This window comes from Chrysemys picta, chromosome 3 (assembly GCF_011386835.1).
Source record: "Chrysemys picta bellii isolate R12L10 chromosome 3, ASM1138683v2, whole genome shotgun sequence".
Classification (NCBI taxonomy): domain Eukaryota; kingdom Metazoa; phylum Chordata; order Testudines; family Emydidae; genus Chrysemys; species Chrysemys picta.
The window spans coordinates 40,909,027-41,197,384 of record NC_088793.1 but is presented as its reverse complement, the minus strand read 5'-3'; the positions used below and the strand labels follow the sequence as shown (position 1 = coordinate 41,197,384).

General features: G+C 41.9%; 3 protein-coding genes and 1 long non-coding RNA gene across 9 annotated transcripts; 2 read left to right on the top strand and 2 right to left on the bottom strand.

Moving 5' to 3' along the window:
- Window positions 1-61,379: 61,379 nt before the first annotated feature.
- On the top strand, window positions 61,380-76,990 carry LOC135982211 (uncharacterized). Its single transcript, XR_010599452.1, has 3 exons — window positions 61,380-61,525; window positions 73,585-73,642; window positions 74,706-76,990. It is a non-coding gene; the product is annotated as an uncharacterized LOC135982211 (long non-coding RNA).
- Window positions 76,991-82,511: 5,521 nt separating this feature from the next.
- Window positions 82,512-183,016, bottom strand: SH3YL1 (SH3 and SYLF domain containing 1). 2 transcript variants are annotated; one of them, XM_042848771.2, is made up of 11 exons: window positions 182,876-183,016; window positions 138,821-138,931; window positions 137,647-137,760; window positions 133,496-133,560; window positions 129,346-129,458; window positions 118,128-118,256; window positions 115,665-115,827; window positions 114,743-114,815; window positions 113,644-113,700; window positions 110,779-110,956; window positions 82,841-83,005 (listed from the first exon to the last, which is right to left on the bottom strand). In XM_042848771.2, coding segments are annotated over exons 1-11 (1,017 nt in total). In that variant the 5' UTR covers window positions 182,877-183,016; the 3' UTR covers window positions 82,841-82,992. The 2 variants fall into 2 exon arrangements, with proteins under 2 accessions (XP_005289721.2, XP_042704705.2); XM_005289664.4 differs by lacking the exon at window positions 110,779-110,956 and having other exon boundaries at window positions 82,512-83,005.
- Window positions 182,923-217,159, top strand: ACP1 (acid phosphatase 1). 2 transcript variants are annotated; one of them, XM_005289662.5, is made up of 6 exons: window positions 182,923-183,359; window positions 190,998-191,071; window positions 191,352-191,465; window positions 197,846-197,907; window positions 215,424-215,529; window positions 215,673-217,159. In XM_005289662.5, exons 1-6 carry the CDS (start codon window positions 183,257-183,259, stop codon window positions 215,748-215,750), a joined length of 537 nt encoding a protein of 178 aa, XP_005289719.2. In that variant the 5' UTR covers window positions 182,923-183,256; the 3' UTR covers window positions 215,751-217,159. The 2 variants fall into 2 exon arrangements, with proteins under 2 accessions (XP_005289719.2, XP_005289720.2); XM_005289663.5 differs by lacking the exon at window positions 191,352-191,465 and adding an exon at window positions 191,180-191,293 and having other exon boundaries at window positions 183,201-183,359.
- A 6,117-nt stretch (window positions 217,160-223,276) lies between these two features.
- On the bottom strand, window positions 223,277-242,699 carry ALKAL2 (ALK and LTK ligand 2). Of its 4 annotated transcripts, none has more exons than XM_024101599.3 (6): window positions 242,561-242,699; window positions 240,726-241,055; window positions 238,124-238,177; window positions 237,922-238,002; window positions 235,380-235,445; window positions 223,277-223,969 (listed from the first exon to the last, which is right to left on the bottom strand). In XM_024101599.3, the coding sequence occupies exons 2-5, from the start codon at window positions 240,982-240,984 to the stop codon at window positions 235,381-235,383; spliced, it is 459 nt and encodes a 152-aa protein (XP_023957367.1). In that variant the 5' UTR covers window positions 240,985-241,055; window positions 242,561-242,699; the 3' UTR covers window positions 223,277-223,969; window position 235,380. The 4 variants fall into 4 exon arrangements, with proteins under 4 accessions (XP_023957367.1, XP_023957366.1, XP_005289718.1 ...); XM_024101598.3 differs by having other exon boundaries at window positions 242,525-242,659; XM_005289661.5 differs by lacking the exon at window positions 242,561-242,699 and adding an exon at window positions 242,332-242,452.
- Between the last annotated feature and the right edge of the window lie 45,659 nt (window positions 242,700-288,358).

Below are 288,358 nucleotides of genomic sequence, written 5' to 3'. Positions count from 1 at the left end.
TTATGATAATCAAATGGCATGACAAATCTGCAGCCCTATTTATAATCTAATCTCATATTTATCTGAAGTATGAGAAATCTGCCACAGCTAGAGATGGGATACCAGTTGGGTTGGACCAGTGTTCTGAGATGGCATAGACAATCTTCTTCCTTAGATGCTTAGATGATGTGTTCTGTTCATGTGCTCAGGGACTACGGTATCACTGCATTTGGGATCAGGAAGGAATTTTCTGCCAGGTCAGATTGTCAAGGATTTTGAGGTGGAGGGGAGGAGGAGGTGCGTTGCTTATCTTTGTAGCATGGTGCATGGTTTAACTCCTAGGATCATCTGGCAATATCTTACCTAGTCAATTCCCTGCCTAAGTCATTGGTGGTGCTTCAGTCTCTCTTGTTCTCTGCCTCTGGCACACAACAATTTAGTCTTCTGAGGACTCAAATGTTTTGGTTTAACTGAAGTTGTTGGGCTCAACATAGGGGTGAGTCTGTGGAATTTAATGGCCTATGATATACAGTACAGGAGGTCAGACTAAATGATCTTCTGGCCTTAAATTCTATACAAATAATGTTTTAATATTATATATAAAGTCTAAATGAAATGAATTGAATTGACACTATCGAAACAAAACTGAGAAAAAACAAAACAATTTGTTCTGACTGTTTCCCCACTGAAAATTTCTTGAAATTGACAGTTCCTGCAGCAGATTTTAATTTAGACAAAATTGCATTTTCCAGTGGAAAACTGTTCCATTAAAACATTTTAAACCAGTTGAATTCACTACCAATAAATGGAAATGGACTAGATCAGTGCTTCTCAAAGTCGGGCCGCCGCTTGTTCAGGGAAAGCCCCTGGTGGTCCAGCCGGTTTGTTTACCTGCCGCGTCCGCAGGTTCAGCCGATCACGGCTCCCACTGGCCGCAATTCGCTGTCCCAGGCCAATGGGAGCTGTGGGAAGCGGCGTGGGCCGGCTCCAGGCACCAGCAAAACAAGCAAGTGCTTGGGGCAGCACATTTCTAGGGGCGGCATTCTGGCACCGGCCATCATAGGCATCTACTCCGGGGCATGGGAAAAAAGTGCCCCTGTTGCCCCAGCGCGCCGCCCGAGCTCGCCTCTGCTCCGCCTCCACCTGCTCCTCTGAGCGCGCCGCTGCCGCTCCGCTTCTCCCCCGTCCCTCCCAGGCTTGCCGCGCGGGAAACAGCTGTTTCGCGCAGCAAGGCTGGGAAGGAGGGAGGGAGGAGAAGCCGAGCGGCGGGCGCTCGGGGGAGGCGGCGGTGGTGGTGGAGCGGAGGTGAGCTGGAGTGGGGAGCGGTTCCTCTACCTCCCGTTACTTCCTGCGCCCCCCACCCTAGCTCACCTCCGCTCCGCCTGCTCCCCTGAATGCGCCACTGCTCCGCTTCTCCCCCCTCCCTCGCCTGAGAAGGAGGGGGGAGAAGCGGAGCGGCGGCGCGCCCGGGGGAGCAGGCAGAGCGGAGGTGAGCTAGAGCGGGAGGTCGCGGGGGCCCGCAGGAAGCAATGGGGGGGGGGAATGCGGCATGCTCGGGGGAGGAGGCGGGGCTGGGGATTTGGGGAAGGAGTTCGGAGGGGGTGGAGTTGGGGTGGGGCCGGGGGCATGAAAAAAAAAAGGGGGGGCGACCAAAAATTTTTATGCTTGGGGCGGCAAAAATCCTAGAGCCAGCCCTGCCCGCAGCCCCCATTGGCCTGGAGCGGCGAACCGCAGCCAGTGGGAGCCACGAACGGCCGAACCTGTGGACGCGGCAGGTAAACAAACCGGCCCAGACCGCCAGGGGCTTTCCCTGAACAAGTGGCGGACTGGCTTTGAGAACCATTGGACTAGGTGACCTCCTGAGATCTCTTCCAACCCTAATTTTCTATGATTCTATGAAAGGCCTACATCTATGGTGAGGATCAAACTGCACAGATGCAAACAGATATTAAGTAGCTTTGATGCAAAATGAAGAGATGAACATCAACAGCTGCATCCATCATTGTTAGTTTATTTTTCTCTTGTCTCCTTTTCTGTGTAGTACTCTTTCATATAAGGAGGCACTATAATTGCAGAAGGATAGATGTGCGGGAAGGGGAGGTGTCTATTGAAACATAGAATTGTAGGGCTGGAAGACCCCTTGAGAGGTCATCTTTTCTTCCTGCACTGATGCCAGGACCAAGTATACCTAAACCATCCCTGACAAATGTTTGTCTAACTTGTTCTTAAACATGCAATGATGGGGATTCCAGAACTTCCCCAGGTCATATTTTCCAGTGTTCAACCATCTTTATAGTTAAACTTTTCACTACCATCTAACCTGAATCTCCCTTGCTGCAAACTAAGCTGATTATTTCTTGTCTTTCCCTTGGAGGACATGGAGAACAAATGATCACTTTCCTCTTTAATAACATTTTGTGTATTTGAATACTTATGTTGCCCTTTAGCCTTCTCTTTTATTCATCTCATAATAATTAATATGATCTCAACATGATTTCATTTTTACCTATATGTCTTGCTAGGAACTCCCCTCAGTTTTCCAGTAGGGGACTAACATTCATATTCATCCACTGAGCACCTATAAGGAACATCCAGCAAGCTATTCAGTAAGCAAACAAACAAGGAACCAAAGGCCCACATTTTTAAACTTATAAGTTAAAAAGAAACATTATCAGGAGACCACACATATCCTTCTTCAAATGCAGGCATAAGGGCACAGTCTCCCTAGCCCAATTTTTTAAGTTCAAAATGTTTGTAATAGATATCTTCATGTCTAACTTTATTTTTCAAAAATGCCTTCTCATGTCTTTAATTGGCTCTTTCAGCTGCCTTTGTTGTTGTTACTTAGATTTATTTAGACAATTTGCCTGCTGAAATGATTTATCTTGACTGCTAAAAAGTTCCACCTATACAATACCTTCCTATTGGCTAGGACTGCTAGTTTCCATGCTATCTAGATGCTTTCAATCTAATTTCAGACCAACATGTTGAGCTAATAAGAATTTTTGGACAGAAGAAACCACTTCATCCATCTTCCTCCTAGAAGCTAAATCATGACTGTCTCAAAACTCCAAACACAGCATCAGGTTTTATCAATGTGTACACGACATAAGAGCTGGTATTATTTGGAAGCACAGTATAACACCATTATTAAATTAGATATACTCTTGGAAAAAGAGAGAGGACCTGTCTACAAAGTACCAGAGTATGTATGTTTCATCTAGTTCCCATTTGACTCCGATAAAGAAATATATTAATTCTGCATATTTGTTAAGCTTTTTGGAGTGTAGCAATATGTCTGGAAAATCTACGTGCTACCGATAATGTCAGATCCTTCTTGCCTCAGTTCATCTTTGAATAAGCACCCAACCCTGTACATAGCTTTGAGGCATAATAGCCAACAAAGATGAGTCAAGCTTTAAACCAGTTCTCTCACTGGGAAAGTATTCCTTCAGGCCAGACAGTCAGTCTGTACTTATTTACTCAGTTAAGTTAGGTTTATGACCCGAAGATGTATAACTGAGGATGTTATTAATCAACAATGACTAACAAAGTGCTTCCTCAAATAAAACTCTATAATCTCTGACCAAACAAACAGATACATAAAAAATCACTGCTATAAATTTACTGCTGTACTTGAAATTCTCCTTAAAGTACATGTACATTTTGGAGGGAGATAGTTGATAAAGCAGGTGACATACATTCTCTTTCTTGGCAGGCCTTTTGTGTAATAAGTCATGTTGGCTTGTGGTAACTGGAAGTAATTCTAGTTCCATTCCAAAGAAAAGAGATTAGTATGGAAATAAAACTTAAATCTCCAATAACACAAAGAATATAATCACTCTAGGGGAAGATATAGATAATGGGTCAGACTCCGATCTCATTGGCTTCAACACACAGTTACTCTGCATTTACACTAGTGTAAATGAGGTCAGAAAATGGCCCTACATGACCTCATCATACCATACTCATGACGTGATTGTGTTGCATATATGTTTGTCAATAGTTTCATTAGAAATGCCTATTTTCATTATATATATAAAGAATCTGAATAGATTTAATTTGGGGGGAGGGATAGCTCAGGGGGTTGAGCATTGGCCTGCTAAACCCAGGGTTGTGAGTTCAATCCTTGAGGAGGCCACTTAGGGATCTGGGGCAGAAATCAGTACTTGGTCCTGCTAGTGAAGGCAGGGGGCTGGACTCAATGACCTTTCAAGGTCCCTTCCAGTTCTAGGAGATAGGATATCTCCATTAACTTAATTAAAAGTTCACTTTTCAGCTGTGACACCTTGGCATGGGACTCTATAGTAACCAAAGTCACTGTCAATATAGGAGCACTCCAAGGAATACCTAGGTCCTGTTGGGTGATTCACTAGGTATTACTCTTCCCTATAAGGACCTAATTCATAGAGATGTTTAGTGTTCACATGCCCCATTTATGTCAATATCAGTTGTAGGTGCCTGGCACCTCTCGGGATCAGACCCTAAATCAAAATTGAACCAACGACATATACACTGTTAGGGAGCACACTGTTGCTGGAAGCGCTGTCTTTCGGAGGAGAGCTCTTGACCACTTTTTCTCATTAGAAATTCCTCCACACCTTTTAAAGCCTTAGGTTTTGGCATCCTGGCTGAATTTATATTGAGAAATTATGTTATGCTTACCTAAGTTCTTCCTGCAGTTTCCTTGGCAATAGGTTATATGATACCTGCAATACACAGTGCCTAATACTGGTCTGGGTAAAAATGAAGATCTGCAGCCCAGTTAGGTTCTGGACCATTAAGGGGCTACTCCTTATCTTGACATTCCCCAAGGCAGTGATATACAAGTTATATATATGGCCAGAAATCCCACTCTACATCATGCAGACTTTGTACTGGGGATGGTTATGCCAGACAAGACTGAGATAATGTAGGTGAGCTGGAGGAAGCAGCTGAAAGGAACTTATATTGGCTCCTGCCACTGATGGGTGTGACTGCTACTTGTCAAACAGGTGTGAACTTTGAGGTGGTTGTTAGATCCTGGTCAACTCCTAGGTGCCCAGGTGGAGACTGTAGTGCAAAGCGCACTCCCACCCCCCATCTGCACCTGGCAAGACAAGTGAGACCTGTTCTCCCTGACATGGACCTTGCCACAATTATCCATGCCTCTGTCACCTCAGGATTGGATTGGTGTAATGCGCTCTACATGGGACTATACCTTGTCAACATTTGGATGCTGAACCTAGGGCATATTAAATAGAATTACACATTGGGAGAGTACATTAGACCAGTGCTCTGTGATTTGCACTGACTTCCTGGAAGCGTCCAGATGGAATTCAAGGAGTTGGTTTTAATGCTATAAAGCCCACAGTGGTTTGAGGCTCTTCAGCCATAGTTGAAATCAGCAAAGGTCATTGAGCTGGAGGTCCCTCAATATAAATGAAAGAAAGAATTTGTATGGGTGCACCTGGAACTCTCCTCCCACACAATGGCCTTTAGGCATGCTGCAAAGCCCATATTTTCTCCCTCACAAGGCTGCTGAGGAGTGTGTGGGTTGAGGTGGCTATATTTATGGGCAGTCCTTTGCCTGTGTCTGTGCTGTAATTTTTCCATGGATGCGGCAGGCATCCAAAGCACTGGATAGTGCCTGCAGATGCATTTTAAATAAATAAATAAATAAATAAATGCCAAATAAAAGGAATTTTTCCCATCCCTTCCTGTGATGCATTGGTTCTCAATACCTTTACTGTCTCACCGATTTAGAGAAAGCTGGCTGGGGATATGAGTAAGGTTGTTTGGGGGAGAGCATGTACATAAGCTCTTGACCCCTGCGTTAGCTCCAAAACTCCCACATGCAGACTAGGTGTAGTTCATCTCCCTTTGAACTCATACCATCAGGCTGAGTTTCATCAACTTTGGTCAGCACGGTACTCAGCTGGGTTACTTGGCTTGGCTAATGGTAGTTGAATTCTTTGCAAACATCAGTAATGAATATAGCTATATTTTGCCTCAATTAGTAATGTAATAATCAATTTTTGTAACAACTTTTTGTTTTACCTATTGTTAATTTGGATTTGGGGTTTGTTAACCAATATGGCCAGTTGTTTGGCAAAATCCAGGTTAAAATTCATAAGTTCATTAAAATGAAACCACCACAATATAAATGTGGTATTAATAGCTATATAATTACAATCTTTTATAATGTAACAATATTGTGACTGTGGTCGCTGGAGGGGCCACACTGAGAATACTTAATCAGGGCTAATTGCAAAAAATGGGGCAGACAATCCCCAAAACTGGTGTTATTCTTATAATTAGATTCACTAAGCCCATAACAAAAAAGCTTTTATAATACTCTTACTGGTTACCAAGAAGCTACAATATAGTTTCCTTTAAGCAAACCAGCCTTTGGCTCCCATCCAGACAGCCAAGTCTAATATAGTGAGGATTACTTAAAATCTTATTCACCATATATAAAGTTCTACCAATCCCAAGAGATTGGACACATTACCCACCAGCTCAATAAATATTTCAGATTTTACCTAAATATATGCTTAGAGCCAATTCTTATTAACTAATCTAAGATTTATTAAAAAAGAAAAAAGAAAGCATTACTGTCATTAATAGATCATTATACATGCAGATATGAATAATGTTCTCAGGTCAATTTCATAGAGATTTCATTGAGATTGTAAGCTTCTGATTTGTAAAAGTCCTTCTAGAATCAATTCAATGGGTTATAGGCCAAGAGGCAGTCCATGTGTAGAGTTTGTTCAAATCTTTTCATGAGAATTAGCAGGGTAATCTAGGGCACACCTGGAGACCTCAGTCTTGTAACTTGAACTTCCCCTGACAAAGATTAAGCATATATGAGATAAAAACTCTAGGACCTGATCCTTTTAATAGTTCTCTAGCAGGCAATGCTAGCCTCTTGACAGCAGACATCACAGAAGGCATTCCTTGGATGAAGAATGGGCAATATACATTGTTGCTTTGAAGTAAATCTCTATTTTCTAGGCATACATCGCTACTGCCTGCATTCATTAATATAAGGTAATTAACCACTGAAGCAGTTCATAGACAGTGTACTACAAACTTCAAAGAGAAATAAAGATCATTATATTATTACACCCCTAGTTTCATCTAAATGTTAATATTCCTTTTTGATCTCTGACTCAGTAGAATATGATAACAGACAGGAACAGAAGATTATTATCTATAAGCTAATTAGATAACGTTTATAAACTTTAACAGATATAGATAAATACAGACAAATACAGCTAGTACCTATTCTTAATACTTTAACAATACAGGTTTACATTTCAAAGAATTTAGTTTACTTAATATGACTTCGATAACAATCTACAAGAAATGCCCATGATTACCATTTTAATATTTTTCTAATATGTCCTTAAAGGTTGGTTTTAGGTCACTTAGCCTGCTGGTTGCTTAACCCTCGCTGGCTCAGTGTCACGAATATATCTTGTTTGATTATCTGCATGATACATTGTTAAACATATCAAATTAATGAAAATATATATAAAAAAATCAGTTTCCAACTAAGTAACATAGTGTCGGGTAATTATCAGGATCATCATGCCAACAGGGGAGTGACAGATTAAGCACCCTAGACCTGATCTTAAAGGATCCACTGTCGAGAAACCTGTGATTTATGTGTGATTAATTCAGTGAATGGTAATTAAAGCTTGTTGTAAAAAAGCCTACATTCTGCACAATACATTCTTGACAATACACTGAATTGGTGGGAGTAGCTTGTGTAGTGGAATTTTGTGGTGTATTTTTAGTTAATATTTTAATTGTATTCTTTTCAGATTCTGTTTGGGTATGCAATGCCCTTATAAAAGGGGCATGATGTAAACAGGGTCTCACACGTTTGTGAGCCAGCCTGTCACTCCCATCTGACTTCTTCAATTAAGGGAAGTCAAAGGACTTAGTCCCTGATTTGAAAAACATCAGGAAATGAGTAACCCTTCAATTAATTGTTTAGGACTACTACCTCCTACACAAAAAGGAAATACATTTTTGCTGGTAGTAATGGATCTCTTTTTCAAAGTGAGTGCAGGCTTTTCTCTTAAAGCTTAACACAACTTCTGCCACTGCTCAGCCTCTGGTGAAACAGATGTTTTCTAGTCGGAGGCTTTCATCAAAAATAAAATCAAATAAAAATACTTCACAGGTGATATATTTAAAAAAAAATTATTAAAAGTAAAACAGAAATTCCACTTCCCTTGTTTGGGGATAGTAGAAAGGATCAAATTATCCAGTTAAAAGCTGGTAAATGCCAGTGGCAAATTGGGATTTAATAATGCCCATAATTTTAATGGCTTTTAGAATAACCTCTATTGCCTCAAGTGGCCAGTCACCTTTTAAGGTAATGACCAAAAAGAAACAGAATTATGTAAGCATCTAACATGGCAAACCAATGACACTCATTAGGAAAATTTGAATTAATATATACCTGCACAAATGGTTGTGCAAGGATTGCAAGGTACATTGGTATGTAGCTATTAAAATTGGGAAAATCCAAGTGAAAGACAAAAGCTTACTTTAATAAGAACCAATGAGAAGTTGAAGACTTGGTCATGCTTCTGTCATATTCAGTGCCAGAGCATGGGTTGTGTAACCAGTGAATAGAGCCTTATTGCATCATTGATAAACTCAGTTCCTCAATGTATAAAAATCAAAATAACAGATGGTAAAAGGGAGGTGAATAAAAATCTACACTGCTAGTCCGCTAAAGTTGTACCAGAACAAAGGCATATAATTCTTAGTCTCCAAAAATCCAAAATCCTCAGTGGAGACCAAATTTGGAACTGACTCATAGCAAAAATGTGGCTAACAGCATTGTTCCTCCTCTGCAGCAGTGTTGGTGTCCTCACAGTTGGTTCAGTGGAGAAACTGGCCAATTAACTAAATGCAAACTCTTGGTCCTCAGTAATTGATCCCTATTTAAAAGAAGTGGAAAAAACTGGTATCGCTAATCAAGATATTATTCTGAAACTATATGTGGACTTTCACGTAAAGATTCCAAATGGTGTAGCCTTGTCTTCAGAGCAGTCGGACTTCAACCCTCGGATGAAAATATACCCATATTAAGGGAAAACTAACTACTAAATGTGGAATAATACGAAATTTACAGCATGAACTAATGAAACTGCATTAACCTTAAATAAGGTGCCAATTTGTACATCAGGGAGGTATAGAGTGGCTGTTTGCTTGGTCTTAGAAAAACCAAAAAGTGTGTGTTGTGGATATATATTCAATTAAATGTTGAAAAGAATCCCTGAACATGAAGGTGTATGTATGTATCTATCTATCTATATATATATATATAAAGAAGTTTCAAGTGGTCAAATTGTATTTCCTACCCCTAAATCAAATAAGCAACACCCAAACAAGGGTTATCAAGTTATAAAAGGCATAGTCAGTGAAAGTGTTACCTTTAATAATAAGTTAATGGAAATAACAGTGTTGCCCTATAAGGTTGGCAAAAGGTCTTCCCCTAATTAGGAGCGGGAGAATCCAAAATATATATCACAACAGGTAGTGTTTCAAAGGTGGTGGGGCATAGAATTCCTCAAGGAATGTGAAAAAACAAAATTATATATACAAATTCAATACCATGAGGAACTTTAATAAAAATAAATTCAAATATGGAAATAAAGGGAAATATGAAGTGTGTATCCAAACTAAATGTCTGGGAAATGTAAAATAATGAATAAGTATTTTAAATTAAGAGTACAGATACCAATGGTGGATTATGACTATGATGATCCACTACAAAATCCTGTTGAATATCCTGTTTTAAATGAAGATCCTATGAGTGGCCTCCCTGATTCGCCTATGCCTGCAGTATTAATTGACCAGGTTCAATTTATGCACATCCCTGTGGTGTTCAATCTGTCATATTAACTGAACTTACTTATTTGCCATTGTAAAAACACAAAGGCAGTTTCTTTCTTTTCCGTACTCCTTATTGATAAGATATTACAAATTTGAATATTCATGTTAAATTTGGACCCATTTGTATTCTTCCTGAAGAAGACAGGAAATCAATCCTTGGGAACTGTGGGAACAGTGTCAGGATTATTTGGCACTACACTGTCAATTTAAAATACGGTACATATTGAAAGTATCAAAAGGAAAGTAAATTATGTGTTAGAGAAAGAAGCCAGCAAGGAATAAAAAGTTTGGCAACAAAGAAAAGGTTTACAATATATACTGAATACCACAATTATTTAATAAGACTCAAATTAAAGTTAACCAACTAAAAATATAATAATAATAATTAAAAATCAGTGTATGAAAAAGGAAATAATTTGTCCTTCTTATGGTAAATATGTGTTAACCATCATTTCATGGGGTCCACTCACTGCTACAGCACTTCCTTCTTGTTGCTCTAGGATTAGCTCTTTGCAGGTTGAGTGCCCCCTTCTATTGGTTCCTCTCCCCATGGTCTCTCTTGTTCTCTGGAACTTGGGGTGCTCTTTGTGACTCAAACCTCCAGGCAGGTCACTATAGTCCTCCTCTTCCAGGGTATCAAAATCCCTCTATACAAAATGGCAGTTTTCCCTTAACTGCCCTGACAGTGCCACTCCTCCAGTGGTTATTAAGGGGTCAGCCCACCCTCTACTCTGGGTTCCAGTCCAGCAACCCTATCTTTATCAATGATGGCCTGGTCACTCCCAGAGCATGTTGCTCTTCTCCTGAAGTCCTTCCTACATCTTCCTACTTCTCAGCTCTACCTTCTGGCTTCCCACACTCTCTGGGTTTACCAGCCCAAAATCCCTCCTCCCAGGGAGTAACTGCAGGCTACCTTACACTATAACCCCAAACACACTTCCCTTCTCCCAGGGAGTGACTGCAGACTACTTCCCCTTCAGCCCCCTTCTGCTGCCAACTTTCTATCTTTATACCAGACCCTCCCATTCCTTCTTAGCTGGGCTCCATCTCCAATCAACCTTTCCATCCCTGGCTCTCCCTCAGGTGCAGACTTTCAAGTTAATAGGCCCCATTCTCAGCCTCATTAACCCCTCCAAGGCTGGTATGGGGTGAATATCCTGTCACACACCATCACTAGCTCCGTCCCCCCCTCCCCCGCTTCCAGGTACACACAAATTGTGCTAACCCAAGCTTGGACCCAGAGTCCCAGAACCCCATGGGAGTGAAGGATCCAAACCTGAGTCAAGCTGGGACTCAGGGTTCAAGCCCTATTCCTTTGCAATATAAGATGCAACCCAACAGGATTTGAGCTCTGGCAGTCTGCCAAAAGTACTCCCCAATCCCATGGGCCAACTGTCTTTGTCCTCTGGACAGTCAAGTTTGGTGGACAGTCAAATTTTTCCACCCTGCACCACAAACAAAGGGCTAGAGTGGCCACATTTTGGGAGGGTGTAGGAAATCTGGGATATGGGTGGTTGAACTCAAGCCTGCATAATGCAGTGCATACCCTGGCCCCAGTGTTAAACAATTCCTAACCTGGGGTTATAATTAGGTGTAGATGCTTGAGCTCTAGGTTAACACACCCAGGATCTGCTAACTTGAATTCTACTAACCCTGGGCTAACATTGTGGTGTAGATATATGTTCAGGGCCTACAGGCCTCAGGTAGGGCCGGCTCCAGGCACCGCAGTAAGCTGGTGCTTGGGGCGGCCAACGGAGAGGGGCGGCACGTCTGGCTCTTTGGCGGCAATTTGGCGGCGGGTCCCTCACTCCCTCTCGGAGCGAAGGACCTGCCACCGAATTGCCGCCAAAGAATGAAGTGGCGGTGGTAGAGCTGCCGCTGAAGTGCCACAGATCGCGATCGCGGCTTTTATTTTATTTTATTTTATTTTATTTGTTTTCTGCTTGGGGCGGCAAAAACCCTGGAACCGGCCCTGGCCTCAGGCCTGTAAGAGTATGTCTGCACTGCAATTAAACACCTGTGAGAGCCCCATTTCAGATGACTTGGGCTCATGGGGGATCAGGTTGTGGGGCTATAAAACTACAGTTAGGCATCCTGGCTCAGACTGGAGACTGGACTCTGGGACTCTCCTACCTTGTGGGGTCCCAGGGCCTGGGCTCCAGCCTGAGCCCAGAAGTCTACATTGCAATTTTATAGCCCCATGAGCCCAAGTCAGCTGACACAGGCCAGCTGCTGGTGTTTACTTGCAGTGTAGACATACCCTAAGATATCACTGGTCTACAATTTTTGAGAAGTCGTCTGCTTCAGAGATAAAATGTGCTATTTATTATGTATTTTGATGTGCTGAATTCAAATATGACAATTAAAACAACTGATTGACTACTGTTTCTAAGATATTTAAGTTTTTACATTTTATGTCTATGTATATTGTGTAGATAGTATAGTTTTAATCATAAATTGTAAACCTAGGTCTTTTCATGTGTTTATGGTTGCTTTACATGATAATATTTCACCTGTCCTGTTTATGTAACACTTTAAAAATCAGCAAAAGGGTTATATAAATAAAATGTATTATGAAACAAAAGGCAAAAAACTATTATGTACATAGTTTAGTCCTATTCAGTGTCTACTCGGCGCTTCTTGGCTTGTCTCTTGTATTCATTAAATGGAGCATCTCTTGTCACTGTCCAGCAATAGTCTGCAAGCATTGATGGGCTCCATTTGCCCTGATAGCGTTTCTCCATTGTTGCAATATCCTGGTGAAATCACTCGCCGTGCTCGTCGCTCACTGCTCCGCAGTTCGGTGGAAAAAAATCTAGATGAGAGTGCAAAAAATGTATCTTTAGTGACATGTTGCAACCAAGGCTTTTGTATGCCTTGAGGAGGTTTTCCACCAACAACCTGTAGTTGTCTGCCTTGTTGTTTCTGAGAAAATGTATTGCCACTAACTGGAAGGCTTTCCATGCCGTCTTTTCCTTGCCACACAGTGCATGGTCAAATGCATCATCTCGAAGAAGTTCAGGAATCTGAGGACCAACAAAGACACCTTCCTTTATCTTAGATTCACTTAACCATGGAACTTTTCCATGGAGGTACTTGAAAGCTGCTTGTGTTTTGTCAATGGCCTTGACAAAGTTCTTCATCAGACCCAGCTTGATGTGTAAGGGTGGTAACAAAATCTTCCTTGATTCAACAAGTGGTGGATGCTGAACACTTTTCCTCCCAGGCTCCAATGACTGTCGGAGTGGCCAATCTTTCTTGATGTAGTGGGAATCTCTTGCACGACTATCCCATTCGCAGAGAAAACAACAGTACTTTGTGTACTGCAGACCAAGCAAGAGAGCAACAACCTTCAAATCGCCACAAAGCTGCCACTGATGTTGGTCATAGTTTATGCACCTCAAAAGTTGTTTCATGTTGTCATAGGTTTCCTTCATATGGACTGCATGACCAACTGGAATTGATGGCAAAACATTGCCATTATGCAGTAAAACAGCTTTAAGACTCGTCTTCGATGAATCAATGAACAGTCTCCACTCATCTGGATCGTGAACGATGTTGAGGGCTGCCATCACACCATCGATGTTGTTGCAGGCTACAAGATCACCTTCCATGAAGAAGAATGGGACAAGATCCTTTTGACGGTCACGGAACATGGAAACCCTAACATCACCTACCAGGAGATTCCACTGCTGTAGTCTGGAGCCCAACAGCTCTGCCTTACTCTTGAGTAGTTCCAAATCCCTGACAAGGTCATTCAGTTCACCTTGTGTTATGAGGTGTGGTTCAGAGGAGGAGGATGGGAGAAAATGTGGGTTCTATGACATTGATGGTTCAGGACCAGAAGTTTCATCCTCTTCCTCGTCTGACTCAAGTGAGAATGATTCTGGTGCATCAGGAACTGGCAGTCCTTCTCCGTGGGGTACTGGGCGTATAGCTGATGGAATGTTTGGATAATGCACAGTCCACTTTTTCTTCTTTGACACACCTTTCCCAACTGGAGGCACCATGCAGAAGTAACAATTGCTGGGATGATCTGTTGGCTCTCTCCAAATCATTGGCACTGCAAAAGGCATAGATTTCCTTTTCCTGTTCAACCAGAGGCAAAGATTTGTTGCACAAGTGTTGCAGCATATGTGTAGGGCCCATCTCTTGTCTTGATCTCCAATTTTGTAGCCAAAATAAAGGTAATAGGCTTTCTTAACCATAGTGGTTATACTGCGCTTTTGTGATGCAAAAGTCACTTCACCACAAACATAGCAGAAGTTATCTGCACTGTTCACACAAGTACGAGGCATCTCTGCTCAATTTGGCTAAACAGAAATGTGTCCCTTTGCAAAATCAAACACTGATAAATAAGAGAGCACGACACTGTATGATTTCTAGAGCTGATATAGGGCAATTTATTCAGCAGAGTGATGTAAGCTTCGTTATGATTGCATCATCCATGACTTCTAGGAATAACATGATGCAATTCATATCATGTATGATGCAATACCAGCTTCAGATTGCATCATTCATTGTTTTGCCTAAAAAGCAAGTACTGTCCAAACCCAGTCATAGATTTATTCATAGATTCAGTCAAAGATGTATTTTAGTCATTTCAGGTTTAAATTGAGATCCCTTCCCTTTATAACTCACTTATCCTCCGCCATTCCCAAGTCGTATATATTGACCCAATAGCATATCTTGAAAACTAGAGCCAATCAACAATTTTAAGCATCATTTTCGTTCTCAGTGACCCAGAATTAGTAAAGTTTGACTAGATTTATTTCAGAAGCATTTTGGCTGTAGAGCAGTGTTAGTTTCACCAAACAAGGCCTCCGGCCTAAAGATAGGCTGACATGAGTAGCTAACTGCTGAGTGACCCTATGTCACAGGATAAAACAGTTACAGTAATAGATGTGTTAACTGCTGATATTTAGGAAATATATATCATGGGTACCCGTTCAAGCCAGTTGAAGTATTTGGGGGATTTTTGCAGACATAGGGTATCAGCAATGTGCTAACCAGAAGTTGTTATGATGACTGAGCAATGTAAATGTTAATGAGTATAACAAGTGGAACTAACAAGTTAGCCTATGAAAAACTGGGCACCCCAAGTGTAGTGGTGTGCAGAAGTATAGATAAAGAAAAGGGGTTAAAATTTTCATAAATATGTATAAACCCCGATGGGCATCAGCGTGAAACATAATACAAATTGTTTCCAAGCTTGCATACTTTGGGAGACATCAGGATGACACCCACTGGTGATGATGACAATGAAGATGATGATAAGGAATATGATTAACACTCTGGGTTCCCCAGCAGGAGATGTAAGAGAGAGAGTACAAAGCATTCAACCCTATCTGCTCTTGTATTTCAGTGTTTGTGGAAATGTGCTTAGTGAATTTGTTAATAAAGGGACTTGTGATAAATTGTTTCTCATGTGCTCCTTGGGTCTCTCAGTCAAATAATATTGGTAATAATCTTCCTGAGGCTGTAGCCACTAAGACCGAACCCTTATCAACTACAGCAATCTAAGAGATTAATCAATAAGCAATACACCAATCCATCAATTAAGATGCACTGGCACATAATCTGTCTTCAGAATTGGGCCTTCCACCATCAGCATGCGTCCACACACTCACAAACAGCCTGATTCTTCTCTGCCTTACGCTTGTGCAGACACTGGTGCCTGTTCAACATGGATGTAAAACACTGTCAGATCAGAACTGTAGCATTTAATACCTACTTTCCGAAGCTGACTACACAAAGGGCTCTGGGTACCTGTTTAAGATGGTTGGAAAACTTTATTCGAACTATGATTTTGATGAAAAACAGGGGCATTGGGGAAATTCCATTTTTAAAATCATTCCCATTTTCCTAGCCACTCTGTGGTATAAATATGAATATAGTTTTAATACATTCTCCCCCAAACCAGTATCTCCATGTATAAATTGACAAAGATGTGTTTACAAGATAATAGTTTGCAAATGATTGCTGTAAAATTAGAATATTATTATGCATGAAACTCTATAGGCATGAAAGAGAGACTTATAGAAGAATTTTAGAAAGAAAAGAGATTCAGATAAAAAAAGATAGATGCAATTGAAAATTTTTCTCAAACTGATTTAGGAGTTTATGTCCCATTTTCAAAAGTGATTTAGGATTATAGGGCCCGGTCTTTAAAGGTATTTAGGTGCCTAAAGATACAGATAGGCACCGAGTGGGATTTTCAAAATTTGTCTTTAGATGTCCAAATACATTTAAAAACCTGGCCCTAAGGAATCCAAGTGCCACTTTTTTTCAGTGAGATTTAGGTGCCCAAGTCACTTTTGAAAATGAGATTTAGACTTCTAAGACACCTAGATGGTTTTGAAAATTTTATTCTATATAAAATTTTGATTTTAAGGGTATGGCTTAAATCACAGAAGCCAGCAAATGCAAAGCCAAGGCTGAAAATCAATCTATTACATGTGCAGTTTTGCCTACAATAGATCTTGATGCACACAATGGTTTCACAGCTACATCCTTCTGAGGTGATATCTGAGATCAGAAGATGCTGCTGCTATGATATTTTACAGGTGAAGTGCTAGATTTCCTAGTGAGAAAGCTAGTGTTCCTGAGATTTTCTGGATGGTAAGCCCGGAATAAACCAAATCTTTCCCTCTGCCCATGTAAAATGCTCCTGGTGAAAACATGTTTCAAGCTCATTGTTTTGAGCACGTCACTGCCCCATCCTCATTTAAATTCTTCTTATGGCTCCGCGTCCTGCTACCACATCAAAGTCATACTTCATGTTACTGCCTTCAAAGCTATGCATGGCTCCATCTTTCCCTAACTATCTGTTTTTGTCCCTTTTCAGTTGCCCTTGTCTCCTCCCTTCAGTGATGCCAGCTTCATTTCCCCATTTGCCATCTTCTGACCTAATCATCATGCCTTCTTCCATGCCCCTAGTATGTGTGGTACACCCTTCCAGAGCTGATTTTTAAGACCTTGTCCTTTCCACATTTAAGTCTCACTTCTGCCTCCAAGGAATCTAGCTAGCTCATGGCCGCTAGCCTAAGACTCAGCCAAGCATCACATTGATCACTTGGTTTATATGTTGTACCTTATCCCTCTAACCTTACTATGTTCATCAGTCTGTCTAACCTCACTCCAGAAGCGTCCCAGGGACAAGGTCATGCCCTACATCTTTTTGGAATGTGCCTAGCACATCTTGAGTGCTACCAGCAGAAAATAAATATGAATAATGAATTGCTGTGTAGATGTTGGGGCTCACGCTGAAGACCAAGCTCTGGGACTCTCTCCCATCACAGGATCCCAGAGCTTCTGCCAAGTGTTGACGGCAGCAAAAAGGACTGGGTTCAATTTTCTAGTGGTTTCCTTAATGACTTAACTTATACTGGCTCGAGCCCCCACCCAGAAACTTTGGAAACTCTATCTACCATCCTGGGTGCCCTGATGGGCAGTATTCCCCACTCACAAATACTGAGTCCAGGGATTTAAATGCCCCAAACGGTCATGAAATATAAATGAGGCCTGGCTCATTCTGTTAATTCCCCTTGCTCTCCCACAGATGCCAGCCCAGAGCGCCCTTGCCATTGGAGCCCCTGCCCATCTGCATTTCTTAAGCCGCTCTGGGCTGCTCATCTCCCATTTCAGCAACAGGCGACATTAGTGAGCTTCCTTCTCTCTAAGGCTCTAGGCCACAGGGTTTACACTGGCACTACCTCTTGAGGTTAATCCATCTCTAAAAGAAGTTCATTTGATCCATAGATCTTATATAAGCTACACTGAGGCACAGCTATTGCCTTCCCAATGCTAGCTATATCACCAAAGGCCATATTCAATAAGAACTAAAAATCAATTCATTTCGAAGCTTGTATGACCTTGCAGGGGACCAAACAGATTTTTTTATTGAATCTGGTCCTAAATAAGCTGTGGTCATTGAATAGTAATTAAAATATTATGTAACATAATTTGGTATTTCAAAGCTAGGATAGGGCATTCTGCAATGCAATGGTGTGAAATTCCATGTTATAACACGCTATTTGTGTTGTTTTCCCCCTTCATCCATATGTGAATGGATGACAGAGACATGGGAATGAAATTCTTTCATATATGCAGCAGACATTAGCCTGTGGCTTTTATGTTATATACCTCATGCAGTGTGTAAATATTTTGTGCTTTTAAAATTGTGCATTCAAGAGGTTTTCATGCTGAGGCTAGACTTTGTATCCTTGCCAAAGTGTATGTATTCATGCTGTCTGTCATGACTGCAGATGGAAACCAAAGTAAGGTTTTTCAACAGACTGATACTGTTTATTCACATTATTGTACTTCAGATTTTTTAAAATAGAAAAATACATCTTTGTTCGGTTTTTTAAATCTGAATTGGTGGAAACTGTAAAAAGAAAAATTGTTGTGCTCTTTGCTGCTTCTTTATTAGGTGTAAAGATGGCATTCAAAAGAAATATTTCTCTACTTGTTTTTGTTACAGTGGAAATAAATATCAGGTTCTACTTCCAGATGCTGCACCAAGGCCACAAGGATCAGTTGAGGAGTTTTAAACTAACCCCTCAACACTTTACAGGAGTAAGCTGGCTGCATCCTCTTACAGAATGATACAGTGGCTGTTCTCCCCAAAACATCCAGGAAGCACTAGGCCCTTATGAGGCCTATACTTCCTGTAGCTCTTGCTGGAGCATTGTAACTCCATACTCATCACCGCTGTACCAGAATAGAATAATCTGGCTCCAATGCTTTGGGTCTGTGTCTGGTACTTCTGATGACAAATTTTGTATTTAGCAGTGACATGTTGAATTAGTTTCCCATATCTGAAAAAGAACTCTATGTAAGTTTGAATGCTTGTCTCTCTCACCCACAGCAGTTGGTCCAATAAAAGATACTAACTCACCCACCCTGTCTCTCTATAAATCCAGTGTCAGTCATATATTTTGGATATCATTGGGCAGAAAAGTGGGTTACCAAACCATATGCCCTGTGAGGGAAAAGATCCAGGAGAACAAAAGATGCACACATGTATATCAAACAAGCCAGACCATAACCCTAAAAATACTGACCCAGATCCTCAGCTGGTGTAAATCTGTGGAACTCCACAGAACTTACCTCGACCATTGTGTTTAACCTCTTACTCACATTTTCTCCAGTAAGAGTGACAGCCATTCCAAATACATTCCTCTCATTATTTTGGTCACATTTTCATCCCTGTCCAAAAAAGTCTGGAAAAAATATTGACTCCAAAGGGTTAGAAACTCTGATTCAAAAGCTGCTTTTTCCAAATGTTCTCACTGTGCTTGATTCTGATATCGTACCTATAGTTTTCTTTTAGCAAAGAAAAAGAAAGTGTCACCATAGGAGCTCATCATTTATCAACAATTAACACTCCATGTTCTTTCTGTTCATGACATAGTCCAACTGTCCCCGGAGCATCCCTGATTTTGTCTTCTGATGTGAACCTGGAACTTGCAAAAATGTGCTAAGTGTTGTTGTGTGATATATTGCTTTAGTTTAAGTAAATACATTATCCAGATGTTTTTGAACAGAAGAATGATTTATTATCAGATGTAAAAAAACATTGTCAGACATACCCCACCCTGCTGTAACCACATGATCTTTGAAACCAACCTCATGGCCAAATTCATGGTCCTTAGTTGAGTCAAAATACCATGGAAGTAAAAAGGAGTGTTTGTTGATTAGGGCTGCAAAATTTAGCACTCAAGCCAAGTGGTAAATTTGAACTAATAATATATGTGAAACAACTCTGTGATATTTAATCTACCTTATTTTTAAAGTAAAACTGTACATGATTTAAAACAGTTGCACAACAAAATGGTACAGCCAACAACAGGCATCTAGTTTTTATTGCAAATTAACTCAACTCCAGTAACTCTCCTAAAGGCTTTATGACAACAGGACGCTGGAAGGTGTATGCCCATATTCACTGCACTGCAAAAGGGAATTAGACTGGTAAATGCTGTGAAAGATGCCAAATTAAATTTACAAAATTTTAAAATAACTCCCTGAATGTATAGTTCTGGACGCCTTTTTCAAATCATTGTTGCATTTAAGAGATTTGTAGAACCTCAGGATTTGGCTCAGTCTTTTTAATTTTAAATATTCCCCTGCCAAGACAAAACAAACCATGGGTGTTGCATAAAATTCTCTTTTGTATTTTGCTCTAGAGGGGAAAGATAACAATATAAGTTCCAAAGTGGTGACACTAAACATCACATTTGGATAGGGAAAAAATTCAAGGTACGTTTGTAAAAGTATTGCGAGAGGAACTAACAGAGATGTCAAGATACTGTAGTTTAGCCTGTTGTGTATCTAAAACCCCAACAATAAGTGATTTGTAGCTTATTTGTTCTTTTGACATTGTGGTGGAAAACATTAATCTCATCCTATAGATGGTAGGAATAGTAAATCAAAACTGATTTGTGGATAGGACATTAAACTGGTTAGGAAGGTAAGAAAGTATACTCGTCTTTTCTCATAGATTTTTTTTTCACTGGAGAATTATTAACCAGTTGGAATACTTAAAAAGAGCAAATATCTACTCTTTTCTATTTCTCATACAACAAAAATGGATGAACTTTGTTTGAAAGGTTTTCTAAAATATGAGTAATTGTTCTGGATCAAGGGGTCAAAATATAAAATAAGCATCTACATGCTACATCCAAACTTTGGGTTCTGAAATACCCAAATCTACTTTTAATACGTTTTCAGTAGCGGAGAGCTGATATTGCTATTGTACCAGGACTGGGAAATTTTACACCCCAAAAAGCATGAAACTGCAGTTATTAGAGCTCAATTCTATCATACTACATTTGGTGTCATTACAATGAAAAGATAACACATGCATGCCTAGCATCCTGGTAGTTAACTGAAAAGGCCTATAAAATCACTTAGGCCATGTTTCTGCAAATGTGGGATAGTTCCCTACAGTCAATTTTCCTAGCATCTTGTCTAATCTAGTTTTAAAAGACTTTTTTTTGCAATTTTATCCCTCTGTGTAGGAAGAACTCATACTGGCATAAATATTAGAAGTTTTAACCAAAAACTTGTTGGCATCTGAAAGACACCTAAAGCTGTTTGTTCTAGAATAACAGCACTGCAGAAGTAAAATTATCCTAGGCATCCTGACAGTAGAAAAGTAGAAAAGGCAGTAGAAAAGGTTCCAGTGTCACCTTGTTTATTACCCAAAGAATGTCACATCTTAGGAAGAGGCCTACTGTGATGTGGTTCCTATCCCCACAGCATAGAAGGGGTTAGTCATGCTGTGCCCCAGAAGCAACAATGGAGGTGAATCCACAGAGTGGCCCAGAGAATTGCAGGGAACAACCAAACTTGGTCCAGCAGGCTCAGATAAAAGGGAGCTGCAGAGCAGAGTAGGGTCAGTGGCTGTTGGAAGCCCAGGGAGTAAGGACTGTGTTCCTGGAGGGCTGAGGGAACTGTGATCACCTTGGACAGAGCAGTGGCTGGCTGCTGGGACTGTGCAGTTAAGTGCCTTCAGGTGAGGAGGAAGAAGGTGCTGGGACCATGGGGAAGTGGCCCAGGGAAATAGAGGAGCAGCAGGAGGCTGCTATTTACAGGGTCCCTGGGCAGGGGCCTGGAGAAGTGAATGGGCCTGGGTCCCCCCCACTCACCACTGCGGAAATGGCTGGACTGTTGGACAGAGGTATCCCACCTCTGGAAGGGGAAACATAGATGATGACCTAGCTGGAGGGCTGAATGACAAAAAGGGGGGTGTGGTTCTGGGAGCTGAGAGAGGAGCCATAGGCAGGAGCAGAGATAGAGAGGGCATGCAGATTGCAGATTAGGGTGTTGGCCTTGAGCTAAACCCCAGAACAACCAGGAGGAGATGCCAGTCTGGTGAGGAGGGCTGCACCTGTGACACCAACCACAAAGAGCATGTTCAGATTTCAAATTTACATTATACGTTATGGGTCAGCTCCTTGTCTGTCATAAATCTATTTACACCAGCAGAGCATCTGGCCTTATATTTTTAAACATATTTCAGTCTATTTATCATGAGAAGAGCTTCTTCTCTTTTGAACTTCGGATTTCTAGGCTGAATAAATGTCAAGTTTTCTTGTAATGCATATGTATATTAGTAACTCAAAGCTAGGTTGGTGTTCATGATTAGACATCCTGTCACATTCTCTTCTCATTTACAATCGTATGACTCTAGAGTTATTCTACTGATTTCTCTAGAGTTCCTCTGGATGTACACTTGTGCAGTTCTTTAAGTTAAAGATGCATGAGCTGTCAGAGGCCTGTATCCCAAAAAAGGGAAAAAGATTACTAAGCAAGAGATTTAGACCGAGCTGGATGAGCGACCGACTCAAAGGGGCGATTAGGAAAAAACAGAAAGCGTACAAAGAGTGGAAGAGGGGAGGGATCAGTAAGGAAACTTACCTTAGTGAAGTCAGAGAATGTAGAGATAGAGTGAGAAAGGCTAAAAGCCGTGTAGAGTTGGACCTAGCGAGGGGAATTAAAAGCAATAGTAAGAGATTTTACAGCCATATAAATAGGAAGAAAGCAAAGAAAGAAGAAGTGGGGCCGCTGAAGACTATAGCCGGAGAGGAGATTAAAGATAATCTAGGCATGGCGCAATATCTCAACGAATATTTTGCATCGGTGTTTAATGAGGCCAATGAAGGTATTAGGGATACTAGCACCGTGACAGAGGGGCATACAGGATGGGGGATTACCATATCCGAGGTAGAAACAAAACTTGAACACTTTAATGGGGCTAAGTCGGGAGGACCGGACGATCTTCATCCAAGAATATTGAAGGAATTGGCGCGGGAAATAGCAGGCCCATTAGCGATAATATTTAATGAATCTGTAAACTCGGGGATGATTCTGTTAGACTGGAGAATAGCTAATGTGGTTCCTATTGTCAAGAAAGGGAAAAAAAGTGATCCGGGTAACTACAGGCCTGTTAGTTTAACATCTGTAGTGTGCAAGGTGCTGGAGAAAATTTTGAAAGAGAAACTAGTTGAGGACCTTGAGGTTAATGGCAATTGCGATAAATTACAACATGGTTTTACGAAGGGCAGATCGTGCCAAACGAATCTGATCTCCTTCTTCGAGAAAGTAACGGACTTATTAGATAAGGGAAATGCGGTGGACCTAATATACCTGGATTTCAGTAAAGCGTTTGATACTGTACCCCATGAGGAATTATTGGTTAAACTGGAAAAGATGGGGATCGATATGAAAATCCAGAGGTGGATAAGAAATTGGTTAAGGGGGAGAATGCAGCGGGTCGTATTGAAGGGTGAACTGTCAGGTTGGAGGGAGGTTACCAGTGGAGTTCCTCAGGGTTCGGTTTTGGGACCCATTTTATTTAATCTATTTATAACTGACCTCGGAACGTATTGCAGGAGTGGACTGATAAAGTTTGCGGATGATACGAAGGTGGGAGGCGTTGCCAATTCGGAGGAGGATAGGGATATTCTGCAGGGAGACTTGAATGAGCTTGTGAATTTGAGTATCAGAAATAGGATGAAATTTAATAGTGAAAAGTGTAAGGTGATGCATTTAGGGATGACTAACAACAATTTTAGTTACAAGCTGGGGACGCATTGGTTAGAAGTAACGGAAGAGGAGAAGGACCTAGGGGTCCTTGTAGACCGCAGGATGACTATGAGTCGACAATGTGACGTGGCGGTGAAAAAAGCCAATGCGGTCTTGGGATGCATTAGGCGAGGTATATCTAGTAGGGATAAGGAGGTGCTGCTTCTGTTGTATAAGGCGCTGGTGAGACCTCATTTGGAGTACTGTGTGCAGTTCTGGTCTCCCATGTTTAAAAAAGATGAACTCAAACTGGAACGGGTGTAGAGAAGGGCCACTAGGATGATCAGAGGAATGGAAAACCTGTCGTATGAAAGGAGACTAGAGGAGCTCGGGTTGTTTAGTCTGACAAAACGAAGGCTGAGGGGGGATATGATTGCTCTCTTTAAATATATCAGAGGGATAAATACAAGGGAGGGAGAGGAATTATTCCAGCTTAGTACTAATGTGGACACGAGAACGAATGGATATAAACTGGCCGTGGGGAAGTTCAGGCTTGAAATTAGACGAAGGTTTCTGACCGTCAGAGGGGTGAAATATTGGAACGGCCTTCCGAGGGAAACGGTGGGGGCGACGGACCTGTCTGGTTTTAAGATTAAGTTAGATAAGTTTATGGAGGGAATGGTTTAATAGTAAAACATATTAGCAAAGGAATACCAAGCAATGGCAGGTAAATAGTATAATGGCTAACAAGGGTCAGGCTGGAGACTCTTGCCTACATGCTCGGGGTCTTACTGATCGCCATATTTGGGGTCGGGAAGGAATTTTCCTCCAGGGTAGATTGGCTGAGGCCCTGGAGGTTTTTCGCCTTCCTCCGCAGCATGGGGCAGGGATCGCTAGCAGGAGGGTTCTCTGCCAATTGAAGTCACTAAAACACAGGATTTGGGGACTTCAACAGCAGAGTCAAGGGAAGGGGTAGGGACGGTTTTGTGGCCTGCAGCATGCAGGGGGTCAGACCAGATGATCATAATGGTCCCTTCTGACCTTAAAGTCTATGAGTCTATGAGTTCTGACAACAGAATTTGACCTAGTGTTAGGCTTTTTCCTCCAGCGCTTAAATGAATAATCATATGTAATATATTTCTTTATTAAGTATGCATACCATGTACTAGACTGAATAAACCTATTACTTATCAATGTCCATCATTATGAAAATCTTTCCTGTACTGTAGAGAACTTCCTGGGGGTGCTAGTTCAGAGCAAAGCAGAGAGCAATTTCATTTGGCTCATATTTAATTGCCTGGCTTACTCATCTAAGCCAAGCTGCGTAGGTATATTAAGCACCTGAACCTGTTTAAATAAAAGATTGTTGACAAATCAATCTAATGCTTCCTATCTGACATTTACATTTGCCTGATAAATTGTTAGCTAAAATTTTATTAGTAGAAAAAGGACTGAGAGTCATTAATGATCATGTTAAATTAATCCCTTAGACTCTGATCCTGCACCTAACCTCACACAGGTGAACCTCTGTGCACATGTGGAGCCCTGCTGAAGTCAATGGGCCTCTGAGTAAGTGTGGAGGGCTGCCTGCATGCAGGCAATTATAGAAATGGGCTATATGTACTCATCCACCCTTTTGAGTACATAGAGCTTATCATCTCCTAAATATATCACCGTTGCTACTCAGTGCTTCTCTAGTGTGTCGTTGCTTTGTTCCTTGGTATGATCCAAGTTTTGGTGATGCATTCACTGATCTCACTATGTTACTTGCCAAATGTAATCAGTTTTGGAAGACTACCACCTCAGCCCTGTTTTATACACACAGGAAGATGACTGAATGGATGTTCATTTTTGTTAGGTGGCAGAGTTTCTACCTTAATCTAGCTGAGCTCATTTTTTTTCTTTCAATTTAATAGATTTTTAAATGGATTTTAGGAAATTATGCATAGATTTGCTACACGTGCTCTTTCCAAAAGTCTCTGTGGAGAGTAGAAGGGCCATGTTCAGTAATATGTAGCTGTCATATGCAATTCCTCATCCCCCCTCTCTCCCCTGCATCAAGGCTTTTGTGAAATCTTGCTGGTTTTATCTCAACAGTAGCTTCAACAATTTGTCCCTTTCTGTTTATCTCTATCACAAAAATCACAGTTCATGTTGTGGACATCTTGTGCCTTGACTTCAGAAACCTCCTCCTCACTGGTCTTAAATTCTTGTATTGCACATCTCAGGCTTACTCAACATGCTGCCACAAAAATAATTACCTTCCTCTGTTTCTCTGACAATATCACATACTCCTCTTCTTGAGCTCCTGCATTGGCTTCCAACCTCCCTATACTTTTTCTTGTCACCCACCCTGTAGCCCGGTTCTTGTGGCAACTTAACATAGGGCAATATGTGATTGCCATTGCAGTATAGTTCGGGTTCCTAGAGCTTTGCCTCAGTTTTAGAGCTGACAAGTTTCTGCTTTGTTGCAGGGCTGATATGGTTCATGGATTACCGGGGAGGGGAGGGAAAATGGCTTTTATGTCACACAAAACTGGCATTTCATACTGGATTCAGTTTTCTGTTATCTAATTTGGCCAGTGTCTGACATTGCAGCTGGAAGTGAATTAATGAAGTAATGTTACCTCACCTAGTCAACCATTCACTGACTTCTGTTGGACAATTATTCAGAGAGTCCCTTGGGACTTAATTTGAAACTTTCTTGGAGTACTCATATGAGTAAGACAATCAAGATTTGGCTCAATATCTAATTGTAGACTAGTGGCACCAAAGACATAGGGAAAGATTAGTTGCAAGGGAGTATGGAATTAAGAATTTATTTGGGTGAATTATAAGGAGAACACTGCAGTGTTCTTGAAACTAATCCAATTGATTCCCATTTCTTTTGATCTTTTCTGTTTTCCCTGTATCAGGAAAGTCAGAGGCATAAAAATGTTTCAGGTTCAGCTCATTCCAATTCATTACTGCATTTATCTGTATTCTACAGAGTCCCAAGCAGGGAAGTTAATCTTTTATTTATCTGAGGAACATTTTATATGTATTATACAGTAGCAGCCTTTTCTAACACTACGATATTGAAAATTCTATCAGTGGTGCCATTATAAACCTATTAATAAGGCTTTTTAAAATGTTGAAAAAATATGTTGTGGGCTCAGACTTTATACACAATGGCAATTGATTTTTTGTCTTCATATTTTTGAGGGAGTAATTAAACCAAGAAAGATTTGAGAAGTAGGGCTGCAAAAAAAAAGATTTCCTGAAAATAGTACAGCAGATCAGAACTACTGAAGAATAGACATCTACAGATTGCTCGAACATGGGAATCTGCAGAAGAGGTTAATAATCTCTGCAAATACACCTAGTTCCATATTATGTTGAGCTAAAGGTGCCTTTGAACTTTATAGACCATTAATAGCACATTTCAGTTCTTGTTCAATATTTCAAAACCAGGAGTGGGAGTAAGATCTTCAACCAAAATTTCATGCTCCATCTTTGTGCTCACAATCTTCATAGGGGATGACCCAGCCTTGAAAGAGCAATATCATTCTGAAAGGTATGCTTTAGCTCAGGGTTTCTCAACCTTTTCCGCTGACACACCCTTATTTGATGTGGAAAAAAAATTCACATCCCCTTGCATTTACTATAATAGTAAGAATAAAAAATGTATCAATGATAAGCCTATAAAATGTATTTGGGCCTCTTTGAGAGGTTTTGAGAGAATACTTGACCCTTAAGGGTGTGGAGAGTGAGAAAGTGAGATTTTCTTAGCTTTCTTAGCTTTCGATTATAATAAAATTGTCAACACTCATGACCCCCACCCTCCCATTGCCTTTTGTGAATGCCCCTCACATTGGCAGTTGTGACCGGGGAAACACTGCTCTAGGTCAACCAAAAGTTAGTGGCTTGAGGTGGGGACCACTTAGTGAAATTCTATGGCCTGTGTGATGCTGGAGGGCAGACTAGATGATCACAGTGGTCCCTTCTGATCTTAGAATCTATGAAAAAAAGGAAATTAAAAATGTTTTGAAAAGATTTTAGAGACAAACCTGCACCAATCCACATTTTGAAGAAGTGAGGAGACTAAATATTTGATTTAGTCGTAGAGAATGATCTATAAGGCTTGGTAAACTGGGCCCATTCAAACAAACTCTTTTAATACAGCCAAATGCAGAGTTATACGCATAGGAGCAAGGAACGCAGGCTATACGTACAGGATGAGGGACTGCATTACTGGAAAGCAGTGACTTTGTGAAAGAGTTGGGAGGAGGGCAGCAGCTTTAAGGCTGCCTCCTCCCTCACAGTAGACAGACACTGAAAAGAAAAGGCTTGTCTCCTGGACCCGCTAGATTGGAAGGCTAATTGGGAAGGGTGTTCATCTGAAGGGAGCTGGCAAAAGCCTTGGAACTGACTAAGCTAAAGCAAGGCCTGAGACACAAACACCAGCTCCACAGAGAGGGCTGAGGGCTGTTAGAAGGAAGGTAACATTGACTACTCTAAGGCAGAGTAGCTAGCAGGACAATCCTGCTGCAGGAATTGCTGAGACTGGCTTTTAGGTAATACCTCTGTTGGCCCCAGGAGAAGCTGTGAGGAACCACCAAAGTCAAGTGGCGGGGAGGGGGAGAAGCAGAGCCTTGCCTACAGATCTCATGAAGATGCCATTGAGCAAGGTAAAGGTAGGAGAAGCCCAGGGAAAATGTGAAGGGATTGAAGGAACAGTCCTTAGCTGCCTAAACAGGGCCCCCTGGCTGGAACCCAGAGGAGAGGGCGGCCCTGGGTTCCCCGTCCTTTCCCCAGACCAAGAGGGAAAGCAGAGTTGTCAAGAATAAAAGAAGCCAAGAGCAGCAAATGTCAGACAGGGAGACAAGCTTGAAGACCATTAGATTTTGAGTTTTCTGTTTGCTGGATTTTTCTGTTAATCCCTTGAAGGGGGAATGGAATGAGTGGTGACCTGGCCGAAGGGCTAGGCCATGTACAGTGATAGACCACTGTGACACCAACAGGACTACAGGGAGTGCTAGACCAGAAAGCCCTGCGACACTGCACTCAGGCATAGGAATGTGCTCTAGAGATGAGAGGCATGATGGCCAGTTACAAAAAGGGAGTGAATTTAGCCCATTGATTGCATAACTAAGGCCCAGATCATCAAGAATATTTAGGTGCCTAAGTCCCATTTAGTTCATAGGACTTAGGCACCTAAATATCTTTTGAGGTTCTAGGCCTAACTCCCCATCCGCTCTAAGTAAAATATTTAAATCATCGGAGTCACTAAGCACCCGCAACCCTCACTGAAGTGATTGAAAAGTGAGTAGGAGCTATGATCTTCTACAGATGCACCTCAGTGGACTCCCTTCCAACCTTGTTCTGTGTGTAAATTAAGCCAGAACCACAGAGTAAATTTAAATGCTCTCAGGATGTAGATAAGACCATTATAACAAGCTCGGGCACCGGCCAATGTGCTAGAAATAACCTCTAACACTTTTGAAACCAGCCCAATTACTTTTTTAGGGTGATTTGTGATACTTTGCATTAAGGATTCTTGTAAAACATTTTTTCTTAAATAGGCTTTATGTGATTTACAAGTTCTATTGGTATGTGACTTTTATTCTTTTTTGTGTGAAGAATAAGCAGCATTTGAATATCATATGTTTCAAACTTAAATGTGATTTTTGTTGTTGTTGCTTGTATGCTATTACATTAGCAGTTTGAAATTAAAAGCTTAAACCTTATAAGCTCGATGTAACTCCAGTGCTTAGGACCTCTAGACTGGCATTTTATATAATTCCTACAGGTTTAGGAAATACAAATCTTTGGTAACAATGCATATGTGACTTCAATAAAACAGATATACCAAAATGAAACAACTTTTAAACCTGAAAATATGAAGAGGCTAAATACTGGCTTCTTAGCTCTCCTGAAAAATTACTATCTGCTACTAGAATCAAGCCTGGACCAGAGCAGAAGATATTGGCCTACATGCCCAAATTGGAGCTCATTTTAAGGGGATACTTTGAAGAAAAGTTTCTTTCACTATATCACAGTTCATAGTTTTGCTTCTTACCAGAGCTGCTTCCAAGGCAGAATTAGTCCTGTTCCCTTTGCACGTGTGTTTGAGATGATATGGAAGAAAAACTGAAAATAAACTTAAAAAACACAACAGTAGGTACTACTGTGATACAAATACATAAAAATTAAGAATTTTAATTTACAAATCAGTAAGGAGGAATAAGTCAGTGTAACTTACATTAAAAGAGCATTGGAAGAAAAAGGATGAAAAATAAACCGAAATCTCACAGTGTGGTACACTCATTATAGCTAATATGCATCACGGAATAGATGTAGTTTGAGAAATCTTTTCAACAAAGGTTTTCAAAGCCCTGCACTATAGTGGAGTTTGCCAAATCTAATCATTTATTGCAATCAGTTTTATGTTACAACAGTTCAGAGGATTGCAGATACGGATGTCAAATGTACTGTGCTGCCTGTTTGACTATGAGTGACCTGTGTTTCTATGAAAGGACTGAATAGGTCCATACGATTTATAAGATGCCTTGCATTGTTGATATTACTAATGGAAAAAACTAAGTGATATTCTGTTTTATGTTAAAATGTCTCCCAAAGTGAAAGACAAGAGCTTTGTTCCTTACTCCTTCAGGGTTTTGTCAATACTCCTGTACTATTTCCCTTTAAATTAGCAGGTGCAGGGCCTGCACAAAATACAGTCTAGGGGCTCGGCATCAGGAGGATTACTGTAATTGAAACTGATGTAACTTAGTGTAGAATTTGGCCTCTCCTTCTTTCAATAACTCTCGGCCTGATTTTCAGAAATGCTGGGCACCCTCAATAGAAGGTCCTGGGAGCTGTGGTTCGTAGCACCTCTGAAAACCAGTTCTTCTGTTCTCCAGGGGAACAAATTTTTGAGACTGGGCTCTGCAACCTAGCAGAGAAAGGTATAACAAGATCCAATGGCTGGAAGCTGAAGCTAGACAAATTCAGACTGAATATAATTAATTTTTAGCAGTGAGGGTTAATTAGCCACTGGAATAATTTACCAAGGGTCGGGGTGGACTTTCCATCACTAGCAATTTTTAAATCAAGATACACTCTAGTTCAAACAAGAATTATTTTGGGGATGTTCTATGGTCTGTGTTATATAGGAGATCAGACTAGAAGACCACAGTAGTCCCTTCTGGCCTTCGCATCTATGAATCTTTTCAAATGGTTTTGTGCCTTATTTTAATCTGCACATGCATTTGTTTTCTTCTGAATTATCTTTTCTATTGTACCTGGTAAGATGGAGAAAATTTGAGGCCAATTTTACCAGTGAAATTTGTATTATTCTGCTATACTTGGCGCAAATGAATTTTTAAATTAAAGTACAAATCCTGCTAAACTTTTGGTCCCAGACCATCAGTATTGTTGAAGCAACATGCTCAGCCCACTGTGTGTTAATGTTGCATTAATGTTCTCATCATGAAAAGGCATCAGGCCCACATTGGCTGGAAAGATTTTCAGTTATGATTTGCGGGCCTAAGTGCTGGAATTAAATAAACTGAACAGTATGGAAAGATCCTTAGAGCACTGAGGATCCCTGAGAGTAAAAGGGAAAAACAATGACAAACTAGTTATAATTCTGAAAAGAATGGGGAATTTTGGTCTTGCAAATATGAAAATATTTATAGGGACTGCAATAAATCCTAGATTTAAAATGAACAGTTTTTCACAGTGAGGATTTAATAAGACCTCAGCAATATGTAAAGATCCAGAAGATGAAAGGAAAATACTGCTAACCTGGTAACAGGCAAACTATAGTCATGAAATTCTCTCTACTGTGATGCATTTTCTTTGAGTGGAAATTGTGTTTCTTGCCAAAATGCCACATAACATTGGCCCAGGATATCTAATAGATTTCCTAACGCTCCAGGCTGAAGACTGGTTGACCGCTTTGCTCCTCTGGCCCAAGGGAATTCTTTACAATAAGGGTAATTCTCATCTGTGCAGGAGACAGAACTTTGTCGGGAGTTGGGCTGAGACTGTGGACTGAACTCCCCCAGGAATTGAGGACCATCACAGACATCACCACTGTCTACTTCAAGAGCAAGGTGCAGTCCTTTGACCTGGCCTTCTCTAACAGAAATACAAACCAAGATTTATTTTTTTTTAAAAAGCTGAAATTCTGTCAAAACAAGACACTCTATTGCATTCATCTTGGGAAGAGGATGAAAGAACAAACACATGACAGATACTACACTGGGTCGCCCAGAGGATTCAGGGGTCCTGGGGCAAAGTGGGGGAGCTTGTATTCACCGGGCGGTGCTCGAAGTCTGCGGCGGCAGCATTTCGTCTGCAAGGGGCGGCATCTTCGGCAGCACTGAAGGACCCGCTGCTGAAATGCTGCCGAAGACCCGAAGCGACCGAAGGGCCCCCAGCCACTGAAATGCCACCGAAGACCCGGACCGCCGCCGGGTGAGGAAAGGGATTCTCAGCCAGGGCTCGCGGGGCCCCTGCGGGGCCCGGGGCCTGGGGCAAATTGCCCCACTTCCCCCCCCCCTCAGGCAGCTCTGATACTACATGATGAGCACAGTATAAGAACTTGAAATAGAAAAATAATAGTATAGGCTACAGTCCTCTTCTCTGACTTTGACAAATGCAATCTTGCCCTGCTCATGTCCATTCAACTACCACTGCAAAGATCATTTCTGCACTCTCTTGTTTTCAGAACGGCACCCCTCTCTTTGCAGCCATCCACTGGCTCTTCTTTCTTCATCACATCAAACATAAGCTAGCTGTGTTCAATTTCAAGGCCCTTCATGGCCTATCTGCATCCTACCATTTGTTTTTCATATACTAGTGAGATGGCAGTTCTTGCCCACACACACTCTGCCAAAGATGCCAACCTTTATTGTCCACTTGTTAAATTTTCAAACAAGCACTCTTGCATTTTGTCTCATGCTGCCCCTTGCACAAACCTCTCTACAAAGCTAAGTCATTGTCCTCCTTCAAATCCCTCCTTTAAAACCCTCCTTTCCATGATGCCTATAAAAAACTTGACAACGATTAGGCCACTGGTGTGCTGAGATCCCTGCTTATCGTGCTCACCAATATTGTCACCTTGTGCTCCCCTCTCTGTCTGTGTCCACCTATGGTCTCTTGTCTTATACTTCAATTGTAAGCTATTAGGTGGCTACATTATATATTCAGTCTATATATTGTGTTCTGTGTTTGTACAGTGCCTAGCACAATGGGGTGCTGGTCCAGGAGTGGGGCTCCTGGGCAGCACAGCAATAAAATAAACACATTGAATCTAGGGAATGGCGGGGCAGGACTTTGGGTTTTAGTCCAAGCAGTGTAGATACACTCAAAGCTCACAGCTGTGTACCTTATTACTCACTGACTGCCAGTGCTCTGAGTCAAAGGAGCTTTCAATCACCTGGGACACGCCCCCTGCTACCTGCTTTCCCCGACAATGATTTGTTTTATTCTTTTCTTTCCAAGGCAATAGAAGCAATATAGGAGCTACATTAAATTGCTCTAACCTTGTCTCTGTAGACATAGTCCTGACAAAGACAGACTAACAGTACTGCTCCAGGGGTGCCAAATAAACACAGTAAGAGACAATTGAATTAGCAGTGAGGGATGGAGAAGAAAAGTTTGTATATAGATCTAAACTCCCACCATCAGAACATACTGAACAAAGTACTTCCCAAGAGAAGACAGTATAGCTTCAGGAAAGATATGATATGCCACAAAAAAAATTACAAGATGACCTTATTCGCCAAATAAATCTAAAGAGCCATTTTTTCCCCGTCAGTGAGAAGCAGCTGTTTGAGAAACTGAGAGTCTGCAGCAGTAACAGCCAAATCCATCTTGATGTTCCTTTAGAGCATCCTGTTGCTTCGCATTCACCTCTCTGTAAGCACAAAGCACAGCAGACTTTTTTCCACTTTAAATAGGCACTTTCTGAAGGAGTATCCAGATAGCTTTACAAAAACATTGCCACTGCAGGCAGGAGCCCTTTGACTCTGGGCCATATAACTTGAGCATGGCTATTCAAGATGTCATCTTGGACTTGGGAGGCAACATGATGGCCAAGAACAATAAGTTAATGGGCTCTCTTTTCTCAGATCTGCTGTCCCCTACCCCAATTGTTTTTTTGGCACTTTACTGTCACTGTGAAGATTGATTCCTTTGGCTTCATATAATATTTTCCAGGTTTCCATAAATGGCTATAACATTTGTCTGTTTCCCTCCTGGAGGTTGAGTTTGATAAATTTACAACTGAAGATGGCAGACAAGGAAAAAGGAGGTGAAATGAAACATGTAACAGAAAGTCAGGCAAAACCCAGCAGAGCCTACTGATTTTCTGTGCCTCAAGGTCCTGATCCCTGCATGTAGCCCAAGTAAATGGGATGTGTGAAAGGTGATTCCCTGGGATCTGTGAGGAGCCAGACTCCTCAGGGCTATAATAAACTTTGCATTTGCTACATCCCTTTTTGTAAGTGGAGAAGGTTGACTGGCAGCTCCACTTGTAACACCACAGTCCTTCTCAAACCCAACCCAGTCTCCATATGCTACGCCACAGGGAGCCCCCCCGCCCCCCGGAGCACAGATTTGGAGAAGTGGAAGGGGGCTTACCCAATACATGGAAGAAGTCTCATCAGTCTGTGACACAGAACAGAAACACCAATTCTGTGGTTTCCAGGGCTTTTCACAGCCCGTCTTGGGCTGGAGAATTTGGCTCTAAATATATATATTTCTCCTCCTTTTGGGAAGCAGATGCCTGAGCTGTCAGCTTGGCACAGGCAAGCCAAAAGAAATCACTGCTACTGTAAACCAAAACAGAAAATTGAAGGGTAGATTGACAGAAGTACCCAACTAATTCTGTCCCATGGAGTCAATGGGATTTGAACATTGTCTTGAAAGACTGTTGGCTCAGGCCCAGAGTGACTGCCGAAAGTCACACAGACTATGACAGAACCCAAATATATGTATGCAATGTTTTTTTGTGTTTTATAATCCTTCCTTACAAGATTGCTGCTTGTACTACTTATTATATTTATATTTGCATATTTTCCATTTGTATTTATTTCATTAATGATTTTTAAAAAACTGAATCTGACAACTAGGAATGATCTATATTTGAAAAATGTGAAGGGTGACATTGGTGCAGAACTTTGTTGTTTCATTTTTAAACCATCCATGGTATTTAGTGACATCTAGGGACTAACTTTAATACTACACTTTCTGAAACTTTGGTATCAAACGTTAGTATGTACCTACAGACCACAGTCAAAGATTTGAAACCTAGATCTAGGGTTACCAGATAGCAACTGTGAAAAAACGGGATGCGGAGGGGGATAATAGGCACCTATATAAGAAAAAGTCCCAAAAAACAGGACTGTCCCTTTAAAAATGGGACATCTGGTCACCCTACCTAGATCACCACATCCAACTGTGGCTATGGACACATGTAGTCTGCAGATAGACATTTCCATCTTTATGATGGTTGAGAAATAAAATAGTTGATCGTCCTTGGGAATAAATAAATGCTCAAACATTACATTATATCTGAAATTAAGACTTCTGAGTATCAGAGGGGTAGCCGTGTTAGTCTGAATCTGTAAAAGTCTTGCATCTGAAGAAGTGAGGTTCTTACCCATGAAAGCTTATGCTCCCAGTACTTCTGTTAGTCTCAAAGGTGCCACAGGACCCTCTGTTGCTTAAGACTTCTGAGTTATTTACATCCTGAAATTTATGACTGCAACAGGAAATTTCCCTGCAACTTTGACTAAACATTTTTTCTTCTGTGAAATTACATGCCATATTGCACTTGCAGGTTACTTTTAAAGAAATATCGTAGTAATCCTAGAAACAAGGTGGGTGAGATAATGCCTTTTAATTGATCCACTTCTGTTGGTCGAAGACACAAGCTTTCAACCTGAAGAAGAGCTGTGTGGAGCTTGAAAGCTTGTCTTTTCCACCAACAGAAGTTGGTTTATTAAAAAATATTACTGCACCGACCTTGTCTCTCTCATATTGGGGCCCAACCCAGCTACAACAACATTGCAACTAGTAATCCTATAGTCTGACCAAGCTATTTACATTTATTAAATATTTGCAGTGGAGAATGTGTTGTCTCCCCCCATAAGTCTATTGAACAGAAGAAATAAATACTTCCCCATACAATTCTAAACTTCTGTGACCAATCAGCATTTTCTTCTGAAGCTAAAACAGCTGTCCAGGGAATTCTGAATTGCATATATATGTTAGGTAAAAAAAATGCATCAGAGTACAGACTCACTGGGATGCACTATGAAAGACACCATACATGTCCATTGTAGTTGACTATGAAAAGCATTTCACTTTTAGTTCAAAGAAACAAGATTTCTATGCTTCAGGATCTTAAAATATGAACAACCTTTATGCTTATGAGTATGGACCAACTTTATTTTATTATATGAATTAGATATCAAACAACCTAAAAATATTGTTACTACTTAGGCAGCCACCACATTCATACATACTGACTCATAGATTGTGAAGATTATTCAATCTATTTTAATCCTCCATAGTTTAGAGAGACACTGTTATGTTACAGAGTAGCAGCCGTGTTAGTCTGTATCCGCAAAAAGAACAGGAGTACTTGTGGCACCTTAGAGACTAACAAATTTATTAGAGCATAAGCTTTCGTGGACTACAGCCCACTTATGTATCCGAAGAAGTGGGCTGTAGTCCACGAAAGCTTATGCTCTAATAAATTTGTTAGTCTCTAAGGTGTCACAAGTACTCCTGTTCTTTTTACTGTTATGTTAAAAACATATTTTAGGGCTGAACACAGAGCTAAGAGCCAGTTAATGCTAAGAGCTAATCTCAATGATTTGCAGTGTGGTCGTAAGGAAGTCATTTAATCTCTTTGGTCAAATTCTGTTCTTAATTACCCTGATGAAAATAAATTGAAGCCTGGGAGGTTGAACAGTGTGATTAAGAGAAGAATATAGCCCACTGTATCAGTGTTTGTTTAAACAGTTTCCTCATCCGTAAAATTGAACTAGTAATAATTCATTTCCTACCTCACAGGGTTGAGATCAGGGTTACTTATGGTTATACCGTATAGTGTTTTGAATAAATACTATATGTGCTAAGAAGCATATATGAGTGTGTGTGCATACACATTCTCTTAGTTGTGCTCCTACAACTACCTTGAATTATTAAACATAAAAATATGTCTAATTTTCTTGTCACTGTTATTTGTCTCATTTTCCTCATCACACCACTCAGCTGGGACAATGAAAATATTAGCTACCTTTCCTGTGTGGGTGTACTGCTTGGGTAGGGGTGCTATTGTCTCCCTAGAGCATAGCTGCAGAAGTCAGCTGGTATCTGACTCTGAGAATGGGGAAGCTCAATGGGCATCGAGTACCAATTTATCCCCAACTGCTGCATAATTTGGTGCCTAAGATTGTAGTCTGAAGGCTAAAGCTGCCATTAATGCTAATCAGCTGAGAACAGGCATTTCTGGGCAAGGCAAGACTGAGGGAATATCTGCTCACACCCAAGCAGGGCCGGCTCTAACTTTTTTGCCACCCCAGACAAAAAAAAAGAGCGCCACCCGCCATAACACCTCCCCCCCCCACCCCCCCCAGCCCCACGCCGGGCCGCCGAAACCCCAGCCTCCTGTCCCGATCGGCGCACTGCCGGGCCTCCGAAACCCCTGCCCCCCCCAGTGCCGCGCCGAGCCGCATCGCCGAAACCCTCGCCCCCCCAGCCCTGCGCCGGGTCGCCGAAACCCCTGCCTCCCCCCAGCACCGCACAGTGCCGGGCCACCAAAACCCCCGCTCCCCTGAGCGCCGGGCCGGGCCGCCCAAACCCCCGCCCCGAGCGCCGCGCCAGGCCGCCCAAACCCCCGAGCGCCAACCCCCGCCCCCCCCCCAGCGCCGTGCCGTGTAGGGTTACCATATTTCAGCAAGCAAAAAAGAGGACGGGAGGAGCCCCGCCCTAGCCCCGCCCCTGCCCCTCCCACTTCCCGCCCCCCCAGAACCCCCAACCCTCCCCCCGTTCCTTGTCCCCTGACTGCCCCCTCCTGGGACCCCTGCCCCTAACTGCCCCCCAGGACTCCACTCCCTATCTAAGCCTCCCTGCCTCTTGTCCCCTGACTGCCCCAACCCTTATCCACACCCCCACCCCCAGACAGACCCCTGGGACTCCCACGCCCCATCCAACCACTCCCCACCCCCTGACAGCCCCCCCCCAGAACTCCCAACCCATCTAAACCCCTCTGCTCCCTGTCCCCTGACTGCTCCGATCCCTCTCCCCACTCCTGCCCCCTGACAGCCCCCCCCAGAACTCCCAACCCCCCCCGCTCCTTGTCCCCTGACTGCCCCCTCCTGGGACCCCTGCTCCTAACTGCCCTCCAGAACCCCACCCCCTACCTAAGACTCCCTGTTCCTTGTCCCCTAACTGCCCCCTCCTAAGACCCCCCCCAACTGCCCCCCAGGACCCTACCCCCTACCTGTACCCTGACTGCCCAAAACTTTCTCCACTCCCCCCAAAAAGCCCCCCCCCCCGTTTCTTGACTGCCACCTCCAGAACCTTCCTGCCCCCTGGCCCCCTTACCCTGCTGCTCAGAACAGGGTGTTGGGCTCTGTGCGAGCCGGACACGTGGCTGAGCTCCCCAGCACAACAAAACCCGGTCCCTGGCCCTGCACAACAAAACCCGGTCCCTGGCCCGGACCGGGCTGCAGGGGAGAGCTGCCCTTTTATCAGCACAAAGTGCTCTCGCTCCCGTTTTGCTACGTTGCATGGCAGAAACCGCTCCCAGTTGCAAAAGGGGACGGCTGCACTTTGTGCTGATACACTTGCTCAGAATGCAGGGCGGATCCGGCTCCTCTACAGCTGCTCCAGAGTCCAGCCCGGGACTTTCCTGCAGCCCTCCCAGCTGCTCACTCTGCTCTGCCGGGGGAGGGGGGAAATCCCGGACATTGTGAGTGCTTTACAAATTCCCCCCGGACGCTATTTTTAGTACAAAAAAGAGGACATGTCCGGGTAAATCCGGAAGAATGGTAACCCTAGTGCCGTGCCGCCGAAGCCCCAGCCCCCCCGAGCGCCATGCCAGCCCCCACTACCCCCGTGCTGCACCGCTGAAAAAAACCCCAAAACCCCATGCGCCCCCCGCCACCCGAAGATTGGCCACCCCTTCCGAGGTGCTGCCCCAAGCACGTGCTTGGTCGGCTGGTGCCTGGAGCCGGCCCTGCACCCAAGCATCAGAATAGTTACACTGAAGGTCCCACAGGCTACACCTGTCATACAAGTGTAGCAGGTGTTGTGCCTCCCAGACTCCTGGGAACATTAGGCCTTGCACAGACATAATTTCTGCAGAAACAGATACTTGAGCAGTGTTCTTACCTTCCCTGCCAGTATGGCACAGGCTTCCAAGAGCTATAATGGAGTTCTAAATGTTTAGCTTCTACAAGACCCCCGCCAGAAATGTTTTTCAGTTAAATAAATTAAAAAACAATGCAAGGATCTGGGGAAATCTTTTTGAAGCAGCACTCACATGGGAAATCTTTACCATGTGACAAGTTTTCTTTAAAATCAGGAATATCTTTCTAGGAAGCCACTTGGCCTATAAGTGAAAATGTTGGTGTGTTCAAAGCTGGGATCTGTAGTTTGTTGTGCTTGTAGGATTACCAAGAATTTATTAAACAGAGGGGTGAATCACAGATGTTTCCAAGGGACAATGCATGATCAAAACAATAATTATTTGTATCACACCTATAGCCCCAACTGAGATCTGGGCCCCATTTTACTATGCACTAGACAGACACATAATAAGAGATAGTAAACTCTTCAGGCCAGTGACGATTCTAAATAAAGCCACAGACAAAGGGAAAATGGAGGCATGGAAAGGTGAAGTGACTTGTCCAAGGTCACACAGCAGGTCAGTGACAGAGCCAGCAATAGAAGCCAGTTCTGAGACTTAGTCCAGTGCAATAACTACTAGACCAGGCTGCCTCTTGAGTTTTCAGTGAAGTGTTTTTTGTTTTCTAGGCAGGGGGTGATATATTTTGTGTTTAAAATTAAACAGAATTCTTTGAGGGTGTCAACAAGCGTATGGATAAGGTTAATCCAGTCGATATAGTATACCTGGATTTTTAGAAAGCCTTTGCAAAGTTCTTCACAAAAGACTCTTAAGGAAATTAAGGGTATGACTACACAGCAAAGAGAAAATCCCAGTTGACTCAGGCTCTCAGGGCTCAGGATACGGTGTTGTTTCATTGCTGTGTAGACTTCCGGGCTCAGTCTGGAGCCCGCACTTTGGGACCCTCCCACCAGAGTCCCAGAGCCCAGGCTCCATCCCAAGCCCAGACATCTACACAGCAATGAAACAGCTCTTACCACTCAAGAAAGAGATTGTGGAGTCACTGTAGATAGGTCTATGAAAACTTCAGCTCATTGCGCAGCAGCAGTCAACAAGGGTAACAGTGTTAGGAACTATTAGGAAAGAAAAGGAAAAAATCATAACGCCACCATATAAATCCATGGTCTACCCATACCTTGAATAATGTGTCTAGTTCTGGTTGCCTCATCTTAAAAAGGATATAGTGGATCTGGAAAAGGTTCAGAGAGGGGCAACAAAGATGATCAAGGGTATGGAACAGCTTAAGTATGTGGAGAGACTAAAAAGATTAGGGCTGTTCATCTTAGAAAAGAGAAAACCAAGGGGGGATATGATAGAGGTCTATAAAAAGTGAATAGAGAAGAGTTATTTACTCTTTCCCCCAATATAAAAACCAGGAGTCACCCACTGAAAGTAATAGGCAGCAGGTTTAATACCAACAAAAAGAAATATTTTTTCACAGGTCAGACCCAGTAGAGGTGTTCTTATGTTCCGCTCATTTTCTGAATGCCTTCTGTAACAGTATACTGCAATGTCGGGGGCATGGGCAGTGAGGCCTAGTGGTCAGAGCAGAGGGTTAAAACCAAAGACAGCATCAGGTATCACGCGAAAGTTCAGAGCCATAGACCATTGGCTCTCAATCTTTCCAAACTACTGTACCCCTTTCAGTAGTCTGATTTGTCTTGTACACCTCACTTAAAAACTACTTGCTTACAAAAATCAGATATAAAAATACAAACATGACACAGAATACTATGATTGAAAAATTGATTACTCTCTCACTTTTACCATATAATTATAAAATAAATCAATTGGAATATACATATTGTACTTACATTTCAGTGTATAGTATATAGAGCAGTATAAACAAATCATTGTCTGTATGAAATTTTAGTTTGTACTGACTTTGCTAGTGCTTTTAATGTAGCCTGTTGTAAAACTAGGCAAATATCTAGATGAGTTGATGTACCCCTGGAAGACTTCTGCATACCCTCTGGGGTATGTGTATCTCTGGTTGAGAAGCATTGCTGTAGACTGTGTCAGGTGCCAACCCAGGCATCAGAGCCAGAAACAAAATCAGGTGCCAAACCAGGGATCAGAGCTGGAAACAATGTCAGGGGTAAGGCAGAGGAGCAGGGAGATGGGAATCTGGGTTAGGAAGACAGGAACCAGGATCAGGCAGGAATGGAGGGCTCAGGTAAGCAGGAGACCACACAAGCTTTCCACTAGTTGCTTAGAAAACTTCCTGTTGGTATTGGTTTATATAGCACTCCTCAGCCAATTGGGGGGCTGGATTTTTTCCCCCAATCAGGAGCTTGGGGGTGGGGCCCTCCATGAGCTAACCCTTCCCTAATTATTCAGGTGAGCTGCTGGGTGGTGGCTGTGGCCTGTGGTCCCATGGGATGAGGTCTGAGGTCTGTAATCCCTTACATCTCCAATGCATAGGGAACAACTGCAAATTTGAGGATGCTCTTTGGAAACCACTTGTTGCACACTTGCATTACAGTGCACCCATGTTTTCCTGTTATCTATGTATGGATGATGAATTAATCCTGTTCATTTTGAATTTAGTATTCCAGATTTTTAGAGATGCATTTTTATTAGTCAGCTGCAAACTGATCACTGCACTGCCATTTGTACTCCAGTAATCCCATATTAAAGTAAGGTTTCAGAGTTGCAGCCGTGTTAGTCTGTATCCGCAAAAAGAAGAACAGGAGTACTTGTGGCACCTTAGAGACTAACAAATTTATTAGAGCATAAGTGTAAATGTTACTGTTAGGTTGCTGCTTTACAATTTTTTTTAAAGAAAATGTGAATCTGATTTTGCATTTTTGTTTCCCATTGTGGATTTCCCCCCCACCCCAGTAACAATGCCACATGTCTGTCCTGCTCTGAAGCTCAGCAATTGGAGTTCTGTCCTCGTCTAAGATGCTCCATATAGAGTGTCTCATCACTGAAAATTAAGTGGCTCACTTTTGCTTATATTCCAAGAAATCTGGTTCAGTCCTGAGTATCTCATAGAAGCTTCTAAAACTTAGTTTCAGTGACCTTCGTCAACCATTTACGTCTATTTCTTGAAGAATTTGGCATAGTTCATTTATTTCCTCTATATGGAGGGGAAGGATTGTCCAGTGGTTAGAACACCAGCCTGGAACTCAGCAGACCTCAGGTCAATTCCCTGCTCTACCACAGACTTACTGTCTGCCCTTGGGCATGTCACTTAATCTGTCCGGACCTCAGTTTCCATCTGTAAAAGGGGGATACTAGCACTTCCCTACCTCACAGGTATATTGTGAATCTAAATACATTTGGGAGTGGGAAGCACTTAGATTCTCTCATAATGGGACTATAAAAGCATCTAGATTGCTACTTTCCATTCTTTGGAGGTCACTAAGACCTGAATTTCTGGCTCTTCTCCCTCCTACTGGCAGCTTCAGTCTTTTCTCATGCTAATGACCAGCCTATTCATCTGCTTATGAATAAGATGGCTTTTACCCCTTCACTGAATGCTCGCAGTCCAAGGTTCCCTCAGAAAGAAACATTTGCCAAGTCTCAGTGCAAAGAATTGTCCCACCACCACTGTAATAACAAAGCAATGAACAAACTCTAGACTATTGCAGTTTAGGCTACCTATCTTATCTTTTTGATGGTCTGCTTTACAGCCACTGTGCACCTACTCTCTGGAATAACTTTTTGAGAATTCCTTCTCACAGAGAACACAAATGATTGCTAAACGCAAGCCACACTATAGCAGTTACATATATTTCTTAGCTAACTGATTCCCTCCAAAGACACCCACCACCAACCACGATGGAGCAGGCTCCTGGATAATAATAGTTAGGGTATTTTTGCCAGCACTGACAATTTATAAATACCAGTCAGCTGATCAAAGATTGTATCCGCTGGAAAAAATACCAGAAAAGAGAACATGATGAATTGTTTCACTTACCGTGCGGTGCACCCAGATCTCCGAACATCAATGATAAGATGTGCAAGAGATTTTCTTTAGCAACTTCAAAGGCAAAGTACTATTGGGCTGTCTTAAACATAAAACATCACTGACTTTGTTTACTCAATTGCAGTTCTGTTTACAATTGGTTTCCCATATTTTTCCCTTTTGACCTGACACCTCATAATAGAGAACTTCTTAATCCCTAAGAGACAAAATGATGCTCTTACATTATCATGAATAAAAACTAACTTTATTTCAGTCCCTAGTCTAACAGTTGTGTCAAAAATAGCACAGAGCTCTGGGCATACAGGAGATTTTGGTACAATATAAACAGGTTAATCTCAGGTGAATGCTGTTACCTCAATGAAATTTAAAAAGAAATTGGCAAAAATGAGTTCCCTTCCACTTAATTTCAGATTCTTTTTTTTTTAACACAAAAAGGTTGTATTCAAGAAATTAAATATTTATAGAAACTTTCATCAACATTGTTCAGTTTGCTCTATATTTTTAAAAAGTCTGTTTTATGTTATGCTTTCAAAATTCCATTTTAAAAAATGTGAGTTCTCTGTAAAATAAGACAAATGTGAAGAGACCAGTTGAGTGGTATTTTGTAAACACACACAGAGTAAAAATATGATTTAATAATGTTAATGGTTTGTCTTAAAGATGGCAAAAACAAGCACTTTCTGTACAGACCCCAAACTTCTCTTCTTATTTCACACCTGTGACATGGTATTGCAGCTAGAGAGGTGTATGAGATCACCTCCTAGTCTGACTTCTTTGCTAAAGGTACACATTAGCTGTTGCAATATGCAAACTTAAACCAAAGTGGCTGCCTAAATCAGGAATTTTCTGGCTTATTTTGCAATTTAAAACAGAATTGGTAGGCTATATTTTCTCCTCAACTCCCATTGTTATTAGAGAGACCAGGTGGATAAGGTAATATCTTTTATTGGACTAATTTCTGTTGGTGAGAGAGACATGCTTTGAGGCTTACACAGAGCTCTTCTTCTGCTCAGTGCAAAATTTGAACAGATTATTTAGCATAAGTAGTTAACACATATTTCAAGGGATAGTTTCCCAGACCTGAAGAAGAGCTCTGTAAACCTGTCTCTCTCACCAACAGAAGATGGTCCAATAGAAGATATTACCTAATCCACCTTGTCTACCTAATATCCTGGGACCAGCACAGCTACAACACTGCATATCCCATTATTAGCAGATAGTACATAACTGAGTGTTTTTCTGTAGGAGGTTGGCACCTTTTGGAGGTGGCTGGCCTGTGGAGGTCCAATAGTGGAGAGATTGGGGAGGTTGCTTGGGGGGGGAAAGTTGAGAGAATTAGTTATTTAGATTGGGGAGGTTGCTTGGGGGGGAAAAGTTGAGAGAATTAGTTATTTACATGTTCTGTGCTGTTGACAAGTTATTTATATATCTGTTTGCCTGTCTTTGTCTATAGATAATAGGCTGTTTTCTACCGGTGAACACCTGGCCCTATTGAAGTCAATGACAAAACTCCTAATGACTTCAATGGCCTTAAGCTATGACTTCAATACAGCCAGGATTTAAACCTTTGTGTATAAAGGGACTAGCTCAGTGGAGCCCTAGCTCCTGACTGGGGTTACTGGTGCTACCAGGACATTAATTTGATATAATGTATAATATAATAAATTCATTGAAAGGGAAATTGTGTTTACGTTATTTTAACAAACTATTTTTTATGGATTTTATTTCATATTTGTTTAAATAAAATAGCCAGAAAATTTGTTTTAAAAATTAAGAGAATAATGTTCATCAGTGTATGAAAGTGGAGGCATCTTCTTGTGAACCTGTCTATAGTAAAAACATTTAAAAGATTTTGCAGTCCATATTTGGGAAGTTTAAAAAAAACATTATTTACTGCACAGACTGAGGATTTAAGGGCTATTTCAGCTCTTTGTTAAATGCATAAATAATTAATAGATTACAAGGCTAAAAGGAACTATTATGATCATTTAGTCCAGTGGTTCTCAATCTATTTACCATTGTGGGCTGCATATGCAGCTCTCTAGGTGTTATGTGGGCCACATCCACACAATATATATACCTCATGTCTGGCCCTCAGGCTGTCAAGCTGATTGGGCCTGCAGGCTGCGGGTTGAGAATCACTGATCTAATCCAACCTCCTACAGAACACAAGCAATAGAGCATTTCTGAATCAATTCCTGCTTGAAGCCCTATAGCTGTGGTTGAACTAGTGCTTTTCTTTTAGAAAAACATGCAATTGTGACTTTAAAAGTGCTAATGATGGAGAATCCATCACAACACTTGGTAAATTATCCTCACTGTTAACAATTTACTTCTTATTTCCACTCTGAATTTGTCTAGCTTCAACTTCAGGCCATTGGATTGTATTAAACCTTTGCTAGATAGATGAGCCCATTAACAAATTTTTGTTCCCTGTGTAGGTACTTAAAAATTGTGATCAAGTCACTCCTTAACCTAGTCTTTATTAAACTAAACAGATTGCGCTTCTGGAGTCTTTCTCTATATGACATGGTCTCTAATCCTTTTCTCATTCTTGTGGCTCTTCTCTAAACACTTTCCAATTTATCAATATCCTTCTTAAATTGTGGACACCAGAACTGGGCGCAGTATTCTACTATTGGTTGCACCAGTGCCAAATACAGAGGGTCACATTAAAATACTTATTGTTTGCTTGCACCCAGCTTACCAAGATATCCAGATCCTGTCCTCTTTATTATTGATCACCCCCCAAACTCTATGTGATCTGCAGAATTTATCAGATTTTATGTTTCCTTCCAGGTCATTGACAAAAATGTTAAATAGCGTAGGGTCAAGAACCAATTTGATCCCGCATGCAAGATCCCACATCAGCACAATGATGATTCCCCATTTACAATTACATTTTGAGAGCTGTCAGGTAGCTAGTTTTTAATTCATTTAATGTGTACCATGCTACTTTTGTATCTTTTTAGATTTTTAATCAAAATGTCATGTGGTATCAAATGCCTTACAAAAGTCTACGTATATTATGTCAACCCTATTACCTTTATCAACCAAACTAGTAATCAAAAAAGATATCAAGTTAGAGGGGATCTATTTTCCATAAATCCATGTTGATTGACATTAATTATATTACCCTCCTTTAATTCTTTATTAATCCAGTCCCATCTCAGCCATTCCATTACTTTGGCCAGAATCAATGAGTCTGACAGGCCATCTTATTCATAAGCAGATGAATAGGCTGTTCATTAGCATGAGAAAAGTCTGACAGGCCTATAACTATTCACGTCATCCTTTTCACCCTTTTTTAACATTGGCACAACATAAGCTTCCTTTCAGTCTTCTGGAACGTCCAGAGTGTTACAAGAATTATTGAAAATCAATATTACTAGACCAGCAAGTTCCCTGGCCAGCTCTTTTAAAACTCTCACATGTAAGTTATCCAGGCCTGCTGATTTAAAAATGTCTACTTTTAATAGCTGCTGTTTAACGTCATAATTCAGTTGCACTTTTGTAGCACCTTTTTATGCAGAACTCAAAGCATTTTGCAGGCTGTAATTAAACTTTGCAGAGAATAGATGTTATTATAATACTCATTTTATAGTTCAATTATATTGAGGTCCATGGAAATTAAATTACTTACCAAAGATCTCACAGTAATATGTAGATGTTTAGGATATTACAGGCTAGATCATCTGGTGTGCCTCTCCCCCTTTCCTCCTGGTTCTGGTCGCTGTTTTGGTCCTGAATGCAAATTATAGTAGCTTCAGACCATGTCCTTTCTATGCTCCCAAGCTGGGAACGTCCCCTTCCATCATCAGAGCATCACAAAGGGGAATTAGTGGGAGCAAGGATCTGCCCTGAGGCATTTCTCTATCCAAAGAGTTTTGAACACCATATAATGTAATTATTAAATAATTCAGTGTCATGCTCATTACACTGTAGATGGAGAAGTTTAAAAAGTCCCACTTGTCTGTTCACTGGAGTGATCTTTTGTGTCAATGTGCATTCAGGAGAGATTTAAAGTGAGATCTGGATCTTAGAGACTTTTGTGTTAGAGCCGCGAATGCACTTGCACATCAACATTCAAAAACTGCAGCCCTTACTCAGGCAGAATCGCTATGAAATTTCACATCCTCATAGTAACACTTCTCAGAGCCAAAAGCTGCTCCCAATTCACTGCCTAAGTAGCTGGGCTGTGGTGCAAGGGAGAACCTGGGGACTCCTGGAGGGGCTGGGAGGAGAGGGATCCTCCCACAAGCAGTGGAGCAGCCATAAATCCATTCCATGGCTGTGATTACAGCCATGTGATTGAAAGGGGGAATGACTGGAGGATAGTTATAATGGGAGGTCGACTGTCTCCTTTCCCACCCCTCTGCATCTTGCCCCAACCTCTAAAGCACACTGAGAACAAGGTAGCTATAGAGCCTCAAAGAACTCTACATCCCAAGATGCTGGTGCTCTGCACTTCCTGCTCAGATGCCCAGAATTCTGCCTCCCTATTCATAGATTCATAGATTCTAGGACTGGAAGAGACCTCGAGAGGTCATCGAGTCCAGTCCCCTGCCCTCATGGCAGAACCAATTACTGTCTAGACCATCCCTGATAGACATTTATCTAACTTACTCTTAAATATCTCCAGAGATGGAGATTCCACAACCTTCCTAGGCAATTTATTCCAGTGTTTAACCACCCTGACAGTTTTTCCTAATGTCCAACCTAAACCTCCCTTGCTGCAGTTTAAGCCCATTGCTTCTCGTTCTATCCTTGGAGGCTAAGGTGAACAAGTTTTCTCCCTCCTCCTTATGACACCCTTTTAGATACCTGAAAACTGCTATCATGTCCCCTCTCAGTCTTCTCTTTTCCAAACTAAACAAACCCAATTCTTTCAGCCTTCCTTCATAGGTCATGTTCTCAAGACCTTTAATCATTCTTGTTGCTCTTCTCTGGACCCTCTCCAATTTCTCCACATCTTTCTTGAAATGCGGTGCCCAGAACTGGACACAATACTCCAGCTGAGGCCTAACTAGCGCAGAGTAGAGCAGAAGAATGACTTCTCGTGTCTTGCTCACAACACACCTGTTAATACATCCCAGAATCATGTTTGCTTTTTTTGCAACAGCTTCACACTGTTGACTCATATTTAGCTTGTGGTCCACTATAACCCCTAGATCCCTTTCTGCCGTACTCCTTCTTAGACAGTCTCTTCCCATTCTGTATGTGTGAAACTGATTTTTCCTTTCTAAGTGGCGCACTTTGCATTTGTCTTTGTTAAACTTCATCCTGTTTATCTCAGACATTTCTCCAATTTGTCCAGATCATTTTGAATTTATGACCCTGTCCTCCAAAGCAGTTGCAATCCCTCCCAGTTTGGTATCATCTGCAAACTTAATAAGCGTACTTTCTATGCCAATATCTAAGTTGTTAATGAATACAATGATCCCATTGGTTCCACTGCCATGCAAGCCCTCTGCACTCATGGAGGAAGAGCACAATATTCAGAGCTTCGGGAATATTTGGTGCAAAATCTCTCATACACAGATTCACTAGTGTTTTTCTAAACTTCTGTAATTTCATTATACGTGGATCTTTGTTTACCTTATGCCCAATCCCGCATTCCTCACATGCATTGAGGTCAAAAGGAATACAGGATCAAGCTCAATGCCTGTAAAAACTATATTTTTTTTAAATGTCATTTGAGTTAGAACAGTGAAAACAGCTGAGACTAAAGTCTCTTTTATATATTATTCATCGACTGCATTCCTGCAGTGTGACTTACAAATGATCAAACCTATTTTTGTCAAAATTAGTAAAAACAAACCTTTCCTGAGCAAAGAATTTGAAAGCCAAGTTTCTGACTGGATCAGATCCTGGGATCTGATTAACAAACTCCTGGAAATACAGGTTTATAATGCGAACACAGAGTGACTTAATTCTAGCCACACAAGTGGGGATTGTTACACTGCTTTTTCATTTAAATTTAAAAGATACAGAGTCTCTACTTTTCCATTATCCATTAGCCCCACCCATGTAAGGAAGGTTTTGATGAAATCTGTATTAGGCAACACATCCACCATCCTTTCTCCTAAAAAAGGAATTTTATAGAACTAAATGAGACAAAGGGAGTCAACATAAGCACAAAGTCATATTTTTCCTTGATGGTGCCTTTCTACTCATAAGAAAAAGCCCTGAAAATGCCCACAATTTCCTCTCATTTTATCCCTACTGTGGACTAACAGTATCTCATTGGAGAGTAGGAAGCTATGAATGCATTCCAGAAATCCCGCCTTTGAAAGATAAAACTGTGGAGACTTCTCAGTGCCTGGAAAACCTATGCGCAGGGCCCTGTATAGAAATCAAAGGGCCACATCATTTACCTACTTGTCAAGATGACCCCATATATCTTTTTCTGCGTGTGTGCATGCACTGAGGGAAGCAATGTGGATTTGTGGGTAGAGCACTGGGCTGGGACTCCGGAACTCTGTGTCCTGTTCCTGTTTATACCACTAGCAGACTGGATTGCCTTGGGCAAGTCACTTTGCTTCTCTGTGCCTCAGTTTCCCCATCTGTAAATTTGGGATAGCAATACTGACCTGCTGTGAAGTGCTTTGAGATCTACTGATGGAAAAGTGCTATATGAGAGCTCAGTATTATTATAGACTTGGTCACTTTTCAGCCACCATCCTGCTCCTCGGTATGTCCACATTCCACTTTGCCCATCTCTCCCGTTTCTGTATATTTCTCTGTTTCTTCCCTAAGTGGAGATCAGTGGCTTTCCTAAACCTATTCCTAGGCTGATACCCTTGAAAGGACAGAGCATGAGGCAGAAAGATGGAGATCCTTTGTAATTCAAGACAACAACAAGAATGAATGACCTGCCTCTCTCTCAGCGCCAGGGGAACACAACAGGCTGACTACAGTAGTCTTTGGGAGGTGGGGGTAGAACTGGTAGAAGTTTGCTAGAGGAGGTGGCGCCAATCCCGAGAACTCTGCATGCTACCTTTCTCCCTTTGCTGCACAGTTTCTCTACAGTGCAATTAAATAATATGCAGAGATTATACGTTTTCACTATGGAAGCATGTTTTTAAATTATTTCAATAACAGTGAAAGCAATTGCAGGACTATGTAATCAGTGAACGCTCCTCCATAATTCCCATTTTGCAGCAGAAGTCCGCACAGCAGTGCTGCATAAATAGATTTGCAGGGTGGGTGCAGGGGTAGTCCATTATTTTTTGTCACGGTCCAAACTTCTTGCTCAAAGTATTGTCAAAGTCCAGCTGTCAGCCCCACACCTCGTGGAGCTCCCATTCAGGGGTGCCACTTAGGAAGGGCGGGGGGGGACCTGCTCCCCCAAGTTTCGTGTTAGCCCCAGGTGACTGGGGCTCCAGCTGTCAGCAGGGCTCCAGCAGATGCACGGGGCTGACAGTGGGAGCCCTGGGGGGGGGGTGATATGAAACCCAGGGAGGACAGCTGCTCTCCCGCCCTCCTTAAATGGTGCCTCTGTTACCCCCTTTGATCAGGGGCACACAAAGAATGGTTGCCACAGTTAGGTTATTCTGTGGGTGAGACTGAGCTACGTTTTCCCCTTTTGGCCACTTAAATGCGCTGTGGCCCCTGTGAAGCAGGCAGTTGGGCGCCTTGGCTTGTGCTGCTTCTCAGTCGCAGGCCGGTGGTGGCTGGAGGATGGTGGAGGTGGCAACAGCAGGGTAAGTGTTGGTGCCAGGCTCCTCCACCTTACCCTGCAGCCCCAGCTACCCCAAGCCCGTCAGCTTGCTGCCAGTCACTCCTATCCCCACACTAGCCCCCTCCCCGCACCAACTGCCCCCGGCCCCCAAGAGTTTCGTGGTCTAGTCAAAAGCATCTGGCGGTCTGGATTTGGCCAGCAGTCTGCCTATTGACTACCCCTGGGTGGGTAGGAGAGGGGTGATTTTGTGGCATAATTTAGGTCTAATGTGTCACATAGATCCTGGACCCTGTCTATGGGGAAATTAACTATCTGGAGTACCCACAGGTAGTTGGGAGGGCTCAGCAAGCCTGTGTAGGTACATCTCCAATTGTCCTTTGACAGCATATGGCCCGTTTGCTGTAGTTTGTTCCAGTTTATGGAGAAATCAAAGGAAGTTTGTATTTGTTTAACAAATGGAGACCTGCCAAGCAATTCCACAGATAACTATATCAGGAGTATATACGATTTCTTAAGTACTTATAAATGATCCAAGGAGAGAGAAGTTCTATTCTTACACTCAACATGTGCCAAATGGAATTGAAATGATCGCACACTGATCGATCTATGAACAAATTGCATCTGCAATTTTGGCATTAGCCCTGCTTTTGAAAGGCCCTTCTGGTCATGCAACTTACTTAGATATATTGTGCACAGAAAAGGAACAGGAAAAACAAGCACTTTCTTTCTAGACAAATGAGACCAAGAGTGAAATCTGACCCCACTGAAGTCAATGGTAAAATTCTCATTGACTTCCGTGGGTTCAGGATTTCACTCTTAATTTTTGGCAGTGCTGGGATGATTTAGTTGGGGATTGGTCCTGCTTTGAGGAGGGGGTTGGACTAGATGACCTCCTAAGGTCCCTTCCAACCCTGATATTCTATGATTCTATGATCTGAGAACTCCCCTGGACTTCTACTGGAATTGCGGAAACACAGCACCTAGGAAAATCAAGCTAATATACTATAAATGTCTATTTACTCCAGGGGTTCTCAGACTTTTGTACTGGTGACCCCTTTCACACAGCAAGCCTCTGAGTACAACCCCCCTTAAACATTAAAAACACCTTTTTATATATTTAACACCATTATAAATGCTGAAGGCAAAGCAGGGTTTGGGGTGGAGGTTGACAGTTCGTGACCCCCATATAATAGCCTTGCGACCCCCTGAGGGGTCCCGACACCCAGTTTGAGAACCCCTGATTTACTCCTTCTGCTTGTAATGCTTCTAGGACCGGATCATGCAAACACTTAAAACTTACCATGCTGAGTGCTCAGACTGCCTTTGGTCAGGGTACGTGCTCAATGGGAATTAATAAGAGGGGAGGGCGGTTAGCACCTCATCTGAGCTGGTCCCATAATGGAAATGGGATGCAACACATGAATTGATTTTTAGCCCTTTTCCAGTCCTGTTTTCCATTTTTCTTTTCTTGCTCATTTGGTCCATTTATTTTTATTAGCCTTTGCCTTTTATGCTCATTTGCTTTTTGACAGTCAGTTTGTTTGTAGTCCTTTTCCGTTGGTTTAATTTATTTTATGCTTCCTATTTTCAAGTGGTTTTCTTTGTAACCATTTAAACAAAATTGAAAATAGGTTAACGGTTTCCTAGTCTCCATTTTAAAATTTTTCTTTGTCTACTTCAATTTTTTTTTACCTGTTTGAAAGTCTTTCCCTTTTTTATGTATGTGCTTTTAGAGAGACAAACACTTTTCTATTTAGTTCTAGTTCCTATAAGCCCCAATTCAACAAAGCACTTAAGCACATGCTTACGTCCCACATAAGCACATGCATATATGGATTTCTGTATAGTGATGGACTTTAATGTGTTAATGAGATTTTCTGAATCAGGGCCATAGTTATTAACACTAGTATTTCCATGTGCCAATATCCCTCACTTTGCATTGATCCTTCTCCTATTGAAGTCAAAAGCACTACTATCTTGTACTTTAGTGAGGAACAGCATCTATCCATTTAATAATTGTTCAATATGCTAGATGTTGGTGTCTGGAACTCATCTCTTGAGGAAGAAAAAAAACTTACAGAATATAATACCACATGAGGAATGTTAACATTAAAAAAAAACTTAACAGAAGTGGGTCCCACCACTTATCTTCTGTCTGAATCTTAGCCCGAATTTGCCTTTGTGATAAAAGAGCAATTCAGAGACTCTGCATTTTATTAGCCTTTAAAAACATAGTACATTTATAAATTTTAGGTACAAATTTAAGTAAAAAAATGACAATTTTTTTCCCAATTAAATAATATCCCATTGTAAGTGCAGTGTATGGATACAGCATCTTCAAACACACTGAAGCTGTAAAACCTTCCTTTCAGATTCAGACTTTCAGTCTGATTCATTAGTGCAAAGTTTTCATCAGAGTTACAGTGGATAAAAAAGCTTTCAAAACTGTTTATCTATCAGAATGGATAAGGAGAGAATCCATTTACTGTGGGATAACTTGGCAACCCCTATGTTAGCTGCCACTGACAGATCAGAAAGTTTAGACTGCTTGATAACAAGAATCCCACTAAAATGAATTGAGACATTAGAATTTTTACATTTTTGAATGTCAGCCAAATTATAATCAAAATTTACTTTTATTCTGAAAGCTTTGCCCTTTCCATATACTTTTTCCTTAGTAGATCCTGTTATTTCAGAATTTGAAGTACAGGCATTTTTCATTCAAAAGTTCACTAGGGCATGTAAACAATGTAGAGTATTATGAAATTAATGAATCTATAGGGAGACAAGGCGAGTGAGATAATATCTTTTATTGGACCAACTTCTTTTGGTGACAAGCTTTCAAGCTACCCAGAGCTCTTCTTCATGAATCTATGAAATTCATATTAAGCTCAACTTATTGACAACATATCAAGTTACCAGAAAGGCTGTGATGCCAAAAATGGTCAGTGTAAAACAGTTATCTTCAATTTTGAGTAATTTTAGGATAATGTAAAATGCTAATATGCTCTTCAGGTTTCTATTTGTGAAAATCTATGTCTCCAAATTAATGTTCACACTAATTTTTTTCCATCCATGTGCAGAATAAATTTTATGATGTGCACCGAGATATGTGCCTCTGTGCGCCACCAGTAGAAACAAAAAACCTAGATATAATATATATTTTTAAAAAGTTACCATAGGGATAATTACTCCACCCAGGCCAGGTTAGGCATTTTAGATCTCACTACTCAAAGAATTAAATGTAAGTGTAAGAGAAATAAAAATTAAAATAACACACTTTTAAAGAATAAAATTACAGAGAATATATGTGCATTGCAGAAAGTACCAACAAGTACCAACAACAATAATACAAGTATGTGTTGGGAGGTGAGTGTGACACAGAGTCTGTGTGTGTGTGTGTGTGTGTGTGTGTGTGTGTGTGTGACATGGAGACTGTGTGTGTGACAGACTCTGTGTATGTGTGTGTGCGTGTGTGACACTGAGACAGTATGTGTGCTGGCTGTTGGGGAAAGCCGTGTGCTGTCTCTTTAAGACACGGAAAACTCCTGCACTGTCCTGAGCCCAGTTGTCTCCCCTTCCCCGCTCTGCAGAGATGGGGTACATGGGCAGGGAGAGAGAGGGAGCGGGAGGGAGAGGGGGGGAAGAGGGAGAGAGACTGTGTGAGCTGACTGCTGGGGAAATCTCAAAACGAGTGCACTGTCTCTTTAAGAAATGCATTCAGCCACTCACCATTCAGACCTCAGACGGCAGCAGCTCCAAGTTCTCCTGAGCCAGGCTGTCCCCTCTGCCCTGCTCTGCGGAGATGGGGGACACCTGACATCAGCACCCTTCTCCCTCCCCCCACCCCCCGCTCTGCACAGCCAGCAGGAGGGTCCCGGGGGCAGCTGCAGGACAGAGCAACGTGGGGGGAGTGGCACCTGAACGCATGTTGCTGGCTGTGGGCTCAGCTAATCAGCTGGGTGGCACTTAAATCTATCCTGTGCGGCCGCCCAAGCACACAGCTTACAGGGAACACAGCTCCAGACACATATATAGACTCTAAGGTCAGATGGGACCATCATGATTATCTAGGCTGACCTCCTGCACATTGTAGGCAACAGAACCACACCTACCCACTCCTGAAATAGACCTCTAACCTCTGTCTGAGTTACTGAAATCTTCAAATAATGGTTAAAGTCTTCACGTTACAAAGAATTCACCATTAACGCTAGTTTAACCCTGCAAGTGACCTGTGCCCCATGCTGCAGAAAAAGGCAAAAAAAACCCCAAGGTCTCTGCCAATCTGACCCAGGGGAAAATTCCTTCCTGACCCCAAATATGGCAATCAGTTAGACCCGGAGCATGTGGGCAAGACCCAGAAGCCAGACACCTTGGAAAGAATTCTCTGTAGTAACTCATAGCCCTTCCCATCTAGTGTCCCGTCTCCGGTCATTGGGGATTTTTGCTACTGGCAGTCGCTGATGGGCCACATGCCATCGTAGGCAGTCCCATCATATCATCCCCTGCATAAACTTATCAAGTTCAGTCTTGAAGCCAGTTAATTTTGTTGTGCCCACTGCTCCCCTTGGAAGGTTGCTCCAGAACTTCACTCCTCTGATGGATAGAAACCTTCACCTAATTTCAAGCCTAAACTTGTTGATGGCCAGTTTATAGACATTTGGTCTTGTGCCCAATTTGGCACTTCATTTAAATAACTCTGCTCCCTCCTTGGTATCTATCTCTCTGATGTATTTATAGAGAGTAATCATATGGCTCCAATTGCCATAGTACTCAGGCCCAGATCTGTAAAGGTACTTAGTCATTACCTCCACTCATCCTAACCCTTAAGAGTATGTCTACACTGCAATGTAAACCCAGGGTTAGTGGGACTTGAGTCAGCTGACACTGGGTTAGAGACCCCCAAGCCTTGAGGATCTACACTGATTGTTAACCCTACGTTAAAAATTTTCTAATCTGGGCTCAAACATGGGGCTCTGGTATTCCTACTGTAGCATTTAGACCTGAGTCAAACCAGCCAAATCCCAGATTCCCCTCCCAAAATGTGGCCACTCTAGCCCTTTGACTGTGGTATACAGTGGAAAAAACTTTACTATCCACCCTGCCTGCTAGAGGAAGTCTGAACAGCCCACCAAACAACATGGTGGAGGCACCTTTTAAGAACTTCTCTTGCTTGCACTTTCACTTCATACAGGATAGAGCTTCTGAGAGGCACTGGTGGACATTTTGGTGGTGTTTTCTGACCCACCAAAGGCACCTGACAGAATTTATGATGGAGCAGGAGAGAAGAACCGAGCCATGGCAGACTCGAACAGGTTGATGCTGCTCATGATACTCCATATAGCCACTGATGCTCCCTATGTAGACTGGTGCTTCTGGGACAGGGCCACAAGCACAGACTGGTGGGATCACATCATCATGCAGACCTGGCATAACCAGCATTGGGACCAGAACTTTCGCATGAAAAGAGCTACCTTTCTGGAGCTTTGTCAGCAGCCTGCCCCAACCCTCCAGAGTAAAAATACACTCATGATGCCACCCTTGCCAGCCCAGAAGCGGATTGCTATGGCCATCTGGGAGCCGGCTACCCCAGACTGCTATAGGTCCATTGTCAACCAGTTTGGTGTTGGAAAGTCAGCTGCGGGTAAAGTTGTGGTGGAGATTTCTGAGGTAATCAGGCATGTGGTTTACCCCAATGTAGCAGGTATAATAGATATTCCTGAAGTAACTGCTGGCTTTGAGAGAATGGCGTTTCCAAATTGTGCCAGTGCCATTGATGGGACTCCATAGTTTGCCCTCCTCAAGGAGGACATGAGTACAAAAACTGCAAAAGAGTACTACTTCATTGTTATGCAGGCCCTCATGGACCACAGGAATCTCAATGCTGGCTGCACTGGGAAAGTTCATGATGCCAGGGTTTTTTTGCTAATCGGGAGGCTACGTTGATGGATAGACTGGGACACTATTCCCACTAAATGACATTGTCATAAATGGAATTACTGTCCCCACCATTATTCCAGGGGACCTGCATACCCCCTTTTGCCTGATTTTAGATATTCTGGCAAAAGACAGTTTAATTACACTCTCTGCAGGTGTAGCATGGTTGTTGAATGTGCTTTTGACAGATTGAAATCCCATTAGATATGTGTACAGACCCGTTTGCATGCCAGTGTCATCAATGCTTCTGCATTACTGTGGCTTGCTGTGCTTTTCACAATCTTTGTGAAGCCAGAGGGGAGCCATTTCTCCCTGAATAGAACTATGACAGTGAGGGGCTACTGAATCGGCACACTCTGCCATAAAGTGCACCTGCCATTGCTGCAGCGGGATGCACCTGGGCAACAGAAGTGAGGGCTGCTTTGTGCTCCCACATTATGGACTTGCGTGGCCCAATGGAAGAAGGGGAATAGTTTATCTATAAATTTGTTTGACGGGGGTGGGGATGAGGTTAATTGATTTTTGGGGGGTTCAGTGCTTGAGGAGGGGTAGGGCTTGATTGCCATGAAATATATTTATGAATGATATGACCACTTATGAAATGGGGGATGGGGCTGATTCACAGTTTGGATTCATATAAGGAAGTGATTGAAGTACATAACTGTGTAGAGGAGTAATATTTGCTTGCTCATTCCTAATTGTCCCTGATCGTGTGTTTACCTTTATTATTGCAAATAGACATTGTCTGATGAGATGCTGTGATACCAATATACTTGCTTGGTGACATAAAAAGCTTTATTCATAAACATGTATTAGAAAAGTACAGCATTCACCCATTGCCAGGCAGGCCAGCTACCACTGCAACACTAAAACACCAGTAACAACAGAACCTTTTAAAAACAAAACAAAAAAGGGCATAAGCAAGTGCAAACAGTGAAACCATGTACAAGAGGGAAACCCCCTACTATTACATGTCCCCTGGCCCCCCATTCTCCTTTCACTTCTTTCCCTGTTTGCCTTGCACTTGGGGCCAAGAGGGCAGTGGAAGCATCCACAGAGGAAGGAGCTTCCAGTTCTAGGAGATAGGATATCTCCATTTATTTATTTATCCAGGAGCCAAGTCAAAGTGGGCTGTGTCTAAACTGCAAAGCAATAGGGATTGAATCTTGGGAAATCACTTGACTTGGGCTTGACCCTGCAGCCCCACAGAGTCCTGGGACCCTCATCTGACTCCTAGGTTAGCATGATTTGTATGTGGATGGAACGGGGATTAGGCTTGAGCCGGAGTCTGAGCCTGGGTTTATATTGCAGTGTAGACATATCCTAAGTCAGCATTTCTCAAATGTGGCCACCGCACTTTCTTGTGGCCACAGCCCCCGGGCGGTGATTGGGGGAGAGGGGGTGGGGGTAAAGAAATGGCCCCTTCCCAGGGGCCACCAGGGGTGGTTGGGCCCTACCCCCCTATGGAGAGACACAACCTGGAGGAACAGGCAGTCAGTGAGTTCCCCACCTTCTTGGGGGCAGTGGGATCGGGCTTCAGCCCTCGGGTGGCAGGCTCCAGCCATGGGGCTTCGGGCTCTGACCCCTGGGCATGGGGCTTCGGACTCCATTTCCTGGCTATGTGGTGATGGGCTCTAGCCCCACGCTTATCCCCCCATCACCTCTGCCCCCCACTGCCTCCTCCAGTGCCCCATCACCCATGGTCCCTGCTGCCTCTGTACCTTTTGTTCCCAGGCTTGTCGGGGCAGAGTAAGTCTGTTGTGAGAAGTAATATTTGTATGTTTGTTAATATCACTTTTCACAGCATACTTAGTAGCTAACAAGTCTAAAAAAAAGCAACAGAAACAATAAGAAAAATGACAAGAATGTTCAACACCTTATTTGTGTTTCTATTCTGTTTAGGTCCAATAAAGAATAGAGACAACTATACACTGTTTTTATTATTGAGTCTGTAAAAATAAAAACCCACCCTATATAGACAGATTACCACTGCATATTTATTTGTTTTTCCTAAAGTTAATTAAGCATTTTAGGAAAAATTGTCAGAGTGGCCACCAGCAAGAGTTGGTGGCCGCAGTCTGAGGCCACCAAAAAAATTGTTGTGAGAACCCCTGCCCTAAGTAGCCTATTGCCCAGTGGAATTTTCATCCTTAAGTTAGGCACCCAGGCTCCCCATACAATGCATGGGGAGAGTTAAATGCCTAAGAAAGGGATTTTCTGGAGCCAGAGCTGAGCAGGGATATACCTAAGATAGCTATGAGTGAAATGCTGAGCAGAGGAGCAGGAAGGGAGGGGGGAGAAAGGAGGGACTTAGGAACCTAAGTGGCTGACCTGGCAGGTGCCTGTCTCGACCACGAACCATCTCCTGGAGTGAGGCACCTAAGCCAAGTCATAGCCTTATGTAGCTTATGCCCTAGCAACTGAAACCATCTGTCTCTTGCTCATGCTTGATAGCTCTTTCACACTCACCATACATTTTTCCCTGTACCCCCATGTGTCTCTTGTGTGGGTGTTGTGCTGTCCCTCCCCCTCATGCAGGGGCTGACAGGTAGCAGGTGATCAGTCTGCTCTGCACACACCTACACAATTGGGCCTTGTTTTCAGGATAGGCATTGCCCCCCCCCCAGTTTGAGAATCCTACTTTGGGGCCTTCAAGGCTTTAGGCTGAGCTAGGGCTCCAAGCTATTCATTAGCTGTGGCATGGCATCAGTGCTTAGGCAGCTTTGTACTGCTGACTGGTGGAAACCAGGGTCAATCAGAGGAAGGGGGGGCAGGAGAGCCATTTGGCCTGGGCCTCAAGCTCAAAGGGGGCCTCAAATTTAGACTCTTGTTAATTTTTTGGCCTTTGATAAGTTTCGCAACTTGTTTTTATGCGCATCCCTATGGGACCAAAATGCGACACACTCACTCAGCTTAGAGCTGCACATTTAAGCCAACAAGGGATATGATTTGGTAAAAGACATAATTTTTTTGTTAACTGATATAGATTTTGTCATATTAAAGAGTTACAAATGTTCATAAATATTAATAAAAATATATCGGTTCTGATGGCACAAAATTAGACCGTGTGTCGTCGTCTATTATGTTTATTATGGCTGGGGCCTCAAAAGCTGGAAGTGGCCCGGGCCTCTCTGGACCTCTGAGAGGGCCTGGTGGAAACATAGGTGCCCAGGGGACTTAGGCCCCTACAGGGCTAGGCAGCAGCTGACTGCTGGCTTTGGAAATGTCAAAGGCACCTAAAAAGGCAGATGAGCGCCTAAGTGCCTTTGAGGATCTGTGCCTTAGTGTCTCACAAGTATTTCAGAATAGAAATAACAAGCCTTCTCTCTAGTCTGGAAGATAAATTGTGTGATTAGCTTAAAAGGGTGTTTTTCTTTGAGGAAGCAAGCAGGTGTGTTGTGCGCAATAAGGAATTATTCAGGGAATGCCAAGTTTGACAACAGGAATTTTATATTTAGATCTCATGCCTTGGGAAATCACAGATTTGGGGATACGTATATGAAGACCAAGAGGATAATTTCTTTACTGCAATCTGTATGTTTTCTTACTAGCATGTTCGATCACAGCTGAATGCTTTCTGTTTACTATTCATTCCATTATAGCTGGCATGCTTACTTTAGCTAAAGCTCATGGCAGCTATTAATAATCAAAAGAAGGCAATGCTTTGCTATTGAAAATTACAAACAGTTCTAGCTGAGACATTATTTCTCTTCAGAGGGCCTCTGACTTTCTGGGTTTAGGAAATGAGGATGGGCAGGAAAAGAAGGGAGTTTTATAGGATCCAAGTCCTGTATAGACCAACAGGGGTCTTTCCCTGCTTAATTATTAATATATGGAAGGAATGTGACCCTATTTTTAATCAATCCAACCCCACCCCAGTAATGGAGAATGAATCCCAAAATGAAGCAAATGAGATTTCCATGCAAGTTAAAAAACACTGGGCCAAATTCATCCCTGCTATCCTTTGACAGGTCTGCAGCCGCTCCCACGAACTTGTATCTCCTCCTCGCCTCCAGCTCCAGCTCTTCATTTTCCCACCCCTCACCAGCTGGCACACCTCTCTTCTGATGGCCATGGCTGGGACACAACTGCTACTTCTTATTAAGGCCAGCTGATAAATCCCTGTCAGCTGGCCAGATGCTTATTAGTCTACCTGCCCATCTGGCTGCACAAACTGCTGCTACTGCCACACCGTACTCTTCTTCTCCTCCACCCCCTTCATATCTCCCACTCCACCCCATTCTGACCTGTCACACCTCTCTCTTTGCCTGCAACAATCTCCTCCAAAATACCTCACCCTATTTATCTGGACATCTACTTCAGGAAGTTCCCTGCTAGCATTGATTTTACTCCTCCTCTTTGCCCACGAATTAAACAAAATGAAGAGAAATGAAAATCTTCACAACACTAGTGCTCCACCCTTCACATTTGCTATACCCTATGCCCAGTCATCATGTCCCTTTTGGTTAATAGGGCCCTGTCCATAAGGGGTTTTATGTGCAGAGTCCTACAGAGCTTCGTCTTCTGACTCCTCCTGTGCAATGTATGAGAGGAAACAGTCAGATGTTTTGTAGTGTCATATATGCATTACACTGAGATCTACATCTGATCTGCTTCTCATGCAGCCGGCATGTTTTCCCCATGTCTTATGGAAATGGAGAGATGGAGATGATTAAACTAATTTAAACTTAGGTAAAATGGTAGAGATGCTTGTAAGCAAAGGAAAACCCCTAGCAGTATGGACTAGGACTGTGATTATGCATTCTGTTCTTCCTGCGGAGGCATGTGCCTGATCTGTGCCAATACAGTCCATACACCTGTGTGACAGGGTGTGCATACCCCACACTGGGCCAGTGGCCAGAAAGGGTTAACACCACACTATGGGCGGAGGAAGTCCTGCCCCTCAGACCATACTGGGCATGCTCCAAGTGCTATGCTAGTATAAAAGAGAGTGGCCTGGCTTCTTTGGTGGAGTTTCCAATTGCGAAGCTGTCAACAGCCCTTGCTTGTGGGAGCTGAAGAGCTTGAGAACTAGACTGGAGATCTGTGGCCAATGGAGCCCCAGGGAATTACCTGCATTGAGGAGCCCAGTGATCCTGATACCCCATGGACTGCAGCTTCAGGAAGCACGGTAGGAAGTGACCCAGGGAGAGTGAGTGAGTGGTATCTCCCACCTGTGTGAGATCAGCATGTTTTGGTGGGATTCCCTGCTGACCCAGAGGAGTCATGTGGGTCTGTGCCCCCCTACTGGGGCTGCCAACCCCCTCAGTTTCAGCCCCTTGGGTATTGGTCACTAGGCTACACTGCCCCATATTGGAGGGCTGCTGTATTGACTCTGGCAGCTAGTCTATGCTGCCCCAAACACCAGGGCTGCTGCTTTTGCTCTGACCCTTGGACCTCAGTGTGGTGGGGTCTGAGACAGTTGGGTAGACAGTAATCGCAGTCTCCACAAACTCACTATCCATCCTGGTAGGAGATGGAGTGTGCATACACCACCACAATTTTAGATACTATTGAATCCATCGCTGTTCTTAACAACATTGATGGTCTTTTACCATCTGTGGTTTGCCTGGGGCGGTGACCATTCCTTGTATTAGGGTCTCATCACAATGACCTATTTTGTTTAGTATAATAATCTATTGTTCTTAACAAAAAGAAGGTTATGGAGGTAAAGATCAAAGTCTGTAAATACCTACATGGGTAACAAATATTTAATAATGGGTGTCTTCCATCTAGTAGACAAATGTATAACACAATCCAATGGCTGGAAATTGAAATTAGACAAACTCAGACTGGAAATGAGGCATAAATTTGTTACAGTGAGGGTAATTAACCATTGGAACAATTTACCAAAGGGTTGTGTGAATTCTCCATTACTGGCTATTGGATTGGATGTTTGACTAAAAGCTATGCTGTAGGAATTATTTTGGGGAAGTTCTACGACCTGTGTTATACAGGTCAGACTAGATGATCATAATGGTCCCTTTTGGTCTTGGAATCTATGAACCTATAGCATTTGTAAACTCAAATGCCAGATTAAAGTGTTTTATTTTTAAATGTTCCCCAAAATTTCCACCTAGTGCTTAATGTAGTGGCTCATTTCTTAAGTGGAGCATATCATTAGCATTTGATCCCAAGCCCATTGAAATCCATGAAAACACCACCACTGACTTCAATGGGTGTATAAACATAAACATATGACATCTATTTTCCCTGATTCTGACTGTGCCGTTCAAGTCTTTGTTTAGGATCTGTAAAGCCCTCAGTGGCAGGCGGAGGGTCCCATCCATTTGAGAGCTCATCCCTGCCTGAATACTCAATAGCAGTGGAAACTTGTTTTTTCTGGGTTCATGATGTTACAGCAGTTACGGAATATGGCGATTTCCTGATGTCAGTAGTTTTAGGGTAGATCTTTCCATACTAAAACAGGGTGCTCATAGCAGAGGGTCCATCGCTCTGGAAATCACGTTCTCTTGCAGGCTGCCAGACCCCAATGTTGGCAAGCTATAAGGTGCAATGTAAGATGCAGCCCTTTAGTCAGGCCTCCCATTGGCTGTTGGACCATTTCAGTATCAGGGAATGGAGATTTTTATAATCTTTTTGAAAAGAGCTATTTATGTAGAGGTTTGTTTTCTTTAGTGTAAAGCAGACAAGTTTTCAGGCAGTGAGTTCACCTATAAATAAATTCAGTACATACATGACTGGACTTTTTGTAGATTTTTTTTTTTAATATTGTTGCAAAGGAGAATTATTAAATTCACTTTCTTTTCTTTCCTTTTTTCCCCTGCAGGTTCCCACAGTTTGATGCTTATTTTAAATTTATTTTCCTTTCCCATGTTCTTGTTTCTTTTTGATAATGTACATCTAATTATGAAAATAAAAAGGGGCCAAAGGGTTGCTTTTTGGAGTGATGGATGTTTAGTACAGCTGGAGTTTGCATGAGATTGTAATTCTACTTGAGGATATGGTTTTGTTGATAGTGTGGGAATGTAGTAATGCTGCAAATTCTGTAATGTAGAAAATAATGTCCTGTGAAATTTAGGTCTGCAAACGTGATTAGTCATTGCAGGGAAGGAGTGGAGTTTTGTACAGTACCTAGTATGTCTCTTTGCATCTCATAAATTGGGCATCAAGTTTAGATGTACAGCACAATAGACTGACTGCCCATGAAGCCTGCGCCTAAAAGATGATGAATGTCCTTAACTCTTATTGACGACATCAATGCTTAGGGATCTCAGCGATTTATAGGATTGGACCCTAATAACAGACTAATCAGGGATAGTGTAGAGAGGTACTGTGCAAACTTGGCAAATCGTGCAACTTTGCTCAGTCATCTACACAGTAAAATACAATAATGGTTCATTACAAATAGACAGAATGAAATGATGAAATAGCAGTAATGCATTGCACATAGCAATTTTCATCTTAGTTCTCAAAGTGCTTTACAAACATGAATGAGTAGTATTTTCCTCATTTTACACATGAGGAAACTGAGGCACACAAAGGTTAAATGACTTGGCTGACATCACACATATCATAGGTGGCAGTCAGAAGCTGAACACAATGTCCAGCCCCTTTCTCTAACCATGTCACTGATCCGCAAGCACTCTGGTATTTCACTCCTAGATCTCTTGAGCAGAGATTACCAATCATGGCCAACTGCACTGTGTTTTGGTGATGTAGATTCATTTCGCCTGGAGACTAAGATAGCAGCTCACAATTTATTTCCACTTGTGGCCAAGGCAGGATAAGACCCCAGAGTATTCAGATATGCAAAATAGTGCACTAACTCACACCACCATTTAACCCCCCAATAGGTGGAAAAACATCTGTTTAAATTTTGTATTGTGAAAGGCTGTCAGGCCTGGAAAAATAAGTCTTCTATTTATGTATAGATCTGCTATAACTTTATTAGGGGCAATATGAGTCATTACTCCTACCTAGAAGACTACCTGTATGGATAAATGAGAAGTTCATTCTCCATATCCATTCAATACTACATCACCAATACACACTGCTGAGATGGCTACCACAGTGCTAATTTGGAAGGATGTTTCACGTTTGGTTAAAGTATATAGGTAATGAAATGGATTCTTGAGAATGGCAAACAAAAATCATTGGTCCAGTTCTGTCCTTGCATACACAAGTGACTCTCAGAAAGGAGTTGTGCCCATAAATCTGAAGGCAGAATAAGCCCACAACATATCAGCATCCTGAGATCATTATCATGGCAAATCCCAAAGGGATAGAACTGTCTTGCAGATCAAGTGTCACCCAGATTGATCTCTAACTGGAATGGTCCCTTTGCAAGGTTTTTTTGGTCACTTTCATCTTAGTGGGAGAGAAACTCTTGACTGTTTGGACTACATGGCCAATTGACCAGATTATTGCAGGCTTTAGCATAAATACCATCATGACGTGAACTGACACAAGAGGGTTGTGTTCTGAGATGTAATTGACAAATGGAAGAGTATTCTGAGAGTCATGAAAAGTGCCTGTAGACATTGAAAATAAAAATAAAGGCTTTTGATACTGTCTCACATGACCTTGTCATAAACAAACTAGGGACATACAACCTAGATGGAACTACTATAAGGTGGATGCATAACTGGTTGGAAAACCATTCCCAGAGAGTAGTTATCAATGGTTCACTGTCAAGCTGGAAGGGTATATCAAATGGGGTCCCGCAGGGATCAGTTCTGGGTCCGGTTCTGTTAAATATCTTCATCAATTATTTAGATAATGGCATAGAGAGTACACTTATAAAGTTTGCAGACGATACCAAGCTGGGGGGGGGGGTAGCAAATGCTTTGGAGGATGGGATTAAAATTCAAAATGATCTTGACAAACTGGAGAAATGGTCTGAACTAAGAAGGATGAAATTCAGTAAGGACAAATGCAAAGTACTCCACTTAGGAAGGAACAAATCAGTTGCGCACACACACAAAATGGGAAAGGACTGCCTAGGAAGGAGTATTGTAGAAAGGGATCTGGGGGCTATCGTGGACCACAGGTTAAATATGAGTCAATAGCGTAACACTGTTGCCAAAAAAAAGCAAACCTCATTCTGAGATATATTAGCAGGAGTCTTGTAAGTAAGACATGAAAAGTAATTCTCCTGTTCTACTCCATGCTGATTAGGCCTCAACTTGAGTATTGTGTCTAGTTCTGGGTGCCACATTTCAAGCAAGATGTGGACAAACTGGAGAAAGTCCAGAGAAGGGCAACAAAAATGATTTAAAGGTCTTGAAAACATGATCTATGAGGTAAGATTGAAATAATTGGGTTTGTTTAGTCTGGAAAAGAGAAGATGGAAAGGAGACATGTTAACAGTTTTCAAGTACATAAAAGGGTGTTACAAGGAGGAAGGAGAAAAAATTATTATTCTTAACCTCTGAGGATAGGATAAGAAGCAATGGATTTAAATTGCAGCAAGGGTGGTTTAGGTTGGACATTAGGAAAAACTTCCTAACTGTCAGGGTGGTTAAGCACTAGAATAAATTGTCTAGGGAAAAGTGGAATCTCCATCACTGGAGATGTTTAAGAGCAGGTTAGACAAACATGTCAGGGATGGTCTAGATAATACTTAGTCATGCTATGAGTGCAGGGAGCTCACCTAGATGACCTCTCAAGGTCCCTTCAAGTCCTAGGAGTCTATGATAAGGATTCAAAATGTATTGATATTATTACTATACACTTTTTCAAGGCAACCATCATTGGTGTTTAGAGCCACGCTCAAATGTTTAAACTGCGTCATTAACATTCCAAATGAAGGGGCGCAAGAATCCCACCATAAGATTGTCTTTTGTGGTCTACTTTTTTACATGAGTCAGTCTCTTGCTGACTTTCCAAGCATCTGACACTGTAAGTTAAAGCTGAACCCTTAATCATGCAAGTAAATCAGTGGAACTACTTGTGTGAGTAAGGATATGTGATTAAAGTTTCTGTGAGGCCTATCGAATTTTGATGACTTTTAGCCATACAATCCCCAAACTTAACTCAATTCATCCATTCTTCTCTTATCCCATTACTAAAGAACATTCCCTGCATACTACAACATTGTACTTTAAAACAGGCTTTTATGCTGTCATTGTAATAGAAATACAATTATGAAACAAAGTAAACATTAGTTCCTAATATGAGCCAAATACAATACAAACAGCCAAGGATATTCATTCTGGCATTGCCTCTTTACAAAATATCTCACACAATTAAAGTGCCACACAAAATCCACCTTTTCCCCCCTTGAAATCCCTCCTTACTACATACCCCTGCAGCAGAGTGTTTTGACATTAATTTAACAAATACAGTAAGTATTTATAAAAAACAATTAAAGAGTGTAGTTTGAAGGACTTTACTGTTCAGCACACACAACTCCAATTGACTTTCATATGCTATATTGATCGTCTAGATTTGAACTATGGAGTGTTTGAGCTAGCTCACAATCAAGACAGTAGGCAACTTCCTCTGTTTGTTCAGTCTTCAGCATACCATTGATGCTCAATAAATAAACACTAATAACTAAAGAGGCTAATGGCATTATATTGCAAGAAATGTGTAAAACTAAATCCCACTTTAATACCTTGTGAGCTTGATTGTATTTTTCAGGTACTTTTTATGTTTTGTTTTGGACTACACAGAATATATTTCCTTCTATCTGCGTATGCTCTCCTAACGTCATTCATTGGAAGTTCTGCTGCAGTGCCATATACTCCTGCATTTCACCTTTGAGAGTCTCCTACCTGCAGTCTCGGCACATGTCAGCCAAAAAGGGAGGAGAGAGGGAATAGTATTAGCTGATTTCTTGCTGGCTGAAAGTGAGGCTGCCAACTTCTGTCTCCTAGTGTGATTGACAGGTGTAAAGCCCACTGAGTATACCAGCGGTGAGGAGGTCACCCGGGGCATGAGAAACTGAGTCAGCAGCTCTTAGAACCAAAAAGGCAACTATGAAGAGGGTGGGAAATGCAGACAACTTCAGGCCAGGGAAAAATTCATTCTCTGATGGCTGTGGTGAGGGGGTGGGGGGAATGCAATTCTGTGTGGGCAGGGAAAGGAGAAAAGACTATTTTGAATTAGACAGGAAAGGGAGAAGGGGAACATGATCCGCAGCAGTTTATTTATAACCAAGTCTCTGAAGCAAATACCTAATCTAGAAACTTCATTCACTTTTCCTTTGACTATGGTTTTTTGACTTGTACTCTACACAAATCCAGAAATGCATAAAGACACAACTTGTAGCAAAAATAAACCCCACAGCTTTTATGCATGAGAATCATTGTACAGTGCTCAGTGAAAGTACTTACGTCGGGGGGGGGGGGAGAACCACCCAAACTATTTAAACAACTCAGGTTTTCAGGTGAAAAATGAAACCTAAAATGAACAAATTAAAAAAAAAAATCTTTAAACTATAAGAAAAGGTCTCAGTGCACTAAAGCCTGTGAAGTAGAGCTGGGAGGGGAGGAAAGGAGAGGGGGCATCTGAGAAATTTTCAACAAAAATGGGGAAAAAATGAATTTTAAAAAAAGAGAGAAACCAAAATTTTTGGGTTTGTCAAAAAACAAAATAGCAAACATTTTTAAGTTGCTGAAAACCAAAATATTTTCAGTGTTTTGGTTAAAAACCTTAATTTATGCAAATAGCAGATCTCACAGTTCTGAAATTGCTGAACTTTTTATACTGTACCAAACTGAGGTAAGCTTTCAAAACAAAATGGAAACTATGTGAAACCCACTTGCTTTCTGGTGACATTAAAAATTCAAAGCTTTGTCCAGGCTTGTCATGATATTCATTAAGGTTTGTGAACTTTTCAAGTGATCCCAGATCCAATTCAAAGTTAATCGGGGTAGATTTTTGTTTTTACATTCAAGCCCATCTGAAATTTTTTTAGTTTTCCATTATTTGGATGCAAAACCATGTCATAATCTACAGTTTTGTTGGAATTTTGTTTTGAAGTTTCTTTGAAATACACATTTAAAGCAAAAATGAACAAGGCCTTATTTTGTATGCATCACAAGTCGATATCTACGTTGTTCAGCTATCTAACTGCTGCATCATCGAGGGCAGAATCCACCCTCAAATCTTCTAATGGTGCACTTTTCAACCACATTTGACCATCTGCATTGCTGTCACACAATGAAAATTGTGCTAAATCAAATGGGGGATGTGTTCACTTGCCTTCTTGTGGCATCCCCCATGAGGAGCATAAAGTGAAAGGATAGTAGACAAAATGCAGAACACAGGCTTGCATTCTAAGTGAACATGGTATGCATCTGCTTGAATCAAAACCAAAGAAAAAATTTCTCTGAACCTAGCCTGCAGAGTTTCACCCAGTTTGGTTTAACTTCTCAGTGATTTAATGATCTGCATCCCACCTACCGTGCTCTCTCTGTTTTAGGATTTATAGATGCTTATTACCCAATTAAAACAACTGAAGACTTCCATACACTAGTGGTCCTAGCCAATTCTTCGGCTGAGTTGTCAGTTCCCTTTAGAGTTTAACTCACCACTCTCAGATCTGCTCCCCAAGAAACACTCCGTAACATTCTGGATGGTAGCTTAGTAAATATTTAGACACTGGCAGAGTGCTCTGTGAAATTCATGCACGAGTTCTTCCATTTGCAAAGTCCATAGCACTCAGTGGAAGGATAAGGTTAGAAGAAACAAAGCACTTGAATTGTTCTCAGAAGGATCCCACATTTTCTCAAGAGGCCCCAAAATGCTGGGATTCCATCCTCCTCAGACCTCTTAATATATATGTGGGTATGGCGCCTTGCATTTCTGCTTTCTTCATTCTAGACTATACTTTTTTCAGTTTATAGCCCAACCCATAGTATGCACTACCCTCCACGTCTGATACAGTTGTAATCTCCTCTATGATAGAAATTCTAAGTAATTAAGAGAAATGAGTAATCAGTGGCAAAATATATTTGTGAGGTTGTCATATTTTGCCCTGCCCCACAACGTTCTATTTGCCTTTAGAATGCTCTTCAAACTAAAAATAAAATATTTTTCATGTTTGTGTAAAGTACATACATGAGGTTTCCTTTTTTTTTTTTTTAAACTGGTTCTTTTCCTCTGTCATGCTTCCTCACCTCAGACCCCTGACAGAAATAAGAAATAAAACCCTTCTTGCTAGCAGGTATTACCCAAATACAACATTCTCCTTACTTCATCTTAGGGACAATGATTCTTTTGCCTTTTCCCCTGGATTCCCTCTGCCTAGTGCTAATTATTACTTTTTGGTGGGAGAGCAGAAGATGCATTCCCTTTATCAATTGGGTCTTCAGTCTTCTTAGCATATGCACAAACTGCCTCATGTGTCACGTGACCAGATTCATCACCGAATTTGGTCTGCTGGTTGTATTATTATTTTCCATGGCTTGGGCCAGGTACTGACGGGGAGTGCAATGTGAATGCTGATCCAAGCCTCCTGGGTCTTCAGTAATGGACCCAAACAAAATACTAACACTATTGCAAGGTATAAGGTGTTGAACCATTTCTGTAGATTGTGTTTTAATAAATAGGAAATCCTTACTGATGGCTCTACGGAAAGTGATCCACAATTCCTCTAGCAGAGAGTGTTGAAAGAATGTAGTCAAAACTCTGCTTTCCATACCATCCACATCACATTTAGACAAGATAGGTTCCTGTCTCTCTTCTTACTAAGCAGAAAGTTTAGTGCAAAGCAAACATGGTGACAGAAATCTAACGAAGCATCTTTTATTTAACAATATCATTAAGACTTTGTCACACTGCCCCCCCCCCCCCCCCCCTGCATAATTCAGGGCTAAAACTTTACAGAGGACAATAACTAGTATCCTGCACCTAAATCTGGATTCACACAGAAAGATTCGCTAACCAAACATCTGTCCTATTTGACCTAAATTAAACAATCTGTGACATGAACCAACCAATTCTAAAAATTAGTGATAAATAATGTATATACCGTACGTAGAGATAAAATAAAACCACACTATTAAAAGCAAGATTGGACAGAGTTTAGTGGCTTCAACTCTCTACAATCATTAGAATATCAATGCATTTGATATCTCACAAGGTTCATCTATTACTGTATTAAACAGTTTTGCCTCTCTGTAATATTTGCCTTCCTTTGTAGTGATCAATGAAATAAAACTCCAGAATATTGACTGTGGGCAGTTAAGGCCTGATCCAAATCCAGATGAGCTCCATGGAAAGACTTCTATTGATTTCAGTAGCCTTGGGATCAAACTCTTCCATAATGCTGAAGAATGCAGTTTGTCAACCCTTAGAGAAAATAATCCATTAATAAACCAAATCATTTAAGTGAATAAAGGAAATAAAATAATTTTGTTGAGGGAGTATAGCTTGGGGTAGAAAGATAATTGGAGAAAATCAATACATGGTCTATATGAATGCCTACTAGGATGTTGCTTTTCTAACTTTGTCACACTTCCTGGACTGTGTCAATATGCATATACTGAATAAGATACGTGTATTAATAAAAATTAGTGAGTAATAGATGCACAGACCAAAAAAATAAAAACCAAGCCAAAACAAACCACCCACACCAAGGAAGCAATTCACAACCATTTCATCAATTACATTCACGTTAGTCCAGAGACAGGGATGTCACTACAATTTGGGAGTACGCAATATTTTATTAAAGGCCTGCTTGTCATTCGAATCAACAATCTCACATCCTGCAACAGGCTTCTTTTGATCTATCTGTCTGGGGGCTTCTATAGCCCCAGTGCTGTTATATCTCAGCATCCAACAGCTTTATTTCCCTCTTCAGTTCAGGCCCTCTTTTTTTTAATATTTCATCACCATGGCCAGTCCAGTCTGGGATTAAGCTGCTCCATTTATAGCTTCCTTCCAATCAAACACTTGCCCAAACCTTTTAACATATGTGTGAAAGATTTGTTTAAAACACATTGTCACTTTGATGAAAGTTAAATTTAAAATCCACTCAAAAACATGTGGTAATAGTCCATGTCACTATTAACATTTTATAGTCTCAGAGTGGGTTTACAAGGAAGGAACAAAGGGCTCCTTTCTACAAGGTGCTGAGAGTTTTTAACTACCAGTTACTTCCAAAAAAATTGTGCCTTAAAGCTGAAATTTTCAAAATTACCTACAGGATGTGGATGTGCACATTAAAATTAAAGTGAATTGGGCATCTAAATCACCTTGATGGTGTGGAGAATAAGGGAGCTATTAGTACTATTTTCTTAAGGAATAGTACATAACTCAGTTTACCTGCTTGATATTATTCTGTCTGACTACACCGAGTTGAATAAAAATGGTCTGTTAGGAATAGCAAGCAGGAAAGGAAACAACGGTAGAGAAGGCATGTGGGGTAAACAGTTTCACAGGAATTAAGATGACAATGGCTGGACCATTAATTGGGAAGATGGTGTTTTCAGGTGCCAGGACAGTTACACTACTGTTTTGCCAAGGCCAGAGCCTAGAGATCATAAAGATCATAAGCAGTTAAAAACACCCCCCCTGGAAAAGTAGGACGGGGGAGGGTAAAAGTGGGGGGTGGGAATTGAGTGGTCAGCAGCTACTGAGGATGTAGGGGGGAGAGAGAGAGAAGCTGCAGCAAGGAAGTCTCTCCCAACCCACAGAAGGTGGTATCTGGTGTAAGTGGAACTTAGCAAAACTTGCAAGGAAAGGATAAGGTTCAGGTAAGATAAGATGTAAACAGACTTTTGTTGTTTTAACTCTTTCTCTGCTTGCTACATACATCTGGATGAATAAACGATAAGCTTGTTTTGAAGGAACTGTTCTTAGTCACTTTAATCAGCAACTGATCATAAGCTCCTAGGGGGAAGTTTCTTGCAGATACCAAATACATTTGGCCCTGTCATGCTATCAGAGGCAGGGAACAAGGGGGCTGCAACCCAGGGATCCAAACTAAGTGATAGAGTCACAGGGTTCTATGCACAGACAGTTAAAGGTAGCAAAACCAGTTCCGTGAAAGGTGCACTCAAGAGGGTCTGCAAAAGGACAGGGCCAGCTGCACTTGGGCACCATGACAGGTGGCTTTGAAAAGCTCTCCATAATTTTCATGTAAAAAATTAAATGCATGCTGGTTCCATGGACTTTCAGGACCTTTCCACCTGACATAGAGGACAGGAAGTATTAATTCCCTTCTGCTGCTGCTGGTTGCCATAGGGAACATTCAGGATTCTCTCTGCCAGGAAAGTCTGTGATATTTAATCAAATTCTTGATAGTCTGGGGAGCCCTAAGCTCCTTTCCACTACGCAGGGCTAAGAGGAGCGAAAGAGTGAAATACAGGCTGAAAAGAAAAGGAGGGGAGGAAGAGGAACATGTATGAGATGCACTCGCATCCCTGCAAGCACAAAGATACTCACTTCATCATCGCATGTTCTCTTCAAAAACTGGTATATTTCACAGTGGAACTGCTCCAGGAAGCTATTGCTGCTGCTTGTAACATTATCTCCCCCTTCTGAACTGCAGGCTGTACTTCCTGCAAAGAAGGTGAACCAATGGTACCATGGCCATGTTTCTCCATGGCTCCCTGCCAGGAGAAACAGGGAGCAGGCGCGTCTCAGTAGCGATCCAACATCTTGTGTGAGGGAAACCAGATTCCCTTGTGAATCTCAGGACACATGCCTAGAGGGCCATTTCCCATATGGAAACCTGAACCAAGCAGCAAAGAGAGCCTGAAAAAATGATTATTTTCCATTAACACTATGTAAGAGTTAGTCTTTCATATATATTAATAAATTAGTGAAATGAATTGAACATTTTTGTGTTCTGTTCTCTAACAACCTATCCCATCCACATTGGAGCCCATGGCAAAGCTCCTTTTGACTTCAGTTGGTATAGGGTGAGGATCTGTCTAACTGGTAACATGGATGATAATACAGTGTATACTTCATCAAATATGTAGGGACCTAGTGACTTACTGTATAAGGACTTCATCCATACTAATATTTTGGTTCACTTTCAACTAATAATTTAGTATTCTTTCAATCCAAATGGTAGCCTTTAGAAACATTTTCTTAGTGAAGTATAGCATATAGAAAACACCTCAAACACTGAGGTTATGTAGGTGAAAACAGTTATGTAGTTATTGAAGACAAATGGTAAAATCTTAAGGGTCATCTCTTTACTAAGCCTACTACATTTATTTTTTCCTACTCTAATTTTGTTCCAACATCTACTGTTGTTTTTAGGAACTAACTTGCAAAATTATTTCATACAAATCTGGAAAGGAACTCATCTATTCTAAAGGTAAAGAACTGCATTTTTTAAAAGAAGAAACAGCCTAGGATTTACTAGTGAAGAATGACTTTTATAGTTGTGACAAAATCCTGTTTGACAGCCTTGTTTATGTTGGAGGAAATAATGATTGCTGACAGTCTGAAGGACCACCCAGTGTTTTATTTACATTTGAAACATTTGAAATCAGCTCTGTTTAGATAATGTTTACATTTTGCATCTGGCTTGCCTGCACATGTTGCTTGCATGCTGTATTAAAGTTAGTATATCACATTTGAATTATAATCAATAATTTCAAAATTTCACACTGTCAGCTGAGAGCTATTAATGTGAAGTTGTTGAGTCTCCTGTTAAACATTTTGTTCACTTAGATCTTGGAATCTAGCTGTTAATGGAAACCTCTTCACATTATAGAAAATAATTGTGGAGGTTTTTATGTAAGAGCATGAAATACCTACATTCTGATTTATTTCATATTCCTCCTCTAGAGAGCCAAAGAAATGTATTTATTAATGTAATAATTTGTAACAGAAAGGGATTCCAAGGTACATGAATCCCTAGGATTTGGCAAGCACATTTCTGAATATATTGTAGAAAATTAGCAGTTTTAAATTAAGTAACCCTGGGTTAAGACCATCCATTCAGCAGCACGGTACTTTTACAAGTACTTAAATAAGAAAGATGCTTTGATGTGATCTGTACCAATGAAGAACTTCTCCCTTCATTTTATATTGTTTATCTCTTTTGCCAATCAGTTCAGAAATGTTAAGTGAACAATAACCTGCTGGGTATTTTAGCAATCTGAATGAAAGGCTTGGACAGAGCTCTTCTGAACATAAAGAGCCAGGGGTTATATTTTTTCCATTCAGCTTCCACCTTAGTAACAAACAAAACAGAACAACAACAAAAAAACTTTAATGTGTCAAAAGAAGCATCAGGAATTAATAATTGCCAGTATCCTGTATCATTTTCTGTTACTAAAATAGATATGAAATTATTTTTATTATTTTTCCCAATATCTTTCCCCTCCACTGATTTTATATATATAATTTTTTTTCCCCCATTCTTCACTCAGGTTTGCACTGGTATATCAGTTTGATGTATGATCCAGTTTTGGAACTTACTAGGAGTTTGAAATGAGGTCGCCTTGAGCAACTTAGTGGGTCATGTGAGAGGAAAGGATGGACATGCAACCTCTACATCTGAACTGAAAGAACAACATTTGTGTATGGCACTTATCATGTAGACTGATCTCTTAACTGGATGAAGAAATGACACTCTAGCAGGGCAAGCAATCTTCAGTATTATAGGCTTTGACACTGCATGTTTCATGTAGCAGAAGTGCTCTTATGATGCTTATACTTCACTTCATAGCATGAACAAAACTGAATTACATTTATTGCAATTCTTGAAAGGCTTTCTCGGGTATGAGAGCACTCAGCAGTACACCAAACTAAAAGCAGCCTTTTGGATACTCACTATCATAAAGCAAACCCCTTTATCTGACAAAGTGTGGAGGAAAATGGTACCTTGATTGTTTTCCCCCAGCCCTTTATGGTGAAGACAAAGAAAACACTTTCTTGCTCAGAGGGCAGCTGCAGAGTGGAATGAAACTAGTCAGTATTTTTGACAGATCTTAAAGTTCTTCATGCAGCTGATAAATATTTAACTGCAGAGGATAAATATCAAGCTGGGTACATTCAAACATTTCAATGAGATGGACAGAATTTATTCTTTGGTGATGCAAGTTCCAGCCTAGAGAATAAGTAACAATTTGTCAATATGGTGGTTATAACCATTCAGATAAAGGCTAGTATGTAAACATGTAGTGAGGAAAAATAAATACCTTGTCTGCTGCTCCATATGAGATATTGGAAAACTAAATTAGTACACGAGGCTAGTGAGTTTGCTGGCTCTAAAAAGTATTCTGATTAGATGGGTCCTCAAAATTATGTAAACAGATATCAATAATCTTCTCTATATTGTATTTACTTGAACAGGATCCTGCTCCCATTGAAAACAGAAATAATCATAGATTTCAAATGATAGAGGGTTTGTTCCAAAGCCCATGAAGTCAATGGAAAGAATCCCATTGATTCCAGCGGAGCTGGATTACATCCATGCTGTTAATTATTTTAGTTTTGCTACAAGGAAACTTAAGATCCACATTTGAAAAGAATTAAATCAGATATGCAAAAGAAGTGACCCAAAACATATCAGACACATTTTACGGCTGCTATGATTTATAAAGGGTTATGTTTTTATACATGTTTGTCAGAATCTGATTGCTGACAACTAGTGAGAGTGCTGCTTTGGGTTTATGGCTGAAATGTGGCCTTAATTTTGGAATTAAATATGAAGGAAGGAAATTAGGAACATTAAAATACAAAGGACACATTGAAGGAAATGCCAGACTGAGTGCAACTAATAATGCGAGTCAAATTTTAAAGTGTAATTGGCAGGTCTATGTTTCACAGAAAATAAAGACTGAAGAAAGTCTCACTATAACTTAAATCAAGATCAATCCTCAAAAAGACTGCATCTCTGTTTAAAGGGAAATTTGTTTTGGCTAAAACTTGTATTTAATGAAAACAATGTACAATGGTACTCATGTATATGTGATACTTTGTAAACCCAAAATATCCCCCAGAAAGGTGTATGAACTGAGGCTGTCAATAGTAAAAATACATTTGTATCTATATATTTCCTCTTATGATGCTCAACAGTATTGCCCAGATATGTTGTGAGATTTAACTCATGTTATTAATTACTTAACCAACAATTAGAATATAAAGTGATTTGAAGTTTGAGGATGAAAAACACCATATCACTGGAAATGAAGAGGAGAATATTTCAAAGTATAAGCAGATACTGCAAATATCATGGAGAAAATAAATTTACAGAGCCCTATAATCTTATTGTTTATGCGCCCAATGGATTACTTGGTTTTAAAAGGCCACAGTTAGCGTCTACAGATAACCTATGTACTTCTTACCATTAGTAAGAATTTATTTATTTAACCAAACTTTTCAGGAGAACTTAGCCACTCCAATGATTACACATTACCTACTCACTGCTGAGAGGGGAAAGAGGAGTAGTGTTTAACATTTATACTGGAGGCCTCAATAAGATTGGGACCCCATTGTGCTAGGCACTATGCCAACATGCAGTATCTAAGAGCCTCTGCCCCAAAATGCTTACACAGTCTACAAGATCAAACATAACAGATGGATGAGATAGCAAGTGCGTAAAAGAAAACACAGGATAACAAAAACAATAGGATGTCTAAGCACAGACTAGCTGTGTGTAAATTTCTTAGCCAATCAGTAGCTGTAATAATGGATAAATATATGGATGAAGTTACAGTATTCAGCTTGTGTTATTTATATAGCTTATAGCAAAATTTCATAAGCCTAAATTGTCTTTCAGAAGCACATCACAGAGGTGACATCAGACTCACATCATCCTCAAACTCTGCAATCAAGCAATTCTCTACCATGAAGCCTGGATCTTTACTCAGCCAAAACTTTTATTAGTGTAAAATATAACTGCATACCAAAATCAAACTCTGCCTGTAATTTTCTGCATTCCTTTTGCACTTATTATAGGTATTTGTATTTTGAACAAGATAGAGATTCTCAACCTTGGTGTTGCAAACGTGTCAGTGGGCAGGGACAATCCTGACATTTCCGTATGGCTAAATGAAAGAAGGGGCCCAGCTAGATAAAGGAAGATCCTGGTAGGTAAAAGGTTGAGAATCGCTGAACTAAGCAGTTATACAACCTCAGGGCTGGCTCCAGGCACCAGCTTCTCAAGCAGGTGCTTTGGGCGGCCGCTCCGGAGAGGGGCGGCACATCCAGGTATTCGGCGGCAATTCGGCGGACGGTCCCTCCCGCCGAATTGCCGCCGCAGATCGCGATCGCGGCTTTTTTTTGTTTGTTTGTTTGTTTTGGCTGCTTGGGGTGGCCAAAACCCTGGAGCCGGCCCTGTACAACCTACAATGCCTTTCAGTTGCTGAAAAGTCAGATCTAAAGACTGCTCTCACTGATGCAGATGTAATTATGGAGTAACTCCAGTGCAGTCCGTGAAGTTACACTGTATTTACAGCTGCACCACTCCTTCATTTGTGCTATATACTGTAGCTATAAAAAATGAATAAAATCTATTCACTATTAGGATTAGAGGTAGATGAATTGGTGTGTTCTCAATAACATTTAGACCCAATATTTCCACAGAATTCCAACCAAAATTGGTGAAGGATGAAGCTGGTTAATTTTTTTGCTTACACTTAAGGCATGGGGGAAAAAATGAGTTAAAAACACTAAGAATCTTTCTTTGTAATATTTTGAACTCAACCAAGACCAAGAACCAATGGAAATCTCACAGACACACCTATTCCCATGAAATTTTCAGACTGACCTGTTTCTAGTAAGTGTTGGATAAGTCTGGATGCTCAACCAAACTGTTTATAACAGGGGTTCTCAAACTGGGGGTTGGGACCCCTCAGGAGTTACGAGCCATCAGCCTCCACCCCAAACCCTGCTTTGCATCCAGCATTTATAATGGTGTTCAATAAATAAAAAAGTGTTTTTTATTTATAAGGGGGGTTGCACTCAGAGGCTTGCTATGTGAAAGGGGTCACCAGTACAAAAGTTTGAGAACCACTGGTTTATAAGGTCATTTTGGCCAAGATTTTCAAAAATAGATGCCTGTGGTTAGGCTCCCACATCTAACTTTAGGCATCATAAATAGGTGGTGTGATTTTCTAAAGTGCTGAGCACCCATGACTTCAATTAAAGTAAATGGAAGCTGCTGAATACGCAGCTCTTTTGGAGATCAGACAACTTATTTATGTGCCTAGAATATGGATTGAGTTTAACGAAGGGCACATTTTTTAAAATCTTGGCTTTGAGATTTGTACAAATTTAATTATGGATACGGTACAGCAACACCTACCAATCTGCTTGAAAAAATGCAATAGACTGCCCATTCCCCAACGAGCCAACACTCAGCACTGAAGATCTTGCCAAGTATTTTCCCCTCTCCAACATCCTATTCCTGGGGAAATAGACAGTCAGGATGTTATTTAAAGGAAGGTTAAGTAGGTTTGAGCAAACCTCTATTAAAACACAATTCTTAAATAATTATTTATATGAAGAATAATTAGGAAAAGTAGATCCGAGAGCAATATTTTTGTGTAAATTCCAATAGATGGAATGCTTGCCTTGGCATGAAAGTCATGGATGGGATTATTTACTAATTTGTTGCTGAAATGCAGCAGATGTTAACCTCGTGGAGATTTAAGCTTGTATATAAGGAAGGATTTGTTATCATCAAGGTTATGAAAAGGCAAAATCTGATCAGAAGTTATGCAATTTTTATGTTGGTTTAGGATTTAAAACTAATATCCAAAAAATGACAATGCTACAACTCACTGAGGACAACTCTATGTAATTAACATACATTGCAAAGAAGAGTTTAACCATCCTGTATGCTTTAAAATGTGCGCGCACTTTCAAATGTGTTACTAATTATTTATATATTATTATTAAGGCTACATTTTAGTCTATGGGTATTTTTAGTAAAAGTCATGGACAGGTCACAGGCAGTAAACAAAAATTCAGGGCCTGTGACCTGTCCATGGTTTCTACTATATACCCCTGACTAAATCTTGGAGGAGGGGTGGCCCGGAGGTGCTGAGGGTGGCAGTCTGGGGGTACCATGGGTGCTGGGGCGGGGAGGCAGGTGGTGGTGTGTGGCCCAGGACACCTGCTGCTGATGGGGGAGGGGGTGGCAGGCTCCCTACTTGGCTCCGTGCCTCCCTGAAAGCAGGGACATCCCCCTTGCTCAGCTCCTAGGCGGAGGCGTGACCAGGCAGCTCTGCACACTGCCCCCGCCCCAAATGCCGGCTTCACATTGGCTGAGAACTATGGCCAATGGGAGCTGCGGGGTGGTGCCTGCAGGTGGAGGCAGCGCGCAGAGTTGCCTGGCCACACCTCTGCCTAGGAACTGAGTGAGGGGGATGTCGCCACTTCTGGGGAGCCCCCTGAGGTAAGTGCCACCCAGAGCCTACCATGCCCTGCCCCCTCCCACACCCAAACTCCTGCTGTTGCTGGGGGGCGTTGTGGCCTGAGACTGTCCCAGCCGTGGGCAGTGCGACTGGTGCAGGGGCTGCCTGAGCTGTCCCCAGGCCAGGCACATCGGCCGCTGCAGAAGTCCTGGAGACCACGGAAAGTCATGGAATCCGTGACTTCCATGACCTCTGTGACAACTCACAGCCTTAACTATTATCAAAGGCAAAGGACTTTACTCCTTGTGACTAACAGCCTTTCCCACCTCTCCCTGAACATTTAACTAACAATACTACAGTTGGGTAATGTGAGGGAGGGATAGCTCAGTGGTTTGAGCATTAGCCTACTAAACCCAGGGTCGTGAGTGTGAGTTCAGTCCTTGAGGGGACCACTGAGGGATCTGGGGCAAAATCAGTACTTGGTCCTGCTAGTGAAGGCAGGGGGCTGGACTTGATGACCTTTCAAGGTCCCTTCCAGCTCTACGACATAGGATATCTCCATCATTTCATTTCAAGTATTTCTAAAGCTCCCAGTTAAACATGGCAAGACCTCAGTGTGGGACTGAGGGGCCACAGATTGTCAATTCTGTTTACCAGATCACACTATCCTGTCTATTTACTCAAACCATTACTCTTTGGAGGAAGTACTTTGTGCCCTCCAAAAAAATAAGGAAAAGCAAAACACATGCACAGGTTCAACACTGAAATTGAGTGTGGTGCTGTCTGAACAAATCACAAGGGTGACATTTGAAGAAATCTTCTCCAGACTAGAAAATCAATCTTTGTTTGACTTCAGTGGAAGGAAAGATTGAAATAATGAATGCTAAAATGAACTGTAGGGACAGGTTAACTCATCATGTGGCACATACTGCATACAGGGATGATTGTGATTTTTCTTCTTTCTCCTTAATAAGCTTCTGATGTGTATCATCTAACAATAGAGAATTTGGAGGCTCTCTTTCTACCTATTGCTGGATGGTAAAGCAATCCTTATGAAGGCAGTTATTTCTGTAAATGTTGCGTGAAATATTGCGAGGATGTTTGAGTCCCAGTTTTTCAAATATTGGGGACAACACTTGAGCACTGCAGAGGGCATGTCTATACCTTTTTTGCAGCTCTGGAGATAGAGAACTGGAGAGCTTTTCAGTGGAAGAAGCTAAATTGACAACCAGAACCCACATATTTACCTCTGCTTCCAAAATAGCAAAACCCATTGTCAGAATTAGTGAACCCGGTAGACAGAAAGGATTATAGCAACCTTTGCAGGCATGATTGAAATAAAACAAAAGTCCTAAGGATGGGGGAATGATCTCTCCTTAACACATTTTTTTTGGCTGATAAAGAACAACCTATAAGGAAGTGTAATTATATCCTTTGATGCATTAGGAAAAACTTACTAACTGTCAGGGTGGTTAAAGCACTGGAAAAAATTGCCTACTGCGCTTGCAGAATCTCTGTCATTGGAGTTTTAAAGACCAGATTAGACAAACACCTGTCAGGAATGGTCTAGTTATTCCAGAGTCCTGCCTTGAGTGCATGTGACTAAACTAGATGACCTATTGAGGTCCGTTTCAGTCCTACACTTCTATGATACTATGCCAGAAATTAAATAATGTTAATTCAGCATGGCCCAATGGATAGAATGCTGAATTGTTAGTCAGAAGACCTAAATCCTATTTCTATCTCTGCCACTGACTTGCCATATTGCCTTGGGCAAATCACAATCTCTCTGTGAACAAAATTTACTGCATCTATAAAATGGGAATTATTTTACTTACCTACCTTTGTAAATTAAGTGGAGATCTATGGATGAAAAGTGGTATAGAGATGCTAAGCATTGATATTTAACAATATTACTCATACACCATCAAATAATGTTTCTTCTATTCATTCATATTAATCCTGTCTTCTCTTTTATTTTCCCCAAGTTGTCCTTTCCTTTAACACTAAGTGTATAAAAATTTTTCTAAAGAAAAAGGAGGATAACTGTACAATTTGAACTTTTTTGCTAACTTACATTCTAACGCAAGTGTAAAGCTTATCTGTGCAGAAGAGAGAGATTTTTCAGGGAACTGAGGACCATCAGGGATAGCTCAGTGGTTTGAGGGATAACCAACCCACTGAGGAGGGGAGGGATAACTCAGTGGTTTAAGCATTGGCCTGCTAAACCCAGGGTTGTGAATTCAATCCTTGAGGGGGCCACTTAGGGATCTAGAGCAAAATCAGTACTTGGTCCTGCTAGTGAAGGCAGGGGGCTGGACTCGATGACTTTTCAAGGTCCCTTCCAGCTCTAGGAGATAGGATATCTCCATTAATTATTATTATCAGAACCATCACCACATTCTGCTTCAAATACAAGCTGCACTTCTTCAACCTTGCCTCTTCTCTAATATAAAAACACACAATTTAAAAAACACTTACCGAACAAAACACTACAGTGCACACACAGTTCTCCCTCTAGGAAGAGGATTAGAGAAAGAACGAATCACATACAACAGATGATAGTCACTTATTTTTATACACTACTGGAAAGTACTTGGATACTACAATGATTAGGGCTATATAAGAATCTGTATAGAATTATTTGTCCTATAACCAAATATATTGATATTAGATTTGTAAAAAAATTACTAATCTAACCAGTACACCTTGTGATGAATGTATTAGAGATATGTAACTAAAATCATTCTTAAAAAATGATACTTAAGAAAAAAGGAAATTTATTCTATCATATATTCCTTTTTCCACAATCTCCCCTGAAATAAATGCTCACACATTTTCTGAGAGTCAAGCAAAACTACAACGGATAGGTAGCTTGAATAGAGTTTATTAGAGAATATTTATTATGGATTAAGGAAAGAGAACATTAGAGACAAAATAACTTATTAAAAATCAAAATACTCTTCTAATATATCTTTTTATATTTATAATTTTTTTTCCATACAAAAATCAACTCTAAAAAATGTGTTGTAATTGGAAGCAGAATAAAAACATTTTTATAGGACAATTTGTTAAAAATACAAATTGTAAATTGATTGTATATCATCCAGTGGATATTTCAGAAAAGAAGTTTAGAAAAAAAAAACCATTAAGGCCATTGAATGCATTTTAGTTACAGTTCGTGGTAACGTAATTGGCTGGGAAGATGCCAGTTTGTCCTCGGATGCTTCCTTCCCACCAGTCGAACTGTGAATTTGTTTTGGTTTTGACAATGATTTTATCTCCAGCTTTGAAATTCAAGTCACCTGGTTGCTGTCCTTCAAATGAATAAAGTGCTGTCACTTCCATAGGTTTACTCCAATTCCCTAAAAAGAAAGATCAATTGAAGTCTTATTTTATTTTAAAAAGATTTTATTAACATGTTGAATTTCATGTACAGTATATTCTCAAATTCAGTATCCCTAAAAGATGGAAAGAACCACTAATAAGGGTAACAAATTCAGTGTATTATAGTTTTATACACACATACTCTCTTTCTCTCTAACTGCAGATGTAATGAAGCTCATTTTCAATACATTCTCAGATTGGTCTATCATAGGGATGGTGTCCCTAGCCTCTGTTTGCCAGAAGCTGAGAATAGGCAACAGGGGATGGATCACTTGATGATTACCTGTTCTGCTCATTCCCTCTGAAGCATCTGGCATTGTCAGAAGACAGGACACTAGGCTAGATGGACCTTTGGTCTGACCCAGTATGGCCGTTCTTATAATAAATATGTCATGTCACCATGAGCACAGTGAAAACAGAACCTCAATACACAGACTGCTGATCTTCCTCTTCAGGGGATCAATCCTGCACCATAAAGTGAATGGGAGCAGGACAAAGCCCCAGGGTGTTGAAGAATCAGCATTCCCTAAGACATAGCTGAACACCAGGGCAGGCTCCGGGCACCAGCTCAGCAAGCAGGTGTTTGGGGCGGCCAAGGGGAAGGGGCGGCACTTTGGGCTCTTCGGCGGTGGGTCACTCAGTCCCTCTTGGAGGGAAGGACCTGCTGCCGAATTGCCGCCAAAGAAGAAAGCGGTGCGGTGGAGCTGCCGCCGATCGCGGCTTTTTTTTTTTTTTTTTTTTTTTTGACGCTTGGGGTGGCAAAAACCCTGGAGCCAGCCGTGCTGAACACAGTGTGCAAAATCTTAAGAGCTATTATGGAATAACAGTAAGTGTCAGGTACATATTTTCAAGCCCTGACTCCAATCATAGCCAAGTAGCACCCCATCTCCCAAATAATAAATGGCTCTCATTCCCATTATACTGGGTCATTATTATACAATCAAATCCATCTATAAAATAAGACAGGAGTATGTGTAAGAAAATGTACATAAGAGCTATTCCCTCTACGTAGGTGAACCTGGCAATGGAATAATATGTATCTAAAATAAGGAACAATCCAGCAATTAAAAGAATTAAAACAAAATAGTAACACCAAAAATTATTTTATATGCAGACCATATTACATGAATATTATCTCACCTGAAAGTCTTTGACAAAATAAAAAGAAACTGAAGGTTTGAAAGGGTCCAGTTTTAAAGTAAATTACATAAAATCAGAAATTGTGGCCAGTAGGGCTGTCGATTAATCGCCATTAACTCATGCAATTAACTCAAAAAATTAATCATGATTAATTGCAGTTTTAATCACACTGTTAAACAATAGAATATCAATTGAAATTTATTACATATTTTTGGATGTTTTTCTACATTTTCAAATATATTGATTTCAATTACAACAGAAAATACAGAGTGTACAGTGCTCAGATTATAGCATTATTTTTATTACAAACATTTGCACTGCAAAAATGATAAACAAAAGAAATAGTATTTTTCAATTCACCTCATCCAAGTACTGTAGTGCAATCTCTTTATTGTGAAAGGGCAACTTACAAATGTAGATTTCTTTTTGTTATATAACTGCACTCAAAAACAAAAGAATGCAAAACTTTAGAGCCTACATGTCCACTCAGTCCTACTTCTTGTTCAACCAATCGTTAAGACAAACAAGTTTGTTTACATTTACAGGAGATAATGCTGCCCACTTCTTATTTACAATGTCACCAGAAAAGGAGTTCGCATGGGACTTTTGTAGCTGGCATTGAAAGGTATTTTCCAGATATGCTAAACATTCGTATGCCCCTTCATGCTTCGGCCACCATTCCAGAGGATGTGCTTCTATGCTGATGATGCTCATTAAATAAATAATGCATTAATTAAATTTGTGACTGAATTCTTTGGGGGAGAAATGTATGTCTCCAGCTCTGTTTTACCAGCATTCTGCCATATATTTCATGTTAGAGTAGTCTTGGACGATGACTCTGCACATGTTGTTCATTTTAAGAACAGATTTGATAAAATGCAAAGAATGTGAGATTTCTAAAGATAGCTACCCAAACCACCAAAAAAGAAAATCAACCTTCTGCTGGTGGCATCTTATTCAGATGATGAAAATGAACATGCATCGGTCCGCACTGCTTTGGGTTGTTATCAAGCAGAATCCCGCATGTCCTCTGGAATGGTGGTTGAAGCATGAAGGGACATATGAATCTTTAGCGCATCTGGCATGTAAATATCTTGTGACGCTTGCTACAACAGTGCCATGCGAACGCCTGTTCTCACTTTCAGATGACACTGTAAACAAGAAGCAGGCAGCTGCAAATGTAAACAAACTTGTTTGTTTAAGGGATTGGCTGAATAAGAAGTAAGACTGAGTGGACTTGTAGGCTCTAAAGTTTTACATTGTTTTATTTTTGAATGCAGGTGTTTTTGTACATAATTTACATTTGTAAGTTCAACTTTTATGATAAGAGATTGCAGTACAGTACTTGTATTAGGTGAATTGAAAAATATTATTTCTTGTTTTTTACAGTGAAAATATTTGTAATCAAAAATAAATATTAAATGAACACTGTACAGTTTGTATTCTGTGTTGTAATTGAAATCATTATATTTGAAAATGTAGAAAACATCCCAAATATTTAAATTATATTGTATTCTATTATTGTTTAACAGTGCAATTAATCACGTGATTAATCGCGATTAATTTTTTTAATTGCTTGACAGCCTAGTGACTACTAACTAATATTACACAGAAAAAGTAAAATCACATAAGATCTCATAAATTGAAATGGGTGCCTCATTTTGTGCAACTCTGAGGAATAAATATTCTAATGAACTTTGATAAATTATAAAAAGTGATATCACAAATTAATAAATTAATAAAATCTTCGCAAAAACAAATACACTGAAAATTCCATGGTTAGAAATGGTGGCTACAATCAACATGGAATTTCTCCCTATACATAGTTTACTATTTCTAACTGTCCCTTTAGAAGTCCTGTTTAGAATATCTGCTAAATACTATTTCTAACTTTGTAAGGAAGGATAAAGACTGTGAGACGTCACTCAATTTGCTTGACCCTCACTGTGATACCCTTACACACATTTGGTAGTACCTTACTCTGCAAATAGTCCAAATGACGTAAATGGTTTTCACACCAAGTATCGTACTATTCAATGTGAGTAGGGTATCACATTCTGGCCTTTTATAGTCTGATTTTTACTGGTGGCTTGAGAGGATGCCAAGTAAGTCAAAATTTGGTTTTTGATGGAAAGCAAGACAGCTTTAATTAAGCAGCTACCACAATACATTTTAGCACACATCTCTTAAAGAATGTTTTCAGCTTTAAAATGCCCGATTGCTTTCTCATGTAGTACGTGTTTGCACTGGTAATCAACAAAAGCACATTTACAATTCTGTTCTGAGAGAAACTCACCAACTTTTTCAGTCAACATTCTGCTACTGAAATGACTCAAACACCATTAAAATGATTTTGTTATGTATTTTTTTTACTTTAGAGGCTTCGCATTCCTGAACGTTATGGTGGTTTAAAACATTGAAGAAAAAAAGTAAGTAAAATATCTCAGAGGGGGAAAAATATAAATGCAAGTGTCACCTAACAAATTACATTTTGAAGTCATAACTTCTTTTGAAAGGCAGTTCAAATGTAAATGTCTAATTTTGTCTATTAAATGTAATAATAACACAAACATTAAGCATTGCTTATATGATCTACTCTTATAAATGTAGAAATCATGCTCTGAGCTCTTTCTGCAAACACGGTGTCATGTCTCATTTGCTATATATTTAATAATTTCCTCCCATTTCCCTGCTCGGTCTTTACAGTTTACAGTTAAACGTGTCTTTGGCCACTGAATAGCCCATTCAGAATCTGCTAATGGAGACAGGTGATGCTATTGGGTAAAAGGAGACACCTCAAAGGGAATGGTTAACCCCTATGTGGCCTCCACTGGGCCCCTTAATATCATTTGTATAATCCTGCTCCTAGTGTAGTCAATGGCAAGACTCCTATTGACGTCAGTAGGAACAGGATTAGGCCATAGGTTTTCTCCCTACTTGACGTTTACATCATCTAAATACTTGTGGATAATTATCATGTCTCCCCAGCCCTGTTGTCATTGTTTAACCAATGTATAAATATTTTAGTACTTTTAATCTTTCCTCATAAATTAATCCTTCCAACCTCCTAATGATTTTTGTTGCTCTTCTTTTAACTTCCAGAGCTCTGACTCTGGGCATCTTTACACAAAATAGTTGCACTGGTTTAACTAAAATCAGTTTTTAAATTGAACTAACGAAACAAGTGCAAACCCTCTGTGTGAACACACCTAAATCAATACACAACTGGCTCATATCAATTAAGTTTATCTCAGGGAGTTCAGAGAAGAGCAAGAGAAATTATTAGAAGGTTGGATGGGTGGACTGACTGAAGAGGAAAGATTAAATAAACATTGACCAACCAATGACAACAGGGTTGGGAAGACATGATAATTGGCAACAAAATCTTAAAGAACATAGCAACAGAGAGTCCTGTGGCACCTTTAAGACTAACAGATGTATTGGAGCATAAGCTTTCGTGGGTGAATGCCCACTTCGTCGGATGCACGATGCATTATGTTAAAGAACATAAGCACTTAGGGAGGAAGTTCATGGCCACATCCTACTTTCACTGAAGTTGATGGGAAGTCTTGCCACTGACTTCAGTGGAAGCAATACTGATTTCTTAGGGCTTGTCTATATTACCCGCTGGATCAACAGGCAGCGGGAGTCGACAGCTGAATGGAAGGGACGGGGCAGGGCTAGAGGCAATACAGCTGTGCCGGAGGAGCTGCCATTATGGGGCACTGGCTCCTGGGAGTGGAAGCTCCACATTCTGCTCCTTTCACCACTGCGGTTCCCAGGAGAAACAGTTCCGTGGATGCCGATTTATATCTGTGGATATCCACACCCGCGGATATAAATTTGTATCCGCACAAGGCTCTACTGAAGTCTGCATTTAAAAGGACTAACATCCCTGTTTCAGACTTTACTGACTGTACCAAATTCAGGGCCAAAATCAATCTCATTTTAGAAGACCACGAGATTTTTCCATGTATTTTTAAAGAAAAATATTTACTTTTGTAAAGAAAACATTTTAAAATGCTCCTTGGCAGTCCCCACTTTTAGGTTCTCATCCCTACACCACCACAGTGCCCAAATTCAAACTTCATGTATACATAGGCCAATTTTGAAACTCACTAATTAAATACAGCCTTATTCTCCATACCCATCACAACCTAGCTGATCACCACTGCCATCAGCCAGAACTGTCAAATTCTGTCTGCTACTTCTGGTTTTGCTCCCAGCCTGCCTCACCAGACCTACTCTCACAGAGCAAAGGCAGACAGGCTGAGCAGCAGGGGATGTAAACTGGGTCATTAAGGGAGCACAAGGGCTAAGCAAGGCTGTGAGGGGAGAGAACAGGAGGTGTGCAAGGAAGCTAAAATGTGAGAGCTATGCTGTGCAAGATGGGCTGGAGTTTATGTGGGGGAAGAGGTACTCTGGAAGGTAGAAGGGACCCAGTATGTATGCACCACTACCTCAACTCTTACAGATAAAACCATCCCTTACCTCTGGCCCTTCAGAACTTTTCATTGGGTGTTTGCCCCACAACCCTCCCTGGCTGTCCCTGACACTTGAGCTGGTTGCATGATATCCAGTTGGTCTAACTCCAAACTGCACCCAGAGAATGTCTGTATGTACTCGTGCCTCATACCATCCACTTCCTCACCCTTATGTCCTGCCCTGATACCACGTGATGGGACTGTTGCCACTTAATGAGGGCAAGGAATCCCAATGGGCCAGCTTGTACTCCACTGTGGTTCCATGGCCCACCAGGGAAATTAGATGGCAGCTCCTCCTCGGAGCCATGAGCACAAGTGTGTACCTGGTGTTGTTTATGAACTTCACCAACAGCTGCCCTTTTGTGATGAGAGGGAGACCCTGGAGCACATCTATGTAGAATGCATCCGGTTGCAGTACCTCATCTGGCTCCACTTATGCATACCACATCTGTGGCCCCACAAAGTATTGGGACCTCCTCATCAACCTACTTCCGGTGCTGGCCAAGATGGCCATCCATCATATCAGGAGGAGGAAGTTGGACCGGGGTTGGGGGGTGCTTTGGTCCCTTACCCAATCATGCCTGTAGGCAGAGTTCATCTGGGCAGTAGCCTTTGAGGAGCAGTGGGCACTGTCGGGGGGTTTCTGCTCTGTGTCCCCTTCTGTTTTTTTAACCTTTGACCTCACGCCCTTCCTGTTTTCTCCTTTGTTGTCCCTCGTAATCAATTGGAGCTTGGACTTAGTGGTTCCTCTCCCTTAGCTGAGAGGCAGGGCATTTAATTTTGGGCAGGCCCAGGGCCGGCTCCAGGCACCAGCACAGGAAGCAGGTGCTTGGGGCGGCCAATGGAAAGGGGCGGCACATCCAGGTCTTTGGCGGCGGGTCTTTCAGTCCCTCTCAGAGGGAAGGACCGGCTGCCGAATTGCCACCAAAGAATGAAGTGGCGCGGTAGAACTGCCGCCGAAGTGCCGTCGATCGCGGCTTTATCTTTTTTTTTTTTTCTTTGCCGCTTGGGGCGGCAAAAAAGCTGGAGCCAGCCCGGGAAGGCCTAGACTCATCCATACCAGTACTTCAAATAATACAGACAAAATTCTATCTCCTTTAGTGTTTCTAGTGTGCCTGGGACCTGAGGCAGAAGTATCTCATGGATACCTGGAAGCGTGGTGTTTTGCCACTGCTGCCTCAGCTCTAGTTCAAGACACCTGAGCAATCCAGGGGGCAGAGGGAGAGAGTAATGAATGCATGTTTGTGGGGAATCTGTAGCTTCCATTAGTTATAACTCCATTTATCCTTTCCTCCAGAGAGTGAAGGCAAGATATGCCTTTCACCCCCTGCACTTTTTTTTAAACGTCTCTATATGGGCATTCTTCCCCACACTCAAATCCCCAAAGTACTACTGCATTTGGATTATTACCCATACTGCATTGCAAACTCAGACTATTTGTTATCTGCTATCTCTCCCAAGCCTTTTGCAGCTTTATTACTTTCTAACTCTCTCCCATACATTTAATGCAGAATTATTCTTAAATAATTGATTTCCCCTGAGCTTGCATTTTCCTAGTTCTTAATTTCATTTTATTTTTTGATAAGTCTCTAATCTCGCTCTTTGCCTTACTTCTCTGTCCTCACTTGTTTTAACAGCACAAAACTGAAATAATTCAAATGTATATCATCAAGATTACCTACAACTCTTGCCTAAACATTGTGTTGAACCATTTTTAAGTTCTGTGCATTTTAAGAAGTGCTATATATGATGATGTAAACTGTGAGGTAAAATAGGAAAAATCTTAAACTTGTTTTTCCTCTTCATTTCCATTGGACAGAATATGGTTGGACTATCTACTGCACTGTATATTAATTTGCTCAATATGATATAGACATAAAACACTGATATACTACAGTTGCGAACATATGTTTTATATTTCAGACTCAATTGTAATAAAATATTCTAAAGTTTACTGTCAAAGTTAACACTGTTCATTTTATAGTGGAAAAATGAAGATTTCTTAATACTTGAAAACCTTTGAAACAGGGATGCATTTCTTGAAACATCAAATTTCCAGCTTACACAAGATGGTGCTACAGTGCTACATTCAGCATAGGATGTCTAGATCATTGAGACTTTTGGATCTAATACATTGAAGCTTGCAGATGAAATAATGGCTAATTATATTACAAAAACTCTCTATTTTAATTAGACTATTTTAATGCATATACTATCCCAACAGTTCACTTTTTAAATTAGGAGTTCTTTAGGTTAATATAAGGTCCTATACCAATGGAAGAAAAAAATCCACAAGATTCAGCTTATTTTTAACTGTAAAAGAAAGGAAAGACTGGAAGGCACTGTGAATGAGCAGGAGACCACCTTCAGTAAGGTCTATGCAGATACATAGAATCCCATGCAACCAAGAACCATGTATTTGGTTCACATAAGCCTGAAAGTCAAAACTCATTTTAATCAGCACAAAGAAAATATTTGCACAGAGACGTGTGTACCAAAAACTCTGAGTTTCACACAGCTTTCCTTGTCATATATTTTCCTCATTTCTTTTAGTGCTAGAGACTAACTCAAATACTACTTATTCTCCACCTAAAGTCATGATTTCTGTTTCAAATCTTTAAAAAAATTAAAGAAGGAGGTGTTGAGCTGCCCGGCGCTGGTCTTGGCTCGCCACCAGCCCTCTCCTTTCTCTTGCGAGAAGTAAGAGATCTTCCCCTCACTGTATTCTTCCGCTTCTTGGCCAGAGCCATGGAGGGGGATTGGTGCCAGCTCGTGGACAGTCCCGGCTGAGCACTGCACACTGACGCTGTGGTGCTCAGTGCCTAGTCAGACTGTTGCTCCAGTGCCGGAGTGAGTGCCGACTCCATCAGGAGCGCTTTAAGGCAGTTGTCCCTCTCCTTTTTCATCCTGGGTTTGAAGGACTTACAAATATGACACCTGTTGCTTATGTACCCTTCGCCGAAGCACCTTAGGCAGCTACTATGTGGATCACTCATGGGCATAGGCCGTTTGCAACGATTGCAGGGTTTTAGCCTGGGGACTGGGGCATGCCCCATCCCCCGGCTGAGTCCCGTTTGGGACTAACAATGCCTTTAAGAACGACTACTAAGGGTAACTAATTCAACTACTAACTATATACAACTATATTACAGGTTTTATAAAGTTCACAAGAATGGCGAACAAAACAATGTTAGCCAAAGCAGCAGACGTTCCAGCACCGTCACTGGTGGCAAGAAGGAACTGAGAGTTGGGGGAAGCCGGAGGCGCCCCTTATACCACGACATGTGCGTGCTGCTCCAGAGGGCGCCAGAGCCAGTCCCTTAAGGATACTGCTGAGGGAAAAATTTCTGGCACCGGTGCATGTAGCGAGCACATACACCTAATATGGATTGGACATGAGCAAGCACTCAAAGAAGAACCATTGTGATCATGTAGTCTGACCTGTATAGCACAGGCCACAGAATTTCCCCAAAATAATTCCTAGAGCTTATCTTTTAGAAAAAACATACAATCTTGATTTAAAAATGGTCAGAGATGGAAAATTCACCACAACCCTTGGTAAATTGTTCCAATGGTTAATTAATCTCCCCCATTAAAAAGTGACGCCTTATTTCCAGTCTGAAACAGGAATTATTCTGAGGAAGTTCTAAGGCTTGTGTTAAACAGGAGGTCGGACTAGACAATCCAACAGTGCCCTTGAGCATGGCAATCTATGAAAACACAAACAAATAAATAAATAGATGCATTTGAGCCAAGGTGATCTTTTATGTTAAAAAATTCCAATATTGTTTAGATTTTGTCAGAAGCCTTTGTTTAAATGATTTTTGATGTTTTAGGTGTTAATCTAACCAAATTTTTGGATAGAAGATTCAGAGCTCACAGTAATTGCCTCTGGTTCTTAGACTGGCATCATATAACTGTTCATAATGAATTATTTGAAAGATGGGGCAGAATGAGGATTATCAAAAGACTTGCCAGTAATAGATCTGTGACACATTGGTATCACTGGCCAATTTGTGCAGATAAAGACTCAAAGTATACATAACATACACTGTTATCTTTTACACTGTACTTTATACTAATTGTGAAGATAAGGTAACATACAGGCTTCTTTTATCCCTCTTGCTTGTGGATCTATGACTCTGGCCTCATCCCACCACAGTGCTGCTGGCAATATCTCCCTTCCCCTGGCTTTCTGTGTGCCCCTAATATACTAATATATTTCATTGAACTGCTTCAACTTTATTGAAAATTTAGTGCGGAAGCCTTTGCTGCATTCAGGACTATGAATGCAAACGATGCTACTACTAGAACAAAATACAAGAGATGGTCTGCAGTTTTGGAGTGTACCTTTCTCATTTTGAGACATGCTGTAAAGCAGGCTGGGGGAATTATTTTGTTTTAAAATTCAATTCAAATATTTAGAAATGATCTGCAACATTTTCTCTTTTTTTCTGAAGACACTGATAAGTCTCTCTGTATTTTCTCTCAGTACATATCTAATTTATAGTCATCCTGTAGCAATTGCTGATAGTTTTATAATGAGTCTCAATTGATGTCCCAACTTTGCTGTCTGCTTCCTTCACTCTCCCTTTCTGAAAACTCCATGCTATGTCTCTGTAGAAGAATCCTATTATAATACACAGTAGGATGAAATAGTTCAGATAAAATAAAACTTTACCTTGCCCAAAACCTGAACTGAACTTCCAATTTTTGAGGGTAAAAATAGTAGGGCTAGCTATGTTATTCAATTTAATTTCTGTTTAATGTACTGTAGTTAAGCATTTGATACTATAAATTATGAAATCTTAATTGAAAGATTAATTCAAGTACACCTGGATAGGAACACTTATCTGGACTCAAAATTGGTTAAAGAACAGTACATAAAAGTTAATTATAAATGGCATCTAGCCATAATCCTGTGGCATCAAGTTGATTGAAGTGTACAGTTGGCTACTTCAGGGATCTGTGCTAGACCTTGTCTTAAATATCCCCTTTAATTATTTGGAAGAGGCAATATATGGCATATTAGCTAAATCTGTACATGATACTAAACTGGGAGAAGTTGCAAACACCAGACTGAGAAATAATACAAAGATATCTAGAGACATCAGAAACATGGGCAAAACATGAACAGTAATTCAACATGGAAAAATGCAAGCTAATACATCCAGAGAAAATTAATGCATAATATTGTTATTCTGTAGGGGGACGGAAATTGGGAAAGCATAATAACTGAGAAACCTAGGGGCTACAATGTAGAGCAAATTTTATGTGAGTTCACAGTGCCGTATAGCTGCGTCTTTGGGCTGAATAAGTAAAAGCATCAAATCATGGTATAGAGAGGTATCAATCATTCTGGTCAACTGCCCCTGAAATAATCTTTTATGTATAGCCTGTGACATACAGGAGGCCAGACCAGATCATTATAGTGATCTCTTCTGGCCTTTAACTGTTTGAATAATTCTATTGTAATATAGAATTCTATAAAATTGATTAAGTATAAAGCCATTTACTTACTAAGACCTAAGTTCAAGGAGTTAAAAACCTCCTTCCCCTACCAGTGCTGATGACTTTTTTTTAAACAGTAATCAGAGTATTCCTTGTCTTGCTTTTTCTATTCCATATAGGCTCTTATACCGTGCTCATCACCACAGTATCTATATCAGTTATTTCGCCCACTGTCACAGTTCAGAACTCTGTGAAGTACTAATTTTCAATTATAATATACAAATCTTCATTTAAAAATTACAAATAAGTAGGTTTTAAGTCTACATTTGCATTCAGTTAATTAGCCAGGATATTCAACAACTTGTTGTATTTTTTAAGATGGCATTTCAGGTCACCTTCAGCAATTACTCAGAGAGCAATACTGACACCAAAATAGCATTAAAATCTATTTTTTCCATTACTGTAACATCACTACTAAATATTGTGGATCTTTTCATCATAGTAATAGAGAGTAATTCAATCTCATTGACAGCATCCCAGGAATCCAATTATTTCAAGTATTACAAATAAGATTTGTTTTATAATGTAGTCTCATTTAGTTGAAAGCAAAGTGAAGAAATATACCAAAAGTAGCTTTTAAAAGCTCAAAAGTTTATTGAAAAAGTTGATGATATTATTATAACACCTGTGGCAAAGATAAATGAAACAATTCACAGTTCTCCTTAGGATTTCAGAAAAAAATGTCAAAAATCTCAGCCTACGTAAAACCTTTAACACTGTTTTCTTGATGTAGTTGGCAATTTAATGGATTTAAAAATGCCATTTGGGTATATACACAAGGGGTAGTGACCAAGGATTAGAGATGCTTTTGGGAATAGGGTAAATTTCTATCAGCTGTATTATTGAGGGAAGTCGAGCTAGTCTTTAATACTGCTTTCCTAGGTGAAGAGAAGACTGTTTTAATTTTACCTTCTTCCTGCCCTTACTTCAGATATTTAACAAAATACAAGCTTTCCATTACATTCATGAATCAAATTGTCTAATTCTAGCATGTCCTGACCTCAATCTCTTTAGACCTTATAATCAGCTAGCTCAGAATACTATATGTGGTTTATGAGATATTTGCTCCAATACGACCGAGTCCCACATGTTACATATTTTTGCTCAGTTTACCACAACATAAGCCAAAAACTATTTGATTTGACTTTCTGCATACAATCTAAGTGTACTGTGATCCTAGTAAAAGTGAATCCCAAATTAAGAGAGTCTCTGAAATAGTTTCCTGGGATTTCCTACTTTACTATTAGTATTAAGATACAGTTCTTAACAGCAACAAAATTAATACGGAGGGACCACCAGATGGATGTTTATTATTCCTGTAACTAAATATAAACATGTCACAATCCTGGCCAGGAATCCACAAAAATAGATCAGGCTTGGATAAAACCTTTAAAAACTAAGTACTTTCCGGGGGTTTACTCCTGAATGTTTACTAAATTTGTACATATGTCACTAAGGCTTATGATAGATAGGCCACATTATCCCTCTGTGAAAGGATCTTCCAAAACAAATATCTATTAGTCACTTTGAGCTGGCTTGTTGCTTTTACAGGTTATAATCTACTATAAATTGCCCCACATATTACTATAAAAAGGAAGAAGATACTACTGCATAGATTTGTGTGTGAACACTTTTGCTTCCATTCTGAAGTGCTTCAGTTTGATTCTGACATATATTTGTCCTTTCCTTGAGAGTAGATTTATTATTCTAAAAACATTACATTTTCCATAATTCTCCTTTTTAGTCCAAATTTAATAAGCAGTTTACCCAAATACAGGCATATGTCCTATTTAAGTGCCTATATACTTAGGTACAAATTAATGTTATGAATATCAATAATTTTATGAAAATATTAAGTAGTGATACTAAATATTTGATTCAACTTTCACTGAATTATTGCTATTGCTAACCATCATCCATTTCAAAAACATCTGCTCTGCTGCATCTTGAAATTATACAACAGAGATAACAAATTTATTTACAAAATAAAATGTAACCAATACATCTCCCACTCCACAGTAAACTGTAGCCAGTGAGTAGCAACAACAGAGGGGAATGACAGAAAAAGGTCTATGATAAAGTTCATATGCCTACTGTACATGGCAGAATGGTTTCAATTTTTAGATAGTGCCTGTAGGCCTACATCTATTCTCATACTTATGTTAATCAGGAGTAAATACACTGAGATCACTAGTTTTTTTACAACCACTGTAATTCTATTGTATATGAGAGAAAATTCAGACCCATCATTTCTGAAATACCTACCATCCTTGATTCTATACATAGGTACATCCTGATCATGTTAACAGCCTCTTTTTGAATACTGCACAGACCTAATCTTATGAATTCTCATTTACAATTCTGTTTAATGAAAATGCTTGTGTCTCCCCCAGCTTAAGAAAGAGATATGCTGGATTTTTCAAGCATTCTGGACTTTTCCCTAAGATCTTTAGAAAACCGGTCTTCTACCATTGTGATTACCACATGTCTGATCCAGATAAAAATGCTTAAATCTCAAATAGTCATCTAAGCTGCACCTGTTGCCATGCAAATGCATCTGCATTTCAACTTTGACCAATCTTACCTAGTACAGTTGAAGCCACCATTTTAAATTTCTTGGGCCAGAATGGAGAGAGAAAAAGCCATTCCTCTCAGAGTAACACTGCTAAATTGACTATGTTCTGTAAAGATGAAAATTCTCAAGGGCATGTCCCCCGCAGGATACAAGGTGAAACTCCAGATATCACATGCTACAAAATCTGGTGCAAAACAGGCAGTCCCTGGGCATTTTTTGCTTTGAGGAGGCAAAAATCTATACCAGGGATCAGCAACCTTTGGCACGCAGCCCGTCAGGGAAATCCGCTGATGGGCCGGGACAGTTTGTTCACTGTTCCAGGCCACTGGGGGCTGCGGGCCAAGGGATGTGCTGGCTGTTGCTTCCCACAGCCTCCATTGGCCTGGAACAGCGAACCGTGGCCAGTGAGAGCTGCGATTGGCCGAACCTCCGGATGCTGCAGGTAAACAAACCGTTCCGCCAGTGGATTTCCCTGACAGGCCACGTGCCAAAGGTTGCCGATCCCTGGTTGATACACCGACTCAGGCAGAGGAGCTTAGCCATGTTCGTGATCAAAATTCTAAAGTCCTGTGACGAGGCTACCAGCGACGCAGAATTTGGAGACACTTGCATCTCTCCCATAGTGGTCTTTGTCACAGTGAAAGTATTTCTACAGTGTGTAACCAGATGAATGAGAATAAATAGATGCACGCTGGATCCCTAGTTAAATCTCTTCCCAGTTGGCTCTGAGACTTGCCAAGACAATGCCAGAGTTGTCATACATAGATTAGGTGAGCAGAAAATAAATGCTGGAGCAAGTGAAATAAAAAGCATGTCATCTAGCCCCCTGTAGAGAAAGACTACTTTCAAATTTCAGGAATGTGGAACTTCTGGGAAAAGAGTATTACTGTCTCTAAGGTTCAAAATATAAATGTTGCCTATACCAAACTTGCAATGTACTTCATCAACACCACCAGTACATGTAATTAGAGGTATTTGTAAATGGAAAAAATACAGTGCCCTCAAAGATCCACAGCACATTTGGTCTTCCCTCTGAATTTGCCCAGTAGCATCACCTAGGAGAACCATTTTAGCTTTATCCCAGACACTGTGATGTCTGTGAATAGACTTGATCTTGACAAAAAATGCAGAAAGGCTGCTGGTTTTGAAATAAAATTGGTTCAGAGTAAATTTAAAGAAGAAGTGGTTACTAACTGTAATTCTTCATCAGGCTTTTCAAAATTTAAATGCCGTCTCCTTTGTTACAGAGAGTGCCAGGGATTAGGAGCTATTTCTCCCAATATAAATACAATTATGATTTTCACAACCCCAAGCACACTAAATACCAGAACTTTCCAATCCATGTAAAGTCATGATCAGGATCTTATGACAATGGAGGTTTTTCTGGAAGATTTAAGGATAACCAGACAAGTCGTTTGTGAGATGCCAGAGTTCAAAATCTGAGGTGTAATTTGCTTTTGGGGAAACTTCTGAACCACCCTCCCCTTTTTTTTACTTTGTGTCTCAGGGCTTGTCTTCACTACCGGGGTAAGTTGACCTAAGTTACCTTACTCCAGGTATGTGAATAACATGGCTGGAGTCAATGTCGCTTAGGTTGACTTACCCTGCTGTCTTCACTGGGCTGTGTTGACAGGAGACATTCTCTAGTCAACTTACCTTACTCTGCCTTCGATTTAGCTGGTCTTCACCAGACCTGCTAAATCGACACCCGCTGCATCGATTGCAGCAGCAGGTAGTGAAGACAAGCCCTTAGAAACAGCTAGGCCTACAAACTCCAAATTTGTTGGTTTCTGTTGGCCTTAATGAGCATTGATTAGTATCAGACAGTGTGGGGCAGCAGATTAATAAAACTAACTTGCAGTTTGGGAACCTTGTATGCTGCCAATGAACTTCCTGAGACACACAATGTTTAAGGAGACATTAAAGCCATATGTGTCTTTGCATACTCACAACATATGGACTTCAAAACACATATTGAGCCTGCATCAAATCTGGGATTTCAGAGACTAGTGAAAGGCTGCTAAGCAAAGAAACAGAGAAAAAAGTCTTCAAACATGATGGTCTAGTGAAAAGAATTTAGGGATGGGGGTTCTTGAATTCTAATCTCTCCTCTGTCACTGAATCATATTGTGAACCTAATAATTTTTTACACTGACTGCACTTTATAATACTAATTTAAACTTTACAAACATCCCTTTAAAATAGTAAGTAACTTTGATTTAGTACTGCATAACATTCTGATTAAAATATAACATTATACAATATCAATAAAGCACATATTAGATGGATTAAGTACTGGCTGACAGTAAACTTGTCTATCTGGCACTCTCCCATGGCTCTCACCATACCCCTCTTCTGCCTTATACGGTTTGTCATCCTCTTCCTTCCCTCATTCTTGTTACCATTAACACTCTACAGCCCCCACAAGCTTTACCTTCTCCTCTTTCCTCTCCAACCCAATTCCCCCAGTCCTTCCACCAGCACAAATCCAGATCTCACATCCACACCCTCCTCACCTCTGGAGACATTTGTCCCAGCCCTGGCCTTCTCTGGTATATGAGCCGTTTCCCAATCAATTGTCTCAGGTAATGATGTGATCTACACATGATCTTTTTGGTCTAAAGCCTGCTTGCTCGTTACATCTATGACCAGTTTGATTCTGTTCCACAGTATGCTGTAGAACACCTTTCTGGGACATGGAAGTAATATTATTTTTTTTGCCAATTATCGCACACCAGTTGGGTGACTTTCTTTGGTAATTTACAGATCATACCTTTCTTCCAATCCTCTGGGAAGAGTTCTTTCTCCCAAGCAATATTACAGTTTATGTATTTCATGGTCTACCATTTCCTCACCAGCTTTATACATTTCAGCAATGATCTTGAAAAGAATCAAACAGAATCCTATTTCTGTTTCTGAAATTTCTAACAGTGAAATGTTCAATTCTTCACCTACTTTTCATCCATTAATTGGAATTGTTGGCTCTAGTTGGTTGAGTACGTCATTAAAATGTCCTCACCCTTCTTTCTTTTGTTCTGCTTTCGTTGTTAACAATTTTCCATCTTTCTCTTTTCCAGTATCACTGTAACTCTGGGACAATGCTGACAATTGCTTTTACACCTTAAAGAGTTTATTTGGCCTTCTCTACACTACCGTGGAAAATTGATTTAAGCTACGCTACTTCAGTTATGTGAATAACGTAATTGAAGTCAACATAGTTAGATCCACTTACCACGGTATCTATAACACACTGTGTCGACGGGAGACACTCTCTCACCAACTTACCTTAGCCTTCTCCGAGAGGTGGAGTACAGAAATTGATGGGAGAGCGCTCTCCCATCAATTTATCATGTCTTCATCAAGACCTGCTAAATCGATGCTGCTGCATCGATTGTAGAATCACCAATATAACTCCATAGTGAAGACATGCCCTTAGAGCAGGGGTTCCCAAACTTGGTTCGTGGCTTGTTCAGGATAAGCCCCTGGCAGGCCACGAGACGCTTTGTATACCTGAGCGTCCACAGGTATGGCCACTCTCAGCTCCCAGTGGATGCGGTTCGCCATTCCTGGCCAATGGGAGCTGCAAGAAGCAGCGCGGGCCGGACCACCACTTCCCACAGCTCCCATTGGCCAGGAATGGCGAACCATGGCCACTGGGAGCTGCAAACGGCCGAACCTGCGGATGCTCATGTAAACAAAGTGTCTCACAGCCTGCCAGGGGCTTACTCTGAACAACCCGCTAACCAAGTTTGGGAACTCCTGCCTTAGAGTCACTTCTCACTGATGCTTCTTTGGTTTCTTTTGCTTTTTTGTCAAGCCACTCTTTCTTACTTTTCCAACATAACTCCTTTATTTCTTTGTTTTTCTCTACATACTCCTGTTGCAGCATGCATTGCTCTTCTTGTTGCATTACCTGGTCTTGCAGTCATCTAGCATTCCCCCAACTCCTCCCAATCAGTCTTCCTCTGATTTCAACTTCTGGTCTCTCTTTTTCTCCTCAAAATCTTCCACTCTCGCTCTCTGTGACATCAACTTCCATGTTGATAACCCATCCAACTCTTAGATTTCCTTGCCATCACCTCTTAATTCAACCTGCAGCCTTGGTTCAACTTGCCCACACACCAAAAGGGCCACTGACTTGACTTCATCTTCATCAGCTCTCTCTGATTTCTTTGTTGCTGAGTTCCCCCTCTCTAACCATAACCTGGTCTCTGTCAAAATTGCTCATTAGCCCTTTCCTTAAACCCCGTCACTCAGTCTTTCCATGACTTCCAGTCCATCAATACTGATGACTTCCGATATGCTCTGAGCCTTATCTTCCCTGCCCTCTCTTCCCTTTCTTCCATTTATATGGTTGTTGGTCTCCTTGCTTCACTCTCCTGCATCCTTGCCCTCCTACTCCCAAGTCCTGGCTCATTCCTCCCCCCCCCCGCCCAATATCTCCTTCCTCCATTCCTGCTCTCTCACTGTGGAGAGTCTTTGGTAGAAGTCCTGTAGCCAGGCTGACTTCCTCTATTACAAATTTGCTTTCTCTTCCCTGAGTTCTGCCATCTTCTTTGCTAAATAACACCACTACTCCAACTTAATTGAATCCCATGGCCACAATCCCAATCCCCTTTTTGCCAGCTTTTACTCACTCCTCAAACCGTTTCTCCTCCTACCTGCACTTCTCTCTCTGCACAGGAGCTGGCTGATTTATTGCAAGGGAAAATTCACAAAATAACTTTCTCCCTCCCCCCAGCTTGACTGGGCTTTCTTCTTCCTTTCCAATCTTCTCCTTCGCCTCTCACTGTCTTCGGACTCTTTCTGCTCACAATAAAAACATGTTTACATCTCTCCTATTTTAAAAACCCCACCATTGATCCTATTTGTCTCTTCAATTACAACCATATTTCCCTTCTCCCATTAATCTGTAAACTCATTGGATGCATCTTCTACCATTGCTTCCTGCAGTTCCTCTCCTCCAATTCCATCCTAGACCATCTCCTAGACCATCTCCAATCCAGCTTCTTCCCCTTGTATTGCACTGAAACTGCTCTTGCCACAGTCTCTAATGACTTCTTCCTAGCCAAAGTGCAGAATCAGTACTCCATCCTCATACTCCAAGACCTCCTTCAACACACTCAGCCATGCTCTTCTTAAAATCTTGTCCTCCCTTGTCTTCTGTGACGCTGCTCTCTTCTTGTTCTCTTCTCCCTAACTTCTTCTTCAGCATGTTCTTTGGGGAATCCTCCTCATCCCCCATCACAGGGTGTCTGGCCTCCTAAAGGTAGATGGGCCCCAGTGCAGCTATGACAAACAATGCACCTCCCCAGGTGTGGAAATTGGGTCATGTAACTCAATCAGGTCTCTGATAAGAGAGAGACCTGTGAAAAGAGAAGAAGAAGGAAGGGAAAGACTCCTGGGTAGTCCCTGGGGAAGGGAGCTCGAGTGGGAGTGCCAGGCAGAACAGAAGTCTGGAAACTGCAGCTGGTCTGAGACAGAAGGCTGCAGGGAGGGGCAAGGCTCCTTCAAGAAACCTGAGTAACAGGAGGAGGGTCAGGAGAACAGCAGAGGGGGTTGGCCTGCTGACTCATGAGTAAGAGAAACTTGCAGAAGGCTGCAGGGAGTGGAAAGGCTCCTGCAGGGACTCTGAGAAACTAAGCCCAGGTCTACACTAGCGAGGGAGGGGGCTGTCAACCTAAGATATGCAAATAGCGTAGCTGAAGTTGGCGTATCTTAGGTCGACTTACCTGGCCATGAGGACGGTGGCGAGTCAACAGCTGCCGCTCCCCCGTTGACTCCGCTTCAGCCTCTCGCGAGCTGGAGTTCTGGAGTCAACGGGGAGCGCGATTGGGGATCGATTTTATCGTGTCTACACTAGACACGATAAATTGACCCCCCAATAGATCGATCACTACCCGCCGATCCAGCGGGTAGAGAAGACCTGCCCTAAGGGAGGACCAGGAGAAGGGGTTCGCCTGCTGACCTCTTGTAATTAGAGAGTTGGACAAGGCTAGCAGAGGCCTGTGGAAGGACTCGAGTCAGAAAGGGCTGGGAGGGGCTTATTTTGGAATTTTACTCTGAATATCATTTTGAACAGTTTTGTTAATAAAACTAGACCCCACGCAAGGGCTGTTATTGGACTCGTGAAAGCCTTTTTGTGAGTTACTGAGGAACTAGGAGGGAAAGTTGAGGAAGGGCACCACAGAGCCACTGAAGGCCACCAGGGGATCCCTGGGAGGCAGACAGCCTTCCACTTCAACTTTCTGTGGGGACAGGAGTTCCACAGATCTTAGTCCTTGTCCCCTTCTCTTCTTCCTCTTTGGGTAATCTCATCTGCCAACACAAATTCAACTACCATCTCTATGGTGACAAATCACAGATCTACCTCTCTACTCCAGACTTGTCGTCTTCTGTCTAAACTCAAATCTAGCAATCAGCTAAAGCTCTACATAACCCATCATTTTCACCATCTCACCCCTCTTTTTCTATCTCTCCATTGGCTCCCCTTTCTCTATTGCATCAAACGTAAGCTGCGTGTCTCCCCTTTCAAGGCCCTTCACAACTTAGCCCCACCCTACCTATCATCTCTCATTCACTACTGAAACATCAACTCCAGCCTCTACTTGGCCCATGATGTCAGCCTACTTGTTAAATTTTCAAACAAGCACCTTCATGCTTTCTCCCATACTACCCCTCACCTTTGGGAGGAGTTCCTGGTAAACATCTGCAACATTAACTCATCATCTTCCTTCAAAACCCTCCTTAAAACTCTTTCCCATGATGCCTACAAAATAAATAAATAAATAAATAAATACATAACTTGACAGTGGTTAGGCTGCTACTGTGCTGAAAGCACTACATATCATGTTAACCAATATTAGCTCATTGTTTCCTTTTACTCCCAATCTGTCTGAGTCCATCTGTTGTCTTGTCCTACACTAAGCTTGTAAATTAAACTGAAGAAGATGAGGATTAGTAAGGTGACTAAGGAAATGGCCAAAGGGGAGATGAAAACAGGTTGTGCAGAAAGGGGAACTATTGGGCTAGAGGAAGATTACTGGTGGAGTTTCTCAAGGATCAGTCTTAGGGTTGATCTTATTTTTTTCACTGATGACACCAAGTAGGAGAGTGCTAATAAAATTTGCTGATGACACGAAGCTGGGAGGCATCATCAATACAGAGGAGGACTGGAATATTATAAAAACAGACTTGGATGACCTAGAGGACTTGAGTAACAGAAACAGAATGAAATTGAATAGTGTTAAGTGCAAGTTCATGCATTTAGGGGCTAACAAAAATATGCTATAAACTGGTGGCTCATCAGCTGGAAATGACAATGGAGGAGAAAGACCTGGGGTTATTAATCAATCACAGGATGACAATGAGCCACCAATATAATGTGGCCATAAAAATAAAAGCAAATGTGATCCTTGGATGTATCAGGTGAGGTATTTGCAATAGAGACAGGAAGTATATTAATGCCATTGTGCAAGACTCTTGTGAGATCTCATTTGGAATACGGTGTATAATTCTGGTCATCCATGTTTAAGAAAGATGAATTCAAACTGGAACAGATGCAGAGAAGGGCTATTAGAATGATCAGGGGAATGGAGAGCCTATCCTTTGAGAGGAGACTAAAAGAGCGTGGCTTGTTTAGCCTAAAAAAATGAAGGCTAAGATGGAATCTGATTGCTCTCTAGAAATATATTGAAGGGGGGAGGAGGGGAGAACACACCAGGGAGGGAGAAGAGCTTTTTAAAATAAAGGACAATGTTGGCACAAGAACAAATGGGTACAAACTGGCCATGAATAAATTTAGGCTGGAAATTGGGTTTCTAATCATCAGAGGAGTGAGGGTATGGAAAGGCTTGCTAATATGAGTAGTGGGGCCAATGGCCTAATTAGTTTTAAGATGGAGCTTGATAAATTTATGAATGGAATTATATGATGGGGTTGCCTGAGAAACCAAGGGACTGGACTTAGTGACACAGGAGGTCCCTTGCAGGCCTACATTGTAAGATCTTTGGGCCAGGGACTGTCTTTTTGTTCTGTTTTTGTCCAGTGCCTAGATCATGACTAGGGCTCCTAAGCAGTACACTAATAAAAAGAAAATCTCAAAAAATAGTTGTCAATGGGGAATCATCATTGACTGGGGTATTTATTTCTAATGAGGTTTCTGAAGGGATTGGTTGAAGGCCCAATGCTATACAGTAATTTTATTAATGATCTGGAAGTAAATAAAAATTACTGCTGATAAAGTTTGTGGATGACACAAAGATTGGTGAAGTGATAAATAATGATGAGGACAGGGCAGTCATACAGAACAATTTGGATTTAATACAACCAAATGCAAGTTCATACTCTAGGAACAAAGAATTCAGGCTATGCTTACAGAATGGGGGACACTATTCTGGAAAGCAATTACTTTAAAAAGGATTTTGGGGTCATAGTGGACAAACAACCGAGCGTAATCTCCCAGTGCGATGTTACAGCAAAAAGAGCTAAATCCTTGGATGTATAAACAAGGAAGTAATGAGGATGAAAGTGACTTTACTTCAATATGTGGCATTGATGAAATCTATACTGGAATATTGTGTCCATTTCTGGTGCCCATATTTTAAAAATAATGTTGAAAAATTGGAGAGGGGACAGAAAAGATCCACAAAAATGTATTTGAGGGCCTAAGAATATGTCTTACACTGACAGACTTAAAGCTCAGTCTGTTTATTTTATCAAAAAAAGACTGAATAGTGACTTGATTCCAGCATCTTCAAAGGGAGAAAATACCAGAAACTAAAGGGATCTCAAATATAAAGGAGAAAGGCATAAAAAGAACCAATGGCTGGAATCTGAAACCAGACAAATTCAAATTAAAAATGCGTGCTTTATTTTGAATAGTGAGAGTGATTAGTAACCATTGGAACAAACTATCATGAAAACCTGGATTCTCCCTTATTGAACACTTACAAATGCATAGCTGGAAACGAGTCGTGTTTACCTGTTTGTTAGCACTATCAAAATAAATATCAGAGTTATAATAATGTTTAGACTTTATGGAATGCTTGTAGGATGCTACATGTATTAATCCTACTTACAATATCTGTATCCCATATTATAAAGTAATGTTTAAACGTTTGCTCTGTATGTAAGAGAGCAGTATGATTGCTCAGAGCTCCAGTATGAAACTGTAGAAAAGCCTGTTGAGTGTCTTTGGGTTAAGTTTAGAGGCGAAGCAACAAGGGTGATGTCGTGGTGGGCGTCTGCTGTAGACCACCAGACCAGGCCGATGAAGTAGACGAGGCTTTCTTCGGAAAACTAACAGAAGTTTCCAGATCACAGGCCCTGGTTCTCATGGGGGACTTCAATCACCCTGACATCTGCTGGGGGTTGGACTAGATGACCTCCTGAGGTCTCTTCCAACCCTAATCTTCTATGATTCTATGTAACTATGAAAATGTTTAAGACTGTAAATTCCCTACAGTCAGGGGAGAAGCATTACTAAGTGTGAAATATAAGTTTACCTCAAGAGGTGTTATTTCCTGCCCACCAGGAAAGGCTACTAAATCCAAATGGGCCACTGTAAAACAAAGACTTTGTCAATTACTCCCCACATCCCTCACAAAGAGGTTATGTGCGGACAGCTTGGATCTTGGATTCTGGCGTAATGAGGTATAAAGATCCCTGACAAGGAGAAACTGGATCTTTTATGCTGTCTGGACTCTGAGGGGCAAAGATTCCTAAATATAAAGCAAGAGATCTCCATGCTGCATGGCATGGGTCAGCCCTAAAGGACACATAGAGCTACTTATTATAAAAGCTGATATTACCTTTCTAAATCTAAGACTTTAATTCATTTGTGTTTCCTGTTTTAACCTTGTAAATAACTCTCTTATTTCTTTTCTTAGTTAATAAATCCTTACTAAGTTTATTACAGGATGGCATTGAGATCTAAGTACAAATGACATGGGGTAAATGACTGGTCCGTTGGGTCTGAATATTTATGAGATTTTTGTGTAAAGTGACCATCTATCACATAAATTCAGCTTGCCAAGGTGGCAAGATAGATTGGAATGCCCAAGGGGACTGTCTGAAACTCTGTGGTAAGACTGTTATAGTGCTTTAGGAGTTCACACTTTTTACTGGGTTGATGAAACATAATTATAGAACATACAACCAGTTTGCGGTTTCTGCCCTGCTTTTTGACAGTCTGCCCTGAGGTTGGCACTCATTCTCATTAGCCACTCCAGATAATTTGACAATCTTTCTAGAAGATAAGCTTTAGTTGAAACACCAGTTATTCAGCTCAATACATGAATAACTGGGTGAAATTCTATGCTCTGTGCCAAACAAGAAGTCAGATTATACAATCTAATCTGGGACTAAATCTAATGGTCCCTTCTAGCCTTAATATGTATGAATCTATTAAACTTTCATAAGATCACACAGCAAATCTGTGGCAGAACTAGGATTACAACCAAGGCCTACCTATTCCCAACTCCATGACTAAATCAATATATCACAGTGCCTCTGAGATAGGTCACTTAAATTTATGTCTCAGCTTCTTCAAATGTGGAATAGGAAATAAGGATTTTTATCTACCTCAGAGAATGTCCTTAAGAGCCATTAATATCTCCATAGTGCTTTCAAAATGTAAAGCAATTGGTGAGATGGTATTCAATGTGTATTTAAAGTTGTAACTAGCTTTCTGTTTCAAGTAAAATCTTGATTCCCTCCTTTTATTTTGCGCAGACTGTACAAGTCTACCTGAAATATTCTTTGTACGACAGAATAGCTTAAAAATCCAATCCAATGCAGATGAACAGATACTTTATTAATTTAAATCAAGAAGGTGAGCAAGCATTTCTCCTAAAGGATCAAATAAACGAAAAAATACAAAAAGAAACTTAAAATGTTGAGTACCTATTGTCAGTGAGAAAGCCAATGATTCACTACTATTTCTTTGTGAAAAGCTTATAGCCAAAACTGTGTTAGGTGTTTGGATTTCTTAGATTATCTTTCACTAACACAAGTTTGCCTTTGTTTTGGCTTTTGGGGGAAGTACACAATGTCTCTTTTTTCAATTTCTTCTAATTCATAAAAAAAGTTAAGAGACTTCTGACAAATTCGAAAGCATAGAATTTTAAAATACACCTCTACCCTGATATAATGCAGTCCTTGGGAGCCAAAAAATCTTACTGCATTATAGGTGAAACCGCATTATATCAAACTTGCTTTGATCCACCGGAGTGCGCAGCCCCGCCCCCCCGGAGCGCTGTTTTACCGCGTTATATCCGAATTCGTGTTATATCGGGTCGCGTTATATAGGGCTAGAGGTGTAGTAGCTTTGCCCTATGGTATCGTTATTATAGGATCTTCATGTTCATAAGTATCCTATGAATGTGAGAAATGACAAATTAAGACTGAGAGAAGGCAAAATGAATCATTAGCTGTATTCATTTTCAGAAATTAGAAACAGAAAACCAAAGGTCAAGTACATAAATCATTTATGCACAAAGGACAGCTGAAAGTGATACTATTCTTGGACACAACACTTTCTATCATGTCATTTGAAAACTACATTTTCAGACTTTGCCAGAAGCAAGATTCTCCCTGGGAAGTCACAGCAGTAATCAATCAGGAAACCACCTTTCATTTTTGTTTTACATTTTCAAGTCACTAAATATGAGATGTGTCATTTACATTACCCAGTCCTACAGTCATAATCCTTAACTTTGAGGATCACAACAGACAGAGCCAAAATGAGGCCACTATGCTTCGGCCTTGTTCCAGTTGATCTTTGAGCTCCCTAGACTAACACAGCTTGGGGGAGGAAGGCTCTGAAATTATTCCCTTTTCTTTCCTATCCCAGCTGTTGCCTGATGATTTCATAATTTGGAAAATAATCACTTCAGTCTGTCAAGGCAAGAGCCAGTCCTCCCCAAGTAGTCTGAGTTGGAGCACAGAAGTCTCAAAACAACTCCAGCTTCAGATCCCATTCCCTGGTGGTCAGTTCCCTCCTTGTGAGTCAGTCCTCTCAAATTTCAGACCTCAGTGCACTAGTGGGGACACCTGACCATCACCAGCATGAGAACCCCAGCATGATACAGGTGAGATCCTGCTCTGTTATCCTTTCCCTTGTGTGTTTCTTTCTGTCCCCCACTATATTTCTCCTGTCCTATCTCTTGGCTTTTCGCCAACATCAGCCCTATACATACCTCCTGAGGTTCAGTGCCAGTGATAAAATTAAAGTGGCCTTGTCTTCACTGTGTGTTTAGCTCAGGATCACTCATATGCATTAAAAACAGATTTTTTTAGCTGTAAAGAAAAGCCCTAAGGGAGCTGAAGAAACCCTTCAGATGTTGTTTGTGCAGTTGTAATAAAAAAGCTAGTGTGTGAAGGAAAATTGGAAGCACTGGTAGGTCTCTCATAAGCTCAGGAAGACAGCTGGGGTGTCAAGCTGGAACACAAAGAAACTGAAAAATCTTCTCTCTACAAATCTCTGCTTCTAGTACGGCAAGGAGGCACATATGGATGTTTGGTCAGTTGGCCTACGTGCAACTACAAGATCTCTTTTCTGGTCTTATCTTAATTATCTCCAAAGTACTCCACCCTCATGGGGTGGAATAGGGTGTTAACATTTGAGGATGTGAATCAGAAACACCAAACTTCCCATATCATGCCAAATGCTTCCAAAATGCAAACAAACTAAGGAGGAAGTTAATGGTCTCATCATATGAGCTGTAATTGACCATCATTTTTGTTTCCTAGCTACCTGGTAGAATAAGACATGCTACTTTATGAGAGGAGGTATAGGTTCTTTTGAAAGATGGCAAACAAGTAGGAAGACAAACAAACCAACAAAAAGGTAATATGTAACATTTTTCAAGAAGAACATATTTGTTAAAAACTAAAAGATAGCAATTCAAAGCTTCTTTTTGAAAAGTTAGATTAAAATCAGTGACTTTTTCCAGTAGATGGAGAACTGGTTTCTGCCAACCACAATAGTATTTGCTAGGACAGAGAATTTCAAAGGACCCTAAGGGAGTTGTATGGCCAAATTCATGAGATTCCTTTGATAATACCAGCCTATTTAGTTAATAATGGTATTACTGTGATGTTTTATGTTCAGAGTTGTAATAATTCCTTGTGATTTACAACAGTTTAAAGAAACAGGCACTAAAATCTGTAATATTTCCGATTTCTGATAACCTTTAAAATCTTCCTTTGGAAACACCATTTACACTTTAGTGTATTAATCTAAGAATTACTCTTAACAGAATTGAGCTGTATAAAAACTCAGTCTGCTCTGCTTGCATATGAATCAAGTATCACAATATCAGTTTAGAGACACAGGTTTTTAATTTAATATTCTGTCTTGGACTTGAAACAGGTTATATTACTTTACTCATCAAGATAACTCAGAAGGTCTCCATAGTAGATAATTAAAAATGTCTCACACACAAATCAAAGAACTTACATGTTCTTTCATGTAACATAATAGAAGTATAAAATGTTTCAACTCTTCTGTTACTTTTATCTTTTTTTTTTTTTTTTTTTGCAATTAATCCCTTCCTACCGATGACAATGGACATACTGTTGCTATATGCTAAGGTACAGTATTCCTGCAATAACGTTTACTATCACATCATAAAATCTAAAACATGGCTTCTAGAGGATTCATTTTCTTTCTACTTCTATGTGTCGTCTACAAATTATTGTAGTTTTATTCACTGGCAACAAGAGAGATTTATGTTAAATGTTGAAACCATATAATATTACTTAAGGACCTGAATAATATAACAACAGGCCTTAACCCTGCAATGGTGACTGGGTAGCACAGGCCCCTGCTCCCAGTTGGGGTCATGCTTAAATCAATCTTGGTACTACACATAAGTACAGGGGTCTGTGCTAAAAGACCACATTGTAGGATCTGGGCCTTAGTCTTAGCAGCAACCAATTTTCTTGTGCCACTTATCTCTTAATTACGAGAATAAGAAATGAGCATTTTAGAGCTAAATGACAGAAAATATCTACAGTTTTCAGAGCTGCATAATACCTATAAGGGTGAAGATATCCCCTTGATGGCAGGACTGCTATCCAAGAAAACTGGCTGCAGAGTAGGGGCTTGTCTACACTGGCAGTTTCTGTGCAGTAAAGCAGCTTTTTGCACTCAAACCGCAGACGTGTACATGCTGCCAAGCCAATTTGTGCGCAGAAACTCCTCAGTTGCAGCGCTGCAAAAAAAAAAAAAAAAAAAAAAAAAAAAAAAAACTACCTCCACGAGAGTCGTAAGGCTATTTGCACAGAGGCTCCAGCGCTCTATTGCCAGTGTAGACACTTGATTGCTTTCTGCACTGTAATTGGCCTCCGAAACTGTCCCATAATGACTCAAGTGACCGCTCTGCTCATTGTTTTGAATTCGGCTGCCCTGGAGACATGCGCCCCTCCCCTTTCAAAGCACCATTGTGTGCTGTGCTAATCTGCTATGGAACACAAAGCAAACTATTAATGTAGAATGTTCATGCTGTTGAACATAGAGGCAGAGAGGTGTGTGTGTGTGTGTGTGAGAGAGAGAGAGAGCGAGCTGTGCAGAGAGCCCAGGGAGGAGGCAGGGGCTGATGTCGGGGTTTCACCCTCCCCCAGCACTGGTTGCTTCCTGCCGCTGACTGAATTTACAAGACAGCATGCTGACACACTCTCTGTTCCCCAAAACACACTGTATGGAGGGCAGGAGAGAGAGACACACACACTCCCTGCCACATACTCTCCCCTACCACACTTCAGTTGAAAAGCAGCTGGCAATGTAGTAGGATGCCCATGGAACAATGGGATTGGGAAACCTGCATCCTGTAACACTGTGCCTGCCCCATGAGGCATTGCAAACCCTTCCCAAAGCACCCTGCGGCCAGTTTCACAGTGGGATAGCTACCACAGTGCACTGCTGCCTTTGCCGTTGCAAGGGCTGCTAATGTGGATGCGCTCCAGCGTCACAAGGAGCACAGTGTGGACACGCAACAGTGGTTTAATTCCAGCATTTTAATAAAAGTGGTATAATTTGTGGCACAGAAACTTGCCAGTGTAGACATACCCTAAGACAAAATATTACCTACCCCCAACTCCCTCTCCCCTTCAGAAGAGGCAAAACGAAAGTTCTATTTTAGCAGCCTGACTGTGAAAAATGTTTGTCAAGTCCCAATGTTTCTAAAAAGGTTAGAGAATGCGTGATGTTTCTGTGGGTTTCCAGAAACCAGATATTACAGAAAAAGTTGAATTTTCCTATCTTTTTTCCACCTCTGTCTCTTTCCCTGTGTGCATTTGTCTCATTTGGTCTTCAGAAGTAGGACTGGAGATTGCCAATGAAACCTGACACCTATCTCCTAAATTGAACACTTTTCCCCAACAAGTATATGTATTACTACCAGAAATTACAAGGAATAGCTTTTTCTTTTAAGAAAACTACAAACAGAGAGGGTCCAGGTGAAGGAATAAGGAAGGTGGTTAAAATGAAGATTAAATATTTTTAAGTATTATAAATTTTAACTTTTTTTCTCTTTTTGTGTGTTTAAAAATGCATCATGTTCATTTATTAATGATTTGTGCATGTGAGATACATATAATTGGGATATTGGTCAGGACCTTGAGGCTAAATTCAATCATACTTAGTGGATGTTGCGAACACCACAACTAATTTGTTTTTAATGTAACTGGATCATTGTGGTTATTTTTACTTGTCATTTTTTAAACTGAAAACACATTGAAACATTTTGGTGAAAGATTTTAATTTTTGTTAAGCATTGTGCGTGTGAGACAATGTGTATGTTTATGCAGTGTCAAGGTTTGGGGTCTGATCCTAGCACTGACCAACACTTACTGTCTGTATAAAACTTAGTAGTTGACAAGCAGGTAATGTATTTTATAGATCAAAAAGTCTATCCAATTTATTCGAGGAAAATATTATATTTCACTGCCTTGCAAAATAGTTTGTGGACCTTATAAGTGGTTTCAGGGGATCAACACAAACTTGCTTTTTCCATCGGAAGGGTGAGACATTCTTGGGGAAACAAAGTCACATGGGCTTAAACATTCTCTAAGTGAATTTATCACTTTGTCAATAGGGTTCTGCCAGGTGCAGAACAAAGGTTAAACTGTTTAGGCTTCAAAATTAGTTCTAATGATCTGTGATGCCATGCTCTCACAGTACAAACTCCATAAACTACAAGTGGTGCTGGGTGCAACAGAATCATAAATGAGTTAGGCATGAAAATGAGCCAGGCCCTTGTTTTGACCTCAAAAAACTTGACAATCCAGACCACTGCACAAGTGATCTATGTGTTACACCAAAAAGCAGATTTATAATCTCAAACCACTGCATAATCCTATGAAAGGATGTAAATGCAATGGCAAACTAACCTTATGATGGTAATCAGATTTGACCATTGTGGGTGTTTGTTTATATAAAACAGGATTTACACTACTTTGTGCACAGAGGAGAGCGGGTAGACTTGGACACAGGTTGTTATGTCATAGTGATCTCTTTTGCCTCATTAAGGTGGTATCACCAAATATAGTCTGACTATTTATAGGACTGGACATGTATATTGAATGGGGAAAAAGGATTTTTGAAATGTAAGAAGTTAGGCCACAAGGAGACAGAAAGGAAGGTGAGATTCACCTGCTGTCTGAGTATAAAGCCAGGGAACAAGATAAAGGTAGATGTTTATAAAACATTTCTAAAACATAAAAAAACAGAAGGGAATCTTGATTTGTTTAACTCATGGGATGAGTCTGGACAATAAAGACGACAAGGTGATGCCAGCACAGAATTTTTTAAAAAAGTATAATGTTTTCCAAAATATCCCCATGCAGTCTCACACCCATTGCATGTGGCCTTTATAAAATAAATTCAAAGTGTAGTACTTACCCTCAGTGGCATGGTAATTGGGAAGTTCAGGATAAAGTTTGTGTGGATTTTTTACATCTGCAGGAAAATGTAAATAATTAATTTATGTAATATATGTTCAGTATCCACAAATTATTGTAGTTAGCCAAGAAGGAGTGGTGGAGAGCAGAAATAGCTATTTACTGAACTAGGACTGAGGGATGGAAATCTTGATTCATCTCTTTCCCAACAGAATAGGAAAGGATCTGCAGGAAAAAAAAATAGTATCAGCAGGCGTCACATTTCCTTCTGCCACGCAGCCAGTAGGGTGACTAAAATAGAGTAAGGAATTAAGACACTATACTAGTGAAAGATTCATCTACCTATTTGAAGAGGATGATGAAAAGAGGCAGCCCATTGGGCCCAGACCAGAAGAGATTAACTTCCTCCTAAAAGTCAGCCGTTTTTACAAGAAAACAGTCCCCTTAAATAGGAAAAAAATCCATCATACAAAGTGGACCATTATGTACCGAATTAATTTTAATGTCCCTTCTGAGCTATTACATACATGACTGTAAAACTGGCACTAATTTCTATATTCAGCTGTCATCTACAATCTGTAGTAATAATACAACCAGCCATTTTGTAGTGTCTGTTTAGTAAACATTTAGAGACTAGATAAACTTACATTAGAAGTTAAAAACCATAAAAATGTCACCCATTATCTTTCATGAATCTATCCCAAAATACTTCCACTTTTTGACAAATCAAGCTGTTATAGAGAAGTTACCAGCTCACACAAGAAAAGGGGATTGAATAGCATAAAAACAACATACTCATAGTATTTCTAAAAAAACAACAAAGAGTCTGGTGGCACCTTAAAGACTAACAGATTTATTTGGGCATAAGCTTTCGTGAGTAAAAACCTCACTTCTTCGGATGCATCCGAAGAAGTGAGGTTTTTACTCACGAAAGCTTATGCCCAAATAAATCTGTTAGTCTTTAAGGTGCCACCAGACTCTTTGTTGTTTTTGTAGATACAGACTAACACGGCTACCCCCTGATACTTGACAACATAGTATTTCTAATACTCTTCTTTCACATATAGTGACAATTTCATGTTATCAAAACATTTTCATACCTGCTGGTGCAGCACACACAGGTGGCTTACGTGACTGTGGCCTTGACGATGGTTTAACAGGTGGAACATTAGCCTAAAATAAATAATTTTTAAAATAGCAAAATCACACCTCACTAGCAAGTACAGGTTAATATAACTGAAGGCCTGAGGATAATCCAGAAGAAATTAAGAAGAACCCATCAGATATTGCCCCTTGATGTCATTACATTTCAAACTGTAAAACTATAGCCGCATAATAATTCACCACAAAGTTATATGTGTAAATGAAAAATGTTATTGCTTGATGTTTTAACACAAAGGTGGAAAATAAATTATATATATTGTAGTCTCTCTCAGTAGCATCAGCTGTTACGTCTAGAGAGATAATGTTGCCTAGACATTGATAATGTCTTGTCCCATAATTCTCAGCATCTTTTCAGTGATTAAATATGATGGCCCAATCCAAGAGTTGTAATTTTTGATGGGAAACAGAAGGAGCAGATAAACAACTAAAAACCCTGATTTGTTCTAAATATTCTTAAGAATGAACATTTTTCTTGAAGATCAAGCTGCAGCTAAAAAGAATATTTTGAATAAACTTTTCTGATTCTAGTGCGTCAAATACAGATATGCCTCTCTAAGCTGGTTGCCTTCTTGGAAACAATGTAATGAAGAATTATATAATTAGATTGGAGTATGTAAAACTTAAGGTAATAGTAATGTTCTTCTATGGAGGAGGTTCCCATGGCAATACTGAACAGTGCACTTGCGTGAATACAGTATACCCAAAAAAGACACCCTATCCTTCCATCAGTCAGCACTCAACATATCCAATGACTTCAATGTGAGTGCCATCCACACAGCAATATTAGGATTGGATCCAATTTTAGATGAAAGGATTTAGCAACAGAGAGAGCCAATATGGAAAAAAATGTGTGCAAACCTTCCTTTGTTCCCTTGCTGCTTTTCTTGCATTGTTTTTCTGCTCCTCATTTTCATATTGTTCAGTAAAGGAATCCAGAATTTCATGCAGATCTTCTGATTGAGTAAGACGAGGTACATCACCAAATAAAATGGCACTAGCTCGAATATCTTGACCATAAAATCTAGCACAAAAAATTATATCAGTTGCTTTAATCATCATCTCAGCTATACTTCTAGTTTAACCTACAGTTTAAAAGACTCCCTATGTACTGCGCCATTTTAACATATTGTATAAGTAACATTTACTTGATTTCTTAAACTGATTACTCATGAAGGAATGGCAGAAGTTGTTCTATGCTCAATATAAATTGAGAACAATAAAGTACAGGGAACAGACTTGTTTCCCTTTATTATTACTTCAGCTTAATTTTCACCAATATTTTGCTGCAGCTCATTTTCTATAGAAAAGCATGGTGGTGTGCAAAAAATGGAAAATCAGGATTTTTTGTGTGCATGCTATCAGATGTCAGCTGCAGGATCACCTGCTGCATTGAAATTCGGCATTAAACAAGAAAAGAGAACAGTGGTTTCACAGAAAACAGTTATAGCTTAAAGGGCTTTTAATGTGGCCTTTTTAATATCAACCACAATAACTCTGGGTAACCATAGAAAACAAGTGGTACCAACTTGCTAAAACTCTTGCTATATTGTGATTACAGATTTTATTTATTTATTTAAAGCGTCCTTTCGTATTAGAGCAAGAAGGAAAACTGGACTCTTGGTAATGTTCAACAGTATCCATTTTCACAAATATGCCATAAACATTTCAGTGGATGTGTTATTTGTTTCTAAGCACATACAATTAGCTACTCACTGAGTGGCCTAATTCACAGACTTAGACTCCTTGAGTGGCCTAGTTCACAGGGTACACGAACCTTTAGGACCCACCCACCAGCATGGTCTGCTGTGTGTGCATCTTGCTTTCTGGCCTTGCCTAGGCTGTACAATCTTCCATATCTTCTACATGTACTCACATAAGGGCCTGTCAAAACCAAGCTTTTAATAAATATGAATTAATGCCTTTGCTACTGCTCAGCTTAAAATTGGTACAATACATTTGGGATTTTTAAAAACCTTTACTCTTATAAACAGCAATACTAGGATGGGAGATTTTCAGAAAAAGGAGACATATTCAATTACAAATTTTAATTGTCTCCAACTCAGACTGGTTTTATTTTAATGTAATTTTCAACCAAGTGGTCCGACTCAAACAAGATTTCAAACCTTTCAGAATACAGCATGGAAAACCTAATTTCTTTGCATTTTAGTGTATCAATTTTGACAGTTTTGATATCTATGGGTAAAACAAAACAAACCAAAACAAAAAAGTAAGAAGCAGCTCTTGAACATCTTTAGTTGGGCTCTAAACCACAATCCCTAATTTATTTTTTAAAAGGACATTGAACCAGATATCTGCCATTCCCTGCCAAATCTAATACCTCAGAAGTTCAAAAACTTGTTTTAATGAAAAAAAGACATAAATAACTCACATCGGAAATAAATTTTTGGCATGGTGAATTGGAATAAATGTTCATATGGAGACAATATAATTCTAATACTCAAATTCCACCATTAATGCTTTTGGAGATACCATGGGCCAAATTTTGCTTTGGATAATCACCTGCAATTTCTACTGAAATCATTCCAAGGAAAGAATTTGTTCCACTATACCGGAGGAGGGGGGGGGGGGGGGGGGCAACCTGTGGCCCATCAGGGTAATCTGATTGCAGGCAGCGAGACATTTTGCTGATGTTGACCATTGGCAGGCACAGTCCCACACAGCTCCCAGTGGCTGCGGTGCACCATTCCTGGTCAATGGGAGCTGCGGGAAGTGGCGGGCCAGCGCAATCAGATTACTCTGATGGGCCGCACGTGGCTTGCAGGCAGCAGGTTACCCGCCACTGCACTATACCAATATATATCAAATATTCACCTATTAACCCTGTAAATACAGTAGACATTTTAAGTATCTGAACAATGAATTACCTTACCCTGATTTGTCTATAAATTAGGGCACTGGTTGTGAACACAACACAACCAAAAGTATTACATCAGAGCATATCAATTCTACAAAGTTCACTATAAGATTTATTTTGAATATTTTCCTAAAGATCCATCCCACTAAAATTCCAGTGTAACCCATTGGATGATACAGTACAAAATATGGAAGAAACACACATGAATAAAATAGATTAAATCTCAGAAAAAATTTCGTAACTGTAATAACAGTAGGACAATGGAACAGACTGCCTCGGGAGGTTGTGGAAGCTTCTTCACTGGAGGTTTTCACAAGGAGGCTGCATAGCCATCTGTCTTGGACAATTTAGACACAACAAATCCCCCATCTTGGCAGGCAATTAGACTAGATGACCCTTGTGATCCCTTCTAACGCTATGATTCTATGATTTTGAAACGGACTTACTTGCGATTAGTTTCTTTCCTTTCAATTAAACATGTTCCTTCTAAAGATACCCCTGCAAACAACCCTCGCGATTTGCAGTATGTATAGACAGCAGCCGAGCTTCGTACGGCAACATCACCTTCTAAATTTCTGCAAAAAAGAAAAAGGTTTGCATGGCTCTTATCAACATGCTATTGTAACATGAACAGCAATTGACAATTGCTCATTCTAAATTTTACAATTCGCTGGCACGATGATCAAATTATTTCTGACAATCTGCATTACTTATTGTCCGATTACTTTGCTTCTTTTTTTGCTACAACTGAACAAATGCATTCCTTGCTTATTTTCCACATCTGGATTTTGAGATGGAGTAAAAAGTAAAAGTGCACTATGGGTGAGAAGTACCATGCGTAGGGAAATAAAACAGTAATTAAATTATCCAGTCACTTAGACAATGAAATAAAGAGCCATTTTGGAAATGTGATAAAATTGTACAGAAAGATGGCCATTTTCCTTTTTAAAATATAGATTTGCATATTTAAGCTGCAGCCACGTGTTCACCTGTAATTTAAGTATTTTTTACCTATAGGTTGTAAATAGCCTTTACTTCATGTCTATCTGTTCCTTTTCCCTCTGATCAATCCTATTATTTCCATTGAAGATTTAAAAAAAAAAAGTATGCCAATGCAATATAAATTTAAATTGATGTGTTTTTAAAATATTGTCAGACAACTCAATGCCTTATACTACTTCTATTTTAAAGCTAAAATAGCTATTTTCCATATATACATTGTTTGAACTGCAGTTTTCTAGAACACTGATCTTTAGACTGTTGGCATACAACATTGATATCAATTTTCTTTTGCTATGCTGGGAAGCAGAGCAGTAAGCAGGAATTTTGCTTTGCAAGGGAGTACATAGATACATAGGAATGCCATACTGTCTCTGGTCCAAGGTCCATCTAATCCAGTATCCTGTCTCCAGCAGTGGCCAGTACCAGATGCTTCAGCGGAAGGTGTAAGAACCCTGCAACAGGCAAATCTGGAATAATATGCCCCCCAAATTAGGTCTCAACTGAGTCTCTAATATTTAAAAATCACTTAAGCCCTGAGGCATGAGGTTTAACATCTCTTCCCCAAAATTTGCTAACATTAATAAGGCGACTTTGGATATTCTTGATATCCATTAAAAATATCCAATTCTTTTTTAATTGGATTAAGTTTTTGACTTGAACAACTTTGTAAAGCCGTGATTTCCACAGTTTAATTACATGTTAATGTATGAAAAAAAACTTACCAGTTTTGAATTTCTCACCTTTTAATTTTATTGAATATCCCTTTGTTTTTGTGTAATCAGACAAGTTAAACAAAAAATCCTGCTCTATCTTCTCTCTACCATTCATTATTTTATATACTTCTACTATGTTCCCTCTTATTCACCTCCTTTCTAAGGTAAGCAAACCAGTGTTTTAAGTCTCTCGTCCTATAAGAGCTCTTTTTATGCCCTTGATCATTCTTGTTGCTCTTTTCTGAACCCCTCTAGTTCTGTAGTATCCTTTTTGAGCTCGGGTGATCAGTACGGTAAACAGTATTTCAGGTGACATGGCATTAGAATATTCTCTGTATTATTCATCATCCCATTCCCCATACGACCAAGCATCTTGTTTGCTTTTCAGACCACAGCTGCACATTAAGCAGAGGTCTTCACTGAGCTGTCAACAATGATGCCCGTGTTCCTTTCCTGGATTGATACAGTAAATTCAGAACTCTGTTAATGTGTATGAGTAGTTTAGATTTTCTCCTTCAATATTTATTACATTATTTATTATTTGTATTATTGTAGCACTTAGCAGCCCCAGTCATGGACCAGGACCCCACTGTACAAGGCCCTGTATAAGCAGAACAAAAAGATCCCTGCCCCAAGAGGTTTACAATCTATGCGTAAGACAAGAGACAACAGGTGGATACAAACAAATGGACAGAGGAGTACAAGGAGACAAAATAACATTGGTCAGCATGAGACAGGGTTGCAGTCTCATTTGTTTGTACAAACTTTAGCTATTTGCTCTTTGAAATCCATTTTGGCCTTCCAATTTCCCCATGTATTTACTGCCTGCTATAATTTATGCTCCTGTATATTAACTTTACTAGGGTCAGATTTCCAGATTTTGAAGGATTTCTGTTTGAAGAGATTCTCAAACCTTGCAATGAAGTCACATTAGTTTAAACTCCTTGCCTTACACTGTCTTTTAGTTCAACAGCATGCATGTCTTCTGAGTGCTTGTCTTCACTTTAGAGTTAGCTCAGGGTATAGCTCAAGTTTCCCCCCCAACATGACTCTCATCCACACAAAAACATCTCTAGCTCAAGTTAGGTGGTGGTTTAAACTTGAGCTAGCTGCTCTGTCAGGGGGTGAGGGTTGAAGCTCGCATGCTGCTCAAGCTAGTAACACAATGGCAATGCAGCAGCTGAAGTCACAACAACTCATCAGGTGTTAGTCCATTCCCTCTGCTAATCTAATCATTTTGTGTAGCTAAAGTGTGTTGTTTCAGAAGGCAAGTCTACAAGTGTGGGGGCATGTAAAGTACAGACACTAACACCCAGCTAGCACGGGTATAAATATCAGTGTTGATGGTGAGGCATGACTTATGCAGGTAGAGCAGAGTGCCCTACACATGTAAATACCCAGGATATATATGTCCATGCAGTGCCTCTCATGTCTACACTGCTCTTTTTGTTGGTGAAACAGCAGGGAAAGGAGGAACTCAGGTAAATAAACTTGATCTAACTGTTGTAGTGAAGATAAGCTGAGACTCTTATTGTGTTTTTAGTACCATCCATGCCACCTCTAGGAACTTGACTTTCTTTACTTTTAGGTTTAGCGCCTTTTTGACTAACATTCTCATTTCATTTCAATCTCCCTGTGATAGGTTGGGTCAGAGAAACCGCCTTGGGACTGACACCTGATGTGCTGGGACTACCACTGAGCCCGTTTTCCCTGGCAACTTGGGACTTCAGTACCCTGTCTTGTTCAGCCAGGCATGCTTGCCTGCTGCAAACACAGATCCAAGCCTGAACCATGTCCCCTACAAGCTGCAGGCTTACCTGAAAACAGCTTAAGAAGTGCTCCTGTCTCCAGCACCCAGATACCCAACTCCCAATGGGGTTCAAACCCCAAATAAATCTGTTTTACTCTGTATAAAGCTTATACAGGGTAAGCTCATAAATTGTCCGCCCTCTATAACACTGATAGAGAGACGTGCACAGTTGTTTGCTCCCCCAGGAATTACTTACTTACTCTGGGTCAATTAATAAGCAAAAAGTGATTTTATAAAAAATAGGATTTAAGTGGTTCCAAGTAACAACAGACAGAACAAAGTAAGTTACCAAGCAAAATAAAACAAAAACACGCAAGTCTAAGTCGAATACATTAAGAAACTGATTTCAGATAAAATCTCACTCTCAAAGATGTTCCAATAAGCATCTTTCACAGACTAGACTCCTTTCTAGTCTGGGCCCAATCCTTTCCCCTGGTAGAGTCCTTGTTCCAGCTCAGGTGATAGCTAGGGGATTTCTCATGATTGCAGCCCCTTTGTTCTGTTCCACTCCCTATATAGCTTTGGCACAAGTCGGGAATCTTTTGTCTCTCTGGGTCCCCACCCCTCCTTCTAAATGGAAAAGAATCTGATTTAAGATGGATTGCAGTACCAGGTGACATGGTCACATGTCCTGGGAGACCCCAAACCTTCATTCTTCCTGGCTTGACTCACAGAAAGGCTTGCAAGTAAACAGAGCTATTTACAACCAATTGTCCTAGTTGATGGGAGCCATCAGGATTCCAAACCACCATTAATGGCCCACACTTTGCATAATTACAATAGGACCTCAGAGTTATATTTCATATTTCTAGTTTCAGATACAAGAATGATACATTGATACAAATTGGATGCCCACACTCAGTAGATTATAAGCTTTGTAATGATTCCTTACAACAGATCTTTTGCATGAAGCATATTCCATTTACATTATACAGTATTCACACCCAGTAGCATATTTTCAAAAATCATATGGAATGAAACGTCACACTTTGGATGCTGAACCTAATTTTGTCATGGTCATTATAGCTCAGTGGCTCAGCTAATGTCACTTCTTGAATTAGCTCCTGTGTATTACTTACGATTAAGTCAAAAATTGCTCCTCTTGCATGTTCGAGAAGTAGTTGTTTCAAGAAACAACTACCTAAAGCGTTCAGACTTTTCTCTCAACTTTGTCCTGTTGTGTCATTTTATATGGGGATCATTGAAAATCCTCCATTACCATACTTTTGTTAGATTTTGGCTGCCTCATTGATCTTACTCAACATTCTGCACACTCTATTTCATTCTTGGTCCCGAGACTGGTAGTATAGCCCTATTAATATACACAATCTTTCATTTTGGGATTTGTATCCATTCTACTGGGTGGTTCTCTCCATTCAGAATTTTCATCTGGCTAAATTAAATGGAATCCTTTAGAAACAGTGCTACTATCCTACCTCTACAGCCTAGTCTATCTTTCCAGTATAGTTTGTAATCAGGTATTATTGTATTCCATTGTTTTTTTGTTTGTTTTTGTCATTTCACCAAGGATCAATAATGTCTATTACATAAAGGTCCTAATTCATTGCAAGGCATTCTAGTTCACCTATTTCTGATTTTAAACTTTTTTAATTTGTATATTGTAGATGCCTTTGTGTTACAGAATAAAAAGAGTAATTCCAAAGAATCTCTCCACTAAAGCAAATATAGCCTATGTCAAGGCACTAAATGGGCAGATAATAGCAGTGCCAATCCAAAGAATTAAAAAATCATAAAATTGAAGTCTAGCTTTCCCACAAATGAATTTAGCTTAAAATATCATGAGACTTTACAGGTTATGATTTGGGGGTCTTTTTATTTGCCTTCTGGTTTTTAAGCCCTCAGAGTTCATGATTTCGAGCTTTTCTTTGCAACCATGAGGGCTATTTTGTCTTTAAAATGAAGGGCAAAATTCTCATGTATACATGATTCCAGGAGCAGGAACTTTATGATTCCCCCCACCCCGCAGAAAATATTATGAGACTTGTGTTAAAACCCTTGGAAACACTGTAATACATTTTAGAAACACACAGAAAAAAACAAAAACCCTTGCTAACCACTCCCAGCTTCTGGCAAACAGAGGCTAGAGACACTTAGAGCATGGTGTTGCATCCCTGCCCATCCAGGCTAACACCTATTGATGGACCTATCCTCCATTAACTTATCTATTTTTTTTTCGACAATGTTGTGTGACGAAGTACTTCCTTTGGTTTGTTTTAAACCTCCTACCAATTTCATTTAGTGACCCCTAGTTCTTGTGTTATGTGAAGGAGTAAATAACATTTCCTTATTCACTTTCACTACACCAGTCAAGATTTTATATGCGTTTATCATATCCCCCCCTTCGTCATTTCTTTTCCAAGCTGAAAAATCCTAGTCCTTTTAATCTCTGCTCATACAGAAGCTGTTCCATGACCCTAAACATTTTTGTTGTCCTTCTCTGCACCTTTTCCAATTCCAATATATCTTTTTTGAGATGAGGTGACGACATCTGCATGCAGTATTCAAGATGTGGGCGTACCATCAATTTATATAGCGGCATTATGATATTTTTTGTCTGATTACACTGGTCTACAATTTTTGAGAAGTCGTCTGCGTCAGAGATAAAATGTGCTATTTATTATGTATTTTGATGTGCTGAATTCAAATATGTCAATTAAAACAACTGATTGGCTACGGTTTCTAAGATATTTAAGTTTTTACATTTTATGTCTATGTATATTGTGTAGATAGTAAAGTTTTAACCATAAATTGTAAACCTAGGTCTTTTCATGTGCTTATGGTTGCTTTACATGATAATATTTCACCTGCCCTATTTATGTAACACTTTAAAAATCTGCAAAAGGGTTATATAAATAAAATTTATTATGAAACAAAGGGCAAAAAACTATTATGTACATAGTTTAGTCCTATTCAGTGTCTACTCGGCGCTTCTTGGCTTGTCTCTTGTATTCATTAAACGGAGCATCTCTTGTCACTGTCTAGCAATAGTCTGCAAACCTTGATGGGCTCCATTTGTCCTGATAGCGTTTCTCCATTGTTGCAATGTCCTGGTGAAATCGCTCGCCGTGCTCGTCGCTCACTGCTCCGCAGTTCGGTGGAAAAAAATCTAGATGAGAGTGCAAAAACTGTATCTTTAGTGACATGTTGCAACCAAGGCTTTTGTATGCCTCGAGGAGGTTTTCCACCAACAACCTGTAGTTGTCTGCCTTGTTGTTTCCGAGAAAATTTATTGCCACTAACTGGAAGGCTTTCCATGCCGTCTTTTCCTTGCCACGCAGTGCATGGTCAAATGCATCATCTCGAAGAAGTTCATGAATCTGAGGACCAACAAAGCCACCTTCCTTTATCTTAGCTTCACTTAACCTTGGAAATTTTCCATGGAGGTACTTGAAAGCTGCTTGTGTTTTGTCAATGGCCTTGACAAAGTTCTTCATCAGACCCAGCTTGATGTGTAAGGATGGTAACAAAATCTTCCTTGATTCAACAAGTGGTGGATGCTGAACACTTTTCCTCCCAGGCTCCAATGACTGTCGGAGTGGCCAATCTTTCTTGATGTAGTGGGAATCTCTTGCACGACTATCCCATTCGCAGAGAAAACAGCAGTACTTTGTGTATCCAGTCTGCAGACCAAGCAAGAGAGCAACAACCTTCAAATTGCCACAAAGCTGCCACTGATGTTGGTCATAGTTTATGCACCTCAAAAGTTGTTTCATGCTGTCATAGGTTTCCTTCATATGGATTGCATGACCAACTGGAATTGATGCCAAACATTGCCATTATGCAGTAAAACAGCTTTAAGACTCGTCTTCGATGAATCAATGAACAGTCTCCACTCATCTGGATCGTGAACAATGTTGAGGGCTGCCATCACACCATCGATGTTGTGGCAGGCTACAAGATCACCTTCCATGAAAAAGAATGGGACAAGATCCTTTTGACGGTCCCGGAACATGGAAACCCTAACATCACCTGCCAGGAGATTCCACTGCTGTAGTCTGGAGCCCAACAGCTCTGCCTTACTGTCCAAATCCCTGACAAGGTCATTCAGTTCACCTTGTGTTATGAGGTGTGGTTCAGAGGAGGAGGATGGGAGAAAATGTGGGTCCTGTGACATTGATGGTTCAGGACCAGAAGTTTCATCCTCTTCCTCGTCTGACTCAAGTGAGAATGATTCTGGTGCATCAGGAACCGGCAGTCCTTCTCTGTGGGGTACTGGGCGTATAGCTGATGGAATGTTTGGATAATGCACAGTCCACTTTTTCTTCTTTGACACACCTTTCCCAACTGGAGGCACCATGCAGAAGTAACAATTGCTCGGATGATCTGTTGGCTCTCTCCAAATCATTGGCACTGCAAAAGGCATAGATTTCCTTTTCCTGTTCAACCACTGGCGAAGATTTGTTGCACAAGTGTTGCAGCATATGTGTGGGGCCCACCTCTTGTCCTGATCTCCAATTTTGTAGCCAAAATAAAGGTGATAGGCTTTCTTAACCATAGTGGTTATACTGCACTCTTGTGATGCAAAAGTCACTTCACCACAAACATAGCAGAAGTTATCTGCACTGTTCACACAAGTACGAGGCATCTCTGCTCACTTTGGCTAAACAAAAATGTGTCCCTTTGCAAAATCAAACACTGACAAATAACAGAGCACGACACTGTCTGATTTCTAGAGCTGATACAGGGCAATTTGTTCAGCAGAGTGACGTAAGCTTCGTTATGATTGCATCATCCATGACTTCTAGGAATAACATGATGCAATCCATATCATGTATGACGCAATACCAGCTTCAGATTGCATCATTCATTGTTTTGCCTAAAAAGCAAGTACTGTCCAAACCCAGTCATAGATTTATTCATAGATCCAGTCAAAGATGTATTTTAGTCATTTCTGGTTTAAATTGAGATCCCTTCCCTTTATAACTCACTTATCCTCCGCCATTCCAAAGTCAAGGGTCGTATATACTGACCGAATAGCATATCTTGAAAACTAGAGCCAAACAATTTTAAGCATCATTTTCATTCTCAGTGACCCAGAATTAGTAAAGTTTGACTGCATTTATTTCAGAAGCATTTTGGCTGTAGAGCAGTGTTATCTATCCCTTTCTTAGTGGTTCCTAACATTTTGTTAGTTTTTACTGCCACTGCACATTGAGTGGATGTTTTCAGAGAACTATCCACAGTGACTCCAAGATCTCTTTCTTGAGTGGGAACAGGTAATCTAGAACCCATCATTTTGTATGTACAGTTGGGATTACGTTTTTCAATGCGCATTACTTTGTATTTATCAACATTAAATTTCATCTGCCATTTTGCTGCCCAGTCACCCAGTTTTGTAAGGTCCCTTTGTAACTCTTGACAGTCTGTTTTGGACTTAACTAGTTTGAGTAACTTTGCAAAATTTGCCACTTTTCCAGATCATTTATCAATATGTTGAATAGCATTGGTCCTAATACAGACTCCTAGTACAGACCCCTGGAGGACACCACTATTTACCTCTCCACATTCTGTCTTGATGCCCTGTTTGTTCCTCCCACAATCATTTTCATATTTTTCTAATGCTGTCATCTCAAATGGAACAGCTCTTCCTGAGCTGGTCTACTAAGCCTCCTCATTGAAATCCATCCTTAAAACTGACTTCTGCTATTATGTTCAGAAGAAGGGTATCAGATTTATTTATTTTTAAAGAAAACTGCCCTGCCAGATTCAGTGCCATAACCTATAACTGGCCAAAACCAGGGTATGACCAACTAGAGGGTGTGGTCAGATATCACATATGGAATTATTCTAAGCATATGGCAGAATCAAGGGCAAAGCAAGAGTTCTAAATTTTTACTGCAATTAAGTGCACTACTCTTAAATGTCAGAAGTGAAAAGTTGTAATGCCGGACTTCAAAGGGAGGTCTCACTTTGGTCTCCAATATAGATGCTCACAAAAAGTCAGTGTACCAAGATATTTTTCTTATTGCAAAGTATTTCTTTGATATTCATATTTATTAAACCTACACAAGAAGTTATTCAGTCAGCCATGTGTACACATGCCTTTCCTAAATAACCACATATGCTTTTTCCTGGGACCCTAGTCTTTTCTCCTCTATCCAAACCCTGAGCATTGTGCTATTGCTCCTTTATCACAGCATATGCATAAATAATCCAAGCTATCTAGGGCAGGTACCTAATACATCTCTAAGCAATGTAAAATAATAAGTAGGAGATTGAATGCTATGTGTTCCTATACATATTAAGAGTACGGGATGGAATGGCACCCTATCTAGCTCCTCGGGTAAAGGAAAGAATACATTACATGCAGAAACTCAGTTTTGCATGAGATCTTGGTATGCAACCACTGCTGCAATCCCAAGACTTGTGTTTGTGAATGAACAGGTAGGAGCTGGCAAAATATAAAGTTAGTCTTTAAGTTACATTACAGTATGACATTTATAACCATAAAAAAATATAACCCTCATCTGTTATCAAAATATGAATTGCATTCTGATTTAACAACCTAGCCATGGGGAAAATCTAACATGCTACAGGACATATTTATGATTAATATTAATTGTTAAATCCAGTAAACAAACAAGGAAATAGCAAAATCAAACAAGGAAATGACAAAATATTCCCTATATTAACTTCTAGTATGAAGAGAGTCTCAGTCAATATTTGGAATAAAAAATGTGATGTTGTTTAAAATAGTTGTTTCCATTATAAAAAGTGCTCTGTAACAGGCTTTTAAAGATCCCCCCAAAAACTCTATTATCCTTTCCCTTTGGTAAATTCTTTTCATTCTTATACTGCAAAATAAAATACAACTGATTTTAAAAATACAACTTACTGTATACAATGACTTGCTATAATAAATCTTTTTGTATCAGCATCATCACTTCATGCCAGTACAGCTCCAGGAACATTGTATTATGTATTAATTTCATACTGAAATGTGTATCATACAACCTCTGCGTAGAGATGTTTAAAAAAAAAAAAAAGTCAGAAAATGTTTTTTTCCCCTGGAAAAAACTGACTTTCGTGAAATATTTGAGTGAAAACCAAAAATTTTTTTATGCGGAAATGCTGCAGTGGTGTCTCATGGGAGCTGTAGTTCAGGTGCCTTATACTCTCATTCTTTTCTATAGGTTGGGTTTCCTGGCTGGACTCCAACTCTCATGATGCACCACTCTCTCCCCTCTTTGGGGGTGGTGCATCATGGGAGTCTCAAGGCTGTGGTACATTATGAGAAATGACATTCAGCTGTGGAACCTGGCCCAAAGAGGAGAATGGGGACTTGATGCAACAGAACTACAACTTCCATGAGGCAGCAAAGCACAACTGAATCAAAGTTTTTTAGTTTGGCCCCAATTTTTTTTCTTCAGTTTATGGTTATTTGTTTTTTTGACCAAAAATCTGTGGAAAGCAGACACTTTTCACAAAAATCATTTAATCAATACCCAATTTTCTGTCAAAAAATGGGTTTGACAGAATTTTTTTGGCGACTTTAAAACAGTCAAACAATTGGTCAACCCAAACAAATGACCACACCAGAATAAAAGTTAGAATGTTCTCCACAGTCATTTCTCTCAAGCAAAAGACTGAGTGAAAAAGAGGAGTCTTAAATTGGCTCAAGGCTAACAAACTTGGGGTCTGATAGACCAACAAGGTAATCTAATCATAGAACTCAGGGCCCTCCACTAAGAACTTCCTGGATTAGTTCCAAGATGTTCAAATTCTAGGGCCTTTCTGAACCTAGCTGATTTCATCTTTCTCAATCATACACAGAAAGAGGCAATCAATTCTTCTTTCTACTTACAAACAATCTCCATCTAAGCTAGACTGAACTTCTATTAGGCTTCCTCTTTCCCATTGCTTTTTATAGGCTTGGTTGAGAGAAAGACAAGACTTGACTGAGACCGCACAATCTGTATCCAATTAAAGTGGCATAATACTATGAAGACAACACTGGCCAAGCGAACGATAGGTTTTCCACAAAATTATTGAGCAGTTTGTTAGAATACACTAAATAAAATTTACAAGTATATTTTAAATAGGATTATGGAAGTACTTTTTTGTTAATACATACATTTAAAACACGTTACTTGAATTTTATATTTTAATGCTACTCACCTTCCCAAAGGCCCAATTGCCACTGTAAAATTTCCTCCAAGTGTAAGATTGCCACCTTTTGCAAAAGCTTCAACTGCTCTTTCATGGTTCAGTATTATTACTAAATCTGACACCTAGAAATCAAGTAAAAACAACTATATTTGCTACTTGAAACAAATATTTGAAAGTTCATCTATCTCAAGAAGGAAAGAACACAAACATGCAAATCTGTAGATCAGCAAAAACACGGGAGTATATAAACCATTTTCTGGAGTTAGCCAACTTGAAGATATCCTCCTAGTGAAAAATTAGACTAAGAAACTGAGCATTTTTATTACTCTTGATCATTTAAGTATTCTGGCAACATGGCCAAGGATGCAGCTAGAGGGTTTTTTGTTGTTGTTGCTGTTCTCTCTCTCTCCTCTTTGTCTACCATTCACCTGTCCTGAAAGATGGAAGCAATAGGAAAGAGAAAAAAAGTCATTGAGGAAAATACCTGTGATTACAGTTTCCCATTATCAATGGAAACCCATTTTCTGGCTACTGCAAGCTGAATTATGAGACTTTGCAAACTAAATGTTATACCAGTCTGACACTGATCACAGGAAAGATAATGGAGCAGCTGATACAGGACTCGATTAATAAAGAATTAAAAGAAGGAACTATAATTAATGCCACTCAACATAGGTCTATGGAAAATAGTTCCATTCAAACAAACTTGATATCTTTTTTGGTTGAGATTACAAGTTTGGTTGATAAAGGTAATAATGTTCATAAAATATATTTAGACTTCTGAAAGACATTAGACTTGGCACTGCACAACATGATGATTAAAAAATAGAACAATACAAGGTTAACATGGCACACATTAAATGGATTAAATGCTGCCTAACTGATAGGTTACCATAATGTAATGGTAAACAGGGAATCAGTATCAAGGTGGTATGTTTCTAGTGGGGTCCCACAGAGATCAGTTCTTGGCTCTATGCTACTTAACAATTTTATCAATAACCTGGAAGAAAACCTGAAATCATCACTGATAAAGTTTGCAGATGACATTATTTGATTAAAATATGACCATATAGATTACTGTTGCAACCACTGTTATATATTTGCAATAAATCTTGTACAAAGATTGTCAAGTAAGGTGTCTATGGAAATGTTATGATTTGCTGAATATGATTCTGCTATTTGTATGCATGTATCATTCTTGTATTTGAAGTTGAGAGTATTGGCTCTACACCTGGATTTCAGGCCAATGGGGGCTGCAGGAAAGTCGTCCAGCACGTCTCTCGGCCCACTCCGCTTCCTGCAGTCCCCACTGGCCTGGAGCAGCAAACCGTGGCCAGTGGGACCTGCGATCGGCCAAACCTGTGGACGTGGCAGGTAAACAAACTGGCCTGGCCCGCCAGGGGCTTTCCCTGAACAAGCGCCGGCCCTAGTTTGAGAACCACTGGTCTAGTGGAACTACAGGAACAGGTGTTAAGTCTTACCTAACGTAACATCTCTATTAATGATCTCAGAACTAAAATCTGATAAAATTTAGATAGGGTACTTAACTGAAATGTGTTACCAAAAACTAATTAATTAAATAAATATAATAAATTATAATAAATGATAACAAAGAACTAATACAAAGGGACCTTGACCCCGATCAGGCAAGGCACTTAATACCGTGCACTTTAATCTGGTACCAAATAGGTAGAAATATGAACAAGAAAACTGAACAATTTGGAAAATTACAACTTTACTATATTAGGTAGAAAATATACAGAGATATTTAATTGTGGGGAGGAGGGGGAGAAACCTAAGAAACACCAAAGAGGTACAAAAAAAATTTAGGATACATTTCAGAAAAAAAAAAACCCTTCCTAACAGTGAAACAGTTTCCCAAGAAAAGTATCTGAAGCCCTATCAATTGGGGCATATAAAACTAAGACTGAACTATACACCACTACATATACCCAAAGGAACAGGTTAGGTGATCTAATAAGTTTGTTGCCTCTCTAATGTCTTTGGTTTTAGGATTCTAGGATCACAGAATAAATTTCTTGAACAATACACAAGCATTTAAAACTATGGTAACAGATAAACCTTGTAAAGGTCATATCAGACTAACTGAAACATGAGAAGAAATATATTGACTAATTTGAAAAATAATAAATATTAAGCATGTTGGGCTGACTACGTATATAGCAATGGAAAATGCAAATGAAAACATCACATTTTATTGAAAATATAAAAAACATGGCTCCATGAATCACTGACCTTTAGGGAAAAACATCTTTAAGAAATAGTCCCTTGTTTACTCCTTCACTAGTGGTAAGGATTCTATCAGGTACAGAACTACATAACAGAAGCACATTACCGAAGAACAGAATAAACTCTTATAGATAGGCTTGGCAGAATTTGATTTTTATAATTCTGATAGATAATATTGATGTTTATTTTAAGCATATTTAAATATTTTTATTGATTTTAATTTTCACAGTTGCGGGAAATTATGGGGTCCAGACAATTATTTAATGACAAATGCTGAGATTCAAAAGTTAAAGCTTTATAATCTTTAAAACACAAATTGTCAACATCACGTCTAAATATACAAAGTAAATATTCTTAAATCAACAAATCATACCTGTTTGTACTAATCCATTTGCTAGTCCATTTGTAACAAGCCTAATTCAAAAGCCTAAATCACTGTTTTTTTTTTTATTCTAATAAAACTTCTCAGGCAGCATTTTTCTTACTTTGGCTATCTGTAAATTTCCATGATCGTCAATGGAAATTTTTTTATCAGTTTAAGTACAAACTTAAGTACAATTAAGTGATATGAACTGATTATTGGAACATAAGGTGTGCCATATGAGAGGCCAGTTGCATATGTGGAAAGTGTACCAAGATACTGCAGGTGCTAGGGAGAAAAAATTTCTGGAATAATTAGGTGCTATGTAGTTTAACAACTTTCAACCATAATTCTGCATTTCCTGGATTGCAAGTACTTTGATGTGTCAAACTTAACATTACATTATTGTTATGGAAGGGAGGGGGACATCTGTCATGTACTTTAATCTAAAGAAGTACACATAAACATTATATTGAGAATGAAAGAAAGAGCAAGTCCTGTTTGGCTACAAAAATACATATACACATATGTACAAACTAGAATTCCAACGACAAGGCATTTTTTTCTAGTCCCGATAGCTCATGTGCACCACGCTTAAAAAGTTGTCCCTCTGTCGAGAAATGTTATTTTTGGCACTACTCCAAGACTCAATACAACAAGTCCTGGGCATGAAACCAGTGTAAATTTAAATCCTTGACTGTTTCAGCAGGTTTTGCAAAGCCAGTAAGACAAGAATCAAAATATGTGGTTTTCTCTAGAGATCACTGTAAGAAACCTGACAGGTTTTATATTGGGTACCTCTCATTGTAGCAGACAATATTTCACCAATGCCACTGAAAAGTTTATTACTTCATTTTCTAATGTTTAGAAACAGCATGCTCTATGTAAGAGCACACTTACAGTTGATATATGCTGGAGTACGTAAGTGATTTGCACATAAAACTTCTTGTTAATTAACTTAATTCATGCATCTACTGTGCTTTTAACACTGTTTTTACTTAGCTAGGTTTAACTTTAAAAGGGGCAGTTTTACCCATTTGTTTTTATGTAATTTACCTTCACTTGTATCCATCAATCCTTTGTGCGGGGGGCACTATACAGTTCCTCTTACCATTTAGCACACACCGTTATCTCATTTCACTTTATCTGCAAACACAATCTGTATATAATCCTATCAAGTCCAACTACAAAATCTTCTATCCCCTTTATCTCACTTCTTTACCCCAGGTACAATATTTTTTTTTTATCAAACAGGTCATTTGTTTCTACCCTTTAGAAATTTATTAATTAATGCTTAATTTTACTTCAATTAATTAGCAAAGAGATCAGATAAAAATGTACAAGTCTTCATTGCTGGATTTTTCACATCCCATTCGAAATATATCATTTTATGAAAACATGAGAAAAATTCATACTGTACATGCAATATTGTAAAATAAGTTTCAATTATAGTTCATGTACACTGAAACAATGCATATTTCAAGATCAATGGATGTAGCATAGAAAACTCTACTTTTGTAAAATAATACAAATGTATTTAATCCTTACCTCAATTCCAATTTCAAATCCACCACCAAGGCCAGCTATCCCTATTGCAGAAGGAGAAGACCAACCTGACCCACACAAAATAAGATACATATTACAAAATTTCAACCATATCACCATTTAACAGTAGTAAGTTCTCCCTTTTACAGAAACTAAAGGTCAACTAATACAATATGAAAAATATTACAAGTCATTGCATTTGACATACAAATTTTCAAACTGAAACCTAAAATATTACAAAGCTAAATATATTTTTTCTCGTTTTTAAAATGCGCCTCAAAATTTTCAGTGCCATCCAAAACTAAGTTTGAAAGTCATGTTTTCAAAGTAAAAACTGCTTTTCATGGAAGGCACCTGAAGAACTGGCAACATCAAGTAGATAGCAAATGAAAACAGTGCTGCCTGGGGACAGTTTGTTCGATAAATAATATTGCAATAGTAAAGAAAAAAATCCAAATTATAAAATTGCATTTCAATAGTTAAAAAGGACATAATTACTGAAAAAACAACAGTGCACATTGGCAATTTCATTGTAATTCTGATTACCATATCAAAGGGACACTTCAGAGACAGCACCATTTACACTGAAGAACTCTTATTTTAGGCCGTCTGCAATTTTTTAAAATATATTAAGGTGCATGTTTTCAAAAGCATTTTTCAAACATCATATATTTAGATTCAGTTAATCTTTTGGATACCAAGGCTTGTTTCAAAAAGTATCACAATACTTCACACAGAACATCAGAGGTTTGAAAATATGAAGGTTTATGTGGTGCATCAATGTAGCTAAACATTTTTGAATTAGTTCTCACATTTAAACCGACCAACAGAGCAGAAATCTATTGCATATTAAATATCTCCATTAGCTAAGGAACTATTTCATAACACTGTAGTGAGCTACTGCATATTGAATTCCTAATACATATTACTTAATGTTACTTACTGTAATACTTCTATTGGTAAATATTGATTTTAAACACAAACAACACTATTTCTAATTATAAATCAACAGAGACAGACAAATAAGCCTTGGTAACTTAGTAACAGTCTGGGAACGATGAGTGTCAGAAACACGATCGAACACTCTGAAATATTTTTCACCCAGGGCCATAAACAGAGTGGGGCAAGTGGCAGCCACGCAGGGCGCAAAGTCATAGAGGAAGAAAAATGGGGCAGAAAAATGCCCCCAAAAACAAGCAGGGGGTGCAAATATGATTGCTTACCCCATTCCTAAAATGTCTAGTTACATCTCTGCTTCCACCATTTCAGTGTAGCTCTGCCTCTGATTTAAGATTTTGTCCTTGACAGAATTCTTGGCATTATGTAACTAAGAGTTGAACTAGCCTCTCATAGCCACACAGGTGAAGAAATATTCAGGATATCAAAATGCTTATAGTTTTGACACCCAGTAAGCAGAACCTTTAGTTCAGCACTCATTATAGCTATTTTACAGTTTTTCTTTTGGACAGGATTCCTACCTGCCCCTCAAAAAGTCCCCAAGCCAGTATATTTGGTTATTTGGATGTAAATTGTTGCATTCTGGGTAGATTTCCCATGCCCGCTGACAGCAATTCCGGGCCTCAGGGCAGAAAAGTCAATTGCCCCCCTAGAAAGGGATGGCTGAGGTTTACGATACTACTTTTTATCCTATTGATAACACATTAGAACCCACTATGCTTAAGTTGTGGTGTTGCTTGACCTAGTTATCTTTTTTTTTCCCCAGTTACAGCACCAGTATTAAATAAACTGTGAAACTAAATGTAAGATGTAGAATTTGTTATTTTGAATTATATATTTAAATTAAATAAATACATTATGAATTAAATTAATTAATATATAAACATTTAAAGAAACACAAAGTAAGAAAACACCTAAAGTATCAACTAGGCGAATTAAACACCTAACTGTGATTCATGTGTAATCTAAAGGCAAGTAAAAAACTGATATACAAGATGTAACTGAATACGACCAACAAAGTTCAACTATACAATACCTGCACTACTGGTGCTGTGGGACATCAATACCCAGAGCAATGAGGAGATGGCAGGCATGGTGCGGCCACATCTATTGGGAGGCAGCCGGGGCGCAGGCAGAGGGAAAACCCATGCCTCATTCCCTGGCTGAGCGGTGGAGGTGGCGCATCATAATGCGCTTGTGATAGCAGCTGGTCAGCCAGTGACAGAATCAGTGAAAGGGTGGAGGGGGGTAGTCCCAGCTGCCTCTTGGCAAATTTAGGATGGCTCGAATGGGTGGCTGAACTTGCTGGCTTGTGTTTGGCGAGGAGCTGCAGCCCTGGGGGAGGAAATCTGGTAGCATAGAGGGAACTTGTTCCTCTTTAAAGTCTCCTCAGCCTGGCAGCCGGAGAGCCAGAGAGCCAGAGCAGGCAGCAAGCTCCATGATTCCCAGGCTGCTGTTGCTGATGCTCTGACAGACTGCCAGACCAGCAGGGTGCAGCAGCACTCTAGCAAACTGTTACTGTAACCATGAGGGATGGCGCTCTGTATAGAGCGGCAGCAGCAGGAAACCGGATTTCTTTTTTGTAATCTTAATTTTTATTTAAAAAATACATTATCAATCCCATCCACACAAGCCCTTTTAAATCACCGGGCTCCTGAGCAATTCACCCCTTTGCCCTCCCTGTCGGCAGGCCTGAGATCTCCTACAATAATAATCATGCGTATGAACTCCATAAGTAGTGCTGAAGATTGGCCTGTAAAAAGTTTTCTTCCTCAGGAGTGGTGCAAGGGCTGCGGTGAGACCTTCGAAATCAGTCCACTAAAAAGTAACAAGTTTAAAACTGGATTGTTTTCCCGACACAACATATAAAACTTACCTATGAAACTCATTTTCAAAAGATCACACACAAATAATAATGATAATAGTATGTAGATACCCTACTACATTAAACATATTACAAGAGATATTAACCTTCATGCTTCAAAACAATTCTAAAATTGTTCATTATGGGGATATTACACATTGTTCTGAAGGCTCTAGCACTACCTATTGTTACACTGCACGTGCATTAGAAAATATCATACTGTTTTCCAGCAAAGATGCTGAAAAACCTACGTCCAGTCAACAGTAGTGCTTGCAGCACTACTGCTGCCGGGGCAGCTCAAGGCACTAGCGCAGCAAGTGCGTGCCTGGGGTGGCAAGCCGTGGGGGGCAGCCTGCTGATCGCTGTGAGGGCGGCCGTCAGGTGGCCTTCGGCGGTGTACCCGCCAGGGCCGGCTCCAGGCACCAGACGAGAAAGCATGTGCCTGGGGCGGCACTTTTAAAGGGGCAGCATTCCAGCCAATCTTGGGGCAGCACATTCCGGCTGCCCTGCTGCTTTTTTTTTTTTTGCTTTGGCAGCCCGGTCTGCAGCTCTGGAGCCCCTCGCTGGCTCCCCGTGCTCTGCCAGTCCCAGCCCAGCAGGGGCATGGACCCTGGCCTTGGGGGGGGGCAGGAACTAGCGATCCCCGCCGCTCACCGTGCCCCCTGGGACGAGCCACTGCCCGCCGCCTGCACTGGCCTCCGCCTCCCACGCCGCTCTGAGCCCGACCCAGCCAAGCCGCCTTTAAAGGAGCAGCTGACCCAGCACCTCCTGCAGCCCCTGGGGGCTCTGCCCTTCACCCCCCTGCGAGCTGCCTTGACCGCCCTCCACGCGTTCCCTGCAGCTGCCGGTTGTTTTTTTTGCTTCGGCAGTCCGGCCACCCCCCCCCCCTTTTTTTTTTTTGCTTGGGGCGGCAAAAAAGCTAGAGCTGGCCCTGGTGCCTGCGGGGGTCCACCGGTCCCGCGGTTTCGGCGGCTTGTACGCCAAAGCTGCGGGACCAGCAGATCACCCGCAGAAACACCACCGAATCCACATGACCACAGACCACCCGCAGGCATGCCACCCAAGGCCGCCTGACTGCCAGTGCTGCAATGTTGCTGGAAAACAGATACAAAATTTTCTAATGTAAAAATCAGCCTTAGAGACAGGCTAGTAGACTAGACAGATCGCTGGTTTGATCCAGTATGGCATTTCCTATGTTCTAGTTTATTAAAAGAAAAGAAAAAAAAAAAGGAAGAAAGAAAAATGAATTACACTTATTTTGAAGTTTCCCCTGATGTAGAAAAGGAAGATACACACTCTAATTCTTGGTTTGACTGAGAAAATGTCACCTTACCTCCATTAGGAAGACGTGCTAATACAATGCCGCTGCCTCCTCGAGCTGTTACCAAAAATCCGGCTTTGATAACAGACAAAACTGCCAGGCCTTTAGCTTTAGCTATTACATGGGCTGAAAACAAATATTAATTATTTAAAATTAAAAATTAACATTTTCAGAAGAGCATAAAGAACATACTAAAACACAATCATGACTTAAAAAACAGCCATATATTTAACAATTTTGAATAAGAAAGAGACTGAAATAAATTTATAACAAAAAAGTGAGCTAAATTAGTGAAATACAAAAAGAAATGGAGACTCAACATCCCTGCCTCAATGGATTTTTCAAGTGGAGAATTTTAACAGTAACAGAGTCCACGTTAATCTGTAATCATTTTATAAAAATGATTAACATCCCCATTGTTATTCAATACTTGGGCTCATAATAAAATGACATCAGAAAAAAAAATCTAGTTTTATTGTATATCTTTTGGAACACAACTAGTATAAATTAAAAGAAAAAAACGGAATATGGGACAAGGAAAGGAAATTAGAACACAGAGGGGAAAAAAGATAGAGATGGCAGAAAAAAAAAGGACAGTGGGAAACAGAGTCAGATGGCCTGATTCTCCTCTTATATCGTTTTATACTGGTTTAACTCCATTTACCTCCATTTTGATTTACAGTAGGGTCATAGGAAAATAATGTACAGAGATTATTTTTAGCCACATAACATATCTTAAAAATGTGTTTATTAAGGCTAGAATTCTATCTTGAGGATTCTGGTGATATTAACAAACTACTACAGATGTACAGGTTTTAATTACTATATCTGGTCCTCCCTATGTGCCAGTCTATACAGGGCAAATATGGAGCCCCAATCCACACCATGCAGATGTCCACCAACATAGCCACTCTTACAGTGACTTACTAATAGGCGGAGGTGGGATGGGGTGGGGAATAAGTTGTGAGAAAGATACAGCACAGGACCCCTGGACAAGAATGAATTTTACCTCTTAAGAGTAAATTCATTTCACAAAAATTATAGCTATAGGGTCCAGGTCTTCATTACACTTGGAGAAAATGCACAATGAACGCAGTAGGTAATCATGAAGACAATGAGAGTTTTGCCCAAGTGAGGTCTGAAGAAGTGAGCCCTTCAATTGCAACAAATTTGTATCCTTACTAACCTGGTATGATCTTATCAGGTCCATTTCTGGAAGTTATTTCTGTAAATTCTCGTAATATTTTAGCTGCCTTTTTTGCTTCTGACTTCAAGTTGGAAGGTATAGGATTATTCACTGTAAAACACAATAGAAAATATATAATGTGACTATTGAAATTATACTCTTGGAGTCACAGTTTAAAAGAGTTCATCCTTTTTTACTGGTTTTTATTTTTAAAGTGACAAGAGCTACCTAACACAATAAACTAATTTGTATGTAGGAATCCTAAAAAATATACCAACCACCTAATAACAATAAAGACAAGAAGAAATGGTCTCCACTTTCTCTATACTTTATGCCACAAGCACTATTCTCTTCCTCAGAAGCCCTTTTTATTAAAAGGCCCTGAAAGTGAACAAATACAGGCTATTGTGGACTAAAGGGCATGAAGGAGCAAAATTCCAAAGGAAAAAGGCTTTCACAAAGACCATCCCGTCAACAGCAACTTCTTTTATACCAAGAGGAATCCAGCTGAAAAACCTCTGTAAACTTCAGCTGTGGAAGTGCAACATAGGGAGAGGGACAGCCTCGCAGGAAGGAAGATACTAATTCATTTAGGGTTTTAAATGTCAAACATCAGCATCAGCTCCACTCTGGAAACCTACAAAGCAGCCAATTTTTAATAAGAATGACAATTACATTCAGACCTTTCCATAAGTTAATTAGATTTGTTTAATTTAAGCAATTAATAGACAGAATGTTTGTCACCGGTTTACTAGCAATTATTACTTGTTTATAGCACCCCAAAAATATGCTAGGTGCTTCAAAAAAAAATTATCAAATCACTGACCCTATCTAAAAGATTGTAAAATCGTAGGCTTCAATCCTGTAAACACATACTTAGGTGAATAACTTTATACATGTGAGTAGTAAAGAAGGTACCAATGTGAGATTTCTAAAGATAGCTACAGCACTCGACCCAAGATTTAAGAATCTGAAGTGCCTTCCAAAATCTGAAAGGGATGAGGTGTGGAGCTTGATTTCAGAAGTCTTAAAAGAGCAACACTCTGATGCCAAAACTACAGAACCCAAATCCAGAGGTGGCTCTAGCTTTTTTGCCGCCCCAAGCATGGCAGGCAGGCTGCCTTCGGTGGCATGCCTGCAGGAGATCCCCGGTCCCATGGATTCGGTGGCATGCTGCTGCCGAATTGCCGCCGAATCCGCAGGACCGGAGGACCTCCCGCAGGCATGTGGCCAAAGGCAGCCTGACTGCCGCCCTCGCAGGGACCAGCAGGGCGCCCCCTGCAGCTTGCCGCCCTAGGCACGCGCTTGGAGTGCTGGTGCCTGGAGCCGCCACTGCCCAAATCACCAAAAGAGAAAATCAACCTTCTGCTGGTGGCATCTGACTCAGAAGATGAAAATGAACACGCGTCAGTCTGCACTGCTTTGCATCGTTACAGAGCAGAACCCGTCATCAGCATGGACGCATGTCCTCTGGAATGATGGTTGAAGCATTAAGGGACATATGAATCTTTAGTGCATCTAGCATGTAACTATCTTGCGATGCCAGCTACAACAGTGCTATGCAAATGCATGTTCTGACTTTCAGGTGACACTGTAACCAAGAAGCAGGAAGCATTATCTTTTGCAAATGTAAATAAACTTGTTTGTCTAATCAATTGGTTGAACAAGTAGGACTGATGGGACTTGTAGGCTCTAAAATTTTACATTGTTTTATTTTTGAGTGCCGTTATGTAATAAAAATAACTACATTTGTAAGTTTGACTTTCATGATAAAGAGATTGCACTACAGTACTTGTATACGGTGAATTGAAAAATACTATTTCTTTTGTTTTTTTACAATGCAAATATTTGCAATAAAAATAAATATAAAGTGAGCACTGTACACTTTGTTTTCTGGGTTGTAATTGAAATCAATATATTTGAAAATGTAAAAAACATCTAAAAATATTTAAATAAATGGTATTCTATTGTTTAACAGTACCATTAATTGCGTGGTTAATCACGATTAATTTTTTAAATCGCTTGACAGCCCTAGCTCTTGTATTTTTTAATACAATTTTCTTAGTGGTTTCCAATTATTAAAACTTTTTTTTTTAAGTTTCTATGAAGAGTTCTACAAAGGTGGGCCCAACCCACTATCCCTTGATTAGAAGATCTGATTGTATTTCTACAACTTAGTGGATGAAAAACCTCCTTGAGAAGAGAGGAAGGAAAGTAGGGAATACGATCTATCTTCCATAGAGTGTCTGTCTCAGGCCTTGTCTACATGGGAAAGTGTATCTTTAGTTTATTCCAGTATAAACTATCTTGCATCCACATAAGCGATTTTTTGTGTGTGTGCTTTATTTTGCATTTTATCCCAGTATAACTGCTTTGGGAGAGAGAGAACTATTTTGGAATGAGTTATATCATTATAAGAGTTGTACTCCAATTTCAAATTAACTATATCACTTCAGGTAGAATAAAGCTGGAAACACACCACCATCAATATTCGTAGTGATTTTGGGAGCAACAGTTCCATTTTTCATTGCACCTAGTTGCTAAAGTTCCTAGCACCATGGACCTCTCTAGACTAACCCCCCACATTAATTTAGGGAACTTGCCATGGTGATCAAACAAGCCTTGCATGATCATGAAAAAATACCTCTTTTTCTGCTGATGAACTCCAAGGCCTGTTTGGGGAGCATATGGGAGGGGAACAGGGGGACAGACAAATGGAAGACATGTGTGTCCCATCAGTGGTCCCGATACAATTCTGCAACCCCAAGCATTCACCGGAGATTATTCACAAATTTGTATTGCCAAGCTTTATTATCCAGGGCAGCAACACACATCTCTATGACAACAGTTCCGACAGTTGATTTTCAAAACCAAATGAATTAGCCACCGACTGGTAGCAAACAAAGAAGGCAAGCTTCTCTTGGAGCACGTTTCTCTGCTTTGAAGGAGACTCACACATTGGTGCTCTGTCACCGTAGCACCATGGCGAGCTCTACACACATGCTGAGGAAAGTGGCCTTCCACATCCTAAATTGCATGGACATTTTGGACATCCTATTGCCAATACATGTGGAGCACCTTGTCCATATAAACAACCATCATGATTGTGGCGCTCAGCAGTGCTTCCTCCACGTTGCCTGACAAGAGTTTGAAAATTTGTTCAATTATGAAAATTTCTACTGGTAACGAGCGAGAAGGAAACAGATGGAGTGAGCACAAGGAAGAATGGACTGAGTGGGAGTTAGGCACTACAGAGAAGTATGCTCTAAATTTAACTGTTAACAAAACAGCTGGTAGGCTAACAAATTAAACCTCTTAAAAACTTAAAATCCTGCCCCTGAAATATCAATACACCACCAAAAAGGGAACCAGGAAGACAAGGAGGAAACAATCATGGCTAAATGGCAAGGTTTGAGAGCCTATTTGAGCCAAAACAGAAATCCTTCAAGATTTGGAACTCTGACCCTAGTGAAGCCAATAAACAGAAGCCTAAATTATAGAAGGCATTAAACAAGAAATTAAAGGGCCAAAATGGAGTTCAAAGAGCAAACAGTTAAAAGTATGTGATCACTGGTGTGGGTGTTGCCTTCCAACATCTTGCTCCTTGTTCCTGTTTTGTTTCCTGTTCTTGATTAAGGCTGTATGTATACATAGCATAGGGTGTACAGGTATTAAAGGCCCACTGCTACATATCTGCAGTTCAGACTTACATTTTGGTTAGACTGTTGCTAATCTAACGGGTTCTGGGTTATTACATCTTTTGATTAACAACCTACCTGCAGGTCTTGCTTTTGGGGGGGAAGAGGGAGGGAGAGGGTTTGGACTGCTATTCTGGGATGCATCAAAGCATAACATTATGGCAACAAGTGTTGCTAATGTGCAACCTATGCTGCCTGGACACCCTTAGGCTGATGACTAGCCAGACTTTATTCAGAATTTTGAAAACTATGTGCAGATCATGTAACTCTCTGATGCTGCTAGGTTACCCTTGCTGCAGAACTACTTAGGCCATGTTGACATTAATATTTATGATGTATTCCTGGAACCCAAGTCGTCCTTTGAGGCATCTGTGCAGTACCTCAAGTATTTCAGCACTGGAGATTCTGTTCTAATAAAAAAGAAAACATTTTTTGAAACTCACCAGCAGCTTAATGAAACCATATGTGAGCTTGCATGTCATTTGTGGAGTTGGCCCAGAATTGTGATTTTGGGGATGTTATGATGATATTTTTGTGACTGGCGCAACCAATGACCACCTGAAGGACTCGTTAATGACTGAAGATGCTAGAATGGTAACTTTTGATGCTCTGGTTGCTAAGAGCAAGGCATTGGAAAGGGCTCGGGATGGAAGATTGTGTCTGTCAGACTGCTGCTACCTTTGTGTCTATGCTTAAACCATCAGCTGCTCCTCCTACTTCTGTAGCCCAGTCATATGACACTACTTATTCCTGCTTCATGACGATGGCAGTAAACGTTGCCAAGTCGGTGGTTTCTGGTGTGGTAGTCCGGATCACTTGGCCAATTTCCCTCCCTGCCCAGCTAGCACTGCTATGTGTTGCGCTTGTGGAAAGGAAGGACACTATGCAGAGGTACACGGGTTCACAAAGACAGGAGGCATGAAGTTAGGGTGACCAGATGTCCCAATTTTATAGGGACAATCCTGATTCTTGGGTCTTTTTCTTATATAGTCTGCTATTACGTCCCATCCCAGTCCTGATTTTTCATACTTGCTGTCTGGTCACCCTACATGAAGTGCATGTGAAGCTGCATGAGACCACCTTTACTGGGATCCCTGATGTTTCCCTTAGTATGATTTTCTCATGTGGCAAGGCACTGGAGCTAGTATTTGCTATCATGGATATTAATGGCCCTCCAATGAAGTGCATAGTGGATATGGGTGCTGATGTTAACATTCTCCCTTCTGGGTTAGTTCACATGCTGGACATTTGCCTCCCGACAGTGGTTAAAAATGTCTGGGATTTGTATTTGCAGACAGTGGCTAATGTTGTAAGTTCTGTGCTCTACAAAGGCATAGCCTTGACTGCAAAATTTTTACATTGTTCGGTGCACAGCTGTGAATGTCGTTCCATTATTGTCCTATGATCTGTGCTTACGGCTTGGTATTACCCATCAACTCACACAGGACACCTCACGTGTGTTTATGTCAGCTAGAATAGAAAGTGATATCCAAAACTATCATTCAAATACACCATGAGTTATTTAATGGTGATAGTGTTCGGTCCCTGGCATATTACTCCTGGGGGAATTTTGTACCAAAAATATAAACTTTCTGCACACAGTATTTTAAAACTTTGCAAATTTTATTTGTCAAAATAACACTACATAGTCACGCCAATTTCAATTATTTTGGTAATTTATTTCAAAATACCTGTCAGCAAGTATATCTGTGACAATACAGACACACAAGAAAATTCCCCCAGGAGTAGAGAGTTAAAGAAACCCCCATGATAATCCAGTTCCTGTTTCTCTGCCCCCCCCATCCCCCAAGGCCAGCCCGGCCATGCCCTCTCCCCAGCCAATACACCCCCCCACCACCACCACCCCGAGCCCAGCTGCGGGGCCCCCTCTTGCCCAGATACTCACACACCCTCCTGACCCAGAGCCCAGCTGCAGGGCCCCCCTAGCGCAGATACCAGGACCCCCCTTCCCCCTCTCCCCAGAGCTTAGGTATCCAAAGGGAAAAACAGCCTGATGCTTGGTCCCAGGCTTGTGTGGAGTTGCCTGCATGCTGCCATTGCCGTCTCTCAGGGCATGCAGGGAACTACAGCTGTCGGGAACTCTCTAGTTCCCTCCCCCTCCCCTGGCAGTGTCTTCTATGTGCAAACTGGGCTCTGCGGCCAGCAGCATTGCAGCCCATTTCTGTGCACACAACATTAATTTCTGCAAAATTCTGCATTGCACAGTGGCACAGAATTCCCCCAGGAGTAGAATATACGTACTCTCTACAGCTGGATTTGAGTACCAAGCCTTTTGCACCACCTGCACGTTGTGTATCTCCTGTATTTGTGCACAAGATCCAAGCAGAAATGCAAAACATGAAAGATAATGGTATAATTCAGGAGGTGAAAGGACCTATGGATCAGAGCTCATTTCTTGTTTAACCACTTTATTTGCTACTTTTGGCCTAGCAGAGAGCATTGTTTCAGATAATAGGACACCTTTTGTATCAAGACAGTTTGAAGGCTGACAAATATTGGAATAGTACATTGCGAATCTGCTGTGTACTATGCCCAAGGAAATGGCATAGTGGAGAGAATGCATGGGACTCTAAATAAGTATGTAGTTCACATACTGGAGGATCATCAAGATGCAAGATTGCATTAAGTCATGCTTTAAACAATATTAGGAGTACCCCTCATGAAAGTATTGGCGAAACCTCATTGTATCAGCTCTTCAATCAACCTATGAGGATCAAGTTCTCTATGCTGATAGAAAAGGTTCATCCAATCTCTTAAAAAAACATTTAAATTAATGGCGATATCCCATCGCCTAGAACTGGAAGGGACCTTGAAAGGTCATCGAGTCCAGCCCCCTGCCTTCACTAGCGGGACCAAGTACTGATTTTGCCCCAGATCCCTAAGTGGCACCCTCAAGGATTGAACTCACAGTCCTGGGTTTAGTAGGCCAATGCTCAAACCACTGAGCTATCTTATCCCAGGTGAGTTATCTTCACTATCCTTAAAGCCGAATGAGGTGACTAGAAAATATGCAAGTTTCAACAAGTGTATCCATGCAACACTCCCAGTATTCTATCTCAACAAACAGTGTGTGTTAGGTAAGGGTTTGTAAGTGTTTTCAATACTCATGACATGATCTTGCAGGCTGCCTGTGATGGAGTGTGGCAAGTGCATTTAACTAGCAAAATATACTGTCTGCAAAAAGGGGAACAGATAGGGAAGAGGATGTTCTTTCTGCGTATGATTATGTAATGTGGCCAGTTGGGGAAGTTGCACCATAGCAATAGCATCCACTCCTTGAGCTGCATTAGAGATATAACTTATGGCCATAGGATCACCTAGTGCCTCTGGCCAACTACGGTGAACTTTTCAGGAGAAAGGAAAGAAATTGTGATGATTGGGGTGTGTGTTCTTTCTATTCCTGCTCTCTGAATTCAGTGTTCCTGTTCAAGGTTGTTTGTGTGCATAGCACTGGGTGGGTGTAGCTACTCAGGGCCTGCTGCTACATATCTGCTGTTCACTTACGTTTTGTTCAAACTATTCCTGACCTAACTGATTCAAGGTTATTAGGTAGTTTGTCAATCAAAAAGTGTGTCTCTTGCTTCTTTTTTGGACTGTGATTCTGGGATGCATAAAAGTGTAACAAGATGTAAAAACAAACAAAAGATTTTTTTAAGTATGTCAGAAGCTGGGGGCCTGCAAAAGAATCAGTGTGTCCGCTCTGGCTCACCTGGGATAAGAGGGAAAAATTAAGGAAGAAAAGAATAAGGCAACCGTTTCTTTGCATCAGTCTTCACCACTGCAAATATGAAGACAATACCTACTCCGGACCTGCTCTTTTGTGGTAATAAATATTAGGTACTTTTAGTCACTGAGGCTTCAGAAAAAGTGGACTGGACAGCTGGTCTGACTAAGTATGGAAATTCCTGTGTTCCTATGTTACTGAACAAAGGCAATGCTATCAATAGTTTGAACAAGGAAAGTACAGTGAGTGCCTCTGCAATCAAAATAAAGTATTAGGGCTCTTAAAACAGTTTTGGTTTCTGTTTGAATTCCATAATACTAGTTTGGACCACACTTGATAACATTAAGGTGTGCCTAGAAGAATTCTGAAAGAGGAAAGAATCCCTTTGATGGTATCCTGTAGTTTAGGAGAGCATAGCATATTTTCAAAATGGAAAAGCTCAGAGACAATCTGAGACAGAACAAAGTAATTCTTACAGATCTGACTACCTTTGCACAATACGAATGACAGACAAAAGAAATAGGAAAGAAACCCAGGAAATATAGAAATCTGTTTGTCTTATAAAAAACATCAATGTTTGTCCAAGCACTATATAGGAATCATAGAACTGAGAATTACATTGAAGCTCTTTGGGACAAAAAATGTCCTTCTACCCCATTTATATAGGGACTAGGAACAATGGGGAACCAATCCTAATTGAGACTTCAAAATGCTACTACAATAGAAATAATATTACATTTCTGCTCCATCTGAGTTCCTATTCCCACAATTTTCATAGGACTGCATTGTAATTTGAAAACTAACAATGATTTTTCCTTGAATTTGCTCAAAGAAGTTTACAATATATTTTGCTATTTAATAAACTACAGCATAATATCATGCTACTGTAACCCATGCCTGCTTGGTGTGGCACTCTGTCCTCCTCTAGTGGCAGCTACAGATTGATGAGTTGGCTACAGCCTCAACTAAGAGAGGTGTGTCTTATAGCTCATGCAGTAGAGGATCATGCATTAAGCTCCATAGGTCCCAGGTTTGATCCTGGCCAAACGACTACTGGGGTCTGTTGGTATTATGCTACCACAGCAATTTTTGTTCCTAAATACCTTATAGTAAGAAGACTTTACAGAACTTTTACTTACTTATTTTTCTAGACAGCATGTTGTACCATGCTGATTGTATAATATGAATTGTACAGTAGCCTATCTTTCCATTGCACATTCTTCACTAGTAGCTTTTAAGCATGCCTTGCGTTAATATACAGAATTGTTTGGTTTGTATTCCACCAGTGTTCAGGAAAGAGACATAGCAAAAAGCAGTAAGACAATAATGTCCATCTAGAGGATTTACAATGTCATGATCAGTGAATGCCCAATGAGACCAAGTTTCATTTACACAGTGCTTCATGATGAAGGAAGAAGACAGAGCCCATATGACTCAGCACCACATACTGCAAAGGAGAACATCACGGGAAAATTGATTAACTACTTAATTTGCAAGCTTATAAAGCAAGTGCATCAGCCTCTCATTTAGATTCTAGTAGTAACATATTGTGTTGACTGAATATTTGAATAGAGAGCAAAACATATTTGGCATAATTGTCTGAGTGAGGTATAGTATGTACAAAAGTTATTACATTCTTTAAAAACTAATTCTGATCTAATCCCAATTTTATGAATCTATGAACCAAAGAGTAAACAAATATGGTAGAATTCTCAAAACTTGACTGTCAACAGAAATAAGAACAGTTTACACAGGAGATGGGAGATGTAAAAACAGGTACAGACAAGGTCTTGTGTGACGATCTTGTATGCACAATAAGTCAATTTTGAAGAGTATAGTTGGAAAAGTCTCTGCATTTGGATTCAAGACACAAAAGAACAGAGAAATGACTGAATATCAGCCATCAAAAACCAAGAATTATTTAAATTTAATTAAGAACCTAGAAAAACGAGCTAACAGCGTTTAGTGGAATGCGTAGTAATTCAGAGAAGCTACAAATACCAATGAGTACAGCAATAATACAAAAACTCAGAAAAATGAGCAGAATACAATGCAATACGATAGCTTTTGGACAAGCTGAAGCTCATACAGTCAAGGAAAAAGTACTCAGAGGTATTTAATGGGAAGGAGAAACCTCAAAAGCAAGACAGTGATAGTGGGGAGAAAACTGACCACTTTACAATTCAATGCAGCAATAAAAAAAAGTCCATGTACAGAAAACAGACATTTTAAAATAAAACAGAAGCTTTTACAGGCACTGATGGGAGAAAAAAGTGGCAATAGGATGGTTTCTTCCTTTGCTTTTCCTTTATTAGTTCACTTTCACTTCAGTGAACCTGGTCTTCTCTTACATGTTACCTTGCTTCCTAGAAACTTCACCTCTCTTTATTGTATTAGGGTTTTCTACTGGTTCCTGTGACACTAAGCACCCCTATATACACACCCTACACACTATTGTAATAATCTTTGTACAAAATATGCTCTGTGAGGTATCAGTTGAAAATTGATAACTCACTGATCATTAATATTCTTGCGTGATGTATATACACGATGGGTATTAACAGTTACGGATATATGCTGGAATAACTAAAGTGTGCATAGACCAGGTATGTCATGGGAGTTATTAAACAGGTCTATCCTAAACAAAGAAATGAGTGTTTACCTCAGTTTACATATAAGCAGTAAACAGACCCATCAAGCTAACAAGGGGTGGAGGCAAACCTAACACTAGCAAGTTCGGGAAAGGACAGTATGGCATCTATATCCAGCAGGAGAGAGAAGTTTGGTCTGAGTTTTACTTTTCAGAAGAATCTTTTGCAAAGGCATGGGGGCTGAATCTCAAGTGATAAAGAACTGAATCAAATGATTGAATACAATATTACTGTAGTATACAATGCATAGAGTGAGCTCTTTTCTGAAAGCTAATGACACATTTTACAATGATATTAATCACCAGGGTATGTATTAATATTATAGGAGGAATTATGAATGCCCATTGATGTGATGATTTAAAGAGTGTGGTCGAACAAAGAAGGAACAGCTCCCACCCAGACAGGATGGGGGCAGCTATTTACCGATCTCCTACGTAAATTATACATGGTAGAATCAAAACAATGGAAGCCCAATTTACATGCAGGGGAATGTGAAGCCCACAGAAAGGGGAGAACAGCATGAGGTCATCCTGCCTCTTGAAACAAGTTCATTGAAGTTTGAAAGATATACGGAAGGACAGAGTCCATCTTGGCACCCATCACTAGACAGACAAGGGAACAGAGCTCTTTCAAGCTGAGAAAGTTGGGTCCTTCAAGCAAGTGGGAAGTTGAAATCTTTGGGAACTGAATATAGGTGAGAAGCCTGCTTGGGCAAATATTGTATATTGCTAGATTAAGTTTTAGACTTTTAGAAGCACATTTTATTTTGTTTTACTTGTAATTATCTTGATTCTTTATACTTGAACTCACTAAATCCTTTGCATATTTTGTAAATAAATTTATTTCTTTTTTATCATAAACCAACTCAGTGCTGTCTTTAAATGAAAGTATGTATTTACCCCAGTAAGTTAAAAAGCTGTGATGTGGTTTTGTTTCTTTACAGGAGCTATGAACCTTATTATTTCTCTAAGCTGTCCAAAGAGGGGTGGACACATGGTATTGGGGAAACTCAGGACTGGAAGTGTGTTAGAATCACTGTGCTGGTTGTAACCAAGGCTGGTGGAAGCCAGAGTGGGGCTATATACTGGGTTCACAGCTGCTGGACCAGGACTAAACTAGCAGTTTGCAAAGTTTTTGAGCTGAGCCCCCGCTCTGAGTTACAATTTTTGCTTGAGCCCCTCCCAACCCAGACAAAAATAAACACCTGCAAAAATATGCTTGGTAGCCTACTCAAACCTAACAGTGACCTTAACCCAACTTTAATTAAAATTACCTATACTTGTAAGTTTCAAATACACAGATACCTACCAATGGCACAGCCAAGGCTTCCTCAGCAGGATGCTTCTACCTTGCAGCCAGGCTGCCCCACCTGCCCCTCTACACCTCTCCCATCAGGTTTTCAGGGTGGGGGAAGGCAGGTGCGACAGTCTCTAGGAATGGAGCCAGAGCTGGGAATGGAGGCTGCCGGGAGAAGAAATCAACACAGCCATGGAGGATGCTGACATTGTCTCACAGGGTGGGTGTCCCATTATGGAGAGTCAGGGAGTTGGGGGAGTGTGACACGGTTTGGACCCCCCCCCCCCTGGTCCAGGACACTACCTGATGTACTAGGGTTTCACTGAGCCTCTCCTGCTCCACCAGCCTGAATTCCCTCTCCCTGTTTTGCTGAATTTGGCTCTCCGGCCTCTTGCAGTGCACACACACAGATAGGGTATGGTTGATTCACCAAGTGACCCAGCTGCAGACACAGACTGAAGTCAGCTCTGTATGAGAGGACTCACCCAGCACTCACATGCACACCCCTTTTGGGAGATAAGCCCAAAATAATATCGTCTTGCACTCCATTTCTATGACAGAGTAATTCTGTTCAGTAGGGGACAGCTTTTTACTTAGGAAGGCAATGGGGTGCTTTTTGTCATCCTCCCATTTGCCAGTGTTGGATGCATCAGTACATAATTCAAAACTCTTATCAAAGTCAGGGCTGGCTAGCACTTTGCAGACAGGAGTGCCTTTACCTTATCAAAACCTTTCTGGCACGCCTGACCAAATCACCTTAGTAGGTTGATTCTTTTTACATAAGTCCGTGATTGGGGATACAATGGCGCTGAACCCTCCCCCTCCTGTAATAGTTTGCCAACCCTGTGAAGGATTGGACCTGCCTTTTAGTTTGGGGCACAGGCCAATATACAATGGCTTCCAACTTAAAAGGGTCAGGGGATATTTGCCCCCCACCCCTAACCCAATGTCCTAGATAAGGGACTTTGGCTGCACCTATCTTTCACTTAGAGGGTTTTATGGTTAGACCAGCCTCTTTGAGCTTTGACAGCACAACCCCCAGGTGCTTCTTGTGGTTATCCCATGTGATGCTGAATACAACTATGTCATCTGTATATGCCCTTGCGAAGCTCTGTAAACCGTTTAACGCTTTGTTGACCAGTCTCTGGAAGGTTGCACCAGCATTGACCAAACCAAAAGGTAACACTGTGAATTCATAGAGCCCTATATCAGTGATAAAAGCAGATTTTTTCTGTGCCTGCCAATAACTTCTAGTTAAATCAAAAATACTGAGGTATTTGGCTTGGCTCAGCACATCCAGCATATCGATTCTTGGCATGGGGTACGCGTCTGTTACAGTAACAGCATTAAGTTTTCTATAGTCCACACAAAATCTTACAGCACCATCCCTTTTGGGGACCAAGACCACAGGGGATGCCCACGAGCTATCAGATTCCTTAATTACTCTCAGATATTTGTATCTCTGTATGAATTTGCTCTTTCACCCTACCGGTGGCCCTATAAGGCCTGGAAAGGAGGGGTTGTATCCCTTTGGTGAGGATTTTATGGGAGAGCAAGTGCATTCTCCATGGCTTGTTGGAAAACACCTTGCCGTACCCTTTCCCCTTTTTTTTTTTAAATGAGATCGAGGGGGTCCCCTCACTTTTCTCCCACATAGAAGGTTAAATGGAGACAATCCTGTGGACTCTTGGGGTACCTCCCTGTAAGCATACAGCAGGAACGGCAATAACTTGTCCCAACTTTGGCCCCTTTTCTTGGCATACATTCCCAGCACGGATTTTAGGGTCCCATTGAACCTTTCCACCAACCCAATGGGGACAGTCTTAAGTTGTTTCACACCACACACCTTCAATAGCTCGTTGAATAACTGCAACATAAAGTTTTCTCCCCAATCAGACAAAATCTCCTTAGGGAAGCCCACTTTGCTAAGTGTACTGAGTAGGGCTCTTGTAACTGTCTCAGCTTCTATATTAGACAGAGTGGCCGCCTCAGGGTATCTAGTGGCAAAATCCACCACCACTGAGATATACTTGTTCTCTCTCCAAATGGGGCGTGGCATAGGACCCACCATGTCCATTGCCATCCTTAGGAATGCCTCCTGTATGACAGGTAAGGGACGCAGGGGAGCTTAGCTGCAAATTCCTGACCGCTAATACTTGGGAAAATGTTCTCAGACACTGACAACATCTCTCCTACCCCCAGCCCTGGGGACCTATTGCTTTCAGTTGGGCAGAGGCCTGACTCTGCATCTCCCACACCTGGAACCATGCTGCCATCCTGCACTGCAGTGCCAGTGGAACCCTCACCCACCTGCTCTGTGGATTCTAAGGTTCCAACACCCTTCTCCGGGCTTCCCTCCAAGACACACACCTCCGTACTCCCTAGAGCAGAATCTATCCCTGGTTTAGCTGCGACAGGCTTGCAGCCACCAGCTGGAACAGCCTTCTCACTGATAGGCAATACACTCTCCTCCCCCTTCGAGGGCCCTACACAATATTCCTTCATGCTGTGAGTTACCGCACCAACAGTCCTGGCCTTGTGGAAAAAATTGTTCCCTACCAACATGTCTACCGGGATGCCCTCTAGGATCCCTAAAAGTAAATCACCTTCCAAACTTTCCCACTCCACACAAACCTTTGTAGTGGTATGGGGAACCTTTCCGGCCTCACCCCCTTAATACTGGCCGTTTGCCTCTGGGACCACACTTGGTCGAATCAGGGAGAACTGGGCCCCAGTATCCCTTCAACCCAGGCACTCTGTGCCATCAATCTTGACAACATTAATGTGCTCCTTTTCTGGTTCACCAGGTCTGGTGTCCATCATGCAGGTGTGATAAATTGTGGGGGTACCCTCCGGGACTGAGGACAACTGAGCCAACAGGAGATCGGGGGAGGGAGGGGGGTTTATTTTCCTTCAATTTGGGGCAGTTATATTTCAGGTACTCTGTAGAATTACAAACTTTCACTCATTTTGCTGCTTTTGCTGTTCCTATTTCTCTTGCCCGAAATAAGCAAAGAATCCCCATCAGGTTCCCTTCGTTTGACCTTTTGACCGCACTCCTGTCCTGTTATTTCATTAGTTATCCCCTGGAATCACTTGACTTCCAGGTCCTGTGGATCCTCCCCTTCCGCCCACCCACTTCCCGGATCTCAATAAGATAAACAAATAGAAAATAACAAACCAGTAACCACTTTGTTCTCTAGCCAACACACTTGAAATCACCACCAGTGTTTCAGAGCAATAAGCTGTGCGCATTACCCTGCTTGACTACGCCACTGTGACGGGTTGGACCCCGCCGTCCAGGATGCCACCTGATGTACTGGGGTTTCACTGAGCCTCTCCTGCTCCACCAGCCTGGATTCCCTCTCCCTGTTTTGCTGAATTAGGCTCTCCAACCTCTTGCAGCATGCGCACACAGACACACACGCAGGTAGGGCCACACCCAGCTGCAGACACAGACTGAAGTCAGCTCTGTGTGAGAGGACTCACCCAGCATTCATGTGCACATCCCTTTTGGGAAATAAACCCAAAATAATACTCTCTTGCACGGTATAGAAAAATCTGTACACCACAAGCTAATAGAAATTCACCCTTCCCCTCAATGTGGAGAGAGATGTACACAGTTTCTTGCCACCCCCCAGATATAAATTGCACAAACTGGGTTATATTATAAACAAGAAATAAGTTTATTAAACTACAAAAAGGTAAATTTTAAGTGATTATAGGCAATAGCAAACAGATCAAAGTAGATTACCTTCGTACATAAACAAAAGCTGCAAACTGAGTTTAACATACTAGATAGGTAAGATATAAATTAGCAAATTCTCACCCTGAGTGATAAACAGGTTGGAAGATTCTTAAGTTGCCTTGGCTTTCCCAGGTTTTCATACACAGGCTAAAAATCCTTCCAGTCTGGGACAATCACTTCCCACAGTTCAGTTGTAGAGACACACAGCTCCCGAATCGCTAGCTCACGGCTGCGGCACACTGCGCCCGTGGCTGCGAGGCCAGAGCGGCCTACACCCCCACGCCGGTGATTGAGAAACTTATTGGCTGACCTAATCATCACCCTCGCTGCTCACTTTCACGTGCACAAGATATGGGCTTGTTAAGTCATGTTAGTGAGTATTGTATGCTCCTCCTATGCGCAAAAATTGAACCACTCATAAGTGTTGTAGATAAAGAAGTAAAATAATAAAAACCCCAGTAGAAAGTCCCTGGGAGGCTTTTCGGCTACCACGACCTGGCGCTCTGTCTCCTTCCTTTTTCGTCGCCGCATCTGGTGACCCCGACGTGATCCCCCCTGCTCACCAGCTGGATACGCCGAGTGCACCTCCGCGGCCGTTTGCCGCCCCTGATTCGTGAGTATGGAGGGGGGACTTTCCAGTGCCCAGAAGGAGCACGCAAGGGAGTTACAAAAGATTATACGGCAACGATCATGTGTCGTTGTCTCGGTCGCTCATATCGAGGACCTTCTAAGGGAAATAGATCGCCAGTGCCCCTGGTATCCGGACTGCGGGTCGTTGCGGCTTCTTGATTGGATGCGGATTGGGACCACTCTCTATAGTGAACCCCATGCCCCGGTTCAGCACCTGCTGCTCTGGCAGCGTTGTAAGGAGGCGCTGGAGGGGGTCGGCCCTGATGGTCCCAAGCCAGTCTCCCTTTTGCCCCCAGGTGATGGACCGCCCCCCTCTTACCCGCAGCTGACCCTCCCTGTGCCGCCGCCCGGGGCGGCGTTGTCGCTGCGGCGGTGCGGCGAGCGCGTGAGGCCGGTCTCTTGACCGACGAAGAATCCAGCTGTGGGTTTGAGGCGTTTCCCGTCTCTTGGCAGGATGATGGTAACGGGGGGCAGATCGTGGACTGGCAGGCACTCCCCTATTCAGTTCTGCGTGAGCTCCGCAAGGCGGTTTGCGAGACCGGGGTGCGGTCTACTTTCACCCTGGGGATCTTGGAAGGTGTGTCGAACGGCTATTGGTTAGTCCCCCAAGACTAGAAAGATGTGTGCCGCATGGTGCTGTCTCCCGCGCAATACGTTGTGTGGGATAGCGAGAGGCGCTTGCGGCGGCCGCACAGGGTGGGGGGCCTATCTCGCTGAGCAGTTGTATGGCACGGGACAGTTTTCGACCATCCCCCAGCAGGCGGAGGGAACGCCACAGGCCGCTTATCCCATTATCGGTCAGTGTGTCCGTCGGGCGTTTTGTAGGGTCCCCGCTACGGGCGAGTCCTCTAAGTCTTTCGCAGTTACTTGGCAGGGTGCCGCCGAACCGTTCCATCAGTTTATTGACCGCCTCCAAGAGGCAGTCCAAAGGCAGATCGACAACCCGGAGGCCCAAACTGAGCTTATGAGAAAGCTGGCTTATGAAAACGCCAATGCAGATTGCCGCCGTGCAATGCAGGCAGTGGTCGGGCGCCCGGAGTACACCCTGGCACAGTTGCTACAGGCGTGTGCTGACGAAGGCACTCAGACCCATCAGATGGCCTTATTGGCTGCTGCCCTGCACAAGGGGCAGAAGCCTCAAGGGAACTGCTTTAATTGCCAAAAGCCCGGACATTTTCGGCGGGAGTGCCGGGCCTCCGGGGAGGTGCCGAAACAAACCCCAAGCAGGCCAGAGGCCCCGCACGTTGTGTCCCAAATGCAAAAAGGGCTACCATTGGGCGGCGCAGTGTCGCTCAGCCGGGGGTGACAACCGGGCCCTAACAACCAGCCAGGACAACCCCCCGGGAAACTCGTAGTCGGGCCTGCGACCAGCCCGAGGCCAAAGGCCGCGCCCCTCTCCGTGCACGATGTTCCCGCCGCCACAAGGGGCAGTGCGGGGATTGACCTTGTCAATCAGGAAAATATGGATATAACTCTCCCTGGGGAGGTCCTCCTTATGCCGTCTCAAATTCAGGGCCCGTTGCCGGAGGGCACGGTGGGCCTTGTCCTGCCCCGCTCGTCCGCCAGCAAGCAGGGCTTGTTTGTGGTGCCTGGGGTGGTGGACTTGGACTATGGTGGAATTATCCACCTTCAGCTGTAGAGTCATCTGCCAAAACAACTGTTTCAGAGAGATGCCTGGGCACAACTTATACTTGTGCCCTACTCCCTTCCGGCAAGGGGAAGAAACGTCCCCCGAACCGGCGGTTTCGGGTCCACCGGCCAGCGCACTATTCACCCGCAAGTAGCAGCAGTCGTTAAAGACATTAGATCACCCCAACCTAAACGCGTTTATTGCCTCGACGATCAGCCGTTCGAGAGTGTCATCGACTCTGGGGCAGACGTCACCGTCATCGCCGCCGCGCAGTGGCCCACGGAGCAGGCCCCGGCTGTCTGGGGTATGGGCGGGGTGCAGGACTCGCAACGGAGCGCCCGATGGTTGGAGGTTAGGGCGCCCCAGGGCACCCGCCGCGCCCGTATCCGGCCCATCATTCTCCCCGTCCACCTCAACCTGTGGAGCCGTGATTTATTAATGCAGTTTGCTGCCACCATCCATATTGATGATTAGGCGTACGGCCCTCCCCCTCCGTTGGCTCACTGACGAGCCCGTCTGGGTTGCGCAGTGGCCGCTTCCTTTCGAAAAGCTGGAGGCCCTCCAGCACTTGGTCAATAACCAGCTACAGGCAGGGCATTTTGAAGAATCCACTAGACCATTTAATACACCCATATTTGTTATTAAAAAGAGATCTGGTAAATGGCGCCTCCTGCAGGATTTTCGCGCCATTAACAAAATTATACAGCCTATGGGTCCCCTGCAGTGTAGTACCCCCAATCCCAATCTTATCCCATGTGATTACCAATTATTTGTTATAGATTTGAAAGATTGTTTTTTTACCATTCCCCTGCACCCTGAGGACCGGGCGCGCTTTGCCTTTACCGTTCCAGTCTTAAATCATTCCCAGCCCACTTTACGCTATCAGTGGAACGTGCTCCCTCAGGGCATGTTAAACAGCACCACTTTATGTCAACATTTTGTTGCGCAAGCCTTACGGCCGTTTCGCGCAACACACCTGGATGCTCTGATTTACCACTACATAGATGACATCCTGGTGGCTCACCCCGTACTTCCTGATGACTGGCTGGACGAACTGCGCCACCAGCTTGCGGCGTATGGGCTAGCTATAGCCCCGGACAAAGTCCAGCGTCAGCCACCTTTTTTGTATCTCGGTCACCGTATGCTCCAGTCATATGCCCGCCCAGTTTGTCCCGAGCTGGTGTTGCCCAACCCTCTTACGTTTGTACAGCTCCAACAGTTGTTGGGGTCCCTTAATTAGATTCGCCCTTTTTGCCCTCTGACTACCTCTATGTTGTCCCCTCTTTTTTCTGGCCTTCGGCAGGGCCGCCTCCCCGGGGATGTCATTCCCGTTTCCCAAGAACAGCGCCAAGCGGTCGCCCTCATTAACCAGACCCTGGCCCAGGTGTGGGTCGACCGCCGTGACAGAGAACAGCCTTTGCTTGCCATTTTGCTTCCTACGCTCTTACAACCAACGGCTGTCCTCGCCCAAGAGGGTGCGACAGCACGTCTTCGTCTAATTGAGTAGATTTATTTGACCCACTCCCCTCCGCATACTATTCAGACACTCCCCCAACAGGCCGCAGAGCTCATTTTTAAAGTACGGGAATGATCCTGCACCCTCTTGGGTTGGGACCCCGCTGTCATTATTGTCCCAATCCCGGCTAAGGACTGGGAACGCGCTGTCTCTTGCAGTGTCACCCTTCAGTTGTCTCTTGCTGACTATGTCGGAGAAATTAAGTATCACATCCCCCCTGACCCCTGTCTCTCGCTCCTGCAACAGCGTTGCCTTCACCTCTGATCACCTTTGTCCGCCATCCCCATTGAGGGTGCACTTACCCTCTTTACGGACGGCGGCCCGACACGGGGTGCGGTTAGCTGCTAGAAGCAGAGCAGTTGGCAGGTCCGTTTTACCCTGCCTCAGCGTTCCCCCCAGCGTGCGGAATTGGCCGCTGTTATATTGGCCTGTCGATGTTTCCGGGATAACCCTTTTAATCTTATTACTGATAGTCTTTATGTTACTAATGTTCTTAAGTCTCTTCCAGGCTCCTATGTGTCGCCCTCCTGTGATGACAACCTGTTGGCCCTTTTTCTCACCCTGCAACAGCTCCTTTCCGTCCGCTCTAGCCCCTTTTTTGTGGCACATATTCGCAGTCACACCACGCTACCGGGCTTGTTGACAGAGGGTAACGCGGTAGCCGACCAGGCAGTTAAATCGGTGGCCTCGATTTTTTCATCCCCAATCGAAAGCCACGCCTTTTTCCACCAATCCGCCAAGGCCCTTGCCAAACAGTTCACTCTCCCATTACATCAGGCGCAAGCCATCGTTCGTCAGTGTGACCTTTGTGCTTCTCTATCCAATAGCCCGGAGTTGGGGGTCAACCCTCGCGGCACCTCGGCCAATCAACTCTGGCAAATAGATGTTACACATTTTCCTCCTTTTGCCCCCTGGCAGTATCTCCATGTGTGTGTAGATACCTTTTCCCACTATGTGTGGGTCACCCCCCAAAAGGGTGAGGCCTCTCGTCATGTCATTAATCACATGATTCACGCCATGGCAATCACGGGTCACCCGTCTCGCCTTAAGACCGACAACGGCCCTGCCTATTGTAGCTCGGCCTTTGCCTCCTTCTGCACCACGTAGGATGTTGTCCACACATTTAGTATCCCATACAACCCCACGAGCCAGGCTATTGTAGAACGGGTCAACCGTGCGCTCAAACAGGCCTTGGCCCGCCAAAAACAAAAAGGGGGAAATCCAGTAGGCCTTCCTCCTCACCAGGAATGGCTGGCTGCGGTGCTCTTTACCCTGAATCATTTAAATTTGATTGATAACCCGCCCCCTTGCAAATATCGCAAGGCCCCAGACCCTCAATGGCATGGCCCAGCGCCCCTCATAACATGGGGACGGGGTCATGCTGCCGTTTCTCTTCCTACAGGTCCGTTGTGAGTCCCAGCGCGTAACGTCCGCCCGTGGCACGGCGATGGCCTGGCACCAGGGGTTGTCGAACCCCATTCCGCAATTCAACCTACATCTACAGGATCCCGAGCGTCCTCGCCAGCACCCCCCGCGGGAGCCCCCGCAGCGCATAACCTGAGGACAAGTTAAGGCCCTCTCATTGCAGGCCGAGAAGTTGCGGGTGCAGCAGCAGCTGGAACCTACCGCAGAAAATTATCTTGTGACATTGCTAGCTTGCCTTAATGCTAACTCGCTCCTAATTTTTTGCATACTGGGGTTTTTTTTGTTGGCTCCTAGTTGTCAAGGCGAACCCCAGATGGAACAGCGGCTGCAGTTTAACATTTGAGTCTGCCTGGCGCAAGTATTGAATCAATCTAATTTTTGCTTAGCCGCTACCCCGGAAATGCAGGGTCTGTTAAGTACCTGCCTTATTCCTGTCTGTAAGCCACCTAGCGACATACCAGTGAATATGCAGTTGGGCCTTAATAATATTGTTAATAAATCCGTCATACAATATTCCACTCTTACCCGCTGGGGAGAGGCTATGTATCGTCTCCCCTTGCGGGCAGTACAACTTTATACCCCCTTTGTGGCAAACCATGCCAATAATACTTGTGCCAAAATAGTTAATTGCTCCAATTATAAGCCCCATGGGGAGTGTTTGGCGACTGGCCAGGCCTTATAGAATTGTACCAAACCGCAGAATGTGTCGGCTAATTTTGGGCACATCGAATTGCCATCCAGTTAGTTCTTTACATGTGGCCGTCGCACGTTTAATTATGTCCCCGCAAATCTTTCTGATACTCAATGTTGTTTGAGTCGTTTGGTCCCCATCATGCCGCAAAAGGCGTTGCTTCTTTTTCCGCCCCGCCTTAAGCGCAGTAGTGTCCCCTTGCCTATGACATGTAATAGTAATGTTAGTTTATTAAGTCAAGCAGAATATATTTCTCTTGCGGCCTCTCTTGTAGGCCTGCCTGGGCTGGCCATAGCTCAGGGCAATAATATAGCAGAAATGGCATGTTTGTTAGCAAAAACCATAAATTCAACCTCCCAGGCCATTGGGCTCCTCAATGAGGAGCAACAAGAATTACGGCACGCCATCCTAGATAATCGAGCCGCTATCGATTACTTACTTTTGCAGCAACATCTGGGATGTGAGACAATAAAAGAGATGTGCTGTTTCAATCTTACTGATAATGGCAATCGCATACAGCAGCAACTTAATATGTTAAAACAATATGCCCAAGCCATATACCAAAATATCTCCCCTCCTTGGTGGGATTACCTCTGGTCATGGCTACCTTCCAGGTGGATAAAAACCCTCTTGCAATATGGGGTCCTAATTTTGGTTCTTGGCATTTCACTGTGCTGCTTTGTTCAATGTATACCTAGTCTGGTAGCACTGTGTATGCGACCCTGCGAGGGTGCCCCGTCTAAACACCGCTTTTAAAACAAAAAAGGAGGGAATGTAGAGACACACAGCTCCCGAATCGCTAGCTCACGGCTGCGGCACACTGCGCCCGTGGCTGCGAGCCCAGAGAGGCCTACACCCCCACGCCTGTGATTGAGAAACTTATTGGCTGACCTAATCATCACCCTCGCTGCTCGCTTTCACGTGCACAAGATATGGGCTTGTTATGTTAGTGAGTATTGTATGCTCCTCCTATGCGCAAAAATTGAACCACTCATAAGTGTTGTAAATAAAGAAGTAAAATAATAAAAACCCCAGTAGAAAGTCCCTGGGAGGCTTTTCGGCTACCACGACCTGGCGCTCTGTCTCCTTCCTTTTTCGTCGCCGCATCCAGTCTTTGTTCCTCAGGTGTTTCCAAGTGTGTTGTTGCAGGGAGAGCAAGGTCCCCCCCATAATGTAATTTCCCCCCTTTTATATCTTCTCCCCACTTGCTGGAAAGCTCTTTTTCCTGTGACCTGGGTCAAACAGTTCCCACTGTGTAGTGCTATCTCTAAGAAGTTTTTATTGTACACAGTTCCTAGGGTAATCCTTGAGCGCATTTCCTCAATAAGCCAGTAACATTGTTTGGCCTTTTTACTGTCATACCTGAAAGGCTGCTTGTGGATGTTTTCAATCTCAGAACATGTTTCAGCAATACATACATAGCCAAACTTCATAACTTTGCACATGATGATAGCACATACAATCCAATGAGATATTATTTTCTAGCAGATCAAGACTTTTAGACTGACACCTCACAAGGGCATACTTTGTGTAAGACATATCCTAATTACATGACAGTGGTAAATCTTGGGGTGTCAGGGTGTAACAGAGTGCTCACTCCCTGCCCCCCCCCATGGGGGCTGCCCTGAACCCCGCCATGCGGGCTTGACATGAGCCGCCTGGTGTTGCCACTCGCCCCCTCTCCCAAATGTTCCTCCATGCCCCCCTAGGTGGGCGCACCCCACTTTGAAAACCTCTGGTCTAAGCACACAGACACGCAGGGTGTGACCTGCATGCTTGTAAGCCAGTTGTGAGTGGCCCAGGCTGGGAGCTCCAACAGCAAAGCATTGTGAGGCACCCACTATTACAGGATAAATGGTAACAACCCCTCACTGGTCTTGATTGCGCTCCAGGATCATCAGCGGTACCATCACTGACAATGTCTTGTTCTCCATTTTCTCCTCAATGGAGTCCTGGAGATGTTGCAAATGTACACACAATACAGGGAGTCCTCGGACTTACGATGCCTGATTTACGTCGGATGCCACTTACGACGCTTTTCAGTTGACTGCCCGTTTTGCCCCTACGATGCTTGTTTCGCCCTTACGACAAAAGCAGGCAGGGAAAACAGCACACATCACATGCTGAGCCTCAGCCAATCACTGATTTCACTATTCAAGCTTTCTGATTGGCTGAGCCCAGGGCAAGGCTACCTGGCAAAAAGCTACCTTGGCCGTGGAAGCCAATCAGACAAGCGACTGCAAGGGACCTCCTTCCAGCTCCATTCATTATAATGCGACCACAACGTTATTTACAAGCAACTCTGAAAAAAGCCAGCTCAATTCTGCATAGTATGTTTCCAGCATTCTGAGTAGCCACCTGCCTTGCTGCCTGTCTGCCTAGCCTGTGTTGATGGCATTCTGAGCAGCCTGCCTTCCTGCCAAACCTGACGCCCAATTGCTGTTTTTTGTGGTTCTAATTTTTTTTTTTTTTTTAAAGGCAGAAAAGCATGAATCCAGTGAAGGTGATGTTTCTTCTTCTAAGGCCTAGTCTATATTGGGGGTGGGTAGGTGAGAGAAATCAATCTAAGTTACACAGCTTCAGCTACGTGAATAACGTAGCTTAAGTCGCGTACTTAGACCTACTCACCGCGGTGTCTTCACTGTGGTGAGTTGACTGCTGCCGCTCTCCCGTCGACTCCGCCTGCACCTCTTGCGGCGGTGGAGTACAGGAGTCGATGGGAGAGATCTCAGGGGTCGATTTATCACATCTAGATTAGACGTGATAAATCGACCCCAGCTGAATCGATTGCTGCCCGCCAATCTGGCGGGTAATGTAGACATACCCTAAGAAACACAGAACAATTACTATGGAAACAAAAATGGACATCATTAAGAGATCCAGAAAAGGGGAGACAGCAACTGAAATCAGCAGAGCTTTGGATATTCCCCGAACAAATATCGTGACCATCCTGAAAGATAAGGTTAGAATTCAGGAATATGTCAAGGATTTGGCTCCTATGCAGTCAACTGTGATAACTAAGCAGCGTGTTGGACTCATTGCTCAGGTTGAGAAACTTAATTATTTGGCTGAAGGATCAAAATCAATGCCGAGCTCCTGTGAGCTTAGGCATAATTCTGGAAAAGGCTAGGAGTCTTTATGAAGAGTTAAAGAAACAAAAAGGTGGAGAGTTCTACTCATGAGCCCTTTAATGCAAGCAGGGGCTGGTTTATGCGTTTTAAAGCCAGGGCCAATTTGCACAACATCAGGGTCTCAGGCAAAGTTCCCAGTCCTGATGAGGAGGCAGCTCGTGCTTTTCCTGACACACTGGCTAAAATCATTCACGAGGATGGCTATTGTGCTCCTCAAGTTTTTAATATTGACAAAACTGGGCTCTCTTTGAAAAGAATGCCGTCAAGAACTTACATAACCAAAGAGGAGAAATCCATGCCAGAGTTCAAAGCTGCTAAGGATAGGCTCATTCTTTTGCTCGGTGCAAATGCTGAAAGTGACTTTAAATTCAAATTAACTAATGAGGATCTCACTGAATTGGAAAAACAGAAGGTGGCAGAGGAAGAAGATGCGCCTACTGCTGAGACTCCTGCCTCTAAAGTCTTGACAACAAAAGTGTTGGCTGAGGCATTTCAACATTTGGAAACTGCCATGTCCCTGTTTGAGGAACATGACTCCAACTTTGAATGCAGTGCATCTGTGAATAGGAGCATATCCAACATGTACAGCTGTTACAGAGAAATTTACAAGGAGAAGATAACATCTGTCCAAACTTCTTTGGACACTTTTTTTAAGACTCCAGAGAAGCCCGCAGTGATTCCTTTGGGAAAAGCGGTTTTGACTTACGTTTCGATTTACAAGGCAATTCTGAGGAACGAATTGTGTCGTAAGTCCGAGGACTGCCTGTATAGCAGGTACCTGTTTTGCTTTGGTAGTAGATGTAACTACAGGAAGTATTTCTCTCATTAAAAAAAGAAGGGCAACCAATAAGACCTTTAATACTAGCATCATACCTGTAATTTTTTTAAATTAATTCTACTTAATAGTAATTTGTTGAATAAATGGCACGAAAGGAACTTCATTCAAACACACACTAAAGTTGTCTTGATTGAAATTTACGACAGTGTGGTTTGCCACTGTTTTACCAAGCAAATACACCTGATCAGTAGAGTTGCAAATCACATCAATCTGTCCCAGATTCACTGACTATAGGATTCTAGCCATTTATGTTTCCCCACTCTATTCTTCATTTTCAAATTTATGTTTGTAATGGCATCTGCACCCACCTCTCATGGCTAGCCCCTCTCCGGGGCCTGCAATCACTCGTTTTGAATGGGGCAGGACCCACCTCTTGCAGGCAACCCCTCGCCGATCAGGTTTGACCCTGATTTTCTTTCAGTTCTTACAATGAGGTGGCACCCACCTCTCGAGAGTACCCCTCTGGCCAATGGTTGTTCGGCAGATCTTCCGCAACTCAGCCTTCAAACCAAGTCCCACTCACTGACCCCCTTTCCGGGGTATACAGTCTAGTCCTTTCTCATGGCCTTGGCATTGCCTTCTTTAACAGCCCAACAGGGGCTCATGTCGGTACCATTGGTTGGTGTACTTCTGGCAGCCCTCGCCTGGGCTCAGTCTTCAACAGACCAGCAGGGCTCATCATGGTACCTTCACTTGGGTCTGGGTAAGTTCTGGGCTCAGTCTGCCCACACTGACCTGTCTGCGGTCCTGCTGCTCTTCCAACCAGACAGGCACCCAGTCCTCCCTCTTCGAGTTCCAGGCAGCAACTGATTGCTCTGTCTCTGCTGCTTCCTTTTAAATGGTCCTCCTGGGCCCTAATTGGTCACTCTAGCAGACCCTCTGATTGGCTGCTCCCCTGCCACCACTCTAGGTTGCCTGGAGGACTTCTGCTTTGCTCTTTTCTGGGATGGAGTGAGGCATGTCCGGAGGCTCCATCTCAATGTTATTAATATAAATAACTTGCCCTAGTTTAAAATGATATACTAATGACACGCTGGGTTCCACTGTCTGCCTTTAAAGCAGTCATAATTTAAAAAGTTTCTTGTCCAAACACATCTGATTCTGATCCATGCACATTTGCTATTTTATCTCCTTGCATTGTTCAAAAGCTCTTAAAACCTACAGTATAGATATTGCTAACAAACTAATATTCATATTTCTTTTCCCACACAGAGAAATCTGATGGCCTGATCATCTCCCAGTGTGCAATTTGGCATATTAAATACGGTTTTAAATTGATTTAGTCAGAACTATCCTCTTTAATCTTGATCTGAAGAATCAACTTCTATCTATTTAAGTCTCCTTAACAAGTCTTCAGTTCAAATGGTGGAACAGCAAATCGGAACACTATAAGCCATTAACAACGGTCATGCAAATCCACATTGACTATTTAAAAAAAAAAAGCGTTTACCATCTAGAGTTCCACTTTTAGTAAGATTGCTGTCATGTATGTAATCTAGGACCCTAACACAGCATGGTACTTCAGTATATGCATAACCTTAGGCACATTCGTAATTGACTTCACTAGGGCCATTCAGATGCTTTAAGAAATTCACATATTTAAGTACACCTTGCTGAATTAGAGCCTAGATAGAACTGATTCGAAAATGTAGACCGGGGTGGGCAAACTTTTTGGCCTGAGGGCCACATTGGGGTTGCAAAACTGTATGGAGGGCTGGGTAGGGAAGGCTGTGCCTCCCAAACAGCCTGGCCCCCACCCCCTATCCGCCCCCTCCCACTTCCCGCCCCCTGACGGCCTCTCTCAGAACCGCTGACCCATTCAACCCCCCCTCCTCCTTGTCCCCTGACCGCGCCCTCCTGGGACACCCTGCCCCTAACCGCCCCCCCAGGATTCCACCCCCTATCCAACCCCCTCTGCTCCCTGTCCCCTGACTGCCCCGACCCCTATCCACACCCCTGCTCCCTGACAGCCCCCCCCCGGGACTCTCACACCTACTCCCCCTCTGATCCCCGTCTCCTGATCCCTATCCACACTCCTGCCCCCTGACACGCCCCCCACCCCGGACTCCCAAGTTTATCCAATCCCCCCTGCTGCCTGTCCCGACTGCCCCCCGGGACTCCCTGCCCCTTATCCAACCCCCCAGCCCTCTTACCATGCTGCTCAGAGCAGCATGTCTGGCAGCTGCGCCGCCCGGCCGGAGCTAGAAATGCTGCCGCGCTGCTCGGCAGGAGCGCGCTGCTCCGCCACCCAGAGTGCTGCCCACGCGGCAGCATGGCTGCAGGGTAAGGGGGGTGGCGGGGGAGGGACCGGGGGTTAGCCTCCCGGGCCGGGAGCTCAAAGGCCGGGCAGGATGGTCCCGTGGCTGTAGTTTGCCCACTTCTGATGTAGACAAACATTTTCCATGAGAGAATGCAGTTCTGTCAAAATTGAAATGCTTAGCAAAATAAACATGATTTTGCAGAAATTTTGTTTCAGAGAAAAACAGAAAAAAAAAAGCGAATAATGTCAAAACATCGTGTTTCAACATTTTCAGACAATTCATTTTTTTCTTTTATATTATGTTACATAGCACAAAAAACTAAAGTTGAAATAAAAATGAAACATTTCAATCAATCTAAAGCTATGGGTGAAGCGAATTTTCTTTTGTGGAGAACTTCAAAATTTGAGTTTGTTCTGATTTGGGACAAAGCCACATTTCAAAATCCTTTGAGATATGAAATTTCCATCCTCCACACAGCTCTAGGCAAAGCAAAGCAAAACTGAGAAGTTCTGGTGCTCTTACCATGAATCAAACAGCACACTTTATAGAACCATAGCCAGTAGAGCCAGAAAAGGTTACACTGAATGCCTCAAGTTACCATCTACCTTTTTCAGCACTATTCCTAATTTCCTTCCTATTAATCCATTTTAAAATATGTATGGTGATTGCAGAGTACCTTTTCCTTGGTAGTCTATTTCATTGCCTATTTGATCATATTATTAAGAACTTTTTCACAGTGTTTACATTTTTTTTTAAATCAGGGTATATTGCTTCTTGCCCTTACCAACTTCTCTATCTGTGACTATTGTTTTCTTTTACACTATTACCGCCTAGTTATTTTATAATTTCTTATAATATCCTTTCCCTCAGAGGACTTCTGTTTTCCAGACTACAGTATACAAATTCAGTTTCCTCAGTCTCCTATCTTCCAATTTTACATTGTTTTATTGGCCTCTTGTATTTTCCCTAGTTTTTCCTTCCATAGTCTTCCTAAAATGGGGTTGAGTATTGGCATGTAATATTTCACGTAAGCAACTCCATAATTCTATAGTTTTTACCACTAATTATATAGTTTTTCTTTAAAAACTATACATTACTTTAGACACAAAACTTGTATTTCTTTAAGAAGTTTAAACCCTTTTATAATCCAGCATCCTTTTCATACAGATTTTTATATTATATTACTTTGCTCACTTAAATTAGCTCATCTGGATAATGCATCATTTAGTAACTTGTTTTCATATCAATGTTCCGTTTCACATACTATTAGCCTTGAGAAAACTTTCAGGCAAATCTGATTGATTTTTGACAATTATAGTCCAGAGGAAAAAAGTATTACGAAAACAATTTGGTGATCTTAGCTCCTAGTGGCTTCTGCATTCAAAACAGCTTGAAACAAGCCCCTAAATAAACAGACTAAATTTCCTCTCATCCTCCTAGAAAGATAATTTCTCTAAATGAGGGCTGATAACAGAACAGAGTAAAATGATACAGCTGCAGCTGTACGGGGCACTTTTGTTTTGTTTTTAGAAAAAGAAAAATAATATATGTTTATAGCACATAGAGAAGAAGTTTCAGGTATAAGCTAATCAGCTATGTGATGCTTCATCACTTTTAATTAACTGGAATACATGAGGAAAACAGTCATCAAGTTCCTGAGGAACTAGTGAGTCAGACAGTTTGTGCTAAAAAGAATGCAGAAGCATCTGTGCAGCCCCACTGAAGGCAATGGAGCTGAGCAGGTGTAACTAAAGGCCTCATTTGGCCTGCAGAACCACATTACTGGTGACGATGTTAAGAAGGAAAAAACCCAACTTCCCTCTAAGATCCCATGTTGACTTTGCTCTGGCAGTTACAAAAAGTATATTTACTTGCAAATTAAGCATGTTTCATATGAAAATCATTACAACACATACACCAAGCATGACCATGACATTTTTAAAGTGAAATTTTCAGAACAGAACCACAATTGAAATCAGGCTAGAAAAGCCTCTTAAAAAAACAAAACCAAAAAAAAAAAAAAAAAAAAGGGGGCAAAATATTTTTGTTGAAATTGGATTTTTTTTTATAAATTAAGGATGTTAAAAAGCTATTTAAAATTTTAAACTTATGACGACCTATATTAAGATCTAAGCTTACTATAATCTATTAAAATGATTAAAAACCAAATTAAAAAAAACCCCATTCAAGCAGTGCACGTTTGCTGCTAAAATTTACAACAAAGACTGTCTATACTACAGAAATTCATAAATTCCAAGGCTAGAAGGGACCATTTTGATTATCAATCTGACCTCCATTACACTACATGCCACAGAACTTTCTCAAAATAATTCCTAAAACATATCTTTCAGAAAAACAGTCAATCTTGATTTAAAATTGTCAGTGATGAAGAATCCACTGTGACCCTTGGTAAACTGTTCCAACTGTTCATTACTCATCATTAAAATTTATGTCCTATTTGCAGCATGAATGTATCTAGCTTCAACTTCTAGCCACTGGAGTTATAACACTTTCTCTGCTAGATGGAAGAACCCATTATTAAATATTTGTTCCCCGTGTAAATAGTTATAGACTGTAATCCAGTCACTCCTTAGCCTTCTCTTTGTTAAACTAAGGGCACGTCTATACTACCCGCTGGATTGGTGGGTAGTGATCGATCTAACAGGGATCGATTTATTGCATCTAGTGGAGATGCAACAAAATCGATCCCCGATCGCTCTGCCATTGACTCCGGAACTCCCACTGCGGCGAGGTGGAAGCGGAGTCGACGGGGGAATGGCAGCGTCGACTTGCCACTGTCCTCTCGGCCAGGAAAATCGACCTCAGATACGCCGACTTCAGCTATGCTATTCGCGTAGCTGAAGTTGCGTATCTTAGTCTATTTAGGCTAGGTCGGGGGAGTCGACCTAAGCTCTTTCAGTCTGTCACTATAAGGCATATTTTCTAATCCTTCAATAATTCTTGTGGGTCTTGTCTGAACTCACTTATTAACATCCTTCTTGAACTGCGGGCAACACAACTGGACACAGCACTCCAGCAACAGTTGCACCAGTGCCAAATACTTCTACTTGAGATTCCCTGTTTATGCATCCCAAGATCACATTTAGCCTCTTGGCCACAGCATCAGGCTGGGAGCTCAAGTTCAGCTGATTATCCACTACAACCCCCAAATCTTTTTTTCAAAGTCACTGCAGAGTCCCCCATTCTGTAAGTATTGTCTACATTCTTTGTTTCTAGCTATATTCTTTTAGCTGTATTAAAACACAGTTTCCTTGTGCCCAGTTTACCAAGTGATACAGATCGCTCTCAATCAGTGACCTGTCCTCTTCATTATTTACCACTCCCCTATTCTTTGTGTCATCTGCAAATTTTACCAGGGATATTTTTACATTTTCTTCCAGTCATTGATAAAAATGTTAAAAAGAGTAGGGCCAAGAACCAATCCCTTCAGGAATCCCACTGGAAACACTCCTGCTTGATGATGAGTCCCTGTTTACAGTTACATTTTGAGATCTATCAGTTAGCCAATTTTTAATCTATTTAATGTGTGCCATGATAATTTTATATTGTTCTAGTTTTCTAAATCAAAATGTGGTGCAGTACCAAGTCAAATGCCTTATAAAAGTTTAAGTATACTATGCCAACACTATTGCCTTTATCACCCAATCTTGTAATCTCATCAAATAAATAAAGATATCAAGTTAGTTTGACAGGATCTATTCCATAAACCCTTGTTGATTTGCATTAATAACTCTCTTAATTCTTTGTTTATTGAGTCCCGCATCAGCCACTCCATTATCTTGCCCAGGATAGAGGACAGGCTAAAAGGCCTATAATTACCCTGGTCATCCCATTTACCTTTTATAAAAATTAGCACAACATTAGGCAGCAAAACAGTCTGTGATAAATTACCATGGGATCACTCTCCTATCTGTTGCTGGGGAAAAAAAAAAATCTTTGCTCATATCCTCCTGAACCGACTGATTTCTCAGAAGCCACTCTACCTGAGGCTCAGGGGGGATTCAGACCTTATCGTAGCACCATAGACATGATTTTCAGTATCAGGCAAATACAAGAAAAATTTATTGAACAAAACATGGATCTGTTCAGCATCTTCACTGATCTGACAAAAGCATTTGATACAGTAAATACAGAAGGCTTATGGAAGATCCTCAGCTAATTGGCTGCCCACCAAAACTGATAAAGATCATTCAGTTTATTCCATGAGGGGATGCAAGGTCAGGTACTTTTTAATGGAGATCTCACGGACTCCTTTCCCATTTCAAATGGAGTCGCACAAGGCTGTGTCCTTGCCCCTGTACTGTTCAGCCTCTTCTTCTTCACCCAAATTCTCAACCATGCTATAAACAGGCTCAAAAGAGGAATATACATCAGATACAGACATGCTGGCTCTGTCTTCAATATAAGGCTTAAAGCAAAAACAAAAGTAACAGAACTACTAATAAAAGAGAAGCATTCTTTGTGCATGATTGTGCCCTCCTAGAACACAGGGGGAGATCTCCAGTACATTGTAGATGGCTTTGCCGAAGCATCCAAATTGTTTGGCCTCATAATCAGGCTGGAGAAAACTGTGGTGTTGCATCAATCATCTTCACCACTCCATGCCATATCGCATAGCATATCCATTAATGGAACTCAACTAAAGCAAGTTGACAATTTTACCTATCTCGGCAGTAACATCTCCAATGATGGATCTCTTGACAAAGAGATCACAAACAGGATACAGAAAGCTTTTTAGTCACTAGGAAGGCTATGTAACAAAGTCCTGAAATCCCATAACACAACCCCCTCAACAAAAATAAAAATTTGCAATGCTTTTGTGCTCACATCTCTTCTCTATGGCTATGAGACCTGGACACCACACAAATGGCATATAAAACAACTAGAGGCCTTCCATATGCAGTCTCTGCGTGCCATTATGGGGATCTACTGGCAAGACAAAATTACCAACCTGGAGGTTCTCCAAAAGTCAAATGCCACAAGCATCGAGGCCATGCTGATAAAGGCCCAACTATGCTGGGTTGGACGACACATCATTAGGATGCCTGAACACTGACTACCCAGAAAAATTTTCTGTGGAGAATTGGTATAAGGACACCAGAATCAAGGCCACCCCAAAAAGAGCTACTAGGACAGCATCAAGAACAGAAAACCCAATGGTCTCGAGAAGGCTGTGTCAAATAGAGCAGCATGGCGACACACAATACTCAGAGCTTTCCAAGCCTTTGAAGAAGACAGAAATAATCGACTGTTCGCTACAAGGGAAAAGCGTCATACCACTGCTATAGCTACCAAGACGCTCACCAATGACTTTGTCTGTCCAATTTGCTCACGAGCATGCACGTCACGCTTTGGACTTCAGAGTCACTCTGAATCTAGAATCCACAAAAAGAGAGAGCATGAAAATGTCATCATCGAACTGTTGAACTACACGAAGACAACATTAGCTTTCTGCCAGTCTTCTGGAATTTCTCCAGTGCTCCAAGACTTACTGAAAATTAACATTAACAGTCCAGACAGCTCCTCAGCCAGCTCTTTTAAAACTCCTGGATGTAAGCTACCTGGATCTACTGATTAAAAATTTCTGACTTTAGTAGCTTCTGTTTAATATCCTCCACAGATACTAGTGGAATGGAAAGAGTATCACCACCACCATATGACGTATCATCTATTTTTCCTCAAATAGAGAACAGACATTTATTGAACAGTTCTTTTCTTCATTATTATTGAAAATTTTACCATTTCCATTTAGTAATGCACTGATACCATTGTCAGCATTGTTCCTTATAGATGTAAAATATTCCTCCTTATTGCCCTTAACTCTGTTGGCCATAGATGTTGCCATGTGTCCCTTGGCTTCCCTTATCAATCTTTTACAATTCCTAATTTCTGATTTATATTCCTTAAATCAAGTTCCCCTTTCTTTAATCTGTTACATATTATTTTTATAGCTGCCTTCGCTTTCCCTCTAAATCAGGTCTTTTTTAACCAGGATGGCCTTCTTTGTCGATTAGATGCCACAAAACCCACAGTGAGGCGTTCGTAAACTGTTCCCAACTATCATTCATATTTTTCTGATTAAATTCTTCCTCCCAGCTCACTTGGCTCACAATTTTTGTTTTCAGCTTTGTGAAATCAGACCTATTAAAGCACCAAGTATATATATTACTCATCTGGACTTTATTCTGCTTATACATTATAACTAGTCATAATCACTTGTAACTAAGCTACCACTAATTTTTAGTTCTTGGTCAGTTCCTCTTCTCCTGGGACAAGGTCTAATAAAGAATTAGTGTTGGCTGCAACACTTTTTGAGTTAGGAAGTTATCATCCCCAGTCAGGGCTTAAATTCTCAGAGTACTTCCCAGACCCCAGAACACCTCCTCTCCCCCCGCATTCTCCGTGGGGCACACTGAGGCTCGGGGCTTCAGCCCCACAGGGCATGCCGGGACTCCGGACTTCAGTCACATGGCCCTGCGTACCCCCTGAAACAGACCCGTGGACCTCCAGAGGGCTGCAGACTCCCAGTTGAAAACTGCAACAACATCAGGCTGGAATCAGTGTTTAAAAATATTTACTGGGCTCCACTCCAAACAACTCCAGCTGAGTTTGAGCCCTGTCCCTGGTTGCCAGGACAGCATAATGGTTTTTTATCACTATGGTTGGTGGGTTTGGACCAGGATGGATCCTGCCGCCAGAAATAACCAGCAGTCAACATCCTCCTTGTGACAGAGCCGTATCTTCCTCCCTTTGTGCTGTGATAGCAGTCCTCTCTAGGTGAATAGCTTTCTTACCCTTGGCGATCTCTATATAAATATTCTCGAACTCCTCATGTGCACAGATGCTCCTCAGCCTAACCACCTCCTTCTGTAGCACTCCCACCTGCTTCCTGAGAGATTCCACCAGCAGACACCCTTCACACTGGATGGTCTCCCCAACCTGGCTTTCTATGAAGGGGAAAGGCAGATCACAGTCTCTGCAAATCCACAACAGGATCTGGGTAAAATCATCCACTGTCAGGTTCTGTGTCTGGATACAGGTGTAAGTGGAGGAGACAGGAGCAGCATTGGCACTGGACATGTAGTCTTTCCTAATCATAGCTATTATATTATGTCTCCCTCTCACAAACTCTCTCTCAAACTCCTCTGCTGTCCTGACTGCTAGCTGCCCTTGGTCACTTAAACTCTGGCTTTTAAACCCTTCTCTCCCAGGTCAGCCCTACTCCCTCCTTAATCACACGGGGGAGGGTGATCACAGGGCTGATTAAAGATGACCAAGGGAACAAAGACTCAAACAGTCCCCAAACACAATCCCAACTGATGCTGTAACTTTAGGTAACCTGAAAGAAAAAACCAAATAGCCAAACAAACTCACTCAACTCAAGATTAGTACTTGAATCTTGTTCAGCAGGGGGATCTCCTTCTTTCCCTCTTAAACTCCCCTGTTTGCTGTCATGTGTCTTACATTAGACTTAAATTATAAGGCAGGAACCCACAAGTCCTCTATCATCCCAGTTCATTACACCTAGTTTTCTTAGTACATATATTCATTCAAATTTGCACTACACTAAACAAAAGAGCACCCATTCCAAGATGCACCCAATGAGTAGTGATGGGAAATTGCACCTCTACCACTGGACACCTCTCTTTTGTGGAGTTCCACAAGAATCAATTTTCTCTCTGGTCCAATTCAACATCTACATACAATCCTTAGGAAAACTGGTCAGATTACATGAACTCAAGTGCCAGCAATGTGCAGATGATATACAGCTCTACCTATCTTTCACCGCTATCTATACCACCATCACCAAAATGGCTTGGATGAGATCAGCTCATGGATGAAAAGCAGACATCTGATGCTGAACCTGAGCAAGACAGAGGTGATGCTGTTGGGCAGTGGAAAGCATTTTGAAGAGTTTGCAGCCAGGAGTCAGTCTCCCTTTGGTTGAAAGTACTTTCACAACTGGTCAATTCAGTCTAGTACTCCTGGATTCCTCACTGATACTAAGCTTTCACATAGGATTACTCAGGGGTGCTGCTTTCTACCGTCTCCAAGTGTGTAGGAGGACTCGTCCATCCTGGTGGGTAACCTGGCCTCAGCTATTCATACTTTTGTCACTTTCCTGTTGGACAATAGCAATGCAATATACCTGGGAATGAAGCCTTCTGCACTTAGAAAACTCCAACTAGTATGGAATGCTGCAGTGCATCGCCTCTGCAACAGAGGCTACTGTGAGCACATCAAACCTGTCCTCTGTTCTATACACTGGCTTCCCACAGAATATCTAATCAAGTTCAAAGTCTTGGTCCTTATATTTAACATGCTATATGCCTTGGGCCCAAGATATCTAAGAGACCACCTAAATTTCCAGGTGGAAGACCGTAGTTGACAACTATGCCTCCCTGGCAGAGTGGAACTCTCTACAATAAGGGTAAAGCTCATCTATGCAGAAGACAGAATTTTCTCCAGAGTCCGTCTGAGACTGTGGAATGAACTCCCCTAAGAAATAAGGGCCATCACAGCCCTCACCTTCCAAACCAAGTGCAAGAGGCATTTATTTGATCTTGCGCTCTCTAGAAAATACATAACATCTATATTTTAAAAACCTAAACCCCTACCAAAACAAGACACTCCACCACATGCATAATTCCCCCTGAGGAGAGGATGAGATAACCCCCAACATGTTACAGATGTGTACAGGTAATGCACTGAACAACATAACTAATGGAAGCTGCTCAGACACTACAGTGATGAGTGCAGTATAAGAACTTATATAGGCTTGAGTACTCTTGACAAACTCGTGTGGCCTTAAGGAAAAAACTGCAGAGAGGAGCCAGTCAGAGATACCTGCAGAGAGAAACAGAAGCAGCCAAAGCAGGGACTTTTGCATAAAGGGGAAGAGATTAAAACAGTGCCCATCCAGGACCATCTCTTCCCCCAGAATTGTTCAGGGCAGACAACTTTATTCCCATGCTCTGGGACACTAGGACCCCAGGGGTGCCTCCTCTATTCCCCCCCTCCCCCTTTGCACCACCACCACTTGGCCTTGAGGGAGAACTGCAGAGAGCAGCTAGCCAAAGACTCCAACTGGTAGGAGCAGAAGCAACCAAAGCAGGGACGTTTTTCCACCTTTGGATATTCCAATCACACCTGTAGAAAGTTCTCTAACTTTCACCGCACTGTACTGATTGGCTCTTTCCTCCAACCCTCCCACTCCCTTGAGTCTCTTCACCTCAGCCTCACTCTACACCTGCCCCTTCTACCTTCTCTCTTGATCCGTTTCCCTCACCCCCTTCCCTTCCTTTTTCCTTCTATTTAGCTGATCCCCTCCTAAGTAAACCCACCTTTAAAAATTAGGAAACATAACATTTGCCAACATCACATTGTTCGTCTACTTGTGTTTTATATGCCTTTCCTCTGTGTCTGTCTCGTCTATTTAGATTGTAATCTCTTTCGGACAGAGACCGTCTACTACTCTTGTGTTTATATGGTGCCTAGCACAATAGGCCCCATTCTGGGTTGTCCCTTAGGCATTACCATAATAAACATGATTAATAATAATCTCAAAAAATATACAGACTCCAGCCATTACCAGCAGACAGCACTACCCAGGCAACAACAAATATAATAATAAAGATTTAATAAATTGCACTAACAAAAGCACCACTATTTTCCCCCTACATCCACCTTCTGACATCAGTCATCTACTATGCCTATGTGTCAGGGTCAAAGTTCACAAGTTACTGCATGAATTTCTGAAATTAATTACTTTCAAGGTATTTCAACTAGAAAGGAGAGGAATAAGGAGCATTTTAAACAAAGGATAAGAGTAATCTAAATTGTATTTGTTCAGACTTTATTAAACTCAAGAGCCAGGATTTTTATTATTTCCCCTTTCCCTAACCCAACACACACAATGGATAAACAAAAATGCAAGATAATATGTTTTTACATGAATGAGATTGTTTTGTAAAAGTAGCTGTAACATAAATGGCTTACACAACCTATTTCTCAGATCAAATTGGACTCTGTACTGCTTTCTCTCTCCAGCGTAGCCCTCTTTGCCACTAGAACAAACCACTACACAGGGTGCAGAACAGAGAATTTTGGCACAGAGTATTACACAGGTATGAATTGCATTTTTACTCTTTAGATATGGATCTTATCTTACCCCAGCCTATCATCACAGAGAAGAGAACCATATAATAAATGCTTGAAATAATGGAGACCCATCACTCATATTCAGTGGCTATCCAATTATGATATTTTGCAAACAACTTTGTGAGAGAGATTTTCACATACATCTCCCAATTTCCCCACTACCAGGTTCTCAAAGTGTTTTAGTCTGCGGGGCACCAGCAGAGGCTCCACAGAGCATAGTTTAAAGAAATGTTGCAATTAAAAGCAACTCAGAAGCACTTCACTGAATAAACCTAGTAGTTTCAAACAGTGATATCTGTTGCACAAAAGCAATATAGCTTTTACCACAGAGAAAACATTGTGCATATGTAACCCACACACCTCCTAGGTGTGGTGCTCTGTCCCCTCTAGTGGCACTGAGACCACTTAGAGATTAATGAGTCTGCTACAGCCTTAGCTAAAAAACATGTGGCTTTTAGCTCATGCAGTAGAGTAGAGGTGGGCAAACTACGGCCCGTGGGCCACATCCAGCCCACGGGACTGTCCTGCCCGGCCCTTGAGCTCCCGGCCGGGGAGGCTAGCCACCGGCCCCTCCCCTGCTGTTCCCCCTCCCCTGCAGCCAAGCCGCCATGTGAGCAGCATTCTGGGCGGTGAGGCTGCGCGCTCCTGCAGGCCAGCACAGCAGCGTGTCTGGCTCCAGCCAGGCGGCGCGGCTGCCAGACATGCTGCTCTGAGCGGCATGGTAAGGGGGCGGGGAGCGAGGGGGTTGGATAAGGGGTGGGGGGTCCCGGGGAGCAGTCAGGGGACAGAGAGCAGGGGACGGTTGGATGGGGCGATCAGGAGATGGATAAGTGTGAGAGTCCCAGGGGGCCTGTCAGAGGGCGGGGATAGTGGTCAGGGCAGTCAGGGAGCAGGGGCGGTTGGAGAGGTGGTGGGACCCCAGGAGTGTTGGATAAGGGGTGGGGGGTCCCAGGAGGGGGCGGTCAGGGGACAAGGAGCAGGGGAGGTTGGATGGGTCGGGGGGCTCTGAGGGATGCAGTCAGAGGGCGGGAAGTGGGAGAGGTCAGGGCAGCCAGGTGACGGGGAGTTGGATAGGGGGTGGGGGGCAGTCAGTGGACAAGGAGCGGGGGGGTTGGATGGGTCGGAAGTTCTGAGGGGGGCAGTCAGGGGTTGAGAAGTGGGAGGGGTCAGATAGGGGGTGGGGGCCAGGCTGTTTGGGGAGGCACAACCTTCCCTACCCGGCCCTCCATACAGTTTTGCAACCCTAATGTGGGCCTCGGGCAAAAAGTTTGCTCACCCTGCAGTACAGGCTCATGTATGTAGCTTCAGAAATCCCAGTTTTGATCCTGCCTGCCGACAACTGGGATCTGTATGTGTTACACATATGCATACTGTGATGACAGTGTGTGCAAAACTGTGGGCATTGAAAATAAATGATCATCCATCTTCATAGTCATCATCTATTTTACAAAATAGATAGATCGTGGGCCCCCAATTACACAAAGGCACAGGAACAGGTCCATAGGTGCCTCAGTGACCTCTTTAAGCACCTAATATTAATCATCACGATTTGACAATTGTGGGATCTTGGTAAAAGCTAAAAACTGCAGGACCTAGGCCAGTGGTGGGCAACCTGCGTCCCACCAGGGTAATCCGCTGGCAGGCCGCCAGACAGTTTGTTTACATTTGCATGGCCACGGTTCACCGTTCCCAGCCAATGGGAGCTGCGGGAAGCAGAAGCCAGCATGTCCCTGCGGCCCGCGCCACTTCTCACAGCTCCCATTGGCTGGGAATGGCGAACCGTGGCCATGTAAATGTAAACAAACTGTCTGGCGGCCCACCAGCAAATTACCCTGACGGGCCGCAGGTTGCCCACCACTGAGCTAGGCCTTCATCCCTGAAATTCCACTGCTTAAATGGAGAACAAGTCTAGCTGTTCCTATTGCACCAAAGGATTGCAGACACCACATACTAGCATAAAAAGCACCTCAAAAACCTAGAGATGGCATCTAAACCTAGTTAACTTTTGATCCCACCATCACAAATTCAGCTGCGACTTAAAAAACATCTGGATTACTCTGATGGAATGGGAGAATGTGTGCCAAATTCAGAATGGATTGATTTATATTACTGATTTTAATCATAATTTAAATCAGCAGGCAGGAAACCTTAATTTAAAGAATCAATTTTATACTTTTGCATTTATACTTTCTATTTATTTTTCTAAAGAAAGTTGATTCTCATTGTTTGCAAAAAGAAGTTCCAAATTATACCTACCAAGGAGGATACACTATAGCTATACACCCTTATTTAAGCAATTATATATCTTAACATTTATTATGTTAGAAAATGGTGAATGACACCTATTTTATTTATTTGATTATTTCATTACCCATCATGTGTGTCAAGCTGCGTTTGAAATTCAATTAAAAATGCACAAAACCAGCATTGTAAAATGTTTTTTTCCCTTTGTTAATTAAAAACTACCTTAAACATGCATGACAAATAAAGGGGAAAATCCTAAATTTATCAAAATTAATTAATGCATTAAACAAATAAAGTACTAGCTGTATTTAATTAATTGAATGAGTTGTTTCTCATAGACTTTAAGGTCAGTAAGGACCGTCGTGATCATCTAGTCTAACCTCCCGCACGGACCAAGGAGTTTAACATGTAAACAAGTCACAGGCTCAAACAAAAGCCCATGGTGCAATGAAGGTTGTTTCTGGTCAGCATGTCCTTCAAGATTTGAAATCTAGCAGATCTCATCCTCTCAGACCTCATTTTTATTCAGAGATTGGAAGAGGAAAACAAGCTTTTCTTCTTTTTCAAGTCCCAATCCATTTTTCAACTTTGAATGAATTAATCATTGAAATGAACTAGCTGAATAAACTGAAAAGAAGAAAATATTCTCTCTGCATCTGCAGAAGAGACTACTGCTGTCAAAAGCTGGCTTAGCTGTTCACTAAAACCTAGTTCCAGGTGCTTAGCCAGTGACTTCCACCAGTTCAGTAACCTTTCTTTAAAACTTTAGCATCAAGCATACTTTTTTGAAATGTAGTTTAAATGACCTTATTAGATTATAGTAAATGTAGTCCTTAATATAGGTTGCCATGTTTTCACACTTTAAATAGATTATTTTTACAAAGAAAAATGCATTTAAGAATTTTTTTTTAAATCAACTTTTATCTACCAGGACTAAATTTAGGCAACAACATTTGGACAAGGAGGTGCAGATCAAAATTATCTGGACCAGCACAATACAGTTGCCAAATTAGAGTTTTTGCAAATTTCTTTTATCAGGAAGTGTTGAGACCCAGATTTTTTTTTGGTTAAATAGTAAAAGCAACACTCATTCTCCATTTCAATAACATAGTTATCTAGTTTGTGGCCAAAATCTGGAAAGATCGAAATGTCAGATCAGTGTTTTGGGGCCAGATTTTTAAAGTGCAGTAGTAGTAGCTATGTTCTGCATTCCAATGAAAACTGAAGGCTTGAAAACCACCATGATCCCCTAGAATCCCAGTACCAGACTGAGGCTTTTGTAGCACTCACTGTTGCACTGAGCGGCAATAACATCTTTTTAGTTTGTATGTTTTTGCTGAAGTACTAGTAGATAAATTTGTTTTGTATTTAAGCTGTGTGATTTGCAAGGTGGGGGACCAAAAACTTTAGCCAGATCCACATTCCAGCAGTTCCCAAAGCTGAGTTTTTATGGCACACTACTGCCAGGATGTATTGGAGCCAGGGAGTTATTGGTATAAGAGGAGTAGCTAACTTAAGCCTGGTCTACATTACAGAGTTAGGTCGATGTAAGACAGCTTTCATCGAGCTCACTGTGTAAGCGTCTACACTACAATGTTGCTCCTGCTGATGTAAGTCACCAACTACATCAACTTAATAACTTCACCTCCATGAGAGGTGTAGTGCTTAGGTCAATGTAGTTAGGTGAATGCAGTGTTAGTGTAGACACTGCGTTGCCTACATTAGACTGGCGGCTGATTGGTTTTGTGAGAGTAGCAAGTTGGCAACCCTAATACCCTTGCCTCGCACTGTGCCCCACGCCTCCTCTGAGGCCCCGCCCCCACTCACTCCATGCCCCCTCCCTTTGTTGCTCACTCTCCCCACCCTCACTCACTCATTTTCACTGGGCAGGCTCAGGGGGCTGGGGTGAGGGCTCCGACTGGGGGTGCGGGCTCTGGGGTGGGGCCAGGGATGAGGGATTTGGGGTGCAGGAAGGGGCTCCGAACTGGGGGGTGGAGCCAAAGGGTTTGGAGTATGAGAGGGGGGCTCCCGGTCAAGGCAGGGGGTTGGGGTGTGGGAAGAGGTATGGCTCTGGGCTGAGGGTGCAGGTGCCAGGGTCGGGCCAGAAATGAGGGGTTCAGGGTGTGGGAGGGGGCTCTGGACTGGGGCAGGGGGTTGGAGTGCAGGGGAAGGGTTCCGGCTGGAGTTGCAGGCTCCGATGTGTGGCCGGGGATGAGAAATTTGGGGTGCAGGATGGGCCTCTGGGCTGGGACCGAGGGGTTCGGAGGATGGGAGCAGGATCAAGGATGGGGCAGAGGGTTGGGGCATGGGGGTGGGGGAGTGAGGGCTCCGGCTGGGGTGTGGGCTCTGGGGTGGGGATGAGGGGTTTGGGGTGCAGGAGGGTGCGGTGGATTGTGATCGAGGGGTTTGGAGGGCAGGAGGGGGATCAGGGCTGGGGGAGGGGGTTGGGGCACAGGAGGGGGTCAGGGATGCAGGCTCTGGGTGGCACTTACCTTAAGCAGCTCCCAGAAGGAGCAGCATGTTCTCACTCTAGCTCCTACACGGAGGCGCAGCCAGGTGGCTCCGCCCCATCCGCAGGCGCTGCCCCCACAGCTCCCATTGGCCCTAGTTTCCAGCCAATGGGAGCTGCGGAGGCAGCATGCAGAGCCCCCTGTCTGCCCCTACGCATAAGAGCTGGTGGGGGACATGCCAGCTACTTCCCAAGAGGCATGCGGAGGCTAGCAGGGAGCCTGCCAGCTCCGCTGCATGGCACCGCCAACCAGACAGTCAACGGCCTGGTCAGCAGTGCTGACCGGAGCTGCCAGGTTCCCTTTTTGACCAGGTGTTCCAGTTGAAAACTGGACACCTGGTCACCCTAGTGGCTGACAGCCAGGAGCCCTGCTGCGCTAATACTCGGAACAGCGGGCCTCCGGCTGACAGCCCCAGGCTCAGGCTGCCAGGGTCACCACCTGGCTGATCTTTGATCAGCCAGGTTGGGCTTTTTTATGGATTTGCCAGTTGCCAGAAAAATTATTTAATCTGTAGGTTTTTTTTTTTTTTTTTTTAAACGTGGGTCTAAAGATTTGCATTATTATCACAATACACTGGAATATCTAACGTTAAAAGTTTCTCTGTTCAGCTACAGATGCTGCAGTGCTCCCACTTCCACAGTTTATGTAAGAAAATGATGTTAATCATATTTATAGGTGTTCTCTCTCTAGATACTATAAGTGACTGTTGAAGGTGGTGGACTGCGGAGTTGGCTTGTGATTGGGGTTGCAGCAGGCTTGCTTTGTGGAGCAGGGGAATGTCTTTTTTTTTTTTTGCTTTTCAAAGGTAGTAACCCTGTCTGTCTGACAGCCCCAGGCAGCAGGGCTACGGCTGCCAGTGCACCACCATGCCTCACACTGACAGTGAAATCAATGCAAGCGCTCCTGGTGAGGACTCACACTGTTGACAGAAGGAGCTAGTGTGGATATGCCAAGCTGTTTTAATTACTGAAGTGGCCGTACATCAAAGTAACTTAAGTCAATTTTGAGATATAGGCTAGGGTTGCCAACTTTCTAACCACACAAAATCGACCACCCCTGCCCTGTCCCTTCTCCAAGGCCCTGCCCCCCACTCCATCCCCCCTCCCTCTGTCGTTCATTCTTCCCACCTTCACTCACTTTCACTGGGTTGGGGTATGAGCTCTGGGATGGGGCCAGGGATGAGAGGTTTTGGGTGGAGGAGGGGGGCTCTGGACTGGGGCAGGAGGTTAGGGTAAGGGGTCTGGACTGGGGCAGTGGATTGGGATGCGGGAAGGGGTGAGGGCTCCAGCTAGGGGTGCGGGTTCTGGGGATGAGGGATTTGGGGAGAAGGAGGGGACTCCAGGCTGGGGCAGAAGGTTGGGGTGCAGGGTCCCGGCAGCCCTCTGAGGAATCGGCTGCAAGGTCCCTGCGGCCTCTAGGTACATGGATGGCCAGGCAGTTCTGCACGGTCTGCTATCTTCACGTCCACAGATGCTGCCCCTCACAGCTCCCAATGGTCGCAGTTCCCGGCCAATGGGAGCTGCAGAACCGGCACTAGCAGCAGGGGCAGCATGCAGACCCTCCCAGTTCCTGGCCACCGCAGCGCCTAGGGGCTGCAGGGGCCTGGTGGCCTCTTCCAGGAGCAGCACAGAACTAGAGCAGGTAGGGAGCTTGCCTTGGCCCTACGGTCCCGCTGTGCCACCGACTGGATTTTTAACAGCCCAGTCAGCAGCGTGCCGGTCAAAAACCAGATACCTGTCAACCCTAGGATAGACTTGTCCTCATTCTCCATCTAACCAATGGAAGTTGGGAAGATAGGACCCAAGGATCCCAAAGGACCACTATCCTTTCCCAGAAAACACAGCACCGTCAATACTCACTTCTTGTAACACTCTCTAAAGGCTCCTGGGTGCGGCTTTACAGTACAGGGGACAGGAGAGAGGACGCTGCCAGGCCCAAACTCGACCTCTCATCACTCAGTGTGTGCGTGCAAGGTGAAGGAAGGACCCCCGAGAGCTGCTCACCTGGGACAGGTGCAGCAGGGACAGGAGTGTCTATTCAAGTGCCTGATTTTTACACACACACCTACCCGCCAACACCATGATGGGTGTATTGGTTGGACTGGCTAGTCGGGCCCCGCTGCCTTTGCCAGACTCTGCGAGCATATTTTTTTAATCGTTTTATTCCCTACCGCACTTCCCATCAGGCATAAACAAAGGACGGCTTTAACGAGTGGCGCCGCAAAGCGCGGCGAGGTTTGCATGACAGTCCGGAGAAGGGAAGAAGGAAGGACCCTTCTTCTTTGGTGCTGCCCGGGAAGGAAGATGGCGGCCGAGGTAAAGTCTGTGCTCTTCGTGTGTCTGGGTAAGTGCGGGGCGGCCGCGCAGGCAGGACTGGAGCGGGGATGTGTCCCCAGGGCTGGGGTGGGAAGGGGTCAGGGGCGCCTGGGGGTTGAGGCACCCAGGGTTGTTGGATGGAGAGAGGGCCGTTCCCGTCTCCCTCCGGGACAGCCGCAGGAGGGTGGAGAGGGAATTAGCAGGATCCCTACTGGGGAGGGGGTAGAAGTGGAGTCCACCCCTCCCCCTCCCCCTCCCCCTGACAGCAGGCCGGAGAGGTGGAAATTAGCAGGTCCCCTGCTGGGAAGGAGAGAGGAGTAGAGTTCGTTCTCCCCTACCCTGAATAGGGTTCCCCCTCCCCACCAGGAAGGAGTAGACGGTGAGTAAACCAGTGGGGGGCTTTCTTGGAGGGGGGGAGGTAGATGTGCACCGTGCATAGGGGAGGAGCTCATGGCAATGTAATAAACACTTCTGGTATCTCCTACCCACCATCATTCCCCTTCCTAATCTATTTGCCCACCCCCGACAAGCTGTTATCTCTGCCCGGAAGGCTTGATACAGTGTCACAGTAAGTGTAACGCTAGGCTGTGTGTTCATGTTTAGTACCTACCTGCCAAAGTTTACAGAGAAGTTGCTGGTTATGATACTATTCAGTGTTTTCATCGATGAGTTGACTAATGGGGCAGAGTGTATGCTTATAAATTGTGCATGTGACACCAGGCTTGCAGGGGTTACAAACAAATTGGAGAATTTTCTGAAATCAACAAGATGAATATCAGTGAAGAGAAATGAGTAGTATTTCACTTATGAAGGAAAAATTAAATGTTCTGTTGCAAAATGGGGAATAACTGACTAATTGATAGTACTGCTGGAAAGGATCTGCAAATTAGTGGATTACAAATTGAATATGAGTTAATAATGTAATGCAGTTGTGAAAAGTGTTAATATCTTTTTGAAGTGTATTAACCAGAGTGTCATATGTAAGACACAGGAGGTAAGTGTTCCCCTCCACTCAGCACTGATGAGGCCTCATCTGGAGTACTGTGTCCAGTTATGGACTCCACACTTTAGGAAAGATGTGGACAAATTGGAGAGAGTCCACAGAACAACAAAAATTATAAAAGGTTTAGAAAATCTGACCTATGATGAAAGGTTAAAAAAACTGGGCATCTTTAGTATTGAGAGAGAGGACTGAGGGGAATCTGATAGATGTCTTCAAATATGTTAAGGGCTGTTATAAAAATAACTATATTTAATTTTTCTCTATGTCCACTGAAGGCAGGGCAAGAAGTAATGGGCTTAATCTGTAGCAAGGGAGATGTAGGTTAAATATTAGGAAAAACTGCCTAATATAATGGTAGAAAAGGTCTGGAATAGATTTTCAAGGAAGGTTGTGGAATCCCCATCATTGGGAGGTTTTTAAAGAACGGGTTAGACCTGCCAAAAATTATCTAGGTTTACTTGGTCCTTTCTTGGTGCAGGGGGCTGGAATAGATGACTTCTGACGGTCTCTTACAGACCTATGTTTCTATGATTCTCTGAATCTGGCTACCTGGCCCTTAAAATCTCCCTGATGCACTGGAAGATGATCCTTGAGAAGACAAGTCTTCATTTGTTAAATTAGAACTGTGTTATGGAAACATCAGTAAAGATATGCACACAATCTGCTCTGCATTTGTAAATAAATATTCATTACACAGCAAATTACAGTTTAGTGCTTGATAATGTCTTCTGTCTGCAGTAAATAAAACAGATAATAACCATTAATTGAGCACATCTAGACTGTAAGCTTTCTGGGGCAGGGACATGGCTTACTCTGTGTGTCTAGTCCAGTGTTAAATAATACTAGAGAAACTTGGGAATGGAGAGAATAAATCATATTCACTATTTTCAGGGAAGAATTAACAAAGTCAGAAAGTACAAGTGATAGGGTGAAACCACTGTAATAAATGTTGTCAACTTCCCTGGAATTTCCCCTCATCTTATATTAGCTATCCAAAAGAGTTGGTCCCATATGACAACAAAGGCTGAATGATGTGGGAAACAGCTTTCTTTTTTAATAACTGCTGACCTGTCAAAGTTTCATTCATTTAAAGTATTTTAAGACTGCATTGAGCTTTTCTTCTGCCAGTGTTGGGTTTTGCTGTGTTTCAGCAGTTATCTAAAATTTCCCCTGTGCCCTAAAAGGTAATCTTGATACATTAGTAAAATTTTAAGTATATGTAATATTTTTGATTAAAAAGAATAAAATCAATCAATTCAAAAATATGAATGTTATTTTTAACACACACTGCAAATATCTGAAATTTTCAATATTTCAAGTGTTCAGTTTGAAGGGAGAGACAGCCTGTCATTTCTGAAGTTATCCCATATGTACTTGAGAGTTGATTCCAGAGAGTACAAGTATTCATGTGAAGTCAGGTTGTTTACTTCTATATTTGTTTTGAAAAACTAATAGTCAGATATTCACTTAACATCTGTTTTCTATTTGTAACAAGAGAAGCAGATATTCATTACGCAGCAAAATATAATCTAATAGTTGCATAATTAGATTGCTTCTGAATTTTTTCCTACCACAGAACAATAAATGAAGCATCCAGCAACATACGTAACCCAAATACATAAAAAGGAATTGGAACTGAGAAGAGGTGAACAGGTTGCAGTTTTTATTTAATTTAAGGGAAGACATTTAAAAAAAAAAATTTACTCTTCTTACACTTGTGTAGTACCTTTTGTTTTAGGAGCTCCCCCATTAATTTACCTAATGCCACTAATAGGCAGATAATTATACCTTAAATGCAGATTGTTAGATTCTGTCTCTCTCATAGTTGACTTTGTCCAAGGGCATGCAACGAGTTAGAGCTCCTGAGTTCTATTCCTAACTTTCAATCCTCTGCTCTATCCCCTATTCATTTTACAGAAGTTACAAACATTACATTTGACATACTGATTGAAAAGTCTCAGCCATATGAGCTATAGCTCACAAATATAAACTCTGCTGGTCACTTCACTTGAAAGGCTTCAATAAGAATCACTTTTGTTTTATGCTTCAAGTAGTTGGAGTTGAAGGGAGATGTCCTTGCTATTAAAAAGTGAGTGAAGAAAAAAATGTATCTTTTGGAGAAAACTACCATACATCCAGTTGCTTTCCTCACACATGAAAAATATATTTTTTTTATTTTTATTTCAAAAGCTTTTGTAGCTTTATTAAGTTATGATCTCAGAAGCTCACATACCAAGGAAGTCAGCCCGGATATATATTTGAACAGAAGGTCCCAGAATATAGCCAAATGTGTAGCTGGTGAAACATTAAATGATATACTCTGCTCCGATACATATTGGAGCAATGCCCTGCTTAGTGCCTGTTTACATTAGAGAAATTTGCACTAGTATAACTACACCAATGCAAACCCTTAATGTGTATGCACTGCACCAATCTAAAGTGGGGGTTACACAGGTGCAGTTTACTCTGATGATTCCAGATTAAGTTGCATTGATGTAAACTCATCTTTATAATGATGCTGCATATGTACATTACCAGTGCAAATTTCTATAATGTAGACAGTGGATGAGGGACATTGTGTTTCTTCATCTGTGGGATCCTGATTGTAATCCTTTAAAAAAATAATCCATGCACTTTTTGCAGCAGTTGTTGGATGGATTTTGTGTTCTGGTGAAATTCCAATTGATCTTATTTATTATAAAACTAGGTAATATGTTTTGCATGCTTGTATTCCCCCTACAGTTTCAATTAGATGTGTCATCCTTTACTTGTATTGAAGTAGTATATAGCAGTGCTTCTCAAACATTTTTTTTCACGGGACCACATGAAAATTGCTAAGGGTCTCGATGGACCACTTAATGATCTTTCCAAATGTTATTTGTACCATTAGCTAACTATTGTAAAGTGCTTTGGATAAAAGCGCTATATAAAAAAACCTTAATAATAATGAACTTTTTTTTTGTTCTACAAATAAAAGCATACAACTCATATTTTAATATCAGTAGTCTTTCCTTTCTAATGTGTGCTCTCTCCTCCCCCCTGGTTGCAGTCCCCGAGCTGCAGCAGCCCCTGAGCTGGGTCTGGGAAGGGGAGCCGTCTCTCCCTGGCAGCCGCAGCCCTGGAGCTGGGGAAAGTCACCTCTTTCTCTGGCCACCACAGCCCTGCATGTCCCAAATTCTCCCCACCCCCTCTTCTCACCCCACTGTTCCCTCCCACCTTCCCCCTATTCCCTCCCAAGGCCACCACCTCACCTACATGTGTCTTCTTCAGGGTCCAGGTACCTAATTAGTGGAGCCACGCCTATGCGGCTCCACTAATTAGGTGGGTGGCCCTTCATTGTATGCAGCTGTCCAGGCGTACACCTTAGAGGGAATTATCTGCGGAGCACCTGAATGGAGCTCGCAGACCACTGTTTGAGAACCTCTGGTATATAGGGTTTTCATGCAATATCACATATCCAGAAATGTATTCTGCCCCCTCCCTCCCTCGTCCCACATTGCCATGAAGCATTCTGCCTATAGAAAAATCAAGTTTTGTCACTCAACCATGCTAACATTACTTCTCTCTTAGTGGAGGGACCACTTCTTCTAAGAAAATAGTCCATTTTTCATATGTGTTCTGTCCATGATGTCTGCTAAATCCGTCAAGAAGGGTGTCAATTGGCATCATGTTATCACTTGCCCCAGTTAATCATTGCAGGGCTGAGGCATATTGCTGGTACAATATGGGGAAGTTTGCATTTTTCTCCTGTCTGTGATACCTAGTTTGTTGCTTAAGAGATTGAAAGGAAAAGACTATACACAAAATAGACATCACTTTCTATATGGTGGCTTTCCAAATAGATTTACCAGTGTGGCATATGTATGTGCCATACTGTTTGGCAAATAATAAATTATATGTACTACAAAAGAACCACATTTTTTTGCTAACTGCAGATGCACATACTATGTTGCATTTTAATTACCACAAGTTCTGTATGTTCATAAAATGTGAAGACCTTATTTATTGTAATAAGATAATTTGCACAAAAGGGGTCAGAACTAAGTTGCTTCAGAGTCTTAATTCTGAATTTCTGGACATGACTGTGACAAAGTCTCGAAAGTTAATGTTGCATTATAATATCTTAGTTCCTCTTCCATCTTTTTTAATGAATTAAATGACTTTCACAGATCTTCTAGAGGGAAGAGAAATCTGTTAATTACTGTAGGGTTACTTTCTTTTGTTGAATGACCCTTCAAAAGGTGATGTTAATAAAGCATTAATTTAAACTTTTAAAAAAGTGATCTCATCTTATTGTGTACACTGTCAAAAACCACCACCAGGTACTGTTCAAAATCAAAAATGGAACTCTGATTTTTGTGAGGTGAAAGAAAGTGACTTCCCTTCAACAGAAATATAAATGGAAATACAAATATACCCTATTGATTTGAATGTGAACTAAAACATCAAAGAAGTGTAATTGTTTGTTTTATATCAAGCACGCTGTAACAGAATATTAAATGGTAACAGCTATTGTATCCGTGAGAAGCTTCAGAATAGATTCATCTGGGTAGCAAGTATTACTGATTGCTTAAGCTATAATTTAGTATCCACCACTCACCTGAAGGTCTATAACCATGTTATATAACTTTCCTTCAACTTATTTTAGTGTGCAATGTGCAATAGGCTGAAAGTGAAATGTATTTCAGGCTTATTGAATGTTGTTTCAGTTTAATTATGTGACAAGACATTTACTTCAACCAGTGGCACACTAGCAAAACCCCATTGTCCTCTCAGTAGGTTACTATGTGTCCAGTAACATTCCTTTTCTTTACAGGCTACTCCTTCAAACAGTTATTCGCTGTTTAAAAATCTGCCTTTGACAGGATGGATTAATTTTAAATCACCATTTTTAATCATAATTTAAATCAGCAAGCAGGAAACCTTTACTTAAATCATCCATTTTAATCTTGTTTTGCATCTATTCTTTTTGTTTTCCTAAAGACAGGTTCTTTCACATTGGTTGGTATAATCATGAAAGCATGTTGATTTGCAAGTAAATATAGCCATTACACTAAATTTTGTATTTCTTTTTGCTAACCATGAGGATGCACCATATACATTTATTTAAGCAATTACACAGCTACATACATGTATGTAGATTCTTAATTTTAATATTTTTATTATTTTGGAAAATAGAATGGTTTTTTTATTACTATATTAATTTTTTTGCTCATGATTTGTCAAGCTGCATTTGGAAATTTGAATTAAATAAAAAATTCAGAGAAATGCATTTTAAAATTGTATATTTAAATAAAAACTACCTTAGAGTGTTGGTTACATAAACTTTCCTTTTTTTCTTTATCAGAAACATTTTTTGCATTTAAAATGAATTGATTTATTAAACAAAACAGGAAGGGTTAACTGTTAGTGACTTTAATTGATTGCTTCTGGTCACCATGCACTTTGAGTTTTTAGAGCTATTAGAGGTCATCCTCGCCCTCCTCAATTTTATTCGTGGATTGGCGAAGGAAAACAAGCTTTCCTACTTTTTTCAGCTCCCATTTAGTTTCTCAAACTTTAATGAACTAGTCCAAATTAAGGAAACACACTCTGTGCACCTCCAGAAGAGGCTACTGCCATCAAAAGTAGCTCAACAACCCCTAGTTCCAGGTGCTGAGCCAGTGCCTTCTGCCAGATCAGTGGTTTGACTTTTCTTGAATCTTCAACAGAATACTTTATTACCTTCCCTTTGATTCTGAAAGAATGGAGGTATAATGTTTTCCTACAATGAAAGGATATCATACTTTTTAGTTATCATGAACATAAATGGCATATCCAATAACATAACTGTGCTTTCAGTTTTCCAAAACATTTGAAGTGGGGAAAAGGTAGAATATGAAAAAGCAGACTGTGGGATGAAAGTTTTTTATTTATGGGGGCATCATTAAAAAGAGGAGCCCAAACAATAGCAATGGCAGACTCTTGCTTTGGTATTGAACTTTATTTAATTTGGGCAAGGATATGAAATATTCCCAAATATTTTTAGCATTCTACAGTGTTTGTTTAATACAGTTTTAAGGGGTAAAAAGGCAACTTGCAATGGAAAGTTTTCTCTTAGCAACAATGCTTTCCATTAAGATAAATACTTCAAGCAAACTTTTGCAAATCATCCAGTAAATCATAGTCAGAAATGTATCCTACTTGTTGCCAGTGCACAGGGGATTTATGGGGATGGGACATCTGAAGACCCTAGAAGTTCCCGACTGTTATGAGTAAAACTATGAAAGACAAAGACAGAAAATGTCAGTATTAACATCCATTTGAGATACAGCTCAAAATTCTGCTTTTTCAATTATGGTTACAGAAAGTCTTTCTGTAGAGGGGGACAAAAAAAGCAATGTAATTACACCATACAGGAGGGTTATCCGATTTAAGATCAAATGCAGGGGATACATGACCCCTTGTGTGACGAGCTCTATGGGGCAGTACCTTCATTTCCCTAGTGCAGTGAGATGGACATAAACAGAGACTGCTCCAGAGTCCTTGGCTTGACTCCACTGCTGTGGATTCACCTGGGGATATGATGAAATAAACTGTCAAAGTACTATGTGAACTAAAATCCTGTCCTAGCTTGCTGCTTTTACCATAGATAAACTTTAGTTCAATCTCTTGTTTCTTTAGGGAACATTTGCCGATCACCCATAGCTGAAGCAGTTTTTAGAAAACTTGTAACTGATGAAAACATTGAAAATAAGGTCAGTTGTTTATTTTTACTGTTGCCAAAATATACTTTCTTCTAGGCAGTCAGTATTATGTAAGCTGTGGGAAGGAAAACATAAACATTTGAATTTGTTTTTCTGTAGTGGAGAATAGACAGTGCAGCAACATCTACTTATGAAATAGGCAACCCTCCTGATTTTCGGGGACAGACTTGTATGAGGAAGCATGGCATTACCATGAATCATATTGCCAGACAGGTACTGTACTCTTATTTCCTTTAAATATGTATTTGTGTTTTTGTTGTTGTTGTTGCAGTGGATGACAGACAGTGGTGCCATTTCTGACTGGAATGTGGGGTGCTCCCCAGATGCAAGGGCTTTAAGCTGTCTAAGAAATCATGGCATTGAGACAGCCCATAAAGCACGGCAGGTATAAAAAGAGTACACTTTATTTCTTGACAGAACTAATAATTTTGTTCAGCCATAATTTCTCATACCAGTCACAACAGCTACTTGGTGAGTATATGGTATGGTGTCAAATTGAATATTAAATATTAAGAGGATTGACTATTAAGTGAGATTTTTTTCAAAAGCACTCAGCATTGGCTTACTTCTTCTAGTTGAAGTCAATGGGAGGAGAGTTAGGCCAACAGTTGAGTGACTTTGAAAACCCTACCTTTAAATGTTCAATATGCTTTCTCTGAGGCATATTTCTTCTATTTTGAATAATTTTGCATTGTCTTATTTTGTGAGTCCATGGCACATCCCATGCATGTGAAGGAACTGATAGGTACTTTGGAAGGGCAGCATTTATATTGTACAGATCCAATAGATGACCTGGCTTGTACTCTGCCCTGGTACTGCTGCTCTTAGGGTCAAAATTCTTTGAGTTGAGAGAGCTCCTGTCTCACACTAAGGAGCTCAGACCCAAGAGTGAAAATAATATCAAAATATCTTCAAAGGAGAATTACAACTAAATAATTTTTGTAAACATAACCTTGGGGCAATCTCGCTAAGAGTCAGAGCAGCACCATTCACTAAATGGAAACACAGTCTGAAGTTTTGGAAATGCTCACCACAGTTTTTCTTTAGTGAGTATATTTCAGGCATTGCATTCTAAAGAGATGCATTGAAATAAACATAACTTCATGTATTTAAATAACCTAGACATTCAAATAAATGCACATAACTTATTTCCATTAACTATTCTCTGTGTATAGAGTATTCCTTTAGGACCTGACCTTTCCTTAGCTTGAGTTCATGCCACTAGTTCTTGCATTTGACACAAGATCAAGTATTCTTGTTAGCATCTTTCCTTTTTGTTCCCTTCAGAATTTTGGTAGACCTTATTGAGGTCGTCCTTTATTTTCTCTATTTTCAAAGAGTACACGCTTAGTTCCTCTAACCTTTCTGACTACGTTCCCTCAATCATGCTAATTGCCCTCCATTGATCTTTCCAGTCTCTTATTTTTATATAACAATGCAAACAGACTTGAACACAACACACTATTGCAAATTTTTCCTCTATTAATACTAGAACAGTTCTGTCTTTTCCATTTACGGGTACCAGATTTCTATTTTATTTTATTTTTTTACTGCTTGCAAGCAGCATACTTACTTTTATGTTTACATTAGATAAGTGGTTCTCAAACTCACCTGTGAAGCTGTTTCAGCTACCATGGTGAAACATGTAGAGGTCTTCAGGGCTTCTTGTAAAGACTCTCCTTTGGTGTTTCCAGATCACTTATGACTAGTTGAACTAAAAAGAAACCAAATCTCTAACACACATGCATGCCTGCATTCTGTGTGACTGCTTCAAATCTTCCTTTGTCAAGTTTTTTTTTGGGGGGGGGGATAAATCCAAACATGAAAAAACTTAGTGGAAATACCCGAACAAAATTGCAACATGACCTGGAGAGATTACAGCAAAGGGAACTTAAGGCAATGATGAGTTTGATGATAAAATATATTTCTTCTCCCTGTACGTATAACTAAACACTGGTGTACAGTTTTGCGGGGACAATGACAGGCCAGCAATGTTTGTCCAAAACAATCAATCCTGTTGGTAGGTGTTGATCCAGCTGGAAAAGGATTAATGAGGAGCTTTTTGAAGGCACAAATGGCAGTTGAGTATCCAAAGACAATAGGAGTTAAACATCTAACTGTCCATTTATATCTTTTGAAAATCTCCCCAAAGTGGGTCCTTCTGGCTCTCTAATGAAGCAGATGGTTTAAGACCACACTTAGCAAAGCCCCTCTAGGAAGGGGGGAATCAAAGATGTAGGCCAAGAAGTATTGAGGTAGAATATTTGGAAGTAGCCAAGCCTAGTGAAAAGGCTTGAGTTGAATTTTGTTTCTTTGCTAATAAAGCCAAATTCAAGGAAGGAGTTGAGCATGTGGATATCTTTTAGAGCAGGTTGGGAAAGTCATCTGCTGGTCGGAAAATAACCAAACACATTAAGGAGAATTTATTCTTTTATTGGCTCCTTACTGCTGTCCAAATATTATTACTACTTCATGTAATTAAGCATTATAGTTCTTCAAGTTCCTGTGCATATGGCTCCCACTCATGGTGTGGTTGCACCACTTGCACAGTTCAGAAGCTACAAAAGCAGTGTCCAGTAGGGGTGTCACATGCATTCTCCATATCCTCGAGCCCTACTCCTAAAAAAATACGGGTCAGTGTGACAGTGCTGAACTGCTTCGGTTGCTTCTAACCAGTAGTCCATCTTGCTTAATATCCTGTCTTCTGACAGTGGCCAGTACCAGATACTTCAGAGGGAATAGAATAGAATAGAATAGATCCACCCCTGTTGTCCAGTCCCAGCTTCTTGCAATCAGAGGTTTAGAGACACCCAGAACATGGAGTTGCTTCCCTGCCCATCTTGGCTAATAGCCATTGTTGGACCTATCCTCCAGGAACTTACCTCATTCTCTTTTGAACCAAGTTATGCTTTTGGCCTTCTTAAGATCCCTCAGTAAGGAGTTCCACAAGCTAATTGGGCATTGTGTGAAGAAGTACTTCCTTATGTTTTTGTTTTAAACTTGCTGCCTATTAATCTCATTGTGACCCATGGGTCTTGTTATTTACCCCTTTGCATAAATCATTTCCTTATTCACTTTATTCACACCATTCATGATTTTATAGATTTCTGTCATATCCGGTCTTCATTGTCTCTTTTATAAACTGAACAGTCCCAGGCTTCTTAATCTTTCCTCATCAGGAAACTGTTCTCTTCTCCTAATCATTTCTGTTGCCCTTCTCTGTACCTTTTCCAATTCTAATATATCTTTTCTGAGATGGGATGACCAGAACTGCAAGCAGTAATTAAGATATAGGCATACAATGGATTTATAAAGTGACATGATGGTATTTTCTGTCTTCTTTTCTTTCCCTTTCCTAATATTTCCTAACATTATTAGCTTTTATGACTGAGCAGATGTCTTCAGAGAACTGTCCACGATGCTTCCAAGATCTTTCTTGATTTAGACCACATCAATTTGTATGTGTGGGATTATGTTTTCCAAAATGCATTATATTGCACTTATCAACATTGAATTTCATCTACTATTTTGTTGCCCATCACCCAGTTTTGTGAGATCCTGTTGTAACTCTTTGCAGTCAGCTTGGGACTTAATTATCTTTAGTGACTTTGTATTGTTTGCAAACGTTGCCTAAGAGCCTTTGGTGAGGGACCTTGTCAAAGGCTTTCTGAAAATCCAAGTATGCTATATCCACTGGATCACCTTTGTCCATGTGCTTGTTGACCCCCTCAAAGAATTCTAATAGATTGGTGAGGCATGGTTTCCATTTACAAAAGCCATGTTGACTCTTTCCCAACATATCATGTTCAATCTCTGTGTCTGATAAGTCTGTTCTTTACTATAGTTTCAACCACCTTACCTGGTATTGAAGTTAGGCTTACAAGCCTATAATTGCCAGGTGGATCCTTTTTAAAAATTGGCATCACACAGACTAAATCAAGAATTGGCACTGGAGTTCACCCATCTTTGTGTTTAGACTTCTACCATTTGTTTAGAAGCAGTTGTTGAATTTGTCAGTATTTAGTTGTCTGCATTCATGTGATGTAGCTGAATGGGACTCTTTTTCATTTGACAGGCTTCTCTTCAGTTCGTATTGTTTATCAACTTCTATCCTCTTCTCTTTGCTAGGATATAGATTATCCACTTCAATAAGTTATTACCTAGTGGATGTCTCTGTCTGAACCTTGTACTCATCCGCAGCTGTTAGCTTTTCCCTTCCTTTAGATTAAAAACTCCTGTATTAATTTTTCATGCCAGCAATCTGGTTCTGTTTTAGTTTAGTTGGAGCCTATCCTTTCTGTATAGGCTCCTCTTTTTTCAAAAAGTTCCTGAGTTCCTAATAAACCTAAATACCTCCTCCAAACACTATCATCTCATTCATACAGCAAGACCCTGCAGTTCTACCTGTCTAATTGGCCCTAGTTGTGGAACTGGAAGCATTTCAGAGAAGATTACCATGGAGGCCCTGGACTTTAATCTCATATATAGCAGCCTAAATTTGGCCTCCAGGACCTCTCTCCTACCTCTCCCTATGTCATTGGTTCCTACGTATATCACAACCATTGGCATCTCCCCAACACTGCACATACATCTACCTAGAAGTCTGGAGAGGTCTGCAACTTTCACACCCAGCAGCCAGTTCACCATGTGGTTCTCCCGGTCATCAGAAACCCAACTATCTATCAGAAGTATCTATCTGAGTTACTACTCTTCAAGATCTCTTGTAACGAAGCAATCACCTTCCCCAGTTCTGCAAAAGAGGAGATCAAAACCTCTGGTATCAAAGGAGCAGCTGAAAGCAAAGCTGGGAAAATCTTCTCACTTGTAGGGGTGCAGTACCCAAGGGATCTGCCTCTACTTCAACCCCAAGCTTTAAGGAATTGCTGAAAAGTGAATCAGCACAGGCTTCCATGGTATTGCAGCAGCAATCGAAACATAATCTGGCAGGGTCAGATGCTCCACCAGAGGGACTCCAGCAGCCTGCTTCCTCGGTATAGGCTCAGACAGCATCAGAGAGTTGAGCCTTCACAGCACTGAGAGCATCTCCTCCTGAGAATGGGTGGAAGGCAGTTATGGAATCAGGGCTTTCCCCCCCCTTACAAGTGAGGCACTGGGGACTTCTTCAGCACTCTTCTTCAGAGAAACTGTGAATGTCAAAATAACTCCTGAACTGCACTCTCCTTTACTGGACTGTTCTCCTTTTTAACTAAATGTACGTCTACACTACCAGCCGGATTGGCGGGTAGTGATGGATCTATCAGGGATCGATTTATCGCGTCTAGTGTAGACGCGATAAATCGATCCCCGATTGCTCTGCCGTCGACGCTGGAACCCCACCACTGCCGAGAGGTGGAAGCGGAGTCGATGGGGGAGTCGCGGCAATCGACCCCGCGCCATGAGGATGCGAGGTAAGTTGATCTAAGATACGTCGACTTCAGCTACGCTATTCTCGTAGCTGAAGTTGCGTATCTTAGGGACCCCTGCTGGTTCTGTGCGGGAGGGTTGGCGGGCTTGGCAGGCTCCCTACCCGGCTCCGATCAGCATGTCCCTGCAGCTCCTAGGAGGAGGTGCAGCCAGGAGGGCTCCGCGCACTGCTTCTGCCACAAGTGCCAGCTCCACAGCTCCCATTGGCCGGGAACCGCCCTGCACCCCAACCCTCTGCCCAAGCCCTGACCCCCGCTCCCACACATGCAAACTGCTGCTGGCCCAGGGCTGCCCAGGCAGTCCCTGAGCCAGCTCCGACCGCTGCAGAGGTCACGGAAAGTCACGGAATCCCTGACAGACATGCAGCCTTATTCATGCAGCATATGTAAAAAGGTTTGCACAAGTGTAACTAAATCAATGTATCAGAGCGGTAGCCATGTTAGTCTGAATCTGTAAAAAGCAACAGAGGGTCCTGTGGCACCTTTAAGACTAACAGAAGTATTGGGAGCATAAGCTTTCGTGGGTAAGAACCTCACTTCTTCAGATGCAAGAAGTCTGGAGAGGTTTGCAACTTGCAAATACTTCTGTTAGTCTTAAAGGTGCCACAGGACCCTCTGTTGCTAAACCAATGTAATTTCACCAATACAAATTTCACCAATTACATATTATCCAGGAAAAATAATTTGTTCCTCACCTGGTAACTATTTAAAGATAAAACTTGTCACTTTTTTTAATTTAGAAGAGCAAAACAGGATTGAAAAATCATAAGCAGAAATAGGAAGTAGTTTAGTTATGTTATGTTTTTCTATGTGTTAATCCAGTTTTTCAGTAGAAATGACAATCTAAGGAAGAGTTCTGTGTAAGTTCGAATGTTTGTCTTGCCAACAGAAGATGGTCCAATAAAAGACCTCGCCCATCTTGTCTCTCTAATTTTCTAGGGGACGTATAAAAATTATTGCAGACTTGGTTTACTTTTTATATATTTGTGTGGAGTGAAAATTTGTATAATTCTGGATGAATAACTGACATAGTATGTTCACATAGGTATGAAAATATTAGTTGGTAGCTTTTGAAAAGAAACTATTGTAAAAGTGCAACTGCATATTTTAATCTTAATCATAATTTGTTCATTGTTTTGTTAAAACGGTTACCATTGAGCTAAAGGATAGCTCTTGGACTCAGAATATACTAACCAGTTTGCTGGTTCACAATTCCATTTTTATATGTACATATTTATAATTACTAAGAATTGTAAAATTGTAACTTCTTTTGCAATATTTTTTGTATTGTAAGCAAACACATTTTTGCTACAAAAGTTAAAGCAAATCTTTTTAATTCTAGATTACTAAAGATGATTTCCTTACATTTGATTATATACTTTGCATGGATGAAAGCAACCTAAGGTAATGTATGGTAGAATGCTAAGAGAGATTCTGATTTGACTATCTGCTTTTGTAGATGATGATAAATCCAGAAGATGTGCTTGATTGCTTTAGTGCCTAATGTGCAACCTTTTGCCATTTGTTTTCTTATGAGTTATAATTAGACTTGGTAGAATTTGATTTATATATCATTTCGACAGATGAGATGTGTTTATTTTTAAGCATTTTTTTCAGTTTCTATTTAAATTTTCACAGATGCAGAAAATTATTGGGGTGGGGGTCAGAAATTAAGTAGCAGTAGACGTTGAGATTCAAAAAGTTAAAACTTTATAACAATTAAAACACAAATTGTCAACCTATATCAAAATATACAGAGTAAATTATACTTAAATCAAATTCTAAGTTCTTCTTTAAGTAGTGTCTCTATGATGCTCCACATTTGGACCCCTACACTTTTGATCGAAGATTTTTGATAGTGGTGCTTTTTCAGCCTGTGCATGGACCGTACAGATCCTGGTGCCCTGAACTGAGACTAGATAGGGCTGTGCGGGCAAACTGCCCTCAATTCCTTTTCAACTGCCTATGGCCTGAGATGGAGTCTAAGTTGTGCCTGTTTGCCTATTTTATTAGTGTTTAGCTGTGTAAATGGTTAATAGAGTAGGTTTAGTACCTTATAGTTGGAAAGATGGAGCACTTGTTCCCTTTTTTCTTTTCTTAAAAGAAGAAATGGGGAGGGAGGGAGAGGGAGGAATTAAGCATAGATTTTTAAATGATGGAACAAGTCTTAAGACTGACTTTGGACCTGGGTTCAGAGAACACCCCTCCCCATACAGGGGCCACCTTTATCTGTCAGCGCCATGTCGTTATCAAGGTCACTGTCACCAAGAGCTTCCAACGACGGGAAGAGAACATCAAAACCTCCATCTCCAACACTTTCCTTGACTGAGGTATCAATAACTGTGCCCCTGGTATCGTGAGTTTCACACTCCAGGTATAAGGAAGGGGATAAGAGGAGCAAAACATCAGAATTCCTCTTCAGAGGATCCAGTCACTAGAGACCTCAGGCCCCAAGAGGAGTACTAGTGAGTCTCTGGGTACTTCAGGTACCATGAAGCATATTAAGACTTCATTGAAGTCCCATATCTCAGTGTCAAAGAGCTCTTTACCACCAAGATCACTGTCACCAAAAGACTGGCTTCAATGCAATCCTTGGTACTAATGTCAGTTCCTCACATGACATCTGCAACATCATAGGCACCGGTACCAAGTTCAGTAGCACTTCCATAACCACAGAAAGATCTTGCAGTCCCGACATCAGTACCTCTCACAGGTTCTGCAATATCATTGGCACAGTACCAAGTTCTGTTGTGCTTCTGGTATCACAGGAATTCCTAAACCGAAAGAGCTTGCAGTACTGAATGAGCTGGAGTCTCCACTCCTTGCAACCTCCGGTCTCCTGAGTCTCAGGTTTATGGGAGATCTACCTCTTCTCCTTCTTCAACTATCCACAAGGAAGGGTTGTCACCTCCCATACAGAATGTGGAGAAGCATTCCAATTCAAAACTTTTGGTTCAAGGATCTCCAGTTGTTTCTAGCTGTTACTCTCCATTGCAAATGCAACAAAGGCAAGACACCAGAGCCCTGGCTTCCAGCAGATAGGGAGACCAATACTGGATCTCCCCCAGTTCCTTATGGTCTCATTGGCCCTAGTGGGATCCATGGGCAGTGTACCAGCAACAGTTTTGAGGGACTTCTACTCAGTCCACAAGAAACACAGAAGTCTGTGATCCGGTACCATTCCTCTCTCCTCTCCAATCTGAGCCGAAGGGGACCTTTAAGGAGCAAGAGCAGTCAGAGATTACTCTCCCTTACAAAAATCTCATCATCATCACCTGATGAGGCAGCAGAGGCCATCACTACCATCGCTGGCTGATGACTTTTGGCAATTCCAGGATTTGATTAAATGGGTCGCTGACATCCTGCAAGTTCCCCTAGAGAAAGGTCCATGATTTTCATCACAGGCCCTTGAATGTATTGCACACCTCTACCTCAGCACAGGTGGCACTGCTAATTTAATGAAGCCCTCCTTGAGCCAGCCAAGTTCATCTAGCAAATTCCAGCAATTCCCTCCCTCCCAGCCCCCTCCACAAATGCAAGAGGGATGATTTAAAAAAAAAAAACTTTGTCCTGGCCAGTGATTCTGAGGTTTTTATTCTCTCACCTGGGACCAAACTCTCAGGTTGTGGATGCAGTCAATGAAAGGGACAGGCAGCATATCCAAAAAACCACTCATTATAATAAAGATCAGAAATGTCTGTACCTGTTTTGCCGTAGGAGTATTCATCATCAACACTTCAATTCAGGATAGCTGTTCACCAGGCACTGATGTCAAAATATGATTACCTGAACCATGGAAAGTTTAAGGCTTTTATTGACCATTTACCACAGGAACACTGAGAACAAGTTCAGTGCCATAATGAAGGAGGGCCAGCTTTTTGCAAAGACTTTCACAGCATCTAGTAAAGTCTGCAATAATGCTGCAGTCAGGTCTGTTTCCATCGCAGTAGTGATGAGGTCAGCTTCCTGGCTTCAGTTGTCTGGGTTTCCATGGGAGGTATGATCTGCCATGGGGAATTACCTTTTGATGGCCAGAAGCTTTTTGCAGGTTCCACAGACAACTCACTTCACACCCTAAAAGACTCTTGGGCAACACTTCAGGGTATACACACCTGTATATAAGAGAAAATGTAGCAGGTCTCAATTGACAAAGAGATCCTGCCCTGCTGAGTTTTCCACCTTCCATAGCTGGTGGTTCCAGTGGTCTGAGGTCCAGATTTTCAAAGAAAAGGTCTGCAACTACCTCGACTGCATCATCTCAGCCTTCAGCATCATCCAGATGTCTGTTTTGATTGAGATTCCAGACCATCCAATGACCAGGTTCACTAAGCTGCATGATAGGATCCCTCTTCCTCAATTTAGGCACCATCTCTCTCTATTAATAGCATGGGAGACTATTACATCAGACAAGTGGGTTTTGGAGGCCATTTCTTCAGATTATACTATCCAGTTTATCTCCATCACTTCCTTCCAACCCCTTTCCCCATCCCTCTTCAGGGACCCTTCTCATGATCATTTGCTTACACAGGAGATCTCATCACCAGTCCCACTTCAACACAGGGGGAAAGAGTTCTATTCATAATATTTTGATACTCAAGAAAAATGGGGGTTGGAGACCAATACTAGATTTCAGACAATTGAACAACCATGTCAAACATCTGAAATTCAGCATGATATTCTAGCAGCTGTAATTCCCTCTCTGGAATTGGGTGGACAGGTTTGATTCTCAACCTCAAAGATGCTTACTTCCACTTAGCATTCATCCTTCCCTCAAAAGCTTTCTTCAATTCACTTTAAATCACAATCGTTACCAGTACCAGGTCCTACCCTTCAGCCTGTTGTCCACCCTAAGGGTATTCTCAAAAATCACAGCTGTCGTAGCTGCCTACCTCCGTCATCTAGGAATTAACTGTCTTTCCCTGTCTCAACAATTGGCGCCTCAACTGTCGATCATATCAGGAGGTTGGGTAGGCAGTTCAAACAATGACTTCACTATTCAGAAGTCTAGGCCTGCAGATGAATATCAAGAAATGGATCTTGACCCCCTGCTCAATGAATTCTCTTTATAGGAGCACTTTTGGATTCATTAATGGGCAGAGCTTATCTTTCTTTCGACATGTTCCTTGATCTAAGGAACCTTATACCAAGAGTGAAGCTCTGGTGAGAACATGTCTGGGACACGCGGTGGCTTGCGTTTTTATGACATAATGCCAGGTTACATCTTGGATGTCTCCCTGGGAGGCTCAGCATTGTTTATGTATCTAACGAAAACCTGCTTGTTCAGACTGTATCTGTACCCTGTCAGATCCTACAGTCACTCACCTGGTGGATGAACCCTTACAAAGTTTGTGCAAGAATCCTGTTCAACCAAAATTCCTATACAGGCTTATTAACATCAGATGCTTCTCTCCTGCATATTTGAGTCCTCACACAGTCCAAGACAAATGATCATAGCAGGAACAGTGCTAGCAGATCAACCTGTTGGAATTAAGGGCGATCAGTAATGCTTGCCTATTGTTCCATCAAAATATTGATAGACAATATAGCATGCATGTACTATATCAATTGTCAAGGCAGAGCATCACTCTGCACTGAGCAATAAAACATTGGCAATGCACGCATTCCTATCAGCTTCTTACCTCCCGGGGATACCAAACACCGTGCAGATGACCTGAACAGACATTTCTCCCTAAATTACAAAGGGGAGTTGGACTCTTGAGTTCTCAGCAAAATATTCGTAGCTTGGGGATTTCCAGAGGTTGATCTTTTTGCCACAGCCACCAACACCAAGTGCAAGAAATTTTGCTCCGGTGTGGGGTTTGATCTCCAATCTCTAGGACAGTGGTTCCCCTGGGGGGGGGGCTGCGAGCGGTTTCAGGGAGTCTGCCAAACAGGGATGGCTTAAACTTGCTAGGGCCCAGACAGAAAGCCGAAGTCCCAGTGCCTGGGGCCCCAAGCCTCATCACGTGGGGCTGAATCTGAAGCTTGAGCAACTTTGCTTCATGGGGCCCCCTGTAGTGTAGAGCCCCAGGTACTTGCCCTGCTTGCTACCTCCTAATGCTGGTCCTCGCTTTTATATGCAGAAAAACAGTTGTTGTGGCACAAATGGGCTGTGGAGTTTTTATAGCATGTTTGTGGGGGAGGTGTGGTTCAGAAAGAAAAATGTTGAGAACCCTTGTTCAAGGAGATGCCTTCCTCATTACATGGGCGAAAGTTCTTTTATGTATATCCTTCAACTCCATTGTTCTTAGAGGTCCATATCGAGATCAGATAGGACCAAGCAAAGTCATACTGATTGAACCGACTTAGCCATGACAAATTTGGTTTCCTTACCTCCTCAAACTCACCTCTCACCCTTCATGGTGGCTCCCAATCATATCTCAACTGTTGTCATAGGATGCGGGTCAGATACTTCACCCCCATCTGAACGTCCTGCAACTGCAAGCATGGTTCCTCAATGGCTCTCGGGACTAGAGACCACATGTTCATCGGAATTACAAAAGATACTATTAAATAGTGGAAAGGAATGTACTAGACATACTTACCTTTAGAAATGGAGAAGATATCTTTGGTGTCACTGATGCCATCTTTCTCTGACCCACTCATCTCTTTTTCTCAGTACTGGACTTGAAGTCTCACTCACACACTCACTCACTCTTTCTCTGTCTCTTTCACTCTCCCTTCCCAACACATACTTGTGTTGTTGTTGTTACTTCTTGGTACTTCCTGCAATGCACATATATTCTCTGTAACTTTATTCTTTCAAAGTACTGGGTATGTTGTTTTAGTGTTTTGGCTGGTCTATGCATTTCATAAATTTTATTTCTTTTACACTTAAATTTAATTCTTTGAGTGGTGAGTTCTAAATTCCTAACCTGTCCTGGCTGGAGTAATTATCCCTATGGTAACTTTTAAAAATATATATATTATCTAGGTTTTTTGTTTCTACTGGTGGCACACATCTGCTCATACTTCAGAACAAAATTTATTCCACACATGGATGGAAAAAATTAGAGGGAACATTGGCCATCACCCCTGCTCAAAAGATTGGGGAGGTAAAGGCTCTACTGGCAGATCCTTCTTTCGCTGTGTTTTTTTCCCAAGGAGAAAGTATTTTTATGACCTCATCCAAAGTTCTTACTTAAGGTGTCTTCTGAGTTTCATATTGACTGAACTATTCTCCTTAGGGTTTTTTTTTCCTAAGCTGGATCAGACTGCACAGGAGTCTGCTTTTCTGAACATTAAGAGGAAGTTAGCCTTTTCCTTGGACAAGACTAGGCCATTCAGGAAGACCCCTAGACTTTGCTTCTTCACAGAGAGATCTGTGAAGTGGCCTCTCGCCACTCAGAGATTTTCTAGATGGATCTCTGGATGTATAATTGCCAGTTTAGAGGTTAGCTCAAATTACACCTCCCCATACTGTGTATTTTACTAGATCACAGTCAATTTCTGTATTCCTACTCAAAGATGTTCTGGCTGCTGAAATCTGCAGGACTGCAGCATGATCCTTGGTGCACACATTTTCCAAGCACTGTGCCATAATTCATGCTGCAAGATCAGATGTGACAGAAGGTAGTGATGGACTCATTCCAAATTCCTATCTGCTTAAAGAGTTGCATCTAGAGAGTCACTGAAAATGGAGCACCTACAGGGACATTATTTGAAGGAGAAGTTACTCATCTTGTAAAGTAACTGGAGTTCTTCAAGATGTGTGCCCCTGTGGGTGCTCCACTTACCCAACCTCCTTCCCCTCTGCTTCAGAGCTGCCTCTGAGGGCTTCACGGTAGAGAAGGAACTGATGGTGGTTCACCTATACAGCTCTGTGTAACGTAAGTGTAGGGTACGTGCATGGGCTGAACAGACACTCCTGACTGGAGTTTTTTAGCAGAGGCGTATAGGCGCACGTGCACCTAAAGTGGAGCATCCCAGGGATGCATATCTTGAAGAACTCCAGTTACTGCACAAGATGAGTAACCTTTCCTCCTCAAGCAGCATTTTTCTTACTTTGCCTGTCAGTAATCAAAATTAACAATCAGTGTAAATATTTTTTGTCAGTTTGTATGTATGGGGAAATTGGCGTTTACAGACATTTATCAGTAAAATTTGAATCCTTCCAAGACTTGTCATAATCGGTGGGGAAAGGGAATTTACTTAGAATGTGTACAACCTGCAAGCTGGAATTGATAGGACTATTTACATCATATATTATAGAATATGGAAAAAATAATTTAGTGTGACTGAAATTATAATGGTATCAACTGGAACTCTATAGTTCAGAATGAGTCTGGATTTCCAGATTTTAAGCCCTGAAACTTTTGATTGGCGTATCCAAGCTGTCTACAAATTGGTATGTTTTAAAATCAGTTATAAGACTTGTCTGAGAATTTGGAAAGAATTAAAGATTTTTTTGTTATTTAATCAGAAATTACTTTTTTCTTAGTGTGCCAGGATTGTTCAACCCACATATTGTCAGCAGTAATAGGTATTCTGAACTCCAAACTTCAGATATGCAGTTTTGTACACACTGAAGCATAGCATAGCTCTTTGAGTACTTGCACATATCCATTCCTACTTAAGTGTGTGTGTGAGCGTGCACCCCAAGAATAGCTATCGGAGATTTTTCCCCTAGTGCTATCCGCCAGCTCAGCTCTGGCACCCCTTTGTGCCGCTCGCTCATAGCACCGTATAAGGGCCTTTCCGAGCCTCCACTCCTCAGTTCCTTCTTACCACCTGTGATGGTTGTTGGAGATTACCTCCCTTGCCTTGGCAAAGTGTGTTAGTGGTTCTCATAGTTAAAAATTCTGTAGTTTTATTAGTTAGTGTAGTGTATTAGTTGTAAATAGTATAGAATAGTAGCTAGGACTCCTCTGTGTCTGGAGAGGGAGTCCGTCTCTTCCCCGTACCGGGGCATGCCTCAGTTGCCAGTGTTTAAGCACTGCTCTTTCTGTGCAAAGCCTATGCCAACCAGCGACCCGCACTTAAGTTGTCTTAAGTGTCTGGGTGAGGGACACAGGAAAGATCACTGCCAGATCTGCTGCAATTTCAAGCTGCGGACCCAAAAGGATTGGACAGCAAGACTAAGTGTCCTCCTCATGGAGGCAGCACTGAGGCCCACCTCGGAGCCGAGATCTGACTCGGCACTGAGTACGTTTGCGTCTGTGCAGAGCGCACTTCCCACCCCTAAGAACTCGTGGCACCGCTCTTCCTTGCCAGTGCCCAAGAAGAGGCACAGAGGACAGTGGGAGAAGACCAGTTCCCTGGCAGCAAAGACTGACAAAGCCGGGGCAAGCCGCTCTCCCTTGCCGACACCACAGCAGCCTCTGGCGTTACCATCAGTGCTGGCGCCACAAATGCCCAGGGGTAAGGTGCTACCCCCATCCCGGCATCAGGTGGATGACTTTGCAGTACTATTGACCCTGGAGACTTATGCTGCCGCTAAAGGCTCGATGGCTCTGCCGGTACTCAGCCCCCCTAAGGTGTCTAAAGTGGCACCATCTGTGCCGCCTAGCGACACTGAACCTTCCACTTTCAGGCCAATCTCAATACCAGCCTCTAGGGGAAAGCCTCCATTTATTACCTCACCAGAGATGTCCCCTCGGCACCAGGCCCCACCACTGGGAGGATTGGCACTGCCATGGTCACCTCAATCATCTAGCTCAGGGGTCAGCAACCTTTCAGAAGTGGTGTGCCAAGTCTTCATTTATTCACTCTAATTTAAGGTTTTGCGTGCCAGTAATACATTTTAACATTTTTAGAAGGTCTCTTTCTATAAGTCTATAATATATAACTAAACTGTTGTTGAATGTAAAGTAAATAAGGTTTTAAAAATGTTTAAGAAGCTTCATTTAAAATTAAATTAAAATGCAGAGTCCCCCGGACCGGTGGCCAGGACCCAGGCAGTGAGAGTGCCACTGAAAATCAGGTCGCGTGCGGCCTTCGGCATGCATGCCATAGGTTGCCTACCCCGATCTAGCTCTTCCTCGTCTTAAGGGTCGGATTCGAGGTTTGACATCTTGAGTCACTGTCGCTGCTCCCTGCACCCATCTCTGACTTCGGGAGCCCCGGCAGCCGATGCCTCAAAGCCCATGGGGACCAACACCAATCCAATGGTCCTCTTGGAACCTGTGAGGATTTCCCCAGGACCAAGGCACCAGCTTGAGGTACCAGCTATTCAGTGTGGTCGGAGACTAGGGCAGTGCCGGAGGCCCACCGGGAGACTCTTGAGCCAAACTCTGGGGTTGACGCTGGAGCCGGCCCAAGTACCAGTTCTGGCACCGAGGCGAGCATCAGTACTGGCCAGGAGGACATTTCCCCTGGATGCTGGGACAGCGCATACCTCCTCGTCCTTACCAAAGGATGAATTAATGCTTAAGGGATCTTCTCTCCCTGGGATGACCTGAGAGCCCACCAAGGCCTACTTAACCGGGTGACTTCTAATTTGAGTCTTTAGGTGGAGGTCGTTAGGGAGCGGTCTGATGGCTTCCTGGACATTTTGATGGCTGAAGCCCTGGAAAGTATCACTCTCCCTTTGCACAGCTCCATTATGGGGCCAATATAGACCCTCTGGTAAAACCCAGCATCCATCCCTCCCGTGACCAAGGGAACTGAGAGAAAGTACTTTGTGCTGGTCAAGGGATATGAGTTTTTATTTTCTCACCCCCCTGCCTGGGGGTCTCGTCATTGGGGCTGCTAATGAGAATGACTGTCAAGGTAACACAGGGTCGACTCCGAAGCCAAAGGAGCCTAAAAGGATGGACCTTCACATAGCGAACCAGCTATGACTACAACATGTGGGAAGGGATGACTAAGTTTAAAGATAAACTTCCTTAGGAGAACAAGCAGGAGTTCTCAAGCCTAGTAGAGGAAGGCAAAATGGTTGCCAGATCCTCTTTACAGGCAACACTTGACGCCACAGACTCAGCGACCAGATCTATGGCCACGGCAGTAACTATGTGCAGGAGCTTGTGCCTGCAAGCATCAGGGTTCCCACAAGAGGTCCAACAAGCAGCAGCCCCTACTGTTCGAGGGACACTTGCTTTTTGCTGAAAAAACTGACACTAGGCTCTGGTGTTCAGAGTCACTTTAGTGTCCTTAAGTCCCTGGGTCTGCAGTCCCAGTCTCAGCCCAGGAGACTATATAGGCCACAGCTGTTTGGCTGCTTATATCTTCATCAGAGGAGACGAAGGAATGGAGGCTCTGGGAGCAGGCCAAATCGACCTTCTTCCTTCTCCATGGGGCACTCTCAACTGCCCCCTTGTCATTTGGGTGTCTCAAAGCACTCGTTTTGATGGATTTGTGGAGGACAGCATACCAATTCCGCTCTCACAGGATCCAGTTACCCCTATATTTTCCAACCGACTTTCCCACTTCCTCAAGGCCTGGAAATGGGTCACTTCTAACTGCTGGGTCTTAAACACAGTGGAGGTCGGCTATACCCTCCAGTTCATCTCCAGCCTTCCCTGTCCCTCTTCAGGGAATCTTCTCACGAGCTTCCGCTGCAGCAGGAAGTTCTGTCCCCCTTCAGGATGGGAGCCATGGAAAAGGGTTCTACTCCCATTATTTTCTGATACCCAAGACCAAGGGAGATCTCAGGCCCATCCTAGACCTGTGCCGTCTCAACCAAGTTTCTCAAGAAGTTGATGTTCTGTATGGTCTCTTTGGGGTCAATCGTCCCGTCTCTGAATCCAGGGAATTAGTATGCCGCCCTCAATTTAAAGAATGCATACTTCCATATATCAATTTCTCATGGCCACAGAAAATATTTGAGATTCGTGGTGAACCAGGGGTGCTACCAAATTGCAGCCCTGACGCTTGGCCTTTCAGCAGCCCTGAGAATCTTAACCAGATATATGTTGGTGGTAGTAGCCTTTCTAAGAAGAAGAAGAGGAGTCCACATATTCCCGTACCTCGACGACTGGCTAATCAAGGGCAGGTCTCAGGAGCAAGTGAAGTCGGACATGGCCCTCATCCAAACAACCTTCTGGTCGTTGGACCTTCTTATCAACAAGAGAAGTCGACACTAGTCCCCACCAGGAGAACAGAGTTCATCGGGGCAGTCCTCGATTCCCAGCTGGCAAAGGCCCTCCTCCCAAAGTATCGCTTTTAGGCACTTTCGGAGCTAGTTCGTTATGCGCAGGCTCATCCTGTCACAACGGTTAGGACGTGCTTGAGCCTTCTCGGTCACATGGCGTCGTGCAGGTATGTGGTTCATCACATGAGGCTAAGACTCAGACCCCTCCAGGCCTGGCTAACCACAACGTATGCTCCCTCCAGGCACCCCCTGGACAGGGTGGTTATGGTGCTTCCACACATCCTCCCTATCATGGTGGCAAGACCGTTGGGTAAGCTGCAAAGGGATTCCCTTCACAAAACCTCAATCATCTGTGCACCTGGCTTCTGACGCTTCAGCACTGGATTGGAGAGCCTACCTCAAGGGCTCAGGACTCAAGGGTGCTGGTCCACTGAGGAGCTGGTGCTCCACATCAGTGTCAGAGAGCTCAGGATAGTCCATCTCACATGTCAAGCACTCCTGCCTCATATTGCAAACACAAGAGTCTCAGTCCTCTCGCACAATATGTCAGCCAGGTACTACTACAACAGACAGGGTGGAGCCTGTTCTTCCTTTCTGTGTCGATAAGCAGTTCGCCTATGGGAGTTCTGCATCGCATGTCCAATCACAATTGAGGCTTCATTTCTGCCAGGTGTGCAGAATAAGCTTGTGGACCGCCTCAGCAGGTCCTTTTCCACTCACCACAAGTGGTCCCTGCGTCCAGATGTCACACTGAGCATCTTCCATATGTGGGACTCCTCTGTATCTCCTGTTTGCCTCACGGTCCAACAGAAAAAGACAGCAGTTCTGCTCTCTGAGGGGCCACAGTCCAGGCTTGATAACACTGCTCTACAGCCAAAATGCTTCTGAAATAAATGTAGTCAAACTTTACTAATTCTGGGTCACTGAGAACGAAAATGATGCTTAAAATTATTGATTGGCTCTAGTTTTCAAGATATGCTATTGGGTCTGTATATACGACCCTTGACTTGGGAATGGCAGAGGATAAGTGAGTTATAAAGGGAAGGGATCTCAATTTAAACCAGAAATGACTAAAATACATCTTTGACTGGATCTAAGAATAAATCTATGACTGGGTTTGGACAGTACTTGCTTTTTAGGCAAAACAATGAATGATGCAATCTGAAGCTGGTATTGCGTCATATATGATATGAATTGTATCATGTTATTCCTAGAAGTCATGGATGATGCAATCATAACGAAGCTTACATCACTCTGCTGAACAAATTGCCCTATATCAGCTCTAGAAATCATACAGTGTCGTGCTCTCTTATTTGTCAGTGTTTGATTTTGCAAAGGGACACATTTCTGTTTAGCCAAAGTGAGCAGAGATGCCTCATACTTGTGTGAACAGTGCAGATAACTTCTACTATGTTTGTGGTGAAGTGACTTTTGCATCACAAAAGCGCAGTATAACCACTATGGTTAAGAAAGCCTATCACCTTTATTTTGGCTGCAAAATTGGAGGTCAGGACAAAAGGTGGGCCCCACACACATGCTGCAACACTTGTGCAACAAATCTTCGCCAGTGGTTGAACAGGAAAAAGGAAATCTATGCCTTCTGCAGTGCCAATGATTTGGAGAGAGCCAAAAGATCATCCCAGCAATTGTTACTTCTGCATGGTACCTCCAGTTGGGAAAGGTGTGTCAAAGAAGAAAAAGTGGACTGTGCATTATCCAAACATTCCATCAGCTATACGCCCAGTACCCCACGGAGAAGGACTGCCGGTTCCTGATGCACCAGAATCATTCTCACTTGAGTCAGACGAGGAAGAGGATGAAACTTCTGGTCCTGAACCATCAATGTCACAGGACCCACATTTTCTCCCATCCTCCTCCTCTGAACCACACCTCGTAACACAAGGTGAACTGAATGACCTTGTCAGGGATTTGGAACTACCCAAGAGTAAGGCAGAGCTGTTGGGCTCCAGACTACAGCAGTGGAATCTCCTGGCAGGTGGTGATAGGGTTTCCATGTTCGTCAGAAGGATCTTGTCCCATTCTTCTTCATGGAAGGTGATCTTGTAGCCTGCAACAACATCGATGGTGTGATGGCAGCCCTCAACATCGTTCACGATCCAGATGAGTGGAGACTGTTCATTGATTCATCGAAGACGAGTCTTAAAGCTGTTTTACTGCATAATGGCAATGTTTTGCCATCAATTCCAGTTGGTCATGCAGTCCATATGAAGGAAACCTATGACAACATGAAACAACTTTTGAGGTGCATAAACTATGACCAACATCAGTGGCAGCTTTGTGGCGATTTGAAGGTTGTTGCTCTCTTGCTTGGTCTGCAGACTGGATACACAAAGTACTGCTGTTTTCTCTGCGAATGGGATAGTCGTGCAAGAGATTCCCACTACATCAAGAAAGATTGGCCACTCCGACAGTCATTGGAGCCTGGGAGGAAAAGTGTTCAGCATCCACCACTTGTTGAATCAAGGAAGATTTTGTTACCACCCTTACACATCAAGCTGGGTCTGATGAAGAACTTTGTCAAGGCCATTGACAAAACACAAGCAGCTTTCAAGTACCTCCGTGGAAAAGTTCCAAGGTTAAGTGAAGCTAAGATAAAGGAAGGTGTCTTTGTTGGTCCTCAGATTCATGAACTTCTTCGAGATGATGCATTTGACCATGCACTGCGTGGCAAGGAAAAGACGGCATGGAAAGCCTTCCAGTTAGTGGCAATAAATTTTCTCAGAAACAACAAGGCAGACAACTACAGGTTGTTGGTGGAAAACCTCCTCAAGGCCTACAAAAGCCTTGGTTGCAACATGTCACTAAAGATTTTTTTCCACTGAACTGCGGAGCAGTGAGCGACGAGCACGGCGAGCGATTTCACCAAGACATTGCAACAATGGAGAAACGCTATCGGCAAATGGAGCCTATCAATGCTTGCAGACTATTGCTGGACAGTGACAAGAGATGCTCCATTTAATGAATACAAGAGACAAGCCAAGAAGCGCCGAGTAGACACTGAATAGGACCAAAATATGTACATAATAGTTTTTTGCCCTTTGTTTCATAATAAATTTTATTTATATAACCCTTTTGCTGATTTTTAAAGTGTTACATAAACAGGACAAGTGAAATATTATCATGTAAAGCAACCATAAACACATGAAAAGACCTAGGTTTACAATTTGATTAAAACTCAACTATACAATATACATAGATATAAAATGTAAAAATTTAAATATCTTAGAAACAGTAGCTAATCAGTTGTTTTAATTGTCATATTTGACTTCAGCACATCAAAATACATCATAAATAGCACATTTTATCTCTGAAGCAGACGACTTCTTAAAAATTGTAGACCAGTGTAACAGACCCATTTTTCCTGAACTGCTCGCATCATCTGCTCTACACCTTTCCGCCCATTCCACTGGTTCACAAGGGTGCCGACAAAGAACAAGCAGGACCAGGCTCGGGTCATCCTGATAGCTCCAGGCCCAGACAGCATTGGTACATCTCACTCATTTGCCTTTCTCGCAAGACCCCGATCAAGCTTCCTCTGTACCACGGACCACGGTGAGTTGCTCCATCCGAACCTCAGCTCTCTCCATCTGACGGCCTGATATCTTCATGGCTGAATCCCGATGAGCAGGCTTGTTCAGAGCAGGTCTGGAAAATTTTCCTGGGCAGCAGGAAGGCTTCCACGAGGACAGCTTACTATGCAGAGTGGAAACGTTTTCCCTCTGGTTGTCTGGTTCTGCTTACGCAGACTTCAATCCAACTCATCCTGGACTACCCTCCTGTGTTTGAAGGAACAGGGCCTAGCCCTTTCCTCCATAAAGGTCCATCTGGCGGCCATTTCAGCATTCCACCCGAAGGTCGACAATAGGTCAGTGTTCTCACATGAAATGGTAGTTTGCTTCCTCAAAGGTCTGGAGAGAGCATTTCCTCAAGTGAGAGAAGCGGGATTTGAACCTTGTTCTCTCAAAACTGACAGGACCGCCATTTGAACCGATGGCAATGTGCTCATTCCTACATCTCTCATGGAAGATGGACCTTTCCAGTGGCGATTACTTAGGTCAGAAGGGTTTCAGAGCTCCAGGTCCTTATGGCGGAACCACCCTATACAGTTTTCTCTAAGGACAAGGTACAGCTTCGGCCATTCCCTAAATTCCTTTCAAAGCTTGTGTCCCAATTCTGCTGCAACCAGCCAATCTTTCTCCCAGTCTTTTACTCTAAACCTCATGCAACTAGGGAGGAGGAGTGCCTGTATTCCTTGGATGTCAGGCAGGCTCTGGCTTTTTATATTGAAAGGATCAAACCATTCCATAGGTTACCACAGTTCTTCATAGCAATAGCGGACAGAATGAAAGGGCTTCCCATCTCTGCCCAGAAGCTCTCATCCTGGATCACTTCTTGCATACGAGCATGCTATGACCTCGCGGGCATCCCCCTCCGCCAAAACTGACCGCCCACTGTACAAGGGCCCAAACCTCTTTGATGGCCTTCTTAGCTCAAGTTCCAATCTGGGATATATGTAGAGCAGCGACCTGGTCATCAGTTCAGACGTTCTCGACGCACTATACTATCACGCAGCAGGCCAGAGACGATGCCCTCTTTGGCCGAGCGATTCTACAGCAGTTCTACAGTCGTCCTCCTATATTACTGCTTGCATAAGAACATAAGAATGGCCATACTGGGTCATACCAAAGGTCCATCTAGCCCAGTATCCTGTCTTCCAACAGTGGCCAATGCCAGGTGCCCCAGAGGGAATGAACAGAACAGGTAATCATCAAGTGATCCATCCCTTTTGCCCATTCCCAGCTTCTTGCAAGCAGAGGCTAGGGACCCATCCCTGCCCATCCTGGTTAATAGTGAGTCACCTAAGTTGAAATGGACATGTGCAAGCACTTGAAGAAAAAACGGTTACCTACCTCTCGTAACTGTTCTTTGAGATGTGTTGCACATGTCCATTCTGAAACCCACCCACTGGCCCCACTCTCGGAGTGGTTGGTAAGCAGAGGCTTAATGGGGCTCTTTATACCAGCGCTATGAGCACACGGCACCAGGAGGCGCCAGAGCCAAGCCAGTGACTACCACTAGGGGAAAAAATCTCTGATAGTGTGCTCGGGGCACTCACGCACACACTTAAGGACATGTGCAACACATCTCGAAGAACAACAGTTACGAGAGGTAGGAACCGTTTTGGTTTTTTTTCCATACAAGGGTCATTTCCAGGAAAATAAATTAGGAATCTTCTTCATTTACAGCTACAGAGGGTAGAAAGGGCTCTGGCTTAAAAAAGCCAGTTTATTATCCTAGGAAAAATAATGCTAGTTTGCTACTATTCGCTGTGATTCTGGTAACATGTCTCCCTGGGACCATGTTGAGCTTAATAATTGTGCATGGCAATAGCTGACTAATTTTCTAATTTGGATAGCAATAGCAAAATTTCTCCTTAATTGAGGGATGCATTTGTCCAGGGCCAACTGGTTAAATGGGTATGAAAGTCTAAGGAATGGCCCTTTGAAAGTTGTCTGGATTTAAAGACTAAAAAATAAAGATGAAATTATACAAATCAGTCATAAGTTTTTTTCAGATGGTTGTGAATGTCCACCTCTTTTACAACCCAATCATGCAACAGCTCTGTGTATGGCACTTGAATTGACTGACATGTTAGTCAGTGACTAAAGGATATACTTAGGTGATTTACTTCCAGTTTCATTTAAACTCTTAATTTTATATTGGTGCCCTTTACACTTACCAAGATGTCAGTGAAAAGAGCTGTACTGAAGCAAGTGAAATAATATTGGAAGTGTAGAACTGGCGTGATTTCAAAAGAGCTTAACATTACTTGGGAGAACTGAAATTCATTCTGGCTCCTGCCAGGGAAGCAGCACAACAACAGTGGGAAGAGGACGCTGCACCCAGCTGCCTCTGCCATCTACGCTACCATTCTGGACCTCAGATTTCAGCCCCAGTAGTGTCCAGCTTTCCCTAAGAACAGCCTTGTGGTGCTTGAAGTTGTTCTACCACAGTGCCTGGGAGGGCAGACTCATTCTAGCTGCTGGCATAGTACCAGCAGTGGGAGGAAAGAGGACACCTTTGCAGGTTTGGGAGCCTTTCATTCCACACATGCCCCAGAATCAGAGCACTCTGCTTGCTTCTGTAGAGGTGTGTTGAGAGTTCTAAAGTGAGACCGGCTAGCCATCGTGGCTGACATTGGGTCAGGTTTTATATAAGAGCTTCCGTTTTACAGCATAGTGCTCTCAACATACCTCATCAACAGTAGCAAGCAGAATGATCACAAGTCCTCATCCACAAGTTTACAAACACTGATGGGAGGAAAGACTTTGTTTAGCACTTCAGCAATCAATGTAATATAAATACAACAGAAGAATTTTTTAAATGAATTGAAGGCAGAGCTAAGAGAATTTACAAAAACAGAATAATTGAAGTAGCATTTCATGGACACCTAGGAAAAGCTTACTCATATTTTTAAGAAATATATTGACTGTGTTCCAAAGAGACTTTTGTATAATGAAAGCTAAAGGGAGACACTGAAAATAATGCATAAAATGACTGGAGAAAAAAATGGTAAGCTTTTTTTAGTGACTAAACCCAAATTAAGGTCATTGTTGAGCACCCAATTGCTTGATATATTTGTTTTCCATTTAGTCTTCATTCTATATAGATGTCCTTGACATTTACTAAAAGTAAGCAACAACATAGAGTACACAGCACTGTGAAAGTATAGCAGCTCTCTTTCATCTTCAGTCATACCCTGTAAACTTCCTAGTAATTATTGAATTTATAATGCTGATTCAAATGGAGCAGACACCACCATTGCCGTGAAAACAGTGGTTCAAAATTGCTTCTTTTTACTTTACAGAGATCTGAAAAGAAAAAGTAATCAAGTTAAAAATTGTACAGCTAAAATTGAACTCCTTGGGAGCTATGATCCACAGAAACAGCTTATTATTGAAGATCCATACTATGTAAGTATCACAGATTGACTTGAGAGTTTTTAAACATTAGTATCTATGTACGATTGTAAAACACAATTTTAAAAGTAGCTGTTGAAGACTTAAATCTGGGTGGCTAGATATTTTTACCCTTTCTTTTTCTTATCTTTTTCCAGGGAAATGAAAAAGACTTTGAGACTGTTTACGAGCAGTGTGTTAGATGCTGTAAGGCATTTTTGGAGAAGTCTCATTAGTGCCACACCATTTTATTTCTAAAAGGAAATAATATTTAGCTCCTTCTTTGAAGTGTTATATAAATTTCACTTGAATGATGTATTTAAAATGTAATATTGTATCTCTGCAGTAAATCCTAACAGCAGCGTCTTAATTTTAGTTTTGTATTGTAGCTACTGAAAGGCCTAACTCAGAAGAATTTGGAAAAGTTTTAAAAATTGTATTTGAGGATCAGCCAATTTGTTGACATCAGTGTAACAAAATATTTAATTCAGAGACCAGCAGAATAAATGGTTATGAACTCTCTTTCAGTGTCTAAGTACTATAAAATTAATGTTTTGCTTTTTTTGTGTGTAATATAAACTTACATTCTTGTACATATATCCCATTTAAGTATTCTTAAAAAGGGATTTGAGAAGAAGTAGCTTTAATGTTTTGACACAGATGTGCATATATTGAGCATTAACTGATGAATGCTGTATTTCTCAACAAAAATAGCTGCATCCTTCAGGACTGTTTATTTCAGGCAAAGCTATGATGCTGACTTTGCTGCAGACAAGTCTGTGGATACTTAACCCATCATCATCATCAGACTCTGCAGACATCCTGTCCAGCACAAGTCCCTAGAGTTGGGAGTGTATAAAAGCTGGGTAGCATTTGCGAACTTCTGCAGTCCTAAAGCTGGAGTTAACTCCCCAATACATGAACTAATGGGAACATTGACCATTTCCTTGTACTTTCCTGACATCTGAGCCTCTCTTTTCCTTAGATAAATAGTTGCCTGCTGTCAAGTAAGAATTGAGGGGATTTTTTTTCTCTGCAACTTTTCAAATATCTCCCCTCGGTTTCTTAATCAAAAACCAGATCACCAATCCATGTTCTAATCTCCTGCTTCAACTGTTGCAATCTCTTCCTGGTCTTTTTGGATCCCCACAATGCCAGGCTTGCTCCGCCTTTCATATTCCACTTTCAAAGGGCTCGGGATCTTCTTTAATGCTTGGAGTGCCCTGGTACACTTCACCCAGATTCATTCACTCCTTGATTTGTTCAAGTGCCTCCTAAAAACTCATTTCTGCTGACTGGCCTATGGAAAATCAAAGGGGATGAAAAGTGTTAAAATAAATACTAATTTTTTTTTAAATCCTTCACTAACAATACATCCCTTTCTGAGTTGCCACAAGTTTTCGATGTTCACCTTTCTTCCTCTCCTGGAGTTGACTCCTCCTCATCTATTATTGGGAGTGGACTACATCCTTGATTGAATTGGCCCTGTCAACACTGGTTCTCCACTTGCAAAGTAACTCCCTTCTCTCCATGTGTCAGTATATAATGCCTGTATCTGTAACTTTCACTCTATGCATCTGAAGAAGTGAGGTTTTTACTCACGAAAGCTTATGCCCAAATAAATCTGTTAGTCTTTAAGATGCCACCAGACTCCTTGTTGTTTTCTTCCTCTGCCCTTCCCACTTCCCACCTTTTGTTATGTCTGAATTGTTGAAATCAAGTGGCATGTTTTTTGGGACAGGGCCCACATCTTAATTTGTGAAGTAGAGCTTTGGCATCCTCAGAAAATGAGACTCCCCTGACTGAAGATAAGCTGCCAGACTCCATCCCCTCCACATAGTATTTTTTGTTAGAGCGATGCGCCTGACAGTTTACAGTTAATCTTGATATTGTTTCAAAGTTCAGCCAGGCAGAGCTTTTCAAGATAAAGCAATACAATATAAAAACGTAATTGAGATTCATATCTTGATCTAGCAATATTAACCTATTAAAGTCAAAACTGTAGCTGAAAATGAAATCTCTCGTAATCCCTGTCTCTGTTAATAGCCAATGTCACTGAACACTGTTCAGAGGAAAGTAGGTGGCACATCAGAAGTATACATTTGAAAGCTCAGTTTTAAACTGACACCAGGCTTCACCATAGTAGAGTGGGGTTAAGTTCAATACATTGTAAAAACTTACCCTATGTGGGCATGTTTGACCATCGCCCTAGCCAGTGTTCAACACAAACTTCTGTTCCAAGCTCATATGAAAAAATTAAAGGGTAAAACAGTTACTTTTATGTGTGTTACATAACATCTATGTGCATGAATTTGTTACCATGTGTTTCTGTAAAATTCAGGTTCTTAAGGAAAATTTGTATGTCCAGTAGTTTAATACCAGTCCAGTACAAGGTGACTTACTTTAGTTGGTCCTATATTATTAATGCTGTAATAGAGCAATTAAAATGCATTTGTCTATGTAGCTGAGTGTGTGAGGGCCTGCGATTTTTCTCAGCTTCTATGCTCATGATGCCTCCTGTCTGCTGCTGCACTCATCAGGCAGGTCTTTGGTGACTTAGCCCTCCAGCCGAGTCACACACAGTCAGTATGCAAAACAAACAAACCCCTTTTGGGGTACAGAGTCCAAAATGTCTTGCAGCCCTCTCTGGGCTCAGTCTTCTAACAGTCCAATAGGATCCATCACGGTACCCTCTCCACTGGCGTCAACCTGCAGCTATCCCTGGGCTCAGGCTATTAATTAGTCCAACGGGGCCTATCGCAGTACACCCTCCTCTCCCCCGAGTTGGTACGTCTTCCTGTAGCCCTCCCGGGACTCATTCTTCAGTCTGACCGACAGGGACTATCTCAGTACCCTAGCTGGCCAGTTTACATGTGATAGAGCAATGCCCCCTGGGCTTTCTCCCTGGAGACTCTTCGCCTGTCCTTTAGTCCTCTGACCCCAGCTCTCCGGCTGGGTCAGGCTCGATTCAGTACCTTTGCGGGGGGGAATAGTTCCACATACAGTGCCTTTCCTGGGTCTGTCTCAACTCCCTTTTCTCAAGGCGTAGCCCAGTGATTCTTAAACTTTGGAATTGGTGACCCCTTTCACACAGCAAGCCTCTGAGTGTTTACCCCCCCCCCATATAAATTAAAAATACTTTTTAATATATTTAACACCATTATAAATGCTGGAGGCAAAGCAGGGTTTGGAGTGGAGGCTGACAGCTTGCGACCCCGCGGTGTAGTAACCTTGCGACCCCCTCAGGGGTCCCAACCCCCAGTTTGAGAACCACTGATGTAGCCACTTCTCCAGTGGCTGTTTGGGAGGGAAGACCTGGGCCTACCCACTACTCCAGGCCCCAAGCCAGGGACCATCTAAATAGCAATCATGTCCCTCTAACTGTATTTCCCTTGGCCACTTCCCTACAGCCCTTGTCGTCTATGCGTCCCAGCAGCCAGCCAAGAACATCTTCCTTTCTCCCTAGCCCCTGCCAGCAGCTGCTCAGTCCAGCCTTTCAGCTTCTCTAGCTAGCCAGGAGCACCTCTTACTCTCCCAGTCCCTGCCAGCTGACTGAACTCACTTTGGCTCTGTAACTCTTTTTATCCTAGCCTACTGGGCTTTGATTGGCTGCTTCCTGCAACCTCTTTCCTGGTTCGCTGTGTTCCACACAGCCTCTCTATGCAGCTTAGATGATCTTTTCCACTGCCCTTTTCCTGAGGGGAGTGAGGCAGGACCTTGAGGCCTCCAGCAGAGGCCTCTGGGCCTAGTCCACCCCATCAGTCTCTATGAAGTTTTCATTTTGTATTACATTTTCAATCATATTTTCCTTTCAGGTCTGGTCAGTTTTATATTTTTGTAAATGGGACTCTACCTTTAACTATGTATAAAATTGGAAGTGGCAGGACAAAATATCCTGGCCCCAATTCAGGAGTGCATCCCTTTTCAGGAAGAGTGCTCAATATGCTTAAGCTTGCCTAAACTGGACCCCATGAGAGTAACATTGCATTTAAAAAGAAGGCTTGTTTACAGAAGATGAAAGAATAGAAAATGGCTGGACTTCAGGAGACAGTTGCACAATGGCATTATACAAACATACATGTGCAAGATGAGCAATTGACAGAAGAAGATGCACTAATAATCCATAAAGATGACTGTTACAGGTCTAAATTTTCTCTACTTTTAGGAAAATGTTATGCCAAATGGACAAATACAGAATTTCCTCTACCTTTTTGCCGCTGATCTCCTTAAGTAGATGGAAGGATATATTTAGATCTAGTCAAGCAACCTCTCTGAGTGCCCAGCCACTGCACTATGGAGTGATTCTCGCCCAATTAATATTTTAATTATTTAATTAAAGTGGAACAGCTTCAGCAAGAGAGATTGAGACCCACACCAGAGTATCACTTCCAGTGGCTAGGGAACTCATCATACAGGTAGGGACCCTCTTTTCACATCACTTCTCATCAGGGAAAGCAATTGAAGAATTGAACGGGGGTCTCTCACATTCTGAGTGAGTACGTAACCACTGGGCTAAAGGTTATAAGTGAGGTCCTCTTCCCTCCCCCATTTTGTGTGCCGTTAAGCAGCCTCTAAGAACGCCTACCGGGTCAGATCCTGCAAGCAAGATAGATGCTCCCCAGGTTTATGGATCATTCTGGGGCTTAGCAATGAGACAGGTGTTTGGAGGCCTAGAGTGAAGCAGCATGCCCAGAAGCAGAAACTTAGGCACCTAGATAACTTTTACAGCAAAACTTTAGGATCTGAGCAAGTTTTCACACCTACAGGGTTAGGCAGCAGCCAAGCAAAGTTTTTGTGGCTCGCAGTAGCTCCTAAAATGGAGACGTGGGTCCCTTTGCGGATCTGTCTCTAAATGAGTTGTTTAGGAGCCCATTATTTCCCCCTCTGAACTTTTTGTTACAAATGTATTAAGAACCGTTGATGACAGTTGACATGTTAATGCCTCATGAGGTCACATAAATCAGTGATTATCAACCAGAGGTATGTGTACCCCTGGGGTATGCAGAGGTCTTCCAGGGGGTACATCAACTCATCTTGATATTTGCCTAGTAACTACATAAAAAACACTAGCAAATTCAGTACAAACTAAAATTTCATATGGACAATGACTTGCTTATACTGCTTTATATACTATACACTGAAATTTAAGTACAATATTTATATTCCAATTGATTTATAAATATATGGTAAAAATGAGAAGGTAAGCAATTTTTCAGGAATAGTCTTCTGTGACACGTTTGTATTTTTATATCTGATTTGGTAAGCAAGTAGTTTTTAAGTGAGGTGAAACTTGAGGGTACGCAAGTCAAATCAGACTCCTGAAAGGGGTACAGTAGTCTGGAAAGGTTGAGAGAGACTGACATAAATCACATAATATGGATTTCTCTTACTAAAAGAAGCCTGAGGAAGTTAGGTGCTCAAATCCAATTGGAATTTTGATGGGATATGGGCACCTTTAATTCTTTTACTAGAGAATACTGGGGGATATTTACTTGGCATCTTATGTGGCCAACAACAAAACTTCCTTGGAGTTCCTATAAATGATAGATGAAGATTCTTTAACACAAAGTCCTGCACCCAACAAAGGATAACTCAATATTGGACCTCATTCTGGTGGACAAATTGTTAATTACAGATTGTTGGTAAATTGCATAGTCAATTGCTTGACCACACTTTGGTTTGTTATAAAATATACTCAAGAGACCAAATAACCAAGGTCAGTCAGCTTTGTTGCTATAAGCCAATAATAATATACTACAGAGAAAAGGTTCAATGTGATGCCTGTCTCTGGGAAGCCCTCTTGTGCAGGGATATTACATTCACGTTAGGCGTAAGATGTGCTCCCAGAGTTATACATTTCAGTTGGTATTATTTATATGATGATTTCACAATTTACACGTCTCTTTACACATCGCTAAAATCCAACCTGTAATTTTGTTCCAATTACCTAACCTATTGTTCTGTTCCTTCCTATCTTTGTTTTGGATTAGCATTCCAGGTACTGGTCCATGAAGGTACTTCCCTAGTTTGTATTAAGACATTGATTTTTGACAAGTTTCCTGTCTGCTTATATATATGCTTACTTTGGCAAATGCAAAGAGTTATGAGATACCTATCATAAGTGAATAGGATTATGATATAGGCCAGTTTATACTATATTACTGTTACAATATTTGTGCTTAATACATACGCATACTAATACATGTACATGTGATGTGGACAATACATGTTATTAATATGACATATAATATGCTAGCCAGCATACATACTCATTGCTGACTTAAAAATTAGCACTTTTCATGGTATCAGTGATCATGATCTGGTTACATGTGCTTTGTGGGGGCACCAACCAATAATGTGTATATTTGGCTCTTCAAAGGGTCAGTTTTCAAAAGTTTAAAACAGTTGTAAGCATAACTGACTGGTAACATAAATTTAAGTGGGAAGTGTCAGTGGAGGTGGTAGATTCACTGTTATTTGGAGCTTTGAAGAAAGATTAGATATTTTTCTGAAAGGTATGTTTGAAGTCAGTTTCTGGGAGAAGTTCTGCAGGTTGAGGGTGTCAGGCTAGCTAGTCATGGTGATGCCATCTGGCCTTGGAATCTGTGAGTCTATGAATCTCCTTGTTGTTAATCTCCTTCCTTCATAGACCTTGTGGAGAACAGGCTTGCTTACATTGTCTTCAACTTGCTCATAACACTGTTGCTCTGTATTTGATAATGATTATAATCTAATCTCATGCAGCAGGGCTTCAATTGGTCATCTGCAGGGGGTCAGGAAGGAATTTTCCCCCAAAATAAGTTATCATAGGTAAGGGGGTCATCTTCCTCTGAAGCATCAGAGATCTGCCACAGCTAGATACAGATTACTAGTTAGGGTGGACTGGCGCTCGGATTTGGTACAAAATTCTCTGTCTTAGATGACTGGCTAGTGTGTCTTCCTCAGCTGGCTAGCGTGTAACTGATCACAAGGCTTGGATCACAGGAATTTCCCCAAAGTCAGTTTGGCAGGAACCTTGAAGGCTTTTCATTGTCCTTTGCAGCCTGGGGTGTGATTTGCCTTTAGGGTCATCTGAGCATATCTCATCTAATCAGTTCTCTGTCATGGCTTTGGTGGCACCTTGGTCTCTCTTATTCACTGCCTGTGGCACACATTAGTTTAGTCTCCTGAGGACTAAAATGCTTTGGTTTAATTGAATTTGTTGGGCTCAACATATGGTATTTGGATGGAATTTAATAGTGTGAGGTATGCAGGAGGTCAGACAAGATGATCTAAAGGTCCTTTCTGGCCTTAAACTCTATAAAACTATGAAAATCCTAGCCCCAGTTACTTGCATCATACTCAAATACTTTATACCATCCAGTCTAATATGATTTAAAGGACTTGTGTAAAATAGATGGTTCTTTGAAAGAAAGCTTAAGTGTCAAAACTTTTGTGTGTCTGGAATGCATTTATTAGAAATGCTCCATAGTGTGTGGTTTTTGGTTTGGGTTTTTTGGTCACAAATAAAATGACACATACACCAAATGGGTTGGGTAGGTGATTTTAAAGAAAAGTGAAATGCATAGTGAGACCTCCTGATGCAGTCTTTGTTTAGCCTTTTCACCAGTACTTTCCTAATACAATTTTGCATTGGATTTTAATATAATTTACAGATTATTTTGCTCTGAAACATCATGAGTAATCACGTGAAATCAATTCCAGTTTGTGAAAACCATTGTTCTAAAGGGACATTTAAAGAATACACATTGAAGATCATGTAATATATCAAACACTTTATTACTCATGTTTGTTATTTACAGTATTTACATATTGCACGTTAGTTGGAATGTTTACACATTGAACAGAAAGCCAGTGGCAGATTGTGTGTGTGTGTGTGTGTGTGTGTGTACAAAATTCACACTCTTTTGTCTTGAGAAAACTTGTTCACTTGGAATTGTGTTTTGTATTTGTCATGTAATTTGCACTCCAAGGGTACAATGTGACCCCTCCAACACTGACATTTTTAAATGTTTGTTTTATCCAAACTCTCTTTTAATTGCATAATCATGAAGAATATCAAGTGAAAACCACTGCTGTGGAGTAGATTAAGAGTTCAGGGTATATAAACATCCCTCCAAGTCTCAGAATTCAGCAACAGAACATTAATTTCTTGGTGAAGGGTACATGTTCATGTAATTTTTGGCAGCACTACACATCAAATGTGGAGTGTACTTTTAAGTATGGAGCAGTAAGTACTATTGGCAGTTTTACTACTGTAAAGGATGTAGATCTGCAAACTGTTGAAAACATACAAAACACGTTAAAAGAATTATGGGAAATAGTCTGTCAATCTGCAAAAATAAATCCTCTTGTTCACAATGGAATATGTTATAAAGGTATTAAGTTCTATTTCCCTGTTGGTTTCCAAGGCACTTCTCCTTTTTCTTGGTGTTTCTTTTCTGTATGGTAGTATCTGTTGTATTTAAAATAATAATAATAACAATTAGTTGCCTTTATCATTTTCATATTTTAATTCAGCTGTTTAAAATGCATTTGGCAGATTGAATAGAGTTAGTAAATAAAGATTTTTGTAACAACTGTCTCTGGAAAATCTGGTAGTGCATTTCTGATCTCCTGTTCTGTTCATATTGCACCACTCACTAAAGAAACCTAACAGATTAGTGTTTTGGAAAAGCATCCTCTTTTGTGCTATTCCTATCTCTTTGATGCTCTATGGCTGGAAAACAGGTTTTAAAAATTACAAAATTCCACTATTTTAAATATGTAATACTTTAAACTTAGTTTTTTAGAACAAATCCGTTTCTAAATGCAGTAGTGAAGTCAAAATCTGAGTACATATCAACCATGCTATTAACATTGTCATTTTTGTAGTCTTAAAATCTCATTACCAATATAGTTTTGGCATAAGGTCTGCCCACATAGATCCAATGGCAAGATCAGGATTGAGGAGCCCAGGCATGCTCCCACTGAGGCAAAAACTAACAGTAAAATTATTTAAGTACAGCAGAAGCAGGAAGCCTGCCAATCAGGCAGTGGGACCACTAGTCACCAGAGATGGTAAAGGAGCACTCAATACAAGGCCATTGCAGAGAAGCTAAATTAACTCTTTGCATCAATCTTCACTGCTGCGAATGTAGGGGGAGATACCCAAAAAGAATAGCTCTGGTGCGTAACAAATCTGAAGTACCGTCCCAAATTGTGGCAGCAGGAAAGGATTTAGAACAAAATTGATCAACTAAACAGTAAGTCACCAGGACCAGATGGTATTCACCCAAGAGTTCTGAAGGAACTCAAATATGAAATTGCAGAACTAGTACCAAGTATGTAACCTATTACTGATATCAGCCTTTGTGCCTGATGACTGGATGGTGGCTAATGTAATGCTGGGCACCAGAGGAGATTCTGGAAATGACAAGCCAGTAAGCCTAACTTCTGTATCAAGCAAACTAGTAGAAACTATAGTAAAGAACAGAATTATCAGACACAGATGAATATGATTTGTTGCGGAAGAGTCATCACAGCTTTTGTAAAGGGAAGGGATGCCTCACCAATCTATTAGAATTATTTGAGGGAATCAACAAGCATGTGGATAAGCATGATCTAGTTTATAGTGTGCTTGGATTTTCTGAAAGCGTTTGCCAAGATCTTTCAGGCTTTTAAAGTAGCCATGGGATAAGAGGGAAGCTCCTCACATGGATCAGTAACTGATTGAAAAATTCGAAAGAGTAGAAATAAATGGTCAGTTTTCACAAAAGAGAGAGGTGAACAGCAGGGTCCCCCAGAGTTCTGTAGTGCGGCCTGTGCTGTTCATCATATCCATTAATGATCTGGAAAAGGGATGAACCATGAAATAGCAAAGTTTGCAGACTATACAAAATATTCAAGATTGTTAAGTCCAAAGCAGATGGCGAGAAGTTAGAGGGATCTCACAAAATTGGGTGACTGAGCAACAAAATGGCATTCATTGATTGAAATTCAATGTTGATAAATGCAAAGTAGTGCACAGTGGAAAAAATATTCCCAACTGTACATATACAGTGATAGGTTCTAAATTAGCTCTTTCCAGCCAAGAAAGAGATTTTGGAGTCAAGGTGGATAGTTCTCTGAATGCTCAATGCTCAGCGGCAGTCAAAAAGGTTAACGGAACTATTGGGAAAGGCATAGAAAATATCCTAATGCCACTATATAAATCCATTGTATGCCCACACCTTGAATGAGTGCATTTCTGGTCATCCTGTTTCAAAAAAAGGTGTATTAGAATTGGAAAAGATACAGAAGGGCAACAGAGATGATCAAGGGTATGGAACAGCTTCCATACGAGGAGATAACCCCATGTTCAGAGTGACCCAAAACCTCTGACTACCAAAAGCCAGGAGTGGAATACAGAGGTGGATCACTCCCTAATTGCCCTGTTCTGTTACACTCCCCCTGAAGCTCTAGTATGGGCCACTGTCAGAGATAGGATACTGGTCAAGATGGATCACTGGGCTAGTGTGGCAGCTCTTATGTTCTTATGATTAGGAGTTTTTTCACTCCGTTCAAAGGAAAGATCTGGAGAGATGACAGCAAAAAATTTAGTATTGTGTTTTGAAACCCAGTCTTACCAGTATAGTCTGACTACAGTGGGACAACTCAAGTAGGAATTGTAACAGTGGGACTTTTATTTGCTGGAAATCTGTGGCTTTTTCAGCACATTTCACAGAATGTTAGTATTAGCCCTTCTCTGAACAGCTCCAGGGAAATAATGACTGGTATTGAATCATACTGAATCGTGTTAGCTGAATAAAGTAGGTATAACCTTATGGGCTAGGAATGTTAAGTCAAAAGTAGTTGAGATATGGAAGCTTATCAAAACACATTTATCTATGAGCAGTATTCATTCACCATCAGATTTAAAGTTGTAATTATGCATAGCATTGTAAAGATTAAAAATACTGTCACTGTGAAGTTTAGCATTATCTCCATGATGCAGCTATGCAGGCAAAGCAACACTATGCATTTTAGTGGATATTTTAATGGATATTACAAAATGAGAAGATGTTAAATTCCTTTACATTTGTCCATGTTCTCTTAAGTCATTTTTATGTCTAATTTTAAGGGTCTAATATTTTAAGGCTTGTCTACACACAAACCAGGACCAAAATAACTAAATTAGTTTTAATTCACATCTTTTCATTATATTGGTGCAAGTCTGTGTTGACACACTTATTTTCAGTTGACTATCCTATTTTGATGTTAAACTCAAGTCAGTAAAAAATTAACTTTGCATCAAAATAGCAGGATTGTAAACTTTTTGCAGCAGGGGCTGTCTTGTTCAGCATTTGTACACAAGGGAGTTTTGGTCCTTGATTGGGATTTTTAGGTGCGACAGACCGCCGTCGTTGGCGGGTAGGATCGAACCGGGGACCTTAGGGCATGGAGCTTAGTGCATGAGCTAAAAGCCAACTGGCTGTTAGCTAATGCTGTAGAGCAGACTCATTTTAGCTCTCTCTCTAAGTGGTCTCGGTGCCACTAGTTGGGACAGAACACCACACCCAGAAGTTGTGTGGGTTATACTACCACAATACGAATAATTAATAAAACCCAATTTAGTTACTTTAGTTTCACTTTGTATGTAGAAGACCCTTAATTACAGAAGAAACTGACTGCTGTAATTGAATGTGGCTTTTTCATTAATTTATTTTCAGTGACTCATATTCAATAAATATTTTTTAGCTGAAAACGCATGCTGCTTCTAAACCCCAAAGTGATTATTTTGGGGGGGAAAGAGGTGAGGTTAATTTTTTTTCTAAGCATGAAAAAACTTTCTTTAATAAAATGGAGGGGTTTTGCAGTGAGAATTCGGACAGTGGAATTTAAAATGTTTAATTTGGCATATAAATCGCTAATCAGGAATTTGTGCTTTGCTAAGTTTGAAAAATAGGAAATAGTGTATAGCACACTCTTACTAATTTAAGTGTGCGTTGTGACAGATATGCCATATCCTTGGGAGACCTTATTGAATTAAATTTAGGTATGTTGGAGTCCATTGTATTAAATGCAAATGTATTCTTATAGGCTGGGATTGCATGTAAGCTCTCTAAGGGGAAAAGTGTGATGTGTGGCCTGGGATTTCAAAGAACTATACTGAAAATGTGCCAGACAAAAATGAACTATGGGATAAATGTAAAGTGGATTTCCTGGAGAATACCTAAAGCAAGGTTAGTGCAAATTCCTCATCTCTGGTTATGCAAAAACCTATCATTTTTTTTGAAGCTACACCCTGAGGAGTGGGTCATTGTCCGCTGATTACCTGTTTCTGGAGACTGGAGATCAAAGGTCTTAACAGTATAAAGAAATGGCTGAACTGCCCACCCTGGGTTCAGGTTCTGAATCTGAGGCAGTTACGAACTTGTAACAACAGGGAGAACCAGGCTGTGGGTTTTGAAGGACTGACATCTACCAGAGCCTGAGGTTTGAGTGGGGGTGACCTCTGGTAAACTTTTTAGCATGCATGTTGGGTTTTTGGTGGGTGGTTGGTTGGTTTGTTTGTTTTTTATGTTTTCTCTGTAGTGCTTTCACCTTAAGTGTGCTTGCTTAGAAAGAGCTGTGTGGTAAGTTATAATTGCGGGCAATATGCTGGGCATAGCCTCTGGAGAGAAAGCAAAGCACAGATGCTAGCCTTTTAAGCAGTCTGGCTTCCTGGGGATATCATAGTTTAGGAAGGGAACTGCAGCTTTAAAGAACTCCTGGTCAGGAAAGAGTGAGACACATCTCTCTGCCCAAGAGACATGACTGCTAGGAGCCGGAAACCTTTAAGTGGGTGCCTTTAATGGACAGCAGGAGGGGAAAATAGGTGCAGCTTCCTTGAAACTGATAGGTGTAGAGTGGGGTTTTTAGACTTACATGTGTGTTTTTCTGGATATCTTATTGGACCTAGAGGATTTCAGATGCTCTATGCTGAGGCACATCACGCTTTCATTCCTGTTTCCCGTACCTTTTCAGAAACCCACTTAAGGGACCAAAGATTGGCTAGTAGTTACCTTTACCTTATGTCATAATGCTACAAAATTCCCACATCTTTGAAATTTTGAACTAGTCTTCTGCAAGCAACTAAATACCTCAACTTTGCTATAGACTAGGACTCAGCTAAGAGAACACTTACAACTTCTGTACACTTACAGCGCTCAGTGAAAATGCTTTCTCCACTGATGAGAGAGTTTCTACCATTGATTTAGGTACTTCACCTCTTTTGAGAGGCAGTAGCTATGTCGACTGGGGAAGCCCTCCTGCTGATATAGCGCTGTCTACACCGAGAGTTCAGTCGGAATAACTGTCACTCAGGGGTGTGGATTTTCCACACCCCTGAGTGACAGTTATACCAACATAAATTTGTAAGGTAGACCAGAGCTCAGTCTGTCATTCTGCTGGAGACCCTGAATGCCATTTGACTAGGGTTACCATACGTCCGGATTTTCCCGGACATGTCTGGCTTTTTGGGCCTCAAATCCTCGTCCGGGAGGAAATCCCAAAAAGCCGGATATGTCTGGGAAAATAGGGAGGGAGGGCCCGGCGGTGCTCAGCTGGCAGTGCGGGGCCGGGGGTGCTCGGCCGGGGGCCGGCGGTGCTTGGCCGGGGCCCAAGCTGAGCCAGGCGGGAGACGCCGGGGCCAGAGCCTCTTGGCCTGGGCCAGCCGGCCGCTGGAGGGAGCCACTCGGCCCCCCAGCCCCAGCTTACCTGCTACCTCCCTGTTTCAGGCTTCCCGCGAACATTTGATTCACGAGGAGCAGGGGGCGGAGCGTTCGGGGAGGGGGCAGAGTTGGGGAAGGGACTCTGGAGAAGGGGTGGGTTTGGGGCGGGGCTAGGGGTGGGGAATGGGCGGAGTTGGGGCGGGGCCGGGTCCCCGTGGAGTGTCCTCCTTTTTTAAAATTAAAATATGGTAACCCTACATTTGACTGCAAAATCAAATAGGCATGCTGGCACTACCACTTTTATTTCATCCTATTTTATTTCCTTTTATATTACAAGACACTAGATTCAACATGATAGTTAAGATTTAAGAAGCACAAAAATAAAAAAAATTAAAGTTATGCTGCCATAGCATCCCACTATCCATCCAGCATGACTGACTACATAGAACCTGGTTCAGTGATGAGCTCTGACAGGTAAAATAGGATTGTGGACATTAGAAGGCCCCAGTCCAATCAGCCTGAGAGCTGCTTGCACAGTTTGTAGAATCCTATGCCACTGTAGGAGTCCGACTGCAACAGTGGTCAAAAATCCTATTTTTCCACCGCTGTGTGCCTAGGAAACTACTTTGAGGATCTAACCACAGTGGTTCATATCTTGGAGGTAACAAAGCGGTAATGTTATACATGGTGTTAACCATGTATTGCCTAGCTAGTTGAGTGTCCAGTTCAAGGCTCTGGTGCTCACCTACAAAGTCTAAATAATCTGGGACCTGTTACCTCAGCAGTTGTTTCCAAACAGCCCAGTTTGGTGGCTGTGTCCATGATACTGTATATGACAGATCAGGGTACACCTTGCAGAAATAGGTGTCAGAGGTATCTTGGTAGAGGGCCCATGGCTGTGAAACAGTCTTACACTGAAGTTTATGCAAAACAGGGCTTGTGTGGGTGGACATGACTGACATTTAACTCCATTCAGTCTGAGACTTTGAAGGAGGCTATGTGGGGGGAAGGCTGTGCTCTCATCAGCTGAAAGTATTTTCTAATACGTTTTTGTAAGAACCCCAGTACTACTCTCATTTAGAAATTTTGCAAAATAATAACTAAAAACACTATATACAAGCATTGAATAGGGTCAGTTGCTATAGTATTTCAGTTTTCCAATTTGTGCATTTAAAAGTCTCAAGTATTGTTGCATTTCTAACAGCTCAGAATTGGTAACTTTCATGAAGATAACCAAATGTTAACACATTAGATAACTTTTAATAACAATGTTTATTTTACACTCCTTGAGCTGTGCATCAAAAGAATACTTCTCTCATCACCCACTTTTAAGATACTGCTAAGAAGACTATATACCATCCTATGATGTTTATATACCATATGATTTAAGGTCTATTCTTGCCCTACAGTGTATTGAACCTGCATCTTTAAGTAGGAAGTAGTGTTTCTCCTGCTATAAAATGATCTGGTCTTTCTTTGAAAACTAATAGTTACTGTACCTCACTAGAAAAACTATTTCACTGGCTGATCATGATAATTCCTTGATACACAGTATTAAAGTTATTTTTTCACCTTAGTTTACTACTCCTGGATTCACTAAGAGTTGGGACTTTTGATTTTTCTAATTTAAAGATGTGTATCAATTGCATTACTACTCTTGCTATGTTGTACATTTCAAGCATTTTTATTTCTTTACAACTGCCATTTAAAAAAATCTTGAGTCGTATCAAGTGGCTGGATGGAAAAAAATAAAGTTGTAGATAAAGAATGACTATAACCTTATTCTCCATTTTTGTAATAAATAATTGTTAATTGTCTTTGCTTATGAAGATAATAGCTATAACAGCTAAGCCATTAAAATAAAAAATAAATTACAGAAGGGTGTAATATTCATGGCTCATTGCATTGTGAAGTTCAGACAGTATTAAAAAAAATTCATTATGCTCTAAAAGGGAGATGGCTAATATGATATGCATGTTATGGTTTTACTACAGTCAAGTAGAAAAAGCAAGCTGTATATAAAATATTTCACAGGCCTCTGTCTCTGCTGTGTGGCTCTGCCCCAGGGAATCGCATTTTTCACCCCCAAAGTAGGATCATGTTTGTGTGTGTGGAAATCCCTGACTGCATGTGCACATGGCTGCATGTGCACCTCTCAAGCAACATGCAAGCTCTGGAGCTGGATGGGAAACTCACAGGTACAAAGGAGTTGTGCATAATGAAGAGCTAGAAATCCAGCCAAAAATTAAGCCTATTGATAACACTTAACGTCATGCTATTCTGCTTCATAATGAATAGCAATCAGACACTAGCCAAGATTTTCAAAAGTGTTTGGGGTGCCACAATTTTAAGATTCTTTACCTGACACCTTAAAGGGGCCTGATTTTCAGAGAATGGATGATGTACACTTTCTGATAATTGGGCCTTTTTAGGGTGCCTCAGTTTGGGCACCCAAAATCACTAGTCACTTCTGAAAATCTTGGCAACAGTCTCCAAGATTCACAAGGAAGGACATACAGCCGTGGGCCAAGTGTCTAAGACAAACGGCTGAGCAAGGAACAAAGGAGAATATGTTCTCGTTGAGGATGTGGTTAAACCTTTTTGGCAACTGTAAATGAGCTCCTACTGCTCGAGATTCATTTCTGTAGTTCCGTGTATCTGCTGGCAGAGAGGGATGTTAAGAATCTTTTGTTGAAACCTGAGAGTGCACAACCTAACGTGTGCTGGGCTTGCTAGTGAATATCCACCTTTGTTCAAGACTGTATTATGCAGAAATTGTACATAATGTTATGTATTGTCACTGAAACAATTGTTTAAATGCTGTCTTTGTGTTTACTCATTTTATCTCCCTCTTGGAATCTGAAGCCTCTTGCCTACCTTGAAGTTGTGATAATCCCAAGCATGTTGTGAGCAGAAATCCAAAACAAATCTAACCTTTTTCCATAATAATCTCAAAACATGGACATATGTCTATGCATCTCCAAAGCAAATAAGCAAAAAGCTAACTGCCAGCTTGTCAAACGGTCACTAACATTAATACATCCATAGCCTGCTGCCGGGAAGGAGTGAGTGAAATAAAAGTTGGAACTACTGAGCAAGACAGAAAATAACAAAAAGAGGGATAATGAAACTTGCCTTTTCTTTGTAAAGCACTTTGAGATCTACTAATGAAAAGCACCAGATAATAATATAATAATTCCTAGCTCTTACTGCTTTGACTTGTATCAACAAAATACTCCAGACATGGAAATTGAAAATAATGTCATTTAATTAGTTTGGACCATGGGTATTTTCATGCTGAATCAGACCAGTGGTGGCTCTAGCAGTGTCCTGTCTCTGACGCTTCAGAGGAATATGCAAGAAGCCCTGCACTTATGGAATAACCAGCCCACATGGGTAGTTTGTTTCTATCTCCCAGTAGGTAGAGGTGCCCAAAAGCATGATTTAAAGATAACTAAGAACAGAACAATGCGGTCATATTAAACTTGTGGAATAAAAAGGTGTATTCATTATCCATAGAGGGATGTGAGTGCATGCAGACAACTCCTCCCCACCACTGAGAATAACAGAGCCTCTTTTTAAAATTGAAGAAAAATATATTGTAGATGTCAAAGTTCTCCTCTTATCCTCTGGCCCTAATTCAGGAAAGCATTGAGCATGAGTTGAAAGTTAAGCACGTGCTTAAATGCTTTGCTAGAAAGGGCCCTCAAAGTGTATGGTTTATTAGTTTCCAAATATGTGATCACTGCCTATACACCACTACTTAAGTTAGCATGGCAATAATGAATGAGGAAAGGCAGCCATGTATCACTGTGCACTTTTATTAAGAATGCATCGATGAATTTTGTCTTCAATTTAGGGTGCAGTATAAAGTAAGTGGCAGGGGGGGGAGAGTTTAGACTATAAATTGTGAGGGAAAATTGAGCATACATGAAACGTCTCAATGTGGCAAAATATTCCGAAGATCAATCATCATTATAACTACTATGAATTTAGAACCAAATTCCGCTCTCTTTTAGACTCTCATGTAAATCTGGAATAATTCCACATAAGTAACTGCTTTAGAGTGGCAGAACAAAGCAAAACTTTGTTCCTGATGTTCAATGTTTGTCTTAACTCTTGATTTACTAGTAGCTTACTAAGATGACAGCAAAAGCAAGAAGTGTTTACTTTCTGTTATTTTGTATATAAGCTGTTTATTCATTTGAGATTGATTATAAGCTTAATTATCTTATTAAGTATATGATATGGGTTTTACAGTTTGGTACCTATATGTACTAAACTGGAATTATGTTGCAAAATTTTGAATATCTCTTAAAAGCATCCAGAAGGCTGGGTCCAGCAGAAATTATCCAGAGCCTGCACAGAGATGGGTTTGACTGACTTGTGTAAAGGAGCAAGAGAACTATTTTCCTCAGAACTCCTTCTGTGGAGGTGATGGGACATGATGACAGCCCCACCATGCTTTTCCACAGGAGGAGATATCTTACATGGAAAAGTTGAACTGTGCAGTAGTTTCAATGCATTCTCTATGGGGAAGAGTTTGTGAAGTGACAAGAAGAAAGGTCCTCTATAGATCTTCCAAGTTTGGTAGTGAAATCTATGAATCTTGAGACACCTGTGATGACACTCAGTCCTTCTTCCCACTAAAGCAAATAGCAGCATAATTTTTGAGTGATCAGTGACAACCCAGCAGCGGTTGTGCCTTATGGTCCATTCTCAGGAGAGTAGGAGCCCCTGCCATTATGAATTTTCTAATAGAAACTCTCCAAGTTTCAGAGTGGACAGGTGCCCCTGAAAGAAGCTGCCCCTTGTCCCTTCTCACCCAGAAAACTCATAAAATGCCAATGGGAGGTGTTGATGCAGAGAGACTTTCAGGAAAAGGGGAAAAGAAACAATGCATTTTAGGATGTGCTTCCCCCACCTATGCTTACTGGCAGGTATTTGTAGCAGTACCATTCCATCTGTTTTGCAGTAGAATGTTTGGATGATAGGTGCTAACTTGCTCCCTGAATTGCACAATTCACTACCTTAGAACTGCAGAGTTCCCTTACCTAGAACAAGGAATTTACCTCACATACCCAACATCAGTCTCACAAGTCTAAGTGCCATATGCAATAGGTTCTGTGATTTCACCCTTAACCAGGCAAGATCTGGATCATGGAGTTGCCTCCATGACTGCATTACTAAGAGTAAATAAAGTTTTCAGAAAAGGGAGCACTTCTACAGCTACAGGACCTCAGGAACCTACAGATCTAATTTGTGGCTGGTTTGGTCTACTTGTAAAGCTATGTCTTGTATGAACAGAAAAATAGGGAAGAAAGAGAGAGAGAGACAAGAAACATGAGAAAAGACTTGGGCTTCATTTGAAGTCATAATTCTGACCTGCAACCTTCAGTTAGTGACTTTATATATAACTTAAATATCCAGGGAAAACTAAAATATAGAATTTATTAAAAATTCTCATATAAATAAATCACATTCAACTGTATTTTTGTCTCAGCTGACGGGGGACAGGACGTGGACTAGTGTGCAAGAAGTCAACTCCTAGAGGTATAGATATTTTGGGAGGACATTCTTCCTTTTGTGTGCACTGAAATTCCCATTTCTCTAAAAAGAGTTAAGCAGGTGCATCAAGGAAAAATAATCCCTTGGAGCAGAAGTTGAACATAATGGAAATCCAAAGAAATCTGAGTAACATACAAATTGGGGGTACATGACAACAATTATTCTAGAAATACCAATGACATCTATGTTTTAAAAACTTACATATGTATAGTTATGTATATATTAATCCTTATTAAAATGTACCCAATAAATTTAAACTTGTGGATGTTAAAGGGCAGCCAGTGCCAATAAACACAATTGTACACTGAGTCAACTTGAAAAAATCAGCTATGGCTGCTGTGTTTTGTTCTATAAAAGCAAATTCACTATCTGCTAACTGCATACTGCTATGAATAATTCACAGCTGATGTCTATGGGTCTTTATAATGCCTTCCAGTAGGGGGTACCCTTTATTTATGGCCAGTATTTTCCCAGATTAAGATAGTTATGTCAAGTGCTCTGAAAAGGGAATACCTTAGCCAAAGGAAGATTGTTTTTTACACTCATGAATTTTTTATGTCCACAATGCAAAATCCACAGCTTTGCTATGCAGTAGAATGTTATTACCTCTATCAAAAAGCTTACCTTATCCTTCCATGCACATTGGACTTACTGCCAACCGAGTAAGAAGCCTGGCACATCTTTTATAGTCTGCCATGAAAAAGATCATAAATACAATAACTTAATGACACTGCTAAAGTCACAGATTTTGGTTTCAAAAAATAAAATAAAATTGATAGAGGTGCTGTGCAAACTATCATAATTAACTTTAATGAGTACTTTGATTTAAAGACTTGGGTTATAACAGGCTAGACATTGGCCCCATATACATAAGAATTACCATTCAAATATTAGGTGCCTAATTTCTGTGCATTTTCTTTGCAAATTCTTTGGTTCTGTACACAAACATCACAATTGTGCATGCAGACAGCCTGTGTGTATGAATATGTGGCCAGTTATACATCTAACTATGGTGTGCACAAGTGTTGGATCTGAAGCTGCAATCATGGCATCTGATTGTGCAAATTAGGTGTCTGAAGTGGCACTGTCCCATCATTGAAATGCAGCTCTCTGTGAACTAATAATACCAAGATAAATAATAGTACAGACCTCCAACTAATTGTTCTAGAACAATTGAAGAACAGAGCACTAGTGTCTTGGAGGCTCAGATCTTCAAAGTTATCTAACTCTTATTGAAATGAAGTTAGGGGTCTAAATATCTTTGAGTTCATAGAATTAAAAAAAAGACTAGTTACATCTTATGTTTCCTCTGGCAGGATAGGATGGTTCCCTGCACTATATTCTTTAGATCTTTGCATAGTCTTGTTACACAGATAATGAGTGGTGGTGGTGTAGTGAGTAAAACTGAAGCAGTCACGGTTGAAAATGTTTCATACCTACAACGTTCAGTCAAGTGATCTGTTTTGTGTACAGTGCAATCTGTGTGCAGTGCAAATGGAAAAGGAATTATTCAAAGATTGCTCACATGCTCAGTTAAAGACCTCCTGCAGTTCTACAGCTAGCAGCCTGGGTTACAGTTCAAGTGTCAGTAGTTCTTGATATATAAAACCTGACCTTAAAAATTTATCCTACTACCAAACCGCAAAAAGCACTAGAAAATGTACTGGAGGAAATACTCTTGTACTGGCAGTGGGATAGGTCTTTTCCCTCTCTGAGGCAGCAAACCACAGGTGCTTTATTTTCGTGTCTCTTTTGTCTTAATAATAGTAGGTAGCTGTAACCAGAAATCAGAATTATAAAAGCGGTACAGTACTCACATTACCACCTAAACCAAGCTAAGGCTATTATACACTGAGAATAAAAGCAGCATACATATTTCAAGATTCCATGAGAAGTTCTCTGAAAGACATATTGATAAAGTGACATCTATGGTTGATTATCCATTATACTGTTGGTTATAATTTCACTAATGTTTAAGTAAGTCTTGTGCTTGTGAAAGGTGCCAGATTGTCAGCCCTAGAGCCCTCTACTCATAAGACAGGTTGAGTACAAACACCACCAGTGCCAACTCTCCACTATTTCCCACCAATATGAAGCATCTGTGGGGAAAGAGCTAATTCAGTCTTTAAGCCCATTTGGTCCTTGGCTTCACTGCTGAATGTTCCAATTAGTGCTGAATATGATGTTGATTTTTGTGATCTGGTCCACTAGAAATTAGGTGGAGACCATCATCTTCTTTCAAATATACTACTAGATTATCCATATTTTAAATGGGAAGAAGGCTCACACTTCTTAATATATGTAATATTAAAATGTACAGATTGTTACAAAAGGGGGAAAAAAACCTTCCTAAAGCATGGAACTTTGAGTCAGGAAGTCTTGGTTCTATTTCCAGCTCCTCAACTGACCCACTAGGTGACCATGGACATATACGTTAAAGTGTGCCTCTCTTCTGAAAAAGGCTTTGGAAAAATAGCTGCTTCTTACACAACAGGTCTGCTCCCGGTTTGTATTCAGAATCTGCTGTGACAAAAAAATAATTCCTGCTCATCTGTAGTCCTTTTCGCACTGCACTGTCAACACAGCTGAGACATTTGTTCATTCCTATCCATCAATTGATTTGTTTATTAACTTTCAGTACAATACACCTTTCTAACCTGCTGAAGAAAAGAGGGTTTCAAAGGTGCCACTGAGGACATAATTGGAAGACCATGAAGTTGCCAAAATGTAACATGCCATAATTTGTCTGTAGAGTATGTGTTATAAGTGATGATGCATGAAAAGGAAGTAGCCCCACTTGGCTTTCAGATCCCAGATTAAGTTTGCAGCACTAGCAAATAATTTTTTTCTGGTAAATTGAGTGCACTTGATTTGGAGACATGAAACGACAATAAACCTGGAATCCTAGAAAGCAGTTTTAACAATCATTTTACACAGTATATCCACTGGAAATTCTGTGCCTCAATTTCCTCATCTCTAAAATGAGAATGATAATACTTACCTCACAGGCAGGAGGTGAAGATCTATTAATATCTATAAAGCACTCTGAACCCTTTAATTGAAAGGCACTGTACAGTTGTACAGTATTACCACTATTATCTCCTGTAGCTACCCCAATCAATAGCTTTCCGTTTTAAAAAAGTTAGCTTTGGTTTATGGCACTTACAAGCTGGGATGGTGCAGTCTCTTGTATTGTGATAAAGCCGATGAAAGTGTTTACTGCATTTTGGACTAAAATAGAGAGGACCTGAAATACAGAAAAAGAGCAAGTCATGAGTCAATACAGCACAAAAGGCTTAGCAGAAGGGGAATAGGGCTTAGGTGGTATGTGTATGAAATAATGGATACAATGCAAAATTTAAATTTACCTGTTAAATGCTTTAAAAACTTGTCTTTCATCCTCAAATCTCTAGGAACTATTTCTGTTGGGGGGAAAAAAGTATTTATTATATTCCACTGCAAATGTGTTTGTCAAGGATGGTAGGGCTACCACAAGAGGTGCCAAAATTTTGCTCAGCTGAGACTCAAAATAACTATTTACTAGGAGATTGAGAGTCAAAGTGGAACAAGTTGTAGCTGCCTTTATCTTTCATATAGAAAGACTGCTAAAAAGAAGGTGGAGCATTGCAATGCTGGGACCGATAGTGTCCAGCAGCCCCACAATCACATTAAAAATGAGAGTAATCATAAGTCACACTGTAGGGCTCTGTGGGCCACATTTTGGCTACCCCTTATCTAGATGTATCACTTTAAGGTCACTAGTGTTTAGAAACTGTGCAGACTCTACCAGTGGTAAAGGTTCAAAGACACACCAGGGAATGGTCTCTGGGCTGCTCTGTGGTTGTCTATGCAACATTCTCCTACAACCATCTGCACTGTTTTGTCACACAGGCAAGTGCTGACAAGCACTATCTAAAATAGCTATTGTGAACATGAGATTTAATTGTTATATTTACAGGAAATCTAGAAATAGTCCTGGTTTTATCTCTAGCATTAAATAAAATTCACAGGAATATAAAAACAAATTACTTTTCCCCACTCTTGTGGTTTGCTTCTCTGCGTTTTGTGTTCAGCAGATGCCAAAATGAAACTGGTTTACTGAAATCCATGTTAGCATCAACTCTTGTTTGTGTCCTGTTGATTTACAGTTATCTTTGATTGCTTTCAGTTACTAACACTATGCCGACAGCTTAGTGTTGATTGCATATGATACTGTACTTTATTTATTTGACCATAAATGCCTAAATAGCCTTTTCATTCCCTTGGCACCTCTTATCACATTTAAAGCAGAGAACATTTCCACCCAGCTCTGATTCACTGGTGAGCTTAGACATTTCTCAAAAGTCATAGTTCATTTACTTCTAACTTTAGTCAGTCTGAGTAAAATTGACCATATCATATTTGACCTAATTGTGTCATGACGAGCATTAAAAGCTTACATGCTTCTCTCAGAAGTTTCCCATGGGACAGACGCGCTGGGAAAGTGATGCTAAGACTGAAATAAAGGAGGGCTCTAAGCAATAGTTTCTTTTCAGTGGCAGCAGCTTTGCTGGGAATAAATTCCATTATAACAACAATAATAATAAAACATCCCTTTCAGGAGTCAATGACACTGATACCAGCTAGTCTGTTTCTGAAGTGGTTTTCTCATTGAGCCATATTCACTAGTACACGCCAGATGCTTTAAACTGATTTGCTTATGCAGGACAGTCATAAACTCTGCTTAACCTCCTTGTTAAACTGGGTTTACAGCTGCTTTGCTTTGCTACAGTTGCACAGAATAGTTGGTTACTCTGGCCCATTAAGCTTGTTCTTATTGTACTTAGTTTATGGGGAACTGTTAGGTTGTTTTATTTAATATCTTCACTAATGATCTAGCTAAGAGACTAAAATCACATTTTAATGACAGTCATGACACCAAATTAGGAGCAGTTGTGAACATCATTGAGTACAAAGAAAAGATACACAGGGGTCTAGAGAGATCAACAGAGATGGGTAGAAAATAACAAAATGAGATCCAGCTCGGGAAAGTGTAAACTGACATATCTAGTGAAAAATAATCCCAAATCTAGATACTCAAGGGAAGGGGAAAATTGAGAGGCAGTAATTCTGTTTAGGAGAGATGGTGAACAGTAAACTAGACATGAATTTACAGTGCAATAGGGAAGCAAGAAAGACCAATTCAATTTTGAGCTGCATGCATAGAAGCAGGACATTATGAAACTGGCATACAGTATAACCATCCCTTCTCTACATCAGTCTAATGTGACTGCATCTGGGATATTACATACCATTCTGAAAAACCTTATTACCAGAAACAATATTGACTGGAGAGAGCTAGGAGAAAAGCAACTCAAATTATTAGAATGATGTAGGGACTGATTTAGAAGGAAAGAATTAAAATTTGCATGGGTTGACTCTGGTGGTGAGGGACAAATGATGAAATTGACAAATATTTGAAAGGTGCAAGCACCAAAAAGCTAAAGGATGAATAAGGTTATCAAAAAGGGGAATGAGGCTGCCTAGCAGGAAAAACTTCCAGGTGTGAAATCTGTTAGGTTGTGGAATAGTCTCCCCAGGGGGATGGCAAGGTCAAGTCCAGGGATGTTTAAGACTGTATAATCCACAAGACTGCAGGCCCTTGGACTAGATGACCTAGGGTAAGCAGGCCTTTTCATCCCTGATTTTTTTACCCCAGTCCATTTAACTGTTGTTCTTTATAAATATAGAGTGTATAAAGCCAAAGCTCATGCAGATCTGGCTTTGAACTTAATGCATTAAACTGAAGTGAGAATGGAATTCTACTCTATGATTTTCAAAGCCAGTTTCTTGTGTAGGAATCCTCTGTATTTTTGAAGCAAGTCTGCAGATCTCCTGAGGGGTTAGCACTTCCTATAAGAACTAGTATAGTCATGCCTGATTTCCCCTTCAAGGAGAGCAGTTGCCCGGAAAGGAAAGGAGCAGACTTACCAGCTCTCTGCTCGTCCTGGTACTCTCCATAATCAGCTACTTCTCTTCGGTCTAAAGTATAGTCGTGGTTGGAGAAGTATTGCACCTCGTTGTCCTTTTCCATGTGGTGCCTTTTCAGTTCCTGAATAATCTCCATGATGAGATTGAAGAGGCTTTGCCTGTCTTTTAGGTCTATGGAGTCCGTTCTCTCTTTGCAATAACCTGCTGACAGCATTAAGAGCACCAGCCCCAGCAGCACAGGAGACTTCAGTCCGCTCATTGCAAGTCTGAACTGGAGGGTGAATGAGCAGAAGAAAAGAAATGATCCACTTTGGGGGGACTCCTATTTCACTGAAAGAGAAAAATGGGGGTGGGGGAAGGGAGAGTCACGGGGGTGAAATCAGAAATACTACAGGGGAAGAGCAAAGAGGCTACTTTGCACATTATGTAATCGGGGTGCCTTGTTTCCTCCCTTCCTCCCACTACCTCCTTAGATTTTAAAATGGACCAGATTCCCAACTGGTGTAAATTGGCGGAGCTCAAGTGAAGTCAGAGGATTTGCACCAGTTGAGGAGATGGCACAATCTGCCTTTTACTTGCCCTCCTGACAGCAGCAACTTTATTCTCGCCTGCAGTGCCGACTAGAGAGCCGCTCAGCCGCCCGAAAGCTACATGAGTCAAAGTACTTCATGCTGCCTTCACGTTTTACACAGTCCAGCCAGTGCTGACGCCGAAGTGCGCAGCCCAGGGGGACTCGCGTTCCTCGCACCGATCCAGAGGACGGGCATTCTTAAACGTCACCGTAGCCTACACCGGTGGAGAGCGCGCGGCTGCTGCATGGAGGAGCGCACTCCTAGGACTCCCATGGCCTTTCCTCTCCCGCCCCCTTTCTTATCTCCAGCGCGGCGACATAGGACAGTCCCTGAGTGCTGAAACACAGCAGAGTAAATCCCAGCCCACGAGGGGCCGACGGCGGACGATTGCGTAAACAGAGGCACCTGTCTGCCCAGCGAGTGGCCGGGAACAGCCCACTGCGGAAACTTTTCGAAAACTTGCACCTTAACACGCGCTCTGACTTCTAGAGCCAAACAGAGCGTTTATTGCCCAGCCATTCCAAGGTTTAACCCCCCGGCATGCGCAGTCACTGCTTCCCACTACACTGCGGTACCAGCACGGCGCTGGGGACCCGCGCCCAGCGGGGAGGCACTGCCGAGAGGCAGCCTGCTCCCCAGAGGCTGCAAACGAGCGGCCACCAGCCCCACCGGAGGGCTGTGCTTGCTGCTCTGCCGGGCTTGGCGGAGCCTGGGGACCCAGCGCAATCCGTCCCTCCTGCCCTAGGGAAGTCGAGAAGCTCCTGCACCAGGGGCAGTTTAACCGCAGGGTCCTGTGCATGAGTCTGTCCCGAGCCTCTGGCAGGGAAGGCACGTGGGAGCCCAGCGGCGCTCGTCCCCCCCCCCCGGCTCTTAAAGCGCCCGGACAGGGGAAGGAGCCAGCTTCCTCCTTGCCTCGCACCTGCCTTGCCTCCCCCGCCGGCAGCAGCCCCGCGGCTGATCCCTGGCACGCCAGGCTCTCCGGGTCTGAACTTCGCGGGAAGCGCTTGGCCCCGCCAGCCCGGCACCGCCGTTACCTGTCTCTCCTTCCCCAGCGCCGGCCAGGTGCTGCCCTCACTCACTCCCCCGCGGAGGAGCAGCCCGCGGTCCCGGAGTTTCCCTGTTGCCCCCCCCCCTCGTCCCGTCCCGTCCCGTCCCGGTGCACAGGCTGCATCCACAAGCTACTCCATGGCGGCCGGCGCCGCAGCTTATATAGGCTACGGGACATACACGAGGCGGCGGCTCCGACAGATGTGATCGACTCACTCGCAAGTGGGAGGAAAGCAACAAAAGTCCACTTGGCAACCCAGCGCCCCCCCGCCCCAGTGCAGACTCGCTTGCTCCTCAGCTGGCGCCGACGTAAGGAGCCGGTCCCGAGCGGGGCTGTGCTCTGCCTTTAACGGGGAAGGCGCGGAGGCGCCTCTGAACTAGGCATCGCCCGCCCGCCCGCCGCGCCGCGCCCCGTCCGCTGGCCCCCCTCGGACCCCGCGCCTTGGCTGTCACTTGCCAGGGGCGCGGGGGAAGCTGCGTGGTTGCCAGGAACTTTCTGTCCCTCTGTCCGTCTGTCTGTCTGGGGGGAGGGGGGCGGAGCTGGGCTGCACCTCAGTCGGGAAGCCTGCGGTTATGTGGCGGTGGGAAGGAGCCGGCATCTGCCTCCTTCCGTTATTCTTGTAAAGGGCAATTCTCCAGCGCTAGGAGCCGTGACTGGAAATCCGCCCCCCCCCCCACACCCAGGAGAGAGGCGTCGCGATCCACGCGGGCTCTGTCCCGAGCGGGGCCGGTTCCCCCATGGCGGGGAGTGCCGCGGGGCAGAGAGCTTTCCCGCTGCCTCCCCCCTGCGACACCCAGCAAAACCCTCCCCCTAAGCCTGGATCCTGCCAAATTAACACTCATCCACCCTCCCTCTGAAACACACTAACAGGGGGGTAGGGGTGATGCTGAAACATGATCCAGCTGAACTTTTCTGTTTGCTTTTATTGTGTGACTAAACCTCACCCTCGCAGCAGCGAAAAGACAAATAGAAAGTTGGATCGAGCGGTGGGATATTCTCCATGCAGGGGAGGGGACGCCCCCCAGTGCCTGTGTACTTCGATCGGTAGATGAAGCTTGGAGCTGGAAAGCCAGAGCGCTCCCCTCGCCCTCTCCCCTTCTTCCGCTACACTCGGGAGTCAGGCAAGCAGTGAACACGGTGCCATCCCCGAGGCAGGCGCTGACAACAGAGACACCTAGTGGCAGCGAATGTAATTAAGCTCCAGGGAGCGTTCTATAGAGGGGTGTCCCGCTGCGAAGTGACTTGGAAGGTAAGGTGAAAGAAACGGAAAGAGATCAACATCAGGGGCTGCAATTAATCCGAGCCCTTCCTCCAGAAGCCATTCCTCCGAGCCTTGCTTTCTCCTGGGTGTACATTCCAGATCGTGCGTGTAAACTTCTGCAGGGCGTGCGAAACTTTACTATAAAATTGTTACAATGGCTGAAGTACTGCTCTGTTGAAGCCCAGCAAACGTGCTTCTATGCCTGACTCCAGTTCATTTCTTTGTATCCGGTGTGTGTGTGAGCGAGAGAGAGTGTGTGAGCCAGAGAAAACTCCATATTTGTGTAGGTGCCTGTCAGACTTCTAGTTGGCAAAAGAAGACACTGTACAAAAGAATTCTGTCTTTGTTAGTTCCTCTGTCACACACACAGCTGTTTGTATATGGAAGAACATACCTGTTTCATTTCAAAGAACAAAATGGGAGATTTATCCTAGTACCTAATAGAGTGAATATGAAATGTGAACACATCCTGTGAAAACAATACCAAACTTTTATATAGCCCTTTTCATCAGTACAGCTTAAAGACTTTTTTACACACACACACACACACACACACACACGCACGAGGGGATTTTCTTTTAATTAAACCCTACAAGTAGTTTATATATAGGGTGAGTCTACAAACCGGTTTGGCTGGGACAGTCCCTTTTTTAAGCCCAGTTCCGGCCTTCATGACTTTTTTGGGCATTTGTCCTGTTTGCTCTTGCCAACTAGATCAGTTGATCACATGAGCAAATGTCCACTTGTGTCAAAAAAGTGGGGTGCTGAGGAATGTGGGCAGGAGCAGCGATGCCAGCCCCATGCAAGGGGGGAGGCAGGGCTTTGGTGGGGAGTAGGCAGGGGCTTGGGTGAGCAATGATGCCAACACCATCCTCGTGCGGGGGAGCAGGCAGGGCATGGGCAAGCAGCAAAGACAGCCTCAGCTTTGCGCAGGGGAGAATAGGGGCTCAGGCGAGCGGATTGGGCAAGCCCAGAGGGGTGGGAGGGAGGAAGGGCACAGGCTAGCCCCAGATGGTGTCCCATTTTCTCTTCAGAAAGTATGGTCTCCCTCTTTATAAATACATATATTTTAGTCTAACTCCCTGTTGAACTTGATACATACAGTGGTGCCATTTCAGATTTTGGTAGGAGGGGAGGGGCAACTTTAATTATGATTCCAGGGGCTACTTGGGCACCTGAAAACTCTTGTTGTTTTGCAGATAATAACTTAGAAATTATTATCTGAAGATGTACTGTATCTAATTCCTATATAAAGAAAGAAAATTAAATAAATATTAGACCCACTCAGCTCTAATACTAACATCTTGTGTCAATTCACTTAAAGGACACTAGTTAGGTTTAAAATTTTATTGTATAATCTTACTTTGTTACAAAAATAACAAGGAGTCCGGTGGCACCTTAAAGACTAACAGATTTATTTGGGCTTAAGCTTTCATGGGTAAAAAACCTCACTTCTTCCTCATGAAAGCTTATGCCCAACTAAATCTGTTAATTTGGGCATAAACTTTCATGAGGAAGAAGTGAGGTTTTTTACCCATGAAAGCTTAAGCCCAAATAAATCTGTTAGTCTTTAAGGTGCCACCGGACTCCTTGTTGTTTTTGTGGATACAGACTAACACGGCTACCGCCTTATACTTACTTTGTTACTAACTCTTGAATACAACAATTGAAACAATTGTAGAAAAACCTAGATTACTTTCTATCATTTTTTGCAGTTCACCAAGTTTGGAATAGATCATTTAACTTTTGGAAATATCGTACTAGAGCAAGGCCCCAGGCATTTATATTACAACTGCCTGGGGCTCTAGGAGTGTTATCCCACTACAAATAGACTAGAAACTAACTTTAAACAGGAGTGAAACTGACACTTTCAAGTCATTTTCATAGTATTTCCAATCCCAAATGTTCAAAAATCATGAATCAAGCTCACCAAAAATCATGAGATTGTCTTTAAAATAATGAGATTATGTAAAAATAATAGATCTGGTGTTCTTTTTATTTGCATTCTGCTTTTTGAGCATTTAGGGTGCCCCAGGGTCACATTTTAAGCTTTCTCTACAGCCACAAGGGCTAGAAACTTTTTCTTTAAGAATGAATCATAGAATATCAGGGTTGGAATGGACCTCAGGAGGTTATCTTGTCCAATCCCCTGCTCAAAGCAGGATCAATCCTCAGACAGATTTTTGCCCCAGATCCCCAAATAGCTCCCTCAAGGATTGAACTCAAAACCCTGGGGTTAGCAAGCCAATGCTCAAACCACTGAGCTATCCCTCCCCCAACATGAAGGCTGAAATCATCACATATCCACTTGACTCCAGCAGCTGGGACTTTAAGGAAAACAATAATGATCATGAGACTCATGACAAAATCATGAGAGTTGGCAACACTGCTTTCACTTCTGTTTAAAGGCTAGTTACTTTCCAGAAGGGTCTTAAACACAACACAACACTACAGTGATTGAGTTGCAGTTTTCACAGGAGAATATTTAAAACCAAACACCAAGAAAATCCCCCATTTTAAAGTTGAGAAAAAATTGAGACTTCTGAGGTATATCAGGGCCACTTCAGGCAGGAAAGGAAAATAAACATGCATAGGAGCTCTAAGCAGCTCTTCCTCTTGAAAGAAAGTTGGAGGGTCAAATCTTCTAGTCTTTAATCAAGTAAAACTTCTATTGCCATCAGGGCCTCCACTCATAAATATTAACATCACAGTGAACATGAGATAGTATATGGTCAATAACTATACACTTCATATTTAAGTATCTGAGCCATCTTATCCAGAGTTATACATCTTATACACATTGGCTTAGGAACTACATTTTCTGGCACATTCTGAACAGTGCTGAGCACAGAGATGGTGCCCAGTGAATAAAACATATCATGACAATAACTATTGACTTTATCCACTCTGTGGATGCAATTTCTGTTCTTTGTTCTGGAATTGGCCCGGATACAGCTGAAACCCTAATCTGAGGTATAATCACATCTGATACTCATATGACACTTTCTCATTCCTTCCTTTTCTCAAACTCAGAACAAAAAATGACAAAACAATATGGTTTGCAGTTAAAATCTAAAATTGCACAGCAGACATTGCTGTACAACTCAGCTTGGGGCAGAACCTGCCACCCATTGGCAGTTAAGTGCTCTCCTCTCATCTGACTCTCTTTCTCTCTTCATCCTTCTTGACCCCTGTGCTGCTTTTCATACTGTCAACCATGACATCCTTTCCAATCACCTGGCACCAATTGCTGGAGTCTCAGAGAACTGGCCACCTTGGTTTTGCTCCCATGGATCAGCGTCCTCTTTGGCCTGGTCTACACTGGGGGGGGGGGGGGGGAGGGTCGATGTAAGATACACAACTTCAGCTATGGGAATAGCGTAGCTGAAGTCGACGTATCTTAGCTCGACCTACCTCCCCCGTCCTCACAGTGCGGGATCAATGGCTGCGGCTCCCCCGTCGACTCCGCTACCGCTGCTCACCATGGTGGAGTTACAGAGTCGACGGGAGCATGTTCGGGGATCGATAGATTGCGTCTAGACGAGACATGATCTATCAATCCCCGATAGATAGATCGCTACCCGCCAATCCGGTGGGTAGTCTGGACGTACCCTTTTTTGCAGCACACAGCAGAGAGAAAGGCTGATCCAGTGGATAGAGAACTAGCCCTGAGAAATCTGGGTTCTACTCCCCTCCCTGATGGACTTTGGGTATAACCTAAGGCCAGTGCCTTGGGGACAGAGTTTCAAAGGTTTTTAGGCACTAAAAGTTGCAGCTAGGCATCTAGTGGGATTTACAAAGCACCTAGCCTTCTAGGTACTTTTGTAAATCCAACTATGTGCCTAAGTACCTTTGAAAATCTGGCCTTTACTCTCTCTGTGCATCAGTGCCCCATTGCACAAATGGGGCTAACAGCACTGCTCTGCCTCACCGAGAGGCTGTGATGTGAGGTGTTCAGATACTATGGCGATAAGGCCACATAAGTAGCACAGGTAGTGTGGGAACTTCTCTATACCACTGCTATCCCTTCCCTGGGCTTTGGCTCCTTCTTTTCACCTATGCCCCTCAGATCTCCCTCTTTTCTGAGGCTTTGTCTACACTGCCAATTGAAGGACAAAACTTTTGTTGTTCACAGGTGTTTAAAAAAGCACCCCTGAAAGACAAAAGTTTTGCCCCAGCAAGTGCCTGTGTGAATGCCTGCATTGTTGGCGGGAGTGCTCTCCTAGGGGGTAGAATATTTTGTCAGCAAAAGTGCTGACAAACAGTGTTTACACTGCCCAACTTTTAGTGGCTGTGTGTAGACAAAGCCTCAATGTAAACTTGGCTCAGAGGGCGTAGCTGTATTTCTTCTGGGATTCTTCAACACCTCCCACTTCCTGCAGTGGGATTCCTATTTTGCAGGTTCATCTAATGACTTCCAGATCCTTAATTTAATTACCAGCCCTTTCTCATCTTAATCACCCTGCCTCTGTTTGTAAACAAAACACTGACTCCCTGCCCCAGGGGCACAATCTGGGAGAAGCATCTCTCTGCAGAACTCACATTCCACACTATTGCTGAGCAGTTAAGAGTGCCACCTGGGAGCACACCTCCTGTATGAAACTCGGGGTGCGGGGAGTCCCCCCCCCAAATGGCACCCCTGCATACATGATGTAACAGCCTCCCCCTTCCATACACTCAGTCTAGGCAGTCACATCTAGGTTGCTATTGGAAACCAATGGGAAATACACAACATTGCAAAATTAAGAAAGACATCCAAAGCAAGATCAGTTTAGACAGGAATCCAGAAAATACCTTCTTTTCTACTTTATTATTTATTTTCAGTCAGTTTGAAATCCAGGGAAATTTTGAGAGATTAGCTCAGCTTTGCAAGAGTATGGCACTTGTATAATATATAAATAATATGATTATTATTCACTGTGCATCCATATCAAACACTGACCTCAGGTCATCTAGGGAAGTACACATTACTTAGATATCATATACACCATGCTGTTCAAAACACAGGGTTTGACATTCCCCTATGGGCTCTCATTCCAGAAGCTTCATTTGCCCTTCTACTAGGATAGTAGTGGTGTTGCTTAATTAAATGAAAACTTCTACGTTAGTGGTCCCTTCTGGGGACCACTGTGATCTATGAATCTACACATCTATAATAGTCAAAAACATTGCCTTTAAAAGAAATGTTCCAAACCCTCTGAATGATCACCTTGTATTGTAAGCAAGCATATAAAACAACAACTGATATGCTGTTTGGTACAGTAATTCACTTGGTAAATTGTTCTCCACTCCCTGGGTTGGATATGGAAACCTAACAAAGCGGTCCTTAAACCAGAAACTAAATTTGGCATTTGGAGTTTCGCTTGTTTTTAAAAACAATATGCAGGATTAATAGTCTTGTGAAATAACACATTAGTCACACTTTTCTGGGTATCAACATCACTAACAAGCACTGATTCTGATAATACCATACCATGCTAGAATGTAAAGGGAAATACCTTGAATTTTGATTTACTTGGCCTACATGAAAACAACAAGCAAATATGTTCTTTATGGTCTTCTCTGTTGTAAGACTGGTGAAATTTTCATGCTAAGAGGCTTAGCATTTCAACCATGCTGTTGTTCCAGCTGATTATAACAGACATAAAGATTCCTATCTATATTTAATAAAAGCAAGTGCTGCATCTTCTGAAGCAACCACAGAACAGCACTGGTTGCTTGAATCAAAGTTATATCCAACATGTGAACTGTGTGTGTGCTTAGAAGAAAATTCCCATGAGTGTCCTTATGACTAGACTATAAAAATACATTCTGGTGTCAGCTGCTCTCTGCTGAACTCAGATACCCAAAACAATGTTTTAAATCCGTTTTTCCTAAAACCTCATATTTGCTTGAGATTGTTTTAAAATCAAATAGTGAAACTTTCTGTTTTAAAATCAAACAGACTTTGCAGCACTTGCAAATAAGAAGCAAAATTTGTCTGACTAACTCTGGTTAGTGCTGGTAACTCTGGTTCATTGAATGGAAATCAATTGGCTGACATAACAACTGGACTTCCAAAGCATTAGCCACATCCATAATTCAGAATTTACAACCAAAAATTATTGTTTATGGCTCAGCCTCTTGTTAGATATAAAAGTTAATAGTTCTTTAAACAGAAAACATCCTAACTGATGAATAAAGAAAATTTGAGTAGGTGACATACTTTTTCTTTTCTGATCAGTATAAGTTTAACCATATATGTTTGTGTATATGTCAGTTTCTGTTAATATTCTATTCTAGCAAGCATTCAAATTGTATAAGCAATTATAATAATTGATATTAAAGTCCCAATAAATAGAAGAATTCTAGGATCTCCATTCAAACTTAAACTGCAAAATGCTTTTTTCAATATGAGACACTGTGCATACATGTATAATACTATTTATGTGCCTCGCTCAGTTGTCTATGAGTCTCCAACTCTCAAAAGTAATGCCCACTTCAATGCTGGAGTGGACAGAGATGATGAACTAAAAATTTCTCCTGAGCTGAAATCAGCCAGAGAACATATATAACTTCAACAGATGTTAGTGATTTTTAAGTCAATGGAACACATTAAGGGCTCTCCCCATTTCCTACCTGGTGCAAATGCCAAGAAGATTAAAATCTCATCAATCAGCAATGGAACCAAAACTAAAGACCTTCAATCTACTTCCTAAGCATCACACAGTGTCACAGACGGTCTAATGTTCCACTGCATATTAATAAAACAATAAAAAAAATTTCCTTCTGTCTCAGCCTGTGAATTTAAGGCCATACACAACTCCACACCAACCTACGTCTGAGCCCTTGGGCAGAGTCACGATTATGCTCCAGCTGCTTTTTACTGCTGCAGCAATGCAAAGCAAATAAAAACCCAACTCACCCAGCCAAAGCATATTGGTGAATCTAGCCTTGTTGCTCTATTAAGACAGCTTTTACACTACATTTGTTTCCTTCTTCCATTCAAACCTCCATGCATTTTGCCACATTGCTCTCCTGCATGAAATGATTTCCCCCCAATCCTAGTTCACTAAAACACTGTCTTCACTTCACTGAGCTGCCCCTGAAAAACTCAGTTCTTTCACTATGTCCCATGAGAAGTATAAGGGGAGTTTCTCTTACATATAAGGGGAGAGAAAGCTCCACATTATTTCATTCTCTGGATTTCTAAGTGTAAGCAGGGTCTGAATGAACTCTCCTCTGACAGCTAGTTGGGAAGGGGGAGAGACTTTAGGAGCAAACTGTATACCTACTCTGCGAAGGCATCTAGCAAACAGGAGCTGTGTTCCTCCAAGTGATCAGCTTTCGCTGGTGCTGGGTTACCGATCACTTTGGTACTGAATGCAGAGGTAGTGAAATATTGTTATCAATGTTATCTTTATTGTATGACTAAAGGGGAGCAGAACTGTGCTGAGCTTGTTCCAATTGAGGGGTCACCCTCAGCTGAAAGGAACTCGCCAAGCCAGTGGCTCAAATGCCAGATCCCTGTGAAAGTAAGAGGGGACAGGATAGGTATCCCAGCCAGAAAATGTGGACTTTCCCTAAGAGTCCCCGGTCTGATTTAACCTGTTCCTTCCCCACTGTACAAAGATAGAGCTAAATAGGCTTCATTAGGAGCCTTTTGTTATTGCATGTACTCAATAAGAGCTGAAATCACTTGTGATGGGGCAGTGTTTCTGCCCAGCCCGCTGAGAGCTAAAAATCACTAAACGACTGATCTACAGAGATCATAGCAGAGAGGCAGGTAGCAGTAGAAGGTAACTCACAGGCAGCTGGTGAAAGTGGCAAGCAGTTGGCTGACTGGTGGGGCAGCAAGGAACTGCAGCTGGCAGGGTGGCCAGCCAGAACAAGTGCACAGATGGTGGAGCAAGCAAGGTGCCTTCTTACCTGGGTGGGAAGTGAACTCACACAGATACACCTCTGAATTCTGGGTCCTCACTGACCAAGGACAACCACTGTGAGTGGGATATGGTATGGGAGCAGAGGGGGGCATAGTAAAGGAACTTTTGGTTGTAGAACTCAAGAATATGAAGCAGAAGGCACTGCCCCACGCACTCTCGGGTGGGTGTCTTGCTCTCAGTTTTATGTTTATGAATCCTGCTTGTGGCATTTTCCCTAATTAATGTTGAGTGACTTCTCTCCTTTCATTAAAAGCTTCTTTTCTACACTCAGGCTCTGTGCTTGCGAGTGGGGAAGTATTGCCTCTCAGAGGTGCTCAGGGTGGTGTGTAATTTTCCCAGGTTACTGGGCGGGGCTCAAGCCGGTTCAGTGCTGTATTGTTGAAAAGGAACCCCTAGATAGCTCTGGCTGTTGCCGACTGCACCTGGCAGAAGGGTTACATAAGTGCTTCCTGCCTTCTACAGTATGTGCCTGTCTTTTAAGCTGTAAGCACTTCAGGGCAGGACAGTCTTTATTTTTGTGTATTGTACAGCACTGGAGCAAAACAAACAGAAACCAATACATATTATAAATGATAATTATAGTAAAGAGAGGGAAAAGATAGACATATGATTTTTCATAAAGTGTTTCCATCATGGATTTATTTGATTCAGTTGTGTGCTTTGTTGTGGTCCACTATCTAAGAATTTTATACTTCTGCCCATCACCATAGTATCCAGGGCCGGCTCCAGGCACCAGGCACCCAAGCACATGTTTGGGGCGGCACCTGGTAAGGGGCGGCGGGGGGAGCGCGGTGCGGCATTCCGCGGGGGGGGCACTCCGGCGGCGTGGCCCGGCGCTCGGCGGGGGGGCAGCATGGGGGTGGCGCTCGGGGGGGGGTTCTGGCGGCGCTCGGCGGCGTGGAGCTCGGCGGGGGGGGCAGCACGGGGCTCGGCACTGGGGGGGGTTCCGGCGGCGCGGAGCTCGGCGGGTGGGGGGGCAGCACGGGGCTCGGCGCTTGGGGGGGGGGGTTCCGGCGGCGCGGAGCTCGGCAGGTGGGGGGGCAGCACGGGGCTCGGCGCTTGGGGGGGGTTCTGGCGCTCAGCGGGGGGGCAGTGCGGGAGGGCGGTGCTCTGGGGGGGGTTCCGGCGGCGCTCGGTGGGGGGGCGGCCCGGCGCTTGGCGGGGGGCTTCGGGGGGCGGTGCTTTTTTTTGCTGCTTGGGGCAGCAAAAAAGCTAGAGCCGGCCCTGATAGTATCTGAGCCCCATCCACGTAAAATTAATAGCACTGCTAAAGTCCCTAGTGAATGTTCTCTCATCATCTGGACAGAATGGGATACAACCCCTGGCCTGCTCTGATCTCTCTGCACTGTTCTCATAGTACAAAAAGCATGAAGTCTGGCTGCAACTCCCCAGCTGAGGATTCCCTTAGTGTAAGGAGAATCCCCAATGGTTTTAGAGACAGTGTAGGTGGCTCCAACATCCCCTACACGTAGCTCTCAGCTTGCAGACTTGCCACTACCAATCAAAATATGTGATATGAATAAAGTGGATCACATCCATGTTTTTGTGGAATATAGTGCTGAAATTGACACATTATAACAAGTTTTAATGATCAAACCTATTTAAAAGGATTTTTCTCACTGTGTGAGTTAAATGAACCAGCTTTTTAAACAGAAACATTGAAAAACAGATTCTATCCTTAGCAAACATAAAGATCTCTCTACATGGGTTATCAGCAGGATTTGATACTTGAACCTCTAGCACTGCTATGTACCACATGAGCTAAAGCAGCAACTGCAGTTTGTTTCTACACATTTAGCCAGTTGTCAATATTTTGAAGTGTCAGCCCAGGGAACCAGAAAGGGTTAATCCATCATTTGGTATAACCTTAATAATCTGATCTTTTCTCTCTTGAGGCTTCAGGCATCACATTGTATTATTTCTAACAAGGTATAATCTAATAGTTGTACATATTAATTATCATGATCTGTTTCTACAGACTCTGCTATGACATGATATCCCAATTTAAAATTCTCACCATTCTTTAGCAGAGGGACTTTCCCACACTATAGTGTATAGAATGGGTCATGTTTTGGTGCCAGTCAGAACCAGTTTATATATTTTAGTTGCACTTAATTATTCTTTTAAAGTATTATGATTACTTTACATGTTTCTGTCTCATTTTAGGCTAAAAAGTCAAATTTGTCTAGGCTTTTCTCATGGAAGGTTAGTGCATTGAAACTGAACATTGACTTGGATTTGACATTCATTACAAAATAGAACCAATCTTTGATTTTTCATTTTTTTTTCAATTTTTTTATTAAAATGGTATAGGACCTATAAAAACATGGTGATATGTACAAGCTTTAGCTCCAGCACTGGCTGGTACTAACTAATTCTTATTTTGAAAGGATAGTTGGGTTAAAAACCATGTTTTTTTAAATTCCTTATGTTTTTGTACTAATAACAGTTTATATTACTAAAATGAAAACTTTAAAAAAGTTTAATATATCATTTACTATTTATGTTGTTTCTTTAGATTTTATAGTTATCTCAGATTGGGCAATAAAAATAGGCTAATCTGTTTCACCTTCTCCAGTTGTCACAATCAATTTCAGGTTCTCATACACTAGCCCAATATTTGAGCAAAAAACATTGCAGAGGAATGTTTATTTGTCTTTGAAATTTGTTTTAAATTTCAAAAGAATATTTCTGTTGGATTCATGTTAGTAACAACTTGTTTTTATGAAGCCAAAGGCTCCAGTCTTGTAATTGATAGCACACAGGCAGACTGCTGTGCGGGATTCAGTGGGTTTTTGCACAGGCACAGACCTCTACCTGCAAACTGTCATTTACATCAGGGTTACAAGTTTAATGCAAATCTCACTCTGGTTAATATTTTCAGTGGGTCTAATCCCTACCTCTCGGTTCACCAAAAAGATTTACAGATTCTGTGCTATGCCCCGGCTTTTATACACTCTCCTGAGAGTAGGCCTATTAGTGTACCAGCCCTCAAGAGTAGGCCACACAGTGTCAGCAACTCCTAGACTTAGCCTTCTGGCTCCAGTGGCCCCTGGTTCCCACTGTGGCTCTCAAGAGAAAGTCCAATTGAAAGAAAGGCTTTACTTTCTTAGGGAGCAATGAAACCAGCAGAGTATTTACAGTGAGCCAGGGCAGCCTTTTCAAAACAAGGTAGTATTTACCAGTCAGCTGGACTATATCACGAGAAAGTCCTTAGGTTAGCATGGAAAAGCCCAGCTCAGGACAGAGTCCATATTGCTAGAAGTAGTGGTTTCCCCAGGAATTGATATTAGGGGGGTGTTCGAATTGTGGGGGGGAGGGGGGGAGGTGTCAGGGCCGATGATGGGTGAGACTGTGAGGGTGAAGGTGGGCTGTATGGCACCATAGTAAAAACTGAAAAATGTTTCATGACCATTTTATTAGATTTAACTCATGTTTTAAAATCATCACACAAATTAAAGTTGGCTACTCAAGCCTTCTATGAAGCACTACATCTACATCCTTCTTGGTTTCTTGTTATAATTTTGCACAACTCTGTTAATGAACTTCTTGAATGCAATGCGGTCATCTTTGGTGGCTTCTCATGTGTCCGGTACTTCCATTCCTTCAATTGATATGCTCATTAGTTCATTCACATGATCAGGCAGAAGGCGACTTCTTTCAGAACACAAAATTCTATTCAATGATGAAAACGAACACTCAACTATAGCTGTTGTGACTGGGAGTAGCAAGAGATGAATTCCTACTTCTTTCATCCCAGGAAACAGAACACAAAGATTGGGTCAAGCCACTAGTAATGATAAAGAAGAAGTTGAAGTCAAATCTTCATTCATTCGTGTATGATATTTCACTCTGTGTTCAAATTCTCTATTCTGTCCTGATCACATGGCAGCCCCATTGCTGGTAGTGCCTCACTCCACTCAACTGTTGATGTTTTATAGGACAGGCATCTGTAAAACTTACGTAGAGGTTGAGTAGAATCTAGAAGTCACTGTTGTAGATTTTTAAGAATCAAGTCTGTGTACTATTTCAGTTGTCTTAACAAACACTTCTTGTCTTCTTCACTTAAGGATTCAATATAAAAGCCTTCATTAGTCAACTTCTGGACTGAAGTCTTTGCTTCTTCCAGTACTTTTTCAATGGATAGCTTTCTGATTGATCCAAATGTAGCTTCTATTGCTGGACAAAGATGTACTACAGTTGTAGCAGATGCCTGGATCGCATTGTTTAATGACCCAAGTGGTTTCAACAGTAGACTTACGAGAGAGAAAATGGCAATAGTCTTCTCTGAACATAGTAGCAAAAGTAATCCACCAGCCTCACTACTTAGATCCATCCCATCTTGGTAGATACTTTCCAAAGCCAGTAATAACGGCTGGAGTAATTTTAAGACAACAGTCAAGGATCGCTCATGAGAAAGCTAGCAGGTATTCCCAGGTTGGACTAATTTGAACTTCAATCCCAGTGTATCTTCTATATTTTCCAAGATATTCAGTCTTTTTGGACTCTTGCTGAAAAAAGAATATAAAGACGACATTAAATTTATAGCTTTTTTAATGTCTTTTGAAGATTCTGCAGCTTGTACTAGTGCTAGTTGGAGTAGATGGCCTCTGCAGTGAATATAGGAGAGATTAGGGTTACACTTTTCTCTGAGCAAAGCCTGTACTTCACCATGTCTTCCAGAGAAGTTTGCAGCTCCATCAAATGCACAAGCAGCTATCTGTTTGGGGTCCAATTGATAAGCATTTAACTCTGCATCTGTGACAACCCACATCTTAGAAGTCAATGTGTCTTCTATAACTTGAACATCTAGAAATGCATCTACTGGCCTACCCCTGACATCAAGATAACGTACACAGTGACTTAATACTTGATGCCCATTTGCATTGGTGCATTCATCAGCCACGTACGCACATTTTTTAAATGTGGTGAGAGAGTTCTTCAATTTTTCAACTGTTGAGTCTTTCACTGTTGCACCACATGCTTCTAGCCAATCAGTTGAGTTTTTTTGCAGAAAGATAGTGAGCATTTGCTGGTCTTGTTCGGAACCAGTGTTCCACTTCAGGATGAACAAGTGACAATGCACTTAACATTGGCCTCCAGTTTGTAGTGTGTAGTATCTCTTCCTTAAATAGAAAGTAGGATGCCACAGCCATATTTGTTCGCATGAACTGTATTGTGTCTCCAGCATTCTTAACAGCCTCATTAAGTACTTCTAAAATTGGCTTTGAAAGCAGGCTTATAAGGCTTTCTGCATGTTGATGCACTCCAGAGGCCTGGTGTTTTGCAGCCTTTTCACGTTGTTTGTCAGTATTGGCTTTGCTGATCGGTTTGATAAACCAAGCTCCTCCACTTTTACCAGTTATAGCATTGGGAAGCTTTCCTTCTTCATAAGCTTTTTTGCAAGAGGTGCACCAGTAGCCATCTTTTGTAACTTCAATAAATGGCAACACTTTGACCGACAAACATCGGGAACTGCCTTTAGGTTTTGGAGACACTGTTTCTTCAGTAGGTAGCTGTATTTGTGCTTCGGGCTCATCGAATGTAGATATACCACTTGAACCTTCAGATGACATGTTGATATATTCTTGGTTCTTGATGTGTTCTTCACCTTGGTTAGTTTTTGAGGCCTCTGAGTGGAAAAAATGTTGTATTGTTTTTTGTCTTTTCATTTTCACTTTGACCTGCAACATATAAGAGAGATATGAATAAAGTAAATGTTTTGTTAGGATAATGCAAATTTAACATAAGGATAATGCAAGTTACACCAAAACACATAACAGGTCTAGATTTCTAAAAAAAATATAAATTAAAAAAAATGTATTTAATTTAAATTGACTTTTGAAAAGTAAGCCATCATGGGATAAGAGGGCAGTCCTCTCATGGATCAGTAACTGGTTAAAAAATGGGAACAAAAGGTAGGAATAAATTATCTGTTTTCAGAATGGAGAGAGATAAATAGTGGTATCCCTGAGGGGTCGGTACTGGGACCATTACTGTTCAACGTATTCATAAATGATCTGGAAAAATGGGTAAACAGTGAGGTGGCAAAATTTGCAGATGATACAAAACTATTCAAGATAGTTAGGTCCCAGGCAGACTGCGAAGAATTACAAAGGGGTCTCACAAAACTGGGTGACTGGGCAACAAAATGGCAGATGAAATTCAATGTTGATAAATGCAAAGTAATGCACATTGGAAAACAGTCTCAACTATACATACAAAATGATGGAGTCTGAATTAGCTGTTAACACTCAAGAAAGAGATCTTGGAGTCATTGTGGATAGTTCTCTGAAAACATCCACTCAATGTGCAGCGGCAGTCAAAAAAGCAAACAGAATGTTGGGAATCATTAAGAAAGGGATAGATAATAAGACAGAAAATATCACATTGACTCTATATAAATCCACGTGCACACCTTGAATACTGTGTGCAGATCTGGTCACCCCATCCCCAAAAAGATATATTGGCATTGGAAAAGGTACAGAGATGGGCAACTAAAATGATTAGGGGTATGAAACAGGAGGAGAGATTAAAATGACTGGGAATTTTCAGCTTAGAAAAGAGACGACTAAGGGGGGATATGACCGAGGTCTATAAAATCATGACTGATGTGAAGAAAGTGAATAAGGAAATGTTATTTAATCCTTCACATAACACGAGAACTAGCAGTCACCCAATGAAATTAATAGGCAGCAGATTTAAAAAAAACAAAAGGAAGTACTTCTTCACACAACATAAAGTCAACCCGTGGAACTGTTTGCCAGGGGATGCTGTGAAGACCAAAACTATAACAGGATTAAAAAAAAAAAAAGAACTAGATAAATTCCTGGAGAATAGGTCCACCAGTGGCTATTAGCTAGGATGGGGAGGGATGCAACACCATGCTCTAAGTGTCCCTAGCCTGTTTGCCAGAAGCTGGGAATGGGCAACAGGGGATGGATCACTTGGTGATTACCTGTTCTGTTCATTCCCTCTGAAACACCTGGCCTTGACCACTGTTGGAAGACCCAGTATGACCATTCTTATGTAAAAAATTAATTATAATAATAAAAATGTTTAGTACAGAAACTCCCCAACATAATGACCTCTCAAGATAGCAACGATGTGAGATAACAACCTTGGCAAATAATGCATTTTTCAAATCTTGGCCTACTAGGAAACATATTTATATAAGTTTCCATTCCCAGTCACAAATCTAGCATTCTGGAGCAAAGTCACTAAAATATAGTCCAACAGACAAATGTTTATTTAAAATGCCCCTCACTTTTCCCTCCAGTGCACCCCACTCACCGGTGTTGTCCTTGGTCAGTAGAGACTCAGAGTTCAGAGGTGCTTTCACGTGAATATACCTCCCAGATGGGGGGCAAGAAAGCACCTTGCTCGTTCCTCCAACTGCTCACTGTTCGCTCTGGCCACTGTTGTTCGTTGTGCCATTTTGTCATCTTCTTGAGAATGGGCACTTACTGAGAATAGTCCTATCAAGAAACACTTAGCTGACAATGGACTATGGGAAACGCCAATCCACATCTGAGCTTTCCTGGGAATGTTCAAACTAACATGTAAACAATGGCGTCAGCCTGCAAAAAAAGCAGAATCATTCATGGACATGTGACTTGCCCAGGTGGTTTCAAACTCCATCTTGTTGCTGTGACTTTGCACAGAAGAACAAAGGGGTTTCCACCCACAAGAGAGAGAATATAAAAGATCCCGGAAGCCTCTCCATTTTGTCTTCAGTTGGCTCAAGAGATGGCCTCTCCACCCTCAAGAGATGCCTGAAAGAAACTGGAACAAAGAACAGTAACTACGGGGGTGTGAGTGATTGCTGGACCCAGACTAGGAACGAGTCCAGCCTGTGAAAGAAGCTTATTGGAACATCTCTGGGAGGTGAGATTTGATCTGTAATCAGTTTTTTATGTATTAGGCATAGACTCACGTGTTTTGTTTTATTTTGCTTGGTAAAATACTTTGTTCTTTCTGATATTACTTGGAACCACTTAAATCCTACTTTTTATATTTAATAAAATCACTTTTGCTTATTAATTAACCCAAAGTAAGTAATACCTTGGGAAGCAAACAGCTGTGCATATCTCTCTATCAGTGTTATAGAGGGTGGACAATTTATGAGTTTACCCTGCATAAGCTTTATACAGAGTAAAACGGATTCATTTGGGGTTTGGATCCCATTGAGAGATGGGTGTCTGGGTGCTGGAGACAGGAGCACTTCTTATGCTGTTTTCAGTTAAGTCTGCAGCTTTGGGGCACATGGTTCAGACCCTGGGTCTGTGTTGGAGCAGTCTGGCGTGTCTGGCTTGACAAGGCAGGGTTCTGGAGGCCCAAACTGGCAGAGAAAATGGGCTTAGAGGTAGTCTCAGCACATCAGGTGGCAGTCCCAAGGGGGTCTCTGTGACTGCACCCATCACAGATACATACAGATTTAGGCATTAAACCAGCTAAATAATTAGCAGCTCTTTAAAATTGAGTACATAATCCATCTGTTTTGTGTGCTTACTTAGCTTTGATACATTAGTGGTAAAAGGTTGCTACTGTATACACATAATGAGATATATAGATCATTTGGAGTCCCTTGAGGTAGTTCCTGTAGGAGGCAGCTCCACTGAGCCAGACTGCAGCATAGGTAGTTTTGAGTTAACTCCAGTAATGTTTTCAGCGTCCCTGCTCGGAGGGTCTGTTTGAAGCAATCAGGTGCAGCCTGTGCTTAATTTATGCCAGGGCTGAGCCCTGGCACCTCTAGGCTTGGCAGTTCATAGCACCGGCACCTCTGGTCTTGCCACATCAGTGATGAAAGTAAAAACATTGCTTGAGCCCTGGCACCTCTTTCATTACAAGCTAAGGGCTGAGTGCAGCTGAGCCCAGCTGAGTTCAGAACTTTAAAAAGGGGAGATGGGGTAGGGGAGAAAGTTGAGAGACAGTCAGTCATGAGCAAATAGGGGTGTTGTATGTGTGTGTGTAAATGTATATATATATTTACACACACACAGGAACTGCTCTGTGTATATATATAATTTGTTAGCTGACACTGCTTTTAAATTGAAGCTCCATAAAAGGAATATGGCCAGAGACTTTGCTGGTTTGTGTTACTTTTGTTGAGCAAAAACCCCTGTCAAAAACCAGCAGTCCCAGAAAAGAAGCTTTGTTTTGGTTTTAGCTTAGCCTGGGCCATAATAATATATGGAGATATACCTATCTCATAGAACTGGAAGGGACCTTGAAAGGTCATTGAGTCTAGGCCCCTGCCTTCACTAGCAGGACCAAGTATTGATTTTTGCCCCAGATCCTTAAATGGCCCCCTCAAGGACTGAACTCACAATGCTAGGTTTAGCAGGCTAATGCTCAAACCACTGAGCTATCCCTCCCCTCAAGTTTCTCTTGTTTTTTTCTCACCTGAGCAAAGATGAATCTGCTCCTTAACCATCCCTTCCTATCTGGTGGCTGCCCTGACCAACTATTCAATCCATTACATGTCCACCACCCCCTATTACTATGCTCTTCCTGCTTCTCCCTTACTTCCCAATCCACACTTCTCATGGAACCTTTCTCCAGCTTCACGCTCCTTTCCTCACTACACCCTCTCTCACTACAGTCTGAGCTAACTTTACTGCCCTTCCAAAACACCAAGACACTGTACTTCAGGATCACAAGTGGGAAATAGGACATCTTTCTCAAAAAGTGCACAAGAGCATTGTTGTTAGTGTCTGCCCCAGATATTTACATTTGTTATTCTCTGCACCAGTTTAATATTCTGATCTAATTTTGACATTTTGTTGTCATCACACTGCAAGCCTGTGCAATTAACTTTAACTGATGAAGAAAAAAAAGAGTGACTTTTACAGACATCTATCAATTATCATGAAAGTGTTGTATGATGCTAAATCAAAAAAGAGTAAATGAAGAGTTAAGGCAGAGGAGCAGGGACCTGGAGTAGGGCAGACACAGGAACTGGGAGTAGATGGGGGTCTGGGATAGAAGGACAGAACTAGGAGCAGGCGGGTAAGCAGGAAACAGGAGCAGGAAGGATTGCAGGGCTCAGGAGTCAGGTAAGCAGGAGGGGTCTGTAGTAGCAGCCAGCCAGGGATTCCTCTAGTTGCTCAGACAACTTCCTATTGGTACTTCCTGGTTTATATAGAGTCCCTCACCCAAGCGGGGGGGATGAATATTTCCCCCAATAAGGAGCTTGGAGGGTGTAGGCAAGTGGGACTCACCCCTGCGATGCCTCCTGCTGGTCCTTTCAGGGAATTAGCTATCCAGCCTCTGGAGCACCCTCTACAGGCCAGTGTCCCACTGCCGCTTGGCCGCTGCATCCCTCTCTGGATTCGGTGCTCCATTATCTGGGGTGCTGCCCCTTGGCAATAACCCATTTCTCTCAGGGTCTCCCCTCCCCAGGGAGCCCCCACCCACTATCCCCACCTCACCTCAGTCTAAGACTACTGCCAGTCATTGTCTACCCCCCACATCCTGGGGCAGACTGCAGTATCAGCCTACTCAGCCTACAGCAGTTTGGACCTGCGGCCTTTGCCTACCCCTGGGCTGCCCTCTACAACTCCCAGTACCCGCTGGCCTTCTGTTAGGCCGCAGCCTGGGGCTTTCCAGGCTGGAGCTCCCCAGTTCCTCTGCCTTTCCCCAACCCTGCTCCACTCAGGTGCTCTGCTCAGGTCCCTGCAGCCAGGTCCCTCCCTCTCAAAAGTTAGAGGGAGTCTGCTGAGCTCCTGGCTCCCAGCCTCTTATATAGGGCCAGCTGATGCTTGTCTGGGGCGTGGCCCAGCTGTGGCTGCTTCCCCAATCAGCCTAGTAGCTGCTTCCCCCTGTTTTAAGCCCTTCGGGGTAGGAGCGGGGTAACCACCTGGCTACACAGGGCAAGGCCCTTTGTGAGCTAACTCTTCACTTGCCCCTTCCCTGGTTATTCAGGTGAGCTACTGGGTGGCGGTCGTGGGCTGGGGCCCGATGTATGCCTTCCAATTTCTGCAACAAATAAAGCACGATGTTACACATAACAGCCTCATTCATTTCACAACCCTGATTCAGTCTAGAGTTTCCAACTTTCTAATTGCACAAAACTGAACACCCTTGCCCTGCCCCACCCATTCCCCCAGGCCCCACTCCTGCCTTGCTTTGAGGCCCTGTCCCCCACTCACTCCAGCCTCCCTCCCTCCATTACTCGCTCTCCCCCACCCTCACTCACTTTCACTGGGCTGAGAGAGGACCTGTGGGAGCAGGTCTGGGATGCAGGCTTCAGGAGGTGGCTTCAGGAGGTGGCTCAGGGGTGGGGTGTGGTCTCTGGGAGGGAGTTAAGGTTTGGGAGGGGGTTCTGACCTGGGTTAGGGTGTTGGGGTGCGGGTGGGGGATTGGGCTCCAGCCGAGCAGTGCTTACATCAGGTGGCTCCCAGTCTGTGGCATAGAGGGGCTAAGGCAGGCTGCCTGCCTGCCCTGGCTCTGCGCTGCTCCCAGAAGTGGCCAGGATGTCCAGCCCCTAGGCAGAGGTGGTTCCCAGCCAATGGGAGCTGTGGAGTCAGTGCTGGGGGTGGGGGGCAGACGCAGAGCTTCCCTGATTGTGCCTAAGGGCCGGACAAGCTGGCCGCTTCCGGGGAGCTGCACAGAGCCAGGGCAGGCAGGGAGACTGCCTTAGCCTCACTTTGCTGCTGACTGGACTTTTAATGACGAGCCACCAGGGTCCCCTTTCAACCAGGTGTTCCGATCAAAAACTGGACACCTGGGAACCCTAATTCAGTTCCAGAGTGCCGTCTGTTCTCAACAAGGCTGGGGTCTTGTGGAAAAAAAATAATTATATGATCATGTAATTATGGACTATCATAACTCCTATCCACAAAGATGCTGAATTAAGGTTGCAAGGGAACTGGGCTAGATGGACCATTGGTCTGATCCAGTGTGGCTGTTCTTATGGAAATAACATTATCTTGGTATTTAAGAAACATCTTTTTTCCTTACTGCATGCATTATTCTGTCCTTGTCGCAACAGCTCTAACCTGTTATTTTAAGAGTTCCCCTGTGCTGGTACTTCTTAATAGTCTCTGTGAGAATCATGGAGAATTTATCAGTTCTGATAAAAAAAAAACCCCAAACCCTGTTCAAATAGCCTACAGCCATAGCCGCCTAATTATACCATTGCTTATTGTTAATACTTTTCTGGACACTAAGCAAAATACATGCTTAAAATACTATGTCTATTGTGACCTGGTTTAAACCATACACTGGTACTGAGAGGGTTAACAGGAGCCTGATGTTTTTTTTTTAAAAGTAAAACTCTTTATACATATCACATCAACGGGGAGTGGGGGGGGGGGGGGAGGGAAGCAAACAAACTAAAAACAAAACAAAACAAAACCTTGAGCCATACACAGACACTTACTTACAACAGGCCAAATCAAACCGTTTATAAAGTTATAAAGCACAGAAATAAGCACATGTTTCTGCATTTTTGATCTTTGGCATATCAATGATGTACAGCAAAATAAACCAAGCAACCAATCAGCCTATCAACAGTGTTGCAGTAGGGCAATAACATCCCTAAACATAGCACGTCCTTCTGTCCCTCCTCCCCCAGAGAAAACAAATGACAGAAAGACTAGAAAAATCCACCCTACTGCACAGTTTAGCACCCAAAGTCATATGTCCCTCCACCACTGGCATACATTTTCCTCACACCTCTTTCCCTCCTTTTGTTTTACCTGGCACAATTCAGCCCAGAGCTACCTCACACCTTATCTAGCATAAAAGTGAGAAAAATAACTATATTGATCAAAAATAGAGTCTCTCTATTTCACTGCTGAAATGTTGATCCCAAAAAGTCCCCCAAAGCACACTAGGACCTGTTTTGCTTCAACACCACAGGGAAGGCCTTCAACTTAGCCAGCCTCTCCCTAACTTTCCTTGCCCAGGGACAGTCCATAAGGCAATGTTCTACAGTTTCCACCACCCCTGGTCACAGCTCGTTTCTGGGACACAACCTTTCATGCCTGGGGTCTGTTTTCCATATCTCCCTGACTGCAAACTTCCATGAATCAGGTGCCAAGCTGTCTCCTTATATTTAAAAGGCATTATTCTGGAGCTTAAGAGCCACAGATTAGAGCAGGTAGGATGGTTTCATCCGGATACTCCACCAGCTGATGTGTCTCATATGTCTGGTTTTCCAGCACCCACTGGTAATACGTGACCTATGGAAGACCCCAGACCTTCTCCCACCATGTTCTCCAGGAATGTAGATATTTAAACATTATCACCAAGTAGTCTGGCTGCTTTCCAGCTTTTTCTCCACTCCTTCTCACCTTTTGTACTGCTGCTCCTTGCACCAGCCCCCCTTCATCCACAAGGGGGAAGTCATCCCACTCTCTGGCGAATCCTGACCCATCCTGGGCTGAACATTGCTGCCACTACTATCAAATCTGCTGCCTGAGGTGATCTGAGCAAGTGGTATGAGGAAGACATATTACCTCCATCAAGAAAATACCCCTTTCTTACTCAACATGCCAGCCCTGCCATGCACATCTCAACTGTCTTCCCTCAGGGAACAATGGACAATGGGTCACGTATGGATGGAGTCAGTGATTTTTGTTGGCTCTGCTGAGATTCCTAAAACTTTTGCACCCACTGAAAATCTAAATGAACAAATAAAGTAACAAAAAGGACTCTGGGACCCTGAACCCCAAGCCACTCCTTGGCCCTATGTACTCAGGCCCTTTTCACAAGAGGGTAATTAGTCTTCCCCATGAACTCAGAAAAAAGATCCCCACCATCTTCCTAAGAATTCTGTCCAAGGGTGGAAGCTATACCTACTTCAAGTGTGAGAAGAGGGGAAGTAGGCACTGATGTAAAACCTCTATCTTTTGGAAGGTGGCGGGAGCTCACCACCTTTTCCACCATTCTACAACCTGCTATTTCTTCCTAAAGGTCTTTTCCCAGTTCTAACTCCAAGTCAAATACCCTCTTACAGAAATCCAACCCTAATATTTTAAACTTCCCATCCTCCTGCACCTTCTGAAGTCCTTTGCCTGCCATCCCCACCCAGCCACATAGCCTTGCTCTTATGAAGGCTGAGTTGGGCCTCAAGGCTCTCTCATTAGTCTGTAAACAGAAACAAAGTCTCATTGTCCTCTTCAGTTGTAATCATCACTGAAAGTCATCTGCAAAAGCCACTGCATGTGGGAAGAGAGCCCTGTTACTGTTGGCCTGAAAGTGGTGCTCTTTCAATCATGAGACCTGGTAGTAATGGGGGACTTTAACTACCCTAAAGTCTGTTGGTAAAGTAATACGGCAAACACAAAATTTCCAGTAACTTTTGTAATGTATTAGGGACAATTTTTGTTTCAGAAAGTGAAGGAAGTATCTTGAGAGAGAGCCATTTTAGACTTGATGCTGACCAACAAGGAGGAATTGGTAGTGAAGCCAAAGGTGGAAGTCAATTTGGGTGAAATGTGACATGATAGATTTCATGATTGTAAGAAAAGGAAGGAGTAAGAATAGCAGAATAAGGACAATGGTCTTCTAAAAAGCAGATCTTAACAGACTCAGAGAACTGGCAGATAAGGTTCCATGGGAAGAAAAATTAAGGAGAAAATGAGTTTAGGAAAACTGGCAGTTTGTCAAGGGGACAGTATTAAAGGCACAACTGAAAACTATCCCAATGCTCAGAAAAGACGGGAGGAACAGTAAGAGGCCATTATGACTCCATCATCATCTCTTTAGTGACCTGAAAATCAAAAAGAAACCGTACATGGACAAATTGCTAAGAAGGAGTATAAAAGAATAGCACAAGGATGTAGGGACAATAGCAGAAAGGCTAAGGCATAAAATGAGTTACACCCAGGATGGAACATAACAGGCAATAAGAAGAGGTTCTTTAAATACATTAAGAAAAAGACAAAGATGAAGGGAAGTGTAGGTCCTCTACTGAATGGGGAAGGAAAGGTAATACCTGACGACATCAAGAAGGTTGCAGTGTTTAATGCCTATTTTGCTTCAGTCTTCACCTAAAAGGTTAATGGTGACCAGATACTCAACACAATTAATATTAACAACAAGGGGGAAGGAATGTAAGCCAAAATAGGAAAAGAATAGGTTAAAGAATATTTAGATAAAGTAGGTGTATTCAAGTCAGCTGGGCCTGATGAAATTCATCCTAGCGTCCTTAAGGAACCTAGCTGAAGCAATCTTGGAACCATTATCAATAATTTAAATATATTAAGGGCTGAATATGGGGATCAGTTGTTCTCCATGTCCACTGAAGAAGTAATAGACTTAATCTGCAGTGAGGGAGATTTAGGTTAGCTATAAGGAAAATCTAACAATAGGATAATTAAGCTCTGGAATAGGCTTCCAAGGAAGTCTGTGGAATTCCTATCACTGGAGGTTTTTAAGAACAGGTTGGACCAACACCTGTCAGGGATGTTGTAGGTTTACTTGGTCTTACCTTGTTGCAAGGAGTTGGAGTTCATGACCTATTGAGGTCCCTTCCAGCTCTACATTTCTATGATTCTATAAGTATCTAAATTAGCTGGTCAACTGGAAAGGAGTCAGGTTTCTTTGAGGCCTGAGAAACCTCAGTTAGAGAGAGATTGAAAAAGAGAAAGTGGGGAGTGCCTGCTCTCTGGAAACGGTTTGATAGATGTCAGGAAAGAGAACCGGGAAAAGCCATCAAGCAGTGGTTAGCTCCTGTGCTGGGTTTCAAAATAGGGGCAAGACTCCAGGGAGGCATCCCTAGTGTGTTGGAGTTCAGCTGAGAAGCAGAGAAATGGGGAAGACTTGTAAGTGGCTAATGTTCAAGCCTGGGAAGGGTGGAAGTGGTTTTAAGTTTGTACTTCTGCTTTGGGGTTTGTTGGAGAACTCCAGGGAGGAATCTTGTAAGCCATGGTCATAAAGGAAGAATGAAGCCTGGAAGGAATGCAGGAACACAGTGAGCCCAGGAAGGGCTTTGTGGAAAAAGCCTGCAGACAGGCTGAGGTACAGAGAAGCCCAGGAAGGAAGCAGAGGGCCTAAATATACCAACTTTGCATGCTTATTACATTGAGAAGAGGGAGGGACGGGTTCCCCTACTGATCACTGGGGAAATGGTGATCAGGGCTGGAAAGACTGTGGAGCAGGGACTTGAGCTTGAGGTTGTGGGGGTATTGTTTGGTGGATCTTTGGTTATCCTGGAAAGGGTGAGACTGTAACGTGATTGGCCAGAGGACTGAGTCACAAGAAGAGGCAGACCACTGGAGTGGCTGTTGATGGGGCACTAGACCAGGAGAGTCTGCTATGCTACATATAACTGCTATGGGGTATGTCAGTGGTGAGTGTACTCTTCTATACAGTCTGGCTCAGTGGTGGGCAACCTGCGGCCCACACACGGCCCATTAGGGTAATCCACTGGTGGGTTGCGAGACTGTTTACATTGACCATCTGCAGGCACGACCCCCCTACAGCTTCCAGTGGTCACGGTTCACTGCAGGAAGTGGCGTGGGCCGCAGGGACGTGCTGACCACCGCTTCCCACAGCTCCCATTGGCCAGGAATGGTGAACCACGGCCACTGGGAGCTGCAGGAGCCCATGCCTGTGGACGGTCAATGTAAACACTGTCTCTTGGCCTGCCAGTGGATTACACTGACAGGCCGCGTGCGGTCTGCAGGCCACAGGTTGCCCACCACTGGTCTATCTGCATGCTCGCACATATGGAATAGGGCCCTAATTCAGCAATGCATTTAAGCATGTGTCTAACTTTAAATATAAAAATATGTTGAAGTCAATCATTGTGAAGTACTCGCATTCTCAAAGTTAGATGCATGCTTAAGTACCTTGCTGAATCAGTGCCTAAACCTGTTTAAAAAAACAAGCTTCCATTTATCTAAAAAGTAAAACACAAAAAATATCTTTTAATGGAATTTATCTGTTAGATTACATTTTCAGTTTACTAAATGACCATGTTTACCAACACCACAAAAGAGCTGTTTAAAAATAAATGTCATCTTAGAGGAAGAATATTTTATACAGGTTTATTTCCTTTATATGTTTCTAGTGCAAATTCTTAATATATATATCTGTGGTAAGATAGCAGGTAAACTCCTAGCAAAAGCATTTGCACTCTTTACATGTTCATCTTTCCTGACTTAGAAAGGAATTGCACCATGGGGGGCTGTGATACTGGCAGGCCAGGTGCCAGCTCTTGCCAAAACTGCTGGCATTAGCTAAGAACTGATAAACTCATAGCTGGAGACAAGACCAGTTCACTTATGTGTTAGTGTTGCTCAAAATAGGTATTAGTGTTATAAGAATGTATTTAGTGTTTAGACAGGATGTTTGTAAGTTGCTGCATGCATTAATCTTATTTGTAATATCTGTATTCCATGCTATAAAGAATATAAGTTTTGCTTTATAACTTTAAAAATGCTTGCTCTAAACTTGTGAACTCAGGTGGGAAGATTGCCCCCCCCCCCCACCTCATCCAGAAGAACTAATCAAAATCAGATGGACCATCAAGGTACATCATAATACAAAGGATTGGTGAATGGCCCTATTGCACCTTGGAAATACTATGTGCAAGGAAGCTCATCCTATAGACCTTGAGGCCAAATGAAGGAAATAAAACAAAGACACAGGAATATTTTCCATCTTTTTGCTGGTTGAACTCTCACAGGGCCAGACACACTAAATTGAAGTCAGAGAACCTGAGTCTTTCACTGAGTCCGCCCTGAAAGACATTTTGAATTAACAGATCACTACAACTCTGTCACTCTTAGAGTTTAGATTACAACTCATTTGTGGATATATGTTTTCTTGCTTTAATCTGTAAATAAGTCTGATATTTCTTTTTCTTAGTTAATAAACCTTTAAGTTAGTGTATTACTGGATTGGCTGCAGGCGTTGTCTTTGATATGAGATCTAAGATACAAATTGATCTAAGTGACTGGTCTCTTGGGACTGGAAGCAACCTGAATATTTTATGGATTTTGGTGTAGGTGATTATTTATCACTAAATCCAGCTGCCTGGGTGGCAAGATTGACTGGAGTCTCTAAGGGGACTGCCTGTGATTCCATGATAAGACTGTTACAGTGATCCAGGAGTTCACATTTGTCACTGGCTTAGTGAAATCTAATTATAGAACATGCCACCTGGTGTGGCGTCTGTCCTGTTTTTGACAGTCTGCCCTGAGGTAGGAACTCATGGTCTTGAGCCACTTTAGACAGAGTGACAAGGGCATTCTGTTTCTAATATAAGACATCTGTTAAATGAATTATAGGGAACGGGACTCCATAAGGCTAATGGAAATTGTTCCTTTCTTAGCAACCCAACGCACCAAAATAAATTCTGTCTCTTTTCCATATGCACCATGGTATATAATCTAACTTTCTTTAGGAAGCAGTCTTTTTCAGTTACCTTTAACTTTTAAAAATCAGTTTGAACTGGCCTTAGATTGCTTTAATAAAAGGAAACAATACAGCTGTGAAGGCTCTACTTCAGTTAGCACCTTAAGATTTCTTTGTAATCAGGTTGCCTGCGCTCCCAAAACAAATATCACTTCTGCTGTTCTGAATTAGTAAGAGTGGTAGAAAGGGCAACAGGATGTATTAAAGACTATGTAATCCTATATGCTGGGAGGTGGAGGGTAGGGGTGTGTGTGAGTGAGTATGTACTTTTTGTATGAGTTGCCTGTTTCCAAATTCTTTTCTTCTCTCACAACTTTCTATTTATTTTGTGTAGTACAGAATATGAAAAATCTTCTTTAAATCACTGTTCAAATATATTAAGGATAAAATTGTCATTAAAGCACAGCCATCCACTGGGGGCAATGCAAGATCATACCCCCTAATGGAGGGATCTCAGGGAGGTGATGGGGACACTATGTCTCTATCTGGAGAGCTCAGCTGCCTAATGCAGAAAAATGTGGGAAGGTGTAGGAGGATTCTGTCAGTGGTTCAGAGCCAGTAAAATGACTTGACATTACCTCTCTTGCAGCCTTTATTATGGGAGATGTGGACAAGGGGAAGGGGCATAGGCATAGTGCAGAAGCATCCTCTCTGCCCTGGTTTCTCTGAGAGGCATACATTCCAGATAGCTCACTTGCCCCATCTGGGTGAGGGTCGCTCACTTGCCACATGCTGGGTGAGGGTCGCTCACATATCTTTTGGTCAGGTGGGTTGGAAAATAAATTCCAAACGTTCTCACTCTGCCAGGGGTATTTGTTCTGACCTCTCCACTATTCAAGAAGAGCCCAGATCAATCCTAGAGCCATATGCAGGGTTCAGAGGGCCTGAAGAAGCTTGGCATGTGGATTTTGCTTCAGATAAACCAACTGAGCAGACACTTAACTACACAAGCATCATTCATGGACCTTAAAATAGCCATTCCAGTCTTGTGGTGCAAAACGAGATGGGAAATTCTCTAGGAGATTGTGTGTAGGTGGTTCTGTGTGATGCGGTCAAGGATGTGGACCACAAAAACAAAGTTAGTTACACGACAACTTTTCAGTGAAGTCATAGTTTCAGGGTGCAATTTCCATTCACGCATCTCCTGACATGTCACTGGTGGGGTTCAAAAATGCATAAAATACATGTACATATCAACTCTAGCAATGGGGATTTATCCCCCCTTAATTGTTATTCAAAGTGACATACAATTTCCATAAGCACAAGACGCAAATAGAGGAAATCAGTTTCAGTTGTATTCCAATGATTGGCTGCCAGAAGAAGATGCAGGATGTTTAGTGACCTGGCACCAGTTGCCATTAGGGATGGAGAATTCTGAACACACTTGGATAGTACAGGTGTGAAAATTCAGCTTGAGCTGGACTGTTAAAGGATTCACATTCTGCTTAGGAAAGACTTTGAGAGGGAAAGGGAGCTGAGTGGGTGACACAGAGAGAAACATTATGCAAAACTGGAGCAGCAAGTGGACAGGGTAGAAAACACATGAAGAGACTGTGCAAAACAAAGCAGAGAAGGGAGGAGAGAAAAAAATAAATGCACTAAATATGCACCCCATATCTACAAGGCACACACTTTTTCAAGTCCTGCTTTTGTGGGGAGGCTCTTCTAGGTCTTTACATAGCAGACCATTTCCCCTTTTGATTTAGAATCATAGAATGGAAAGGACCTCAGGAGGTCATCTAATCCGACCCCCTGATCAAAGCATGACCAACACCAACTAAATCATCCCAGCCAGGGCTTTGTCAAGCCGGGCCTTAAAAATCTCTAAGGATGGAGATTCCACCACCTCCCTAGGTAAACCATTCCAGTGCTTCACCACCCTCCTAGTGAAATAGTGTTTCCTAATATCCAACCTAGACCTCCCCCACTGCAACTTGAGACATTTGTTCCTTGGGCCTTGGCTATACTTGCAGATGTACAGCGCTGTGAGTTAAACCTGACTTCGTGCAGCTGAGTAGGGAAAGCGCTGCAGTCTGTCCACACTGACAGCTGCCCAGTGCACTGTGGTGGCCACATTTGCGGCAATTGCAGCACTATTGGGAGCGGTGCATTATGGGCAGCTATCCCACAGAGCACCTCTTCCCATTCTGGCTCCATGGGTTGTGGGAAGGGGTCGTGGGTGTGGGGGATTCTGGGTCCTGTCCCAATGCCCCGTGATGCATCACTTCGCATCCCAGAAATCCCTTTGTTTCCGTCCACCTTTGGCGCCATCTTTCAACAGTTTCTGTGCAGCGCCATCTGTCTTAGGGAAATGGAGTCCGAACTGCTGAGGCGTATGCTGATGAGTCTCGCCAGCACGTCACGTTTGGCTGTCGAACTATTCCTTAAGATTCAAAGTGACAGTGAGAGTGAGGGTGAGGAGTCCGACGATGCTATCGAGCTGTGTAACGTGTACGACATGAAATTGCTTGTGGCATTCATGGACATGCTCAGCACCGTGGTACGCCGCTTTTGGGCTCGGGAAACAAGCACAGAGTGGTGGGATCACATCGTCATGGAAGTCTGGGATGACGATCAGTGGCTGCAGAACTTTCGGATGAGAAAAGCCACTTTCATGGGGCTGTGTGAGGAGCTCGCCCCCACTCTGCGGTGCAAGGACACGAGATTGAGAGCTGCCCTGCCAGTGGAGAAGCAGGTGGCTATTGCAGTCTGGAAGCTGGCAACTCCAGACAACTACTGGTCGGTCGCAAACCAGTTTGGAGTGGGAAAGTCGACCATTGGAATCGTGTTGATGCAAGTTTGCAAGGCCATTAATCGCATCCTACTCAGAAGAACCGTGACGCTGGGTAACGTGCAAGAAATAGTGGATGGCTTTGCACAAATGGGGTTCCCTAACTGTGGGGGGGGTGATAGATGGGACACACATTCCTATTCTGGCACCACTCCACCTAGGATCCGAGTACGTTAATCGGAAGGGGTATTTCTCTACGGTTCTCCAGGCGCTTGTGGATCACCGTGGGCGTTTCATTGACATTAACACAGGCTGGCCCGGAAAGGTGCATGACGCACACATCTTTCAGAACACTTGGCTGTTCAGGAAGATGCAGGCCGGGACTTTTTTCCCCAGAGCGGAAGATCACGGTAGGGGAAGTTGAAATGCCCACTGTGATCCTTGGAGATCCCGCTTACCCGTTAATGCCGTGGCTCATGAAACCCTACACAGGGAGCCTTGACAGCAGCAAGGAACGGTTCAACTACAGGCTGAGCTGGTTCCGAATGACTGTGGAGTGTGCCTTTGGCTGTTTAAAGGGCTGCTGGCGATCTCTGTATGGGAAGCTGGACTTGGCTGAAAACAGCATCCCCACGGTTATATCCGCGTGCTGTGCCCTCCATAATATTTGTGAAGGGAAGGGTGAAAGCTTCACTCAGACATGGACCTCCGAGGTTCAACGCCTGGAGGCTGAATATGCACAGCCAGAGAGCAGGGCCATTATAGGGGCCCAGCGCGGGGCTGCAAGAATTAGGGATGCCTTGAGGGAGCAATTTGAGGCTGAAAACCAACAGTGATATCTGGTGCCCTGCACGGGAGTGAAGTGCAGTAGTTCCAATCTTTAGGAATCAGTGTTTGCTAAGCAGACAAGCCGACTTGCAGTGCCTGTTTATTTCCTGGGCTAAGGAGTCTTTTACTTTATGCAATAATAAAGAATGTTTTCAAAGCCAAAGAATCCATTTATTGAAAAGAAAAAAAATTATTTATTGAAAAGAAACAAGGGGGTGGAGTGGGGAATGGTACAATCACAGATTCGCATATGTCCTGTCTGGTGTGCTGTGCAGAGAGTGCTGCACTTCAGGACAGCTATACTGCATGGTGATGGGGGTTGAGTGCAGAGAGTAAGGGTCGAGTTTAAAATTACAGGAAGAAAAGTTCACAAGCTCAAACCAGTTTTTCAAACAGAGTTTGAGGGTCTTGTAAAATCTCAAAATGCATTATCCCTAACTTTCATGCATATGATGTCAGATTTTAAGTGGATGCCCTCTGTTTCTTTTCAGGTGAACATCACTAAGGACATTAAACCTAAATACACAAAGTACATCATGCAAAACAGTTGATGGTAGAGTGATATGATGGAAGAGATAGAGTATAATAAAATGACTCCATTTGCTTTGCACTTCATTATCTATAACAATGTATAGGATATGTTAGCTATATGGGCATTTTAATTTTTACCTATATGGTAATCCATAAAATTTTAAATCTGGATATTCCAGATCCTCACTGGTCCAAATCAAAGTTCCATTATCTTAAATGGAACTTTCTTAGTTGGCACCAAAGTGATGATTTAAACCCATTATCTGATATCTCTCTCTGTGTGTGTCTGGGTCTGTGTCTTAAATAAATAGGGTGAAATCCTGGCCCCACTGAAGTCAATGAGAGTTTTGCTATTGACTTTGGTGGGGCCAGAATTTCACCCATTGGTATAAATTTTGTTTCTTCTTGTTTTCAACAAAGCAAGGGACTAACAACATTGGGTTTGAACCAGATAAAAACTCTTAGGATTCCTCATGCAATTCTATCAATTTATTTCTACTATTAATGGTAACACCAGGCTGCATATGTCTATAGTGCCAAGTTTTTTGATGTACACAAATACTAAATAAAGTCTGTGTTGAAATTTGTAAACTCATTTTCACTAATGAACAAAACAATTCCAGAGATGAAAGGCTATTGTATTCCATCCAAACCCAAAGTCAGGAATTGAATAGAGTCATCATGGTTAAGGCCAGCAGGGATCATGAGATCATCTAGTCTGATCTCCTGCATTACAAAGTAGAGAACTTTATCCAGTTCCTTCTGTATTGAAATAAGACTTCTTGCACATGTGTAATAAAACAGTTTATTTTTGAGCTTTTCAAAATTTAAGCAGAGATTGTATAAATAATATCACAGTATTTTTGTTTGAGAATTTAAACATAATCAAACATGGCTGTGTTTTCTATCAACAATACTTCATGTTGTTGTAGCCTTCTGAAGATTTTGTATTTTCTCAAGAGTTCTTTCCTTTTATGTTAGAAAAGGATTTCCAGGGGGGGGTCACAAAAGTTATTAAGTGTCATGACACTTTTCTATTTTTAAACAGAATGTTTTAATTTGACAGTATGAAATTTCCTTAAGCTGATCTTTCACTATGGGAGGGCGTGGAGATTTCCAGTTCCTTGTGAAATATACAACATCTTGGCACATGCCAATGGAACATGCAGAAGCCTGCAAAGTACTGTAGACTAGTCCTCAAGTATTATTTACATCAAAGCTCATGTTAGTTCTAGATGAAGTTTGTATCTGCTTCCAGGATGCTCGTTGCATTGATATCTCTCTTCAATATTCATTTTTAAACAAATTAATATGAGCCTTATGTTTCAATGAGACACCTCTATACAGCATGCAACTGATTTTCTTATGTGCCTCAGTTTCACTTTGTCCAGCCTGCTTTCCCTCCCCATTTACACTTAAGGTCAGCCTTTGGCCCAGTAGTCTATCCTCTTGTTGGCAGCCAGGTCTGTTTCAAAGCCATCAGTTCTTACTACTCTCCAGTTTAAGTTCAACATGATTGTTTCCCACTTATAGAATTCAGGAGGCTCCGTGCATTCACAAAGTTTCCAAATGTTGTCTTTAAAGGCCTGTGGGCAGCATTAGAATCAGTGGGTCACAGTTGCGCAGCTATCTATCAACTGCAAAACTTCCCTTGGGGGAAGCTAGAGGTTATGGGTCTATTACAGGAGTGGGCGGGTGAGGTTCTGTGACTTGCAATGTGCAGGAGGTCAGACAAGATGATCATGATGGTCCCTTCTGGCCTTAAAGTCAATGACTACAACTGGAGTCATTGATTCAAAGTCCACTTTATCCACCCAATGGGGCGAGGGGGAGCCAAAGGAAACTCAAGAAACAACATTCTACCTACCTAAGCCCTCCTGAATGTTCAGTGGTCTGCAGTGTTCTTAATTCCCTAATGTGAGTTGTCTTCTACTGTCATTCTGCTCCACAGTTGCTGTGTTCTGTTCCTTTGCCCTAAGATGGTTGCAATGCTGGATGAAGCAATCTCTATCCATTTTCCTATGTCACAGGGACACGGCACAGCTCATTTAAATAATTTGTCAAGTGCTTGTCAAGTGCTTTGAGCTCCATCCATGTAGGATGCTATACAAGCCTGATCAAAGCTCACTGAAGTCAAAGGAAAGACTCTCCTTGACTTAACTGGTCTTTGGCTCTGGCCACAGAAGTGCAAGGCTCTCACAGCATCCTTCAGATCACCTCCTGTGCACATGTAAAACAGTAGAGTCTTTATACTCACCTGTATCATCAGTGAAGTTGCACTAATTGATTTACTGTAGGAACTATCGCACTGACCAGCATGATGAAAATCAACACATGCATAGAAAAGGTATTTTAAAAATACACAGTACACAACTCAGCTAATTTACAATCTTACTGCAGGACCCATGTAGGAAAATGCACAATTTCTTTCCAAGCTAGTCTACTGTATTACTTGCAGAACTCCAAAACGGAGGGAATTTATAGTAAAGACACTAGCATTGTAACGTACATCCAAATGACATTGTTGATTATGTAGACTTACCATGACACTTAAATGGAAGAAAAAAAATTATGAACCTCATACATATTCAATTGAAATAATACCCCCAAATGAGCATGATGGGGGAAGAGAGATTGTAGAAAGTACAAGGAAGCTTCAAATTAGCTCAGTACCCCCACAATCCTGTTACTTGTAGTCTCTCGGCTCAAGTGAACCAGCTACTAGTGTTGGCAGTTCTTAGGATCAAGCCCTCATCTAGCACTTAGCGGCTGAAGTACCATTTTTTAACATTTGACTAAGTACTATTTCTGAGTGTACTTCCTCCAACACCACAGAGGCACTCTGCCTGCTTCTGCCCTAGACAAACAATGCCTAGGGCTTCCAGCCACTGCCCTCCGAACCCCAGCTCTCCAAATCACAACTGAGACATAACTTTCTTAGGTTTCTTGGGATCAAGAGCTAAAAGAGTTAGAGTTGATTAAAAAAATCATACAGCATGAGATTCACATGGTAACACAAAGGAGATGTAAGTAAGGATGAAGAGTAACTCACCCTGAACATTAAAAAAATTGTTTTCACAAACCTGAGAGAAAGTGTTGACTTGAGAAAATGTTTAGTTATAGGAAAACTAAGGGAGTGTTGGCTTGACAGCAAGAGGTTCCCAGAGCGATGATGGTGATCAGCAGAAAACAACCAAAAGAAATCCTAGATCTTTATCTATCTTTTGGGTGCACAATACACTGTCTATAATTTTGATTCATGTGGGGCAGCCACCAAACCAATTCCATCACTAAGTATGGAAAAGGTTAAGCTTCATGCCGTAGGAGTGAATGAGTGTTGAGATAACACATTTGATTGTTATGTGAAGGGTAAGTGGCTACAGTTAACCAAGATGACTCACCATAAGACTTTGACAAGTGTAGTTGACTGCAGTGTAAGTTGCTCTGAACATCTTCACAGTGCCACTTCAAAATTTAAGATGTCCACAGAATAATTCAGTTTTTCAATCCGTTTTCTTTAATTCCTAAAGTACAACATAATAGCAATGTATTAGTTTTTCAAAACTCAGAATAATCCAGAAACTCACTGTACTTTACTTAAACAAAGAGGGGAAAACCCAAGCCCACATGACCCTACCTGAATATTGAAATCAATGGGATTACACATGTGCTGAAGTATCTAGCAGAATTAGATCCTTTGTTTCTGCCCATGTTTTGTTGGTCTAAGTACTTTTAAGGCCCGCATCATTGTAGAACTTGAGTATCTCTAATATGTTAAGGAATTTATGCTCACAATAACGTTGTGGGGTAAAAAAGTATTGTCCTTCTTTTACAATGGGGACCTGAGGCATGGAGAAAGTGACTTGCCCAAGATCATACAAGAAGTCTGTGGTAGAGCTGGGATTGGAACCCAAATCTTCTGAGCTCTAGGCCATTGTTTTAGCCACAAATCCATACTTTATATCACATTTTTATCAAATGACCTGGATCAACAGAATTTTAAGGAAACTGTACACACTTTTATAGCAAGGGCCCAATCCTGCTGGAATTATAGACAAAGGGAGATTTATCATTTTCTTCAATGGGAGAAATATTGGGTCTTAAACTTACTCTCTCTTTTTGTCATTGCAAGGTTATGAGGCATGGGGTTTGGTGGCAGCTGGAGCCTGATGGATGGGCACTGAGTCTGCCAAAGAGAGTAGTGTTGTCCTGCATACAGGGGAAGAAGAGCACAACTGGGGGAGACTACTGGAAAGTATCTTAGAAAGGAGAAACAGGGTGTCACAGGTTCTTCTCCTATGAGTCTCTCTTACCTTAGATACAGACCATGCTCACTCCAGGCCACCTTCACTGTGCTTTATTATAGTGGTCTATCAGGCTACTTCCTATAGGACTATTTACATCTATACAAGCACCAGTCAGTTACCCTCTTACTTCTGGGGGGAAAAGGGAACAGCGCTAGCAACAACCAGTTCTGCTTTCTTTCAGGCTCTGCACCCCTGAAAGGGCTTCCTTCCTCTTTATTTATCTGCTCCCAGCTGCTGGGGATGCTTCTCCCACTAACTAGCCCCTCAGCTTGTTAATTGCTCTTCCAGTTAGATCTCAATTAACCTGTAGTGGTGGGGTTTTGAGCGACAGGTTACTGAATCAGCTGGTTATTCAGAACCCCTGTCAGAGTATAAGAATGGGACAAGATCTCACCTAGGCAACAAGATATCAAATTTGAGAACTTATGATCTCTGTGTTTCCTGCTTCATCTAGTAAAAAAAAAAAAGCTGTGGACTGTAGCTCTATAATTCATTGAGTAACTCTGGTATTGTCAAACCATGAGGGCAAATCTAGAGTGGTTTGTGTAGTTGCCAAATTTGTTTCAGGTTGGATTTTTATTCACAAATAGGTGGAAAGAAAGTCTTCTTGGAAGAGTGGGGAAATCACATCTCAACCATCACAAAATGTGAATTTTCTTTTAAATGTGTCAGCCGAACTTCTAGTTTTTCTTTGGTTTGTTTCATATTTGAAGTCATGATTGTTAGTTCAGAAAGGACAAGTTGAACCAGAATAAGCTTGCAGTGGCTGAATAATGACTGTTTGTTTGCTGACTTCACTCAACACTTCAAAAAACTAAACATAAAACTTCAACATTGAAAAATGATGGAAAATATTATTTTTATAACCTTATAAACAATGAAGCTGGAAATTGTCAAAGACTGGGGAACTAGAAAACTAAAATTCTACTACACTGAAGAAGCACCTGGAAAAACCAGCTACTTTCATGGACAACTCTGGTAACACCAATATGCAACAATCAGTCACAATAATCATAATGGCAACATTGTGGAAAATCTTTTAAAATAAGTTTTTATAAGTTCTGACTCTTGGAAAATGTTCACATTTCACCAGGCAACTGTGCCTTGCCAAAGGTCTCATGTGGGTTGATATTGATAGCTTTGGGAAGGAAACAGTGGAGCTCCCATCTGGAAAATACTGAGCATGGCAAGATTATCTTCATCAATCAAGGCTCACTCCACCCCCAACAATAAATTTTTGAGAGCATGGAACATAACTTCCTGATTTGTTTGGCAAAGAGTTTCTAAAGTAACGATGGGTTGTGTGTGCTTCTCTTCTGGTGCTCAACTTGAAACACCAGCTTGGGCCCTGATTTTTTAAAAAGTACTAAAACAACAAGGAGTCTGATGGCACCTTAAAGACTAAGAGTTTTATTTGGGCATAAGCTTTCGTGGGTAAAAACCTCACGTGCATCTGAAGAAGTGAGGTTTTTACCCATGAAAGCTTATGCCCAAATAAATCTGTTAGTCTTTAAGGTGCCACCAGACTCCTTGTTGTTTTTGTAGATACAGACTAACACGGCTACCCCCTGATACTTAAAAAGTACTGAGCACCTGCTCTCTGATGATTGGGCCCTTTTAAAATGGGTCAAAGTGGGCAACCACAAATGAAGGCACCCCAAATCACCCATCACATGTGAAAATCTCAGCATCGGCTTTTATGTAAAAACTAGCCATTGATTTTTTTCCCATCCTTCAAATCTGTGTACTCATGAAAACATTTTCATTAGTGAACTTTGTTAAGTCTCACCTCAGGAACTGACAACTGTATGGGTGCAGCGCATATGGTCCTGAAAAAAGCTGTCTGCTAAAATTCAAGAGCAGAAATTCCATTGAACGTGGGACAGCTGCCTTTGCCCTTGTAGCACACCAGGTGATAGTCAGTACTTCATTTGTAGTGCCTTGATGCATAGTAAAATAGCTTGCTATCCACCATTTTAACTGGTGAACCCCATCATGTAATCTGTGAAGTCTGACCACAGCAGTACTCCCAAGATGGTAGTTCCCAAAGCTATGAAGTGGGTAGAATAGACATTTAAAAGAGTATTTTGTTCACAGAATGGAACAGAGGCTTATGTTCAAATAGTTTATAAATTGTTTAAATGAAACACTTTGCACCAAATGGATTCTTTGAAGTGTCACTCATCGATGTCATTACTCATTTGCTCAGCCAATACTTGAAGACAGGCTGCAAAGAAGTTACTAGTGGAGCACCTCAGGGATTGGTCTTGGGACCAATCTTATTTTACATTTTCTTTCATGACTTTGGCATAAAAAGAGGGAGTGTGCTAATAAAATTTGTGGATGACACAAATTTGGGAGGTATTGCCAATATGGAGTAGAACTGGCATATCATATAAGATCTGAGGAACTTTGAAAACTGGAGTAATAGAAATGGGATGAAATTTAATAGTGCAAAGTGAAAGGACATGCACTTAGGGACTAACAACAAGAATTTTTGCTACAAGTTGAGGATGTATCAGCTGGAAGCAAGAGAGGAGGAGAAAGATCTGGGCTTATTGGTCAATGATCGATCACAGGATGAGTCACTAATGTGATGCAGCTATGAAAAAGCTAATGTAATCCTAGGATGCATCAGGCAAGGTATTTCCAAAACAGGTAGGGAAGTATTATTGCCTGTATACAAGGCACCATTGACACCTCATCTGGAAAACTGTGCAATTCCCATGTTTAAGAAAGGTTAATTCAAACTGCAACAGGTACAGAGAAGGGATACAGGATGATCTGAGGAATGGAAAACCTACCTTACAAGAGGACACTTAAGGAGGTTCGCTTGTTTAGCCTAACCAAATGAAGGCTGAGGGGAGATAGGATTGCTCTCTATAAATACATAAGGGGGATAAATACCAGGAATGGAGAGGAATTATTTAAGTTAAGGGCCAATGTTGACACAAGAACAAATGGATATAAACTGGCCATCAACAAATTTATGCTTGAAATTGGGAAAGGTTTCTAACCATCAGGAGTGAATTTCTGGAACAGACTTCCAAGGGGAGCAGTGGAGTCAAAAAACTTGTTTCAAGATTGAGTTTGATAAGTATATGGAAGAAATGGTCTAATGAGATTACATACAATGGTATGTGGCCCATCTGCAACTGCAAGTAACAAAAATCCCCAATAGCTGGAGATAGGGCACTAGACGAGGAGGGCTCTGAGTTACTACAGATAATTATTTCCCAGGTTTCTGGTTGGTGAGTCTTGCCGACATGCTGAGGGTTCAATTGATTGCCATATTTGGGGTCAGGAAGGAATTTCCCCCCAGTTCAGATTGGCAGAGACTGTAGGGATTTTTTGCCTTCCTCTGCAGCAAGGAACACAGGTCACTTACAGGTTTAAACTAGTATAAATAGTGGATACTCTGTGACTTGAGAATCTTTAAATCATGATTTGAGGACTTCAGTAGTTCAGCCAGAGGTTATAGGTCTGTTAAAGGAGTGGGTGGGTGAGGTTCTGTGGCCTATGATGTGCAGAAGGTCAGATGATCACAGTGGTCCTGTAGCAAAGTGAGACTCACCGGTGTGGTGCCTCCTGCTGGTTGTCCTGGGAATTAGCTCAATTCCAGCCCAAAGCACCCTCTGCAGGCCGGTGTCTCACCTGCCACTGGCCCCTCATGTCCCTTCCAGACCCCGGTGCCCTTTATCTCAGGGTTCTGCCCCAGCAGTACCACACCAAACTCTGGGTCTCCTCTCCCAGGGGAACCCCCAACCCTGTCACCCACCTTGCCTCAGGGGCTACTGCCAGTCATCATCTGGACCCCATTTACTGAGGCAAACTGCAGTCTGTCATGGCCACTCATCATTGGCAAGGGGGTTTGGACCAGCTACCTCTGCCTAACCCCAGACTGTACCTCTGCAGCCCCAGTATCTTCTTTAGGCCTTGCACAAGGCCTGATGCCTGGGGAGTTGCCAGGCTGGAGCTCCCCAGCTCCTCTTGCCTTTCTCCAGCACTGCTCTACCTCTGGTACACTGCTCCCAGGCAGCTAGGTCCTTCTCTAGCTCTCTGCTAGAGAGAGACTACCCCAGCTCCTGGTTCACAGCCCTTTTATAGGGCCAGCTGTCTCCTAATTGGACATGGCCCCAGCTGTGGCTGTTTCCCCAATCAGCCTACCCTATTGGCTCCCCGGGGCAGCCCTTTCCCAGGGCTGTTTTAACCCCTTCAGGGGTGACCGCTCCACTACAGGTCCCTTCCGGCTTTAAAGTCTATGAGTCTATAAGACACAGTTTGAGCTTAATTTTCTTTTTAACAAACATGCTCAAATGCAGTGTGTGTTTGGAGTGGAAAGAAAAAAACTGTTTAAACAGGTCTGGTGGGGACTTGTTCCCAAAAGGAACATTTCTGAGGAAAGCTCAACAACCTTCTCTTGGTAAAGTACATTTGAACATAAGCACTATGGTGTTTCTCTCCCTCAGCCTGTAAGAGGGACCATTTTCTATACGTAGCTTGCCCACATTCCAGCAGAGCAGTAGTTTTCAGAATTGTTCCTAGTGTGGGCCATATCATAGGGAAATTCTCATGCACATATCCCTCCACTGTATGGTCAAAAGCCCACCTTCCATCCCAGTCATGATTCTATTCACAATTGTGCTACATCCCTAGGCAACAGCAGTAATTTCTTACAGAGGAAAGTAATATTTATGTATATCTAATTGTCATTAATGCAGTAAATGTGGTGTCCATTTTGCACTTTATTTCCTTTCCCTCTTCCTTTCTATTCTGTTCTTTCCTCCCACTGATACCCCCCATATATTTATCTGATGTCTAGCCCTCCTTTCCGCTGAAATGCTGCCTGGTTCTCCTCTCCCTTGAACATTCCACTCCCTCTGACAACTGATCACCTGCTGGTGGCTAATAGCTGCCATCCTAATGATAGCTCTGGTAACTAGGGATAGTTTCTTCCTGGTGTCTCTTATGTACCTAGTAGAAGCTCCAGTACTGGATCATCCTCCTGGTTTCCATTTGAAAGTAAGAAGGAAGGAAGGACCCTTATCATGTGACTTTCCAGCTCTCCACAATCAGTAACTGCTTTGCGGATCACCAGGGGTCCATGGCCCATAGTTCAATAACTGTTGCAGTAGAAGGCATTAGCATAGCTGCTAGCCAATGCAGTGTATTCACTACACATTAAACAGTATTGCAACTGCAAAATAGAAATTTATGAACTTTTGCATGAAGATTTTTCAAAGTTCTGAACTCCCTTTTACCCTTTCAGTTAGCCAGTCCTTCTTGTCTATTTCTGTGAAACAAGGCAAGTCAGCCTTGGATCATGGAACCTCTTAATTCTTTGGTAAGATTGTCTTCCAGCCAAATTTTTGCAAGTCTGCTAACATCTTCAGGAGTATCCATGCTTAAGCTCCCCCTTGTTGGTAATGCCTCTTCTAGAGTTTATGAAAGATTTGGCTCCATTAGTTAAGAACAATGTTAGCTGATTCGGATTTCCAAGGGAGATATCTTATCTCTATCTCTGAGCTGGTTTCATATTGCTCCAAATGGTCTTTCAGTTATCTCCGGTACCTCAGGAGAATAGTCATGATCAAAATAGATTATTTTGTTCTTATACAGAACCTGAAGGCAGCCATGCTGGGAAGCCCCTTTAAAATTGCTTGGAATATTTCAGATCCATGTGCTTTGTTTGAGGATTCTTCAAAGATTAGATGATGGCTGAAGGTTTCTTCAAAATACATCTGTTATGTCTGTTAGTACAGATTCTCTTCTATCTATCATCCTTTGTGCTGGATATCTAGGAAACTGCCACATTTTAATGTGATGTTTGAAAATTATATAATCTGATATGATAAATCATTAATATAAAATGTGTGTGTGGACATGCTGGTAAAGAATGATATATATTCTGCTTCTAGATTTACCACAGATTTGTTATATTACTATAAGACAGAGATTCTGATACTGGGAGGTGGGCCCCATCGGGAAGGCGAGGAATGTATTTGGAGGGGGGATGACATGAGACGCTTTGGGGGGAAAAAACTTACTGCACACATTTTACACACAGCAATGAATAACTAGCAAAGCTTATTCCTCCAGACATATCAGATCCTCAGATGCCGTTGTGCATTTGACTCCAGATGGCATTGTGCATTTTGACGGATTTCTGCTAAGTTTGCATAGCATTATACAAAGTCATTGCCATCTGTATGTTAATCCGTTTGCTACGAAGCAGTGTGCACATTAAACTGTAAGCATGGACCAAAATCGCAGTTTTGCTTTTGCTCTTATTACAATGAATTGTTGGCTCATTCATGCAATAGGAAAAAAAAAAAACAACTCAAGTGAAAAACAAAGAAGCCGAAAGTGATTCAAGAGAAGCATCACCGTCGCATATATCAGTATATGTACTTGTGTGGTGGGGAGTGGGGTGTAAACTACTACAGACACAAAAACGGGGGAGGGAGGCAATCAAATAAGTTTGAAAACCACTGCCATATGCAATTTACACAGGGCCAAACCCTGTTTAATGTGGAGCAGGCAGTAGATAAGCATATGCAGCAAACTCAGTCACATTGTTAAGTCAGCCATTGATTCCACTTTAGCTCAGTGGAAAACTGGAAATATACCTGGACTTATCTCCAATGGTGAAAATAGAAGCACTGGCCAGGCCACCACCAGCACATGGGTGGAAGGATTACACTACATGATCAAGAGCAGTGTGATCACAGCTTCAACCAAATCATACAGCCAAGCACCCTTCAACAGACACTGAAGGGAGCTAGTGCCTAGTGAAAACACAAAACAGACACCTGACATATTCCCTTTACTTCATCATTGAGGAAGGAGTATCTCTTCTCTCTTCCCCCTCCTCCCATGGCTGTTACTCATGATGACCTAGAGAGCAGGATATGACAGAAAGCCTGACTCTGTACTAACTCTCCCCCCCTTTTTCAGAAGTACTCGCCCTGTAGTAATTTAATGAGTAATCAATAGAGATGGTTTCAGTTGTGTGCCTGAGATGGATGAATATTAGATTTTCCTCATGTAAGTACACCACTGACTCACTGATGAGTTACTTTATTGCCTTAATCAGTGACTGTTAGATGCAATCTTGAACTGGATTTGGCATTAAGATCTGTGCCTCAGTTTACCCAGAACAATACCTCACAACGTTATGCTGCTTAGTAAATTAGTAATGCTTAGCATTAGATAACATTTTTGATGCACACCAGGTGTTAACAAACCTCACAACACTCCAAGGAGCGTTATTTTGCAGCTGGGGAAACCACACCTATGGTATAGCTATTCTAAGTGATTTTCCTCAGTCTGTTTAGCAAATCATTCTCAGAAGCAGGTTTAGAACTCTGGAGTCAGGCTCCATTGTCCATTCTCAGTCCTCTAGATCATGCTAATACTATTGGTGCTAAAGCACTCTGTGATCTTAGGATGGAGGCTGATATAGAATGCAAAGTACTATTATTATACACCCTGCCAAATGATTATTACACATGTAACTATATTTCCTCTTATTCATAGATCCTTATAACCCCACTCTGATATTTTTGGATGACCAGTGAGCTAACCACAACATTCTTCATGCAAAACTGCTCGTATATTTCTATTTTCGTGTTTATTCACCAGTGCAAATGTGCTGGAGGTGTCCTCAGTCTCTTTGCCAGTGCGTCTTAGCTTTATTGTGGATGTTTAGTTTGATGAAACAATGTCCCTGCATTCATTAACTTCAGCAAGGAAGGCTTGCAAACAGAACTTTGCTCTAAATCCCGTTCAAGCATTATTTCTGTAATAACGAGTTAATATTAACCCTATCTTAAAATTACATGCCACCTTGCATAAGAACAAAATCCAAATCTATTTTATTTTAGGTTCAAAAGGAGTTGTCAAATTAAATATCTATATCAATATAGATATCCATTTTCACTGATCTCTGCACTTCCTGGTTCTGATTGGGATTGAAAGCAGAAATGCTTATATATCACAAATCAGTATCATGGAATGACTGGAATGATTGAAAGCAAGTAGTATTGTAAATCTTACAAGGAAGCCATTTATGGGGAAATCTGCAGCTACCCCTCCCCCCCCCTTTTTTTTTTAAAAAAAGACTCAAAATCTGAATATTTGGGACAAACTCAGCAGGGAAAATATCCAAACATTCAGGTGCTTTTCCAGACCAAACCTCAACCTTTTATCACTAGCCAACATTCCCACTCTTATGAAAAGTCTTATGGAACTTCTAGTAATCATGAGATCTGATCTCCATTTTGTTGCCAAGATGTAATAGGGCCGTGGGACCAACTAACTTTGTACTTCTCAAGATGTAGTTATATGAAAACATGTACATACAAAGCAAGACTGGAAGATTTTTTGCAGCATGAAAAAAATTTCACATTACAGTGAGCATGTGGCAGCAACTTCATAATGCCAAGCTGATATAGTCTACCTCCCTCTCCTGGCTTTGTTTCTTTCCACAAAGAAAATGTGCCTACCTTCACTGCTTTCTGCATGGGCCTCATTTGTACATTGTCTTACTCTGATATGATTCCTTAGGTAAACATGGGTGTGAAAAAGGAACATTTTATTACACTCACATGATGCCAAATCCAGGCACAGTGTATGTGGCTACAAATAAAAGTTTATTCAAGTCAGCGTAATTTATGACTTTGGGACTGAATTGGGCCCGTGGTGTTCTTTTCATCTATCATACCTTGAGAAACAGAACGATCCTGTCTCTCATGCACAGAGAGAATTCCAGCCAGGACTGCATAGTATATTATTGATCTGCTCTTTGAAGAACCCTCAGACTGCTATCCAAATGGCAAAAGCAGGGGAAGGATTATGTGGATCAAATATCTATCTCAATTAAATATTATAAAATGCCTTTGTCATCCTGAAACTAGATCATCTGTCATCTGCTGAGAGGAAAAACATAGCTGTTGTTGTTGCTGCTTGTTGGTTGCATTTCATAGTCCTATTGGAGTCTGAAAGAGGGCTCTCCGACAATACATTAAAGGTTCAGTAGTACATCACTGCTAGCATCTTATTGTACTGGAAAAAAATCCCTTTTATTTGGGGATAACAGCATTGAACCTATAATACATTTTAGCCGTCTGCCTTCGAATTTATACATCTGTGCTTGGTTTTAGTAATGCTATGCCAATAAAGAGTGGATTGAGGCCAATAATATGAACAGAAAGATGTTCATTAAAATGAGCAATTGCCTTCTACTTGTAGTCTATAGCTTGCATGAGGTTGAGCTCCTTGAACTACGTACAAATTAGGAAAGGGAGAATTGTGAATAAAGAGAGCATCTTTCATACTGAAATATACCACAGTACATATATGTGACTTTGTTAGTGTGAGGTATACTGTTCTTGGTATAGACTCAGGCAAACCCTGTGGAAAAGAGATGAATACATCCTGCCCGCATGCAGCTTGTTGTAGATTTTGTATTGTATTTATTTTGCACCAGTAAATTGTTTTCTAACAGTAAAGGCCCAGTCCAGTGCCCCTGGAAGTCAACTGCAAGACATCAATTGACTTCAGTGTTGGCTTTTGATAGACGGACCAGATAGTCTGGTTATTTTATCTAAGTTGGAATTCGTTTGGACATATTTTAACAGAGCAATTAGATGGTTTGTGAGTGGCATAATCAATTACATTTTAATTTTAAAAAATATTACAAAAGAAATCAAGAATTCCTTTTGGGGCCATGTGCCATAAGGATAACTCAGAAAAGCCAGCAGCCAATTTTCTGGGATTTGGGGGAGGGGAGAAGTGGTGGAGTTATTAGATAAAATATCTAAGTGGGTGGGAGAAATCAGCTTCATCTTAGCTTATGTTTCAAAGAATATTGAAAATGAATCTTCATCCTCATTTAAAAAAGATTCATATAGTAACACAAAGCCTCCTAATCCTTGGAGGAGTGCCATGTACTGTGTTTCTTCCCATTACATCAGAGATTGAGCTCTCTGCATACTATAATCCATACAATCAAGAAGATGATTTGGGGCCTCCCCCTCCTCAGCTATGATTCATCT

Coding starts and splice junctions, on each gene's coding strand:
- SH3YL1 (XM_005289664.4), bottom strand. Junction 133,561..137,646: donor AGCACGTCTTCCTAATGGAG/GTAAGGTGACAT, acceptor TGTGTGGGTCAG/GTTGGTCTTCTCCTTCTGCA. Junction 129,459..133,495: donor GATTTGAAATTGGAATTGAG/GTAAGGATTAAA, acceptor CTTGATTTCTAG/GTGTCAGATTTAGTAATAAT.
- ACP1 (XM_005289662.5), top strand. CDS start 183,257: ATGACAGTCCGGAGAAGGGAAGAAGGAAGGACCCTTCTTCTTTGGTGC. Junction 183,360..190,997: donor TGTGCTCTTCGTGTGTCTGG/GTAAGTGCGGGG, acceptor TTGTTTCTTTAG/GGAACATTTGCCGATCACCC. Junction 197,908..215,423: donor ATGGATGAAAGCAACCTAAG/GTAATGTATGGT, acceptor TTTACTTTACAG/AGATCTGAAAAGAAAAAGTA.
- ALKAL2 (XM_024101599.3), bottom strand. CDS start 240,984: ATGAGCGGACTGAAGTCTCCTGTGCTGCTGGGGCTGGTGCTCTTAATG. Junction 238,178..240,725: donor CCAGGACGAGCAGAGAGCTG/GTAAGTCTGCTC, acceptor TCCCCCCAACAG/AAATAGTTCCTAGAGATTTG. Junction 238,003..238,123: donor GTTTTTAAAGCATTTAACAG/GTAAATTTAAAT, acceptor TCTGTATTTCAG/GTCCTCTCTATTTTAGTCCA.